This window comes from Mustela nivalis (assembly GCF_964662115.1).
Source record: "Mustela nivalis genome assembly, chromosome: 16".
NCBI lineage: Eukaryota > Metazoa > Chordata > Mammalia > Carnivora > Mustelidae > Mustela > Mustela nivalis.
Genome location: NC_139035.1, coordinates 32,637,994 through 32,865,017, shown reverse-complemented (window position 1 = coordinate 32,865,017; position 227,024 = coordinate 32,637,994). Strand labels below are relative to the sequence as shown.

At 53.4% G+C, this 227,024-nt stretch overlaps 2 long non-coding RNA genes and 2 pseudogenes across 4 annotated transcripts; 3 read left to right on the top strand and 1 right to left on the bottom strand.

Moving 5' to 3' along the window:
- Positions 1–24,564: 24,564 nt before the first annotated feature.
- On the top strand, positions 24,565–215,526 carry LOC309850292. The gene is made up of 2 exons (XR_014304172.1): positions 24,565–24,786; positions 214,943–215,526. It is a non-coding gene; the product is annotated as an uncharacterized lncRNA (long non-coding RNA).
- On the bottom strand, positions 118,337–120,330 carry LOC309850251 (coiled-coil domain-containing protein 185 pseudogene; annotated as a pseudogene). Its single transcript has one exon. The product of its transcript is annotated as a coiled-coil domain-containing protein 185 pseudogene (transcript).
- Positions 133,977–184,431, top strand: LOC309849539 (sushi domain-containing protein 4-like; annotated as a pseudogene). The gene is made up of 4 exons: positions 133,977–134,121; positions 175,028–175,224; positions 180,635–180,808; positions 184,140–184,431. The product of its transcript is annotated as a sushi domain-containing protein 4-like (transcript).
- LOC309850291 lies at positions 191,009–210,990 on the top strand. Its single transcript, XR_014304171.1, has 3 exons — positions 191,009–191,400; positions 201,400–201,488; positions 210,898–210,990. It is a non-coding gene; the product is annotated as an uncharacterized lncRNA (long non-coding RNA).
- Positions 215,527–227,024: the final 11,498 nt, after the last annotated feature.

Genomic DNA, 227,024 nt, shown 5'->3' with positions numbered 1-227,024 from the left:
AGATTGAGACACAACAGTTAAAAAGGTAGACAAAGGGCACCTTGGTGGCTCAGTCAGTTAAGTGTCTGCCTTCAGCTCAGGTCATGATTCTAGAGCCCTGGATTGAGCCCCAGATCCCACATAGTGTGAGGGGCAGAGGCAGAAGCAGACTCCCCACTGAACAGAGAGCCCTATTTTTTTTCTCTCTCTCTCAAATAAATAAATAAAATCTATTAAAAATTTTTTAAAAATTAAAGAGTAGGCAAGAATCACAGAAACGCCAATACTGTACTGTATTTTAACAACCAGAATTTAAATAAAATCTGAAAAATAAAATAGGCCACTGGGCAGGGGTGGGGGGGACAAATCACAGAATCGTGTTACAAAAGTCAAAGAAGAGATTTTCAGGAAAAGGGAGGGGTCAGTAACTTGAAATGCTACAGAAAGCTCGAGCAGAATACAATGAATGTGGCAGTTAGGTTGACATCTCTCAGCTGTTTCAGTGAAGTGAAAAGACAGAAGCCTGACTGGCGCAAAGTCAAAAGTGAAGTAGTAGGAAGGAGCAGAGTTTTTTCTAGACTGGTAGAGAGATAGTTACACTTTTACACAGAAGATGTGAGCATAATTTGGGCTGCAATGAAACGGCTGAAAACACGGCATTAGAGAGGGATAACTGATGGGAAAAGTCCTAGTCCTGACACGAAGGGACAGATAGGATCAAACAAGAGGAGGGACCTTTGTTACTATGACAGAGAAGCGTTCAGGCAGACTTTATTCAGTAAATGTTCCTGAGTATCATTTCTATTAATAGATCTGTAAGGGGCACCTGGGTGGTTCAGTAGGTTAAAGCCTCTGTCTTCGGCTCAGGTCATGATCCCAGGGTCCTGGGATAGAGCCCCACATTGGGCTCTCTGCTCAGGAGGGAGCCTGCTTCCCCCCGACCCCCGCCTGCCTCTCTGCCTACTTGTGATCTGTCTGTCAAATAAAATCTTTAAAACAGACCAGATGGCTTCTCTGTGCTCGGACACACGTGACATTGGCTGAGCCCCTTGCCGGTGGTCAAGACGGTCATGGCACTGATGGTGCCCCGCGTGTCCTTCTGTCCGACCACATCGTGATGTTCCTGAACCATCTCAACCAACCCACAAATCACGGTGGAGACGTCCCCTCTGGGGCCACAAATGCCCCTGACAGTGCGCGACCCAGACCGTCCCTTGAGAAGGCCAGCCCGACCCCAGCCTTGGCTCCACGGTGGGGTTCTGTGAAGTCCCTGTGCCCTCGCTCACCAAATTGGAACACTGAAAACCCCAGAAGTGCTCCACAGCGGGGGAGGGGTCGTGTAAACACCAGGATGTCCGAGCGAGGGAGTCCAAGATGGGGAAAGTGCTGCCTGTGCCAGGACGGAGCAGTCCCTGAGCCCAACCCACAGGGCGAGGAACAGGAGGTGCCCGTCCCCTCCCCAGGGGCCACTCGTCAGGAACCGCGGCACCGTCCGGACGGGACGGGTGCCTGCTCCCACGGCCACAACCCCCTCTGGCTCAGGCAGTATGTGGGGGCAGCGTGTCCCCCTCGGAGCTCCAGGAGGGTAAAGTGGGTCACCTGGCACGTGGGGCACCTCCAGGTTTGCAGATGGAGCGGCCAGGTCTGGTGCAGCCGAGCTCCTTGGACTGGCGATGGCAGTGGGCACTCCAGGGTTGCGGACCTCCGGCAGGTGTGCAGAAGCCCTGGGAGGGCCACGCATAGCAGGTGCACACGGCCTTCCACCCACAGCTCTGCTCCCACATGCGAAGCATGGGAACGGGGGCCTCAACTGGATGCTGTGAGCCCCCAAGGACACCCCACACACCCCGAAATGCTAGAGCCACAAAGACCCACTCCAAAGGCTGCTGCTGCTGCGGAAAGTGCAGGAAAGGCTCTGTCTCGGCCCTATTGGGCGCGACTCAAGAGACACCACGTAGGGCAGGCTCCCCGGCATCCCCAGAAGCCCACTTCCTTCAGCTCCGAGCTACCAGCAGGGTTAGAACCAGGGGGCCTACCTGGGTCCAAATACCAGCTCCCCCACGTAGGGGATGGGTGACCTTGGACAGCATTTGTAACCTTCTCCACCTCCGTTTCCTCAGCTACAATCACAGCATGTCCCAGCACCCACCAGACATGGCCGTTAGGAGGGCAGAGCGATTTCCTATGTGGCGAGGGGTGTGGCTGCCGCTGGATGAACAAGGACATATATGCCACCATCACCAGGACGCTCCCGTCCTACCCCCATCCTGTTGCCTGGCCTCCGGTCACAGTCCCCAGCACATGGGGGTCCCCAGATCTCAGCCTACTGCCATGCCCCGGGGCCCACATGTGGGCCACTGGACTGCACCCCAGACCTCAGCACTCTGGGGGTCCCATTGCCTACCAGCCCCACCTGGCCTTGACCACCATGTCCCACCTAGAGCTCCTGTACGAGGCCGGTACAGAGGCCTCTGCACCCCGCCCGCCCTCTGCAGAATCATCTCTAAGCCCTGGCTGAGACAAAGGCACATGTGTGACCACGGCCCTGACACCAGGTTCAGTGCCCAGCCCTGTCCATGGGCACAACCGATAAGCCATCCACTCTCCCCAAGCCTGAGCCAGCACATCCCACTAACAAACCCAGTCAGTTTGACACCTGCCATCGGGGAAGGCACGATCCTTCCAGCCTCGTGGCCCAGCGGACAGCATCCTGGCCAGCCTGGGGTGCCCATGCAAGACAGATGACATGGCCATCCCAAACCTGCATCCGGCCCAGGCTCCTGCCCCGTGCAGCGCATGGCACACACGCACGCATCACAGGTGCCCTTACCTTCTGGGAACAAAACCCTGAGCACACGTCCACCATCGCGTTGGCCTGCTCCAGGGAGGCTGGGAAGGTGTGGGTGCCGTTCTCCGGCAGCCCGAAGCACCCACAGTACGTGACAGTCCTCCATGTGGGGCAGAATGGGTCTCTGGTAAGACGTGGTGCCCCTGGCTGTTGGTGCCTGTTGGGGGGAAACGGTGGGTTCAAGGTCTAGAAAGTGGCAAATAGAGTCAGTGGGGTTTCAAGCCAGACAGCAGACTGCTCTGGACAGCGTGTGGTGGGCCAGACTCCTGAGACCCTGGGCACCCGAATCTCTCCACCACGGTCACCGACAAGGGACCACGTGGCTGCAGATGCTGACCTCAGGCCACTTCTCCTGCTAGCTCCGCAGGATGGTTTCTGCCCCCTCTCTGTCCCTCCTTCTTCTCCCACCAGCTCCACAGGATGGTGTCTGTCCCCCCTCCATTCCTCCTTCCTTCCGCTAGCTCCCTGGGAATGGTATCCCTCACCCCCCTTCCTTCTCCCACCAGCTCCTGGGGAATAGTGTCTGTCCCCCTTCTGTTCCTCCTTCCTTCTCCTCCCAGCTCTGGGGGATGGTGTCCGTCCTTGCCCCGTCCCTCCTTCCTCCCACAGATCTGCACTAGGCCACCCGAGCGGCTGATACTCTGGAAAATTTTATGTCCCTGCCGTGCAAGTATGAGGAGAAAAGTAGATCCAGAAATGTGACATGCCGCTGCCACCCCTCGCTGTGCTGTGGGTTAAGACCCAAACTCCCACCAGCCCCAGGAAGGCTCCCCAAGCCCACAAGCTGTCCTCCAGCCCAGGTGGAGTAGTACAGCCCAGAGTGGGGTCCTGGCTGCTGGGCCTTCTGGAATGTTCCAGCTCAACAGATTGTACTCTCGCCACACTCTTCAGGGCTGCTTAGGCGTGAGCCTTGTTGTGGTGCCCGCTTTGCCCACCCGCCTCAATAACACCGAGACCCCGTCACCAGCCAGTACCCTGGGTGACGTCTCCATGCACAACCGTATAACAGGACCAGGCCTGGATCTGGGAGCCTGTCAGGTGGGCCAGCACTCTGCAGTCCCGGCGCCAGTGGGCGGAGGGCAGCCCTGGGAGGCCACGCTGAGCACCTCCTGAGCAGGTGTGTGGCCCCTCACCCTCTCTCGGGCTTTATGGACTGCATAAAGCTATGTAGATATGTATCAATGTATGTCCTCATACACACATCTACAGAGTTGGATTTCCTTGTTCCTGTTTTTATTTTTGTTTTTCATTACCTTGAACAACTCTGTAAAAGTTATCTTTAGAGGAACCTGGGTGGTTCAGTTGGTTAAGCAGCTGCCTTGGGCTCAGGTCATGATGCCAGGGATCAAGCCCCACATCGGGCTCCTGGCTAAGCAGAGATCCTGCTTCTGCCTCTCCCTCTGCCTGTGGCTCTGCATACTTGCGCTCACTCTCTCTCTCTCTCTCTGTGTCAAATGTGTTCACTTTTTCTGTGTTAATTTTTGCTGCCTGCGCTCTTCCTGTCATATCAAGGAATTCATTTCCACGTCCTATATCATAAAGACTTTCCCCTGTTTTCTTCTAAAAGTTGTATAGTTGTAGCTCTTACATTAAGTTTTTGACTCATTTTGAGTGAAGTTTTGTATATGGTGTAAAGTACACTTCACTGTGTTGCTTGTGAATTTGCAATTTCCCTAAAAGCATTTGTTAAAAAGGCTCTCCTTTCCCCATTGAATGATCTTGGCACCTTTGCCAAAGATCATTTGACCATTTAGAGGGGAGCTTATTACTGGATTCCCTGTTCTCTCCACTGACCTATAGGTCTGTCTTTATTCGAGTACTACATTGCTTTTAGTACTGTTGTTTTATGATAAATTTCGAAATCAGGAACTGTAAGAACTCCTACTGCATTCTTGTTCAAGATTGTCTTGGCTATTCTTGTTCTCTTGAGATTCCGTATGAATTTTGCAATAGCTGTTTTTATTTCTGTAAAAAAAAATGCATTGGGATTTTCATAGAGATCACCTAAGTCTACTTTTTGATGGATAATTATTCTGTTCTTACTGCAATACAGATCTTAGTATTTAGAGTCATTTCTAATTTTATTAGTTTGAATATTATCCCTCCATGGGAGGTAATGTTAAAGACACTACCGGGCAGCAAAAAGCAGCATTTCTGAGACAGGATAGCATAAAGAGAAAAAATAAAAACCTTAATTTACAAGTAACAGAAGTTTTTTTAAAAAGTGGAGATATATATATGTATGTATGTAAAAATCCATTCAACCTACTTGACCTGTTTGGCACTGGAACACAAGGCCCAACAAATGCAGAAAACCCAAGGACGCCAGAAATACTCGTTGAGATCAACCACATTCAAGCCCATAAGACAATGCTGAGGGAGAAGCCGACTCCCCAAGGAGCTGGGAGCCCAATACCCGATGAGATCCTGCAAGTCCGGGGTCATGACCTGAGTCCAAGGCAGTGGCTCAACCAACGGGAGCGCCCCTCTCCAGAAATTGGTCAACAACAGTTGAGGGGCACCTAGGCGGCACCCTCAGTGAAGTGCCCAACTCTGGGTTCTGGCTCAGGTGGTGACCTCAGGCTGTTGAGATTGAGCCCTGAGGCAAGCTCTGGGCTCAGGGCAGAGTCCACTAGGTCTCTCTCTTGGTCCTGCCCTTCCCCCCTCCCCCACTCACGTGTGCTCTTTCCCTAAAACAAACAAGGAAAACCCTTCACAGCAATGAACAAGGGTTGAGAGGGGTGGGGAGAGAAGCCACAGGCCCTGGGGCGAGCTGGAGGAGCCCGAGATGCTGCCCGCCCTCCCAGGGCCGAGCTCACTCAGCCGCTGCTGCCACCACCGCGGGGAGCAGCTGATCGCCAGAGCCGTGGTCAGTGCCAGCTGGGCTGCTGGGGCCCAGAGCGCTGCACTAACATCCAGTAGCGCCTCCAGCGCCGGTGGAGCACGCTCAGTTGGCCGCCGCGGGGCTGCAGGCGGGTCCAGGGAGGCAGCGAGGGTGGTGCCCAGGCGCCCTCGGGGGGTGGGGGGTTGGGGTTGGGGGCGGGCAGGCAGGACTGACTGAGCTGCTGCAGGGATTCCCCCGGTGGAGGTGCAGAGGCACCAGCCTGCGGACCTGCTGGAGTTCTGCTGCCGCACTTCAAGCGCCTGCAGCAGGAGAACCAGGGCAAAGGCACCACAGACTTTGGCCATGAGGGCGCACCTGGGGGAATGCGGGCACCGGGGTCTGGGGCAGCACCCCCAGGGAGGGGGTCAACTTCTCTGAGGAGTCCAAGCACACTGACTCTGAAAATGGGGGGGGGGGTGGGATGCTGTGCATGCCAGGGTGTTGGAGGCACTAGTAATAAACCTATCCACAGGGGCGCCTGGGTGGCTCAGTGGGTTAAAGCCTCTGCCTTTGGCTTGGGTCCTGATCCCAGGGTCCTGGGATCAAGCCCCTCATCTGGCCCCCTGCACTGTGGGGAGTCTCTTTCTCCCACTCCCTCTGCCCCTACCCTCTTCTCTCGCACTCCAGATCTTTCTCAAATACTAAGTAAAATCTTTAAATAAAGAGACTTTGGGGATAGCTCTGACTCCCCCAACTCAGAGCTCTTGAGAAAAGTGTGAAGACACAGGCAGGGCAGGGCTCATGCAAACAGCTCCCCAGGACCCACCCTGCTTCCCTGTGGGTACGGGACGTGCTAGTATCAAGGAGGGGATACTAGAGGCTCCCTGCCTGAGGCAGGGGACATGGGGTCACATGATGGCACCGTTTCTCAACCTGAGTTGAGTGTGAAGGGACACCTGAGGCCGGTGTTCATGCTCTATTTCCCTGGAAATAGTTAAAGAAGCAGGATTCAAAGGACTTCTATTCCTTCTATGTGTTCTCCAATTCCACTGTTCAGTAATGTAATGGTAGCTGGTTTGGTCCCGTGTTACCAGCTCCTATTTCAGGGAGCCTGGGTGGCCAGGCCCACTAGCATCTGCCTTGACCTCCTGTCATGATCTCAGGGTCCTGGGATCAAGCCCAGTTTGGGCTCTCTGCTCACCAGGAAGTCTGCATCTCTCCCTCTTCCCCGCCCCTCCTCTCTTACACAGAGGCTCTCTCTCCAAATAGATAGATAGATAAATAAATAAACCATTCAAAAAAAAAATAAATAAAAGCTCATGTTTTGGCAAGCTTTCATGTTGGAATACACTAGAGAGAAATGACATGCTTTCTTTACCATAGCATACTCCCTTTTATTTTAAGCACCTTCAGGTTTGGCTCAGGTATTAGAAAGGAGAGGATTCCCATAAGGAAGGGGGAGCTCCATGAACTGTGCATTTTGGCTGTGTTGGTCTCATGATGAGTCTTCGTGTGTGGCGGGGGAGGGAGGCAGGGCCCTGTGTCATCAGGGCCACTGCTGCTCACGGGGCTCAGGGGTGGGACTGAGCCTGTTCATCCCGAAGCCTAGAGTCTCCCCTTTCCTGCACATCACATCACTGTCCAAGGGACCAGTCCCTTGAAGTCTGCCCTACCAAATGCCTAGGTGAAGTCTCTCCTGGGGGACATTTGTAGACACTCTCAGCTACAGAAAACACAGTGAGCTCAGACCAGCAAGGGCCCTGGTGCCCTGTGGCTCTGTGCCCTGGGGATGTCAGGGCCAAGCTCCCCTTCTAGAATCTGTGGGGCTTCCTGGGTCCCAGACACCCAAGTGAGGGGGCCTCTTCCATCCGTCTCTGTGCCTCCCCCATCACTGCAGCACCTGTGTGTGCTTCCCAGGTTCTGGGTGGACAGCTGGAAAGGGGGGCCCTGCAGTTTTTAAAATGGACGTGGGTCTTTAGAATCATTGAGACCTATTTTTCTTCGGTATTTAAACCCCATTTCCTCTCTGAATTATTTTGGTCACATCAGTTTTTCCATCTTAGAGTGACTACTTTCAAGAGCCTTCTGCTTTGTTTCAGTCATGACATGCCTTTGCTTTTTGATATTGATGTTTGAGTCATTTGACTTTCTTGCTGTTCGTTTTCACTTTATTGTTGGAATTCTCTATTTTCAGAGGGATCTGCTTTTAGCTCTGGGAATGTAGGTTTAGTTAGTCAGTGACCAATCTTTATTTCTGATTCTTTAGGTCCCTAGATACATGTCCAGAGGGCCATTTTTGCCTTGGCCTACAGTTCTATCAGCAAATGTTCCTATTTATAGTCCCAGACAGCAGGCTCACAGGGAGCCTGGGTGAGTGTCACAGACTCCCTAAGCTTGTCCTTAAATAATAAATAAAGAATAAAATAAAATAAATGCTAAATAATAATAATGATAATAATAAATAAAATGATAAAATAAATTAATTTTAAAATAAAATTAATAGTAGGCCACCTGGGTGGCTCAGTGAGTTAAAATAAAATTAATAAAGGAAAAATAATAAAATAAAAATTAATAATTAATAGTTAATGCAATTAATAATAAATAAATAAATTGATAATTCAAGGCAGAATTTTTGGGACCCCTGACTGTCTATGTGTGTTAAGCATCTGCCTTTCCTCAGATCATGATGCCGGGGTCCTGGAATGGAGGCCCGCATTGGTTTCCCTGCTCAAAGGGGAGTCTGCTTCCCCCCTGCTACAACCCCTCCCCCTGTGCTCTCCATCTCTCTCTGACAAATATGTAAATAAAATCTTTAAAAAATTTTAAGGCAGAATTTTAAAAATAACCTCTAAAAAGACGAGCTGCCTGGGTGGCTCATTCGGTGGAGTGTGTGATGCTTGGTCTCAGGGTTGTGAGTTTGAGTCCACCCCCCCCCCCCACGGTGTAGAGATGAATTCAGGTATGAGAAATAATCTCTAAAAACAAAGAATTTTGTCATTTTTTCTACGGATAGATAAAAATCTATATCCACATATAAAAATATGTGAGCCAGGTTATGTTGGGACTCCCGTTACTGAACAATTGGAAAGCATGTTCAACTCCATGGTCACAGACTATCCAAGAACACAGCTGGCTCCTGGCCTGGGGGGAACCGTTTTCAGCTGCTAACCGCCAGGAAAAGAAAGTCTCTTCCCAGGCCAAGTTTTCAGCCTCCTGAGCCCCCGGAAGCATGTCTGTGGCCTCAGGAGCTCTCATTGCTTGAAGTCTCTGTGTGCCCCTGGTGTGGGTTGGGCCATGAGCAGATGAAAGCTCTGGTACTAGGCCAGCCCTGGACACAGGGAACGGTAGATGCCACCCACTCGTGCAAGCAGGTACAGGGTCCCACCAAACTGCTATGCACATGAGGAAGAGACTGACTAGGACACAGTGGGTGTGACCTGCCCACTGGGGACCTGACGAGCAGCCAGGAGGAAGAGCAGGATCTAGATGGCCTCACTGTATCCCTGGGTCGCTGCTCCTCCCCTCTTTCCTATCTGCCCTGTTTCTCTGTGTGTGCGTGTGCATGTGCTTGTGTGTGTGTGTGTGTGTGTGTGTGTGTGTGTGTGTTGTCAGTCCCCTCTGTTCCTCTCCCCTCCCACCTCCTTCTGTAGTGCTGTCCCTTCTCTGCTTCTCTGTCTGCTTGCTGCCCCATCTTTCCCAACTACCTGCCACCATGTCCACGGCAGTCAGAGTCATCTCTCAGCCCCCAGGCCACCTTTCTTGCATGCGCAGGCCAGCACCCTTAAAGCCCAAGATGTACTTCCTGGGAGAGTGGCAAAGGGCCCTGTGGGGGACAGGGGTCCACCCCGCCTATGGGCCATGCTGCAAATGTAGCTGTCGGGGTCAGGGCCAGGCTACAGGGAACAGGCCCAACTCAAGCCCCAGTCCCAGTGTGGGGGCTGCTCAGCACCTTCTCACCCTTCCCACCTGTGTCCAACAAGCTCTAAGACCTATACGGATGAGGGAAGGTCAGGGCCTGAGCTCTAGCCAGGCCTGCAAGCCTCTAGGACCCAGCTCTCAGCATGGACTCAGGGTGGCATCAGCCTGCCAGCTGGGTGACCTGGGACAGGCGGTGAATCATCTGCGTGTCTCAGCGTCCCCAGCTATGGAACAGCAGGGAGAAGACTCTCTCCTTCTTAAAGTGCCTCTGAGGACTGGATAGGGATGGACAGACATGAAGAACTTGGCACGGCAGCTGCCGCAGTCAGTGGTGAGAATTCGGTTCCGAGTGGCAGCACCAGCGAGAGAGAAAAGCCCAGAGAGCACCAGGAATGCCCACTTGGACCTTCACCCTGTTGCTGGATTAATCAACATGGGTAAAGAACCCTAAAGGTCTTCAGAGCATCTCCTAGAGGCCAGAGTCGCACCACATGTGAGCCCACCGTCCAAGATGTCACCCAGAACCAAAGGGCCTGACACCCAGAGAAGGAGGCAATGCAGGCACTTGCCCAGGGAAGAGAAAGTGCATGTAGCCCTGCCATGCCCGGCTGATGGGTCTGCAGGGGCGCGGCTATGGGACCAACTCTTGTCCCTTAGTGCTTCAGGCCCAGCCAGGGGAGAATGCTGGCACCCACTGCACTCCCGTTCCCCTTCCTCAGTTCAGCCTTCAAGCCCAAGAGATCTGTGAATCCCCCAAGGGTTGGGAACGAGGGAGTTGACCCCCCCATGGCGCCTCTGCAGGCCTGATTCTTGCACTGGCTGGTGACCCAACAGAAGCTGTGCGCGTGCACAGGGGTTCCTGCACGCGCGCTCACTCCTCAGGTTCCAGGTTCTAAAGCTGTGTCCTGGCAACAGGCCCCACATTGTGCTCTAGGCCTTCAGCCGTGACTTGGCAGCTGAAGGAGAGCGCTGCGAGCCTAGTTCGCTATCCTCAGCGTCTGACCTTACCGGACTGCTCTATGGGCACCTCCTTGAGCAGGCCATGCCCCTCCCCCCATTCCCGGGCTCTGCGGGGTCCGCACCTGCCAGGAGGGCTGGTCCGCCCCCACCGGGCTCACTGTGGCCGCAGACAACTCTTGGAGGCCAGGGCTCGCCCGGCGGTCCACGACCCGGGGTCGACTCACAGGCGGTCTTCCAAGTATCCCGCAAGTTGGCATCTGCGCTCCGTCCTAGCAGCTTGGAGAAGGTACTCCGGGACCCTGGCGACCCCGCACTTTCTTCTGGGGCTTCTTACCTCCTCCTGTAGGTGGGGCTGCTGGCTGAAATCAGTGCTGTCAGATGCCAGATCACAGATGTCCTGCCGCTGCCGCTCCGAGTCCATCGAGGACACGGTCACCCCCTGTCTGCTGCAGAAGCGGGTCATCACTGGGCTGCGGCCCTCAACACCCAGAAATGACCATGGTGACTCCACAGCGGAGCAGGTGTGCAGAAATCCCAGACAGAGCGGCAAAGGGACAGCCCAGATAGAGACTCACAGAAAGGACCCTAAAGGCACTGAGGCCCCACAGGGGGCATTTAGGCGCCTGGGGGTCCACAGAGGCCTCTCTTCCTTTGTGCCCAGGCCTGGGCCTCTGCTGAGAGCCGTCCCCCAGAAAGACAGCTCAGAAGACCCATACAGTAAGAAGTCCCCTAGCTCCCACAGGAGCTCCTGCCCCACTCGAAATGCCATCACCAGTTCTTACAGTTCCACCAGGGGCTGCCACCCGGTCCAGAAAAAGAGGCGTCTGGCCACAAGTCAGGCCTTGCAGCCCCCGAGGTCCCCCAAAAAAGTCAGCCAAGAGAGCCTCTTGTGTCCTGCCAGAGTGCCTGCACTCTGCCAAAAGAACCAGCCGGAAAAGGCTGCCGATACCACCACAGGGCAGAAGGCAGCGCAGAGGAACTATTCATCCCCAGCTGACTGTTCCAGGCCCCGAAAACGCAAGTTTCCTCTGCTGCCACACAGGCGAGGGGAGCCTCTGAGGCTGCCATCACCCCCTGAGCCGGGGTTTCGAGTGACTGTTGAGGACCTGGACCGGGAAAAGAAAGCTGCTCTCCAGCGCATCCAAGATGCTCTTCGAGGGGACACAGAGGCCACCTGCAGCTGTGGCCCAGCTAGCCTATCCAGTGCCTTGGCCCTGCCTGCTGCAGTGGGTGCTCCGCTGCCAGCCTCTGACTCCCAGGTCACCTCCAGGGACTGCTCCAGTTCTTCCCAGCCTCTGCCCTTGGGGTCTCACCCTGGCTGCAGTGGGAGCAACGTTGCATCTACCCAGGCCCCCTCGATGCCGTTCGGGGACATCACAGCCTCAGTCACAGTCCCCCCAGGGCTGCCTGCACTGCCTGGAGGTAGGGGCAACCCGGGATCCACTGCCCAGGCCCCACTCGGGGCTGTTGGTGGGCAGTGGCCCGGAGCCAGCACCTTTCAAATCTCTCCCGCGCATGGACAGCCGGCAGCTCAGGCTCCAGACCCACTCCAGGCCCTTAGCACGGCAGTAGTCCAGCTGTCCTTGGGCAGTGGCACCCAGGTAGGTTATGTGGTTCCCTTACCCGCCTCTGCCTCCCGGGGGACCCGTGCCAGTGCCCACCCAGGCTTGGTTACCTCCTCTGCTGTCCTCGCCCCTGGCGCAGCTGCTGCCCCTGGCTTGACAGCAGCCCCCCAGTTGCCCAGCGCTGTGTCCCATGCTGGGCCCAACAGCCAACACCCCGGCCCCCCAACTGGCACCAAAATGCCGGCCACCATCAGCATGGGGCCTTCGGCAGCACCCACAGTTTTGGGGAGAGGAGATAATGTTGCAGGCCTGTGCTCCAGATTAGGGGCTCTCTGCATCACAGCAGCAACAAGCAGGGCCCCAAATGGCCCGCAGAGCTCCAGGGCAAGCCTGGGCCTAAACACAGGGGGCCGCCCACGCCAGAGCACCTTGTCGAGGACCGCTGGAGCCAGCACGACAAACCAGCCTGTGTCAGGAGCCCCGAGTTTCCCTCCCTTCAGTCACATCCCCAGAAACCTGAGCCAGAAGAGGTCCAGATCAGACGGCTACAGCACTTCCAGCAAGGCCGCCTGCAGGGACGGGAGCATCCTGGCCTTTCCTCCTAGTGGCCCCACGTCCCTGGTCAGCAAGGCCCAGAGCAGCCTTACCACCAAGACCCCCTCATCCCCTGCCCTGCGACTGATTAAGTGCAAAAGAGCTGCACAGTGTAATAAACCATCTTCGGCCACATCACAGACCACTGCCGCTGCCCCTGGCTTGGCAGTTGCCGCCCAGGTACTTGGTACCGTGTCCCATGCTGGGCCCAACAGCCAGCACCCCGGCCCCCCAGTTGGGACCACAATGCCGGCCCCCATCAGCATGGGGCTTACGGCAGCACCCCCAGTTTTGGGGAGAGGAGATGATGTTGCTGATCTATGCTCCAGATTTGGAGCACTCTGCATCTCAGCATCAACGAGCAGGGCCCCAAGTGGCCCGCAGGGCTCCAGGGCAAGCCTGGGCCCGAACACAGGGCGCCGTCCACACCAGAGCACCCTGTCGGGGACCACGGGACCAAGCACAACGAACCAGCCTGTGTCGGGAGCCCCGAGTGCTCCTCCCTCTAGTCACATCCCCAGGCACAAAACCAAGCGAAGGTTCAGATCGGACGGCGGCACTTCCAGCAAGGCTGCCCACGGGGACGGGGGCGTCCTGGCCTCTCCTCCTAGCACCACTGCCTTTGTGGTCAGCACGGCCCACACCAGCCTTGCCACCAAGACCCCCTCATCCCCTGCGCAGAGATTGAATAGGTGCAAAAGAGCTTCACCGGGCAACAAGCCATTTTCCTGCACATCCCAGCCCACTGCCGCTGCCCCTACCTTGACAGCGGCCCCCCAAATGCCCGGCGCTGTGTCCCATGCCGGGCCCAACAGCCAGCACCCCAGCCCCCCAACTGGCACCACAATGCCGGCCCCCATCAGCATGGGGCTTTCGGCAGCACCCCCAGTTTTGGGGAGAGGAGATGATGTTGCCGATCTCTGCTCCAGATTTGGGGCACTCTGCATCGCACCAGCAACGAGCAGGGCCCCAAGTGGCCCGCAGGGCTCCAGGGCAAGTGTGGGCCCGAACACAGGGGGCCGCCCACGCCAGAACACCCTGTCCGGGACCACGGGAGCCAGCACAAAGAACCAGCCTGTGTCGGGAGCCCCGAGTGCTCCTCCCTCTAGTCACATCCCCAGGCACCAGACCAAGGAGAGGTCCAGATCGGACGGCGGCACTTCCAGCAAGGCTGCCCGCGGGGACGGGGGCGTCCTGGCCTCTCCTCCTAGCACCACCGCCTCTGTGGTCAGCGCGGCCCACAGGAGCCTTGACACCAAAACCCCCTCATCCCCTGCCCAGAAATTGATTAGGTGCAAAAGAGCTTCACCGGGCAACAAGCCATCTTCCGCCACATCACAGCCCACTGCCGCTGCCCCTGGCTTGGCAGTTGCCGGCCAGGTACTTGGCACCATGTCCCATGCTGGGCCCAACAGCCAGCACCCCGGCCCCCCAACTGGCACCACAATGCCAGCCCCCATCAGCATGGGGCTTTCGGCAGCACCCACAGTTTTGGGGAGAGGAGATGATGTTGCCGATCTCTGCTCCAGATTTGGGGCACTCTGCATCGCACCAGCAACGAGCAGGGCCCCAAGTGGCCCGCAGGGCTCCAGGGCAAGCTTGGGCCCGAACACAGGGGGCCACCCACGCCAGAGCACCCTGTCCGGGACCACGGGAGCCCGCAAAAAGAACCAGCCTGAGTCGGGAGCCCTGAGTGCTCCTCCCTCTCGTCACATCCCCAGGCACCAGACCAAGGAGAGGTCTAGATGGGACGGCGGCACTTCCAGCAAGGCTGCCCACGGGGACGGGGGCGCCCTGGCCTCTCCTCCTAGCACCACCGCCTTTGTGGTCAGCACGGCCAACACCAGCCTTGCCACCAAGACCCCCTCATCCCCTGCCCAGAGATTGACTATGTGCAAAAGAGCTTCACCAGGGAATAAGCCATCTTCCTGCACATCCCAGCCCACTGCCGCTGGCCCTGCCTTGACAGCGGCCCCCCAAATGCCCGGCGCTGTGTCCCAAGCTGGGCCCAACAGCCAGCACCCCGGCCTCTCAACTGACACCACAATGCCGGCCCCTATCAGCATGGGCCTTTCGGCAGCACGCCCAGTTTTGGGGAGAGGAGATGATGTTGCCGATCTGTGCTCCAGATTTGGGGCACTCTGCATCTCAGCATCAACGAGCAGGGCCCCAGGTGGCCCGCAGGGCTCCAGGGCAAGCCTGGGCCCAAACACAGAGGGCCGCCCTCACCAGAGCACCCTGTCGGGGACCACGGGAGCCAGCACAACGAACCAGCCTGTGTCGGGAGCCCCGAGTGCTCCTCCCTCTCATCACATCCCCAGGCACCAGACCAAGGAGAGGTCTAGATGGGACGGCGGCACTTCCAGCAAGGCTGCCCACGGGGACGGGGGTGTCCTGGCCTCTCCTCCTAGCACCACCGCCTTTGTGGTCAGCACGGCCAACACCAGCCTTGCCACAAAGACCCCCTCATCCCCTGCCCAGAGATTGACTAGGCGCAAAAGAGCTTTGCCGGGCAACAAGACATCTTCCTCTACATCCCAGCCCACTGCCGCTGGCCCTGCCTTGACAGTGGCCCCCCAAATGCCCGGCGCTGTGTCCCATGCTGGGCCCAACAGCCAGCACCCTGGCCTCTCAAATGACACCACAATGCCGGCCCCCATCAGCATGGGGCTTTCGGCAGCACCCCCTGTTTTGGGGAGAGGAGATGATGTTGCTGATCTGTGCTCCAGATTTGGGGCACTCTGCATCTCAGCATCAACGAGCAGGGCCCCAGGTGGCCCGCAGGGCTCCAGGGCAAGCCTGGGCCCGAACACAGGGGGCCGCCCACGCCAGAGCACCCTGTCGGGGACCACGGGAGCCCGCAAAAAGAACCAGCCTGAGTCGGGAGCCCTGAGTGCTCCTCCCTCTCGTCACATCCCCAGGCACCAGACCAAGGAGAGGTCTAGATCGGACGGTGGCACTTCCAGCAAGGCTGCCCACAGGGACGGGGGCGCCCTGGCCTCTCCTCCTAGCACCACCGCCTTTGTGGTCAGCACGGCCAACACCAGCCTTGCCACCAAGAACCCGTCATCCCGTGCCCCGCACCTAAGAGGACGTAAAAGAGCTGCACCGTGCAAGAAACCATCTTCTCCCTCATCATAGCCCACCTCCTAAGGGCCCAAAGGGAGAGGCTCGGCTGAGCCAAAACTACCTGGAGACGTATTTAGTGGTGTACTTCCATGTGACACCGGTGCAAGACTAGTGTGGAACGGGAGACACAAATCAAGCCTGGTACTGGAGCAAGACCGGACTCTCAGCCTTCCATCCAACATTGGGAAAACTTCCCAATCCCTGACCTACCATTTTTAAGGAAGGTGGGGGCCTGAAGCCTCGCCTGTGATCCCAGGGGCCATGGGCCTTGGGGCAGTACACGGAGATCGGGTCTTTTTGGCCTCCAGTCCCACAGCTCCTGGGACTCCTGCCGCTACCCACAGATTTCCCCTCCCCTCTCCCCACGTTCCTCTCAGAACCTTTAGGTAGTGTTCAATTCATTAATTAAAGCCTGTTCTAGTTTCTCTGCATAGCTCTCTTGAGTCTCCTCTGTGGGTCATGTGGGCAAAAGTTGGGGGCCGAATGGAGGCTGGCATGGGAAGCCAGACGCCACCGTTTCCAGGTTCCCGTGGCCCAGTGGAGCGGGTAGGGCTGGAAGGACAGACCCTTGAAGAGTGAGAGTAGGTTTTCCATTTCGGGGATGGGCCTGGGAGAACACTGGCCTGGGGAGGGCAAACTGGGGAGACTCACCCTTGCCTATTGGAAGCGCTGCTCCTCTCCCACTGGGGACCCCACGGAATCTTCTTGCTTCACAGCCCTAGGGCGATGTAAAGACACTCCTGGCCTAGAGTATGGGTCTGGCATCCAAGACTGTGGCTCAGGGCAAAGGAGGACAGCTTTGCCTTGAGGGTATGATAGCTCCCTGAGCGCTGAGTGACATCCCACTTCATACAAGCACCAGGCCTCCCTCCGTGCATCTCTTCTCTCTGCCAGGCATTTGGGGGCCCCTTCCTGATGGCACTCAGGAGAAGAATGAGGAAGAAACAAGTCACCTGGGAGAGGGAGGGAGCAAGGACGACGCTGAAAAAACTGTCACCCCCAAAACTCCTCAGTCCCATATTGATTAGATACAAGATCACAGCCAACGAACGAGGAGGTTATACATTAGTCTTGGGTCTTGTAGGTCAACCAGAAGGAATGGGAGTCCTACATTGACCATAGTCTTGCCGGTAAACAGAGTAGGCTGTGCCTGGCCCAGCAGCATGGAATTTTTGGCGGAGAAAAACTCACTCATATGTTTTTAGCTAAGTTTTATCAAGGCCTGAGACAAAATTAAGGAGAAATTATGCCATAAACTAGAAATTCCCAATCTATCAGGGTAGCACACCCAGCAAGGACAACACAATTATTAGTAGATCAGAACATTCTGCGGGTACCGCCCATTATCTATGTTGAATAAATGGAAGATAACAAGAGTCAGGTGGAGCTCTCTACTACTTTGTTGAATCCTTAAAAGGGACACTTGAAAACAGGTGCCAGAAGCAGTAGGAAGCCTGATACCTTAGAAATTCACCAGCGGATAAGAAAGGCAAGCATCTTAACTGCACCCCTCCTCTGTTTCAGTGCATTGCTGCAAGAAAAACTTTAGAAATTTCCTTTGCTTTTTTTGGACAGGGTCAAGACTTAAGACTTATAGCCCAGATATCCATTACACACTCCTTGTAAAACCCCTCATCCAAGATCCACTCCACTAAGGAGCACACTCCCAAAGCAAGAGTTAGCTACACTCCCAGTCTAAAAATATTTACTTCCCTAATTGAAATATTTACTGAATCTGAACAACAGTGTAACCACTTTATAGTTGTCATATCCTTTTATGAGGTCAAGAAGAACACAGAATTGCCTAACTAGACGAGAGCCTAGAACAGTATCATCAAAACCAAGTATTCAAGGAAAACACCCACCAACTGTTCAAAAGTACAAGGTCACGAGTATAAAATAAAGGGCAGCTGTCCTAAGACCATATGCTAATGAAGCCATGTCCTGCATTTATTGTACATGGAGTTTGGGGCTTGTCAAAACAAATCCCTCCTGCCCACCAACCCAGGTTCTTCCTTGTGGCTGATGGCATCTTGTTAGAAACATCTTAAATTTTTAAAATGCCCATCACCTGCTGCCAAACAAGCCTGATAGTTTCAAGTGAACTGAGCTGCACCACATAGTTCTGAGCATGGAACAGGAAAAGGACGGTTTTAAGAAATAAAGTGGAATTCTCAAAAAATTCCACAGGGAGTGAGCAGTCAATCTAGATAACTTTCCATCTGCCCAGCTCAGACATAATCTTTAAAAAAAATTAGTTTTACATGGCTTTCTGGTTTGTTGACACAAGTAACTTAATAAAATTGTTTTGCTAAAACCCTGATTTTTTTCCCCTTTGAACTCACACAGTATCTACATATTCCATTAGTTGCTTTTAATACTTCACTTGTCCTTTAAAAAAATCTGACTTTTAAAAGGAAGAGAGGGGTGTAAAGATATGCAGGTAAATACAATAAGTGCTTTTCTCTAAATAAGCTGCCAGCATGTTCATTGCTGTATTGCTTTTATTAGTAAAATATTGGAAGCACCTTAAATAGTTTTCATGAGGGAACTAGCTAAATAGTTATTGATATATAAAGGACTGCAATACAACTATTTTTTTTAAGTAGCTCTATCTGTACTATCATGAAAGATTTCCATTACAGTATTCAGTGAAAAAATTAAGTGACAGAACAACATGTATAAATGTGAAACCATGAATGTAAAAAACAAAAATATATTTGTGTGCTTGAAAGTTTGGAAGGATTTTACCAATATCTGAGAAAGAGATGTATAGAAGGGAATTACTTTTTGCTGTATACCTGTCTATGATATTTGTTTTTACTACAAGTAAGAATCAGATTGTAAAATAAAGAAAAATGTAAACCTAGGAAAAGACTCTAAGTGCACAAAAGATATACATAGGAAAATGGATATTTATATTTTCCAGTATGCTTTTTAAAATCTACTCTCTAGAATTTTATATCATGGGACATATTATATATACCTTTTAAATAAAGTAAATTTTCTAAAAAAAAAAAAAAAAAGAGTGCATGCAGAGGGGGGAGAGGGAGAGAAGGAATCTCAAGCAGACTCCATGCTGAGCGTGGAGCCCAATGCAGAGCTCAATCCAACAACCCTGAGATCATGACCTGAGCCAAAATCAAGAGCTGGACACTGAACAGACTGAGACACCCAGCCACCCCCCAGAGGCAACTTTAGATCCTTATCAGTGACCCTGAGCCAGCATGTCTCACCCTCAAAGTCACCCCACCCTGGACTCTGCAAACTGCTTCCCTGTTCACTAGGTGGCTGGGAGCTGAACTCTGCTGAGAGGCCGCACCAACAGGAGATTAGAGGCCCAGAAGGAAGACGGGACCTCCCCCTCCCCTCTGTGTCTTGCCCACATTGCCTAATCGAGAAGCCTAGACTGGGTGCCTTCAGCCCCAGTTCCAGCCCTGGATTCCAGTCTGCAGTGTTCCTGGTGCACATAGACCTAGCCTTGTTCCTGCCCCTTCAGAGATGACAGCTCCAGGGGAACTGGGAGCCCATCTTCCAGCCCCCAGGGCCACCCTGGGGCTCAGGATGCCAGCACCCAGGCTCCGAGTTTCAACTCTGCAGGGTGCCTGGTCCAAACTTCAGCTTTTTTTTCATTAACAGTAAAATACACACCATATGGAGTTTACCACTGTAATCACTTTAAGCGTACAGTTCAAAATTGTTAAGAGCATTTGCGTGGTGGGTGCAACCAAATTCCAGAACTCTTCTCATCTTACAGAATGGAAGCTTTATTCCCATTGAACAGCAGCTCCCTATTTCTCTGTCCTCCCAGGCCTGGGCTGTCACCATTTGACTGTGTATCCATGATTTTGACCACTGTAGGTATTTACATAAGTGGCATTGTACAGTAATTGTCCTTTTGTTACTAACTTATTTCCTCTAGCATGATATCCTGAAGATTCATGCATGATGAAACAGGTGTCGGAGTTCCCTTTCCTTTTAAGGCTGAAAATTATCCCATTGTGTGTATGGGCCACATTTTGTTTATCTGCTCACCATCCATGAACCCCTGGGGTGCTTCTATCTTTCGGCTACTGTGTGTAGTGCTGTTGAGAACAGAGATATACAAGTATTTTTGAGATGCTGCTTTCAATTCTTGGTGTGTACCCAGAAGTTGAATTGCTGTATCATATAGTTATTCTAGTGTTAATGTTCTGAGGAATTCCTAAGTGTGAATATCTCCAAACTTTCCCCTCTGTGCTCCATGCCATAGGGGTGGTCGCTTGTTCCCCTTGTGGTGTTTTCATTATTTTTAGTTCCTCAAAATTTCTTTCTATTCAGTTGTGGATAATTTTGTTGCCTATTAATTTTTGGAAGATAAACTTTAGAACCTAATGTTTAGTTACAGGATATCCAGCTTGGGTTGGGATTGGACTTGAGTACTCCACAGCATCCTGACTGGGTTCTAACACCAATGCCCATTCCACCTGCTGAGTGAAAGACACCAATACATGACATACGCGTGACAGATGAAGGAGACTCAGTACATCATCCGTAGGTTTCTCACTCCCTGGGTTCCCCTTGCTTAGGTCTGGAACCATGTTCCAGCCTTATCTCCAGTCTGGATTCCTTTCTTCCCCCTCCTTTTTAAAAAAAGATTTTATTAATTTATTTGAGAGAGAGAGCAGGAGAGGAGCACAGAGGAGAGGGAGAAGCAGATTGCCCACTGAACAGGAAGACAGATGCGGGACTTGATCCCATGACCCTGAGATCATTACCTGAGCCCAAGGCAGATGCTTAACTGACTGAGCCACCCAAGAACGCCAAGTGCTTTTGTTTTTAACCAGACTTAAAACTGAGGGAAGGTACAGGGATATGTATTGGGTGCCCTTCAGCAGGAGGTCAGACAGAGGACTGACAGACAGATGGACAGATCTGGACAACAGTTCACATTGGGACATCAGAAGGTGAAGTTCTGGAAGGTGCTGAGATTGGACAGTCCCACCTCCTGGTCCTCCAAGGAGACCAGCAGGATCGAGAGGAGTTTTGAGTGTCCAGGCCCCAGGACATTGGCTGGCAGTAGCTGGTACATGGTACCTACTCAGGAGATGAATAGGAGGAAGAAGAGGAGTGAGGTCGGTGGTGGGGACGTTGGAGGGAAGGCAGGGCACCAAAGCAAGAGTAAAAAGTGATTCTTGCCGAAACTTAACCTCAAAACTCGGTTCTCTTCTCTCCCAGTCTAGCTCTGTTTCTGCTAGATTATTCACATTTTTAATATTACCAATGTTGCCAAAAATGCCATCTACTTTTCTGTTGCTGACAACCATTTAACTGTGGAAGCAGTTGCCTGGAGTCCCTGCAGCTGTTGCCCCATGTACCCGAGATGACGGTATTCCAGCTGTCACCATGGAGAGCCCAGCATGCAGGAAAACAAGATACTCTGCTGCCTTAATTCTGGTGGGGATTTAATTTAATTGGCATCTGATTTACACAATGTGCTTCTGACAGCTGTGCTTGTGGAGTATCCGTGGACATGAGAAATTACCCTTCACTGAAATCATCATCAAAGCTCATTTGTCTTCCTGCTGCACCTGACAGTCTTTGGCTGTGGGGACTTCATGTAGCTTCCAGTAAGTGACACTCCAGGGAGTGTCCTGGGGTCTGCCAAGTGTTTCGTGCAGATCCTTCATAGGAAAAATCTGGAAATGGGGCTTTGGAGGTTTGACCAAAGGATGGATATTTCTTAATAGTGGATTTTAAGACACATTAAGGTTCTCAGGAATTACCCCAGCAGAGATGAGAGAAGAACCTTGAGGCAGAGAAAACTGTGTGCAAAGGCTCCGGGGCTTGGAGAACAGGGGTATGGGCTGTAGGGCGTGTGTGTCTGAGTTTCTGCAGCTGGGGGCGGAGTGGGTGGGTGAGGACAGAGGTGGGGACACAGAGAGGGACCGTCCTCAGCCACCTGCTGCTCAGCCTGGAGGGACAGAGCTCCCTTCAGGGGTACCTCGGGTTCAGAATGAGGCCGCGCTACCAGGTCTCCAGTGTGTTGGGGTTTGGACCCCGGCCAGGTGGATGATGATGTGTGGGCCCCTCGACAGCTTCTCCAGGCTTGGAGTGATGGCGGCAGGGCCCCTTGGTCTGCCCTCCTGCAGGCTGAGCCAAACTGTGCCAGGGGAAGAAAACGGGGTGAGAGATTTGGGGAAACCAGCATTGGAACGTCCTGACCCTGCACTTCCCCTGGCCCCGGGGAAGCCCAGAGCCACTGTGGTGAAAGCAGGTGGGGTGGAGGGCCCGGCGGGCTGCCCTTCCTCGGAGGGAGGCCTCCACACCTGTCCCCGCCAAACTCACCGTGGTGCGGAGCCTGTCCTGGGCTGTCCCACAGCCGCTCTCTGCTTAACGCTGGCAACGCTTATTGCCACGGCCCTGGCTCCGAGAATCAGTCTGGAAAGGCCCCTGATGAAACTGTTTCTCTGGAGTCGTAGGAAGACGTGAGGCCTGCCAGGAGGCCGTACCTGCCGTGCACCCAAGGGTCCCCGCACCCCCCGAAGCAAGCCTAGAGTCTCGATGGGATGGACAGCCAGATCCTGACTGCCTCCTGTGCCTAGATCCCAACTCTGGCCCTCTCTCTTCCCGGCCCCCACCCGCCGTGTGACTTTAAGGAGAAGACCCAGACGCTGGGGAGGCTGGGAAGGGCACCGGAATGGCTGGACGGCCAGGCCCACTGACTCTTGGGCCTCCCACCCTCCTGCCCAACCTGGAATCAGGACAGCATCACCCGGACCCCCTGGTAGATGGTCCATTTCCTGCAGCAGGTCCGCAGAGACCTCCCTTCCTTCCCCGGGGAAGAGCCAGCTGCTGTGATAGCCTTGTGGCTTACAGGGGACCTCAACCAGACCTGCAGATGAGTAGAAAGATGGGTTCAGTGTACACCCAGGTCACGCTGAGTCAGTTCACATGGTTGGGTCCCCTACAGGGGGCTGGTGCTCCCGGGTGTCTGATGAGCAATGACATGCAAAGGCCCTGTGGCTGGTTCTTCTCGTGGAAGAGCCTGGAGGCACGGAAAGGGCTCTGGCTGTCCGTTGTGCAAGTGAGGCCTCCTGGAGCTCTCAGCTTCTCCATCAAGTGGCTGCTGCTCCCCTAAATGAAACAGAAGGATAGACAGGCTTCCAGACCCCGGGAACAAAGCTGCTTAATTATGTGAGCATCTTGTAACAAAGCCTCTTGCAGCTAAAATTAGATCCCGAGTGCATGAATGTGTGATAATGTTTGCACGCCAGAATTCACTTTCCCCTTAAAACATGAGAGGAGCTCCCTGGTTCCTGGGGGGCCCTCAGCGGGGAGATGGGAGTGCTGAGGGGGGTCTACATGGCTACAAGACTGCTTGGGGTAGAGGTGTGTCTCCTGCACCTGGAAGCTCACCAGGGCTGTTGCAGTGTGGTTTGTGGGGGTCTAGTGGGAAACTGATGGGTCTGGGCCCCTAGTGCTCACTGTTCCCACCAGGACCAGTAGGCCTGAATGAGGTCGAAATGGAATGGAAGGCAGAGCTTGAGCCAGGCAGGGCCATGCCCTGCTCCCCTCCGTTTCCCTCCCCAGCAGCCCTGGTGCCTGGGGTGGGTTATTTAAGGTCATTGTCATCTCTGGGGTGGGGCCCCAGCTGGGCGCAGTCCAGTGGCTCCTTCCATCTCTCTGGCTACAGTGGTTTTGGGGATGGTTGCATGAGCTATGGACACCTATACACCCAATCACATGCAGAGACGATCACACTCACAAGGCAGACACACATGATCACATACGTACACACACGACCCACATGCTCACTTGGAGATACACGTGTACATGTACACACATGTCCCCATGCACTAACACACAGACACAAACACACGAGTATGTGCATGTTCACGCTCACACACACATGATCAAAGTCACACTCACCGGCACCTACTCAGAGGTCTGTCCAGCTCCATAATACAGACAGGAGGGTGGGTCTTGTGGGCATCCTGAAGGCTGCGGAGGCCCCTCCCTCCAGAGCCCAGGCTTTGTTCCCCCATCTGTGCTGCCTTTAATGCTCTCAGGTTTAAACCCCCTTGGCTGGAGGACAGCTGGACAGTCAGTGCTCACTCTCAGGTGAGTCCTTCTGCCCCAGGTGACCCGTATGGCCGGGTCAATGCCCTCCAGGAACCCCACGCCTGCTGCCTTGGGAAGTTGATTATTTGGGCTTCACGATGGGAGGAAGCTGAACAATCATAAGAATGCGTTTCTGCAAATTTTGGATTTACCTAAAGACACAAGCATGTGCCTATTAGGCATGGGGGAAATTATCAGCGAATGTTTTAAAATGACCAATAAAAAGGAAAATATCATTGCTCGTTGTTTTTTATGGATCCTAATGTTTTTTGTTTTTTTTTTTTTTCTGATGGAAACATCAACAAACTCCCCTCCTAGATGCCGGCCACTAATGACACAGCCAGCACACGGTAATGCAGGCACACGGGTGCCCGCCTGTCATAATTCATCTTCATAACTGCAATTGGCCCAACAAAGAGCACAAAATCACTCTGCAAAGAGCAGATTCAATAAAAAACCAATTTCACTCTCTTTTCCAAAGCAACAAGCTGGGGACGGAGCTCTTAAGTACATATCAGGTCGCTTCTCCGATTGCCACTCCCACCCCAATTTGATGAATTCTCGCCTATTTATTGAGGACCTACTCCTCTGGAATCATTAGGTACTGGAGGAAAGCAAAGTTGAGGCAAATTTCCATGGCCAGGAAGCACAGTCAGGTGGGGAAGGAGATAAGTTACACTGTTATGAAAGCCCCAGAAGAGAGGCAGTGTGGGTGACTCCTGCCAGGGAATCAGGGAGGGCTTTATGGAGGAGGTGGCATTTACACGTGATGGAGAGGCAGGAAGAGGGTGGGCAGGAGCTCAGACTAGCACGGGGGCAGTTTTAGCGGAGTGCAGGGGTTAGTGCGGGAGCGTGCAGAAAGGCAGGTGGAAGGTCCCTGATTGTGGAAGAAGCAGGTGTTGAAATTTGTAGGTGAAACCTGAGCCCCCTTCCCCTCCTGCGGTGTGGTAGGAGAGCAACCCGCCCCCTGCCAGGCCCTGGGTGGTCCAGCTCCCTTGGCTGCAGGCCTGCCCCCAGGAGCCCAGAAAAACAGTGCAAAGGACTGCGCCAATGCTGCTCATGAGAGGAGGCGGGGGCGTGGAGGGGCGTGGCGGGGCTGTCACTGGGGTCACTGCTCACATGCAGCACAGGCCCCACAGTCAACCCCACAGCAGGAGGCTCCCAGCGCTTCCAAGGCAAAAGGTTTTGGAGCATTTACTGTTCAGTGCTTCTCTCCACCTCTGCTGCTGACATTCCCCTCCTTGAATGTTCGAATGCGCCAAGAAGAGACACTGAAGAGAAATGTTCAGGGGGATAGGAGGGAAATGCTAATGAGAGCCACAAAGCAGAATCCCAGGGAAGGGGAGGTCTCCTGAAGGAGTGGCAACCGGGTCGATCCCTAAGAGGGAAGTCGATTTGGTGACTGGGCAAGAGACTGTCAGAAAAGCGGGGCCCGGGGAACAGAGGCCGGGTGGCAGCCAAGGGTGGTGGGAAGGAGACCCACGCTGGTGCAGGTCTGCTCACCCGCCGGCCATCCAGACCTCCAAGGGGTATTTGCTAACAGACAGACTGACTGTGGGGAAACTAGGGGTCACAGCTTCTCTGCAGGGGAAGGCAGGTGCTGCTGGGACCTTTCCGTCTTGGAGGATCTTGGCAACATGTGGAATGTGTCCCTCAGGAACGCCCCACCTACACCTGTGGCTCTCACCTTTCTGGGGCAGAAACCCGGACTTGGGGGATCTGGGAGATATTTGCCCTTTCCTTCCCCATGCACATTCCACCTGTTGCCCACTCCGTGTGTCCCCTCTGCTTCTCCTGCGTTTCTCTGCTCCCCCTACCCCACCCAACGACCCCATGGTTTCCTCTGGGACAGACTGAATCTCCAGTTTGGAGGATTCACTGCCTCATTCTAGATCTTACTTCTCAGCCTTCCCCCAGCCCCATGCCCCTCCCAAGGCCCCATAGCCCCTCTCCCAGCCCACAGTTCCTCCCCCATCCCCAGAGCCCTTGCCCAGGCACCACAGCCCTACCCCTGGCCCCATGCCCTTCCCAGGCCCTCAGCCCCACCCCACAGCCCCTCCCCCCACCCCACAGCCCTTGCCCAGGCACCACAGCCCCACCCCACAGCCCCTCCCCCCAGCCCTGGTCCAGGCACCACAGCCCCTCCCCCATCCCCAGAGCCCCAAGGCCAGGCCCTGCTCCCTCCCTGCCCTTGGGAGGGAGGTGCACCATGGTGGTCCACATGGGTGGACCATGTGACCTGTCTGGGCTAATAAGCTATTCTTGATGCAATGCCTCCAGAGGCTTGCCAGGTCCTTGTGCCCTGGAGTTGGGAAAGCTTTCATTCCTGGGATCCCCCGAGAAGGTCATGCACCAGGCAGAGGCGTCACTTCAGATATGGCCTCTGCAGAAAGCTGAGGAAAAGACCCAAGTCTATTCAGGAGCCTAAAGAATGCCCCGCTCGCCCGCCCCAGAATGAGGGTAGCCCAGATCAGCTGTAGCGAGGTGAACCCGCAGAGCCCTGGTCATGAGAAGAAATAGCCTTTGTCTCAAGTCACGGAGGGTCGGATGCTTTGTTACATGGCGTGGCTGCTCTGTTTGCGGGCTGATGCAACCCTAGTCATCCAAGCTCCCCCCCTTCCTCCTTAAGCCCAACTGTCATAGGGATGGTCGCTGTAGCAGGAAAGACTTCCCCATGAGAGATATTCTGACTTTCTTCCAGTTCACATGCGAACATACGGAGATCCATGCTCAGCCTTAGCAGGGGCGACAAGAGGCAAGAGTGGGGTGGTTCTGCAGGAGGCTGAGACATACGCCCTTTCTTCGAGAGTGAGAGAGCAGGGCCAGAAGCCAGCAATCACATGGCAGGATACCGGCCACGTTTCTGACCCAAGAGCAGACCACGGGGAGACAAAGTCATCATTCTGCAGATGCCCGTGTTTCTTCTTAAGACAAATTATCTCTATTTTTTTAAAAATCCCCAGTTATTACGAGTATCCCTTCTTCTGCACACACCGCATGAGCCAGTGAGGAACTGGAATGCAACACAGCCTTCCCATATGTCAGTACCAGTTACGTGTTCTATGCATCCTTCTGGAAGGAGGTGAGTGAAATGTTCTTGTAAATGGACAAATGATTCACGAGATCATGACTACTTCTCACCAGCTGCATCAATTCTAGGCAGCAATGGGACTTGGTGAGATATTATTTACAACTTGTTAAAAACACTCCTTGAGACACTTTGGGCCTTGTTCGGTCCTGGTGAGCTCAGCTGCACGTGGCTGGGATGGCAGTCGGCCGAAACTGGTCCTCCCGGCACACCCACGCTGCCTGGGCCCAGAGGAACTGCATGCCGGCATGGGGAGGTTTCTGGAACTCTTTCCTCTGAGAGGGAGGACGGGGAAGCCTGAGACATGCACGGGACTTTACTGGGCCATCAACGAGGCATTCGATCAGGCATCGATCCAAGTGACATTCTGTCTGGTGATGGGGTCACAGCTACACAGGGCAAAGGACAAACACACAGTCCTGCTCTCAGGTTGCCTATGGTCTCACAGAGATACGGTTCCCCGTCTATTAGGTAGTCTTCAGGAAAGAAATGACCTGGCTTGCCTGTCCCTTAATCTCCTCCTCCGTCAAATAATGAAAATGAAAATGCTCATCACATCCCAGGACGGTGGGGACAGCCACATCAGCCAACACATGTCCACCATACCCCCTTGTTCCCTGAGAGGACCCTGAGCTTGTTGGGGCGGCCATACTTCCTGATGACGGCTCACCTTCCCAGGCTCCCTGTGGCCACGTGCCCCGGTTCCTGTCCATGAGCACAGATAGAAATTTTGGTGAGCGCATTCCTTTCTGAGTAAAAGGACAAAGTTTCGCAAGAGACGCTGCTCATTTGCCTTCTCTCCAGAAACACCTGAATGGAACCTCTGACCACGTGGGACCAAGGGGACAGTGGCAGGCTGGAGGGGCCTTGGGCTCCGGATGTGCTCCTGGGCACCTGTCAGCCGTGTTCTACTTAGTTCCAGACAGCTCTTGCTTCATCAGCTGTCTCACGGGCGAATGTGCTCTGGACAGTGTGAGCCCACAGACTGCCAGGTGTGCGGGAAGTACTCCGTAGGGCCACACTGTGTGGTTACTAATGCCATGAGCACCCAGCACGGTGGCGTGGTGAGCGGGTGCGATACCAGATGCTTCACGGGGCCTGCAGTCCCAGCCAGTGCCTCGGGCTCTGAGCCTCAGAGGTCTTTCCAGGTGGACCCCTCTGCTCCTCCCAGCTGTCCTGCCCTCCATGGGGCCTCTACATTGGCCGTTCCAGGAGGATCCAAGCCGGAGCCCTGGCTTCCGTCCTGCACGAACTGTCCGCCTCGCTTATTTCCAATGGGGGTCTGCTCCCAGCTCACTCCCAGATGAGAACCTCCCGGAGGGACCCCTCACCATCAGTAGCCCCTTGACGGTCCTGTCCTTCGGGCCCGAGTGCCGACACAGCCAAGGACATTTCAGCAAGGCCTGGGGAGACACAAAACATACCTCACTTTCAAAAATTCAATCCTAAAAAAAAAAAAAAGAATCATGCAATGTTTGCTTTTTTACTGTGATATATTCTTGTTAACTTCAATATAAAAATGTTTTAACTTCCCTGCTGATGGGAAGAATTAATTGTATTCGAGGAAGATGCTGGGTGTTCAGCCGCAGTTCTGAGCGCCCCCTCAGAGGGCATTCGGGAGCTCCCTGTCCTGTCATCCATGGGATGTGGGTGCCCTCCTGTGACCCCTTGTTCCACACACCGTCCCGTCCTCATGGAGCGTCGTACCTCCCTGGCCACTGGCAAACTCCCGGGTGTGCTCCCGTCTGAGAGTGCCCAGCAGGCCGGCTGTGCTAACCGCTTAGGCATCAGGTCCCACCACGCACCTGTCAAGCACAGGGAACATTCTGTTCATCGTGGAAGGCTTCCAGTTACTCGTGTGTGACCAACGATCCCCACACCTAGAGACCCCTCCTCCCCAGGGGGAAAGGTGCCCCAGGAGCAAGATGGCACCAGCTGCCTGGACGCACCTCGGTACCACAAGCGGGGAGGCGTGAGGACAAAGAGAGCGTCTGAGAACGGATGTGCCGGCCGGTGACGTCCCCACGCACCCTCGCAAGCCTTCTCTGCCCCGCACCCGAGTGTGGAGGTTGAGGCTGGGGCAGGAGGGCAGGGAGGGACCTGTTTGCTGCTGGGAGGGACCCGGCACGGAGGGACCCGTCTCCCGCTCCCCGTCCCTGGTATTTCTTATCCCCAACCCCACACGGGAAACTGAGTGCTTGGTGTTCATTCTGAGCGCAGGTCAGTGGTCTGTACAGAAAACCGGGATGGGCTCTGGTGTTGACCACATCCCCCCAGAGCCAATTCTGTGTCCCCCACTCTCAGGGGCCCAGCAGAACAAGGGGGGCTCTAGGTGTCTCCCCCGAACCCCTCCCCTTGGTGCTCTGGAGGGGCAGGCTGCCCTCCGGGAGCTGTCCGTGGCTGTGGGCTAAGCCTCCCCCTTGTCTGCCATTAAGAGCTCCGTTATGGGAGCCTTCATAGCAGGTGTCATTGAACAGACATTAAGACCCAACTGGCCATGGTTAAGGGGACCATTAGCACATGCCTGATGTTTGCCCTGACAAAGGGAGACCCAGCCAAGCACTCCTGTGATAATGGGCCAGGAAACACCCCCTGGGGGGAAGTAACAGGATGGGGGGCTGGGAGGGCATGCCATGCCTGGGGCCCTCAGAGCATCTGCAGACTCTAGGTCTGCCTAGCCCTAGCCTCCCTGGGTCTCTGGTGCTTAACCAAGGAGGTGGGGACTGCTACCTGCCCCGCCAGCCTGAGCATGTTCCGGGGAACCCTGCCTTGTGAAGGCAGGACAAAGGGTCACGCTGCCTCAGTTTCCCCTGAGCTGACAGGTCTTTTGGAGCTGAGACCAGTGTCAAAGCGAGCCGAGCTCATTTATGCTTCTGTGGGTCTGAAGGGGGCAGGCCCGTCAGGGCACCGACACCCCACCTCCAGCGGAACTGCGCAACCGCACAGGTGGCCGTCCCCGCCGACCCACTCTCCCACCTGCAACCTTCCATGACCAGGAGGCGGCGCAGTGTGGGGTGCAGATGGGCGCTTTGGGTTCAGGTCTCCCTGGGTTCGACGCCCAGCTCTGCCCCCTGCGAGTCAGGCTCCTCTTTTCTGTTCCCTTGGGGCGCTGCGCACACCATCCCTCTGGCCGCCCAGTTCCCTCTGCTCTGTGTTCATGCCTGCAGCTGCTGGAGAGTGGAGAGCCCAGGGTCTCCTGGACCCTGCCACTCCCCAAGGGAGCAGACACCCCCTAAATCACGTTCCATCCATGAAGGTCCCTTCCTTGGGCCACGCCCGATGGTGAGCACAGCCAGAGACTATCCGCAAACCCACCAACCTGCCCGCTGACAAGACCTCGTGCCCCCACCTGCGTTCCCAGCCCCCGCCATGCACTCAGCTCACTCCTGCCATGCTTTCTGCTCCCATCGCCCCAGGTACCACTTCCTCCTACCTGCTCCTCCTTCTCCCCTTTCTGAGCCCTTCCCTGCCCCCACCCTGCCTCCTCCCAGGCGGTCCCTCCCCCTGAACCTATGGCTCCCCATAGCCTCTATGTCCCTCAGCCTGTAGGCCCCTTCTGCGGGGCATGTGCCTTCAGGACCCTGCCTCGGGCAGCCGGGTCCTCCTCCTCCTCTCTCTCTGACATGTGCTGTGGGGACCAGCAGTGTATGTGAACGTGCTCTTGCCAGACTCACCCCAGCCCTAACTGAACGTCAGGTGTACTCTACCCGCCCGCTGAGCCAGTCCCAAGGCTGCGCCCTGCCGAAGGGGTGGGAAGGTCAGCACACCTCGTGCCGGGCCTGTAACCTTGCACACTTAGCCCCCAGCCACGGACAGCCTATAGCCCCCCGTGCCTGGAGTGCAAGGCACTCCCACGGGCCGCAGCCAGCCAAGCCCGCAGTGTTTCCCGTTGGTCATCCAGCCCCTCTCACGCGCACAAGTGCCTCCTCTAAGATTTCTCGTCCCCTGTGAGAGGTGGCGCTTTTACTCTTAGGACCGCGTTCCGGAGGGGGCTGAATAGTGGCCGCTAGAGAGGCACGTCTGCGTTCGCGACTCTGCAACCTGTGGCGGATACCTTTAACCGGTCTTGCCTAATGTAAATAAACGAAGGATCTCAACATGAGACGGTCCTGGATCATCCCCCAACCCAGACACAAGCGTCCTTTCCAGATACACACACACAGGACAGGACACACGGACACAGAGACAGATGGAGGGACGCAGCCATAACCACGGACACTGGGGCCACAGTGGCTGTGCAGGGCCAGACAGACCCTGCCTCAGAGCCTGGCCTGAGTGGCTGCTGTGGCCTCGCCTCGCGCATGGACGTCCGGCCCCCCCGGGACACTGATTCCGGATGCCCCAGGGACACTTAAGGGGCAGCGGGCAGCTTGTTAGAGTCTCGTGGGTGCTGAGGGACGGAGTCCCAGCCTCCCCATGAATTGGGGGGGGGTAGTTGATAAAAACAACCCTTTGCCCCCTGGGTTGCTGTGGACTTAAGGGTGTAGAAGAATGGACCCATGGACAGCAGGGAGGGCCCACGTGGGATACAGCATGTGCGTGGAAGGCACCTGCTGTAAAAGCCCGTCTGCGGGGTCCCCAGCTCAAGCGCTCTGGTCTCCAGGGTCTCCGGGCTCACACGCTCTGGTCTTAGAGATTCCCCTTCTCATGCACTGTGGTCTGCAGGGTCACCCGCTCTCGTGTTCTTGTCTGTGAGGTCTCCTGCTCATGCACTCTGGTGTGCAAAGTATCCTGGGCTCCCGGTCTCTGGGCTGTAGGGTCCCTGGGTCACCCGTACTGATGTGCAGAGTCCTCTGCTCATGCATGTGCCCTGGTCTAGGGGGGTCCACCACTCACGTGCTCTAGTCTGTGGGGTCTCCAGCTCGTAAGCTCTGGTCTGCGAGGTCTCCCCGACTCTGCACTCTGGTCTGCGGAGTTTCCCTGGCTCATGCGCTCTGGTCTGTGGGGTCTCCCCCTCATGCACCCTGGTCTGCGGCACCTCCCTGGCTTGGGCGCTCTGGACTGTGGGGTCCCCTGCTCACGAACCCTGGTCTGTGGGGGTCCTGCTAACGTGCTCTCATCTGTGAGGTCTCCCCAGCTCTCGTGCTCTAGTCTGGGGGCTCTCCCCAGCTCACTCACTCTGGTCTGCGGGTTCTGCCCCTCATGCACTCTGTGTCCACCCCGCCACACAGCACGTGTTTCCCAGCCACCACACTGCTGACACTCCTTGCTGAGAGGCTGTCCTGGGCTCTGTAAGATTTGAGTGGTGTCCTTCTACTGCATTCGCCCTGGCTTGGCTCCCTGTCATGTGGAACGACCCTGGCTCACTCTGGCCCAGGTTGGGAGACACCGCTGCCCTGGTGGAGAACAGCCTACTAGGTGGAGGGACCAGGACTTCAGAACCTGGGGCTCCTGACTGCAGTGGGCTTGGGATGCAGGCAGGGGTGCAGGGTGGAGCACTGGAGCCGGCAGATGGTTAGCAAAGGCCCAGGGGTGGGCAGGCCATGCAGGCAGTACACAGACATGGACCGGGATCGCCCTGGACAGTGGCATCAGCTGCACGGTGACTGCAGGTGCTTCGTGAAGCCGCGATGTGACGGGAGCCATCTTCCTGTCACGGGGTTGGCTGCCCCGTGGCTGTTCCTGCTGTTCCAGCCAGTGGAGTGAACCCTTAATGGGATGCGGGCCAAAACATCTCTTCACGGGGCTGCAAAGCCTCCCAATCAACTCTTCAAATAAGAGGCACACGCCCAAGATGGGGGTGGGAGTGTGCAGTGTGATTTGGAGGAGTGTCTCTGCCAGGGCTGAGATTTCTGTCGTGGTGATAGAGGTACCTAAAGACCCGGGCCCCCCGGCCTGTGATGACGATACTGGCTGTTGACAGACAAAGCTGAATCGGAAAAAGAGAGACCATGCTTGGGGACTGTCACTTCATTTTCCTTTCCTGTGACTGCGGTCCAATCTACGGCGGTGCCAGCCCCTCCCCGGGGAGCTCTAGGGTGGCCCTTTCCCCCTCACCTGTCCTCTGCCTAGAAAGTGAGGGGAAGAAGCATGAAGTCCCTCAGACTCTGGAGGTCTGAGCCCATGCGACTCTGCCCTTTGCTGCTGTGTGACTTCAGGCCAGGCGAGCCTGGACCAACTTTCTGAACAGGACAAGGATGGCCACGATGATACCACGCCTGCTTACTAGTGGCTTATTCCAGAGCCCACAGGAGTCACGATAGCACTCTGAGGGCGTGTTCTCACTACTCCCATCTTACAAAAGAGAGAGAGGCTTCGAGAGGTCAGACAGTTTGCCAAGGCCAAGCACCTCATCAGGGCCACCCTGTGTGGTTGTTCCGGTTGTGTACTGCACAAAGGAGCTCCACCTAGGGCGACAGTTACACTGCCCATGAATGCTGACGTCCAAGACAGCATGAAGTGGGCACAGGGCTCCCAGCGTGGCACTGGGCATGTCCGAGAACGATTTCCTTCATGACCCACCCACACGCCCATGCCCGGATCCCCATGCAGGAGCACAGGAGCTCACGCTCCCTCTTGGCCTGACACCTGCTGTGGAGCAGATCCTGAGTCGGCTCTGGCTGCCTGGCTGGAGGATGGAGCAGGTGCACGCTGGTGTCCATGAGACTGGGAGCCCAAGGGAACAGCAGGTGGACGTGGGGCACCAAGCAGGACCCTGCCCAAGGACCAGGACCACAAACGCTGCTCTCTAGCAGTCTGGAAGGTAGACAACTCAAGGCAACCTTGCTGGCTGGACCCAGGCGTCACAAGGCTAGCCTCACTGGCCTGATCGGTTTCCTGCCTTTTCCAACCTGCCCTTCTGCGCCCCAGGATCTCAGGATGGCCCGAAGACAGAAGGGAGCCTCACATGAGGCCTGTCCTTCAGGGTCCGGGTGGGTCCCACCTCCTTGCTCAGTGAGGAGCACGGGAGGGGCGTCAGCTCCCACCAGGCCCTGAGATTCCTGTAGGTAGATGTTTCCCTAAATGTTCCCTGACTCCTGCCCAACATGTTCCTCTGGTGCTTCAGCAACCCCTCGGTTCCGCTCTCCAGCAAGCATGTCGGGCTCCAACTGCAGCACAATGTGCAAGTTCTCCACACACCATGCTGCACCACACGGGACGGGGACTTCATGCCAGCGGCCTCTGTCAGTACTGTGTACGACCCACTCTTCCCTTTGCACGACTGCCACTGATGATGAAGTCCTTGAGACTGTGCTAGGGTCACCTCCACCAGGAACCCCTCCCTGATTACTCAGGAGTCGCCCTGAAGATTCTCACCCTCTCTATGTCAAATGACAGTCCTTGGCTCCATTGCCTGTGCCCACAGGGGCCTGCACTCCCCTCTGTCATGAAGTGTACCACTCTTGGTGCTCACCTTCTCCACCAGACTTTGATCCTCTCCACGCTGTGGACTCTGTCAGCAGGGACTTGACTAACTGAGAAAAGCTTTCCTGTTGGGTGGGGTGGTCTTGAGGGGATGACCACCAGGCCAGCAGGACTTGCTGGCTCTGAGCTCCTCCGGCAGCAGAAAGGACAGACAACCAGGAAGGCCGAGGAGGCGTGAGACCGGGGGCAGCTGTCCTTCTGACGGGGATGTCCTCTTCTTGGCCGGATCCTTCTGCAGCCCTCAAAGCAGGAGCTCATCAAGGAACAGACAGAGTGACGGGGCCATGGACACCTCCTGGATCCTGGGAGCATGCTCAGGTCCGGGCGAGATGGCGCAGAGGTCAGAGAGAACATGGTCTCACTGGTTCGAGCATGCGACCCTTCCTTCCAAGGAAGCCTCGGTCTCCACATCCAAACCATCTGAACAGCTTCCCAGGCTTGTGGTCGGGATGCAGCCCTCGAGCATGAAGGGAGGGACGAAGGAATCAGATGCTGCCAGGCCTCTCCCCCAGCACCATGCACGCCATCCCCAGGACCGACCGGGGAGCCCCAGGCCAGGGCAAGCTCCTTCCCTGGGCATGAGGACCTGGGCCCAGCCCTGGGGAAGCAGGACGGAGAGGAAGACTACGTTCTTGGTGCTGGTCCTGCCGGCCTGCTGGTCATCCCCTCAGGACCAAGGGGCAAGAAAGAGCAAAAGACCGAATTCTCGTCCCCAAGGATTCTCAGTCCACACAGCAAGAAAGGCCCAAAGGAGTGCCCCAGCTCATGGCCCCAAAGCCACTGGAATGTCCCAGTGTCCAGCCCCTCCCTGGTTCTCCTGCACGAGTGGGAGACACAGCACCTCTGAGAGACCCCCCGCATCCACGGCGACGCTCCCTTGCCTCTGATCCTCCACACCCGTCTGAGCCTGGCCTGCAGCCACAACCGTGCAAAGATCAGCTTTTTTCTCAAAACAAGGAGTTCCCTGAGGCCGGTGGCTTTGTCAAGCCCCAGGCATGGCCTGTAGCAGGTGCACCGTCCCAAGTCCTGAACTGCAGAAACACATGCCTTTAGGCCCCCGCAGGAGCTCACACGGTGGGTGCGCCTCCCGCCCTAGATCCTTCCATGCTGCTCTCTGAGATGCAGGACCTTAGCACCTGGATGAGCAGAGAAGATCACTGACAGTCTTTGCCCCAATGGAGGACCCTCCTTTCTCAGGGAAGTAGGTCCTTGGCAGCCAGTCACATCCCCTGTCAAACCATGGGCAACCCCTCCCTGAGCACAGCTGATGCACCCCCACCTCCACCAGGCACCCTGGAGTGCAGGACATGTACGGGCTGGGGCGAGCCTCCAGCGCTGGAGGCCAGTGGGTGACCAGCACAGAAGGGCTCTGAGGGGGTCCAGGAGTGGGCAGCCCCCAAGTACCATTCCCCCGGGCTCATGGAAACTGTCTACGCGGTGGAGAACCCCATGAGGCCAGCCCGTGATGGTCCGCCAGCGAAGGAAGGCAGGCATCAGTTTAAGTCTGTTGTCTGTTCTTCATTCCAAGAGACTGAAACTGGGACTGCACGGTGGAAAGGTATTTCTTTCTTTTTTTTTTTTTTTTTGATTTTAAGTTTACCAGATTGGAAAGGTATTTCTGAACACTCAGGGTGGATGGTGGCTTCCAGGCCACTGCCATCCCCGTCACCCTGAGGTTACGGTCAGCACTGAGACGCACTGCTCACAGCCCGTCTCCCTCTTGAACTAGAGGCAGGCTGTCATGCCTCTAATGGGTTTCCCGCGGTCACCGGGAAAAGTCACCACACGCTCTCTTGTAGCTCTGGAGTCACAAGGTCTAAATTCGGGGCCGTGCTCCCCAGGCAAGTGTGTTCTCTTGTCTCCGAGGAGTCCAGACACAACTGTGCCCTTGCCCCTTGGGCCCTCCTCCACCTCCAGCAGCGCCTGCGATCCTCCAGCTGCTTCCCTCGCTCCCGGTCTGTCTCTTCCACACACAAGCCCACACACAGCAACATATACACGTGTGCACACACATGCCTCTGCTTCCCTTGTCTCACCTCATTTGATGCAGACCCACCTGCCCCCACGTAGGAGGCTCCTCGCACGGAGCTGGTGTGTGGCCCAACAATCCAGGATCACCCCACTCCCAGTGAGAACCTTGAACCAGTCACATCGGCGAAGCCCCTCCTGAAAGGGGACGTCACACATTCCCAGCTTGGGGGCAGCAGGACGTGGCAGGTGGGACCCCATCTGGCCCAAGCCCCGGCCAGCTCCTCAGATGCAGCATCTAAAGCTCCTCGGGCCTTGGCCTGACCACCCCCCACCCCAGACAGAAGCCTATCTGTGTGGCTCTGAGCAGTGTGCCACCCCTGCCGCCCGGCCCTCAGTTTCCCGTGTGTGCAGGGCCATGGGCTTCCATTTCTGCCATCCAGCCGCAAGACCGCTTGGCACAAAGGCTGAGCAGGGAGGACCCGGCCGTTCGCTCGCAGCACGGCAGTGAGGACACCTGTGTCCAGAGAGAGAAGCCGCTCACCCAGGACCCAGTCATGGAACGTGAAGAAGTCCCTCAGCTTGCGTGTTCTAATTGAATCAGCACAGATTTAACTCGGGTGTGACGTTCAGAACATGACCCATAAAAACATCCACCAGTGCTGCTCTACGGGGCCTCCCGGAGGAAAGATGCCCTCAGGGGGTTCAGGAAAGGGCCACCTGGCTGGGGCTGTTAGCCGGAGGCTGGGAAGGGCTGGCGGGAAGCTTGTGAGGAAGGATCTACGACAGGCCAGAAGATGTCACCCTCCCACCTGGACGTTCCGAAGCAGAGGACGGGGTGTAGGGAGGGTGACCAAGCCGGCCACGGGTCCGAGGCTCAGTGTTCTTGGCTCCAAATGCCTGTGCCCCTCAGCATGGCTCTGAGACGGGTTGAAGGCAAACCCCTCTTGCTGCTCGGCCAGCAACAACCTCCAACGACAAGTGTCCACTAGACCTCCTGACCTCCATCTGACCAGCCTTCGCCCAACCCCAGAAACACTCTTACAGGTTCCCACTCTGCTAGTGAGGAAAAAGACCTCCTAATAAAAGTTCCTCACTAATAACAAGAATCCCCTGTTGTGGAAATTTGGCACACATTCTTCAACAAGAAAAAGGAAAACTGGATGTCCGCTTTGCAGCACTTACCAGCCCTGAGAAGGAGACGTGGTGGACTCTGATTCATTTTTCCAACCACGCTGGGGAACGGAGATGCTGTCAATGTGAGCGTGAAGGAGCTGTGGGGACAGAAGTTAGAGACGGAGTCCGTGAGAGTCTAACAGATGTTATTTTTGGAACTGGATTTGGGGCAGCAGATAGAACTGTCGCTGCTGGGGCTGTGCAGGTCACACCTGCGCTAGGACAGCACGGGCCCCAGTGTCAGAAGCAGCAGCGTCCAAGGGCCAGGACCTCCCCATCCCTCACATGGAGGATTTCCTCTGAGAACACCTCCATCCTCACATGAGGGTCCATGTCCACACAGGACGGATGAGAAAGGCTGACACAGAGAGGAGCATGTGGGAATGGGGACAGAGGTTCAAGCCGCCGGCCAAACGTGGCACGCAGCCACCAGGAAAGCCGGCGAGTGGTGCCAGGAAGGTGCCAACAGACGTCCTGGCAGAGAGGATTGGAGAGACCACCTCCCCTGTGGACGCAGGGTGTGGGCAGGAGGCCAGGGTCACCTGTTTACTGGACTTCCAACTCCTGAGGGCTGGCTACAATCTGTCTTGTCCATGCCTCTGTGCCCCATGCAGAGGAACGGGCCCAGCAGAGAGCAGGTCCTCACAATATGGTAGCTGGCTGAAGGAACCATGAATGAGTGAGTTCCTAAGCACACGGCGCTGAACCAGCTCAGAACTGGGCCCTCGGGACTCCAGCGCACTCTGCTGGGGGATCACCCAAGCCAGGCCGCCTCGAGGACCCCCCCCCCAACCAGCTGGCTCTACGCAGACTCCTCTGGCTTCTCTGGGACTCCTTTACTCAGCCCTGCCTGATGGCCGGCTCGCCACGAGGTGGGACACAACCCAATGCAGGGGCTCCCGGTGTTCCCCGGACGGCTCCCTCCCAGCCCCGCAGACTTTTGGCCACCAAGCCCTCCTCATTCCACCTTCCATCCTCCTTCTGCCTTACAGCTAGCTCCCTCCGTCTTGGCCGGCCCTGCATCCTGCTCTGCGTCCTGGCCCTCCGGCCCGGGGGCCCCACCCGCCTCTGCTGCACTAACAAGCCCCATTCCAGAGCCTGTGGTACCATCACTGTCACCGGAGGCAACCACAGCACGGCCACTCTCCCACCACAGGGCCCAGCATTGAGGGAGGGGAAGTCCCGTCTGGGACACAACGTTTTCACGGCAGAAACAGAAGCCAAGCCAGGGGTGGAAAAACTCAGTGCCTCTGGGATGGTTCCATAGCTGGTCCCCAAGTGTCTGATGCCCCTCCCTCCACAAGAGGGGGTTAACGGCCCCGCTGAAGGTGAGTGGGACTGCTGGCCCGCTGCAGCCAGCAAATGTCCGCCCGGGTTTCCTGGGATCCCTAGGCTGTGGCTGCAGGGTCCCCAGGCAGAGTGCTGGCCTCCACCTATGCCCACAGGGCTCTGTCTCCACCGTCTGGGTGACCTAGACTTCCACCACAGGAGAATGGGGTGCAGGGCATTGCCTGAACCCTACACCAGCAATGGGCGCAGAAATGTGTGCAGAGAGGCGGGACAGCAGGCCTGCGGCGAGGCTGGGAAATACCACTCACCCCCCATTAGACTGCAGCCTGGGAGTGGAAGACCGGGATCTAGGTGATGCCCGTGTCCCCAGCAGAGGGGGGCTCCCCAACGACCCCTTCAGTCTCCCCTCACAGCACCCCTTCCCCTGCCTCTCACCTCAGGACACACAGTCAACCTGCCAGGTCACGTACAGAGACCTATCACAAACCCATGTCAATGGCAGCACACCTTCCCTGTATAACCTGCTGTGGCTCCCAGTTCTAGTCGCCCAATGCTGCTCCAGCATCTGGGAACTAGGAACCATAGGCTCAGGTCATCTCACGTGAGTGTGGGTTGACGGTGCAGGGACACATGCACAGCGGCCCTCTGCTGGCCGGCGGGGGTCGGGAGCTCTCCTACACGCTGGGCAGACATCCAGCAGGCAGAGCCTGCTGTCTGTCCCCCCCCCCCCCAGGGCCTCTCTTTGCAGGTGGCACCTCCCCCCAGCAGCATGGGGGCAGGATTGCAGGGAAGTGGGAGCATGGGATGGACACTCAGGGGTCAGCCCTGAACAACACAGTGTCACTTCTGGCACAGTCTTCACATCCAAAAAGACCGCAGGGCAGTCAAGTGCTACAGGAGGGGATGAGATCTGTCCTCGGTCGGGCAGGAACAGCGTGTGCCTTTGTGGAGGGGGACTCTCTGGGATCCATGCTGGGATGCTGCATCTCATCACAAGCTGAGAACAGGGTGCTCGGTATCCACACACTACAGAGATGCCTTGGCTCATCTCAGGAGGGTCTACACAGGGTTGACCCCAAAGTCACACACTCCGGAGGTCTGCCCAGGGAGACTTGGGATGGTGAGACGAGGTCCCATGGGGCTGTCCGGAGCTCTGTGGTGCCTTCCCTCTCCTCCCCCCAGGGAAAGAGAGGAAACCTCCCTGGTCATAAGCCCAAGGCAGCCTTCCAGACTGACATGGACTGAGCGGGCCTTGACCACGTCGGCTGCAGCACGTGCGCCCCACTGACAGCACACAAGCCTCCCAGGACCACCAAAGGGTAAGCAGGAACGTCTGCTGGACAGAGGCCAGCTCTGGGATGGGTGGCGGTGGATCCCATCAGAGTCTGCAGAGTGCGCAGCAAGAACCCAGGGTTGAGGGGCACCTGGGAAGGAAGGACCACCCACCCATGCCAGGGTGCTGCCACCAGAGTCCCCAAGAATCCCCGAAGCGTCCCAGAGAGAGAGGACCAGCTTGGACGCAGCCCACCCCGAGCCCCAGCCCCCGGGGGCTGCCCTCCCTCAGCTCCCCCAGTGGTGGAGAGGGGGCGTCCTTGGCCCCTGTTGCCCACGCAGCTGTCGCACCCCACGGGATACCGGGCTGAATGGGGGCTGGAGATGCAGCTGGACACCAGTGAGAGCAGTGGAAGGTCCGGCGCACACACACCTTGGACGGCAGTTCCTCAGAATCAGGGAGCACCGCGCAGAGCCGTCAGCATACCGGGCGCACGCATTTCCCGTCTCTCGCGGCCTCGGGGGCGTGGGCTCTGCAGACTCTGGAGCAAGTCCGTCCCGCAGGCCGCAGGACCTAAGCCCAGCTCTGCCGCCTCAGCCACGCCAATGGATGCGAAGTGCGCAGCCGCCCGTGGCACCCACCAACGCGGGGCTCGAAAAAGAGTCATGGTCACGGGGTGATTCAACGGGCAGAGCTGTAAGGCGTGGGGTGTTCTTAGCCGAGCTCTCTCAGCGCCTTGGCAGCCGGCCTGGGGGAGCAGGCGCCTGGGCGCAGGCCGGCCGGGCGCCTCAGGGACATCCTATTCCGCAGCTTGCCACGCTCCCTGTGAAGGCCTGCGGACGTTGCCGGCGTATTTCCGGCACTTCCGGCGTCCTGCCCGCACTTCCGGCTGCGCCCATCCCATGCGGCTGGCTGGCCTGGGATACTTAAGGCACTTCCGGCCGGGGCCCTCTGATGCCCCCAGCGGGTGTGGACACCCCTGCACTTCCAGCAGCGTGGGGAGGAAGGGCTGCTGCTGTGGTCCCGCCTCTTTGTGTCCATAGAAATTTTGTGTTCCATAGAAACACGAAATGTCTGGGACGCCTGAGTGGCTCAGTGGGTTAAGCCTCTGCCTTCAGATCAGGTCATGATCTCAGGGTCCTGGGATCAAGTCCTGCATCAGGCTCTCTGCTCGGAAGCAGGGATCCTGCTTTCCCCTCTGTCTCTCTGCCTGCCTCTCTGCCTACTTGTCATCCCTCTCTCTCTGTCAAATAAATAAGTAAAAAAATCTTAAAAAAAGAAAAAAAAAAAAGAAACACAAAATGTCTTTGTGTTCCATAGAAGTTTTAGGACTGTTTCGAGCAGCTCTGTGAAAACTGCTGATGTAATTTCGTTAGGGATTGCATTAAATTTTTTAAGAAGATTTTATTTATTTATTTGACAGAGAAAAATCACAAGTAGGCATAGAGACAGGCAAAGGGCGGGGGGAATCAGGCTCCCCACTGAGCAGAGAGCCTGATGCAGGCCTTAAGAACCCTAAGATCCCAACCTGAGTCAAAGGTAGAGGCTTAACCCACTGAGCCACTCAGGCGCCCTAGACATTTTAATAATATTTGTTCTTCCAACCCTTGAGCATGGAATGGTTTTCCATCTTTTTGTGTATTCCTCAATATCTTTCATAAATCTTCTATGGTTCTCAGTGTACATCCCTTGAACTACTTGGGTAGATTTATGCCTCAGTAACTTGTGCTTTTTGGAGCAATTATAAATGGGATCGATTACTTGATATCTCCTCTTGCTGCTTCATTGTTAGTGTATAGAACTGTAACTGACTTCTGTACATTGATTTTATATCCTGTGACTTTGTTGGATTTCTGTATCAGGTCTAACTATTTTTGGTGGAGTCTTTTGGGTTTTCTACATGCAGTATCATGTCATCTATGAAGAGGGAAAGTTTAATTTCTTCTTTGGCATTTTGGATGTCTTTTATTACTTTTTATTGTCTACTGAGGCAAGGACTTCCAGTACAATGTCAAATAACAGTGATGAGAGTTGACATCCTTGTCATATTCCTTACCTTATGGGACAAGCTTTAATTTATTTTCCCTTTGAGGATGATATTCACTCCTGGTCTTTCATATGTGACTTTTAGGATATTGAGATATGCTCCTTCTATCCTTACATGGTGGAGGGATCTTTTCAAGAAAAAGATGCTGTATTTTGTCATATGTATTTTCCGCACCTATTGAGAGGACTATATGGTGCTTGTCCTTTCCTATATTAATATGGTATATTACGTTGATGGATTTGGAGATGTTGAGCCATTCCTGAAGTGCAGTAATTAATCCCACTTGGTTAATTAAGAGGTGAATAATCCTTTTTTTTTTTTAAAGATTTTATTTATTTATTTGACAGAGAGTGATCACAAGTAGGCAGAGAGGCAGGCAGAGAGAGAGGATGAAGCAGGCTCCCTGCTGAGCAGAGAGCCCGATGCGGGGCTTGATCCCAGGACCCTGAGATCATGACCCAAGATGAAGGCAGCGGCTTAACCCACTGAGCCACCCAGGCGCCCCGGTGAATAATCCTCTTAATGTACTCTTGGATCCTATTGGCTAGTATCTTTGAGAAAATTTTTTGCAACCACATTCATCAAGATATTGGCCTATAATTCTTCCTTTCGGTGGGGCATTTGTCTGGTTTGATAATCAAGGTAATGCTGGCCTCATAGAATGAGTTCAGAAGTTTTCCATTCATTTCTATTTTTTGGAACACTTTTGGAAGAATAAGCATTACTTTTCCTTTAAATATTTGGTAGAAGTTCCCTCTGGAAGCCATCTGGCCTTGATATATTGTTTGTTGAGAGATTTTTGATGACTGATTCAATTTCTCTGCTGTTTATGGATCTGTTCAGCTTTTCTATTTCTTCCTGATTCAGTTTTGGTAGTTTCTATGGTTCTAGGAATTTGTCCATTTCTTCCAGATGGCCCAGTTTGTTGGTATCTCATTACATATAATGTTCTCTTATGATTGTATTTCTGTGGTGTCCATTGTGTTCTTTACTGTTTCACTTACGATTTTGAGTTCTTTCATTCCTCCTCCTCCTCCTCCTCCTCCTCCTCCTCCTTCTTCTTGCTAAGTTTGATTAAAGTACCCTTCCATATGCTGTCTACAAGAGACATATTTGGAACCTTAAGATACATCCAGACTGAAAGGGAAGGGATGGAGAAGAATCTTTCATGCCAACAGACCTCAAAAGAGGGTTGTTGTAGCAATTCTCTTAACAGATAAATTAGATTTTAAACTAAAGACTGTAGTCAGAGATAAAGAAGGACACCATATAATTCTTAAAGGGTCTATACACCAAGAAGATCAAACAACTGTAAATGTTTATGCCCCCAATATGGGGGCAGCCAACTACATAGGCCAACTGTTAATCAAGATAAAGGGCCATATTGAATGAATACATTAATTCTAGGGGATCTTTACATGCCACTCTCAGTAATAGACAGATCATCCAAGCAGAAAATCAATGAAGAAACAAGAGCTTTGAATGACACACTGGAACAGATGGACCTCATAGATAAATACAGAATCTTCCACCCTAAAACAACAGAATACTCATTCTTCTCGAGTGCACATGGAACCTTCTCCAGAATATACCACATACTGGGTCACAAATCAGGGCTCAACCGATACCAAAAGATTGAGATTATTCCCTGCATATTCTCAGACCACAGTCCTTTGAAACTGGAGCTCAACCACAAGAAAACATTTGTAAGGAATTCAAACACTCAGAAGCTAAAGACCACCTTGCCTAAGAATGCTTGGATCAACCAGGAAATCAAAGAAGAACTTAAACAATTCATGGAAACCAATGAGAATGAAGACACTTCAGTCAAAACCTATGGGATATGGCAAAGGTGGTCCTAAGGGGGAAATACATAGCCATCCAAGCCTCCCTCAAAAAAATTGAAAAATCCAGAATACAATAGCTGTCTTTACACCTTAAAGAACTGGAGAATCAACAACAAATTAAGCCAACTCCACACACAAGAAGGGAAATAATCAAGCAGAGATCAATGGGATAGAAACTAGAGTTACAGTAGAATACATCAATGAAACTAGAAGCTGGTTTTTTTGAAAGAAACAATAAGATCGATAAACCATTGGCCAAACAAATCCAAAAGAAAAGAGAGAAGACCCAAAATAATAAAATTATGAATGAAAGGCTCCCCTTTCACAACTAACACCAAGGAAATAGAAACAATCATCAGAAATTATTATCAACATTTATATGCAAATAAATTAAGCAACCCAGAAGAAATGGATGTATTCCTGGAAACCTATAAACTAACAAGACTGGAAGAAATTGACAACCAGAATAGACCAATATCTAATAATGAGATTGAACAGTGATTAAAAACCTTCCCAAAACAAGAGCCCAGGACCTGACTTTTCCCTGGGGAATTCTACCAAACATTCCAAGAAGAAATAATACCTATTCTCCTGAAGCTGTTTCAAAAAATAGGAACAGAAGGGAAACTCCAAGACTCTTTTTATGAAGCCAGCATTACCCTGATCCCCAAACCAGGCAAACACCCCACCATAAGGGAAAATTTCAGACCAATATCCCTGATGAATATGGATGCTAAGATTCTCAACAAGATCCTAGCTAATAGGGCCCAGTAGTACATTAAAAAGGTTATCCACCATGACCAAGTGGGATTTATCCCGGGGTTGCAAGGCTGGTTCAACATCCGCAAATCAATTAATGTGACAGAACAAATCAATAAGAGAAGAGACAAGAACCACATGGTTCTCTCAAATGAAGCAGAAAAAACATTTGACAAGATACAGCATCCATTCCTGATTAAAATGCTTCAAAGTATATGGATAGAGGGAGCATTCCTCAACTTCATAAAATCTATCTGTGAAAAACCCAGGGCAAATATCATCCTCAATGAGGAAAACCTGATAGCCTTCCCTTTGAGATCAGAAGCATGACAAGGATGCCCACTCTTGCCACTGTTGTTCAACTTAGAACTAGAAGTCCTAGCAACAGTGATCAGACAACAAAAAGAAACAAAAGGTGTTCAAATTAGCAAAGAAGAAGTCAATCTCTCTCTCTTCGCAGATGACATGATACTCTATATGTTAAACCCAAAGACACCACCCCCAAACTACTAGTACTCATACAGCAATTCAGGATGTGGCAGAATACAAAAATCAATGTACAGAAATCAGTTGCTTTCTTATACACTAACAATGAAAATATAAAAAAGGAAATTAGAGAATCAATCCCATTTACTATAGTGCCAAGAACCATAAGATACCAGGGAATAAACCTAACCAAAGAGGTAAAAGATCTGTACTTGAGGAAGACACAGAAAGATGGAAAAGCATTCTATGCTCATGGATTGGAAAAATAAACATTGTTTAAAATATCTACACTGCCTAGAGCAATCTATACTTTCAATGCCATCCCAATCAAAATTCCACCAGCACTTTTCAAGGTGCTGTAAAAAACTATCCTAAAAATTTTATGGAACTAATAGAGACCCCTAATAGCTAAGGAAATGTTTAAAAAGAAAAACAAAACTGGGGGCATAGTGTTGCCTGATTTCAAGCTTTACTACAAAGCTGTGATCCCAAGACAGCATGTCACTGGCCCAAAAACAGACACATAGACCAGTGGAACAGAGTAGAGAGCCCGGATATGGACCCGCAACTCTATAGTCAACTAATCTTTTTTTTTTTAAGATTTTATTTATTTATTTGACAGACAGAGATGATAAGCAGGCAGAGAGGCCGTCAGAGAGAGAGAGGAAGGGAAGCAGGCTCCCTGCTGAGCAGAGAGCCTGACACAGGGCTCAATCCCAGGACCTGAGACCATGACCTGAGCCAAAGGCTTTAACCCACTGAGCCACCCAGGCACCCCAGGTCAACTAATCTTTGACAAAGCAGGAAAAAATATCCAGTGGAAACAAGACAGTCTCTTCAATAAATGGTGCTGGGAAAATTGGACAGCTATGTATAAAAGAATGAAGCTTGACCATTCTTCCCTTACACCACATACAAAGATAAACTCAAAATGAATAAAAGAACTCAATGTGAGGCAGGAGTCTATCAAAATCCTAGAGGAAAACATAGGCAGTAACCTCTTCAACATCGGCTACAGCAACTTCTTTCAAGATATGTCTCCAAAGACAAAGGAAACATAAGTGAAAATGAACTTTTGGGACTACATCAAGATCAAAAGCTTCTGCACAGCAAAGGGAACAGTCAATGAGCCAAAGAGACAACCCACAGAATGGGAGAAGATATTTGCAAATGACATTACAGGCAATGGGCTGATATCCAAGATCTATAAAGAACTCCTCAAACTCAACACATAGAAAACAGGTAATCATGTCAAAAAAAAAAAATGGGTAGAATACACAAATAGACAATTCTCTAAGTAAGACCTACAATGGCTAACGGACACAAGAAAAAAATGTTCATCATCATTAGCCATTAGGGAGATTCAAATCAAAACCACATTGAGATACCACCTTATACCAGTTAGAAAGGCCAAAATCAACAAGACACTAAACAACAAGTGTTGGAGAGAATGTGGAGAAAGGGAAACCCTCTTACACTGTTGATGGGAATGCAAATTGGTGCAGACACTTTGGAAAACAGTGTGGAGATTCTTTTAGAAATTAAAAATAGAACTTCCCTATGACCCTGCCATTGCACTACTGGGTATTTACCCCAAAGATACAGATGTAGTGAAAAGAAGGGCCATCTCTATCCCAATGTTCAGAGCAACAATGGCCACAGTCGCCAAACTGTGGAAAGAGGCAAGATGCCCTTCAATAGCCAAATGGATAAAGAAGATATGGTCCATATATACAATGGAATATTATGCCTCCATCAGAAAGAATGAATACCCAAATTTTGTATCAACATGGTCGCAAGTGCAGGAGATTATGCTGGGTGAAGCAAGTCAAGCAGAGAAAGTCAATTATCATATGGTTTCACTTACTTGTGGAGCATAAGGAATAACATAGAGTACATTGGGAAGAGAGGAGAGGGCGTTGGGGGAAAACTGAGGGGGAGATGAACCATGAGAGACTGTGGCCTCTGAGAAACAAACTGAGGGTTTTGGAGGGGAGGGGGTTGGGGGCTTGGAAGAGCCTGGTGGTGCGTATTAAGGAGGGCACATATTGCATGGAGAACTGGGTGTGTTTCATAAACAATGAATATTGGAACACTGAAAAAACAAAATAGAGCTTGAATTTTAAAAATGGGGAGAATATGTGAATAGATAATTTCCAATGATGGCACACAGGTGGTCAACAGACATAGAAAAAGTTATTCAACATCACTAATCTTCATCAGTGAAACATAAATTAAAAACCAAATCGGTGTCAAGTCTCAAGTCTGCGGTGGTGGTTCCCATCAGAAACGTCCCCTTTGCGTATGAGGGGAAGGTCACACAAAGGGCTTTCCGGGGTCCTTCATGCATCACTGTGGGTCCCGTGAGCTGTCACAGGCTTGTGAAAGCTGCTGTGAAAGCTGCTGGCCCAGCCCCAGAGTTCCTGGTGCTGTGGGACTGGGGTGGGCACTTCTAACACGTCCTCCAGGATGCTCAGGCCAGCCCTTGGCTCACACTGAGGGACACCTGCTTTTGACCCTGCCCAACCCCACACTGTTGCTGGGCCCTTGCCCTTGTGGTGTCTTTGGAAGGAAGGATGGAGGGATCCCTCTTGTCTCAGTGTCCTCCAGTTCCACGCGGGGGCCCCCAAATAGGGCTCTCTAATCTGCCTGCACCCCACCCCCACCCCAGCCATTGCTGTAACTGGGAGAGACCCTTTCCTGATGCACTCTGAGAGAGGGCACTTCCCTACTTCAGCTCCACCGAGTACCTGCCCCTAGGGACCCCTATTTCCCCCCCTTGCTGTGTCAGGGATGGCGAGAATGACACATAGCTCTTGGCTCCCATAGTTTCATTGCTCCATAACACCTAGCCCTTGGCCGGGCCCCTGCTGGCCACCCTTCTAGCATTCTCCCACCCAGAATATGGAAGTTTGCGAGGTGTGTGTGGGCAGGTGGAATCCCAAGCGTGGAGGCTGCCCTTGGACCCGGGTCAGCAGGACCTGACTGGAGAACCCCGGGGAGTCCTGACCCAAGGTGCTAGGGGCACGTGGCTCTGCTTTCCTCCCCTGCTTAGCAGACCTGTGATCTGAAGTGGGTCTGTTGACTGTGGCTGGACGCTGTCCCCTCTGGGGTGGGTGTTCCAGGTCACCGAGAAGTCACAGCCCTGCAGCTTCTTGGCACAGGCCCTCCAATACAGGTGGCTTGAGGGAGCCACGGGAGGGTTACTCACTGTAATGACAGCCCTGGAGCCCTGTGGTCACTAATTAGCCCATGTCACACACCAGCCCTTCCCCCTACCAAACACAAAGTTCACAGGGGGCATCCTTCCTCCTCTGAGAGCCCGGAGCTGGGGGCTGCCCCTGCCTGCCAGGGGGCAAAATGGTTCCCCAGAGGCAGAGGCGAGCAGGCCCTTCTGTGCTCTTGCCTGAGGAGCAGGACTTCAGCCCCAGGTCTGAGCTGGGGGCTCAGGGCTGCTCTGCAGAGAAGGGTCTGTGCGATTGATAGTGGAGGGCTGGTGAGGGCAGATTCCCAGTGGGGAGAGCTGTGAGCTCCCAAGACCTTGCTCCGCACTCCCTTTGCTTAACCTGGGAGGGGGCAAAGGGGCGGCCACTGCGGCATCAGGAGGTAGGTGCCTCACATGGGCCCTGACACCAGAAGTGCCCAAATACCCCTGCTGCCAGATACAGGCACGTTCTCAGCAGAACCCGGAGCCTCCTGAGGCTTCACCCAGCATTAAAAATCAGCCACCCCCATGATTCCATGGGGACACTGTCCATGATTCCGAGGGACACTGACCCTGCTCTGCTTTGCTCAGCTTCAGAACCGTACGACGCACCCCTGGGCCAGAACTTCTTCCTGGGCTGCCAGCCCTCTGCGTGCTACAGCACCCATGCCAGCCCGTGGGAGGTGTCTGGCCGGCTGCAGCTGCCCCCGGGGGAGTACAGGACGGAGACTTCTGCCTGAAGGTGTTCTCACAGAAGGCCACGGCCCTGTCCGTGTCCTGTCCCTCCGCGGTGCCGGCTGGGCTGAGGGTCCGAGCTGGGAGGCAACGCACGGCCTGGCAGGTTCACGGCCTGGGTCAGAGCTGCCGCGTCCCAGACAGGATCTGTAAACTCCCGGCTCCCACGGGTCTTCTGCTCAGTGTCCCCTTCCTGCCCCCCGCGGGTCTGTGGGATCCCAGGCTGTTTGCTTCCAACTGTTCAATGCTTGGCAGAGGGTCTCCTTCTAGTAGGGACGGCCCCTGGGCCTAGTGAGTGGGGTCCAGAGAGGGGCGCCACTTCTTCTGCACACATGATAAACCTGTGCACACACGAGTGCACATGCCACACCCATGTATACTCCCCCACCGCACACCTACATATACATGCGCATCATACCACACACCCTGTGCGTGTTTGCACGCACGACCTGGGAGCTTGCTGGCTCATTGTCCAGAGGCCGTGTCTATAGGGATTCCCAGAACTGGGTCCTCCAGTGGTGAGAGAGAATCCCTCAGAGTGGGGCCACCAAGGCAAACATTTCAGGTTCCATGAAGGGGGCAGCTCTTGACTGGTGACAAATCCCTGGTGGGGGGTGGGGCTGGGGGTTGGGAGGGAAGGGAGGGATAAAGGTCAGGATTCAGTCTGTGTGGTTTGGTGCTAGTAGTGGTTGAGGGTCTTGGGTGGGAAGCCAGTGCTTCGGAAAAGTGAAATGCTTCCTGGAAGAACTTGATCATTTGTACTGTTTATTTACCGTATTTGTTTTTCTCCTTTCTTTGTGCTCCAGGGAGATGGGGGATGTGGTGCCTGGAAAACCACATGAGGTACGAGATCTCTCAGAACAGACGTTCTGGCACTGTGGTATACCAGGCCTTTGGGACTTTGACCCCTATCAGCTGGCGTTTGCTTCTGGAAGAGACCCCACGGAGCAGACCCCTTATTTAACCACAGACTGAGGGAGGGTCCCCGGAGCCTGGGCAGCATCTGCTGTGTGGTTCCTCCAGTGTCCAACCTCCGTCTTCTGGCTCTGACTTCTGCTGCATCCGCTAGGCTGTGACCCAATTACTTTCAAATCCTGTGGCTATTTGAGAGTCTGAAGAACACTAAGAAAACATGCATCAGCACTACTCAGCATGTTCATGTGGTTTCTAGGGTTCACAGTCTAGGGTTCACAGGCTCACGGAGGGTCTCTGGGGTGTCTCTGAAGTGGCCCCCAGGCCAGGACAGTGATTCTCTGCTGTCAGTTCTGTCCTTCTCTGAAGCAATTCCAGGTTGAAGCTGGAAACTCAGGGCTGGTGGGATTGCCTCCCCACATCAGAGAGGGAAGGCCACCCCCCCTCCCCGCCCCAGGGAGCCAACGCCGGCAGGGGTGGGTGTGTGCGATACGAACAGGGAGTGGTGGACGAGAGATCCTCATTTTCCCAGTGATCCCCTGCTGACTCTGCTCTGTGCTTCCCGCCAGCTGCACCCCAGCAAGGTGCACCAGGAGGACGGCCAGCTTGGGAGCCTTCTGGGGAAGCTTGCGGGGAAGATGAGTGGGGCCACCACACCCTCCCCCACAGGCAGGAGGTGGCGAAGACCTCAGGCCGCTTCAACCTCTGTCCCCTGGCATCCCCTTGGGCATGAAGGGCGAGGGGCCTCCTCCTGTCTTAGCTCTGGTCTCTCTCTGCCCTGTGGGGACAGCGATGGTCCCAAGGTCGCGTCTCTTGCTGCATTGACGGACTGTCGGGAAAGCAGGAAATCCAGAAGCAGGGCGGCCAGACATCCCTAAATCAATATGCTTCTGAGGTGGGAGAAGGCAGCTCCCTTATGCCAGCTGCCACTCACCTGCCCTCAGCTGCAGGCTTCAGGGCAGGTCCGGTGCCAGCAGTGCTTGGGCACACGGTGTCCCTGCCCCTGTCAGCCCCATGCTGTGTGAGGACTTGGGTTTATCACAGTTCCAGGCCTGTGGGGGTCACACGTAAGTAGAGCATGTGCACTGCTCTCTGGAGGGTACTGGGTTGTACCCCAGGGCCTTGGCTTGTGTCTCAGCTCTGGCTGCTGCACCGAGCACTGTGGACGGACCTCTAAACAGCAGGCCTGGACATCCCAGCTCTGGTGCAAGTGGTCTGGTTCTGGGCTGAGCCCCTTCCTGGCAGCAGACAGCCTTCCCGTGTGCCCTCCTGATGCAGAGACGGGTAAGGGGGCTCTGAGGCCCCTTTGCAAGGGTACTGATCCCACCGTGGGAGTTCCACTCTCACTTGGGGCTTGGTCACCTCCCACTGACCCCCCTTCCTGAGACCATCACACTGGCCTTAGGCTCCCACACAGGGATTTGGGGGCACAATCGTTTGGTCCTTAACAGAAGAGGAAAAACAATACTGTCTACCCTGGTGAAGTTCGGGGTAGAAAATGGAATCGAAGAAAGCATGTCAGGATCCTTTTGCAGGAAATGAAACTGCACACCCAGTTCTTTCCTATTGAAGGAGCTCCTGCAAAAATGAGTCAGTTTCTGTCTTATTTGATGCTCAAACCAGTGTTTTTACTAACGAGCCTGTTGCCTTGGCTGCCGAGGGTCATGTTTTATTGAGAACATCAAGTACAATGAACAAAGAGCCTGTCTCTGCGTCCGCCGTCAGGCACCTGTCCCCCCTCCCCTGCCCTGCGGGGTCCTCACTGTGGTTTAGCAGACAGCCACACGCGGCCTCCAGAAGGTCAGGCCAAGGTCTGAACACAGGCTCTTTCCCACAGGCAAGGGGGGCAGCTTGCTTGGTCCGGACGCTGTGCAGAGGGTCCTGAGGTCTTCATGTGGGTGCCCGGGGGGCTCTGCAGAACCCTCCCCTTGTTGCTCCTGGTGGCTTGCCAGGGCTCAGGTGGTGAGGCCACTGGTACAAAGGATGAAAACACAAGTCACAGGGGAAGAGACACGGTGGACATCACACGGTCACTTGGAACCAAACACCAGCCCCCGTGCCCTTCTCTGTGCCTTGTGTGTCTTGCCCGAGGTCTGTCCCCATCTGAGGGTTAAATGGCAAACCTTCCTTCTGGCACACTTGAGAAATCTTCCCCAACACCTCCACACCCAGTTTGGGGGGCTCCCACGTGAAATGCCGAGGGGAGGAGCGGGTGTTTTGGGCAAGACCGCGTTAGCTTGGTGGCTGTGAACCCGCAGGAATCACATCACATGGGAAGACATGTTCCACTGTGCATGTGTATGGTGTTCACAAGTTTACAAAACTACAGGTCCTTGCTCCATGAAGGAGGGCCACGTGATTCTGAGGATGTGATGACCCTCGGCAGCAGGCATGTGGCTCCTGGTCCCGCCCATCACCACATTTTCACCGGGCCATGGGGAAGCCCAGGGAAGCTAAGAACTAGAGTTTCTAAAGATTCCCTAGGGCCCTTGCACATGCTGTCTGGTCCACATCAGCCTCACACCGTGGAAATTTGCCAGGACCTGGCATGACTTGCATTTGGGTTCCTCTTTCTAGGATTCTGAGATCGGTGCCCATGAGCTCAGGATGCCTCTGAATGAGGCCTTTTCCAAAGGTAAGTTCTTCCTTGGTGCTTTCCAGAAAGTTCGTGGGAGCCTGAGTCGTGCCAAGTAGGGGCAAGGGGGGTGAGGGAGTCAGGAGCTCAGTGGGTGCAGATGTGGAGGAGAAGGGGCCTGTGAACTCTGGCCCTGGAGGTGTCCAGCAGGGATGCGGAGTGTGGGGCTGACGCTGCTGGAAGGTGTTGGGGAGTCTTTGGAGGAAAAGCCGGGCAGAGGGTCACTCGACCAGTGGCATCGCCCCACGAAAGTACCAGGTTGATGCTGTGGGACAGTGCACATTGGAGCCATAGCTCTGACTTCCAGGGCCTGGCTTCTTGTCTGGCCCAGGATGGGGATGGGGATGGGGACGAGGGTGGGGACTAGGATGGGGATGGGGATGGGGACAGGGACTGGGGTAAGGGTGGGGACGGGGACATGGGTGAGCACGGGCTGCTGGAGGCTTCCCACTGGTGGAAGGAGGGCCGGGACTGGGTTGAGATGCAGGATGTGGAGAAGGAGGCAGCTCGAGCCCTGGAGAGTCGTCAGGCTGGGGCTGAGCACAGTGTGGGCCCTGGCCCTCTGGTCTCTGCTCTCTGCTCCAGCCCTGGCTTCTTCTGAGAAGGGGTGAGAGAAGAGGGGATGGCTGCAGGGTCTTTGGCTCCCAGGTGTGGGCCGGGTGAGATGGAGGCCAGCTCCAACTGGGGTGAGTGAGGAGTGTGTCAGCGCTGTCCTCGGACGGCCTGCCTTTAGACCCCGGCTCTGCCCCTGCTGCTCGCAAATTATTCAGCCTGTCTGGGCCTCTGTGTCCTCGTGTACAAAATGGGGATGCTGGTAGTCCTGACCACGTGAGAGCATTCTGAGGACGAGGTGTGGGGGCTCACCCCTACAGAATTAGCGGTCCTCTAGGAACGTACCCGGTACCAAGTGCTGTGCTCAGAAGTCACATTATCCCATCAGCTTGATGGATGTATCCTTTGCATGTTGCAGTCTTTTTCCTTTCCCTGATTTAAAGACTCCTGGACTTTTCCCGCAAGAGGGGAGGGAGAGGACGTGAGGGCCCCTTGCGCTAGTGGAGCTGGTGGCTGCAAGTGCTGCCCTCGCAGTAAGGAACTGGTTATCCCCATTTTACAGGTGAGGGGGCTCCCCCTCCCCTCCTCCAGCCCTGCCCTCCCCCTCCACCTCTGGTCTGTCCCCTGCAGCAACACAGTCCCCCCTACAGCCACCACCACCAGTTTAGACTTACCACAGGTGATAAACCCATTTGTCTTCTCCGGCCCAGTTCAACTCTGATTTACACTGAAGGATGTGTGAGAGTGTTTGGAAGGGCTGGGGGAGGCTAGAACATTCTAGGTGGAAGGAACAGCAAAAGCAAAGGGCCAGAGGGAGAATGTCTTTGTGTCTGTTTGGAGGTCACGTGCAGAGCCCATGTCAGCTCCCAGGAGGGCTGTCTGTGCTTCTGCCACCTCGGGCCGTGGGTGCACGTGAAGGCGTCCTGTTCAGGGAGGGAGTCTCCTCACTGGGGGTGGGGGTGGTCCTAGCGGGAAAAGGCAGGGCCGCTAGAGAGTAAGGGGAGGGAGTAGCTTGCCCACCAAGTGGTGACAGCAATCTGTCCACCGCTCCCGCCTCCCCCGGCCGCATGGAAAGAATGAAGTTCTGGAGCCTCGGAGGGTGGAGACGGTGAGCTTGTCCCCTGGGGCAGAGGGATGCCACATGGAACCTTCCAGAGTCTCTGCAGCCACGTGGGGGTTGTGGAGTCAGGGAAGGGGGCTTGCGGCGGGATGCTGGACAGAGGCAGCTCTCTGCAGTCCTGAAGTCTAATTTCCTTCCTTCTCTGGAGTTCTAGAACTATTCAGGCTGCTGGATGAGGACCAGAGCAGCGCGGTCTGGCTCTCCCTGGCTGAGATAGGTGGCTGGGGTTCTGGGGAACGACTTGCTGATGAGACTTGGATTCTGGATTGTCATAGGTGCCGAGTGTGGCTCGCTCAGTGACCTGTGTTATTTCCACGTGGCTCTAGCGTGCCTTCTCGGGTGGCAACTGTGGGGAGAAATGGGATTGTCCCATGGTCTTCCCAACACATACATCCCTTATTATCTTGAAGATAAAGCTACACTTTCATTTTAGATCACGCTGGGATTCCATTCCTCGCTGATCGGAATGGAAATATGGGTGGTGGGTGCAATTCAACGCCTGACTTCCAGGAACGGATGTCTTAGGTGAACGGAGAGAAGGTGATCCAAACCCAGCAGAAATGTCGGTGACCTATTTCCAATGATGTGGGGGAAATCTTCCTGAAGGTGTACCGGCAGGTACCCAGACCTCGGTGTCGACCCTGACATTGTGTGTATACACACACATGCTCGCACACTGATGCACACGCACATACCTGTTGGTGGGAAGCCCCTCTTGAGTCTGAGCCTTTCCTAAGCCACCTGTTGAGAGGGCTCATGGAGTTGGGACTGAGTTAAGGGCTCCAAGGTGCTCAGGGGAGCATGGAGTCATCACAGGTCACACCACCAGGCGGGAGAGTGTCTCTGGTACAGTCATGCCAGCTCCCAGAGGAGCACGGAGCTCACACTGGGGTCCTTTTGCAGGGGCTATGTTGTGTGTTGGTCTGACCCGGGTGTGTGGACATCGGCGACAGTCCACACCAGCCCTCCTGTCTTTTTCCCCTTCTGCACAATTCTGCAAGCAAGGAGCCCTGGATGTCAGTCATTGGTTGTTCCCATCCTCCCCGCCCGTCCGTGTCCCTGGGGGTCCTGGCCTGTCCCACCCGCAGTCACGTGTAAGCTGACCCTGGAGCCCAGTGGAGGAACTGAAGTCAAATAAAGTCTGGTCCCAATGGTTCTTGCTTTTCTCTGATGATGTGCAACATTGGGGAGGGCCCTGCTTCTCATGCTTTAGGAGAGAAGTTTTGGGAAAAGACGGGCTGGAGCTGCTGAGGTCGAAGGTGGGGGGGATCTCTTGGAGGAGGAGCTCCAAGAGAGCTCCTTGGGGGGGGACCTCTGGGGTCCTCCGGGACAGAGCAGCTCCAGCCCTCCAAGGAGGGACGTGGGTGGGCTGCTTTCTGCCCTTTTGAGGAAGGAAGACTGGGCCTCTCTTCAGCACTTGTGGCCCAAGAAGTCAGCGTCTGCTGAGTGGACGGCAGATCCTTGCTGTGGGGATTCTTGCCCCACAAATAGGGAAACTGCTGTTCAGGCTGGTTTCCTTCCCCATGGGACATGAGGATCCTTGTGGCTGGTGAGAAAGTAGACCCCAAGCCAGTGTCCTAATGGGCTGGTGGGGCAGACCTGGCTCTCCCAGGCGGCCTTGGGTTGGGGGGGATGAGGTGCTCTGCCTACTGAGGCAGATGCCACAGACGGGGGATTATTCCCACAGACCCGGATGCCAGGCGGCTGAGATCCCGGTGCAGGTGGCCAGGCTCTGGGGACGTCCATAAGTGCAGGAATAGCTGCCAGGTGGGGTCTGCTGTTGCCAGTGCTTTGTCCACAGAGCCCAGTGTGGACCCGGGGACACACTCATGAGGGGCTCACCCAGTAGGCTGGAGACTCCCTCAGTCAACGCTGACTTCCAAGCTACAGCAAAGTGTCAGGCACTTCCTCGCCTTGGAGGCCCAGAGGCCAACACCGCCATGGATATCAGTCTTCGTGGGCTTGCCGTCTGGTTGAGGGAAGCAGACAAGAAGCGGAAGCAAACGAGTGAGTGAGATGGTGCGTTGGCGAAGAGAAATAAAGCAAGGGGAGGGGAGAACCTGTGGGAGCCACCCGGGGCGGGGAGGGCTCTGTTCAGGTGGAAAGGCCCCTCTGCCCAGTCAGTGACTTCCCCAGGCCTCAGCTTCCTTGTTGGAGGGAGCAGGTGAGGGGGTGCTTTTTTTCCAGCTCTCTGACCCCAGCGGTCTGTGTTTGGGGAATGAAAGTGCCTGGAAGCAGCTCCCAGATTACGTGGGTGGTCACCCTGGGCCATGTGGGTGGGCCAGTCTCAGAGCATGCATGCTTGGGTCCCTTCCGGGGGCAGGGGGCGGTTTTCAAGTCCTCACCCCACTCGGCCTTCCCTCTCAGCCCACGAAGGCACAAAATTAACAGCAATAACAGCTCCTTGTGCTTTTTTCTAAATGCCAGGATTTCTGTGAAATGTGTCATGTGTCACTTCATCAATCCTTCCCGCTCTGCCACGCGTGCTTGTGACCTTGGGCCACCTGGTCATCACTTACCTTTCTGTCCCTAAATGTTCTCACTTGAAAATGGGGATAATTATCGGACTGACTTCATAGGGTTGTGATCGGCATGAAATGAGCTGACCCACGTGTTCAGACAGCGCGCAGCAAAGGCTCCGTCGCCGTCTGGCTGTTCACACTGCACGCGCTGCTGCTGAGGACAGTGAGGTTCAGAGGCGGGAGGGCAGTCTCAGCTCCGGCTGCTGCACTGAGCACCAGCCGGAGTGGATGAGCTTGTAAACACCAGACACTGATTTCTCCCAGATCTAGGGGCTGGAAGTCCGAGGTCCGGTGCAGAGGGGCTGGTCCTGGGCTAAGACCCTTCCTGGAGGCAGACAGCCTCCCCGTGTGCCCTCCTGGTGTAGAAAAAGGAGAGGGGGCTCTGGGGACCCTTTGCAAGGGCACTGATCCCACCACAGGAGGTGCACGTTCACGTGGGGCCTGGTCACTTCCCACTGAAGCCCCCTCCTGAGACCATCGCACTGGGCTCAGGCTTTCACGTAGGGATTTGGATACAGACGTTCAGGCCATCACAGTGGCCAAGGCAGAACGCGAACCCGTGTCTGTCTGCTCGTGTGCGTGGTCCATACCCCACACTCCTGGGATGGTTCTCGCTAGTCTGGTCCCCCATGCACGGTCCTGGCCCCAGAGGTCTGCTCCCCTGTCCCCTTCCCTGAGGGGGTTTCTGGAGGTTCTTTGAGACTCTTGAGTTGTGAGGAAAGCAGTTGACGTGTTAATGAATGGATTTCCCAGGGAGCCAAAGGGCAGAGGATGAAGCCCCCAGGGAGGAGGCCCTTCTCAGCCGCATCCTGTGAGACATCAAAGGGATGGAGGCTGAGCTGCCCAGTACCTGCCTTGGCCAGGGACACTGGCGTGTCTGCAACCAGTGTACCCACGATGCTTGATCTGCAGGACTGATGATGTCTGCCAGTGAGAGAATCAGTGGGAAAGGGAAAGTCAACCAGAGCCAGTTCTTTCCAGAGTACAGCGTCATTAATTTAAAATGATTTATTTAGTAAAATGGTAACATTGAGGCTAATGTTATCTCCCCGAAAGACAAACCTATTTGTTGTTTGCCACCTTGGGGTGAAGGAGTGAGGCAGGCCAGTCATGCAGGGGGACCCATGGACCATCTGCAGGGAGGCCTCCCTTGCGCCCGGCGCCCATAGCTTCCCTCCTGCGGACAAGCCCCCTGTGGCCATGATGAGGGAGCAGGAGGCTGGCTGAGGACAAAGCAAAAGCTGGCGCCTTGCACCCCCTCTTCACCCGCTCCCCTCCATATGTGTAGCATTCCTCAGGCACCCCTGACTGCCATAAAACAATAAATAGTTAACTTGCAGGGATCACAATCCTGCAGAACAGGAATCTCCCTTGCCCTACAAGATGTCCTAGAGACCTAAACAGGGAGGTTACCTTATCAATAGCACAAATTTCCAGAGGCAAATAACTCTTGGTTCCTGAAGCCCTAATGTCCCCCTCCCACCATAAACTGGAGGAGACTGGGGTAGAAAGGAATGTAAATGATAGCCAGATCATAATGCCCCACCAAGAATCCCCCATTATCTTGATGTTAGTGCTTGACCTAAAGACGACATTAATCAAGCCATAATGGCAAAGACTCCCCCCCGGCACCTTGTAGACCCTCCCTAGCATGTGAGAACTCTGTCGAAATCCCCCATTCCTTTACCACCTCCCCCCCAACCGTGGGGTATATAACATGCCCACCTTCACAACCCGGGGCAGCAGCTCTTCCTGCCCACGGGTCCTGTCCCCGTGCTTTAATAAACCACCATTTTGCACCAATGACGTCTTAAGAATTCTTTCTTTAGTCGTCGGCTCCGAACCTCCTCACCACACCGAACCTGACTTAAGGTTCTGGGACTTCATCATTTTTGGCGAGCCAGCCAGGAGATTTGTGAGTCTTTACATTTGGACTCTGAGCTTCGGTGCAAAATTGGTGAGTACTTTCTCTCCTTTTCCTGTACTCTCATTCCAGGGCTTTTTCAAGGAGTATGGTCTTATTGGAACACTTGCATGTCAATTGCTCAGGCTGTAATCCTCTAGCCTGTGGCTACTCCACAGGGAGGAGAGCGTCTGCCTTTTGGCTGTAAGCTAGTACCCTGGCCGGAATGGCAATAAGACCCAGAAACTTGATGGCCTCACTTTATTCCTGTTCTTATAGAAAGTTGTCTCTCTTGGGCACGGGACAGCCACCTAAGTCACCAGGACGGCTGCCAATCTTAAGACTCCCGTGTGAGGTTTCCTCCCGATTGATCTAATGTGATCCCCTCCACATGCCCGGTCTAGCCACTTCTGGCCGCGAGACCTCCATTGGGAGCCGGCCGAAACCAGTACCCGATTGAATTAAAACGCAACCGGGGACCGTTCCCTAGGGAAGTTGGCTGCAAAAACCACATGTGTTGGAATGTCGCATAGACCATGATGGATTTCAATCTTTACTGTTTCTCGTCAGTGTCTTCTGCAAACCGCCTAAAGCTATGAAATTGGGTAATTTCCCCTTGCCAAACTTTTCTAGTACTTCCATGGGTTAATATGGCAAAACAGTATGCAGTCTTCAGGATAGACAATGGCTTGGCATGGCACAATTTCCTCGTCCATTCACCAGGCACCCATTGGCAGCCTAGGATGCGATGGGGAAGTGGAGGGACGCCGGCACCCCTTCCAGGGCCTTTTAAGGCATGACGGTGATCAATAGCGATATCTTGAGGGATGCCTCTGGTCGCTTTTGACACACAGGAACCTCTGACATATCCTGCGTGGGACGCTACCCAGGAGTCAGGGGAGATTTGGTAATGGACCTTCATTACTTTTCTGGAAGCATGGCCTCAGTAGGCTTCCTCAGTTCCCAAGGACTCTACCTTGGGGTGCCTTTTAACCCACTGGAAATAATTTGGATTGCAAAACTTAGGAAAGGACTGAGCTCCTGTAACACTGCATGGCCTCAGTGGGATCTATCAGTTAGATCTCTGCAGGAAGCAGGGCAAATGGACCTAGGGTGCCTGCATTGCTCATACCTAGGCCTTCATTGCTCTACACCAGGACCCTAGACTAAGGGGCTTTTGCGGAATGTGTTTGCCCAAATGAGTCAGCTAGTAAACTTTCTCCTGACATATTGGATGGTAATTACGTAAATAAGCCTTCTTCTAGTAAACCCAGGTTGCTGGGCCATCCCTAGCAAAGGGGACTCTGGCTTTATTCCTCTGTTTCTCTTAATAGATGTGGGGGCTTCTCCCTCACTCACATCCCGTGTTAATGGCTATAACTGGAGCCAACTGGGGTTGGTCTAACTCGAGACAGAGACCATAAGGAATATTCCCAAGCAGCTGCCGAAACTCTCTTTGTTTCGGGGAAGTTTCCCTGTGTTCTCTGGCCTGACTTGGACTGCCTAACCCCTCCCCCCTTGCTGGTGGGAAAGCATGGCATCTGCTCCTCTGTTGGGGCTTATGAGCTCCGAAACCGGGAATCCTTTCTCTGCCTCCTGGCGGCGCTTTGTTTCTTCTGTTTCCCCCTTATGTGTTTCTGTACCAACGTGTGTGCAGCCTGCATGACTGGCCTCTAGATCATGCGCCACAGCTCCTTCTCTCTCCACTGTCAAGGAGCAAAAACAACACTCCCTGGACCTAACACCCCCAACTCCAGATCTTCCCACGCATGTCTCAAGTAAACATTCAAAGTGGAGTGGGCCCAGGTGGAACATAAATCACTATTGGAACTAAGTTAAGTTTGTTGGTTTAATTAAGACCTGTCTTTTAAGTTAACAGCAGTAAATGTGAAGCTTTATTCTATCAAAGTTTACTGAAGGTCAAATAAGCTTGTGTTACTTGTTAAAATTTGTTAGCAAAGAAATGACTAAACTGATGGTTAATTGTCTATCTCAAAGTTCTAATGGGTAATTGCTGAAGTAACTTTCAAAGTCTTTGGTAACCTGAAAGTTTTAAAGTTTTGCTTGGATGACAAATGGAATTAAATTGTGGACATCTAGGTCTTAACCAAATAGGATAAAATGCTAAGTCGTTAATTTCTGGATGTAGGTTTGTGCTTTTGACTTCTTACTGCAAAGAAACTAAGAGTATTTAAATCTGTTGGTAAACTTGTTTGCCACTTAACTGATTCATAAATTGCCACCTGAAGAATTCTGTTGTAGCAGTTCACAATTGGTTAATAACTAAAGGTGTTTCTAAGAATACAAAGTTCTGCTTAGTGTAACTAAGACTGATGGAAATAAAGGGAAACTCTGTATGTAGGAAAGTAGGAGATATGTAAGAAAGATTTAAGGAATGGGAATACATTTTGTTGAAGGTAAAAGAAGGTAATTTTGTCCTAAATGAGATGGTTGTTTGGAAGGAAATGGCTTGGGACAAAACCTGAATGCAAAGGAAAGTTGTAGAAGGTTTGTGAAGGGAAATCTTCAGAAAAGGAATTTTAGCTATGGTCAAGAATGGATTAAGATTGAAATGAATGGGTTTTAAGGATACATTGGTACAAGACTGAAATTGTCTCTGTTCAAAAGGACAATGTTTTCTTAGATCAATTGATCTGCTGTTAAGAAAATGTAAATGGTTTTCTCTTTGCTTGCCCAGAAAAACGAGTTTCTATGTTCAGTTTTATCAGGTGTTTAACATCCCTAATTATATTTAGGCATGTGCTTTAAAACTTTCTAAGATTTTAGCAAATGTTGACAAGATTTAAATCGTAAATCTCTTTAACTCAGGCTTTTCCTTGGTATGTGAAGTTGCTCATGAAGTACTACTGAACCAATGATAAACCTTGGGTTACATTTGGGAAAATGCTATAACTATTCTAGAGATTCTACGCACTTCCTAAAGTTTTAACGTTTTGAGAGATCATCGCTTGATACTGTAATTATGGAAATGTTATGTATCACAGAAATAATCTGATTTCCTTGCAGCTAAATTGTAAACTCCCGTGTCTCTTTAGCTCTAACCATATTCATTCTGAGTTTTTGTCATTTATAATTGTTTTAATTCTCTGGTAAAATGAGTTTTATCTTCAAGGAGATTCCTATGAAGGACTTTCAGGACAAATACAGATATTTGATATGCTTGAAAATCCTAAAACTGAAATGGGTAAGAATTTCCAGAACTGACTAAAGCCGCACTCACCAGAATTAGTAACATGGGACTAAATGAACTAAAAGATTATAGTGTTGTGTCTCTTAATGTTTTGTCTTACTTTAAACATTGCTCGTTCTCTCTACTGTTTGCTCTTACAGACTAGGGATACTCCCTCCTAGTTATCTGTAACTTATAGAGATGTAAAAGTGCTCATTTGTAAAAGTGCTCAAAGCATTCAAATTTTCTCTCTATCTGAACCCTCTGAAACCAAAAGGTCTCAGTAAGTATTCATTCTTCCATGGCAATCAGTCATTTGCATAAGTTCAATAAGAATCTGTTCTCCTTGTAACAGGACACCATTGGAAACTGGTTATTTTACCAAGGCTTTGACTGGGATGTCATATTTGAAAAGACTCAGATATGACCAGACAGTTTAAAGGAACTAAGGTTGACTTTATGAAACCAGGAGCCATAAAGCCCCTTGGGACTGTTGGCCTGATACCTTGCTTACAGAGTTCCCAGCAGCCCCACCAGGTGAGTAAAGAATGTCACTCCTTGGTAGGTGCAGTCTCGGGAAGAGGAATTCGCCCAAAGGTATTGCAGGCATGCCTCATGGCAAGTACAGGGCTTGGCTTCTGGCCCGGAGAGGCTACTAAAAGTTCAACCTAGAGATTCCTTATACAAAGTTCCAGCAAAGCAGATTCTAAAAGATCTATTGATCACACCCACTGTTCTTGCTGGGCTTATGTAAATAATAGGCCAAGTTTGTTAACACTGGACTTGTTTCACAAGTGAATTAGTCCTGATTTGGCTATCTCTGGAAATGAGGGTTATTTTAGAGAGAAAAATTATGTTTTAATAACACACCTTTATGGATGTTGAATTCTAGATTTGATTATCTTTAAATGTTTACCTAAGCTAAACAATTTGAGGTAAACTTCAGAGAAGTTGCACAATAGCTTCTTTAGTCGATCTTATTATTTTGTGGGGATATTAGCAGACCCCACTGCACATGATTAAACAACTGTAATAATGAAATTGCCTAAAAGCCAACCTATCGCACTCCATAGGATTAACTATGGACTTGTGGAGATAATGGATGACCCCACTTTCTTTATGAGTGGATTGAATGATCCCTGGGGGACTCCCCTTATCTCTTGACAAGTTTTCTCCCACTTGGCAATGATCCTCTGTAATCAGGATATTGTTAAGGTTGGACCACTCAAAGGTCTTCTTATTGGTTTCACCCCTTTGTCATATTTATCCTAGAGGCCACCTCTGTTGAGGTGCAATTGCAAATAGATGCTTTAGCTAAGCATAGAACAGCCCTCATAAAAGGAGCCTCAAAGCTCACTATGGGACAGTCCTTGACTGTAATGATGTCACATCAGGTCCAGATTTGTCTTAGAAGCCAAAGGCCACCAATGGATGTGGAAGCCAACTTATTAAATACTGGGCTACATTAACAGATATGCCAGAAATAAAACTTGTCAAACTTTAAACCTAGTTACCTGTATGCCTGAACCTGACCACTGTACTTCTTTCTCTATAGAGCAAAAAGGTTATTGATCTTGCTTACTCTATCTGGCCAGATTTAAGATGCCCCTGTTAAAAATATAAATGACAGTTGGTTTTCTGATGACAGTAGTTTTCATAGAAAAAAAATAAGAAAAGCTAGGTGTGCCATAGTGCTTACTAGCACTTTGCAATTGCCAAAGTCTAAGAATTAACATTTATACTGACTCCAAATATGCTTTCCTGGTACTACATGCCCATGGAGCTATTTGGAAGGAAAGGGGATTGCTATCAAGCCATAACTCCCCAATCAAATATGAGCCTAAGTTATAAAACCCTCCTTATCGCTATACTGAAGATGGCATATATCAGATCCGGGATACATATTTGTGGTTCACACCCACGATTGGACAGCTCAGTTAAAAGGCAGTTTTATGCTGGGAACAAAAGAATCATACGTAGGATACTTGGACAAATAACACACAGTATCGAGGATGGCTATCATTAGAAATGTGTTCCCAAATAATAGTACTCCAGGCTACTGAATGTTTTGCTACTGATTGGGTAAGGTGACCTGGCATTAGATGGCCAGCTCCAAACGGAACCCACTGGATATGTGGAACCAACCTGTGGGCCTGGCTTCCTCCAGGGTGGATAGGTCGCTGTACTTTAGGATTTGCCTGGATCCATGGGCGCATTACTAAAACCATTACAACTCCAGCTAATCTCCCCAACTTGAAACAAAGATGGACACAATCTGTTTTTAAATGGTATGATCACTTAGCATCCATTTTTGTTCCATCTGCGGGACTAGAGGATGTCATGTGGCATGTAGAAGCCCTTAATAAATATACTACAAAGGCACTCAATGATCCACTAAATAGCATCTCCCAGCTTAATACCAAAGTGTCACAGATATGCAAGGCAGTCCTACAAAATAGGATGGCCTTGGATGTCCTGACAGCAGCCCAGGGTGGCACATGTGCAATTATCAAGACAGAATGTTGCGTATACATCCCAGACTATCACAAAAATGTCACAGGAATAATAAAGGATATTAATACACAGATTAAGGCCCTACAAGATCCCTCTCTCTCTCTCAGTAAATGGTTAAGTTCCTAATTTGAAGGAGGACTATGGCCAAATCTCCTTTTCGAGCTTCTTATTCTTATCGCCTTATTAATCTTAATATGTTGCTTTGTTCCATGTTTCTCTACTTGGTGCCGAGACTCCATTGCTACAATGACTACACCACAGCAGACGATCCTTGTCGCGCGCGAGGATGCCTCTTCACTGTCAGCGCTGGATTCAGCTGCCTCCACCTTTGTAACTCCCTTATACGTTCCTACCCTGATCAATATTGGCCCGAGCAGGTAGGGACAGCTCTACGCCCCTATTCAGCACGAAGAAGTTACAGAAGATGAGACCTTCCACCTTCAATCACCTTAAAGATTTAAGGGTCAAAATTGTTCAGGGGGGAATGATGAGGGAGCAGGAGGCTGGCTGAGGACAAAGCAAAAGCTGGCGCCTTGCACCCCCTCTTCACCCGCTCCCCTCCATATGTGTAGCATTCCTCAGGCACCCCTGACTGCCATAAAACAATAAATAGTTAACTTGCAGGGATCACAATCCTGCAGAACAGGAATCTCCCTTGCCCTACAAGATGTCCTAGAGACCTAAACAGGGAGGTTACCTTATCAATAGCACAAATTTCCAGAGGCAAATAACTCTTGGTTCCTGAAGCCCTAATGTCCCCCTCCCACCATAAACTGGAGGAGACTGGGGTAGAAAGGATAGCCAGATCATAATGCCCCACCAAGAATCCCCCATTATCTTGATGTTAGTGCTTGACCTAAAGACGACATTAATCAAGCCATAATGGCAAAGACTCCCCCCCGGCACCTTGTAGACCCTCCCTAGCATGTGAGAACTCTGTCGAAATCCCCCATTCCTTTACCACCTCCCCCCCAACCGTGGGGTATATAACATGCCCACCTTCACAACCCGGGGCAGCAGCTCTTCCTGCCCACGGGTCCTGTCCCCGTGCTTTAATAAACCACCATTTTGCACCAATGACGTCTTAAGAATTCTTTCTTTAGTCGTCGGCTCCGAACCTCCTCACCACACCGAACCTGACTTAAGGTTCTGGGACTTCATCAGCCAGGCGTCCTGTTCTCCACATGGCAGTGATGTCCCTGAGGCTGGATGGGGACCATGGGCATTGGACAGAAGAAGAAAAACTCCCCCCATTTCTGGTCTCTTCTGATTTGCTTAGTGTATGTTTTTCTGGGGGTCCTCGCTGATGAAGTCCCAGAACCTAAGTCAGGTTCGGTGGGGTGAGGAGGTTCGGAGCCGACGACTAAAGAAAGAATTCTTAAGACGTCGTCGTTGGTGCAAAAGGTGATTTATTAGAGCACGGGGACAGGGCCCGTGGGCAGGCAGAGATGCGGCTGCCCCGGGTTGTGAGGGTAGGCATGTTATATGCCCTGCTGTTGGGGGAAGGTGAGGGGAAGGGAGGTTTCAGTGGAGTTTTCATATGTTAAAGAGGGCCTACAAGGTGCCAGGATGTTCCAGGCCTGCCTGAGGCCTTGCCCTTGCTGCTGGATCAATGTTGTCTTTAGACCAGTCATTAACATTAAGATCGTTGGGAGACTTTTTGGTGGGGTGTCACAATCCTGCTATCAATCGTCTTTGTTAGTGAGATTTAGAACATTTGTAAGCCAAGGGAGACTCCTGTCTAGCAGGATTGTGAGCTCTGCAAGTTAACTATTTGCTTATTGTTCATGGCAGTCAGGGCTGCCTGAGGGATGCTACACATATGGAGGGGAGCAGATGAAGGGGGGGGTGCAAGGCGCCAGCTTTTGCTTTGTCCTCAGCCAGCCTCCTGCTTCCTCATCACTCGCTACCCTTTTAGTATTTTGTTCTGTCATTCATCTATTCTTATCTGGATAAAACAACAAGATCAACAACAACAAAACCTCCCCTTTTAAAAAAAAGCACAAGAGGTAGTACCAACACACACACACACACACACACACACACTGGTGACTAGAATAGAGTCACACACTTGGTTTTGATTTTGGGTGTATCTTGGTCTGTTAGAAGGAACTGATTCCCCAAATTTTTTAAAGAAAAAAATTTATATATTTATAAGGGTAAACACAATGAAGGGATGGAATATGAGTATAAAGATGAAAAATTTAAAAAAGATTCTAAAAAAGGAATTGATAAAATAAGAAGTTGGTTGAAAAAGAAAAAAAAAGAGGAAAGAGCATGATCAGGCTGGAGACTAGAACAAAGCTATGCATTAGATTTAGAGTATATTTTGATCTGTTAGAAGACATTGTATTCCAAAATCTTAAAGAAAGGATAACCTGTATGTATACAAAAAATATGGTTAAATGCAATGAAGGGATAGAATATGACTATAACAATGAAAATTTAAAAAGATTTTTTAAAAAGTACTGATAAAATAGTTTTAAAAGGTTAAAATAGGAAAGAGGAAAAATAAAAAAAATTGAATAAGAAAAAAATAAAGTTTAAAACATTTAACTTTGAAAGACTAAAGAATCATGAGAAAAAAAGCCATGAATTCTATGTGTTGCTTTCCCCTAGCTCTGGAGTTTGCAGTTCATTGATCAGTGAACTCTGTTTTGGCTGGATGTTCTTGCTGATTTTCTGTGGGAGGGGTCTGCTGTAGAGATTCTCAAATGTCTTTGCCCCAAAAGGAATTGCACTGCCCTAGCCAGGCGCTGGGCTAAGTAATCTACTCGGGTTTGCTCTTGGGGGCTTTTGTTCCCTGAACGCTTTCCATGCAGCTTTGAAGGACGGGAATGAAAATGGCAGCCTCCCAATCTCCGGTCCTGGAGGAGCTGAGAGCTGGGGGTCCCCTCCTCAGTGTGCCCTCAGAGAAAAGCAGTTAGTCCCTCCTGTCTCCCTGGTCTCCCGCTGCACTCCAAGCTCACCTGGCCTGTGACCAAGCATTTCTATCTCTGGCACACAGCCCTGTTTGGAGTCTCCAAACCCAGCAGATTTCTGCTGTGCGCTCCCGTGCCACTCCTTCTGGAGGAGGAAGGAGGGGGATCTCCCTGAATATGCCACTTGTGGGGTTCCTGCTTGAAGAGCATTGCCCTGACTGTGCCTCAAATTATGGCTTAAGGTAACCCTGAGCTGAGAGCCCCTCCTCAGCTCCATCTCTGCCACCGGCTTTCCTACTCTGATACCTGGCAGTTCTGCCACACTCAGGAACCCCAGGTCTTCCTGTCACCTGGAGGGTCCTGAGACCACACTGTGCCTAGGAGGGCTCCACCCCTGCTTAGCCTCTGGAGCCACGTCCCTCAGTGGAGCAGACTTCTAAAAGTTCCGATTTTGTGCTCTGCTGCTCTACCACTTGCTGAGAGCTGGCCCCTTCCCCCACGGTGTCTCTTCCTATTTATCACCTCGGATTTACTTCTCTGCATGTCCTACCTCCTGGAGAGTAGTCGCTTTTCTGTTCCTAGAATTGCAGCTCTTCTTTTCTTCTCTTTCCTCTTGAGTTTGTCGCTGTTCCAAACGGTTTAATAACTATCTAGCTCAACTATCTAGCTGGACCCAACAATATTTAGGTCTCCTACTCCTTTGCTATCTTGCTCAAAAGTCGAGTGAAGGAAACAGTGCGTTGTAACCAGATAAGCACTCAGCCTTTAACTCTTCTCCCTTAATTTCAGATTTTGGAAATGGGGTTCCTAATGAGGCACCCACCTCTGGCCCCACCTGTGTGTCAGGCTATATGGTCATGTCTCTTACTCCCAATGAGCAGACTAGGTGACCCATGAGCCTTTGTCCCTGAACATATTGGTTGTGTCCAGGCTGTTACGGGTATGATGGGATGCCAGGGTGGTGTCTGTGGCTGAATGGACTGAGGCTCATGGACCGAGGCTTGTGGACAGTGCACACAACCTTCCCAGGAGGAGGGAGATGCAGGGCTCTCCAAACGCAGTCTTGAGAGTCTCAAACCCCTCCTCCCCAGGGAAGGCATCACAGATTAGTGATGGGCAATTAGGAAGTGTGTTTCCAGAGAGATCTCCAGGGCAGGGTGCTCTGGGAGCCACTGTTCACCCCACTTTGTCTCTCTCCTCATCAGGAGGTCCAGAAGCTGGTTTGTAAACCCATCTGTTTGCAGAGTGCTGGGTGTGGTTTAATTCTACATCCTTCTCCAGTGTGGGGGCAGGTGTACTCGCTCTGGCCTGCATGAGTTCTTCTAGTGTGTTCTGTCTGCAGGCCACTCACCTGACCCCGGGGACTGCTGGGCAGCCGGGAATGCCAGATGTTGTTTCTGGAGTTTTCAGACTCCAGGCAGTGTGACAAAACCCTGATTTTCATGGGGAGAGACCTGAGATCTGGTGAGTTAGTGTGGGCCTCCTGACCCTCTGTCCTCCAGCCCTTCTGAGCATTTGACCAAGGCCTGATTCCTATGGAAGGTAAACAACTGGGAATTTAGAGGAGACAGCTCACAGAGACCCCACTTCCAACACTGGTTCCAAGCTCGGAGGTTCCCAACATGGCCTCTGGGTTTGATGATTCACCGGAAGGACTCACCGAACTCACTCAAGCTCTCATATTCACAATTATGGTTAATTACCAGAACAGGATTCAGGTGAAAACCAGCCATGGGAGGACGTGCGGGTGCAGAGCCCAGAAGGCACCAAGAGGGGAGTCTCCATTCTCCTCCCAGTGGAGTCAGGGGGTACAGGACCCAGAGTGGATCCTCTGCCCTGGGGCTTAGACCCCCACCCAGGCCTGGACCTGCGTACATCCTCCTGGCTGCTCTCTGTGGCCCTGTGGGCCCTGAGGCTGAGCCAGCCCCCTGGATGGCAGAAGGACACCCCAACCTTGGGCTGGGGCCTCCTCTCCAGGCTCCTCTGTCCCAGAGGAAATGTTCCCGGCCACACGGGAGGGTCTGCCTCTCGGGCTGGGCGGTGTGGGCAGTGCACTCCCTCTGCTTCTGCCTCTTCTCTCCTTTGCGTCCAAACTGTGGCTTAGTCAATTAAACGAAGAAGTCTATGCAGTTGGGTTGAGACGGGAAGTCAGACTATGCGAGTGTTCGGTTTGTACAAAATATTAATTCGGGGCTACAGCAGTGCACAGACTGGGCAGTGGCTCTGGCTGCTCAGAGGCCCGTGTGGGCACTGAGTTCAGAGTGTGATTTCATTGTTTCCTGTCCGAGGCATTCATAATACAATCAATGAGCCTTCTTGCCCTGGTCACTCTGGTAAATGAGAAGTTACTCCCAAATGATCTTATCCGGTCCAATAAATAGATGAAGTTATTGAATTTATTAACATCTAAATTAAAAGGTCTGAGAAAAGCAGTTCCCATTAATCACCTTGTCAGCAGCCACCCCCATGGATAAGTGACTGGAGGCGGATTATCATTATTATCATTACTACTACTGATTTCTGGAGACACGCTGTTTTTGAACAATAACAGTGTTTTACAGAAGCTGCTCAGACAGTGTTGTTACTCATTTACAGATTTTCTGAGCCGGAAGCAAACAGGCAGTGCTGTCTGGGGCTTTCTGGTGAGGATCTGGTGCGGGGGGAAGGTGAGACCTCTGCTCTTGAAGCAGGTGCCAGAAGCGGGATGCGAAGCTATGTGTATTTTACTGACCTCATGTCTCCCGGGGCACGAGGCTCTCCAGTTCTGGCTCTAGCCTACAAGATAGGGCCCCCTCTCCCGCTCTCCTGACCCTCTCCCATCCACCTGCCGTGCTGTTTGCTAGCCTCCCGCGGTCGGGTGCCCCGGGCGCCCCTGCAAGCTGTCGTGCACTTGTGTGCTGGGGCCCTCCCATGGCCCTCAGGCTGGCTCCACGTCCCACCCCGACGGCGGGACACTCAAGCCCTCATGGCCTCTGGCTCGAGTGGTGGTCTGTCGTCTGCTGCAGTCCCACGTCTGGTCTTTTGGCGGCTCGCCTGGGACCTGACCCTTCCTGAAGGGCATGGGGAAGTCCCTCCACTCTCCTGAGCTCTGTGAAGAGCCAGAGGGGGCTTGCCCGCCACCAGGGGAGACTGAGGGTGAGGTGTGTGAGGCCTTGCTGTCCCCTGTTTTGGAGCTATCAAGATCCACCAGGGGTTCAACGGGGGAGTCAGAGGCTTATTCCGGGCCAGCTGACGGAGGTGCTGTAATCTGACCTGCTCCCTGCCCCCGCCCCTGCCCCCCGAAGTCCCCAGGATTCCCTGCAGGCTGTAAGGGGCTGGACTGTGAACCACAAGACCACTTTCCATAGATCAGAACCCAGCACAGGCCCCTCCAAGGTGTGAGGAGGATGGGGCTCTGGAGTCCATGCCCGGGCTGCTCCCAGCCTTAACCCCATAGAGTACATGGGTCATGGCCTCTGATGTGGCCCAATGTGGCACTCTCTGGGCCCCGGTGAGGGCTGACCTGCTGTTCTGTCTCTCTCCTCTCTCTTAGGCTAAACGCCTTTCCTAGCAGTTTCCTGAGACGCCCCTTCAGGACTGTTTCTTGGGCGGTCCTGCCTTCATGCACCGTTTTCACCCCTGCAGGGGTGGATATGAGGGTAGGGTAAGGGCAGGGGTGCAGCCCATGGAAAGCCCTGAGGTCCCGCAGGGGCTTGGACTATCCCCTGAGGGCATGGGGATCCCTGGGGGGGGGGTGAGTCAGGAAGAACGGCAGTGGGATCCGTGCTCTGAGCCTGTTGGAGAAGGGGAGGAGGGCGTGGCATCCTCTGCACGGGCAGTGGGCTCTGGGCTCCAGCAGCGGGGCCAGAGCGGAAGGGCTGGGCCGCAGAGGGATTTCAGGTAGCATGGCAAGAGGAGTCGGGGTGTCAGGGTGCCTAGGGTTGGAGGCTGGAGACTGAAACTGGTCACCAAGAGAGGCCGAGGCTGTCGGTCCCAGTGCTCCCCCAGGCAGAGGTGTGTGGTGTGGTGGAAAACCACCTAGGCTCTGGCTTCTCATTCTGGGACAGGCGTTAGCTGGCTGGGCCACCAGCAGCCAGGGGCTTGAACAACAGACACTTAGCTCTGGCGGCTGAGTTCTGTTTCCGGGGCGGGTTCGCCCCCCCGGGTGGGGCGGTAAACAGCGGTCATGTTGCTATGTGGTCTCGTGGCCTCCTTTGCACTAGTTCGAGCCTGGGTATGAAAGAGCACAAGGTCTCCAGCATTTTTTCTTGTTCGGGTGCTAATGCTGTCATGTGTGCCCCCCGTCATGACCTCAACCCGCCTCCAAACACCTCCCATGAACTGGGAGGAAGGAAGACCTTCTCTCTGTTGGCCTCTGTGGCCTTCCTGGTCCCCAGACACTCCATGATTAGGAGGTTATCAAGGCAGATGTAGCAATGGGCCACTGTGGCTGCCTGGAGAACCTTCTAGAGCTCAGCCAGGAGCTCCGGGACCACAGAGCCTGCGGACACAACAAGTCCTTAGGTGTATTCTTCCCTTGCCTCTGGGAAGCAGCTGTTTGCAGAGGCCTGTAGAGCTTTCTCCTTTGCTTTGCAAAAAAATGTTAAGCAAACATTTAAGGAATAAGGGCTTTATAATGATGAGAGCAAACAGGAGGGATACTGGTTATTATAGAACATAAGTGTTTAAGGAAAAGAGGAAAGGAAAAGTATCTGGAAAGCTCCAGCTTGTCCTGAGCAGGTCTTCTCGGACTCGCCTTTCTCACTCTTCAAACTGTGGGTTAAAGCCTCCAGATCCTGGCCTATAGGTGGCTCCCAAGAGCCTTGGTACCCAGGTGCATTCAGGTAAACTGAGGTCCTCCTTCTTGGATCCATAGAAAGGCAGACATGATGGCACGCCAGCACCAGAGAGGACCAGCTCTGCTGGGCCCCGAACTGGGTGGCAGGCCAGGCTACGCCTAAGGGAAAGTTGGGGAGCAGAGGAGAAGGAGGCCAGGGACCCCAGGAATAGCCTCAAGGACTTGCCCACCTGGCAGGTCTAGCTGGAGTGCAGGGCTGCTTGCCAGGGAAGGTGCAGTCCGTGTTCCCCGGCTCGTTCACACACCGCTGGCCCTGGGCACACTAAGCCTAAAGTTGGACAGTTTGTCCTAACATGTGCTTTTGCTTGGCCTCAGCCACCCTCTCTGGGCCTCAAACCCCTCGTCTGTGACTTGGTGAGTGAAGTGTGCCTCTCCCTGGGCTGCTGTGAGGTTGCAAGAAGTGGGGCTCCCTGAGCGCCTGGCCTGAAGGCAGTGCCTGCCTGGCCACCTCTGGGGGTCCCTCCCAGTCCCAGGCAGGGGTCTGTGGGGGCCGTGAGGCCAAGGTTCTCAGCCCACAGTGATCCCCCTGGGCTCTGGCCTCCTCTCAAACTGCTTACCTAGCATCTCATCAGATGCAGAAGGTGAATGGCTTCCTGGGGGGCAGAAGGGTTCTCTAGCTCCCACTGGAAGCTGCTTTGTACAGTGACTCTAGAAAGGACACATTTCATCTCATTCCGGAGCTGGAAGGGACCTTCAGAAGCCATTTGCTGTGGCACAGGCCCAACCAGCTGTGACATCTCTTGGTGGCAAGGGTAGCTGCCTGGGCACAGGAGCACAGGGACGGTAGGTCATGGAGCCTCGGAAAGAGGGATGTATGGAGCCTAATGACATCCATGGCCCAGGACAGCTGGGGGAATGTTGGCTGGTGTGGACTCTGGACCCCTACAGGTGTTGGAGATCTCTGGGCCCTTGGTTCTTAGTGGGTGCTTGGAGGAGTAGAGCCTGGGGGCTTCCCTGGGGAGGTGGGGGTTCATGGTTGAACTATTTTGGGGGATTTTCCATTTCATTTCACATCCCTCCCAGCCCCACATCCCCAGGGTGTCTGAGGATCTTGATGGGGGTGATCGTCACAAGGCCTGCCTCTGGCTCAGAACCACAGTGAGAAGTCCCAGTGAGGGCCCAAAGCTGGGTTAGGGTAGCCGTGGGACAGCCAGATCTGGGTGTTGGGGACAGTAGGGTGTACACATTCCAGATGTGGCTGAGGCCCAACTAGACAGAGGCTGTCTCCCGACCCAGGTGCTGATGGCCTGCAGGCAGGTGCTGCTCAGGAGAAGCAGACGATGCCATCTGCAGGTGGGCGAGGGGCCGGTGGACAGAGTGGCCTGGGCCCTGGGCGTGAGGCGGTGTTGCTGGAACCTCCCGGCAGCTGAGTGAGAGCCTCGGGGGACAGGAGACAGCAGTGGCAGCTTGACTGTGAGACCTGCTCCCCTGGCCCCTTACCTGGGGCTCCCCAGGAAACAGATTCTCCCGGAAAACACTGGAAGAACACAAACATGACACTCATGGACACCCAGGTGTCACATGGCGTCGACACTACAGACGTGATAGGTCCTACCTGGCACATGTTGGTGTCACGTTCATTGTGAGCAGGAGCGGCTGCACACTCGGGCTTTGTCCGTGGAAGGGACCTCGCCCGGCGGTGTGGGCCCACGGAACCCAGAGCAGGTGCAGATGCAGTGGGGGAGGTGGCCCCATCTGGGAAGTGCCTGGCTGCAGGTCACTGTCTTGAGTGTGGGGTGCGCCCTTCAAAGGCCTCGCTCCTCTCCAGACTTGCTTTCTCCTCGCCCACCTGGCTCTTGGCTGAGTCCTCCCTGGGGATCGCCCTCCCACTTCCCTCGCTTGCCTGGCAAAGATGTCGGTCCCAGTAAACCTACTGCCTGATGAACTCTGCCTCCGCCTGCTTCTGGGAGCCCATGTGACGACAGCTGCAGCCCTGCAGTCTTTCCGTCCCTGTACTGCCTCCTGAGTGGGAGGAAGGATGGTGACAGAGGCTAGGGACCTGCCTGCTGCCTTGGGACCCTTAAGTGAGAGCTCTGCCCTGAGCAGTTTTCCAAAGCCTTGTAGATGCACTCAGAAGTGCAAGGAGACCCAAGAGAGGCTGCTGCACTCGCCAGGCGCCTGTGTCCTGTGCCCTCGGCTCCATGGCCAGTCTTGGAGAAACAGAGGGAGGAGAGACTTGCAGACGTCTGGGACTCCTCGTTGACCCAGACCCACGAGCATCACAGGAACAGGCCACTCTAGACCTTGCTTCTAGCCAGAGAGCAAAGATCTGTATATGGGCCAGGCCCCTTGGAGTCGGGTTCTCTAGAGAAACCGTGCACACACTTGTGTGTATGTGTGTGTGTGTGTGTGGGGGGGGTTAGAGGTATTTATTGTAAGACACTGACTGACCATGGCAGAGTCTGCTGGCTCTAACACGCACAGGCACCAGCAAGTTGGGGACCCGGGGACATGATGGTCTTATCCCCTGTTATCCCCTCTTCCTCAGGATGTCAGTCTTTTATTTCTTGGGGCCTTTGAATGATGTACTAGATACACCCAGTGCATGGAGGGCAAGTTTACTGGTTTCCATGTTAATCTCATGTAAAGTACACCATCCCAGAGTCACTCTGATGTGCTTGACTGGGGGGTCTTGGCACCGTGGCGCAGCCAAGCAGATGTAAATCCGGCCATCACCCCCCGATCACCCCACCATGGGACATCACCTCTGTTCATTTCAGGCAAGGGGACATGGCTTCCACCATCTTCCTGGAAGATGTCCAAGGACCATGCCCATGGACCACACCCATGGACCACAGGAGAGCAGGCAGGTGGCATCAGGTGAGAGAGAAACCAGGCACCTGCTAAGGTATAGCTGTCCCCACCTGGAGACGATGTCAGCCCCAAAGGGTCTTCCTCCTTCTCATGTGACTGTGGGTATTTCATGATCTACAGCACTCGGCTGGGCCTGGCATGCTGACTCTCCTAGGGCCACAAAGTAAACCCTTTAGGTGATGGGGCCATGTTCATCTGCTGCATATTCTTTGTGTTACAACTATTTAAAGACCACTGTTGGCTTGTTGGTCATATGGAGACAGTCCGAGGGCTGGACTGGCCTTCGCCAATCTTTACTCAAACTGCTAATATTCTCAGTACTCCTGGATGCTTGACATTCCCGACCCCTTCCTGTCCCTGAGGGTGCTCCCTGTCCCCTGCCTCTTTCAAACCCAGCCGCTCAATAGGGCCCTTGGGACAGAAAGTTGCAAGGTCAGCAGGACAGAAGGAGTGCCCATCAACAGCCTCCACCCACCCAGAGGCCTCCCAGCCGAACCTGCCGTCCTGTTTGAAGCTGTGGGCCCCCCACACCTGGGCCAGAAGGGGAGGGGCTTCAGCTCACTGACCCACGCATGGCCTGGAGCCCACCCCCGGGGCCGAAGCCACATTCAGGCAGGTACTCCGAGGGGCCCTGTGGTGTCATGGAGAAGGGAGTCCCTGCCCGCAGTCCTGTGAAAGCCCTCCAGAGCCCCGGCTTGGGTTGGAGGGATTGCACCTGTCAGTTCCTTCCCAGGCCCTTGAGGGTGGGCGCTCTCTCCACTAGCTGATGGAAACGGAAGGTTCTCCCCAACCCAGAGTGAAGACAGTTACCCAAGGGACCGGCAGCACGCCGGACTTGCCCGGAGGATGGGGTTCTCTAGGGCACCCAGTGAGGCTGGCAGGGAAAGCCTACAGGGGGATGCAGGGCCCCTTGTGTGCTGGAGGTAATACTGCAGCAGAACCATCGTGAGCTGCACGCTGGGTGGCATTGCACATGTTCTCCCTGCTTGCAGGGAAGCCACCAACATCTCCAGAACCTTCTCAGCGTCCCTGGTGGTAACGCTGCCACGCTAGCTCCCAGTCTGTGACCGCTTTCCCTAGCGCCTGGTGTGTACCTCCCCACTTTCTGTCTCTGTGAGACAGAGTACCCCGGGTACCCCGGGGTACCTTGTCTGCAGGCAATCACATGGTGTCTGTCCTTCTGGCCCTTCTGTGTCAGACTCTGCTGGGCCCACAGGGCTCTCACAGATGCCAGTGGGTCTGGTGTGCGGCCGAGGTGGAGGCCCCCATGGGAGCAAACTGCCTAGTGCATGGGTCCAGGAGCCACGGGGACAAACTGCCCAGTGCACAGCCTTCCAGATGTTCAAGGGCAAAATGCCCAGCGCATGGGCTTCCGGAGCCCGACTGCCAGGCCCTCCAGGGCAGAATCAAGTTATTGATGTCTTTAAAGAGGTTATGAGAGGGAAAATGAGCTGGCCAAGTGTCCCCCGCAGATGTGGGCTGGGAAAGGAGGTGGTGCTTGGGGACGGAGCCTGGCCATTCCTGTCCCCTTCCCCTTGAGCCACCGCCATCTCGAGTCAGCCTGGCTTCTTCCCCCCAGAGCTTGTGGGGTGGCCGTGTCCCCCTTGCTGTCATAAACGGTGGGTAACAACATAGCCCTGGGCAGGGAGTTGGACCCGCGGTGCAGGCTCGTCTGCTTCTCCTTTCTCTGCGGCCCTGAGAGGAAGCTGTCATGTCCTAGGAGGCCATTTCCTAGCCTGTAAAGGGAAAGGGCCGTTTCAGTGGTCCTTATACTTCCCTTTAGCAGCGGGACCCTTTCCTGGGGTAAAATCTTGCATGCAGTCCATGGTAGACACAGAGAGCAGAGCTGCTGAGTGGTATGGCAAGATAGAGCCCTGCTCATGGCCTCCCCTCCCTGAGGCCACGGAGGACACCCCACCCCACCTGCAGGACCCCCCACCCTCTCCCCCCGCTCCCTGGGTCCCTAGCAGCACCTGATTCTGGGACTCGCCATCCGTTCCTACTGAATGAGGTTCCTGCTCCCACGAAGGCCACGCTGCTGGGGATGGAGCCAAGGACACGCCTGGGAGTAGCAGTCCCTGCATAGAGGGGGTTAATCACATGTGCCTTCAGAAGGCAGCTCCAGCCTGCCACGGGTACAGCCCTGTGACAGGGGTCCCTCAGTACCCCCCCCCACCTCCACAGTCCTTCTGTGGGTCCTTGGCCTCCAAAGTCCGCCTGGATGCCCCCTCCCTCAGGCTTCCCCCTCTGATGAGATGTCCCTCCACATGGGCATCGCAGCCCAACACCCACACCTCGTCCTGCTCTCACTCTCTGCTCACTCCCTCTCGGCACTCCCCTGTTTTCTGGACCATCCCCGCTGGAGGCAGTCCCTGGGTTCCCTTTGCACCATAGGTGTGACCCCATGCCCTCATCAGTGGGATGGACAGGATGCCCGCTGCACAAGGGTGCCAGGGCATGGCTTGGGATGACACAGGTGAGACTCCTGTCTCCTCAATCTCAGAAGCCCCAGCTCCATGCAGATTGACATGGGGGAGACATAGGGGAGCAACTGCGGGACATGGGTCGGACCAGGTGAGGAAACACCCTTGGGGCCGTAGCAGGACTCAGACTCCGTCGTGCAGAGAGCTGGTTACGACCTGAGTGAGTGCCCATGATGTTCATGGCACCCCAGCAGGTCCGAATGCCACCTTGCTTGGAAGTAGGGCTGCTGCAGACAGAACCTGTTATGCCGGAAAAGGATGGCGGCGGAGCTGGGCAGGTGCGGGGCTGGGCTGGTGTCCCTGCGAGGAGGACTCTGGACGCTGATGCTCCGTAGGGAACGGTGTGCGCAGCTGCAGCCAGTAGTCAGGGCACGGTGTCTGTGCCCCAGGGAGTACCAGGGACACCGTAAACCGCTGGAAGCCGGGAGAGCATGACACAGGGTGCCCCTGGCCTGAGAGGGAGCCCTCTGCAGCCACTGTGCTTGGTGTCCCGTCTCTGGCCAGAGACCGCGTCTCTGCTGAGTCTGTACGTGGTTAGGGCAGCCTGCCCACTACCACAGCTGGGATCCTCTGCAGGACGGGGACCCGGGGGCTGCGAGTGACCACACAGGGCGAGCTAAGCCCGACAGCAGACCCGACGGGGCCTCACAGCCCTGGACTGACCATGTGCCTCTGAGAAGGACAGAGGGCCTCCGTGCCATGTCAGCCGTCGGCGCTGTGGCTCCTGGAGCCCAGGTGGTGTGTGTCCTGCTCTTCCTGAGGACATGGGCCCTCCGAGGACTCTGCCTAGGATGTGGCCTTGCCTCGGCGCCCGTGGGGCTGAGAGAAGCTTCTGTGCACTTTGTGGTCAGCGAAGGGAGATGGGTCTGGGGAGGCCGTGCTGGCGAGTGGCCCGAGGGAAAGGCAGCAAAAGGAGCATCCATGTCTTCCACAATCCTCGCCGTCTACAGACACTTGCATAGAGCCTGGGCCCTCGCTGCCACCCTGTGGGGCTGGCGGCCCCCGGGCCGGAGGGTGGGACCCTCCCAATCCACAAACCCTGGAGGCCCAATGCCGTCCTCTCGGGCCAGGAGAAGTGCCCTTGGACAAGCCCTTCATCTGTTGAATCATGTTTTTACATCACTCCTCAGCTCGTTTCCTCGCTCGTGTATTCATGGCACGTACGTTGGGAGACGTTCTTCTGTGTCAGGTTCCAAATCCAAATCCAAGTCTGGAGTTAAAGATAAAGCAGGAGAGCTCCTGCCCTCCCGGGGCTTGCTCTTCGAAGGCGGGAAAAGAGCTAGCTTGCCCCGGGGACTCTGGGAGGAGGAGGCTCAAAGACCAGGAAAGCAGGGGGGCTGTGGGAAACGCAGCAGTCAGGGAGGCCCTGGGCTCGGGGCAGGGGGCATGAGCCACGTGGAAGTCTGGGGTGAGTTGCCTGGGCACATGTCCTACTAGGGAGGTGGGTGGGTCCTCTTGGGCCAGCCGGGACTTGGCATTTTGTTCTGAGGTGCTGGGCAGCAGGGACCCATGGCTCCAACACATATCTTTCGAGAAGACATGTCAGGCTCCTGAGGTCCCCGAGGGCATCTCCAAGGCCCATTAAGGCGAAGATCACCAAGACGCTCTGTTCCAGAGCTCTGCGGGCCAGAATAACCTGCAAACCCACAAGACTAAGTCCTACAAGCTGGCTTCTCCATTGATTCCCTTTTCCTGTAGCATCTGACTGACAGCCTGCCCATAGTTACAGACAACTGTGTGTCACAGAGCTGGTGTGGCCTCCCTGTGGGACCACCGCACGTGTCCCTGGCCTCTCCCTACACTGCACACACACACGACACATGCACATGTGTGCACATGCCATATACATGCCATGCACACGGCTGTTCTGTGTGAGGCCCAGGGAGTCGGGAGTGAAACCTGAGTTCCCAGAGCCCCCCATGGGCTTGGAGACAGAGAAGGAGGAGCTTCCGGGGCAGGTGGCTGGGGCCCTTCTCCCAGCGGGACCCTGCCTCCATTCCCCATCATACTTTCCTGGTTGGGGGAAGGCTGGTGTGCTTGGCCAGGGTGGGGGCTCTAGATGAGTGCTGGGGGGCTGCAGCCCCTGTCCTGGTCTCTGGCTGGCCAACAGGACAGGATCACAGGAGCCCAGGTCACTGCCCCTCGTTCCTACAGCTGCAGGGTGGCCTGTCCTCACAGGAGCATGGACGGGATCTGGCTGGAAGCAGGTGGGTAGCTCCCTGTTTGCTCCTGTATCTTTGGACCGCCCCGTCCTGGAAGGTCTGCCTCGTGGCCTGAGGACAAGTTCAGCAGCAGGTGGATTTCAGGAGCCATACAGGCTGAGGCAGACTCCTGCCACAGGATGGAGCTCATGTAGAACCATGCCTTCCCAGCCCAGAGATGCCAGGCAGCCGTGGATCCGGGCTGCAAAGACCTCTGCGGGAGCTTGTGGGTGTAGGGCCCGTCCTGAGAGCTGGTCCTCCCTCCCCGGCTTCTCCCGCATGCAGAATGATTCCCCCATTTCTTTCCACATTCACCATTTTATCTCCATAAATTTTCCAAGCTGGAGCATCACAGTGCGTTAGAGCTGTGCCTTCCATACATCAGTGCCCTAATTCATCACGCTGCTCTAGATGATGGCAGCCGAGCCCAGTAAGCCCTGCACATCCCAGCTCATAGCTTGTGAATATGGTGCTTGGAAGAGACCGAGCGGGTTCCCTGTTTCTCTTCCCTCGGGGTTCTCTTCCTCAGGAAGTCTCACTTCCACCAAACTTGGGAGGAGGGTTGGGGCGGGGGGAAAGGGATGGGGGGGGCAAAATCTTGGATTTCCTCCATCTGTCCTTCCTTTGCTGTTAACAATTAATTGCAGAGCACAAGCTGCACGGCGCCTGCAGCTCACCTTGGAATTCAGGCTTCAGACACGGGGCTTGTACATGTTTGTATGTGTCCGCCACCTGCGTCATTAGTCAACGCTCTGTCAGCAGAGTGTGTCAGCCCCCATTAGCCGGGAAGACCAGCCGATCCCATGAACCTTGACACACAGTGGAGGCTGGTGCCAGGGTTGGGGGGGGCATGGGTGACCCTGGGGAGGCTTAGCCCTGGAGAGTCGACGCAGGCGGGGCTCTGATCAGGAAGGAATGCAGGCTTTTGGTTTCCAGGAGACCAGAAAGGGGCTCTGAAAATACACATCGCACCCTTTCCAGGATGGCTAAGAGCCACCTGGCCAAGGACCATACACGCCCATGCAAGTGCACAGAAACGCTCGGCCTCTGAGGGCCCCAGTTCTCTGAGTGGGAAAGTCCTCCGATATGCTGCCTAAGGATTTCTCGTGGAGGATAAAGACTGTACACAAAGACTGGGCTACTGGGAGGCTACACAGCAATGCTTCTAAATAGCAAAATATTGAAAATATTTTGTCCAATAATCTGTGTCCAACCATGTGTCTGTGTGTGTCTGTGGTCTGTCCAGGGAGGGAGTCATGGACACAGGATAGACTCAGCTTTGGGGGATATAAACTGGATGTACAGTGTCGTCCATCTGGTTTGCCGATGCAAGTGCAGCCACGTGGGTGTCCAGAAGGAGAAGGTGCCCGCGGGTGTGACACAGCGTCTGGGAGGGTGGAGGGCGAATGATTGAGAGGCCAACTCTCGGGGTGGAGGTCAAGGATTCTGCGGATTTGTGTTTCGTTTATCTGTGTTTTCTGATTTTTCTACAATGGCACAGGTTACTTGTGTAACAAAGCATTAAGATTAAGAGACTGTATAATGCAAACCAACGTTCACAGCAGCACTGTTCACAGTAGCAAAACTGGAAACAACTCGAAGGTCCATCCGCAGATGGATGGAAAGCAGTGTGGTTGGTGTCGGAAAAGCCCGGAATGCGGTTCAGCCTGAAGACGGAAGGTCTAGGCCTTGCCGCCACGTGGATGGAGCTCAAAGACGCGTGGTCAGCCACAGGAACCAGACGCATAGGACAGTTCTGCCTGCAGGGACCTGCAGTGAGCGAACTCATGGGGACGGACGGCTGGATGAGTTGTTTGGTGGGAACGGGGTTGTTGTTGGGCAGGTGCCGTCCTTGAGGGGAATGGTGGGGACGGCTGCTCAGCAGCCGACTGAATTGTACACTTGCCGAAGGTGAAAATGGCAGAGTCCACGTTTACGTGTATTTTACCACGAAGCAACAAAGTGAGAGGATAAAATGAGGGGGCCTTCCTGGCAGGCCATCTCTGCAGCCCGGTTCAGCTCGGACGGGTGAGTCTGGGGAATCTTGCATGACACCACTACACCAGCGGCACCGGGTGAGTCTGGGGAAGATGAGAGGAGCGGCCGACTCGTGTCCGTCCATCCGTGCGGCTGCGGGCACAGACACAGGCGCTTTGGCGGGAGACCTGGAAGCTGCCAGCGTCCTCCCCTGCAAGGAACACTGTTTTCACGAGGCTAATTAACTGCATGTGCCATCCCTGTGTGTGTCTGTGTGCTCATGTCAGTGTTTGCCATGGTGAGGATGTTCACACTGATTAGAGTGGTGGCTTCGACCTATCCCTGAACAGCCAATAAGTGATCTCTTCTGGAAGCCTGTCGGCCGGCCATGCTGTGCTTCACCTGGCATCACACGTCTGTCTCTGGGTCCTGCAGACCATGAGCCCCCACCGTTAGGTTTGCGGAGGCGACGGGAGGGAGACACAGCCCCTCCTGCCTCAGAGAGACCCTGTATCGCCCGCTGCCTTCACCCAAAGCCCTTTCCCTCAGTCAGACCAGATTCCCTTCCACCCTCATCCACCCGGACCCCTCCTCTGCCAGAGCTCGTCGTGGGACAGTCCACCGGCAAAAGTGCCCCCAGGACATCCAAGGAAGGGCCGGCCCTCCCTGGCCACAGCCGACTAGCCGACCAGACCCAGAAAAACCCCTTTGGGAGGCAAGGGCACACCAGGTTCTCTTCTCTGGACTCTGGAGTGGAAGCATGCAGACGAGGGCTCTGGCAGCCTTAGGTTTCTCTTGGTGCATGGGGTAGACGAACCCCAGCTCATGTAAGCCAAGAGTTAGCAGCCACGGTGATTCTGGCCGGCACGGGAATGAGGAGATGCAGTGGGAGGCCAGACTGCACTGCCCCAGTGAGACTCTGCTCCAACCACCCCGTTCCTCTCTTTTCTAAAGTTCAAATTTGCAGGAAAAACTGGCCAGCATGACTTGGGTCAGCATCTACTAAGGGGACTATCAGCTCTGGCCAGGGGTAAGATCCCAGGGGCAGGACTAGTGATGGGGGGTCTCCCTAGCGAAGAGGGCACCTCATGCCTGGACAGTCCCTTGGGAGGAGGTTATGGAGGGAGCCACGGTGAGCACAGAGCACAGGAAGGCGGTCTCTGAGAGGGAGGAATGACCCCAGGGCCGGGCGGGAAGCAGGAGCAGGGGGTGAGGCAGAGGGTGTGGGAAGATCTCCTTCACAAGCGAAGTTTGGGGCACAGCTGCTCTCCTCTATGGCCACCGCCTTGGCGACTCTCCTGCAGGTGAAGCCATTCTGCACGTCATTTGTCACACCCCGTGTGGGAGGACCTAGCTGCCCGTGAGGGTGGGCAGAAGGGGGATTGCTCCCCAACCATTTGCTGGGCTGTGCAGGCGGGGGCTGTTTGTGAAAATTCAGTTCCAGAGACGGCCGTGCGGAGCCTGCCTCCCAGCACCCCCGGGTCAGGGGCTCCCGGGGCTGGAGGTGAAGGACTGCACTGTGGAGGCGAGTGTAGCTGGAGACCTTCCTCCCACGTCCCTGGGGGCCAGGCCAGTGCTGCTCTGGGAGTGAGGTCCATGAGCTGAGAACCCCGAGCGGCCACCTCTGGTGTGAATGAACCGTGTAGGCCCTTGTCACCATCTGACTAGGTTCTGGCTCAGAGCGCGTGCCCCTCGAATTCTGTCCCAAGGAGGGGGCGACACAGGGTGTCCTCTCAAAGGCCTATGGATGAAGAGGACACAGCGGTGATGTGATGATGGGAAGGACTGGACGATCCACTGAGTGGCACTGCTGGGGTTTGGGGAGAAAGCTGCGGTGGACACGGGGGTAACACAGGGCAGGAAGGGGCACCGGGGCAGGGCAGGAGCTCCCCAGGCCCCTGGGGCAATGTGGGGCCAGAGAGGACAGACAAACCAGGGCAAGCTCAGGTGTCCGGAGTCTGGTCCCTGGGGTCAACAGTGGGCCAGGCAGGTCGGTCACAGAGTTCAAATGTCAGCTGGGTCAGTGGGTCGAGGGCCTGTGTCGAAAGTACAGATCATGCGGCCAGAGATGGGGAGCTGGGGGAAGTGGGCTTGCTGTGGCTGCCAGCGGCCAGGAGCAGGTACCCTGGCAACACAGGGTGGGGGCTCCCAGCTTTTGGTGAGGAGTAGTGGCGGGCTGGGGAGGGACCGTGCACAGGGTCAGCCAGGAGGAGGAGCTCAGCTCATTCAGGGGAAACAAAGTCCCACAGAGCAGAAACCGCACATCAATGACTAGCAAACTGCTTCTCCAGCCTCTCAATGCACGGAGCAAATCTCTGTCAGAGAAAGTGAGTGGCTTGGAGCTGGGATCTTTGGAGCAACAGGTGACAAACACCTGAGTTGCGAGTGGCAGCTGGAGGAGGGATTTTGGGAGCTGCCCCTGTATGTTCAATATCATCCCCCCCATCCCCCTCACCCCCCTTTCCCCCCACCCTGAGTGACCCCCGGCTGCACACAGAAGCGTAGCTCATAATCTGCCAAATTGTGGAGCCGGATCCCTTGGACCTGGCCACAGTAAGGGCTTTGCCGGCTCTCCCCCAGTCCTCGGCCAGACGCCTTGTCTCCAGATCCTAGAGTCTGTGTGTCATCTAGCAACCTGACCTGAATTTCTGTCCAGGGATCCCAGCGGGGCCCCTTTCTCCACTAAGAGTAGTTACTCCTCCCATCAACTTCTCAAGTGACTGGAAAATAAGACAAACATAAAGCAGAATGAGGCCAAAATACGGCGATGAGTACTGGGTGGTTGAAAGGTGTAGTTTGGAGGAAGGGCAAACTGGCCTGTGAACTGAACCTTCAAAATTAGGTAAAGTGACCCCATCCCAGGGGTGCTGTATGCCCCCAGGACCCCCTGTCCCACTCCCCATGGGGCAGGGCTGATGCCGTGATCAGTAGCCCCCCCAGCTCTCAAGGAGACAAAGACACAGTGAATCAAGCCCACTGAGCTGCATCCCAAAGCTCTAACCAGATACAGTCTCCTCTCCTGCTGGCAAGGAGCAGGCCTCACACCTCCACCTGTCTGAAGTGGGTGGAATTGTCCTCCATGTTCCAGAAACAGTGACATTGAAAACAGTCAGCACCCGTCAGCCCACACATGCCAGGTGGCAGCTGAGGCTCCTCTGTGCCTGTCATGTGATCTAGTCTCATGGGGTGGATGCTCTTGTGGTCCCCATTTTCCTGATGAGGAATGGAGGTGCAGAAAGGTCACGTGGCCTATAGGGCAAGGAGCCATCTCACTGTAGGTTGCTCTTAGCCTCGTGCACCCGGGTTTCTGCTTCCTACACAGCTCTGGGGAGAGTGAGTTTTGGGCATAATTGTTAGACAAAACTGTGCGATGCCATAAGGCAGGCTTCCTCTCTCCACTTGGAACTTTCAGGGACTAATCAACACGGGAGTCTTTCCCCCCAAATGCTTGTGGGCATTATCACTCTTCTGAAGCCCTCTCCTAATTGTTAGGAGTCCAGTCCTGGGTTCTAACCCCCTTGGGCCTTGTCATCCTCCTTGACACTCTGTGTCAGTGACACCAGGAGACCGGACGTTCTGACTGTCACCTTTGTTGACCTTGAGAGGCATACCTGCCCCCAGGCTTCTCATGTTAAATCTGGGACCCACTGGACATGTGTTGTTGGGTCCCCAATGTTGGGTCCCCCAGTAATGGGTCCGTGATTAAAGAAGCGAGACTGATACAAAGCGAAAGTCAAGCAAAGCTTTATTTCGCGCCAAGCATCAAGAATCAAACCGAACGTTAGGGGCCGCACCTCTTACAGAAAGGGCGACCCCTCTCTGTTTCACAGACTGGCTTTTAAGGGCAAAGTCCATGTGGTTGGGCTGGCCACGCACAGGTGGCCAATGAAATTGTAACACACAGAGAAAGCTGCATAGTCATGTTAGGTCACACATAAGTGACCAATTGAATTACAGTTTACCCTAATAGACATTTGAACCAGCCTATCGCTTTGGTCAGAATGGGCATCCAAAAGGTGCCCAAAGGGCAGGGACCATCCTTTTTGGTAACTAGGGAGATAGTATGCCCCCCCCAACACTGATCAGATGTCTCCACCTGGCCTGACCCACCCTTGTTTTTGGGCTTCGTTACCTGGGACTGGTTTCTGGGACTTGTTTTTAAGTAAGTTCCCCAGGGGGGTGGGTGCAGGGTCAATTTAAGTTTTACTGCATAAACAAAAAAATGGCAGTTCAACCGGGGTGGGGCCGCTCTGGCTGAATAGGCCCTTACAGCGTGTGTGAGGGGGAGGATGTCCACAGCAGCTCCCGTCCATAAGAGACAGAGGGCTGGTGGGGGCAGCTAACAGCAAACCTCAGACCTCAGGTCCTTGGTCACATTCCCTGAGGAGACAGCATGTACTGCCCCCTGCAACCGGTGGGACACAGATGTGGACCCATGGACAACACGGTTCCCCTGCCTGTGGGGAGGCCTTCAAGAGGAGATGGCAGGCGTGTTGTGCCTTTGGGCGGGGTGGCGGGGCTGTGCACAGCAGAATCCGGTGGGTCAAAAGTGTCGTGCGGACCCAAAGGTGAATGCCGGAGGATGGCAGAGACGGTGTCAGGATAGCTGGGTCTGGAGCCATATCAGGGAAGACCTAGAAGAATAGACCCTTTTATTTTTAGCAGACGGGGAGCCCCTGATGGCTTTTTATCCTGAGCTCAGAATGGAGAGTGGCACCTATTAGAAGTTCAAAAACAGGGTTGAGAAAGGCTGAGACGAGGGGGGTGGCCATCCATGAGGGCACACACGAGTACAAAAAACCCCAGCTCACGACTTGCTTCCTTCACTCTTTCACAGAAACAAGGGACAGTCCCTCTGGGGTTCCCCGTCATAGGGTCTGCGCTCCGTGTTCGAGGTGGTTCCGTTCAGAGGTACAGGGTTCGTGCACCGCACACAGAGGAGCTGTTTTTCAAACTAAGACCCGGATTCAGCCATGGCCATCCCAGTGTGCATGGGGAAGCTGTCCCTCTCTAAGGCACGGACGTCTGACCTCTCTGGCGATGAGCACAGGCGTGAAACTCGCTTCGGGATCTAAGTGAAACCACCTGTTATCCAGATTTTAGTATCAGATTTAGTATCCAACCTTCAGTATCAGCACCAAGTAGGAGCTACCGGTTTAGAGCCTTGCCCTGTGGCACAAGAAAGGATTGTGCACAGCAGCGTTCCCTGGGGGATGGCGAGGTCCTGGGAGGGGGGAACAGACTGGAGGCTTCCCTGCCCCCCAGGGCCCTGAGGCCGTCGGGGCAGCTAAAACACCATGACCTTTTTGGTGGGAGTAATGGACAGGTACATTTCTCACTGTAATTGTGATAACTCCCTCTTTCTCTCTTGGTCATGAGCCCAAGAAGCCGGAAGTAAGAGAGGACTTTCGACAGGCTCAAAGCTTGGCTAGCATCCTCCATGGTGACTTTTCAGGTGGGGAAGAGGCAGTAGGAAACAATGAATGCTAATTAGTTTACATTCATCAAAACTGTTACCAGGCTTCTTTTTTTTCTTCTTCTTCCCAGAGCTTTTAACTGTGCCAGAGCAGGTTATCCAAATTTCACCCCTGTTTTTCAAAAATTAATAAGAGCCATACATTAGTGTAACATTCTGCCTGCTTCACAGCATATATTAGTACAGGTTTTAACTGCTGAAATTATACAGTCATAAAAAGATGATTTAGTGAAAGCAATCATATCATTTGCATTCTGGGCCTGTCTGCCCGCAGCAGTGGCCAGGAGCCATGACCACAAGGCGGCGGTGGGGGGAGGATGGGGGGGTGTTGCAGCCGAGTAATTACACCACCGTGATTCTGCCCGAGGCCCTGGGGCTGACTGCCTCCTGGGAAATGCTGTTGGAGGGATGAGAAAGCCAGGCTCATTGGAGGAGGCGGATTAGGGACGACAATGGAGTCCTGAAATCTGCCCCCCCCCAAACCCGGGGCTTGTGTTTCCCCGAGGAATCCATTCTGGCCTCAGATAAGGGAAAATTAATTGGCACGCTCTTTTGCTGAAGTGGTTTTGTGGCGGCTGGAGTGATTACCGCTCCGCCGGGGAGGGATGGCATCTGCATCACGGGAGATGAATTCTTTTATTTTCCTCTTCCCCACGTGGCACAGGACGGCAGCTGGGTACGCATACCTCGGGGCCCAGGGAAGGGCTCGCACCTGTTGGGGCAAGTGGGACTAGACCGCAGACTGGGAGTCCTGGCAGGTCCCTGATGGTCTGGACCTCGGGCTCCGCAGGGAGGAGGCGCCTGGCTTTCTTCCCAGGGGAACACACTGTGGACAAGTTTTTGAAGTCCACGGGTCGGAGCCCTGAGGGGCGGCCCCTGGGGTGGGACCCGCTCAACTGAGTGAGGACTTTGTGGAGGGAAACCCTGCGGGAGGAGAGTCTGTGAGCCTGGCTTGGAGTGCCCCATGCTGTTGGAAGCAGGTAACCTGTATTAATGTTACAAACTTTCCCACCAACCCTCCGAGGGACAAAGTTTCAAATCTCCATGGATCAGACCAGAAAACCGAGACCCTGAGAGCTTCAGGAATTGGAGCAGGAGCCATGGTGAGTGGCAGAGGGAGGCGTCAGCCCCGGGCCACGTGCTGCTAATGACCAGGCAGCACCGTGTGGCATCATCTCCCGGCCAGCTCCCCGAACGCACAATCCCGGGTGCAAAGACGGTGCCAGGAGAGCTGCAGGTATGCACTGAAGCTTGTTTCATTGAGCGTTTCGTGGACTCGGGAGGGGGGAGGCTGCTCTAGTATCTGAGACACCGAAGGAGGGCGGGAGGACACCCCGGGTTCATGCAGCGGGGGCAGCGCACCGCGGCTGCACTGGCCTGCTGCATCGGGCTCTGGGATGCGGCAAGGGCCGCCGCGGTGACTGGTGAATACAGCGTCCTCCCAGGAAAGGGCTGGGACCATCTCCCAAACACAGGTCAGACAGCATAGGGCTCCTGGAGATACCAAGGAGGGAGACGGGGCCTGGGACTCTGGCCCCACTGGGGATGACTCTGGGGGGGCCACTTGCCTCCAGACTCCTGGTGGGCCTTTGCTGTAGCTGCCGTCCCCCTCCATGAGCACAACTGAGCCCTTCAGGGAGCTTCTCTGTCCCCAAGGCCACTCTTAACACCCAGCATGTGACAGGGGCCGAGACTGGAATATTGGGCTCTCTTTCAATCCTTATGGGGAGTCTAAGAAGGGAGTTAAGGATGAGGGTGGGAGGCTTGAGTCTAGAAGGTTCCGGTCCTGCTCCCACTCCCGCATATGTCAGGTCGTGGGGCTCCTGGGATGACCATCTGCATTTCCAGTTTCTCCATGACTAGGGGAGTATGAGCTTTGAAAAACACTCTCTGATGAGTCACATTCGCCAATTGCTTGAAAAAATGAGGAAATATTGTTGGGTTCCCAATGTTGGGTCCCCCAATAAAGGGTCCGTGATTAAAGGAGCAAGACTGAGACAAAGCGAAGGTCAAGCAAAGCTTGATTTCAGGCCAAGCATCGAGAAACAAACCGACCGTCCGGGGCCACGCCTCTTACAGAGAGCGCGACCCCTCCCTGCCTCACAGACTGACTTTTGTAGCGCAAAGGCCAAGCGGTTGGGCCTGGCCACACACAGGTGGCGAATGAGATTGCAACACGCAGAGAAAGCTGCCCAGTCATGCTAGGTCACACACGGGTGGCCAATTGAACTACAATTCACCCCATAGTAGCTATTTGAATTAGCCTATCACCTTAGTCAGAATGGGTGCCCAAAGGCACCCCAAGGACAGGTCCCATACTCCTTGGTAGGTAGGAGACAGTATGCGCCCCCACTGTTTGAATGTCTCCACTGGGCCTGACCCACCCTTGTATTTGAGGTTTGTTACCTGGGACTGGTTTCCTGGGCTTGCTTTTAATTAGGTACCCCTGGGGGTGGGTGCAAGGTCAACTTAAGTTTTACTGCAAAACAACAAAATGGCAGTTCAACCGGGGTGGGGCCACTCTGGCTGGATAGGCCCTTACAATATGCAGTTCTAGGAATTAATGATAGAAATTAAGGTTCGCCATTCTGAACGTGTGGCAGGAAACCGCAGATTAAATGCAGCCCAGGTCCCATGGAGCTGACACGGATGGATAGGAGACCAACAGCAAGACAGAACAGCATGAAGCTGGGGGTGTGGGAGTGGGAGGGTCATCAAGTCCTGCTCAGCTTCCATTCAAAAGGGCAGGAGTTTGGGAAACGGAGACCTGCTTGCTCCTGACAGGGGGCCATTCCCTCCCCGGGCACAGAAGCAAGAGGTTTGGGTGGGTCCCTGAGACACCAGTGCCCCCAGGACTCTGGTCACCCCATGCCATTCTGGGGTGGAGGTTTTGGAACCACAGCATGCTGCGGTCCCCTCGTGGGTCCACATGCTGTGCATGTGATGCACTGACCTGCCTCCTGCCACGTTTGACCTCGCTGCACATGTGGGGAAGATGACACTATTTCCACGGCTCACTGGGACAGCAGCAGGGGGGTGACGTTTGATAGGTTGTATTCTTGCAGTGGGAAGATGAAACATAAGTTCTTCCTTTTCAAAAGCAATCTCTAAGGAGAAGCTTGAGCCTATGTTTGCAGGCTTACTTCCCAACATCAGCTTTCTAATTACAATGGCTGGGCAGAAATCTTATTTGAGATTTTCATGGTTAGCCTGGGATCACTTGCGTGGCTGCGAACGGTATGACCGTGTCTCTTACTCCTCGTCTGGCTGAAACGCCCTCAATACCAGCCAAGATTCACAGAATTTGATCTCTTTAAATCATGCTTTCATGGTAAAAAAATTCAAATCCAGCAGCTTTTCCTTTTCTCCATCAACAGATAGGGTATTATGATAATATAACTGGATTTGGAATGCCGTCCAACTTGATCACGTTGGGTCTAAACAAAAGTGAACAGACTGCACAGGTATTTCTCTACTGGTCTTCAGTTGTTTTTAGGATTCGACTGTAGGTCCTGATTAATATCACTGGCACATCACACAAACCCCAATTATCTAAAGTTAAATTGTTGCTCTGAGTTCATAAAGTTGGGTCATACACATTTGTATGTCTTCACACAATTCTTGTACTTTTTAACTAATTTCTATTGGAGTCTCAAAAACTGTGAAACGATTTAAAAAGCCATTAACTATTTTTTGCTATATACTGCATCATGTAAATGATTCACAAATTGGTTTTTAAAAGGATTTAAAAAGTTTTAAAAAGAGGGAGAAGCAGGCTCTGCAGGGCTTGATCCCAGGACCCCAAGATTATGACCTGAGCCGGAATCAAGAGTTGGATGCTTAACCGACTGAGCCACTTGGGCACTCCTCATAAATTAATTTTTAGTTCTTCCCTTTTTCATAAATTCCTATACAATCTGATGGACTTCACTGTGAGCCCCAGAAATAGGTATCATGACACCATTTGTTTTGATAAACGGATGGGACCAGGCAGCTTAGATTTTGTTTTTGATTTTTATGGTCTCACTCCACAAATAATTCTGATCTATAGGTAAACTTGCCCAAATGAGGGCTTCCTTGGGAAGGAAACAGGTGTTCCTTGCGCCTCCTGGTAAGGGGGCCTTACCTGGTAAGGCATCTCCTGCGCCTCAGGGTAAGCGCGTGAGTCACAATCTCCTCCTTCCTGTCTCAGCAGCGCACACACTGACTCTTGTAGTCTTTCCTCGCCTGGGGTTGTTCCGGTCCCTGTTTGCACAGCAGAGAACGTTCTTCCGAGCCCCATCTTCGGGGATTCTAACGGGATTGGTGACTGAACTCGACCGTGTTATTAAAAAATGTTCCCTGTTCCAAACATGGGGCGTGTGCGTCCCAGCCGCCGGGTCAAATGAGCCATTCTGCAAACATGAGAAGCGTCTGGGCTTTTAGGTACTAATGGCCTGACTTCACGCTTGCTCCTCTGGTTTGATCTGATAATGATATAGCTGATCTTTGATTTGATTCTTGGAGATACGGAGAGCATTAGTTTGTTTTTCTCTGGTTCAGGTGGATGTTTTGCTATAACATGCTTTCATAGTTTGCTGGGGTTTATTCCTTCCTTTTTTTCCCTTCTTCCCCCTCCCCGCCCCCCCCTTTCTTCCTTCTCTCTCTTCCTCTCTCCCTCCCTTCCTTTCTTCCTTTCTCATGTTTAACTGTGACAAAACACACATAACATAAATCTCACCATCTTAACCATACCTTCCTTCCTTCCTTCTTTCCTTCCGCCAAGAGCTATTTACTGGCAAGATTAAGGACACAAGGAAATACAGGTGCATTTCATATTCTTTAGTATATGGAAGTCACAGTTCAAGTTCTGAAGAAAAACACAAGTAATGAAAGCAAGCTAAGTTTTACTAAATAACATCTGTGAAGCTCCTATCTCTGTAATTCCTTCAGTTAAAAGCACAAATTTTCCAAATTCCTGAATGAGGGTCTTCAGGTTTGTATCTTTAACAATAACTGATCACCCCCTTTCTTTTTACCTGTTTATTATTTACTATTGCGGTACAATGAACAAAAACAATCATATAAACTTGTAGTAACCATGTGTTAACATATATACATCCACTGTGAAATGAGAACACAGTATGATAATTTACAACTGTTACCTTACACAATTGTGTTTTACGTTTTTAATTATTTATTTGACAGAGAGAGACACAGCAAGAGAGAGAGAGAACATAAGGAGGGGAAATAGGTGAGGGAGAAGGAAAAGCAGATTCCCTGCTGATCTGGGAGCCTGATGCGGGGCTCAATCCCAGGACCCGGGGATTATGACCTAAACCGAAGGCAGATGCTTAATGGCTGGGCCACCCAGGTGGCCCAAGTTTATACCCTTTAAATGACATCTCCCCGTATCTCTGAGTGCCCCTGCTCCTGGCGACCTCCATTCTACTCTGTCTTTCTAGGACTTTGACTTTTTTTTTTTAGGGTTCTGCATTTAAGTGATACCGAACACTATTTGACGTTCTCTGGCTGATTTATTTCACATAATACAATGCCCTCCTGTTCCATCTATGTTGTCAAAAATGACAGGATTTCTCTCTTGTTAAATGGCTGACTAATATTCCATTATGTACACTCGTTCTCTCTATCCGCTCACCTGTGGGCCCAGAGGTTGTGTCCATATCTCGGCCAGTGTAGGTAATGCCGCAGTGAACATGAGAGTACAGATATTTCTTTAAGTTACTGATTTCACTTCCTTCAGATATTTTCCCAGAAGTAGGATTGCAGGATCATAGGGGAACTCTATTTTTAATTTTTCTGGGGCCCTCCATCCTGTTTCCCACAGCGGCTGCTCCCAGTTTGCATTCCCACCAACAGTGCATGAGGACTCCCCTTTCTCTGCATCCTCGCCAACACCCATTGCTCCTTGTGCTACTGATTTTAGCCATTCTGACGGGTGGGAGGTGAGATCTCCTTGTGGTTTTGATTTGTTTTCCCTGGTAATCAGTGATGTTGAGCATCTTCTCATGTGTCTGTTGGCCATTTGTGTGTCTTCTTTGGAAAAAACGTCTGTTCGGTTCTTTGCCCATTTTTAAATTGGATTGCTCGGGTTTTGTTTTGCTTGGCTATGGTGTTGCATGAGTTCCCTACATGCTTTAGATGTTAGCCCCATATCACACATGTGGTTTGCAAAGACACCCCATTCTGCAAGATGTCTTTCCTTTTTCTGATTGTTTTCTTGGCTGGGTACAAGGTTTTTAGTTTGTGTTTTGGTATCATACCCAAAAAATCATTACCAAAGCCAATGTCAGAGAGCTCTTCCCCTTTGTTTTCTCCTAGGATTTATGGCTTCTGGTTTTATTTTATTTTTTAAAGATTTATTTATTTATGTTGGGGGAGGCAGGGGAGGTGGAGGGAAGGTGGGAGAAGCAGATGCCCGCTGAGCGTGAGCCCCAACGCGGGGCTCTATCTCATGATTCTGAGATTGTGACCTGAGCTGAGGTCAACAGTCGGAGGCTTAGCTGGCCAAGCCGGCCAGGCACCCCTAAGGTTTTACATTTAAGTAATTAGTCCATCTTAAGTTAATTTTTGGAAGTGGCTTAAGACAGGGGTCCAATTTCATTCTTTTACATGAGGATACCCAGTTTTTGCAACACCCTTTATTGAAGGGATGGTTCTTTCCCTGGTGTGTGTTCTTGGAGCCCCTACCAAGGATGCATGGCTTTATTCTGGGCTCTCCATTCTGTTCCATTGGTCTATGTGTTTTGAAGACAGCACCAAACTGTTTTCATGACTATGGCTGGTAATATACTTTGAGATCAAGAAACATGATGCCTTCAGCTTTGTCTTCTTTGAAAGGTACAGGGGACCAAGGTCAGCTGGGTCATGGAGGCCTTGGACTGCAGGTTACAGAGTTCGGTTCTCATGTCCAGAGACGACAGTGTGGGTTACTCAGAAGCTGCTTCCAATCTTTCCAGAGGATACGGAGCATAGAATGGGGGGTTTTGGAGAGAGGCATACCTGGGCCCAATCTCAGCTCTTAGCTGAGCCAGGTTTCCCAAATAAAAATTATGCATCTCGCAGACTGTGGTGAGGAATGCAGATAGTGAGCACACATAAAGTTCCTGGGTCCAAGGCCACTGTGCCATGGGCGCCTCCAGCCCGTGGTCTCCTGTGTGCCCCCCGGCCTGCCAGTCCCTTTCCTTGTGCTGAGCTGTCTGCTCCTCTCATGGGGAGGCTTCTTGACCAGCGGTCACCATGTCTGGAAAACCATGTGGAGAGGAAGGGGAGCACGCCCACCGCCAGCTTGGCTGCTGCCTGGGGAGGACGTCCCACAGGCCTTCACGGGAGGCCCGAGTGTTCTCCATGGGGCAGCAGGTTGTTCGCAGCACTGCTAGTATTCCTCGCATGCCTCGTATCACTGTAGGAAGCCCTGTGGAGCCCCAGCAGTATGCGGGACAGAGTTCTAGCCAGAATCAGACTGGCTCAGCATTTGTACGTAGACCAGATGTCTGGAGCACGCCAAGCCGGCAGCATCCACGTGAGAGTTCCCTCTGCCTGGCAGCCATGAGATGTGCTGCAGACCTTGTGCTAGATGGGTCCAGTGTCTCCAGGCCACGCTTTCCCGAGGAACATCTAGACCCAGCAGGCCGAACGCAGCCACTGCACCCCAGCCACCACGTCAAATGGGCAGATGTGTCTCCTGGTCCTGCAAATTACACCTGGTCACAGGTGAGTTACAGGCTTGCAGGGAGCGACCCTTTAAAGAGGCCATGTGCACTCTGTGGTGTTTAAGTTGAGACTTGAATGTCAGCGGGAGAGCATGCATGGTACTTGGTTGTAAATAATGTGGCAGATTCTTCTTCATCCCACACAGATCACCAGAAAGGGAGGGAAATGATGGGGGTCCCTGGCCAGGCCGTGCTGCCGCAATTCTGATGAAGGGTCCGGGTCAGGGGTGCCACGCGGGCGGAAAGCCCCCTTCCCCGTGGCTCCCGCCAACTGTGCCCCTGTGTCCCGGGGGCCACACGGGCTTGGCACAGCTCTTGCCCTCACTGTCCCCAGCACGGCCTCCTCGTCCCCTGAGGTCTTGGCCATGGGCACTGTATTTCAGCAAGGCTCCTTCTCAGAGTGGGCTGGCCACCTGCCTGCTGGCTCCAGGGGTGCTGCTCCCCACGCCCTCCCACCTGCTCTGCAGCACTTCATGGTCTTGTCATTGCCCCCAGATTACAGATGGGACAACCGAGGACACAGAGATTATATCTGACCTCAGTCAACACAGCCAACACAGCCTGGAACACATTTTACCTTGTGCCCATCCTGCCTCCGCTTTTTCCTCCAAACCACGAGGATTCCTCTCCTATAGGATGTTCTTCTCGCCCCTACACTTACTTACCCCCTACTACCTTCCCTAGGACCTTGTTTCCAAGAGGCCTTAAAGAGGGGAGCTAAGTTTCCTCCCTTCCTTGTCACCGGGTCTGGCATGTTTTCCATCCAATGTCTGTTCTTCTGTGGGCTGGGAAGAAAAGCCTGCCTTTGAGGTAGACAGACGCCTTCTCAGGGAGAAAACAGTGTTGTGTTAGGAATTCAACGCAGAGGGCACCTCTGGCTGGGCAGCCAGCCTCTGGGTAAGGATGGGAAGCCTGGAAGGGGGGACCCTGGGAGGCGAGGTCAGCCAGGAGCCAGTTCCCCTGTTCTAGTTTGAAGAAAACTTCAGTGTTCACTGAGCACATGACATCCCAGAAGACAGTCTGCAAATCCCAGCCCTTTTGTGCCTGGCTGTGAGCATCCCCCACATCCGACCACCATTGGGAAATTCCTCCCCAGGGAGGAGTGGGCTCTCAACCCATCTTTCCAGCTGTCCGCTTTGGAGACTGTTGGAACGGAGGCCACACGTGCAGAGCCCTGGGGTCACAGGAGACTCACAACCTCCGCTTTGTTCTGTGAGACAAAAATTTAAACTTCTGTCTTGACTGCATGATGCCTGCTGTCACTTTGGGGGTGTCTCACTCCCACCAGTGAGAGTGTGCATTGGGACAGGTCATGGCAAGTATCACGACAGGTGTCAAGACACAGGTGTGGGGGAGCAGCTTCTTCCTAAGAACAGCATGTCCTCACGCTCTGGCCAGCCAGAGCCCCGCATCACCATCCTGACCCAGCAGGACTTTAGTGAGGCTCCCTTCACAGCGCATCTTTGTGTGTGGTCTGGGAGGAAAGTCCAGGACAGCATGTGTCCCCTCCTAGGTCAGCAGGAGGTGGGAGGGGGCCAACTCCGGCGGTGCCAGTGACACAGTGTTCAGAGAGTAGACTGAGATGTGGCCGCGTTCTCCTGAGCCTGTGGAGCATAGACACATGCAGGATGGCATGGGACACACGGCTCAGTTACTCAGTGAAACTGAGTCTCAGGCGCGACCCCACAGCTGGGTGGCATCCCTCCCTCCTGTGGCATGCAGCGTGACAGCCACAGGAAGCCATCATGCAGCCGACCCCCTGCACGTGCCCCTTGCTGGCTCCACTCCACCATCTTCGTTCCTCTGCTGCTCTGCACGTGCTTAGCTCCCACCCCTGGGCCTTTGCGCCTGAGAGCCTGTCTGCCTGGAGTGCCCTGCTGTCGGGGCCTCAGGTGGCTCAGCCCACCAGCCAGGGTGTTGCCCAGGGTGCCTCCCCTCTGCGCCATGTTTGCCTTCCGCGCTTTTGTTCTGACCAGCTCTGGCTTCATTGCTGCTGTGCCCTCCACAGCGAGGATCCTGAAATTCTGGATGCTTTCAGTGCACTTCCTGGCAGGGTGCTTCTGTCCACTGGAGTGTGAGCCTCATTCTGTTCTGTTTGTCCCCAGCTCTGTCCCCAGGCTCTTCTGTGGGACCCAGAGCACCAAGGTGTCGCTCTGCACCCAGGCATCATCAGCTTTGGGGCGATGTTGTGAGTCTGGATGAGATCACCTGGGAGAGGTTTTAGAAGGCAGATGAGGCTAGATGTGCGATTTGGGGGTGCTGTTCTGCTTTCCCGAGCTTGATGCACACTTGTCTGTGAAGTGTGGTTTGTAATCTCTATCAGGCAGAGGCGTTCCAGGAATTAAGTTCAATAACATATGTGAAAGCAGCTGGCATGAGGCTTGGTAGATTCTCAGAAAGTGTTATTTTCTTTCCTCGGAGTGTCCTTGTCCAATTTTATTAGGAAATGGAGGTATTTATGTAAACCATTAAAACCAAATCTAGGCAAACTGACGCTGATTGATAAACCTGCAAAAAGTTATTCTTGGGTGCTGGAAGGTGGATAAGGGAGGCACTATACGAGTTTTTCTGCTAAGAGGGCTCAGATTTCCTTGGAGAGGTGTGGGGGAGGTGGTGTGGGGGAGGTGGTGTGGGGTGGTGTGGGGGAGGGGGTGTGGGGGAGAGGGCCTGGGGGAGGATATGTGGAGGAGGGCATGGAGAGGACAGAAAATGAGGAGAAGGGTACCTCGGGCAGCATGTGAGAGCAGAGGTGGGAACACCCAGGATTCAAACCTTCATCCGCGGGAGAATGTTGGCTCCGGGCAGGAATAGAGCCGTCCGAGGTGCAGCTGACTTGGGATGAGGTTGGGAGCGATGGTGATGATGGTGGTGGTGGTGAGCCTGGTTTTGGCCGGGCTGAGTGTCAGCTGGTGGGGGGTGGGGGTGACAACATCAGGCAGAAGCCAGAGCTCGGGGATTTTGTGCCGCTCAGGAGAGAGGCTGGGCCTAGAGCAGAGGTTCAGGGGGCCTGCGTGGAGGCACCGAGGCCTGGAGGACGTCGAGGTCAGGCACAGAGTCTGGTGACAACGTTTGCTGGAGCCCTCTCCTCATAGCTGCTTCCTCTTCCATGTGGCTGTCTGGCTTCCCCGTTTGATTCCAGATGTCACTGCTCGTCCCCTTCCTCCATAAGGATATGTACCTCTCAGGCTGCTGAGTGCCCAGCACAGTGCTGACCCCCCAGCAGGTGTCACTAACTGTCCAGTATGGTCTGCATCCTAAACCAAGAAGTGATGTTTCCTACCTGCCAGATGTGTAAGCACGCATCAGATGTGTGTGTGTGTGTGTGTGTGTGTACGGTGTGTGCACGACAGGTGTGTGGGTGTGTGCGATGGGGGTGTGTGCACGTGTGCCTGTTTGTGCATGTGTGTGCGTGGGACAGGGTGTGTGTACACGCAACAGGGGTGTGTGTGTGTGCGACGGGGGTGTTCATGTGCATATGTGTGGATGTGATGGGGGTATGTGCGTGCATGTGTGTGCAATGGGTGTGTGTGTGTGATGGGGGTATACACGTGTGAGTCTTCTTATCCCTCCCACACGTTTAACCTGAGGCCCTGTCCTGACTAGTCTTGGGAGAAGAGCCCCTTCCTTGGAGTTTATCTGTCACTCTGACATCGGAGGGGATGGTGGATTGTCACAGACTCAGCTGAATATAGGGTTTTCTGGTTGCTGCAGCCCACATACTGCTCGAAGCCCCCCAGTGCAGTCAACCAGCTCTCCGTCTCCAGCGGAGCTGCCCCACCAGCGGGCCTGGCGCACAAGGGGAGAGGCCGGCCCTCGTCTTTACTGGAAACCTGCCTCCGCATTCCATGGTCTCCCCACCTTCCTCGTTCCTCGGCTGGGATCTAAGGCCATCCCGCCCCTTGGGAGGGGCCCACACTGACCCCACCGCTGCTGCTTGCCCTCTACACTCCTGTGCTCCCACGCGGGGAACGTGAAGAAGACTTGAATTAGGTAGGTCTGAGGCTCCATTGGCCTGCAAAGGTGTCCTCAGGCTGTCTGTGTGTGAGCATCTGCATGGCTGGGAGTATTTTTAGGACCATGAGACACTAGCTCCTGAGCCGGAGTCACTGAGCAGGATCCCACGGAGCACACAGGACCCGCACCCCTCCTGTCCTGCTCCCCCCCCCCCCGTCCTCCATGTGCACCGGGTTTCCTAAGCTATTTCCACAGCCGTGGAACAGTTTGGAACCTGTTCCAGGGAAGAGTCTCTGCTCACAGAGGTGTCACCTCCCCAATCCACCACTGTCCCCACCACCCTGGCTTGGCACCCTGGAAACGTCTTCACCCACCTCAAAGGATGGCTTGGGTTTATTTGTTTGTTTGTTTGTTTAATTTAATTTTGATGTCGTTTCCCATTCCCACAGGGAAGTTACAAGACCAAGAATTTCACTCAAATTCAAGTAACGAGGGTGCCTGGGTGGCTCAGTCAGTGGAGCGTCCGACTCCTGATCTCGGCTGAGGACTCGATCTCAGGGTCATGAGATTGAGCCCCGTGTTGGGCTTCATGCTCAACGGCGAGTCTGCTGGAGATTCTCTCTCTCCCTCTCCCTCTCCCTGAATCCCCCTAAAATAAATAGATATTTAAAAATTTTCAAACAAATGTTGGTCTTTTATCGTGTTTGGCCTCCTCTGTCTGCTCAGGGGCCCAGAACAATAAGACGGACGCAGCTGCTCATCCACACACCTTCTCCCGAGAATGTCCTCTGCAGCAGAAGAAACCCGACTCTGGATCCCATGGTCTCATTCCCCTTCTGGAATCTCAGGTACCGAGCATCTCTCTGTGTTCCCAATAAGATGTGTCTGATTCCGTGGAGCACCTCCTGACCCGTGTCCTGCACTCCCCTTGCTTCCCCGTGTGCTACGGGCTGGGCTGGCTGTCTGTGCACCTGTCGGGAAATGCTCCGTCTCCGGGCTAGAGGGTGCAGCCGGGATTTCTCCCCTTCTGTAAAGTTACTTCGTAATTAGCAAGTGTCTTCTGCAGAGATGCTGTGAGATTATAAATAAATCGCAAACTTCACGTTCCCTTTACATTTATGGGTTGGCTTTCTTCCAAGAGGAGGAACTTTCTAGTCTGTCTCTGTGGGTGTCGATTCTGTTTTTACAAACAAACTGTCAGCATCGCGTAAGTCCCGCTGACTGAGGCCCCGAGGGATTCCCATGGGCGTCTGTCCTTGAGCCCCGCCGACAGCGAGACCGTCCATCTGTAGGAGCTGAACTGCACGAGGACGGTGAGGGCTGGGGTTCGTGGGGCTTCTGAGCAGGACAGGGCAGCAGACAAGGCTGAAGGAACTGTCTCCTATGAAAGGCTACGGGTCTGAGATGACCAGCAGCCAGGGTGTGTCCCTGTGATGAGTCAGGACGCACCCTCCACATGCACCCTGAGCTGTGGCATCTCAGAGCCCCTGGTGCTCCAGAGGGGGCCGGGATACAGGGTTCCCCCTCCTTTGGGTAGTGCCTTCAGGGGTACGGGAGCAGGACAGAGGTAGAGTGCGGCCACAAGTGCTGTAGGGGGTCCCTTGGTGTGTCTGGGAGCCACCGTGCAGGTGTCTAAGATCTTACATGAGGAGGTCCAGACAAAAGCCATTGAAGTGGAGGGTACCTCGTGCTGGAGCTGGAAGCCCACGGGACACACAGTCCCTTCCACACAGCAGCCCCCGGAAAATCCCGCTAGCTGGGCCTTCTTGGGCTGGGACAGGTGCCCCGCAGGGAGCTGGTCCTTCTGCACCCCCCATGCTGTCAGCCCGGCTGGGGGTCCTCCTTCAGATCGGCAGAGTGAGCCAGGAAGTAAGACCAGGATGCCGTTGTCTCTGGCATGTGAGGACGGCATTCTCAGGAAAATCGAGGGTGGTATTAATTTATCGGTGAGTCAAGAATAATATGAGCTCCTGAATGGCCGCTTGAGTGTGTCGGGGCCACCCTGTCACATCGAAGCCTGCAGGGTTGTCTGTGGAAGGAAGCAGCTGTCAGGAAGCCTTGCTCTGAAATGCTGGGGCATTCCCACTGTGTGTGCTTCAGTTTTCATGTGTACAGTGTTTTCTACAAGACGGTGCATGTCAGGCTTCTGAAAACATGCCGAGACTCACAAGCAGGGCGGCCACGCTCTCTCCAATGTTTCAAGTGATTTTCTGGAAGCTTTGAGACAAACCAAACCCCGCTCCTGCACTGGGGCTGGACTATGCCCCCGGGGCTCAGACACCTGCTGAGACACCTGGAGGGAGCCTGACCTGAGCCCCTCTCCACAGTCCCACAGACGCCGTGGGCTGGTGTGCTGCCCTGAAATGCTGTGTGCACGATGGCCCCCCACCCCCCATATCCTGGCCCCCAGTGGTACAGATGTCATCTGCCTGGGTCAGGGCTTCACGTGCTGCTCACTGAACAACTGTCCGGGTCTTGACCTGGCCAACAGGGACCTTCCCGCAGAGCTGTTACAATTCAATTTCAGTAAATATTTCTTGGCAGTCAATACTAGAACAGATGGGGAGGAGAGCTCAGGAAAGGCAGGCAGTCCCGCCTTCGAAACACGGACAGCTTAGTTAGAACCCAACCAGTGTCGACTGAAGAGAAAGGAGCTCATGAACAGAGTCTGGGGCTGGACTCACCGGGATTGCATTTGGCCCCCAATCCTGTCGCTTGGGGGCTCGGGGGCCTGGGGGTACTGCTTGACCTCTCAGAGCCTTCCAGCAGCTTCCGTGTCTTCATTGCAAATGGAGAGTAGCAGCGCCCCCCATGGTCCCCGTGAAGATGAGTGGGGGACTGGACACAGAGCACCCAGCATGCCTCTGCGTCTAATCAGCACCCCAAGAACAGCCGCTGTGTCTGGGGCTACAGGCACACTGGGCGCTCTCACTCACCCAGCCCCCTCATGCTGCAAACCATGAACTGGGCAGGTGGTTCCTGCCTTCATCACTCTTTTAAAAGCCCCAGACCCATCTTGGGGTTCAGCAGAAGGCCCATGGGTAATGATGCTTGGGCTGACCGCTGGTTCTCCTGTCCTCCTGTCCTCCTGCTGTGTCCCCAGGTGCCCTGTCTAGCACAGGAGGCTCAGGGACACTCATGAGGAAATCTTGCGGTGGTCTGACAGTTCTGTCCCCAGCTCCCTCCTGGAGCGCCGCACTCCCTGGTAGCCCCGACCACCTCCTTTGGCATGGCTTAGGGTGGGTGGAGGTCCCATTAACAGCTTCTATTAAACATTCATGCTATATCCCTTCTCTTTGACCAAGGTTATTTTTCAAACACTAAACACAAATAATTATTCAAACATGTATGAAGACTGTACGTTTCAAAGCCCTTCCGGAAGGTTGTACAAAGAGCAGTTGCTGTGAGGGTGGAGGAAGTAGGGGCTGTGTTCCGCCTTCATCAGTGCCTGTGTGCTGTGGGGTAGGCACAGGTGGCCGCTGCTGGGCCCACCCTGGGAGAATGCAGGGACAGGCTTTCCAGCCCTGGGCCTCCAAACCACCATGCCCTTGGACTGGAGCAGCTCTAACCCCAGAGGTAGGAAGGAGGACTGCTTCCCAGGTTCTGAGACCTGGTGGACACGTTGGGAGTCAGGGGTTAAGTCAGTGAGTCGTGCCTCCCCTCAGCGAACCTAGCATCCAACAATGGTGCCCGTGACCTTGGCAGGGGCCTCCATGAGAAGACAACCCCGGTCTACGCCCCACAGGCCATATCTAGGGGGTGAGGGTCCGAGGAAAAGATCTGTTTCTGGTCTTTTGCCCCAAGGCCTGCAAGGCTTCTGGCAATGCAGGCTGCGAAGCCCTATGACAAGCAAGCCACCTCTTGCAGGACCTCCTGAGCCACAGGCTTGCCACCCCTTGTCCCTCTGGCCTCAAGGCCACCCAGCAAGACAAGCACTGTCATCATGCCCATTTTCCAGTGGAGGAAACTGAGCTCACGGTCACCGGGACCCAGGATTGTCCGTGAGCCTGTGGGGGGCGAAGCCCGAGTTTACACCCAGTGCGGCTGACTCTGCACTCAGCTGTTTCCAGTTCTTGCCTATTACAGATAGCGTTACTCAGAATACTTAAAATTTATAGTTGGAGATACAGTGGTCTATGTGCACAACCACATCCTCTGTGAATGATGAGAGCTGAGAACCCCCCTTTCCAAACCTTCTACGTTTTCTTCTCTTCCCTCCCCAACCCCTCCCAGTTTAAAAAGCCTTCTGCATTAAAAATCATGTTTGCGGTAGGTTTTGGTAAACTCCCCTTATCAGATTAAGGAAATCCCTTTCTATTTAATTATTTGTAAATTTTTTACAAAATCATAAATAGGTATTTTGAATTTCATCAAATGTGTTTTCTCTGTCTATTGAAATAACCATATTGTTCTGTTCTCTAATATGCTAATGTAGTGAATGATAATTACAGATTTCCTGAAGTTAAGCCTTCTATTCCTGGAATAAACCCAGACTGGTCATGATGTGCTGTCTTTTTTCACGAGGCACAGAATTCATTTTGCCATTTATGAAGGATAATTGCCTTTATGTTCGTGAATGAGGCTATGATTTTTCTTCACTATATTTTTTGGATTTTAGTATTAAAGGCATAGTGGACTCAGAATGAATTGTTGAGTGTTATTTTTCTTTTTTATCCAAATGATTTGCATAAGATTAGACTGACAAGTTCCATGAATGTTTGGTAAAACTTAACCTAAAATCATCTGTGCCTGGTGATTCTTTGTAGGAAAATCAAACAATTGATTCACACATTTTAAGGGTTTTGAGCTATTTGGACTTTCTATTTCTTCTTGAGTTTGTTATTTTATTTTTCCTTTATTTTTTTTTTTTTTTAGATTTTATTTATGTATTTGTCAGAGATAGAGCAAAAGAGCACAAGCAGGGGGAGCAGCAGGCAGAGGGAGAAGCAGGATTCCCAAAGGGCAGGGAGCCCGATGCAGGGCTGGATCCCAGGACCCCAGGATCATGACCTAAGCTGAAGGCAGATGCTTAACCAACTGAGCCACCCAGGCAAACCTTGAGTTGGTGATTTTAAAGGAGCGTGTTCATTTCTTCTAAGTTTGCGCCTTTTTTTTTTTTTAAAGATTTTATTTATTTATTTGTCAGAGAGAGAGGGAGAGAGCGAGCACAGGCGGACAGAATGGCAGGCAGAGGCAGAGGGAGAAGCAGGCTCCCCGCCGAGCAAGGAGCCCGATGCGGGACTGGATCCCAGGACGCTGGGATCATGACCTGAGCCGAAGGCAGCTGCTTAACCAACTGAGCCACCCAGGCGTCCCTAAGTTTGCGCCTTTTTATGCATTCTTTGGGTATAGTTTCTCTACAGTACACTTTTTTCTTTTTCATCCCTGTTAGAGCCTCATTATACCCTTTTTATTTTTCCGATTATTTGTGCTTCTCTTTCTTTCTTGAACAATTCTGCTAGAAGCTTGTATAACTTTACATTTTCCAAGTCCTCAGAACTGATTTGGGAGGCAGCAGGACCCTCCTTGTGAATTACAGACCCAATCCTGGGAGACCCACCTTGCAGGTGATCTCGCTTTACTACCTGGAACCCAGGAAGTAAGGTCTCCTCCTGCATCAGCAGCAACCCACCAATGAGAGACAGTGACTGCTCAGCCAACGAGAAGCTACTACACTTCCAGCTCCCAGTTTCCTCCATTGGACTTTTAGTTTACAACAGCCCCTTCTTTCCTCAATGCGAGAGAGTTTGTTCTTAACTTGTTCTGCTCTCTTGCCTGTGGTTCTGCATAGTTTACGTAGTGGAGTTTGCGATTTTTGGCTATTCCCAAAAAGAAATGCATTTTTTGCTGGTAACATAACTGGGGTTTTTATTTTTAAAGTTAATGATGTCATAAGCCATAAGCCTTGGACTATGGTATTTTCATGATTGTTTAGTTCCAACATTTAAAAATTTCTGGGAGTGTGGGCTGTTGGGTGGCTTAGTCCCTTAAGCGTCTGACTCTTGGTTTCAGCTCAGGTCATGATCTCTTGGTTGTGAGATGGGAATTCTGTTGTCACCTGTGCCCCCCTTGTTTGGCTTGGTGCTCAGCAGGGAGTCTACTTCCCTTCTCCCTCTGCCCCTCCCCCACATGAGCACTCTCTCCCTCTCTCTTTCAAGTAAAGAAATCTTAAAATGTTTCTCTCTCTCTTTTTTTTTAATCTACAAAGTTTATAAAAGTGAGATCTAAAAATTCTAAGCAAACAGTTTTGAGTTCTAATTTAATTGCACTGTGGTTTGAGAACTTAGTCTATATGATAATGGACCCTTTATTCGGTATTCTTTGGTCAACTTCTGTAAATATCTTTTTGTTATATTGAGTCTGCATATTTCCGATAAACTGAATTGCTAATCCCATTTTAAAAATTTCACTAGTTTTTTGTCCTGTCAAATAAAAGAGGTACCTTGAACATTTCCCACTCTGATGATGAGTTTAGTTTCCCTATGTGGTCTATCAATTTTGCTTTACACATATATTTAAGATTTTAGTTCTATTCTTCCTTGGTGACATTTGAAATTTTGCCATGCAAAACTGCTGAACTCTACCATTAGTGCCTCAACCCTCCCATAAACCACACAACCACTTCCTTTCTCAGCCTTTGCATGATTGGCCAGCAGGATTTTAATTTTCTCCTTTTAAGCCTTTTTATTTCCATAAGTTAGTCATGGGATTTAGATGTTAATATTATCTGTCACAGACAATGTTAATGTTTGCCCACTTATTTACTATTTTTTTGCATTTTAGACCTTTCTTCCAGGATGATTTTCTTCCTGGAGTGCGTCTTTTAAAAGTTCCATTGGCTTAGGTAGAAAACTCTGTTTTGTTTTCTCTGAAAATGTTTTATCTCACTCTCATGAGCAAAGATATTTTTGCTGGGTAGACAATTGTAGGGCATTTGTAGGTGTGATTTTTCTCTTGGCATTCAGGAGATATTAATTATGCTGTCTCATGGCTTTTGTTTTGGCTGTTGAGAAAATTGCCATAAGTCTTACTCTTTTGAAGGTGATGTGTGTGTGTGTGTGTTTTAAAGATTTTATTTATTTATTTGACAGAGAGAGATCACAAGTAGGCAGAGAGGCAGGCAGAGAGAGAGAGAGGGAACCAGGCTCCCTGCTAAGCAGAGAGCCTGTTGCGGGACTTGATCCCAGGACCCTGAGATCATGACCTGAGCGGAAGGCAGTGGCTTAACCCACTGAGCCACCCAGGTGCCCCTGATGCGTTATTTTTTAATGCTTTTAAAATCTATGGCTTGTCTTTGGCATGTGACTTTCAATGTGTGGAGGTTTGGATTTAATTTTTCTTCATCTTGTTTGGTAACTGTTGTTTTTACATTCATGTCCTTCATGAATTCTAGAAAAAATACCTTTAAATCTGGCCATTCCCCCATTGTCTCTCTCCTCTCTGGACTGTGATTATATTTCAACTTTTTACTCTTACTTCCTTGTCTTTTAACCTCCTTTTTGCCCTTTACATCTTTTTCTGGGTGTTGCTTTCTGGGAAATTTCTGCAGATCTATCTTTCATTTCACTGACACTCTTTTCATTTGTGTCTAATATGCTACTTATCTCACCCTCCGAGTTATGTTTTTAATAGCAAAAACTATATTTTTCAGTTCTAAAACTTCTGTGTCTTTTTCAGATCTTCCTAGTCATATTTGCTAGTGCTACCTGCTTATTCATTTCAGGTTTCCAGTGCTTTCTTTTAAACATTTCATGTGTGGTTATTCTCTATTCTGGCCCTGAGAATTCCAGTATTTCACATATGTATGGGTCCTAATCTGTCTTATTTCTGCTAATTATCACTCACGAGGATTTGTATCCATGTGTGATGGTCTCTGTGAACTTGTGCTGTGCTGGCCTTGATCTGCGGAAACCTCGGGAGTTTGAAGTGCGAGCACTCTGGCATGGGTTGTGTTTGCTTTTGCCAGGAGCTAAGGATACTGCTGAGCTGGACCAAGGTCATTGCTTTCCAGTTCCTGGTCTAAACTGGGAATCTCAAGAGTCGGCTTCTCTTTTTGTCATGCTTCTCTTTCTGACATGCTTTGGAATGTTTTTAGAGTAACTCTGCTCAGGTCTCTGACTATGTATGTGCTTGTGAGTGTGTCTGAGTCTCCACGAAGGTTTTCCCTACTTCTGTAACCCCAGCAGTGCAAAGACATTATATTTTATGAAGGATATAGCTATTCTGAAGCTGTGGGAAGTGGAAGTTGGAGCCCGTTTTTTTAATAGAAGAGAGAGGGGGTGTGGGAATTCAGGGAAAGGTGGGAATATTTCATCGTCATTAAAGTGAGCCTAACTAATTGCTGGTTGTTGCTCACAGCATGTACTGCCCACATCTCATCTTGTTGTTGGTCTCTGGCTACCTCATGGGTTGAATTTTGTTTTCTGAGCACCAAGAGCTCAGTGTCCTTCTTCTACTGAGCAGCTCAAGAACACGCTTACCCACTCCAGTAACCCCCATCCCATAACCGCCCGAAGAGGCCCAGTGTACAGTTGGACCAAGTATAATGCTTTATGCTATAATGCTGTCATGGACACAGAGATAAGTCCTTATGTTTGAACGTGGTGCTTCCCATGTTGGAGGCAGAGACGTCTCTCCTCTCAGATTGCAGATAGGAAACACACAAGCCTGAGGCTTTCGATGGCCATCTCCCATGGCATGTGGAGAAGGAGTCAATCTATAGCCTTGGTCAACACATGGTTCTTAGCTGAGCCTAAGGAAGATACTTACAAACTGATCCTAAAGCAATGGGTAGTTTCTGCCAGTGTATAAATTCAGCCTGTTGTGGGAGGACACCCCAGCTGTGGCATAACTGCAACATTGACCTTCTGCCCCTTGCCATCTTGAAGCCCATGCAAGGGTCATGGCTTTGAGCCATCATCCTTGTCCACCCAGCACAACAGATAGCTAGGTTAGTGGAGAAAGTAAGATTCAGAACCTTCTGGAGGGGTCCTTCCTTTGTTTTCAAGGATTAGCTCACCTCTGCTTAACCTCAAAAATGTAAGCTTGCTAGTAAATCTGACCACCTAGTTCCTTTGAGTTAAAACATCTGCAACATCAAAGAGAAACAATGGCCCCTTTTGAAGCACAGATAACTCAATTGGAAATAGAACTATTCTGGTTTCAAGTGCTATGAGAAAGGGAACTGGGTCTCACTGTAACTAGATGTGGAACTGGAAAATACTCAGAGCTTTCTGGGTTTTGAAGAAGGCAAAGCAATGACAAATGTTTGGTGTCTCAAAAAATAATCTTTAAAAAAACCCATCATTGACTCTTGAGTATCCAGCATATAGAAAGAAGAAGACTGTTCCAGATCATCTCAGTGACTGTCCAAGCACAGGAGGGGTTAATGACGAGAACACTCACCTGAGTCAGCATTTTCTGCCGCTTCCCCACACATAGATTCGCTACATGATCAGGATGGAGGGAGGGCATTAATAAAAGCTGGTCCGATGTGGAATTAATTCAATTACACAGTCAGTGGAGGAACACTTAGGTTCCCTAGAGCCAAAGGCAATTTCTTCAAAATTCCTGATATCTTTCAGTTCAAATGCAACTAATATCATTGTCAGTCTTTAAGTTCTGCGATAAAAGACAACAGGTGTGCTAAGATTGACAGGAGTTAGATTACATTGGCATTCATTCCTCCAAAATTCTGAGCATACTTGTAAATCAGGTTTTCCTTTTAATGAAAATCTGTCCGGCATGAGACTTAAGAAAATATTATATAATAAAAGCGAACATAGCATTCGTATTGTATGTTAGCCACTGTTCTCGACTCCTTATACGTGTTAAACCATTTAATTTTCACAACTCTATGGATTATACACTCTACTTCCTTTATAGGGATCAAGACACAGACGCACGGAAGGGTGATGACCTTGTCCAAGGTCACACGTCAGATACGTGACATGGCATGGGTTTGCACATGGCAGTCTGGTTTCAGAGTCTGTGTCCTCCCCACTACCACTGAGAGGCCATGTGGTGCATTCATGGCAAGGGGGCCAACTGAGAACTGGGTTCAAATCCAGAACCAGCACTCAGATTGTGCTCAGCCTCACTGCACCTCGGTTTCTCATCTGTGAGATACCATAATACTTATATCACAGTGGTTATACAATTTAAGAATGTAATCAAATTTTAAAGTCGAGTGTACATCAGGTGCCTGGCTTGAAGTAGGCATTGGATCAAGGTTTGGCTGCTAGAAGATAGGATGTCTTGATCCCAGTTTTGATCTGATAGCTACAGATCTTCTTTGAGTTACAGTGGCGTTATGTCCCGACAAACCCATCACTCGTTGAGTATATCGTAAGTCAAAAATGCGTGTAACACAGCTAACCTACCATAGGTCCTTGGTTAGCCTCACCTACCTTAAACAGCCTGGAATGCTTAGCTTGGCCCACGGTTGGGCAAAATCATCTAATACAAAAGCCTGTTTGATAATAAATGTTGAATTTAATGTTCAAATGTGTCATGTAATTCACTGAATATAGTGTACTGAGAGTGAAGACAGAATGGTTGTCAGTGAGTGGACTGCTGAGACTCGTGATCACGTGGCTCATGTTGGCTGTGCCCACTGCGAAGGCAGGGAAAGATCAAAATTCAAGATTCGAAGTTTTTTCTATTGAATGCATTTCACCTTCACACTATTGTAGAACGGACAACTCCTGTTGAACTGCCATAAGTCAAGAGCCACCTGTTTGTAAAAGCTGTGGAAATCAGAATACCAAGGCTAGTATGCTTTCACTGAGAGAAATTTCCAACTGAAACTCCTTTAAGCCAATTCAATTCTGTGGTCAGTTTTCTAAATTGTACCGTCTTTGTTTCCACATTTTTGTATTTTTTTTCAATTTTAAGACATTCTTTGCATTCAGACTATTTGCATTTATCTTTTGGTATGTTTTTGACAGTATCAAATGTGACCAATGTCAGCCTCTCTGCTCCTGTGGGCTTCCCCTTATGGGAATTATTTCTGCCAGGTTCAATTTCTGCAGGCCAAATCCTACAGATCTAAGCATTGTAAAGAAAATCTGGTTCTATCATTTAATTTTTGTCTTGATAGCAACTGTTTCTATTTGCAGTTTGAGGCACTGTTGAGCTCACTTCGTGTTAATTTCTACTAAATCTTGTTATCCTGAGGTCAATTTTTGAAGTTCCATTGTTACTAACAAAAATGCTACTTTTTCCAGCGATAAACAATGTGAGTTTTACTTTGCTTTGAGAAACCTTTTGAGATCATTGTAGATTCATGTTCAGTTTCAAGAATGCATGCAGAGAGATCCTGGGTCTCTTTGCTCAGAGTCTCCTGATGACGACATCTCACAAACTATGGTATATTGTCCCGTGTCCCCCATCTCTGCCCCAGGACACTACACCAAGTTGGTCAAAAGACAGTATGTTTTCATCACAGAAGGCCCTTTCGGGCTGCCTTTCATGGGCACGTGTACTCTGCTCCGTCTGGACCCTACTCTGCCCACCCTGTCTGCAATTCCATCCTTTCCATCACGTTCTAGATGGAATCACACACCATGTATGTAACCATCCCTCAGAGCACTTCTCTGGATGTTCGTCCAAGTTCTGTGTGTCCATAGTTGGTTCCTTTTCATTGCTGAGGGGTGACTGGTGGGGGAGGTTTGTTTATCCGCTGAGCTATCAAAGGACATCTGGGTTAGCCCAGCTCAGGGCCAGTGGGAACACAGCTGTTGGGAACATCCAGGAATAGGTTTCTCTATGAACTAAGCCTTCATTTCTCTGGAAGAGATGCCAGGAGTGCCAACACCAGGCCACGTGGTGGTGACATGTCTAGTATCTGAAGAAACTGCCAAACTGGTTTCCGGAGAAGCTGTTCCCCTTACAATCCCACGCAGCCTCTGAGAGATCTGGTTTCTCCACCTTTCATGGGGTCGCTATGTCTGACGTCAGCCCTTCTGATAGCTGAACAGTGATAGCCTGTTGTGGTTTCAAATTGCATTTTCTCATTCCATAACTCGTCATTTCATTCTTAACAGATTCTTTCTGGCCAAGCTTTGAATTTTGATGAGGCCCAACTTATGTTTTTCTTTTACAGAAGGTGTTTCTGGTGCCAAGGCTAATAACTCTGCTTAACCTTCAAGTCTGAAGATTTTCTCCAAGTTCTTCCCTAAAACATTTTACAGTATTACAATTTACATTTAAGTCTATGATTCATTTTGAGGTAATTTTGTGTAAGATGTGACCCTTGGGCTGAAGGTCTTCTCTCTGTCTCTGTATCTGTCTGTGTGTCTCTCCCTCTCTCTGTCTGCCTGTGGATATCCACTTGTTCCAGAAATGTTATGTTGAATTGGCTGTCTTCCTTCACTGAATCATGTTCGCATCTCTGTCAAAAAACACCATTAGATGTATTTGTGCCAGCCTGTTTCTGGTGTCTCTACTCTGTTCCGCTAAGGAGTGAAACCTATCCCCTCAGCAATATCGCAGGGTCCTGATTCTGTGTCCCAAGCTATAAGGTTGGGTAGACCGATCTTCTCACTGCATTTCCTGTTGGGAAATTGAGGTGTTATGTGCACATTTGAGACTAGCCTTGTCCAGATCTACAAACAAACCTACCTGGGATTGTGGTGGGAACCGCAAGCAATCTGTGAGTTTGGGGAGAATTAACATCTTTATTCTGTTGAGGCTTCTGGTCGACGGACAGTATGGTCTCCTGCTTATGTCAGTCTTAAATTTCTTTCATCCACATTTTGTGGTTTTCAGCAGACAAGTCTTACATAGGTCTTGTTTGATTTATGTCTAAGTAAACCTAGATGTGAATGGTGTCGTAGTTTAGGCAGCTGTGAATGGTATCCAATTTTTTTTTTTTTTAATTTCAAGAACCATGTGTTCGCTGATAGTATATAGAAAGACAGTGGTTTGGGGCGTCTGGGTGGCTCAGTGGATTAAAGCCTCTGCCTTCAGCTCGGGTCATGATCCCAGGGTCCTGGGATCGAGCCCCGCCTCAGGCTCTCTGCTCATGGGGGTGCCTGCTTCCCCCTCTCTCTCTGCCTACTTGTCATCTGTCTGTCAAATAAATAAAATTTAAAAAAAAAAAAAAGAAAAAGAAAGACTGTGGCTTTTGTATGTTGATCTTTTATTCTGTGACCTTGCTGAACCCACTTATTAGAAGATTTGTGCGCATTCCTTGGGGTTGTCACCCAGACCACCCTGTCATCCGCAGCTTGGTATTATCTCTTCTGTTCTAATCTTATCTCTGATTTCCTTCCCCCACCCAGCCCTAGAACAGGCATCCTTCCTTGCTTCGGATCTGGGACACAGCATTCTTCTCTCACTGGTGGCTGTAACGTTTGCAGAATAATTTTTGGAGATGCTCTTTACTGAGCGGAGGAGTTTCCCTCTATTTTTCTGAAAGGATTACTCATGAACGGGTGTTGAGTTTTGTTAAGTGCTTTTTCCGTATCTGTTGATATGTTCTTGTGATTTTCCTTCTTCAGCCTGTTAAATATGTGAGTTATTGATATGGTGACTGTTTTAAAGAATGGATGAGACTTGAATTCTTGGAATAAATCCCACGTCCTTGTGGCATGTGATTTGCTGATGTTTTCTTAGGGACTTTTATGTCTACATTCACGAGACACATCCTTGTGCGGTTTTTGGTTTGCTTCGTTCTATCCTTGTCTGGTTGGGTATCATAGTACCACTATCTTCTAGATATGAACCAGGAAGGGGTCCTTCCTCTTTTATTGTCTGTGAGAGGCTGTGCAGAGTTGGTGTCAGCTCTCTTAAGTGTTTGTGAAATTCTTTTTTTTTTTTTTTTTGAAGATTTTAATTTATTTCAGAGAGAGGGTGAGAAAGAGAGAGAGAGTGCGTGCATGGCGGGGGGCAGGGGCAGAGGGAGAGGGACAAACTCTGAGCTGAGCACAGAGCTGGCCCCAGGCTCAACACCACAACCCGGAGACCACGGCCTGAGCCCAAACCAAGGCAGATGCTCAGCCCACTGAGCCACCTGGGCGCCCCTAAGTATTGGTGAAATCCTTGGCCTGGAAATTTGGGGGGAGGATTTTTTAAATTATGAATTTAATTTTATTTGCTGTTATGGACAGTTTAAGTGATCTATTTTGTCTTGGGTGAGTTGTGGTAGTTTGTGTCTGAGGAGGACTTGGTCCATTTATCTAAGTTCTCAAATTTACATGTATACAGTTGTCCCCGTTATTACCCTTCTGACGTCTTTAGGGTCTGTAGTGATATTGCGGTTTCATTTATGATGTGGAATCTGTGTCTTCTCTTTTTTCTTTATCAGTCAGTAGAGGTTTGTCCATTTCATCTAACTTTTCAAAAATCTGTTTTTGTTTTTGTTTTTAGTTTAATTGATTTCTGCTTTTTGTTATTTTATTCTTGCTTTGAGTGTACTTTGCCTTTTTGTAGATGCTTGAGGTGGGAGCTTAGATAACTAATTTGAGAGTTTCTCTTGTATTAAAACATAGCCACTATTTTGAAAATATTTTCTTCTAGTCTGTGGCTTGTTTTCTCATTCTTTTGATCAATAATTTTTTTCTTTTTAGGGTGCCTGGGTGACCCAGTAGGTTAAGCATCTGACTTTGGCTCAAGTCCTGATTTCCAGGGTCCTGAGATTGAGCCCTGCAGCAGGCTCCCGGCTCAGCAGGGAGTCTGCTTCTCCCTTCCCCCACTCCTGCTCTTATGCTCTTTCTCTCTCAAATAAATAAAATCTTTTATTTTTTTAAATTTTTAATTATTTTTTAAAAGATTTTATTTATTTATTTGACAGACAGAGATCACAAGTAGGCAGAGAGGCAGGCAGAGAGAGGAAGAAGCAGGCTCCCCAGTGAGCAGAGAGCCCAATGCGGAGCTCAATCCCAGGACCCTGAGATCATGACCTGAGTGAAGGCAGAGGCTTTGACCCACTGAGCCACCCAGGTGCCCCAATAAATAAAATATTTTAAAAGAAGAATTTTTCTTTTTTTCAATTTTAGAAATTTGACTAATGAAAGGGCCTATTTAGCCAGAGCAGCTCCATCCTGACCCTGCCTCTCCCCCTTTAGGGAACTTACTTAAAAACAAGTCCCAGAAACCAGTCCCAGGTAACAAAGCACAAAAACAAGGGTGGGTCAGGCCAGATGGAGTTATCCAATCGGTGGTGTCTGTCTCTCTAGCTACCAAAGAGTATGGGCCCTGCCCTTTGGGTGCCAATTCTGACCAAGATGATAGGCGAGTTCAAATATATACTATAGGGTAAATTGTAATTCAATTGGTCACTTATGTGTGACCTAGCAGGACTGTGTAGCTTCCTCTGTGTTACAATCTCATTGGTCACTGTGCGTGGCCAGGCCCAACCACATGGCCTTTGCCCTTAAAAGCTAGTCTGTAAAGAAGAGAGAAGTCACCTCTTTGCAAGGGATGGCCCTGGCCGGTCAGTTTGATTCTTGATGCTTGGCGCGAAATAAAGCTTTGCCTGACCTTCACTTTATATCAGTCTCACTCCTTTGACCATGGACCCAACAGACGAAGATGAGTCTCTATGCATTTCTGGGGGTTTACCCTTTTTTGGGGTTCACACAACATCTGGAATATGTAAGGTTAGTTCGTTTACCAAGTTTGTAAATTTTTCAAGCCATTATTTCCTTGAGCCCTGCCTGCTTTCTCCTCCCTTCCTGCCGTGACACTAGATCTTTTGTTATAGGCCCATAAGTCCACAAGACCTTCCCCCCTCCCTTCCCCCTGCCTTGGCAAATTTTTTTGTTTCTCAGATTGGGTGGTTTTGTTTTCCTTTCTGCTGTGGAGCCTATCCACTTAGCTTTTTATTTTTGTTGCTGTGTTTTCCAGCTATAAACTTTCCATTTGGTGATTCTTTATACCTTTCATTTCTTTGCTGAGACTTTCTCTTTGCCAAGACTTAGTTTTTTTTTTTTTTTTTTTTTTAGGTGTTTCAAGTGTGTTCATAATTGTTTACAGAAGAACTTTTATTGTATCTTCTGTAGAATCTTTAGCGATTTCTCCCACTTGTCGTCCCCATGTTGTCTTTTTCATTCAATTTGAAATATTCTTGGTTCTTGGTATGACAAGTGATTTTCAGTTGAAATCTGGTCATTCTGAGTTTCATAAGACTAGATCTTATTTAAACCTTCTGTCTTATCTGTTTTCCTCTCTCACTGCTCCAGGAGGAGGGAGGTTGAGGCCTCATTAATGCCAGGAGGAGGGAGAAGTCGAGTTTCCCAGCCAGGCTCCACTGCCACCTGCGGTGTGTGTGGGGGTTCCTCATCACTGCTGGGGGAGGGTGGGAGTGCTCACTCCCCTTGAGGCCTCATGGATACTCCCTGATGGATGGATGGTGACAAAACTTCTCACTGTTCACTAGCCTTTTCTGACAGCACCTGGCAGGAGGAGGGAGGGCCACCCTGTTACTGCATGGGGGTGGTGATGGTGGTGGTGGTGGGTAGTCATGGTGATCACGGGCATGGGGGTGGGTGGTTGTGGTGACTGTGGTGGAGGTGGCAGTGAGTGAGGGTGGGTGGGTGGGTGTGGAGGTTGGAAGCCTCAGCTCCCTGTTTGGTCTGCACTGGCACTGGGGAACTGTGATGGCAGAGGTCTTTTTTGGCATGGATAGGGGTGGGGGCCACTGGGTTTGCTGTGGTATTTGGCTGGAGTAGAGCTACTGTCTGAAAGTTTTCTGTCTTATTAGGCTGCCCTTTTCCTCGTTTGGCTAGGGACAGGAGACTTGTCGGTGCTTCTGGGTTGCCTGCTTCTTCCGCTCCAGGTCTGGGATACATGCGGTAGAACGGAACCCAGGGCATTCATGCTATACGGTTCCTCAGGTCCTGAGTCCATGGCCTGTCGGTCTTCTTTCCACGTTCAGACTCTGCTGGTGTTTGTTTCACAGATGATTTTCAGGGTATATATGTATCTGGGTAATAAATAAATACATTTATTTATTCTGAGGTTGTAATAGGGAAAAGTAAGTATATTCCATCTTCTGTCAGTCTGATTTTATACTGATTATTGTTTCCAATCACATTCACCAACAACTGACTAAAAGAATGACAGTATGCATTTCTTTCTTGGAGGAGAGCGCAGAGAATATTAGTGGCATAAAATCATAGGATAGGGATATGGGGTTAAAACAACCTGCTTGGGGCACCTGGGTGGCTCAGTGGTTTAAGCCTCTGCCTTCAGCTCAGGTCATGATTTCAAGGTCCTGGGATCGAGGCCCGCATCGGGCTCTCTGCTCAGTGGAGAGCCTGCCTCTCTGCCTACTTGTGATCTTTGTCAAATAAATAAATAAACTCTTAAAAACAAAACAAAACAGCCTGCTTGACTGTCTCCCTGACTGTATATTGACCACCGTGGTGAGCATGGGTATGATATCTTGGACAGTGACCCTGGACTTGTAGCAGAGAGTGGAGCTTGGAAGCCATGAACTGGATCGCAGAATGGATGAGCCCCACCCAGGCCAATATTTGCGTGCTCCATGCAGACCGTCTGTCTGGGAAGGGTGACATCAGGGCCAGCAGCCCAGGTGCCCCACATCTCACAGAGGAGGAAGAATGGAAACGAGGCTCAGAGACACCAATCAGGGTCTGATGAATGGGGGTTGAGACAGGGAAAGAGGAACTCACATATATTACCAAGAATAAAATGCAACATTTGACTGACACTGTCTGGATTGGGCTCTGGGCACTGCGCTGAGCGGCTTATGCTCATTATCTACTCGTCTCTCCCAAGTACGAATTATAACTTTGTTTTACAGATGAGCAAGCTGAGGCTCAGGAAAGGTAACTTCCTCCACAGATCAGCCGCATCAAGAGGAGGAGTTAGATTTGCAGGAAGTCTGAAGCATCCAGCACTGTCCCACAATGCCGGGAATGCAGGCAGCATGTGGCTGCCACAGTGGATTAACTTGAGGGAAGAGGAGAGAGTAGGTGGAAATTGAAGCAAGATATAGGAGCATTTTTTAAGCAAAGGAGGAAGGGCCTGATGAGGCCTCACTGGGGGTTCCCAGGGCAGGGGAAAGGACACGAAAAAGGGAGAAGGTCCCGCCCCCACTACGTGAGAATATGGGTGCTTGGGTGACCCCATCTGTGGAGGGACCAACTCTTGATTTTGACTCACATCATGATCTCAGGGTTGTGGGGTTGAGCCCCGCCTTGTGCACCAAACTCAGCGAGGGTCTGCTTGTCCATTCCCCACTCCCACGCTCTCTCAAATAAATAATACATTTTTTAAAAAGTGAGAATGTGAGTCTCATCATGATCTCTGATCAAAATCCTGACCAGATTATCTTTCATGTCATTTCAAAAAATCCTAGTAAGACAATCAGGCTTATTCATTCTCTCTTTTCAAAAGATAAATTTACATTTGAAGAAAAACCTGGCTAATTTTTCGACAGAAGCTTTGCAACGTGATGGGTTAAGTCCTACTCAGCTTGTGGCTCCTTAATTTGAAAATGCCATGCTCCTGAATCATGCTGAGTCATTCATTCAGGGCTGGTGAGGTCAATTAGACACCATGTGGGTAGAACAGATGACATCATCCACCTCCTTCAGGAGGGACAGAGGAGAAATAGATTCCAACTGAATTTTGTTCCAAAAGACTGGATAGGACTGAGCAAAGAGGAGCAGTGTGCAAAGAATCAGAGCAGAAGATTCCAGCGAGCTCTTGGATGAAGGAGCAGTATCATCCAAAACATGTCACAGAACACCAGTTTCATGGAGTGATCCGAGGAAAAAAGGGGTTCGCGGTTTGTGTAAAACTCTAGGTTCAACAATTAAATTTCTTTACTGCAGGCCTTCTCAGAGCCTTTAAAACTTTCAGGTGCATTATAAACACCTGAGGGGATGTAGTATGCACTTGTTTACCGAAATCTACCCCCCACTCACCCATTCACACAATCTCTTTTCTATCTTGGAGATTGCTCTGTCCTAGTACCTCACATCTCGCCTTACATTGATTATTTTATTTGTCATCTCTCAAAGCATCCCTTGGAAATACCAATTAGAATTTGTAAGTTCTGGGCCAGGAAGAGACTTATGAGCCAGAACTGAATTCCCTCCTGCAGACTTTATTTAGTTCCTCAAAAATGGGCCTGGAGGTGCCTGAGTGGCTTAGTCCTTAAGTGTCTGTCTTGGGCTCAGCTCATGATCCCAGGGTCCTGAGATCAAGCCCAGATATCGTGCTCCTTCCTCAGCCAGGAGCTGGCTTCTCCCTCTCCCACACCCCTGCTTGTGTTCCTTCTCTCGTCTTCTCTTTGTCAAATAAATAAAATCTTAAAAAGAAAAATGGGCCTGATGTGTGCTCCCAAGGTTACTGAAGAGCTAATATTTTCTATTTAAATCGAAACTTTGATCACAAGTCATTTTCTTAAAACCCCCAAATTTCTATCCCCAACCCTCTCAGCTCCCCGCATGAATCAATGAACTAGTTCATGAGAGGAACGTGCAGCTATTTTATATACTTTTTCAAATCAGTGTTCAGTTATAATCAGATTATAGAGGGCATCCGTTGCCCCCGTCTCCCTCACCCCCGTGCGGTTCACTGGCGACTGGCTCTCAGCAGCTCGGTGTCCCGGCCCCGCGCTGGGTCTCGCGCGCCCTCCGGTCCAGGAAGCTGCTGGCCAGCGCGCGGGCGTGGTCTCTTCTGGAGGCTCTGGAGATCTTCTGGAACTCCTCGAAGGTGGCATCTTTTTCCCGGGAGATCTGCTCCATCCTCTGCTCCTTTTTCCGGATGGCCTCCTTGATGCCAGCGATGTGGCACTTCTCCTCCTTCTCGGCTTTCAGCTTCAGGATGTGATGGTTCTTCTCTCGCAGGACGCTGAGCTCGTGGATGTGCTGCACCTTGTCCCTGATGTCCTTCTGGACGTTGCTCCTGGCCTGCTGCCCCTTCTGCTCCGCCAGCTCCGCCAGCAGCCGCTTGTGCATGCGCGTCTGCTCCTCCGCGGCCTGTGCGCGCCGCCGCACCTGCTGCAGCCGCTCCTCCGGCTTCTGCGACCTGTCCCTCAGCTCCCTCCGGCGCTCGTGCAGCAGGCCCTGCGGGATCTCCTGGGGCCGCTGGGAGCTCTGGACAGCTTCCTCAGGAGCTCCTCAGCCTTGGCCTGGCAGTCCAGCAGGACCTTCCGGGCCTGGTAGTTGACGAGGGAACTGAGGTTGGTCTCCTGGACCTTTTTCTGGGGCTCCGAGGTGGGCAGGTTCTTCCGGTGAGAGCCCTGCTCCAGCTTCTCCTGCAGCTTCGGGCAGTCCTGCTCTCGCAGGCCCTGCACCATCCTCTCCGGCTCCTGCAAGAGCAGCTCTCGGGTCCTCCTCCGGGGCGTAGGCTCTGGCTCTGCCACCTCCCGGGCTCGCTCCGGTTTCTCCCGCAGCGCCCTGCCCGCATGCTCTGCAGACCGGGGAGCACTCCTGGTTTTGCTGTCCCGCCGTCGGACACGCTGCTCCTTTTGCCGCCACTGCTCCTGGCTCTCCTGCAGAAGCAGCTTGCACGCCCTCTCCAAGGTTATCTGCACCTTCTGGTCTGAGCGCTTCAGCTCCTCCCAGGCCACCGCCGCCTGCTGCTGCAGCTCCCGCATCCTCTGGGCCTTCTGGAGCCGGGTCAGCACTAGGGCCACGATCTTCTGGTTCCTGGAGGGCATGACCGCCTCCTCCAGCTTGCTCTTGAGCATCTGGGCGTGCGGGCTCTGAATCTCTTTGCTGGACACTGAAGGCTGGGAGAGTTGGCTGGCTAACGACTCTAGCAGATCACTGCTGTCCTTCTTATGCGCGCACACGTACGCCGACTGCGCCCTGAATTCTTGAGATGGCACGGAAGACTTCTCTGAAGGAGCCGAGGACAGGGACCAGTGACCTGGACCCCTGCACAGCGGCACCGCCCACTGGTCTCCACTCTGTGCCTTCTCCACTCCAAAGATCCCGCTCAGGGGGTTGTATGCTCCCTGGGGTAAGGCGAGGGCTAGTCTCCCTGGGCCGGAGGGCTGTGCTGGTGGGGCTGCCGACGCCAGGCTGGGCTGTGCGCGCCGCCTCCAGAGTGAGGCTTGGGCCCCGGCTCGCCCCAGACGTCCTCTAGGTGCCGGCCTCGGGGCTTGGGCCTCCTGGTGCGGTCTGGGGGCCTCGTGGCCACGTCGGTCAGGCTGCGGCTTTCCCTTGATGAGTGGGAGCACCGGCGCTGGCGAGGCCCCGCGATGGGTGCGCAGCGCGGGTAGGGCCAGGGCGCTGCAACCTCGTTCACCTCGCCGGGGGTCGTGGCCCCCGAGCCCAAGCACCGCTCAGTACCCGCTCTGGGCCCACGCAGCCGCGCAGCCGACATGCGCTTCCCGCGGGTGGCCAGGACGCAGCGCCGGGAGAAGCGGCCCAAGACCTCCATGCTCGTGCCTGGCATGTGAGCTAGGGCCCCGGGCTCGCGGGGCTGGGACCTCCCCCAACCCCACCTACCGCCCTCCGACCCCCCCGGCCCCCGGGGTCCACGCCTGTGACTGCTCTGCTCACTTCACAATGCTGCTCTACGACTGGCTTTCAGGCACCTGTGGCACCTGCTTGGCCAGGGGGAGGGGACTGCAGGAATCAGGGGCCCCAAAAGCTGAGGGGCACTAGGACCTCCCAGTATTTCAGGCAGGGATTGACCTCGCATTTGTATACCTTCAAGTAGCAGGATTTTAAAAGAATCTAGTGAAGGGGTCATTCCAGAACGGAACTGGGGGGGGGGGCGGGGGATGGTCGTGGTGCCCTGTATGCAAAGTGAGCGGAGGCTGGAGCACATTCACACATTTCCCCACCTTTTTGCCGGTTTAAGTGAGCAAGCCCCAGTATGTTTTATTCACCTTTTTTTTTTTTTATAAACTTTAGAACAGGAAAAAGACTAGTCTATTTTTTCCCTAGTGTAGCAATTACTGCCTTTGTCAAAATATGAATGTATGCACACTTCTGAAATAGCACCAGCAAATTACCGCTGAACCCACATCCATTGCTTTTAGTCCCTTTTCTCCAGTTTTGCGAGATTATTTTTCCTTGTTGTTTTAAAAAAAATTCATTTTACTTTTTCAGTGTCCCAAGATTCATTGTTTATGCACCATACACAGTGCTCCATGCAATACGTCCCCTCCATTACACCCACCACCAGGCTCACCCAACCTCCACCCTCCAAAACCCTCAGATTGTTTTTCAGAGTCCACAGTCTCTCATGGTTCATCTCCCGCTCAGATTTACCCCAACTCCCTTCTCCTCTCCATCTCCCTATGTTCTCCGTGTTATTCCTTATGCTCCACAAGTTAGTGAAACCATATAACTAATTTACTCAGCATAATCTCCTCCATTCCTGTCCATGTTGATACAAAAGTTGGGTATTCATCCTTTCTGATGGAGGCATAATACTCCATAGTATATATGGACCATATCTTCTTTATCCATTCATCTGTTGAAGGGCATCTTGGATCTTTCCACAGTTTGGCGATTGTGGCCATTGCTACTATGAACATTGGGGTACAGATGGCCCTTCTTTTTGCTACATCTGTATCTTTGGGGTAAATACCCAGTAGTGCTATTGCAGGTCATAGGGAAGCTTCATTTTTAATTTTTTGAGGAATCTCCACACTATTTTCCAAAGTGGCTGTACCAGCTTGCATTCCCACCAACAGTGTAAGAGTTCCCCTTTCTACACATCCTCTCCAACACTTGGTTGTTTCCTGTCCTATTAATTTTTTCCCTTCAAACTGGTATAAGGTGGTACCTCAATGTGGTTTTGATTTGAATCTCCCTGATAGCTACTGATGAACATTTTTTCTTCTGTCTGTTAGCCATTTGTATGTCTTCTTTGGAGAAGTGTCTGTTCATGTCTTCTGCCCATTTTTTGACATGATTATCTGGTTTTTGGGTGCTGAGTTTGAGGAGTTCATTATAAATCTTGGATATCAGCCCTTTGTCTGTAGTGTCATTTGCAAATATCTTCTCCCATTCCATGGGTTGCCTCTTTGTTTTGTTGACTGTTTCCTTTGCTGTGAAGAAGTTTGATCTTGATGAAGTCCCCAAAGCTCATTTTCACTTTTGTTTCCTTTGCCTTTGGAGACGTGTCTCAAAAGAAGGCGCTGTGGCTGATGTTGAGGTTACTGCCCATGTTCTCCTCTGGATTTTTATGGATTCCTGCCTCACATTGAGGTCTTTTATCCATTTCGAGGTTATCTTTTTGTATGGTGTAAGAGAATGGTTGAGTTTCATTCAAAGCTGTCCAATTTCTCCAGCACCATTTATTGAAGAGACTGTCTTTTTCCGACTCTATATTTTTTCCTGCTCTGTCGAGTTGTGGGTCTATATCTGGACTCTACTCTGTTCCACTGGTCTGTGCGTCTGTTTTTGTGCCAGTACCATAGTGTCTCGGGTATCACAGCTTTGTAATATAGCTTGAAATCATGCAACGTGATGCCCCCACTTTTGTTTTTCTTTTTCAACATTTCCTTAGTGATTTGGGTCTTTTCTGGTTCCATACAAATTTTAGGATTGTTTGTTCCAGCACTTCGAAAAATGCCAGTGGAATTTTGATTGGGGTGCATTTAAAGTTTAGATTGCTCTGGGCAGTATAGACATTTTAACAATGTTCATTCTTTGATTCATGAGCATGGAATGGTCTTCCATCTTTTTGTGTCTTCTTCAGTTTCTTTCATGAATGTTCTGTAGTTCCTCGTGTATAGATCCTTTACCTCATTGGTTAGGTTTATTCCCAGGTATCTTATGGTTCTTGGTGCTAAAGTAAATGGAATGGATTCTCTAATTTCCCTTTCTGTATTTTCATTGTTGGTGTATAAGAAAGCAAATGATTTCTGTGCATTGATTTTTATCCTGCCACATTACTGAATTGCTGTATGAGTTCTAGTACTTTGGGGGTGGAGTCTTTTGGGTTTTCCATGTAAAGTAACATGTCATCTGGGAAGAGAGAGAGCTTATTTTTCCTTGGTGAGTTTCCCTAAGGTCCAGGGAAAAGCACTGGATCTGATCCTGGAAAGGTGAGTCTGAGTGTCTTCAGCCACTCTCCACCTATGTGGTCTCTGGTGTTCTGGAAAAGGGGAATGGAGGAGAGGAGCTGTCCTGAGGGTGAGAGAAAGTTATCCCTAAGGGCTTTGCACTTCAGTGCATTAGTAAATGTTATGTTGATGTCCTCAGTTAAGAATTGTGAGACTTAAATGAATATATGGGTTTACAGAAGTTTCTGCAGATTTCCCAGCTTAAGAAAAGACTAGAATTAGCGTAATTCCTTATTCATCCTATGCTGTGGGTTTGGCTATGCTCCTTTGTCTGGGGTACGGTAGGGAAAAGTTCTGGGCAATATTCTCCAAATATGGTCACTCCTTACAGGAGAGGACCAAGCAGGACCCTGTGAGTTACCAACTTTGCACCAATCCTCCCAGGCAGGCCCGGTAGGAATTGATAACATGTCCTTAAGACAAATCTGAGACCTGGCCATGTACCCACAGTGCAGCCTCAGAGGGACTCATCAGCACATTTGGATGGGAACAGAAGCCCGAGATTTCTGTTGGTGCTACTTATATCATCGCCAGAAAAATGCCTCTGTGGTGTGAATTTTTACTAAGAGGTGACTTAAAAAAAAAATCAAATTCCATCTGAAATGCAATAATTTAAATTAAGAGCTTTTTGGGTATGAACTGAGTCATGCTGACACTCGAGTGTCCTAGCTCTAGTTAAAGCTTTGGAAAACACCTAGGAAACTTTTCTGCCTGGAAATCGGGCTGCAGCCAGTACCAGCAACTTCCTGTCACTGCAGAACAGGGTTATGGGGGACGGAACACAGGCATCCAAGGGCCAGGAGCCCTGCCAGCAACCCGTAGAGTCCCCTTGACTGGATGCTTCACTGCTCAAGTTCTGGCTTCTTCATCCCTGCTGGAGATCATCTGTGGATTTCAGCTCCAAATGTTACTGGAAAAGGGGAGTTCTGTCCAGTAAACACTGCTTTGTTCTGTAAAGCAAAAATGAGTTAATCCATGAAAAATGCTTACAGCAGTGCCTGGCATGTGGTTGCTGCCTGATAAATATTAGAATTATCTTTATGATTATGCCAAGAGGAGTAGGACTGTAGCAGTGTAGGGATGAATGGAAAAACCCAAGTTTGGTGCAAAGCCAGGCCAAGAACCCAAGGAGTCAAATTCCCATTTGTGGGCTCTTGGCCTCTTGCTTCCCCCAGGGGTTCTCAGAATTCCTCCTGGAGCTGGAGATGGCTCCTCCCCACCCCCTCTGTTGCTGATTGAATAAAGGGCACAGTCTTAACTTGATCGTGGCACAAGGTTGGAAGGTCATCTGGAGCCCTTGCCCACCTCGTTGCCAGGAGAAACACATCTGGGGCACAGATGTGACAAGTGGTTAGTGACTTTAACAGAATCCCTAGAAGAGAGAGGCCCAGTTCAGAAGATGAGTTCATCTGGGTTGTCAGTCAGGAGGGTTCCACGCAAGGCACTGTTGGCACGAAAGTTAGGGGCAGCCGGGACCCCACGTGAAGACACCAGGACTGTGGCCACGCCTGGCTTCCATGAGGACCTCCATGTCTGGCTGGGAGCAGAGCTTCCCACTCCAGGATTGCGGCAGCTGCCGTGAGCCCCAGGCCCGGTGGGTGGGCAGCTTTGCAGCCCAGAGGCCTCTGTCCCAGCCCCTCCTCTGCCTCTCTGCCCCCCGGAGCAGCTCACGCTTTACCTGCTCTACAGCCTGGGGCTCTTGGTAACACCTCATTGAGGAGAGCTGGAGTTCTACTTATAGAGAGAGCTGAAAATCTACTGTGTAGACAACAGGGAGGGGCCCAGAAGTGTCTGGAAGCTGAAAGAAGTGACCTGAGTGGGTCTATGTTTTGCAACTCAGCCTGGCAGCAGTGTGGGGGGCAAACTGGGGAGAAGTGAGGATTGGAGAGGGACCAGCAAGGAGATCGGTTCGGTGATCCAGGTGAGCAAAAAGGAAGGTGAATCTGGACAGAGGCTGGGGGCCAGGAGGGGCCAGGTCAGAGGTCGAGGGACCAGGACCTGAGGGTGGATTCCTCCTGGAGAAGCCTGGGCAGGAGTGAATGGTAGTGACCAGCTCCATGGAGCAGCAGTCTTGGAGATGAGGAACAACAGATAAAATACCTGGAAGGGACTGGACTGAGGTGGGGGAGGAGACACATTTCCTCTGAGGGCTGCCAAGGAAGCTAGAGAGCTTGGAGCATAGCAGAAGGGGGCAGGCATTGGATGGAGCCCTGGGGAGTTGATGACCACCCCGCCCCCCAGGGCAGATGAAAGAGATATTTTCTTAATGCTGAGCTGCCAAGCATTCCTCCATACTGCAAACAATCAACTTTCTTTTTATTTGGCAGGAAAATCCCTAATGCATTTCCCTGGATGCCCCAGAATTTGGGCCTTCTGCCAAATAAAGATCTGGGACCCCTGTTTTTCATTTGTTGGAGTTTTGGAAAATATGGCAAACGTGCTCAGACCACACAATTCAGATTACTCTCAGAAATGGGAGTATGCTCTACGTGCTTCCTGGGAAGCTGGCTCTGGCCACTTCAAGTTCTCTCTCAGCACCGCTCCTGGCTCTTAGAGCTACTTTGTGGCTGGTTCCAACTGTCAAGTGTTCTAGAATGCATGCTGGAGTTCAAAAACTGACTGTGAGAGAGTAGACCAAATATGTCAACACTTTTGTATACTGGTTACTTGAGATGCTTTTTTTTTTTTTTTAAGATTTTATTTATCTATTTGACAGAGATCATGAGTAGGCAGAGAGGCAGGCAGAGAGAGAAAGAGGGAAAGCAGGCTCCCCGCTGAGCAGAGAGCCCTATTCGGGGCTCGATTCTAGGACCCTGGGATCATGACCTGAGCCGAAGGCAGAGGCTTTAACCCACTGAGTCACCCAGGCACCCCGAGATGCTATTTTTTTTAAATATTTTATTTATTTATTTGAGAGAAAGAGTGAGAGAGAGCATGAGCAGGCAGAGGGAGAGGGGGAAGCAGACTCCCCGCTGAGCCGGGAGCCCAATGCCAGGCTCCCACCCAGGATCCTGGGATCAACCTGAGCTGAAGGCAGACGCTTCACAAATGGAGCCCCTCAAGCGCCCCGAGATGCTATTTCAAACACAAAAAGGAACTAAAGAAGATACATTATTGGGGTGCCTGGGTGGCTCAGATGGTTAAGCCTCTGCCTTCGGCTCAAGTCATGATCCCAGGGTCCTGGGATCGAGCCCCAGATCCGTCTCCCTGCTCAGTGGGGAATCTGGTTCTTTCCCTGCCTGCTACTTCCCCTGCCTGTTCTCTCTTTCTCTCTCTCTTAAATTAAAGAAAATACATTGTCAAAGTTAATTTCACATATTGCTTGTTTTAATGTGGCTACTAGTAAATTTAAAATTGCCCCATACATAATATATATCATGTTATATTTCTATTGCATTCCTTTGAGATCACCTTTTTTAAGAAGATGATTTCTGGGTCCAAGGTGTTTTTCTCACTGGCTGGATATGAGAGTAAATTATGAATTTTCCAAATGCAGCTTTGGAATAGTTTCACAGAAATTCAGTATTTCATGCCCGCCCCATGTTTTCTTCACCTCGCCCAAGAACACAGATGCCCCAGAGTAACAGTATCTACAAATAGGGCACAGAGCCACTCTCCAAGCGCACGCAAGACACGGACGCATTAACAATCCAAGAGCCACCAAACAGTGAAGGAAAAACAATCTCATGTGAACACCCAGGGCGGTCAGCGGAAACCTTAGGCTCATGCCCTACGAAGAATGAAAGCTGTAGTCTGTAAACTTCTTTAAAAAAAGAAAATAGTGGGATAGGAGCCTGGCACCATGAAAGTCGGGTTTCCATGGAGACCAGCATTTACGCAGGGTTCCAACCATCCACGTGGGAGCTTCCGCACGTAAGCAGGTGGAGTGGATGCGGAAGCATCCCCGTGAGCGTGGTCCCTGCCAACCCCATGCGGCTGCCGCGCAGGTGGGGCTGGCCTCCGGCGGGCACACACGGGATGTACTACACAGGGGGCACAGATGGGGTGCCCCGTGGTGGCGGAGTGAGGACCCAAACCAGAGCTGTGGAATCCAGTGTGGTCAAGGGGGGCAGGAGAAGATTTTAGGCATTGGCGGTGGAGCGGCACTTCAGGATTTTGATGGTTTTCCCATTTGTCACCTTTGTGCAATTAAAAGCAGATGGTAATTAGCCAATTCTTGTGAAGAAAAGAAAGAGTTAAAATAGCACTTTCTGAGCTAATGGTGACCCAGACACGCAAAACGGCACAGTTACTTACTTTTGGAATCTTATTGGAAAGAGTTTGCAATGCTAAACATCCGGAGAGGTTTTTCTGGTAGAAACGTGGGGGGAAGAGTTGCATGTCATCATGTACCCGGTAAGGGGTCACTTTTTTATCCTCAAGAGAACAGGCATTTTGTTGAAGTTTTTCTGAAGTTTAAGTTTGTTAAAACTTTTAAAAAAAGCATGGAGTTTTTAAAGTCTGTCTTTCCCTCCCCTGGTTGGTTACAGTTGAGCCTGGGGTTTTTAACTTCAAAGGAAAAGTGTTTTTCAGGAAGCTCTGAACAAGGGGGACCGCTGTGCCATGGGGGTCTGGCTGGGGTGGTCCACTGGGTCTGCGTGTAGCATAATGCCCGTGTACGTCTTTGCTGGAGTTAGCAGCTGGGTGCGCACCCTCGGCCCTCCCCTAGCCCTCAGTTCCAGCCCGGGCACCCACATGGAGAGCTGGGGCAGGGTCTCGGCCAGGCTACTATCAGTAGGAAGTGGCTAGAGGCACCTTGGTCTATCCATCTGGGTCTCTACATGGCCACTGTTCTGGGCAACATCAGTAACTGTCCCCCCACCCCCAAACGGAACGGGCTTCTTCTTGAAGTCTTGGTCCCAAGACTTCTTCTTGAAGTCTTCTCTTACCTCCCTGACCAGAAGGACATCCCCACTGAGAACTCTCATTCCCACTGAGGACAGCCCCATGACCGCACCCACCCCTGTCCTTGGTGGTCCCAGGTCCACCGCAGGGTTACACATGGGGGCTTTGTGAATAATTACAAAGTCCTCTGCCAGGAAGTCCCCTGAGAAAATGTCCCCATCACTCACTGAAGCACGTCCAGTGCCTGCTTTGGCCACACTGGTTGTGTTTCTGTGGAAAGACACGCCCTTCCTTCATTCAGCGGATAATCGTTGCCCTTGGCGTCATGATGGATGTGAAGATTAAGACCTTATTCCTGCTCTCTGTCAATTTAGAGATACCCGGTAGATGGCAACCATTTCCAGAAGAAAAGTCCTGAAACATCAGGAACGTCCCAGGTGAAGGACATCCTTTCCGGGCTGGAAGCATGGGGAGTGGGGATGAGTCACGGCAGTGTCCCTCTGTGGAATGTGCGCTCCAGGAAGACCAGCATCACTGGTTTGTTCCGTCCTAGATTTCCATGGCCCGGAGAGCATCTTCCGCACTGGGACGGAAAACATATTTGCTGAACGAATAAGCAGAGGCCACGTGTAAGTGCTACAGTGCTAGGTTTGTAAGGAAGCTGAATGAATGCTGGGTGAACGTTGAGTAACTGGTTTGTGCTGCGCTGAGGGTGGCTTTAAAGGGAAAAATCTTAAAACAGGAGAAAAGGCAAGGTGATGAGATGAAAAAAAAAAGTCAGGAAGATAACACTTTTAATGTAATTAACCCCTGAAGGTCTTTCTGAAAGCACTACCAGAGGCTCCTAAAAGCACGAACTTCAGACAGCTAAGTGGCTTTGTGCCTATGTCCCTGAATGACCACCATGGAGGAGGTGGACCTTACCTCTGAGGTTCCCTTGCTGCGCATCACTGCCCCAGGCTGGCGGGGAGAGAGGAAACCACTCCTGTGTCCTTGGCCCCGTCGTGTCTCAGCTCGTCCATTAGGGAGATATGCTTAGATGGGGGCTGCAGGGCTCCCCCGAGTGCCTTCCCCTGCACCAGGCTGCTCCAAATTTCCCACCATCATTGAATACCTGCCATGAATGTGACCAGTTAATAAGAATGGGACCCATCCCAGCTGCTTCCCAGGTGTGAGCCTCATTGTTTAGCTACCAGAGCTGCTTCTGGGAGCTGAGGCTTGGCCTGCCGCCCTCCAAGGGGCATGCATGCTTTAAGGGAGCCCAGGCTTTGTGGCTGTGCACTGTGGTTGAATGCACAGATGGAGGAAATGACCATCAGGCAGAAGCAGCTTGTCCCACTCATGGTTTTCTAGAAACAGGAGTCATGGAAGTCTCAAGAGACACACAGGGCAGCCCCAGGTGGCTGGGAGGCGGGGAGGCCAGGAGTGGCCAGAGTGTGAGAGCATGTAGAGGAGGTGGTGGGGTGTGTGGGCTCTGGTTTACTAATCTTGGGGAGGGGCTGTCTCTCCATGGTCAGCAAGGCCCCGTGTCAACATGCCGGAACACGGAAAACAAAGACATGGTTAATACACAGCAACGTACGCTGCTACAGCAGAACATGGGAATTCCCTTTTTGCTGTGTTGTCCCCAAACACCCAGTGTCATCACACTTATATTTAAAGCCTGTGTGATGATATGGGTGAAGCCATCTCTGTTGTCATCGTTGGCGTACTGTGATAGATTCATGATGCTGGGTGCTTTCCATGTACCTGCGGGCCAGTGGGGAACAGTCTCTTCCTGACTCCCCTCCAAGTTATTCACACAGGTCCTATGTGCCCTCCAGTCTTACATCTGTCCCATGACACTAACTGCGTATTTATTTGTCAGCATCTCCATGGACTATAGACTTTTGAAGACAAAGACTGTATCTTCTCCCCACCTGTAGCCTCCATTCCTAGCGCACTGGTGGAATGCATCAGTACCCAACAGGACACTTGGCATGGCAGCCAAGTGAGTGCACTCCTCCTGTTCCCCACCCCAGGCTGTAGCTCCTCTCAGAGGGCGCATCAGGTTCTTTGAAAATTCTAGATCTCCATTCAAGCATGGCTTCCATGCAGAGCTAGGTTAATGTTCTGGCATGTTCTGAGCTTTTTCATGGGTTGTGGTTGGATGTACGTTTCCCTGGAGGTGCAGGATTCAGGAAACTCAGAGAGAAGGCAGGTCAATGGGTTCCAGGCTCTGGTTTTCAATGTCAGGGAGAGCTTGGTGGGCATAGTCCTTTTTCCTTCTAATAGTAATTAAATAATTCGGGAAGACAAGTTCTGATTTCTCTACTGGGGTCACAGCTGTGTACTCAGCCACAGGTGGACCAAACAGGTGAGCACAGTTCTTCTTTTTTTTTTTTTTTTTTCCAATGGAAAAAGACAGTCTCTTTATTTACTTTTTTTAATTTTTAATTTTTTATAATTTTTATAAACATATAATATATTGTTATCCCCAGGGTTACAGGTCTGTGAATCGCCAGGTTTACACACTTTACAGCACTCACCAAAGCACATACCCTCCCCGATGTGCATAATCCTAACCCCCTTCTCCCAAACCCTCTCCCCCCAGCAACCCTCAGTTAGTTTTGTGAGAAGGTGAGCACAGTTCTTGCACTGAGAACTCATGATCTAGTCAGAGGCATGGGCAGGCAAGCCCCTGTCACAGTTTGTGCCACGTGCAGTCATGAAGGGTTGGAAGGTGGGTGTTGGAAAACTGGTGGTCCATCTCTTGGAGGTGGTGTCTTGTGGTGAGGGTTGAGCCTTGGGGCTCTGAGATGATGCAGGAGGGAGGCAGAAGGGACCACAGGGCGTGGAGTGGTGGGGTGCGTCGGTCAGCCTGATGCTGGACATTAGGTCTTATGGCCCCTTCTTGTTCAAGACTCCTGCTCACAGATCTCCCGTGGCTTCTCTTGCCACTCTGAGTGAAAGATGGACCACAGCCAAGGCCTTAGAGGCCTCCTTGGTCAGGTGACTTCTCTGACCTTCGTCTTTGGTCTCCCTGCCACCCCCCCCCCCATGTCCCTCCTGTTTCCTGCATGTGTCTCTTTCCTGTCAGAAAACTGTATGGCTCCCTCCTTTACCCCCAGCTACCCTGTTTATTTAAAAAAAATCCCACCTCTTTCCTCACAAAGAACATGGGCTGGACTGGAAGCTCCCCCTGACCACACCAGGCCCCTCTCTTCTTTCTGGTCACCTGGTTGCCTGATGAAGACGACCTTCTCCACTTCCCTTGCAAGCAGGTACAGCCTCGTGAGCAGGTTCCCGTGAGTGACTAGTGTAACTCACTCCCCTGGAAGGAAATGTTGGCCTTAGGCTTCCCTTCTTGACCACTGGAAGCTGGACATGCCAGGGATCCGGCTACAGCTATATGCACGAAGACGTTATCTTAGGGGGAGGGCAGAGCAACGATGCAGAAGGTATAGGGGCACCTGAGTGACTGTGGAGCAGAGTTGCCGAGAGAGAAAAGTAACCAGTCCAAGTGACTGTGTACTGGATCGCTTCATTACACTGACTTAGCCTGGACTTCACCTCCATCCCTCCTCTACCCATTCCCCAATTTATGATTTATATTTATTATATATCTATCATATTACATATTTATTATTCGGCCCAGCACTTAACAGCTCCAGACAGACCCAGTGCTTTCCTTTGTTGGCTTAGTGTGTCTTCCTTCACCGGAACGTAAGTTCTCAAAGGGCACAGAAGTTTTGTGTTCTGTGATCACTTTCTCATCCTGTTCACAGCTGGTGCTCAACTAACACATCCTGAAGCAAATACTGTTGGCCACTGAAAGTGAAATCATAATTTTTCCCCCCAAAAGAGACTCACTACGTTTTGAAAAATGTCTCATAGTGGGCAGGGAGAGGCTGGGGGATGGAAGGGAAAAGTGAGGGAAAATAGCACAGGGACCGCAGAGTTGAAGTCGGGCCACTGCACTGTGGTCAGTCAGTGACATGGGCACAAAGCCACTCCCCTCATGCTGGGGTGACAGGCCTCAGGAGAAACCAAACGTGCTGACACCTTGATCTTGAGTGGCTGGCCTCCAAAACTGAGAAGATAGACCTGTCTTGGTCATGACCCAGCAAAGGCTACGTGGTTAGGGCTGTTTTAGCAGACCAACACAAAAGGTCCTGTAGAAAACTCACAGCTGGGGTGTTGCGGTGGCCACCCTAATGTTTGTTTTTCTTATGTTGCATGAACAGAATCAAATTATTCAGAAGAACTTCTCAGTTGCATCATGTGTGGGTCAGAAACTATATTTGCTGGAGAGGCTTTTCTAAGAGAGGTGTTGGCGAATGTACCAGGTTCCCTCAGAAAGTATTCCATGAGGCGGAATGACCGCTTATTAGAAATGTCAGGGGACTCCAGCCTAGATCCCGTGTTTGGACAGAAAAACGTGTGTGTTCCTTTTGATCCTGATGGTGTCTGTACAAATGGGTTGTGCATTGGTTGAAGAACAGAGTTCAGTAGTATATACATACATGTAGACCTCTTACTACGGTAAAAACGTGCATGGTCCACTATTTCTCAGCTTTGCTGATTTGATGGCTTACTGAGGGGAAAAAAATGGAGTAAATATTCAAACGGCAGAGGTCAGTTATAGGACCTCCGAAATGTGGAATGGTGCCCAACTCAGATTCCAGAACCCCCAAAGTGAGACCGTATTAGCAGGAATTAACTTATGCCAAAGTGTCAAACCTACGGTGTGCAAAGCGGCCATCTCAATTTGATAAAGCCTAAACAAAGAAATAAATACAAACCCGATAGAATCGGGATGATTTGCTGTTGGTATCAGGAAAATGGTTTTCAGGGCGCAAACTGCAGCGGCACAACGGGGAGCCCCGGAAGTGAATTGCCGCCTGCCTGCACCACCTCCTTAGTTCACCCTTCAACTAGAGGGAGACCAGCCTCGGGCGGAACGGTGGGCGGAGGAGAAAGGGGTCGGGGGAGTGGGCCACCCCTATGCGGGTGCCGGGTTGTGCTCCAGAACCACGTGGACTCTCAGGCTACCCCCTGAGGACTGGGAGCCAACAACCAAACCCCTTGGGTTGAGGCCCCACCCCTCCAGAGGCCTCCCTTTCCCGGGTACCCAGGCTTCTTCAGCTGGAAGGATCGCACCCCCACCCCGCACAGGCCCCCCGCGGGACACCCGCGCAAGCAGTGCAGACGCTGGGAGAGGCCAGGGCAGTTCCAAGGCACAGGCCTCAGATTGGAGTACCCGCGGATACTGAAGGGCAAACGCTGGGATGCCCTGGGATGGGGAGGGTCTCAGCCGCTTTGGTCGCCACTCGGGCCCCAAAGGGACGCGCGGAACCTTCGCGGGGACCGAGGGCTGACGTGTCGCGGGCCCGCCGCTTGGGTTGGATGCCGGCCGGCCGCGGGGCAGGCAGGTGCAGGCGCGCGGGATTCTGACGGGTCGCGGTGCCGCGGCGGCCCCGCCCCTCGCGCCCTGGTTTGGTGGCAGGCAGCGTGCCCGTACGCGCCCCCGCCTGCCGCGCGCCCCCGCCGCTGTCCGCGCAGCCGCGTCCTCGAGCTCAGGTGGCGGGTGCGCGGCCGGGCCGCCGTCCCCACTCCCCGCGCCCGAGCGCCCTGGGAGCCGGAATGGGGTCGCGGACGGGAGGCGGGCGCCGCCGAGGCTTCCGTCTGGCTCGCGCGGCGGCGGCGGCAGAGGTCGCGCACAGATGCGGTTCGGAGAAGCGCCGGGAGGCGGCGGAGGCGGGAAGGAAGCTGCCAGAGAAGCCCCGCAGGTAAGCGCGGGAGCCGGCGGGCCAGGGAGGGGCCGCCACGCCGGGACACCCCGCGACCTCGGGGCAGGACCGAGAGCCGGGGGATGGGGTAGGTCGCGCGGGGACCCGCTGCCGCGCCGCGAGGTGCCCGAGAGTGACAACGCATAGGCCCGGGCAAAAGTGCGGGTCCAGCAGGAGACGCGGGGATGCTTCGGACTTAGTGGCCAAGGTTCCGGCGCAATCCCGGCCAGGCCGCCCCTACCCCGCCGTCCACCGGAGCGGCGCCAGGCGCGCTGCTGCGGGTTGCTAGCGCTGGGTAGGGGACTGGGAGGTGATGCCAGTGGGGGCCAGGAGGGGGGTTCCCGCAAGGAGGGGGATGGAAGAGGGGAGGCCCCGCGGCCCCGCGGCCCCGCGGCTCAGGCACCGCCGCGTCCGCTCCTGATTGCAGGCGCCTGTGAGCCCGGTGCGGTGCCTGGACGAAAGATGCATCATGGAATGAACCGGAGCCCGGGAGACGGATTTCTGGAGAAGCAGCAGCAGCAGCAGCCGCTGCCCCCTCGCAGGCTGCTGGCCGTGGTCCTGTAGATCCAGCTGGCTCTGTGCTTCGGCCCCGCACAGCTTACGGGCGGTGAGTGACCTCAGGGTCCGCGGCGCGGGGGTGGGCGCCAGCAGGAGACCACCCTCCTCCGGGACCCCCGGAGTTTCTCCGATTTGTGCGCGCAGCGCGCCCAGGGCGCATGCACAGCTGCATGGTGCCTGGAGCTCCCCAGCAGCCTGCAGCCAGGCTCCTCCGAATGGGGCAAAATGAGCGGGCCCATTTTCCTCACTTGGGCCTCGGGCGAGCAGAGAGGGGGAGAGGGCACTTCTGTGCTGAGCGCGTGTTTGTGGGCCTGTGCCTGGTGTCGGAACCCTCAGTGGACAGGGACCAGGTGTCAGCTGTCAAATAGAAGCCGAGGCAAGTTGCCACCCCCCCCCCCACACCCATCCTCCTTGTGAGTGTGAAAGGTCTGAGGAACAGGCTAGTCTGGCAGAGGGACGGGTCTGTCGGGAAGTTCACTTTCTCTTACCTCTGGAGGTGCTGAGTTCCTGCACTGCTGTGCGGGTGTATGGGGGGCGGGGAGGGGTGCACAGAGGGTCCCGTCAGGGGTGCTTCTGGGGCATTGCTTTGTATCTCCATGTCTGATTTACAGGGGAATGCAGTCGAGTGCATCCGTGGGAAGTGGGAGCTGGCTGAAAGAAAATGGAGAGCCTTGGTCCCCATCCGTGGCTGACCCTCTGTGTTTTGGGATCTGGGGGAGGGAGCTCTGTCTGCCTTGGTGGAGGAGAGGGAGGGAGGGAGTCCTGGCTGCATTTGGGAGCTGATTGCTGTCCCTTCCGGATTTCTGAGAGAGCTTGCTCATGTGCCCCTGTGAAAGGGCAGACTCCTATGTTTCCCAGCTGAACTACTGTTCATATATAAATAAGTGATAATTGGTGGAAAAGCAGGTATTGATTGCTATGGATAAACCATTTCCCATTTAAAATATTGCTGTTTCAGAGAGTGAAGGGGAACAAGGAGAGACATGAGTGGAAAACTAGTAAAGGGGGGTGGGGAGGGACCGCAGAGGAATCCAGGTCTCAGGCATTGTGCGGAAAGATCTGGACGTCTGGAGCATGGGGGAGCTTTTGGGGCGTGCACGTCTCAGGATTAGTGAGCGGATACTTGCTTCATCCTAGGGACCCATTTTGGCTTTCTTTGGTTTTCTAACAGGGGGTGACTTTTGGGTGCTCTTAGTTCTATAGAAATGTGTCTGAGGTAGGTGTCCTTTTCACAGAGGACATGGTCTAATGGGAGGTCAGGGCAGCCACTGTGCCGTCTGAGGGGCTCTGGTTGGCCCCTCTGTGCTGCTCCAGAGTTAGCTCTGCTTCTGGGGTGTGTGGGAGCATGGACAGGAGGGCACAAATGGGGCTGGGCCTCCTCCTTCCTTGATCGCTTCCTCCCGGTTCTAGCTTCGACCCCTCCAACCAGGTCCATGCCATCCTTCCATCTCCTCCATCCATTTCTTCCGCATAGGTGACGGATCGTTGGGGTTCTCTTGCCCACTGTTACTGGATGTGTGAGCTTCTCAGACTGGGCTGTGCTCCTGGTTCTGCTGTTCGTGTCCACAGAGATTCTCCTGAAGGATCTCAGAGCTCAGGGCACGGCCCAGCCCCCTGGGCTCACATTATTCCTTTATCCCCTCTTGGGAGGGAGAAGACCTCAAGCCCCATCCTCCAGGCCTTGAAGGAGAAGCAGGGAGGAAGGGTTAGCTGTTCCTTCTCAGCACTCACACGCTGCAGAAAGGATAGCCACCACCTCTGTTCCACGTTGCACTCCTTGAGGCTGCGAGAATGATTTCTGGGGGAGTATTTATCGTTTCACAATTCCTCTATGGATAAACAGCTCCGGTGGACAGGGTGGGGGGTGTTCTGTGGAGTACAGCATTCAGAGACTTCTTTTCCAGGGCAGAAACTCAGGTGGAGGCTCCAGGATGGTAATGAAAACAAATCCCTTAATTCTAGACCTGTGCCTCCAAGGCTTTGCTGTGTGTTCCGTCACCTGGAATCCTACTGAAAGGCAGGCTCTCGTTCAGTTGTTCTGGGGTGGGGGAGATTCCACATTTCCGGCAAGCTCTCAGGTGATGCGTGGCTAATAGTTCAAAGATCCCGCTGAGGAGCGGTGCTTTAGACTGAGGCGTCTTTGAACGTGTTGTTTCTTACCCCGGAATCACTCCCAGTTACCAAATGCAAGGGCCTAGTGGGGAGCAGAGAACTCCTAATCTTCCCATGGTGTCCAGAGCAGGAAACCAGCCCTCCCAGTGTGCTTTCCTTTGTTTGTTTGTTTGTTTGTTAATCAAAAAGGTGCATGTTTAATAGATAGTGTTCTAAAATGTGGACTTTCATTTTTGATGACTTTCACTGGGTGAAAAAAAAAAAAAAACAGCACAATAGTAAGGTATGATAGTCTGAGCTGGGAGGAAGAAATATGTGTCCAGTGCACATAATACAGAAAAAGCCCAAACTAGATAGAGAGAAATTGAGGAGATAATCAGAGGAAGGGGGAAAGAACTCTGTCACAAAAAAGCCGCTTTGTTCTGGAGAGGGAGACTCACTTCAGTTCTCTGATTCCTAGGAGAGTATCCATGAGCCTGTGTTGGCTAGAGGTGACTTTTGGGTGGCTCTTTCCCGGTTGTCTTTTGTAAGTTAGGGAAAAGGACCTGCAATTGGGGCCACGAAGACCAAATATGCTTAGAGGACTACCAGCTAGTTTGCAGGGAGACACAGGACTTGCTGTCCCCAGAGTCTGCGCGGAGTGTGGTTTCAACTGCTTCTGTCCCTGCAGAGACCTGCTGGGTGTTTACCTGCAGGGAAGAGGGCTCAGAGTTTGCTCTGTAAGTCCATTCCTGAAGGCAGATTCATTAGTCCATCCCTGTGCTGTCAGGAATGCAGGCAGAGCCCTGCGACTCCATAGCTTTGGGGCCTAGACCTTGAAAGCCCAGCATCCTCATCTGTAAACCAGGCATGGTGCTGCCTTGCTTCTGGGTTTGGTGTGTGGCTGGAAACCATGTAGCACGTAGTAAGTGAAAGTGGATATGCCAGAATCTTCCAGGCCCTTGTTTTATTCATTCAAAAAATCCCAAGTTCCTATCCATACCCTGTGCCAAGCACTGATGTGTACAATGTTCTTTTACCTAGAGCAACCCTCTCCTACTCTATATTCTTTTGTCCAATGAACAAGTTTCACTTGTTCAAAACAACTTTAAGTGCCATAGTCTCGTTCATATTTCCGTGGTCACTGGGCTGCCCCTCACCTGGGCTCTCACTGTGCCAAGTGTAACCCTCTCTCATCAAGCAGTCTCATCCGCTGAACCGGATGCCCACTGAAGGCAGGAACCTGGACTTTAGTCATGTCTGTGTCTCAGGCGCTCAGCACAGCACATGACACCCAGAACAGGCTCAGCTGATGCTGGCTGACAGCAGAAAGGAGCCCCACATTCTTGCCACATTGTTTAGAAAATAGTGACTCCCGGTGATCACTAAAGTGCCAGATTCATGACTATCAAGGCCACTTCTACTTGGAGGTGGCCTAAAAGGTTGGAGGTGAAATCAAGAAAGGTTCTAGAGCAGAGGTGGGCCTTGGGCTGAGGTCTGAGGGAGAGATGGTTGGAGTGCTGCAAAGGGAGAGACACCTTGTGCAAAAGTGTGGGGGGCAGTCACTTGCTTGCCTGTTCAGGGAGAGTAAGGTTGACCTAGAACAGCAGATCCACGGGACGCTAGAACAGCAGACCTGCAGGGAGCCAGGAGAGCAGGGCTGATCTAGAACAACACACCCATGGGGATTCAGGAGGGTGAGGCTGATTTAGAATGGCAGACCTGCAGGGAGCCAGGAGAGCAGGGCTGATTTAGAACAGTATACCTGTGGGGAGCCAGGAGGGTCAGGTTGATCTAGAACAGCAGACCTGCGGGGAGTCAGGAAGTTTGGGCTGACCCAGAACAGCAGATCTGTGGGGAGCCAGGAGAACAGGGGTGATCTAGAAAGGCACACCTGTGGGGAGCCAGGAGAGCAGGACTGATCGAGAATAGCACACCTGTGGGAAGCCAGGATGGTAAGGAGGGCAAGTGGGTTGGAACCCTGTTGTACGGATCTTCGGAAACCGGTGAGGATTCTGAACGTCTCGCTGCAGGCTGTGAGCACTTGCTGAGGGGTTTAGGGCAGGTGTGTGATACTGTTGAGCTGTGCTTAGTTTCCTGTTTCTGCTTGCAAATCCCTGACCTGGGGCTCTCCCCCCACCCCCAGCTGCCCTCTCCATGTGTCAGAGTTATGGCCCCAGTGCGGGGAATGGGGCTTCTTGAGTTCTTGCTGTGGCTGTGGCATTGGGCTGCGTGCTTGCAGTGGGGGACGCACGTTTTCTCGGCTACTGATTCCGAGATGCCACTCTCTCCTTGGAGTCTCATTGAGAAGGTTTTCTCACCTGGCAGAGTGGGAGCTTTTCATGCAACGTGGTGTCTAAAAGTCATGGTTTCAAAGTGTGCTGGATCTGTAAGCCTGAGTCCCAACTTCTCAAGCTACAAAGTATGTGTGTTCAGCCAAAGGCCACCTTAATACATGGGAACAGCATGGAAACTCTTTCGATTTATCCACAAGGTGGAATCTGAGAGGTTTTGGAGACATGAGAAGGATTTCCTGCAGCAGGCGGCAAATCTCTCCGCTCAGAGGCCTGAGTGGTGAGGTGGAGAGGGAGTCCGCGATTCTCTAATTCCTGTGGGGTAGTGAAGAGCACAGGTGAAGATCTGTCTCCTGTAAATATTGATTGGATATGCAAAGAAAAGCACCCACGGTCTCTGCCCCTGGCGTTGGAGGCAAATTTCAAAAGCTTCCAAAAGGCCGGGAGACTTGCCCTTTGGCCGGGAAGATCTGCTGCGGCACGAGGGGCCGTCGGGGTCTTCACAGTCGCCGTCAAGTCCAGCCTCTGCCGCTATAGCCACGTGGCTTTGGGCAGGTGCGCACCTTCTCCCTGGCTCAGTCCTTGCCACGTTGCTGACTCTGTTTGAGTCTGTGATTGCAGGAATGTGATGGGTTTTGACCTTGCCATAAAGCTGGTTCTCTGTCTCACCTCTGTGCCCTGGTCTTTCGTGAGTGCCTGCTGTATGCCCTGGGGATGCACAGCGAGGGGCCGCAGTCCTGCTCCCCGGGGAACCTGGCAAGTGAGGACTGGTTTCTTCTCAGAAGCTCAGATGCAAAATGCTTGTGTCAAATGATTTTTTTTCCCCACATATATCTTAAGTTCACTATAAAACTTAGTTTTATTTATTGTTAGTAAAGAGAAAGGTGATTTTTCTCAGGCTACTTTTCTCTGTCCTTGTCTTATCTTGCAAGTCCATTTGGTGTTTGACAACCGGAATAACTATACGTAGCAACGGTACATCTAAATGGACCATTGGGATCCTTCTCTGCCTTCAGGGAAAGAAGAGGAAGAAAAAGCGTCTTTCTAATTTGTTTCCATTCGCATTTCACCAAAACCGACCACAGCATTTAGGGCAGATACACCAAATACATAAACTCCTGGCTCAGATATGCCGTTTTATCAATTTCCTGTTGCATTCTCACAAGGATGAGCTATTCACCTGTTGCCACGCAGGGACGACTGGAAACAGACGGGGCAGAGTTTGGGGCTGGCCACTACCTGAGGGTTGGGTAGGTGAGTGAATCATCAGTCAGTGTGCGACACGCTGGGACCCTGAGGGTCGTTTCGATCTCAGACTCCTCCTTGGACCTCCCGAACACGGGCTGCGTTCAGTGATCGCGTGTCATAGCCTACTGGATCCCCGTGGCCCCTGACTGAGGCTGGCAGCCGCTGACCTTTATTTTACAGACAAGGAAACTGAGGCACGGAAGATCAACAGTCACTCGGTGTTGCCCAGCTGGTGAGTGAGGCACAGCGACCCAAATTATTGGTTTGACTGCAAGCTTTTCCTGTAGGCGTGGAAATCCCTATCGCTAGACGCATTTTTTTAAAAAATTGTATTTCAAGGTGAGCATCCCTTTGTAAGCCACAGTTACCGAACATTTCGGGACTTTGGTCCTTCCCGCCCTGATATTAAAGGAGTTCTTGTAACTGGAGAGGGCAAAACATCCAAGCAGATCTACCACACGGAACCCCACAATCAAGACAAAGTGAAGGCTGGAGTGCCTGAGCCTGGAGCTCTGAAGGGAGGAAGGGAAGCAGCCAGAAGCCATGAACACCCAACGCCCGCCCCCTTCCCCCCGCCCCGGGCAGCTCTGCAGCCAAAGAGCGAGGAGGCAGGCAAGGGGCACAGCACTGGTCTGGCTCAGCCTTGCCGAGGGGCACAGGGTGGGCCCAGGGAGTCTGGGACTCTGCAGGCGGCTGTTTTCATCCCACCTTCTGCTTATTGTCTGTCCTGGTCCTCCTCGGTGAGGCCCTTCTCCCTGTGACAAGGCCAAGCACCAGTAAAAGCTTCTGGCAATGGGTGATTACTGTGTTGTGTGCGCGTGTTTTCACACGAACCTTACCCCGCCTCTGATTTTCTTGACAACCGGGTTAAAATGAGATTTTGATTCCCCACCTCCTCTTTTTTTTTTTTTTCTTCAATTTGAAGAAACATTTTCAGCAAGGTGGATCTCCTAAGGTGTACAGAATAGACAATGCAGGTTAGGAGCCAGGCCTATGGGTCAAGACTTTCCTCTGAGTCCTGTGGGCCCAGCTGGGCCACCTGTGTACCCCATTGTGTGATGCAGATGAAAATGGAGTTAGAAGGTTTGAAGGTTTGACGTGGTTGTCTGATGTTTCTGTTTGAAATCGGTGACTTTTATCTCCTGAAATGACCAGCGTGGGAGCAGAGCTGAGTGGGGAGGGTCACTCAGGTACCATATTCTTTTTCCTCACAGTAACAAAACACAGATCTTCTTTTCTTTGGTCTGAACTGCATTTCTGAGAGATGTGTGTGATGACACCAGTGAGTCAGGAACGGGGAAGTTCTCTTCAGAAAGAAAGAAAATCCATTCTCGCGGTGGGTCCTTTCACATCTGTGCATGTCCGACATTGGGACAGATCTGGCTGGTTTCCCAATTTAGAGCCTCATGTGTGGAGGTTCCCGCGGACTTCCCTGATCCCTCCAACTTAGATCGCTGATTCTGTCCGGGTGAGAAACAAACTTCTCTTGCAGGAATGTGATCGACAGGGGGTTAACCCCGAGAGGGGCTCCCAGTCCTTTGATGAGCCCCCAGCTGTCACCTGATGCAGAGTCCTAGTGTCAGACCTGAGGTCACGATGCATTTTAGCATTTTCGTTCAGGAGACGCATGTGTACATTCAGTGCTGCTATGATAGCACGTGCGCGATGGCTCTGTGTTTAGGTCATGCTTGCGGTTTGCTGTGGAGCTTCTGAATTGCTGTGTGGACATCAAAGCCTTGCCCAGGCTTTCCCCTTTGGATGGTGATGGGGACTTGGATTGTTCCTGTCGCCCTTGCATTGACACCACTGCTCTGTGGATGAGAGGGGCTCATTTGCTTGTCACGCGGGTACGTGGTAATGTCTTGAGGCTGAGAGCTGGAGAAAGAACAGGAAGCCCGTGTTCCTGTCATGGCCACCAGCTGGCTAGGGGAGGGCCCCCTATTACGAGCTGTGAAACAGGAACAGTGGTGCTTCTGCCTCCAAGGATGCTGTGGGGATCCACTGTGTTCTTAGAAGTGTCAGTGTTGGCGGGATCCAAGCCATGGCCCACAGACGGTCACAGAAGCTTGCTCTGCTGGCTGCACAGGCTTACAGAGCCTCCTGTGTCCCAACAGATACAGAAAACAGTGGTGCTGGCCTGAGGACCCAGGTGGCCAGTTCAGGGACACAGACACCGTGGAGGGTGGGTCCTCGGTGAAGCTTCATGGCAGAGACCCTGGGGGCGGGGGGAGGAGCGGAGAAGGCTCCCACAGACAACCGTCCAGCTGTGTGTTGAGCAGTGAGGATGTTTTCCAGGGAGTGAAGGTGTTGAGCCCTGAGCCCTGGAAGAGGAGTCATCTGTGTTGAAAATGTACTGCAATAAAACCTGCCCAGGGCAGGTAGATGGGGAAGAGACACGGGAAGGAAGTGGGACAGACAGGTGGGACCTGCAGGCGGCACTTCTGCAGAGGCACTTCGAGCCCACAATGCCTGTGTTTGGGGTGGGATGCGATTGGATCTTTGCTTTAGGAAGGGATTTTTTTATCGAGGTGAGGGATGGAGGGGAGGTGGGAGATCTCCACTCATTGTCTTTATTGTGTTCCGGGGTAGGGGTGACTCGGGGGGAGGACACAGTGGGGAAAGGACAGCTCTCACACTCTCCAGCACGGAGGAAGAGGAAGAGGTGGAGGAGGAGTGTGGGAGGAGGTGAGGTTGGGCTCCGGACTGGCTCTCTCGAGCTCTGGAAGCACAGAGGGACGGAGTCTGTTCTGGCCTCGTGGCTGGTCGGCGGGTCAATAGGCTCCTTAGTGGTTTGGCAGCCAAGATCTGAGACCATGGGATTAAGAGATATTGCTGAATCAAGAATTTTTTACTTCTGACTCTTCCTTCCCTTTGGCTTTGGATGCCTGTGTCACTGGCAAGAAGGACACTGGTTTGGTCTTCAACCCTGTCCTGCCCTCGGCCAATGCAGCCCTGAAGGGCCCGAGATTTTCCTCACTGTAGCCCGCCGGATTCAAGCATGGCTTTGAGCTGCTGTGGGCGAGGAACTGAGGTGGTCTTGCCAGCCTCTGCCTGCCTCCCGTTGCATGGTTCCTCCTAACCAAAGGAACTTAGTAAGTGCTTACTGTGTGTAAGTCCTGCTTTAGGAGCTCAGACGAGACATGGGGGAGAGGACCTGGCGTCAGGTGTGGGCAGTCCACAGACCTGTGGCTTAAACGACAGCACTTCATGTTCTTGCAGTTCTGGAGGCTGGACATCAGAGGTCAGGGGCCAGTGAGGTCCATGCAGATGGCCGCCTTCTTGCTGGGGCCCCAAGTGGCCATTCCTGCCGTGTGTGGTGGGTAGAGGGAGTGGGGAGAGGGAGCTCCCCGGAGTCCCTTCTCACGAGGACACCAGCCATAGTGGCTCAGGGCTCCACCCTCATGACCTCTGTTAAGCTCAGTCACCTCCTCCAGTCGCTCAGGGGGATTTGGGCTTCAACATATGAGTCTGGGGGTAAGGGGGGACAGAAGTCAGCCCTTGGCAGGTACCTGAGGCAGACCAGTGTGAATTTTGATGAAGGGGTACTGTGAGGCCTCAGAGCTCAGGGGAGAGCAGAGAAGGCTTCCAGGAGGAGGTGATCCCAGAGCGGAGCTCTGAAGGAAGAGTGGCATGTGTGCAAATGTGCGTGTGTGTGTGTGTGAGAGAGAAGGGGGGTGTTAACAATCTGCTGTTTTCCAATTCGTGTGTTTTCTTTTTTTTTTTTTAATATTTTTATTTATTTCACAGAGAGAGAGATCACAAGCAGGCAGAGAGGCAGGCAGAGAGAGAGAGGAGGAAGCAGGCTCCCTGCTGAGCAGAGAGCCCGATGCGGGACTCGATCCCAGGACCCTGGGATCATGACCTGAGCCGAAGGCAGCGGCTTAACCCACTGAGCCACCCAGGCGCCCCTCGTGTGTTTTCTTAAGTCATTCCCTGAACGTTCCCCGCGGTTTGCTCTACACAGAACTTGGAGACACTGATGTGGGACCCGGGGATGATCCGGAAGCTCACATGTGCAGTTTCCCAAATTACAGGCCGTAATGTTTGCTCTATCCTCATCAGCCAACTGCTAGACACTCCCAGTATTTGATTACAGCTGCTAGCCCCTAAAAAAATCAATTGCAAGTGGGTCCCCAGGCCACCAAGTGGGCCATGTCTGGCTTAGGTCAGGTAAACATTGAATTACTGCTGGAGTGGGCCTGCGGAGAAGTGATGGGTTAATACCTACAGTAATAGGAGGTTAGCTCTGATTGCATTTTAAGTCGCTTTGAATTTATCTTTCCCGGGGCGGTTTCTCCTCTCTCAGTCGGACGTTTCCTTTGTTGCTCCCCGTCCTCCTTCCAACATTCCGAGTTGAAGCGCACAGGACTTCTGACTGACCTGTGGGTCCGTGTGTGGTGGCTGGGCCTGAGCTCTTCAGGCACCTCCTCCAGGCCGATGGGGTGGGCGGTGGCCAGGCCAGCTGATGTCGGGCTCCCCACAGTCACCCCGTCTACTCACTGCCTCCTGGGAGCCCTCTGTCTCCACCCGCATTCTAGCTTCCAGACGTGGGTGACCCCACTCCGGCGCACGGGTGTGTGCAGACTGGTGTGAGGAGCCTCACATGCATTCGTTACCCGAAAAGAGTCCAGAACATCCCAGGCTCAGGGCCAACTTCTCAGGGCCCTTGCTCAGGCAAGGGAGGACACGGTGGCCAGGGGCTTGGGAAATTGTTTCTCATACTTAGGGTTTCCTTGTTTTTGAAGTTTTGGACTTAAACGCCTGGGCTGGGGACAAGAATGTGCTGGGGACCTTTGGGTGGAGAGGTCGGGCTCACCGGGATGGGCAGGAGCCTTTGGAGTCGCCCTGCGGTTAAACCCCTCGCTCCCCTGGCTGTGGCTCGCGCCGCAATTTAGAAAGACTGCTGTCCAGCCGTTTCACTCTAAATAGTAAAACAATAAGTAAGCCTCGAAGAGGCAGCGATCATTTGCTGAGCAAGAATATTCTGAGTCGTTCTGATGTGCGAGGCTCTGGGCCAGCCAGGGTGGGAGTCAGAGATGAACAACAGGCAGGACACAAGGCCTGCGTTGTCTGGAAAGTCACATGTGGGAAAGAGTCATCTTTATTTCTCCCCCCGTCAAAATGGGGGTAGAGTGAGAAATACTCCAATAAATGACAAAAATGATGCTTCTGTCTTAGTTATCTCTGTAATTCAGCACGTCATTACGACACATTGAAGTATTATGGGCTTTGTAAGTGTAATTATCTGCTATTATAAATGGATAGCTTCGTGGCATAGGAGAAACTGTGTTTTTGTTTTTGTTTCCCATGATAAACGTCTTGGTCGTTCAGACCCGTGGCCTACCCAGCGTGGGCCCTGGACACGCACCCATGCTGCAGGGACCTCGGAGGGCAGATTAATCACCGCTGAGCAGGTGGACTGTGCGTCTCCCAGCAGGCTGGCAGTGGAGCCAGGATGGGGACCCTGATTTCCTCTCCCTGAGGGCTTCCCTGTGATGTCACTTGCCTTCCTGCAGATAGGTGGGGGCTGTAACGGTGGCCACCTCCCAGGGGTTCTCTGGCTTAGACGAGGTCACATGTGGAAAAGCACTCACAGCGGTGTCTGGGCCAGCATGCGAGCTCCGCGGCTGCGAGCCATCCGTACCTCCTGTGCATCTCATTCTCCACAAATCCTCTTCAGCCTGCCTTGGGCAGGTGCTTTCCCTCACATCTTGGGTTTTAGACTTTGTGCATTCACGAGCAACTCTGTCCTCTCTTAAATTTCCCTTGGACACATTCATGGTTGGGGGGTACTCGGATAAGCTGGTACTTTCTTGCATACTTTACTATGCAGCTGTTCTTGACCCCGTGGAGGATCCGTCTGCCCCATGTGTCCTCATCTGTCCCTGTGCCAGGTCTGTCCCCTGGGGCCTGAGTGTCCAGCCCCCGGAGGCTGGGTTATGGGGCACTGGCAGTCAGCTGCCCACAGCTGGCATGGCAGGTCCCTTTCTGAGGGTGTGGGGAATGTCTGTGTTGAGTGCAGGCAGCACCGTGGGGTCCAGGAGTATAAACACAGGTGGAGGGCAGGGGACCAAGGCAGCGCTGTCCCTGAACAAAGTGTGAGGCTTGGTGCTGCTTGGGGGGGCCTCACTCTGGCCTGAACTGCGAGTGTGTTTTGGAGACATGTAGGTAAGAGACACGAAGCATTGCCAGGATGGTGAGCATGACGATGGTGACATGGTGGCCATAGGCCAGCGTGTAGTGGTTGGCTGCTTTATGCATGGTTTACGTGCTGTCCACATATTAATTCGTTTAACCCTGTGACTCAGGTACTGTGTTCATCTCCACTTTCAAGCCCTCAAACTGCAGTACTGGGAGACAGGCGGGCTAGGGTGGTGAGGCTGGGGTCCCATCCTGGCCCGTGGCCCCGCGGCCTCCCTGCTGGGGCACTCAGCCCCAGAGCCTTTGAGGGACTTGCCAGCCTGAGGGCGGTTAAGCCCAAAACCCCAGAGGAAGGAAATGACGAACCAGAAGCATAATACCCTGAACACTGTTTCCTTCCCAAGAACTCTCGGGAAGCATCGGCGAGCCGTTACGGGGCCCTGAAAGGAGCAGCATGTTTGAGCCATGCTTTACAGCATATCTGTCCTCAGGTGTTGGACGCTGTCTGAGACACAGCGGTTGCTGTGACTGGGATTGGTGTCCAGAGGGCAGACACTAGGGGTACCGCTGACCCCGGCCCATGCACTGGGCGGAACCACGCGGAGGCGCGCAGCCCAGCTCAGCCCTGGGCCCGAGGCTGGGAAGAGCTGCTCTGGAAAATGGTCTGGCTGTGTTGGACACCGGTGGCTGGGGCGGAGGGGACAGGAAGCCAAAAAGATGCCATGAAGCAAGGGAGGAACGGCAGTCGGAGTTCTCGTGACGAGCGTCCGTATGTGGAATGGAAAGTCGGGGAGAAGAGTTCATTTTAGGAAGATGGTGAATTTGGTCCCAAGACATCTGGGTTCTGACAGGTAGAACAGCCCAGCAGGTATATGAGAATGAGGATGGAGGGACAGGTGGGGGGACACGTTGGCGCTGTGTAGGCAGATTTCTAGTCCTCTTCTGGGAAGCAGTAATTGTGATCAGTGTTTGTGGCCCAGAGAGAAGACTAAAGACCGGGAATTCACTAATGGCTCCCTGGGCCGAGGTGGGACTCAGGGAGAGAGCCTGGAACCCATCTCCAAATCCCAGCTGCACAGCTCATGTCCTGTGAACTCATTGCTCAGGAGACTCTGGCATTCTTGGGGAGCTTGACGGGAACCCCGCTCACTGCCAGGGTTCCCTGGATTTTTGGGGGGATTGATGGGAACCCCGCTCACTGCTCTGGGGGGCTGGGGAGGTTGGTCTTGGCTGGGGGCTAACAGCCCCCCACTGGTGGATACAGCCACAGCTCTGCTATTTTTAAGCGTCTGCTCCACTCCGGTGGAGGCTGTTGGCACCTGATGCTGAATCACGATCCAGCTTGCTAATTGCGGCGGAGGCCATGGCCTGTCAAGTACCCGACAGGCATCTGGCTCTGCGTGGCGGGTTCCGGAGGTAGCCGGGGATGGGGAGGGCGACACGACCCTGTGACGGGGGCCAGGCAGGCCCAGTGCGGCTGTGGTTCTTGTAGGTACCCCTGGGTGTATAGACTGACAGCAGCATCTCTGCGAGTTACCGGATTGTGGCTGGCTGTGAGATGAGGACTGTGTGCATCAAACCCGGGTATCTTTGCCATCAGTGCTGCTTTCATTCCTTCTCCTAGAGCAGAAGGCACCGACGCGCAGCCATCAGAAGGCTGCCTTGCGCACGGGAGTCAGATGGAGGAGGTTGCGCGTCTTTGTCTGGGGTCCTTCTGCATTTCTGAGACAGGAAATTTAAGCAAGTCTCCTGCAGGGGAGTCTCTCCCAAGGTAGGCCTGCCTCACTTGTGCTCTCCCTCCCCGAGCACCTGTAGGTCACAGCCGGCCTTGTGTACCTCCTGTGGGGAGGTCTTCCTGCTAGAGCCCCTGGAGGGCCCACCTCCTGGGAGAGCAGAGCCATCGTTAGGCCTGTGGGTGAGTGAGGGTTTGAAGGAGTAAGCTTCCCAGTCCCTCGCTCACCTCCAGAAGGCCTTCTCTGCACCCGTGTGCCTTCATGCCTCTTCCCCAATGCAAGGGTGATGCAGATCATGGAGCCAGCCAGCACCCTGGCTGGCTCCACACCATGAGGTTTGGCTTTCCCCCGTCGGCTGAAGTGGCCCCTTGGAGGCTCCCAGAAGTTTCTAGAGCCTGAGCTGTCCATTGCAGAGGCAGGGTGGAGTTCCTAGAGCTGGGCTGTCACGGGAAGGGGAGCGATGGACAGCACAGGCTGCCTGGCTTCTTGTACCTTCTTCCTTGTGGGATGCATGATATTGTGGTGCAGACAAGCATGTCACAGCCCCGGTTGAGACCATGGAGTCCTCCTTAGGGAGCATGATTAGTGCAGGAGGCTTGTGGGCCATCGCCCGGGGCAGGTGTGCCCTGGGCGAGGGTCATGGCGGCGGGCCTTAGGGGCTGTGAGGTTTGGCCCACACATTTCTTGGCCCACGGATGTGCCGCTCTCAGGCTTCTGAAGCTCCTGGTGTCCCAGAACGGCAAGAGTCACGGGGTGTGAGGACAGGTTCCTCCACAGCGGTCCTCCTCGGCCAGCCCGGGACAGAACCGAGTCTCTTTCCTCACTTCCAGCTCCCTCTTTGACCCGCCGCAGTGTGCTTCCAGCCCCCACGGCTCCGAAATTCTCCTGGGAGGTGTTGCCGTGGGAGGATGTGGGAGTGCCAACCCACGGACACTGTGGAGTCATCTGTTCTCAGTGCCCTTGAGCTCTTTGTGGCCCTTGATGGCTCTTCCTAGAGACTCCCCTCCTGTGGGCACCAGGCATCACTCACCAGTTGTTCCTCCTTCTGATCCGTCTGTCTGCCCGCACCAGCCAGTGCAGCCAGGTGTCAGCTTCCACCCAGACCTGGGGGGTCCTCCGTCCCCATGGAGTTCTCCCTGCACCTGCCCATGGTCTGTGCCGCCGCCTCCCCAACCTACCTGAACTGAAGTATATTCTTCTTTCAAAGTGCTTCTGTCCCCAAGCTCCCCATGTCCGTCGGTGGCATCATCGTCTGCCCAGCTCTCCAGGTCTGGGGCCTGGGTACCCTGCATCCAGCATGCCCTTCCCACCCACCCTCCCCACCGCCAATGGACTGCTCATTCCAAATGTTCGGTGTTTCTGAGTTGTCTGCTGGCTCCCACATTTCCTGATGCATAAACCTTACCTATGGGGTTTTTGGTGTTCCTTTTTTTTAACACGGATGGCAGGATGGTTTCCCTGGTTCTTGTTCTTCCTTCTCTCGGGAAGCTGCCTCTTGTGTTTTGTTCAAACCGTAGTCACTTCGCAGACTTTGTAAGTGTGGTTCACTACCGAGTCCATGTATGTGGGTGACATTTCCTTTCCTTTCCTTTCCAACAATTTGTGTTTTTCCCAGGAGTTAACCATCACCTTGTTTTGTTTTGTTTTAATTTTCTCTTTGGCAATATTTTCTGTGTTTCTATAATAATTCTTCCCTGAGTCTCTAGAAGAGCCCTCATTCTGTCTTGATGCCCCACTCTCTGTGGCTGAATGTAGTCAGTTGGGTGAGCGATCACTCCCAGTTTTCCTGGGGACGTTACCCCTGGAGCCCACCAACCATTGCCCAGGCCTGGAGGGGCTGTTCTCCAGGTTTGCTGCGATCTCTCTGCCCCGCTGTGTTGGGCTCCCCATTTTCTGAGTCTGTCTTCCCATTTCTCAGATGAGCCCTGAGTTTGGTGGGGACAGATGTTTTAGGAGCTCCCAGAATCAGGGGGTTTGAGGGGTAACTATTTTGGGATTTGACTGTTGAATGTCTTCCCTCCTCACCTCAAATGTGACTGATAGAGTTTTGGAGGAATCGCCCCGGAGGTTCTGCCTCCTGGAACTGTTGCTGAGGAATCCGGGGTCATTCTGGTTCTCAGTCTTCCTGTGTACCTGCCCTCCTGCCACCAGAAGCCTCATGTTTTCCCTTTATATCTGGTTTCCTGAGATTTCCCAGTACCGTGCGTGGTCTGGGGGTCTGTTTGGTTACCTGTCTCTTGCTCAGCAGGCGTGGGGGCTGTGCCCCTCACTTCTGCCCCTCCCTTTCTGTGCTGCGGTTGTGACAACTCCCCTCTTCGTCCCCTCTTCTTCCTGAATTTCACGTCAGCAGGGCACTGAAACTCCCAGACTGACCCTGTAATGTTCTTATCTTTTCTCCCCAACGTTCCATCTCTTGGACTTTTTGTTCCCTTTTCTGAGAGATTGCCATAACTTTTTTCCATTTTTTTTTTTTGTCGAGTTTTTTTCTATCTGCCGTAATTTAATTATTAGGAACGCTTCTTTTTTATATAATCAGTTTTATTCTAGAATAGTGCTCTGCTCTTGTTGCATGGATATGTTCTCTTGTTGTGTGGATTTGCTATCTCCTCCTCTCTCTGGGGCTATGACTGGTTATAGTTCTCTTCCTGTGGTGTGTCCTAGTTCTTCACATGCTGCTTCTCAGCTTGGAGACTGCCTGACCATCTGTGATTATCGCTGAGACCCACAAGGGCTGTGTGTACGCAGGTGCAGCGGTCTGGGCCACGGCAGGACTCAGGAACCATCGTGCAGGCACGAGCACGACACCCAAGCACCACCAGCCCCTGACACGCTTCCTTCTGCCCTTCGTGTGGACAAGAGTGTTTTCTCGTTAACACTTTTTCTAGGAGTTTGATTTTGTCCTTAAAACCTGTATGTGGCATTCCACAGGAGTCAAGTCCAGCTCCTTTCTCTGCCCCCGCCTTGTGGGGGTCCCGTGGCACAGAGGAGAGTGGGGCCACTGGTCCCTTTCTTAGAGGCGGGAGGGGGACAGGGTGTGGCCTCCAGACCAATGAGCACCCTCACTCTGCCTCACCTCTCCCCAGACTCGAGTCAGCAGCTGCCCTCCCCACCAAAGAGCAGGGACCCTCCAGCTGCCTACCAGCCACGGGCACCCACTCAGGCCCCAGCCTGAGACTGCCTCCTGCATCTTGGGGGCAGAGCACGCACGGCCGAGAGAAGCCAAACACCAGAGCGTACAACCTGTCTTCAACCCTGAGATCAGCCCATTTTTGCTGTGTGCGTTGGGGCCAGTCAGTGAGCCCCTCAGGGCTGCAGTGTCCTACTCTGTCAGAGGAATGATAAGGTGCTTGCTTTCCAGGGCTGATAGGAGGGTTCAGAGATATGATACATGAGGTACTCAGAACCCTGCCTGGGTCTATGGCTATACGCACTGACTTCGTCCGGTCCCAGCTCCCTTGTGTCTTCTGGGAAGACCTCCGACTTCCCTGTGCAGGGCAGAGACTTGCACTCGGTGCCTCCGAACGCCACGCTCACGTCCCCTGCCATGCCTGCTGAGCTGCTGTAATTATTTAGTGTGTGTCTGTCGATCCAACCAGACCAGGCATTCTAAATCCTTCTGTGCTGTGGGTCCTTCCCTGTGGCGTTCTGCTGAAGGTGGTGGACCCATTGATAGAAATTTTCTTTTTTTTAAGATTTCTTTTATTTATTTGAGAGAGAGAGAGAGAACATGAGAAAGGGGAGGGTCAAAGGGAGAAGCAGACTCCCTGCTGAACAGGGAGCCTGACGCAGGACTCAATTCTGGGACTGCAGGATCATGACCCGAGCTGAAGGCAGTCACCCAATGAGCTAGCCAGGTGCCCCCAGAACATTCTTACGTATAACATAAAACGCAGAGACATAGGGTTATTAAAATATTTGTAAGAACTGATCTGTGACATGACGTGTGTGCGTCTTTATTAACACATCAAGAAATGAGATTTACCACTGGGTCTAATGAGTGCCCTAATTTCACAGGAAAGATGTGCATAGATGATATTTTGAGAACAACAAATGGTATGAATATACCCATGACTTCTGCTGCCGACAAAGTCGCAGGGACTTCTAGCATCACTTCTGCCTTCCCGAGGAGAGGGAACGCTGCTCTTCACCAGGAGACGAGCGGAAATAAAAGATAATTCTTTCTAATCTAAGACCTCTTGGATTCTGCATTGAACATTATCTGGACTGGGAGCTTCTAAGAATTCACTGTTCCATTTATCTTTATAACTTCGGTCTCAGGTACAGAGCTTGGGACACAGGAAGGACTTAGCATGTTTCTTTTAAATTAATAAACCTAGGACATGCCACAGAACAGGTGAGGCTCCTTCCTTATTAGAAGCTAAAATCTGTAGGCAAATAACTGATGCAAGATAGAAGCTGGGAGATGCTGTAAGGCAGGCAGTTAGGAAGGTAGATGGCCAGGGATGCGTGCGTGTATGTGTGGGTGCATGTGGTCAGGAGTGCCAGGACTGGGTGTGTGTGCATGTGCGGTCTGGAGTGCAGGACCTGGGTGTGTGTGCATGTGTGTGCGTGAGGTCAGGAGTGCGGGGCCTGAGTGTATGTGTGTGTCTGTGTGTGTGTGTGTTCTGGAGTGCAGGGTCTAGGTGTGTGTGTGTGTGTCCGTGTGCTGTCCGGAGTGTAGGGCCTATGCGTGCATGTGTTTGTGGTCAGGATTGCGGGACCTGTTGTGTGTGTGTGCGTGTGTGTGTGTGTGCGTGCCTCCGTGTGTGCGGTTACGAGTATGGGGCCTTGGTGTGTGTGCATGGGTGTGTGCAGTCAAGAGTGCATGGCCTGGGTGTGTGTGTGCATGTGTGTGCAGTCAGGAGTACAGGGCCTGGGTGTGTGTGTGTGCATGTTGTGTGCATGCATGGTCAGGAGTGTGGGGCTTGGGTGTGTGTGTGTGCATATGTGTGGTCATGAGTCCAGGGCGTCTGTGTGTGTTTGTGTATGTGCAGTCGAGAGTGCAGGCCCTGGGTATGTATGTGCGTGTGTGCGCACATGGTCGGGAGTGTGGGGCTTGGGTGTGTCTGTGCACGTGTGGTTTGTGTGTGCACGTGTGTGGTCAGGAGTGTGAGGCCTGGATGTACATGTGCGTGTGTATGTGCACACGTGTGGGAGGAATGCAGGGCCATGATGGAGCTGTGTGTGTCTCACATGTTGTGACTCTCTGGCTGTGAATCTCTCTCCTTGACTGGAGCAGGATTTCCATGGACACAGACCATGTTTCATTTATATTTGTGCAATGGGACTGATAATTTGAAAATATTAAGAGGATGTATTTTCATTCCCTAATAATCATGCTCCCTGCAGTCTGGCCTGTCCCCAGGGCCAAGGAACGCAGCCCCAGGAAGGCCAAGAGAGGGAAGGAGGTCTGGAGATGAAGGCACCACCTGCCACGACAGCCAGGGGAGTGGACAGGTCTCCTTGCTGGGGAAGGGCCCTGAGGAGACACGGCTGAGGGCACTACCACCTTGCATCTGTCGGAGACCCTGGTCCCTTGGCATTGCCAGCTCACGTCGGCCACGGAAGGGAAATGCTGCAGTGATGGTGGGGCTCTCGGCTGCCATGCGGCGTAAAGGGAGCCAACGCGGCCACGTAAGGCAGCTGAGGGCGGTGGGCCAGGGAGTCCAGGGTGTGCAGGGAGAGGAGACAGGCTGGGGATGGGCAGGAGCACAAGGCTGAGACTCCGGGTAGGGCAGTAGCAGGCAGCTTTGACGGGGGACCTCACACACACTCCCAAGCGTTCACCAGTGACAGACTCACGCCCTGGATGCCGGCAGGACGCCTGGTGGCCACGGGGCAGAGCCTCTGGGAAGAGGAGCTCCAACCCAGCTTACTGTGCCTGCCACCCTGAGGACATCTGGGTTTCCCTCCCCAGACGACTCACCAGCACTTGGAGTGCAGGGTTGGAACACCACCTCCACGTGACGAAGCGAAGAGGCAGCGATGGGCCGCAGCAGAGCCCTGTGGCACAGTGGGACTGCACTCGCTGTTCTCATCACGGCGCACCTGCCCCCAGGTCAGCACAGTCCCCGGCATCAGTCCTCCCTCTACCCAGTTGAGATGGGCCTGTGAAGTCCTCTGCCTTCATTCTATCGCGGGGGAAGGAGCCTGAGTGCCTGCTTCCGTTGGTTGTCCCCGACCAGGACGGGGCTGAAAGCTGCTGTTCTAAGTTCCCTCTCTCCTATCTTCCCCACCCTCCCGCATGCCAGATTTTAGTAAAAAAAAAAAAAAAAAAAATCAATAAACAAATTCCCAAAATAAGAGGATTCCTAAATAATACTATCAATGGATCAAATGGAGCCATGAAAGAAAATTCAGAGAAGACCTGACTCTAATAGAAACATGTTCACAGTGACGATGAGATGAATTTTGCAGGTTACAAAGGTTCTACAGATTTCTAGAGAAAACAACTCAAAATGTACATGAAGCTTTGTCAACGTGTGCATTTTCCTGTGAACTACAGGTTGAGCTTGTCCCAATTTCACCAAGGAAAGAAGAGCAAGCATCCTTCCTGACTGTGTGACCCGGCCGCACTCTGCCCACGCTGTGGGGGGCACAGGGTCCTTGATGGCAGGGGGCAGCCCCCACGCATGCGGGAAGAGGCAGATGGGGGTTCCAGGCCAGCGTCAGGACACGAGGAGTGTGCCTTCTCCTGGCCTGGTACCCAGGCTGGGACCCCTGTGTGACTGTCCCAGGGAGCTGGCTATACACATAAAGACTCCGTGAGATCCTATGTTAACACGCCTGCTACTCACTTGGAAGCTCCTGTTTGCCGGAACTGTGTCTTCTTGAGGGGTGAGTTGTGGTCTGGCTCTGAGGAAGCACCAGACAGAGGCTGGTTCGCAGCCGCTGCCACCCTTCTCTTTGGCCACAGAGGCAACCTTTCCCCCCAAGATGGATTGGAGTCGGGGTGGGATTGGGATGGGACAGGGTTGGGAAGGGTCGGGATGGGGTCAAAAATGGGTCAGGATGGGGTCAGGAAAGGTTCGGGATGGGGTCAGGATGGGGTTGGGACGGGGTCAGGATGGGATGGGGTCACAATGGGGTCGGGACACAGCAGGTGTAGTGTCATCTGTCATCAGTAATGAGAGTTCTTCTAAAAATTTTAAGGAGCTCTGCCATTTTCTTCTGCTCCTGGATGTGACAACGGCAGCCCAATGACTCTTACAAGACCTCCCCACCGCCGCGCCCCGGTTGTTGGACTTTGGATTTATGAGGGCTCTTGGGCCCAGCATTGCACTTGGTCCTTCCTTCGTGCCCGCATGTCCTGTGCTGTAGGGATGAGGCACGGTGATCTTGATGTCCCATGACTTGTGTGTGGTCACAGGGATGTGGCAGAGTCAGGACCACAACCACCACCAGCCCTCCTGAGCTAGCCTCTCAGTGCTCAGGGCGCAGCTGGGAGTCCTTCTGAGAGAATTCACCCACTCTGTTCCTAAATAGTCCGTCAACCGCGGGGGGACACGCCAGGGACTCCTCTGCTTGGCGTGGACCTGTGTGTTTTCGCTTTGGCTACCCACCGCCGTCAGAGGCAGGGCGCGAGTCAGAGAAGGGCTCAGTGCTGCTGCTGCCCACCACTCGGCACCCGTGGGCCAAGTCCCCACCCTTTCCTCGTGCCCTGGTTCCTGGTGCGAACCCGACTTATTCTGTGCCACTGAGCTTGCGCCAGCAGCTAACCCTCTGGTGCCCGCCCCATTGCCCTGGCTGGTCGACCCGCTGACTCCTGCAACTGCACCACCATTCCGCCATTCGGTCAGAACGCGGCATGTCCTGGCCATAGAGGGGTCTGCTGTTCCAGTCCTCTGTGGATTTTGGCTTTGGTCTCATGAGCATGAGTACACGCTCCAAGCTCGGGGTCTCCAAATCCCTGTGTACCTGGGTTGTGCCAGGAAAGCAGGAGCTGGGTGCTGAGTTCAGCTGTGACCTCTGGCTCGTGCCCTGGCTCTCGGGTCTCCCTCTGTGGATGCCTCCTATGTACGTTCAGCACACCACCCTGTCTGGGGCGAATTTCACTTCCATTTGGAGCCTTATCCATGGGTATGGGGGCGGAAGGGGGTTAGGCCCAACTTTCTGTTTTGATCGGGGGCAGGCTGGAACACATGGAAACAGAATTTGGGGTTATCAGCAAACTCCACCCCCAGCTCTCTTAGTCTCATAGGAAAAACCATGGGTTATCTGTTCTGACTTGGTGATTTATAGTCTCATTCCAAGAAACCAGAAACACCTTTGCGAGAAATCACCCTTTCCTGGGGCAGCATCTCTCCCCTTTTTGCTTTCTGTGCCCTGCAGCCTTATGTTCCATGCATGCCCCTGCCCCACGCCCCTCAGGCTCCCCTGGGTTCACTCCTCAGGCCTTTTATGCCAGAAAGGGCCCAGCAGAAGCAGACTTAGTGATGGATGGATGGATGTCGTGGATGGACAGATGGGTGGACAGACTGGTATGGATGGATGGATGGATGCACAGCTGATGGGACAGATGGATGGTCAGTGCATGGATTATGGACGGATGGTCAGTGGGTGAATGGATGGTGGATGGATGGTCGGGCATAGATGGATGATGGTCAGTGGATGGATTATGGATGGATGGTGGATGGACAGATGCATGGATGATCGGTGGACGGGCAGAAAGATGGATGGCATAGACAGAGGGATGGTCAGTGAAGAGATGATGGACGGATGGTTGAAGGATGGTCGGTAGGCAGATGGACGGGTGGATAGATGGATGGTCGATGGAATGATGGAAAGAAGGGCATAGATGGAAAGATGGGCATAGACAAATGGACAGACAGATGGATGGTCGGTGGTGGACTATGGATGGGTTGTCGATGGAAAAATGGAAAGATGGGCATAGATGGATAGACAGATGGACAAAAGGCAGAGAAGAGGGACTCCTCCTCTCTGCAGCCACTACAACTCTCTTTCCGTCTTTCTTTGGAAAAGCTACCCACACCTGCCTTGTTATTGTGCCTGCTCGACTCAAGCACACTCCCAGCTGGGAGGTTGTGTGGTTTCTCTAGGACCACCAGAGTAAAAGTGTACCCGCAGTGGGAAAGCCACGGGCATTCCAAAACTTGAGTGGCTAGATCTCTGCCTGAAGCACCAGCCACAGATCACTGTTCTCCCTTCATGTTTAGGAGCTGAAAGTTTTCCGACGGGAAACTCTGCAGGCCTGCCCTCTCACACCTGCTTAACGTGCCTTCCAAGTGCTCCCAAGTGTCTTCATTCTTTCCATAGGTGCTGCCAGTTCTCATCAAATTTTAATTTTAAACAAAGACATTTAAAAAGCACAGCCAGGGAGAAAATGCGGTAGGTTCTCTGACAGCAAAGGGAGCATCACGGATGACGCCATGTGTTGGAGTGTCTGCCTTTCACTCCCTCCCAGACTAGGCACCATGAGAAACAAAGGCGCATGCATCCCATGCAGCAGGTCCCCTGAGACAGCCCCTCCCTCAGGCCACCTGTTCCAATACCAACACCGTGGTCATGCTTGTCTTGGATCCCAGCCACTCAGAGGAGCCTGTACTACCCACCCCTGACGGGAAACAGTAGCAAGCACTCAGCTCTAGCTCTGGACCCTACAGGGGGCTTCCCAGTGCCACGAGGAGACCTGCTCCTGCCTGTGTAATCGTCCCCTGGGCCCCAAACACAAGTTTTCAGTTTTTTCTTTATTCTTTGCAATCTTGTGTACCAGCCACGCTCTGTCCTTTGCTGTAAAACCACAGGTGAACCTGCGTACTCCATGGCTGGGGCCGAGCAAGAGCAACGTGGCCTGGGGATGGCAGTCATCCACACTGGCTGCCCCGAAGCCCTTGCTGACTTCCGAGGCCCTGTTGGTTGGCGCGAGGCAGAGATGAGGTTCTCGGGGCTGAGCTAACACAGCTTGCCTGGCTGGCTCAAGCTGCACGGGGCCACCACTCACAGGACTGTGTGCGCCTCCCCCAGCCGTGCTGGGAAGATGCCATCTGCTTCCGCAACAGGCTCCGGCAAGGATCCTGAGATGCCCTGTCCCAGCTGGGAGCGCGTGTGCCCTCCCCATCTTCCCAGAGAGATCACCGCCCACACACACTGAAGGACACCGTCCAGGGTGTACTGAAGACAGTGGTAAAGTCTCGGATGAGGCAGCCAGAGCACACTTCATGAGCCCCCAAGGGGCTGTCCACCTCCTGTACCCTACTGGCTGTTGCCCGCTTGCATCTTGCTTCATGAAATCCCAGCCTGGTCGCTGCAGAGAAATGAGTCTTGGTGATGGAGGGACAGGTTCCCCTGTCTCTGAGCATGGCTCCTCCTGGTCAGGTGCCGGGTACGATGGGAGGCAGCTGTGGGGGGGGGGGCGGGGGCTTGTTGGGGACGCTACAAGCAGCCATAAGATACATCGGATGTGGCTCGTGAAATCCTGGGCTCCCTCAGCACAGCCTGTTGTATTCCTGATGACAGACCCATGTTCCTGCAGGAAATGGTACAGTATGTATGTAAAAGACACATCTATATTCACACATACTACCTGGATTCCAGCAAGCGCCACCGGGATTAAATGACCTTGGTGAGGTCTTGCAAAAATCACATGTCACCTGCTGCTGGCCCCTATAACAACTTCCAGGCATCTGCGTTCTTGAACATCAGCCTTCCTGGCCCATTGAACCCACATGGTTTCTTAGTATCTGTCCATCAGCCAGAGGTCCGGAGTTGTTTTTAAGGCTGTAGTTTGGATCCGAGAGTTCAGCATTCGCTTCTTGGGCACTGGTCTGAGTTATTCTGCAATGCTCCGTGACGCGAAGTTGCTGTGGGAGGACCCAGACCTGCCGCTCGTCACCAGTTGTGGCAGTTTGTGTCTGCAGAACTGTTGGCCACAGTACCAGCACCTCCTGCCAGGTTGAGTGTGAGGATTCAGCGGGATTGCACACATAAACCACTCAGAACATGTCTTGTACTATCATCCATGCAAGAAAAAAATAACTCTGCAAGAAGATAAAATGAAATTAGGGCTTTTTGCTAAACCCGACAGATTTAACACGTGGAGAGTTTTTTTTTTTTTTTCCTTTCCCAAAACTCTACTAAAATGAGAATTAAGGAATAAGAAAACACACAAATCCCCAACAACACTTGAAAACAAGAGAAGTGACCATGCAGAAACAGTCTCTAAGTTTTTTAAAAGCAGAGGGTGGACTGAGGAGTTGGCTGAGCCACGAAGAGCAGCGTGAGGGCTTGCAGAAGCTGCGGCAGGCGAGGGGCAGGAACACCTGCAGGAGCAATCAGACCAAGGTGCTAGAGGCCTGGGCCTTGGGGTGAGCCATCCCCCATGGCATGTGCTTTGCTCACACCTTCTTCACTCTTCAGCCCAACCTAAATTCGAGGGTACCAGGTGCTGCAGAGAACAGGAAAGAGGAAGCAGGCCCAAAGTTGGGGTTTTGGGGAAAGCATAAATCCAGACCAACACCCCTCCCACAGCTTTCCCACCTCTGCAAAAACAGCCCCCTCCAGGCCACTGTCTTCATCCCTCCCCCCAGGGAGACAATGGAGGCCCTCCTCCTCCTCCAGAAAGATGAACAGCTTCAGGGTGAAGAGGGAACCACCTGTCCTGACAAAGTGGCTGAATTGCCCTCTGAGCCCAGCCCTGTGCCAGGGTTCAAGGCCTGGGGGGGGTTGTGTGGGGAGGGGCCCCAGGCTGCACAGCCCTGCATTCAGACCCAGAACTGACTTCTGGTGAGCAGCCTATCCCTCTCCAGGCTTGGACCTCCCACCCGAACTCTTGGGTCCATAGGAGCTGGGGAGCTGGCACACACATCTGTTTTCTAAGACACACCTACATACAGCATCAGACACTTTTTCCAAATGAGTCTTACCTGTCACCCCCAACACAGAAGACATGAGATGAGTGGTGGTCCCATAGCCCCCTGCCTGGGCCTTGCTGTCCGTCTGAGGGGGATCTTGATAAGCCCCTGGGGAAAGACTTGCTGTAAGGTTCTGTAGCACCTCCCCACATGTAGATGTCTGCCCGGCAGTTTCTACCCAGCGTGGAGCGGCTGTCTGTTGAATACCCACCCAGGTTCCAGGGGGACACTCTGCTCCTCCCTCGTGGCTCCGTGTGGTCCTCCATGTGGAGACTGAGCTTTGGGCAGAGGAAGGTTAGTGACCTCATTGTCACAGGGTGGAGCGATGGAGCAACAGCTCGGCCCCAGGGTTTGCCGTCCAGTTCGCCTATCCGTCCTCCTACCCCAAACCTGGGCCACCCGCGATGGGGGGCCGCCGGGTCCGTGCCCTGACAGGCTGGCTGTGGGTTTGGGAGTCCCCCACTCCTCAGGTTCCGTAACGACCGCGGCTCCCGGGGGAGCTGATGGGATTACAGCTGATGGTAAGTACAGGTCAGTTAGATAGCACACAGGCAGGGTGATGGCAGGGAGAGTCCCAAATGCGGAGCGCATGTCCTCGGGAGCCTCATCTTCCGGGTGTCCGCGTGCATCCCGGCAGGGAAGCGCCCTCGAGTGTGCGCATGGGCCTCTGAGGTGGCAGGGAGCTTCTCCTCCGAACGGTTGATTGCTTCACGGACCACATGGGTGAGCTGCAGCTGTAACACCCCCTCCTCCACCGAGGGCCGGCTTGGTTCACTGAAGCACCAACCCCTGGTCACGTGACTGGTGTTTCTGCCGTGGCCCATCTCCAACCTGAGTCATCCGGCTTGTGGGCGCTGTTTGAGGGCCACCATGGGTAAGAAAGAGACGTGCTACTCAGGGGATCTGGAGGAATAGCGGTGGGGGTGGGGTGGGGGGGCGGGACAGGCAGATTCTTTCTTGCCCCCACCCACTGCCACTGTCGCCTGGGCTTTCCTCCTTCCAGACCTCAGCCTGCCCCCATCTCAGCTAGATCCTCCCGTCCCCCGCCGGCCGGCCCCGCGGTCCTCGACCTCGTCAGCAGGCTACCACCGCCTGCCTCTGGGTAACATACCGTGCTTCTGAGTTGCAGTGATCCTGGAAACACTGTCATCCCGCCTCTCTCCAGCCGCCTGGGGACACGGGGACCGGGGACATGGGGAGCAGACCAGGGTGATTGGGGGCCCAGGCATCTAGCCGTACTGCTCTGGGACCTCAGTTTACCAGTCCAGGTCCTTCTCAAATTACATTCGGATAGCCTTTCAGAGTTTTCAGAGAAGTTAGGGGTCTTTGCTCCCCTTGCCACCCCCCAGAGGTTCAAGACAGGCAAGGTAATTCCAGATCTCTCTTTTTTACAGATAGTAACAAGGCTCTGGAAGCTGATGCAATTTGCTGAAGGAGACGTGTCCCTGAGGTGCTAGAACAGGTAGCTGCCACTGGGTACACCAACCCTAAGCCCCATGAGTGATTGCATGTGGATTGGTTTTCCGCATGCAGACTTGAGGCCAGAGCTTCTTTCCTGCCCAGCCTGTCCTATTTGCCAGCTAATGAGACCAATTGTAGGCTCCATAAACAAATTAAACAGCAGCTGCTTCATTTTCTTCCTCTCCAACTTTGAGATCATGATGACCTCATTTGCAGGCAGCTCCAGCTAGGGCTTTTGGGGCCTGTAGCGCCCAAGAACCCTGAAATGTAAGCATAGTCCTGCTGTGTTTTCGGGTTGGCCAGAGTGAAATATTCTGAGCACTGGCATTCCCAACCCGAACCAGTCACCATGTTCATGAAGCACGGGATGCCTGCTCAGCCTGGTAGCTCTAATTAATAATGCCGTTCAGGTAGGGGAAGCACCTGCAGCTTGTCTTTGGAATACTAGCAAGGAGGTGGAAGGAGCAGGTGATGTGAGCCGGGGGAAGATTAGCCAGATGCGGAATCCCAGACCCCAGATGCTGCTGTTTTAGCAACGGTCACTGAGGAACAGTGCAAGCCTTAGGTTCACCCCCATCCTCAGTGCAGTTCCTCCCACTTTGTTCTGGGGTCTGGCCTATGACAACAGTATGGACTGCATCTTGGCACTAGGAAGGAAAGCCTAGTTCGCTTCTGTATCGTAGAGGTTTGGGGAGCTTATAAAATTTTGCAAGAAAAATAATAACAAACCCCGAGCTCTTTCTGAGTCAACAAACACCTGCTGCATTTTTTCCCCCTTTGCGTTCATCTGAAATTACTGTGTTCCCACCCGGACTGTTCACAAACCCCCACCATCCCTGCGTTAATACAGTAAGGCAACATTTCACGCTGTGGGTGAGGGTGGAAATCTGTGATGAACGGGGTGTCTTTCGATGCCCTTTAGTGAGTGTGATTTTTTTGAAAGCAAAGCTGCTCATTAGCAACCCCAGGCTGAGCAGAACAGCCTGCATCATGTGTAGCATTTCCCTTCATCCTCCAAGGTAGTGTGTTGCTGAGATCAGAGAGATTGATGTTTGTTTTGGGAAGGGGTGGTGTTCCATTAGCCCGGTTTCTTCTCCGTCTCCTTTCTTCCCCAGCTAAGCCCACTGACAGCATATTTATAACACAGTTTCAGAAATTTAGTAATTCGGATAGGATGTAACGGTTTATTCTCGATGTCGGCCAGACAGCACTTTTATCCCCGGCATCCATCTGTTTTGCTCTCGTGGTCTCCCAGTGCCTGCCCCGCCTGCGGCCATCGGTTTTCAGCGTGCAGGACCCCATCCCGGAATGAGACCTGTCAATCACGCCCATGGCATCTCAGTGCCCGTGGCCGGGGGACGCTCCCTATAAACCTGCGGGGGCCCGGGGAGCTGAGTCAGCACCACTCCCCCAGTGGGGAGATGATTTAGGGATACCACTCGAGGGAGGTATGTGGTCTGCAGGCACCTGGGTAGATTTACTACCCGCCAATACAGAGCCTGTCCTCGTATGTGCTGCCTCGGGAGAGCCCATTTCACTCTGTCCATCTCTGAGACAGTGACTTTGCCAAGATCCCCTTGGGCCGGCTCTTACCCGCCCCAGTCCGATACTCCCTTCCCACCAGGGTTCATTAAAACATAACGTGGGCTTCTTGATTATAAGCGTTCATCATAGAGAATTTGGAAAACACAGAAATGCATAAAGAAGACTATAAAAGTTGCTCATCAGTCCTGAATCCCAAATAACACAGGTCCTATTGGGGCATCTGTCTTTCTCCACACACACGTGTGCTTTTTGTATGTTAAAAACAAGGATCATGATGTGTATGCTATTTTGTGGTTTTTTAAATTAACTATGCAGGGAATTGTCTCATAATCACCCACATTTAATGATCAGAAGATCTTGAGAGCCTTGCGTGGTGTGAACGGATCACTAGCGACGCTGGAGGTTTGGGGGCCTGCTGTGTGGGGGCTCCTGGGGAAGTGCTGTGGGGCAGGCAGGCATGTGAGGGTTCCCGGGAGGAGGGTGATAGGGAGCACACTGGCTTGCTGTAGCGAGGCCGGAGCATCACAGCTGGCCAGCCGTGCTGAAGGAACAGTTGCGGGGTGCCGCTGAGGTCGGATCTGAATTGCTGCCCTCCCCATTTGCGGAACGGCACCAACCCAGGGCCTGCCCGCCCCCAGAGATGGGGGAGCCTTGCAGGACCCCAGGACTCCCTGAAGTGGGACACAGCCTTTTCCTGCATGCACCCGGGACGTTCCCCTCCGTCTCTCCACCACCAGGCCCCGAGGGAGGCCCTCCCCTCCCTTTCAGGCACTCCTGGTGCTGGAGCTCTTGTGTGGATGGGTTTAGAACTCGGCGGCCAGACGTTGGGGGTGTGATGAGAAAGATCACACGGGGAACCCCGATTTCCTGTGTTTCATGAAGGACAAATAAGATCAGAAAAGCCTGCCTGTCAAAGGTCTGTTGGGCTCAGACGCAAACACCAGTTACTGGTTGGGTACCTCTTGTGCTCGGGGATGCCTTTCACCTGAGTCTGGTGTATCTTGGAGTAGCCGCCGTGGGGGTCGGCTCCTTCTCTCTTGCCCCAGACGTCTGTACCGGGGATGAGGCTCTGCGGGGAGACAGAGGGCTCAGATGTGGCAGATTCCTGCATTTTTCTAGATTAAATGTGACATCCTCAGAGCCACTCACTGCCTGGCTGGGGTGCTCCTTCCACAGTCGTTCCATGGTCCTTGGGCCAGGCAGCCACCTGGGCTTCCCGTGGTGCTGGCAGGGAGAACCCTGGGTTGTCCATCCTTGGCGGCTGCCACGTTGCCTTCTGGGGTTGCCCAGGCCCGTGTCATAGGCCTGGCTCCTCCTGGAGGGCTCAGGCTGCATCCCCCAAAGCTGATCATGATGCCAGTCCTGCTTCCCTGGCCCCTACATGCCCCTGTTCCCACGGCTGTCCCTGGGACAGAGGCAGCTGGGGAAGGGTAGACAGCATAGGGCAAGGTGCAAAAGGAAGGAGTGGTCCACACGCGGGTGTGGGGACCTGTGGGACAGTGAGGGCGTGTGTACCCTGCCACCTCCTTGTTTTCGTTTTACCCTGCAGCCCTGTTGACCTGTGGCAGGAAGCTGTTTAAGGCCGGCCTTGCCCTTCATGCTTGGAGGTGGCTGATGGAGGGACAGAGCATCAGAAGGGTCATGTGCCTGCATCTTACGGTCAGAAAAGAATGACAGAGTGGCAGACTATGCGAGTTTGTTGGAACGAATTCATGTTGTCATCCTAACCCAGAGGAGAGCCTTCTATTCAACGCCTTGACCCCTATGTGTGTGTTGGAGGTCAGTTTTGGCAGTGGCCGGAGGTACAGATTCATTGGTCAGGGTGCCCATTGTTGGGGGTGCTGCACCGTGGCCTCCCCGATCAGATGCAGACCTGGGCCCCCTCATTCAGAGCTGCGTGAGTCTGCACACTCCGTTAAACTTTTTGGTCTCAGATTTCTCAGCTATAAAATGAGGGAAATTATTTTGGGTGAATTTTAAGATTCCTTCCAGCAAGAACATTCTGTAAATTGTGTGTAGTTAAAAAGCTTCAGCTGATACATACATACATATTATTTTGTAGTTTTCAAAATATTTTTAAAGATTTTATTTATCAGAGAGAGAGCACGCACACGCACGAGCACAGGGAGGGGCAGGCAGAGGGAGAGCCAGGCTCCCCGTCGAGCAGGGAGCCTGACGTGGGACTCAATCCCAGGACACCAGGATCATGACCTGAGCCCAAGGCAGACATTTAACCAACGGCCACCCAGGCGCCCCCCCCCTGCCATTTTCAACTTACTAATCAGCTTTGTAATTTATCCACGTGTTTGTGGGATGCCGTCAGCTAATAACCCCGAGGTTTATGTCAGTGATGAGGTGTGAGTGCCCCATCTCTGGTTGATAGACGAGGCCCTCGGGTTATTCTGATGGGTGGTTTTCTATAGGAAGGCCTGTTCTTTTCCTCCATGTTGGGATGCAGTCTGGAGTAATTCTGTCGTGTTGGTCGCACATTTATGGAGCAGTATTGAAACTGGAGTGGAAAGCATGTTAGGCATTAGCACTGTTATCGGTTTTGTAGGAGCTGAAACCGAGTGAGAGGGTTTTGGAATAATTGGGTAATCCAAGCGAATTAATCAAGAGGGGGAAAATATCAGTTTTGGCATCAGATGGAGAGAGCGTCGACTTCCACATCTGTGGTCTTTATGCATTTTAATCAAGTCTAAATTATGCTATTAAGATTTACTTTTGCTGCATTTACTTAGATGCTGTGACACAGCTGACTTTGTATTCATCTCTGGATACTTCTTGAAACGGGGAAGCATTCTCACGGTTTCCAGGGGAAGAGTTGCTTCCCTGCGGAGTGCCGGGTGTGGGCTGGGGCCTGGCAGGAGCCATGTCCCCAGGCCACAGGGGCTTCGGGCGGTGGGTGTGCACACCATGTGGCGGGTGTGACTCTTCTGTGATCAGCAGGGCACCATGCTGGGACACAGAAGCAGCTCCATGGTCACGCGCCTGGTCTTGCTTTTTGGCCTTGTGGCTGTGTTCCCCAGGGGATCCTGCTTTTTCAGTGAAGTCTCTTTAGCTTAATAAATAGTAGCAGTGATCAGTGTTCCTTTATTCCAGATGTTTGTTAAATATGTAAAGGGAGGCCTTGTTGAACTGTGGCACGATGATATGCCATATTCACAGACAAAATTAACTTAGACGGCTTTGATTGCCTTTGTTGCATTTTTTATCTGGTATCAGAAAATCTGTCCCAAACCCATTCTTGAATCAAGTGCTTTCTGCATGTGTTCTGTTTGGTTTCCATCTGACTCGCTGGTCCCCAGGAGCATGCCCATCGTTGTGCCCACGCCGGGGAGCCTGACTGCCATCTCGTGCTGCCCACCGCCCTCTGCTCCAAGTCTGGCTCATGAGATACAAAAGGCCAACTCCAGGGCTTTGTGTGACTCTCTTGACTTTCCTGAGGACGGCATTCTGGGAGTATTTGTTGTCCTTCTGACGCTCGACAGCCAAAATTGGCAGACATCTCTAGGGCAAGTTCAGAAAAGAGCCCGAATATTTTTGGAAATGAAGGTGGTTCTAGGAAATCTGGCGATTGCCCTTTGTGAAGTGAGATGTTTTTGTTCTTGAGGGAACTGGTTGAATATTAATGACGTTAACATATTAGTGATGTTATCTATGCTTGTTGTGAACTTTCCATGTGCTGGTTGTCATGCTACTTCTATCTGTCAGTAGCTCTAGAAGCAGAGCTGTGACGCAGAGAGGTGAAGTAACTTACCCGAGAGCACACAGCTAGAAGAATGGCTGGGTCAGGCTACAGAGCGCACAGCCTCCCTCCACAACCTGGAGTGTCTATGTTATTTAAGGAAATTTATGTGTGCATATAGAATGACAGGGTAGGGTATGTTTAAAGCAGGGTCTTTCAAACCTTTTTTGCCTGTGAACTGTGGAAACAAATCTAGTTTCCACTGCAGATTAACAACTAATAAAACGAAAGAGTTCTCCCCCTTACTGTGTGGAATGTACTCTGATTTTTTTCTCTTTACTTTGTTTCCCAAAAGTGCCTGTTGTGACCCTTAAAATCTATTTTGTGTCTTGCTGTGAGTCTGTGACCTGCAGATCAGAAACTCTAGTCAGTCCTCGATGTAAGCTCACTTTCCAGGGTCGGTGGGGGGTGGCGGGCTCCCATGGTTTGTTGAGTGAATGCCTGTCGGCAGCTTTCCCCCAGTGCCTGGCACTGGATGTTGACCCAATGAGTGTGTATATAGGTTATAATAACCCCTCCTCTTCTCCTTCCCTTTTCCTTTTAAAAACAAAGAGCTGAAATTTCGGCCAAACATGGGTATCATCTGGACTGGAAGACAGAAGGTCAAGAACCACTTAATAATAATTTTGTTGCGGAAATATGGGTTATAAGTGAATTTTTATAAAGCAAATTCCATTTTCACATTGATTTTAATTATAATTTTAACAGTGTTAAATTTTAATTTGCTGTTTTTCCTGCATTCCAACTCCTGTGAGGGTCTTCTGTGTCCCACCTGACTTCTGGCAAGGTGGTAGGCCCAGGGTGGGCTCAGCTCCCACAGTAGCCCGGGGCCACCTTGCTCGGTCCTTCCAACACTCCGTGGAAGATGTCTGTCATCAGCGGCGGGGGAGGGTCCCTCCAAGTGTCCGAGGATGACCCTGCCGAGGATGGGCCTCCCAAATGTGTAGATGGTGTTTGGTTGGCTCTGTACAGCTTGTGTGCACAACAAGTAGGTGACTGGAAACTTCTGGCAAGTGCGTGGTTCCGGGTTCCCTGACCACCATCTGTGTAGGGCATTGCGCTTGAGAAATTTGGTGTTGAAGGTTGATGGATTTGCTGGTTAGGTTTTGCCTGACGTCATTGCCTCAGCATTGTCTCTGTGGCTCTTGTCATTGGTAATGCCTTGTTTTAGACACACCCCCTGCTCTGGTGGCTTCTGGAATAAGGCAGGCTCTCCATACCCACCTGCATTGGAATAATCAGTAAAGGCCACATGGAGATGGGATTTCTGCGGCAGAGGTAAGCCCAAGTGGGCGTCTGTGGTGGTACGGAGGTGGTTGGAGGCATCCCTTGCCCGTAGGCCCTGAGGACCTGCCTAGTGGCTTCATGTTGGCTCCACAAGCCAGGTGCCTAAGTTTCCAGGGTCTTTAAACTTAGAAAAGGCGTTCTGAGAGTCTTCCCCTGACATGACAGGAGGAAGGGCTCCTCCCTGGCTGAGACACAGCCCCGTCGCACTCATTAGCATCTCAGAGACTATGTCCCCCTCACTGGTGAGGAGAAGAAGCAGAAACTGTGCAGGAGGCGCCAGGTGTGTTCGGATCCGCCAGACGGAAGCCGTCGTGTTGCTTGAAGGGACTGTCTGGTTTACGCATGGTCATTGGGCTGCCCTGCCTTTACTCCGGGCCACCAAGGGCGGGAGTCTGGCGCCTTGCCTGGCTGCTTCTGGGTCAGGAGCTTCTCCCTGGGCCCCAAGCTACGACCTCTCCTGAGGCTCTCACCGCCCAGGTCGTCCATACTGTACTGTTGTCAGTGGGGTCTCCATGGCCGGCTCCCCAAGTTGGCATGTGTCAGGTCACGCAAAAGGTTCCCCAGCCCCATCTCCCTGAGACGGTGCACCAGGAGGTGTCAGGGTGGGGGAACCACGAGGATACTTTTCTGTGTGGTGATGAACCCTTCCCCACAGCTGTTTGCTCAGTCCTTTCTGAACAGGTATGGAGACACCAAAGCGTTGACAAATTGTCCTTTCCCTTGAAGCGCTTGCAAAGCCGTGACGATGTGTGACCCCGCTGCATGAAAGGCCTGCTGGGGCAGCAGTGGGGGTGGCTGTGAGCCCCAGGCCAGATGGCCCCAGTGACCGTACTGGACCCCCCACCTCCAGCGTCCTCTCCAGGGTGCGGCAGGGCTTAGACCCCGGCCTGTCGGTGGTCCCATGCCCACCCGTGGGGCAGACTGTGAGTGTGGGGGGCTCCAGAATCTGGCTCAGATGTGCAGACATGTGAGCTTCACCTTGGCAGGAATGCCCTTTTCTTACCTGCCCCAACACCCTCTCCCCAAGTCAGTGCATACACAGTCAATTTCTCTGTCTCTACTCTGTTCCTTCCTCCAAAGACTCACCCAGCAGTGTACAGAGAAATGGAAACCACCCCGACTTCTATATTGATTTGGCTGCATTTGATACAGTCTTCCTTCCTCGAATAGGACTTTTCAGTTATCATAAGCCCAAAGATTGCTTTTCACACCGCTTTTATTTTTATGATTCTTTCCAGCGACTCTTATGTTGCTCACAGTAAAACGGTCTGGTGGGTTTCAACAGACTCCGAAGTCCCCAGACCTGAGGGCTCAAAACCTCCTAATGAGCCTCAGGTTGGGACGCCATTCTCTGGGGTGAAGAACCCACATTCCTGTCACTGCCCCTGCTTTTAGTCGGAAGGAAAGGGAAAGAGGAGATCTCACCTTCTGCCCGAAGCCAAACCCAAGTTACAGTCCTAGCTCTGACCTCTCGGGCGGTCACAGATGCCAGGGTCTAGGAGGGTGTCCCAGGCTGGGATTCTGGGATGGGCTTGCAGACCCAGGCACCCAGCGCTGCCCCACCCTGCAGGCTGCTTCCCAGAACTTGGGTCCAGAGAGAAATAGTGTCTCCTGGGGTGTGGGGACGGCTGGCATTCATATCTTTGCCTGTGTATCTTTAGGAAGACTGCATGTGTCTGGGCTCGCCAGAGAACACAGGGCCAAGGAGGAGCACTAGCTCCTTCTCTTGCACACATGCACACACGCACACGCACACACCCAGGGACCGGCTGACACAGGGATGCAGGATGGGAAGTCCAAGTTCCGCTTGGTGAGCCGGAGGCCCAGGAGGGCTGCTGATGTGCGCTCCAGCCTGTGTCTGAGTCTGAAGGCAGGAGGACTGATGTGTCAGCCCGAGTATGCAGACAGAGAGAAAGAAGTCTTTCTTACTCAATCTTTACTTCTATTCAGGTCACAAGATTGGATGAGGCCCACTCGTGTCAGGGAGGGCAGTCTGCTTTACTCAGTCTACTGACTCCAGTGGTGATCTCATCCGGAAGCACCCCGCAGACACACCGAGAATACTGTGGGACCAAATGTCTGGGTACCCCAGGCCCAGTAAAGTTGACATATATGAAATGTCTCTTGTACATACGTGTTGTGTTCTGGATTGAATTTAGGAGGAACTGTTAGGGGATACTCTCTCCGGGACTTACTAAAATGGGATCTTCCCTTTTCCTTCCACGTCCCCCAAAAGAAACATTAGAAATCATCCTGTGAACTCTGTTTCCTTCCTAAGATGTGGCTGCTGGATTGTAAAGCAGAATTTGGAGCCCAGGTGGGCAGGTTCCCAGAGCCAGACCCTCTGAGCAGGCCAACTACCCCCGCATGGGTGTGCGTCTGGTGGATGGATCCCCATGTTACAGGAAATGCCAGAGCAGCCTGTGGAGATGTGGCTGAGGCTGGGGACTGTCACTGACCCTCCAGGGTACTTTGAAGAGTGGCATATGGAGCTCTGGCAAGACATGGAAGATGGTGGCCTTGCTTGATGGGATGAGGTGTCCAGAGTGAACCGAGGGCTCTTCTTACACCATCCCCCTTTCTTTCTTTCTTCCTTCCTTTCTTTCTTTCTTTCTTTCGTTCATTCTTTCTTTTAAATTTATTTGACAAGACAGAGATCACAAGTAGGCAGAGAGGCAGGCAGAGAGAGATGGGGAAGCAGGCTCTCTGCAGAGCAGAGAGCCCGATGCAGGGCTCAGTCCCAGGACTCTGGGATCATGACCCGAGCTGAAGGCAGAGGCTTTAATCCACTGAGCCACCCAGGTGCCGCACCACCCTACTTTCTGACAGCTGGCTCTTCACTCCTGTCTGTTTGGGCCTGGCCAGTGGCATCTTGAGTCTCGGACTGTCTGGATGCAGGGATACACAAGCTAACTGTGGTCCCTCGTAGGCAGGGGAGGGGGGCAGGGAAGGAATAAGTAAGGAGAGCACAGAGCTGGGTCCCTGAGGAAATTCCTCTGTCCTCACAGCATAGTTGTCCTATTTATTGTGAGAACAGGAGTCATTCTGATGGATCCAGGGCTGGCACCCACAGAGGCTCAGCACTCACCTGAGAGGGTTATCTCTCCTCTCTTGGAGAATAGCTCTCTGCCTGGGGCAGGGGGTGTGATAAGCTGAGGGTTTGTGCCTGTGATTGATGATCACTGTGGCTCATTTGTTAGCGGGTGTGACTGCCCAAAGAGTGTGTGTTTGAGAGAGAAACACATGACTCAGTCCAGTCCCAACCCAGACCCACCTCTGGCCCTATGTTGCAGAGGGCGGAGGAGGGGGCGTTCTGTGCAGGTATGGATGGGAAGAAGGTTGTAAAAAAATTAAGGAATTCAGTCCACTCAGGGTGGAAGAAGGGAGGGGGTAAGAAGGTGTAGGAGAAAGCCTGTCTGTGCTAGGGGAGAGCACTTAGTGCCTCCCTCATCTGTGAAATCCATCCGTCCACCATCCATCCATCCATCCATCCTCCCACCATCCATCTATCCCCCATCCATCCATCTACCCACCTACCCATCCATTCACCCTCCATCATCCCCCATCCACCCATCCGTCATTGATCTGTCCATCCATCCATTCACCCACCCACCACCCCACCTGTCCATCATCCCCCCATCCACCATCTATCTGTCTTCTCACCGACCCTACTCATCCATCTACCATCCTCCATCCATCCATCCATCCCCTCATCCCCCCCACCCATCCATCCACCTACCCGTCCATCCATCCTCCACCGTCCCCTCATCCAACATCCTCCATCCATTCATCCACCCATCCATCTATCCATGCATCCACCCTCCTCCCACCCGCCCACCCACCCATCCATCCTCCATCCATGCTCCAACCATCCATCCTCCCATTCATCCTCCCTCCCTCCCTCTATCCTTCCCTCTTTCCCTCTCACCCTCCCTCTCTCTGTCCTGCATTAGCAGCGCCTGTGGCATGCTGGAAGTGAAGGATAAGACATGGTTCTCCAACCCCAGGAGTTCACAGCCCAGTGGCAGAGGCTGTGAGGCAGAGCACAACACTGCCAGGGTGAAGGGTGCTCTAGGAGAGCTGGGCACAGGTGCCTTGATGGGAAGAGAGGCTCCTGGTCATACTTTGCAGAGGGAGGGATGGCTCCCGGGGAGGTACCCATGAGCTAGTGGATACACCATGGGGACCACCCTTTCCGCAGTGGGGGTTCTGAAAAACCCTTTCTTGTCTTGGTGGAAGTCAAGGCCCTCCTGTAGGGCTGGATCCTCTCTCCACCACACACCTGCTTCCCCATCTGCTACTCATTTGCAGTCTTTCTTTCTCCCTGCTGTGTGGACATGGGTTCAGATCTCTTTCACTCTCAATTTTTAATATGGTAACAGGAAAGTCCCTCCCTTGGCCCGAATGCAGGTATGGCTTGTGCCCTGTGATCTTCTGTCCCCATGCAGCACTATGAATGGGCAGTGCACATTTGCTGCAGCCTCCCCCTGACACATGGGGAGGCAGGCTCCCCCAGGCCAGTCCAGCCCTGTAGCTGTCCCGGATCCTTCCTCTGCAGCCAGCGGCTGCATATTGCGCCTTTGCCCAGCCGCCTGCCCTGGTGGCTGAGACGCCTCCCCTTGCCTCTGCAGCCTTGCTCAGGCCATCTTGTGTTCTCATGCCCCTAGTGCCCGCTTCTGTCTGAGGCATGTGTCATCCTCTCTCTGTGTTTGTTCCCAGGAGGCTGTCCAGCTGCGCCTTCAGCTGCCACCTTTGTGCATTCATGCAGCTCAGGACATCATGGCTTCAACTTGGCTCTCCAGCTGGTCTCCCCCACCTGGCCTCGGTGTCCTGAGGTCTTAGACTCATCGTATCTACCTGCTACACTGGGACTGGTCCCCAGGCCGGTCTTCACCACGTCCCCTCTCTCTGTGTGCAGGCTCAGCGCTAAAACCTGGCAGCTGTCCTCGACGCCTCTCTTAACCCCTTCCCCTCCCCTCAGCCGCAGTCCCTTTGATATCTGAATTCATGCATCTGAATTCATGCAGTAACTTCTCCTGCAGCCTTGAGACTCCACATACCTCAACTACTGGCCCTCTCAGGAGCCAGACTGGCTGCTCAGAGCTGTTTGGAGAGCTTTCCAGGAGGACAGCCCTTCCCCCACCCACCCAGAGAGTGCCTAGTCTGTGGGTCTGCCTTTCACAAACCATCTTGCAGATCCTGGTGCAGCTGGGGTCCGGGAGGCATTTCTGATGGTCTTTCTGCCTCCTGAGGGCTCAGTGGAAGTGCGTCCACTGCCTGGGTGTGAAGGGGCTGAGATACCGATCTGCTCTCAGTCATGCCTTTGTTCAAGTCTCAGTCTCTGGGGTTAATATCCAAAGTATATGAAGAACTCATACAACACCCAAAGAATAAATAATACAGTCAAGATATGGGCAGAAAACATGAACAGACATTTCTCCAAAGAAGACGTCCAAATGGTCAACACACACATGAAAAAATTTTCAACATCGCTCAGCATCAGGGAAGTACAAATCAATACCACAGAGAGAGAGTACCTCCCACCAGACAGAATGCCTAAAATTAACAAGTCAGGAAACGACAGATGTTGGCAAGGATGCAGAGAAAGGGGATCCCTCCTACATTGTTGGTGGGAATGCAAGCTGGTGTAGGCATTCTGGAAAACAGTATGGAGGTTCCTTAAGGTGTTAAAAATAGAGCTATCTGATGATCCAGCAATTGTGCTACTAGTTATTTACCTAAAGCAAATGACAACACTAATTCAAAAAGATAACTTGCACCCCGATGTTCATGGCAGCGTTATCTACAGTAGCCAGGGTAGGGAAGCAAGGCAAGTGTCCACTGATGGATGAATGGATAATGAAGGTGTGGTATATACAGAGCAGAATATTACTCAGCCATCAATTCTGGAATGAAATCTTGTCATTTGCAAGGACATGGATGGAGCTAAGGAGGTATTATGTTAAGTGACATAGTCAATCCGAGAAGAAATACTTTAAGATTTTGTGGTATCTCAAACGCAAAACAAGAGGAGAAACAGAGCCCTGAGTACAGAGAACAGACTGGTGGTTGTGGAGGGGAGGGAAGAGAGGGATGGACAATGGGGAGAGGGAAGTCCGGTTTCCAGGAATGGGATGAATAAGTCCCAGGAGGGAACGGCACAGCACGGGAACACAGTCAGTGCTGTTGTCACAGTGAAGTGAAGTGGTGATAAGATGGCAGCCATGCTCACGTGACCGCAGTGTAACATGCACACTTCTTGCACCACTGTGTTATGTCCCTGACACTAACGTTACAGCTTGTATCCCCTGCACCTAAAACAACCAAAACAGCACAATAGTCTCCACTCCTTCACATCTCTGCTGCCTGCATCAAGTCCCAGCCCTGGGCCCACATGCGGCGGTCAGGGTCCGTCTCCAGCTCCCCTTCGTTGTCCCTGGGGGTCCTGCTAGAAGGGTTCTGCCCGGCCTGGCAGAGCCGTCCCTTATCCTGGGATTGAGCTCCACCATCCGCACTCCACTGGTCCCCGCAGGACCGTCCTCCCTCTGGCTGGCTCCCTGGGGGCCTCAGCCCTCCCCTGCTCCCTGCATGTATCCCAGCCCCCTGGGGCTACCCTAAGGGTGTCAGACTCTGGGGGCTGATGTCGACCAGCCCCCACGGAGGGGGCACCTCCACTCTGCTGCAGACTGAAGACATGAAGCCAGCCATGTCCCTGCTCTCCGCCCCCAGCAGTGCTGATCCCGGCCCCTCCTTGGGTCATCTGTGGACCTCAGGACGCCTAGCCTGCTCTGTGGATCCACGTTGCTTCCACATAGCCCAGCTGTCGAGGGTCACCCCTTCCCAAGTGGGGTGACTGTGGAGTCTGTGGGAGTCTGTGGGCCTTTGCTCCTCCCTGGGACATGCGTGGGGGTGACGTGGGGCAGCGGCGGATTCTGAGGGTCACAAAGATGAACAGGTGACTCGTCCTTGGAGGGCTCCCAGCTCAGCACCCGTGGCGGTTGAGCTCTAGTTGGAGCACAGAATGGGTGGCTGGGAGGTTTGGAAGGTACCCAGATCCTCGGGAAGTCCGGAGGAGGCCTGGCGGGAGGGGCCAGGCTGAGGGCCGGGGAGGAGACGAGTGTTGGTGGCTCAGGCCTGTCCTGTGAGAATGCCAGCCCTGCCAGTCCTACATCCTTGGTTCTGTCCCTGAAATGTCGTCTGGCCTGCTGGGTGGCTCAGAGTCCATGCCTCCTCCCTGACCCTCCCGCCTCACCCCCCTGCAGCGTCTTGCACGGCGTCGTTCCCTGTGTGGCTTCCTTCTCCCCTGCTCCTCCCCGAGCCTCCATGAAGGGCTGTGGTCGGCCGGGGGATGGAGGACGCTCCGGGCGCTGTTCTAAGCAAGAAGCCAGTGTGGCACACGGCAGAATGCGGACATTCTGGGCTGATTGGAGTGGCTAGGTGTTGGCGGTGTGCGACAGTGTCCGTCACGGATGCAGGAAGGCTCCCAGCCTCGGAAGCACATATTTAGAGGCTCCTTTTCTTCTCTCTGTCAATGTAGGGTTCGATGACCTTCCGGTGTCCCTGAGAATGGCTTCAGGACACCCGGTGGAGGGCTTTTCCTTGAAAGGTCTGTCACCCAGTTTCACTGCCAAGACGGGTTCACGCTCCAGGGCCCTACAAAGAGGCTGTGTGTGAGACATCTCAATGGAACCCTCGGCTGGATCCCCAGTGATAAGCCCTTCTGTGCACAAGAAGGTAAAGTGCCCCCCTCGTCCGTGGAGGCTGCTCGTGGGGCTGTGGGGACCAGCCGCGTCAGCCCAGGGGCCCACCCCACATGCTGGCGGGAGAGCATTGTGGCCAGGCCGGGCGCAAAGGAGGCTCGGTGTCACAAGTCACCGTGTCCCTCCTCAACCTCAATGACGACCCAGGTCCTGGTTTCTGTCGAGGCAGGAGAGCAGCTCAGGTCACACCAGGGGTGCTCACTGCTGCGTCCCTAGCCAGCCGCGCACTCCCAGCCCCGGCGCCTGAGAAAGCAGAGTACGTGCTGCTCAGACTTGCCCGTGGAGGCAGGAACGTGTGGTACTCGGGAGATCCACTCAGTCACTGTCGCGTCTGTTCCAGGCGGGTTTTGATAGGGAGACAGGGCGGCACAGTGGGCATTTGTTTCCAGCAGTTACCCTATGGTCTCTCGTCATGGCGCGGTATCTGCCTACCTCTGGCAAGCGTGGCGGTGTCTGCTCTGTGTGCTTCATGCTGCGTGGGTGTGTGTGAGTTTAGAACACTGCTCAGAGGTTACCTGGCGGCGGGCAGGGGGCTGATTGTCTCCGCGGCAGGTTGGGCTGACGCAAGGGAGGCAGTGCCGGTGCGGGCAAGGGCTCCGTCTCTCCCCACCACCCCTGACCGTGGGTGTGGATGGAGCTTTCCTGACCTTGACAGCTCACTGTTTTTCGGAATTAGCATAGACCATGTTTATTGAAGTCTTCGAAGCACCGAACTCGACTGTCACTGAGCATAGGCAAAGGCTTCCCCAAGCTGAGAGCATGCATGGTCTCTGCTTTTATTTTTGAGGTCTTTTTCTAAAAGAGTCAAAATTAAAACAAAGAAGTAAAGTGAACTAAATCACACAGAGAAGGACAGGTGTGTGTGTGACAGGTGGAATCTCAACAACAAAACAAATGAACAAGTAAGAGAAGCGTTGGAACGAACATGGGAGTGGTGGCTGAGCAGGGCTGAGAGAGCTCCAGCTGTGAGGTGGGTCGCAGGAAGGAACATGCGCCCGGGAGTACTGTCTGTGGTACTGTGACCACGGTGTGTGGGGACAGACGGGGACACCCCTGGCGGCACTGTCGGAAGTTCTGAAATATGGAATCACCGTGGTTATGCCTAATAGCAAGAGGGCATGGTTGGTCAAGTATCCTTCAATTAACAATGGTCAGCGTCACCATTCAGAACGGGTGCTATGGGCCTCGGGTGGATGCTGTGTAGGGAAGGTGGCTCCCTGTGTTGCAGGTAGGAGTCTGTGTCCCTTGATACAGATGCTTCTCTATATTTATTGAGACAGGCATGTGGTTTTTCCTCTTTAACTTTGCAGCCTTGCAGGTTACACAAGCTTTCTCTTGAAAAATCAAAACAAATTTTGAAAAGGATTTTAGAAATAAATGAATATTTTCTGCTATGCGCAGCCCATGCAGGCTGTGGTTTCCATAAGGTTTCAGTAATGAAAAGTTTATTTGGTTTTGTAGATCAACTTCCCTGATAAATCCTTTGGCCCAAGATACTCAGCATTTAAAACCCAGACAGGCTCAGGAACATATCAGCAATAGTAGAACACGCAGGCTCCGCGAATATTGCCTGGAGACAAAGGCCTTCTATTGTTTTATCATCCTGGGAAACAGAGAGCTTATCTAAAAGACAACCTCTTGCCAGTCCTGTCCTAACTACCTAATGAAGTATGCCCCAAGTTAGAAGGCCTTCATCTCCCCTTGCTCACTGTGTCTCAGACACATGGACCCTCCTGTGTGTGTCTGTGTGTTTAAAAGATTTTATTTATTATTTATATGTCAGAGAGAGAGCGTGCAGGAGCAGAGGGAGAATTAGACACTGTACTGAGCCAGGAGCCCGATGCGGGACTTGATCCCAGGACCCTGGGACTGAGCCAGCCAGGTGTCCCCCTCCTGTGTGTGTGTTTTTTTTTTTTAAAGATTTTTTATTTATTTATTTGACAGAGAGAAATCACAAGTAGATGGAGAGGCAGGCAGGCAGAGAGAGAGAGAAGGAAGCAGGCTTTCCGCTGAGCAGAGCCCGATGCGGGAATCCATCCTAGGACCCTGAGATCATGACCTGAGCCGAAGGCAGCGGCTTAACCCACTGAGCCACCCAGGCGTCCCCTCCTCCTGTGTGATTTTAAGGACACTCGTGTTCTCCTGGCTTTTGCACTTACTCTCCCTCTGCCTAAAGCTGTCTTCTCCCAGATCTGCTCGATAAGGCCACCTTGCCATGTGGCCCTGCATCATAAACATTATCTCCTCAGGGTGCCTGTCCCATGCACCCGGATTCCAGGGGCCCCTGGTAGGTCCCTGTGACCTCAGCACCTGTTCCTCCTCATGCGAGCAGCAATCACTGCATGTTAGTCTCTACCTCGCAGATTTACTAACTTGTTAGTGGCCTTCTCCATGCAGCGAGGGTAGGATTCCTAACTCTCCGTGCCCAGCGCTTGCAGCTGGGTGCTCAGCGAGTCACCAGTGGACAGATGGATGGTTGGATGGATGAATACCGGGTGTTATAAATGCAGGGGTAAACAAAACCCAACACCATCCTTTACAGCGAGGCTTCCAGCACCTTTCCTGTGTGGATATGAATGCTGTGTCTCCAGGGTCGATTACGTAGTTATGTTCCTGGAAACACTTTTTAGGGAGAATGGGTGTCAGAGTTGGCACTTGAAGGAATCAGGTTCATGTTCACATATAACTGGCATTTAAAAAGGCCAGTAAATATTGGTCGTGGTATGTATTCTTAGAACTTTGCCTTTTCTGCTCCTTAGGACTCTGCTCTATGCTAACTAATGTCATTGAATAATTTGTTCTTAGGTATAACTGTGTAATATCACCTTAATATCCCCTCTTTGACTTGTTTCTATTAAATCCCCTATTACACGAGCAGGACTCAGATGCAGCGATGCAGTGGTCTGGGGAGAAAGGATGTCTCAAAGTGGAAGCTTTGCACCCTCTCAGCTGTATCCCCAAAGTGCCCGTTTGTGTCTGTCTGTGTCGGGTTTGATCACATCCCCACTCCTGCCAGAGTCAGATACCGATGGAGCTTTATCTGTCATCCTTGGTAATGGCATTTTTGGAGCGGCTTTTAAACATTCTTCTGGCTGACGGGATGCACTCATACTGTAGGAAATTTCTCTTATTTCTGTTTGAAACTTCAGAACTGATGAAGATTATATGTATTTGTTTTGGGGCACTAAAGATCCTGGCTTCTCTGTTTCCATAGACATGAAGTGCATAGTCACGTCCGGCTAAGGATGGCCTGGCTGGGCCAGGCTCGTCTTCCTATCTCCCCTCCTCTGGTGGGGGGCTCAGGCGCCAGACGCCAAGGGTAGGATCATAGCTCAGCTTTGGGGGGCCGACTTCTGTGAAGCTACTGCTGGTCTGTTTTGTTCTGTCCTTTATCTGGGCCACAGCCCTCCTGGCCTCCTGGCCATAGCTCCGGTGCCTGCTCCCAGCTCCCTGGTCAGTGCGAGTCTCTGTTCCATAGCAGCCAGTCCCCATGGTGACTCCATCATGAGCAGAACTTGGGAGGCCGTAGTGCCCTGGGATCCTTGGTCCATGTGCCCCGTGGTGGCCCCCAGCTCCTGGCTGTGGACAGAGGCATCTGGTCAGGAGTTCAGGGCACTCTGTGTGAGTGACTGCTGCTTCTGCACAGCCAGTGACCACACACTCACGGGCCGCAGTGTCCCTTCTGTCCACTGGCTTTACTCACTGACGCTGGCTGCCTGCTAAGGACCTGGGTCAGCTCCCGGAGAAGTCGGAAGCCAGTCAGGGGAACGGTGGCTTTGTCGCGTAAATCAGCAACATGGGGTTAGTTGGCAGCTGGGGTTTTACAGAGGGGCGCCTGGATAAAGGTGTTTTTATTTGCTCTGAGTAATGCCTGCGTTAGCACTACTGAGAAACGTGATTTCCCGTTTCCATTAAGAAGGCAGCAGTGGTGCCAAGTTGTCACTTGCCTTGTGACTCCAGTCAGGATCATTCTGGCATTGACTTTGGGGGAATTTGTCTATTCTGGTAGAAAAATTTTTGGTTAAACGTGAGAGGTTGGAAACCCCTTTCCACAGTTTGAAACTCAAAAATAAGAGGTCGAACTAGAACCACAACAGTTTTCCATCAAGGACGCTTCCTGCTGAAATTTGCAGACAGAGGGTTGATGGGGTTGTCCCGGGGCTCCATGGCCGCACTTCCTCGACATTTCTTTGCCAGCCACGTGTGGAGTCCCGGAGTTCCAAGGGCATGTGGGAGAATGCAGGGGTGCAGTCCCTGCTCTCCAGCTAATGTGGAGATGAAGGCAGATGCCACGCCCAAGCTTTGACTTTGACCCCGCGAAGAGGTCATCCTGTTTTCTAGAGTCTGTTGTCAGATTCTTCATTGGTCCCTGTAAACCCAGCCCCAACCCTACATCAAAACTCCTGGGATGTGCTTTTTAAACCCACCTGTGTTCCCGGCCATGGGCTGCTTGGGTCCCTTCCCTCCGCAGCCTCAGGACTCCTGGGCTCAGGCCTCAGAGCCAGCAGTTCATGGTCAAGTCTCCCACCATTCCAACCATATGGCTGATTCAGAAGGCTTTCGGGAGTGGCTGAGAAACCCAGTCTTACAGCATTGAGATACTCTTGGAGAAAGTTTCTGTGATTGTCGAAATGCTGTGCTTGGATTTTGCTTCATTTTTAAAACTTGCGAAGCTTGGAGCGCAACCCCTCTGTACGCCTCCGGGGATGGCTGCACAAGGTTATGTGGGGACACACGCGGAATTGGGAGGAGACCATGTTCGAAGTGGAGGGTTATAATTTATCCACTGTATTTTATCTCTCAATCACGTTCTGTGTGGACTTCCTGTTCCTGCGCCCCTGATGCTGGGCTACAGACCCTTTCCGAGTCTGTATTCTGCTCCCACCTGCTTCCAAGAAGCAGGTCACCTACCTGTGGGGGGCTGTGTGGTGTTGGTGGTTGCATGTGCTTCCATGTTATTACCCGCGTGGAGCAGATCCGGTAGGAGGGAGGTGCCGGCCGGTGTGGCCCCAGCTTGTCCCCACTGTTCTGCAAGGCCTTTTTTTTTCTTCTGCCCCAAGGCAGAGGCGGTAGGCTGGGTGGGACCACTTAGCAGGTCATTGTGAGCCCCTAGCTCTGTCCTTCCTCTCTTAGTTCCAAAATCGCCTGAGGCTCCACTGTGAGGTGTGAAGGGTTCCAGGCTGGAGGTGAAGCTCCTTTCATGGCTGGATTGGGACATCTTGTCCTCAGTCCCCTCCAGACCAGGGGCTAGCAGTCCGTGTGCGAGGGCGTTTTATCACAGGGAAGCCTGAGGCCAGGTCCGAAAAGAAGAGCTTTGTGCCAAGCTGGGAAGCACAACAGGCTGAAATTTAAAAAAATAACGTGTCCATTTTACACCTTTGCAGATTGCCGTATCCCTCAAATCGACGATGCTGAGATTCATAACAGGACATACAGACACGGAGACAAGCTGATCGTCACCTGTCACGAGGGATTCAAGATCCGCTACCCTGATCTGTACAACATGGTTTCTCTGTGCCGTGATGACGGGACATGGGACAACCTGCCGCTCTGTCAAGGTAGGGGCGCGGGCTGGGAACACGTGTGTGTCTCTCCACTGGGACGTGGAGGGAAGCAGGGCCCACCGGCTCTGGCCTTGGCATCCGCACACCCTCCCTGCGGTCCCCAACAGCCCCTCGTGCCCACCGTGAGAGCCCAGACCAGAAGAGCCCTTGTTCTTGAGCATGTTGACTTCTCCTTCACACCGAGAACCAAAAGTCTTTTAAGAAATAGGCATTTTGTAACCAGGCTGTGAGCACGATGATGAACTATGGCATTTTTAATGAAAACAGCAGAACGTTTATACTTATTTCAGTGGTGGTGAGGGTAGATTAAAGACGCATCTTTACAGAGGCTATTTTTTCTTAACGTTATCCATTTTTATAATGCATGAGGAGCAGAAAAATAATCAAATTCAGATTTTATCCAAACTACCCAGTAAATAAGAATCCTCTTGCCTTTTTAACATTTGCCTGGGCCAACACGGAGGACCCTGTTTGTGAAAATAAGTCCTTCCGTGCACATTAATTCTGATTTTATTTTCTTGACATGTGACTTGAAAGCCAGTGCATAATTCATTCTTCGGGGAGGAGGCTTGTTTGCGCCGGAGCCTTGGCGTGTTCCGGTTGAGACGAATGCTAGCGCTGGGCTCTAGGTCATGGCTGGCAGGCTCTGATATTACTCTGCGTGCCCCGGGGTCGGAAATGAATTATTTCCTTCTGTGAGGGCTTAAGAGTCCTACATGGCCCTTGGCAGAAACAGAGGCTCTGGATCGGGAGGACCAAGGGCGGCCAGGCCACCCCTTTGTGAGCTTCTCTGCTCAAACTCCCTGTGCCACGTAGCCTGCACAGATGACATTTCCAGGGATACATGTGCTCTGGGGGCACTTCTCGGGAGGCTGTGGAGAGTTGTCACCGTGATCTGAGGTTGGGCTGAATATTCACGTGAACATTACCAACGACTGGTCCCTTTCCTTCCCGGGGCCAAGAACGCTCCCTCGGATGCCAGCCCCCTCTGCCTTCATGAATCCTGCATCCCCCACTGTCCCCTGTTCTCCTGCCCTTTCTAGAGATTTCTCCCTCTTAGGTCTTGCAAATTCCGTGCACCTATTTACGAGTTCTTTTGGTCCCTATTATTTCTTAAGAAATGCCCGAGGGTGGCATCCTCATCAGGGGCTCAGGTGTGGCCTCCTGCTCTGCTCTGTCCACCACCCTGCGCTTGCATCTCAGAGCGTCGCCCAGAGCCGGCTGGCTGCTCTCGGAAGGTGCCCTTCCCCGGATAGCACCGTCACCCACACCACCCTCCCTCAGGGCATGTCCCCTGCTCTGTGCCCTGAACTCATCTCCATGCAGAGGCAGGTAGGGGCCTGGCTGCCCAAGCAGTGACTGCCCAACATGGCATGGGCGTGAGGGGTCTGGCGGCATTAGATGGCCTGACACCTCGGAGCGCCACGGGGAGCATGACTGGCCCTTAGCATGACGTCTCGTCCTGTGGCTTTTCTTTGCACTTCCAGATCCGGGGGAGAGAGCCTGACAAGCCGGCTCGCCATTGCCTGGAAGTGTAAATAGAGGTTGCACCAAGCTATTGTGTCAAAGCCTGGTGTCTGCTGCCATGCTTGGGATGGGCTGTCCCCAGCCAAGGAGCATGTCTCTCTTTCCCTGGTTTACTACTGCAGTTACAACCCCTTCTGGCTTCTTTTGGGGCAGGCAAGCAGGCGGGCATGTTCCAAGGCCATGTTTTCCTTGGGAACTTTGTGTTTTGGAGAGCAGTGTCCAGACGCACCTGCTGTTCACTGTGGGTCTGTCCGTTTTATATTCAGGGGACTCCAGCTTCTCTGTGGGAGTGGCCAGGAATGACACTCCTTCTTGGGAGGAGCCGCAGGCACTGTCCCTTGTGCCAGCTCATTTGAACAGCACTTAGGGACTCTGATACGGTCAGTTGTTCATGTTGACGTGCTTGTCTTACTTTTCTCAGTCACGGATTCTGTTTATTCCTGAGTCCCAATCTCCCCCTCCTCCCCGACACTTCACTTTTCCTGTGAACACAGTTCATGTTCAGCTCAACGGGTAAATCCTTCCAGGCCGTGGAGAAAGGATGTGGCCACGTGTCTCAGATGTGGCCTGTGTGGTAGTAGGCCCGTGGATCTCTGTGGCACGGGACACTGTCAGCCCCAAAGGGAGCATTTCCCTAAGTTCTGCATGCCAGGGCTGCCCTGGCCTCTCTGGTCTCACGCCGAAACATCGATCCCACGTACCAGCTCACTGACCAGGGCAGTCGGCGGAGCATGAAGCCGTTCGAGGCTCAGAATGTCAAAGCAAGCCAGGTCGGGAGCAGAGCTCAGACACCTGCTGCCATGGGCATGCTGTGATCCGTGCTCGGCGACTGGAAGGGAGAGTCGGGATTTCCATTATACGTTATTTACTTCACACACAATTAGTTCTCCGCGGGAAGAGCCCCAGCTCTGCAGAGTCATTATTTCCTCTAGTGAGACCACTGACCCCGACAGGAAATGCCAGGATCGCAGCGGGGGCCACACAGAATGGGATTCTGTGCCCCTGGGAATGTTCCCCAGGCACAGGTTTCAACACGGAAAAGCAGCTTCCGTTTGGCAGAAGCAGAAGTGTGGGAACACAGACAGCATGGAGAATTCTGGGTGTGCGTGGGGGCTTACGACACCCAGCTCCATGCCTGCCGTGCATGTCCTTGGGCTCTGCGCAGACCCTGACCAGGAGCTCCTTGGGAGGGGGCCCAGTGGGGTGTATTCTGAGACACCCTTTTTCTGGGTAGTTCTCAAGGCTGAGAACCATGTCAAGTGCACCTAAAATGCAAATTGATCTTCACGTAGCATCACACGGGGTCCGCAGGCCCCTGCCTCACAGTCCAAGCAGGGGAAGGGTGTTTTTGCTGCCACCTCCTCAGACCCCCCAGGTGTCCCCATTGTTGAAACAGTTGGGGTGTATGTTTGCTGCACAGCACCTCAGTGCTTCTCACCCCCAGGAGCATGTTAGCATCACCTGGGGAGATTTAAAAAATTCGGGGTGCCCTGGCTGTGCATAGACCTAGGGCTCGCAGCCAGGATTGTGTTGCTTAAAGGTTCCCGGATGATTCTGAGGTGTGTCTGGGGCTCCCTGATCCCAGCTGTACCCCCCTCACTTCCTCCCTCTTCCCCTGGGCCTCTCTGTGTGGTTTGCAAGCATGACGCCAAATTCTGCGACATGAATCGAACAGGAAAGTGGTTACGGGCATCTGGCTGAAGAGCCCTTGGTGGCGGGCAGGGGGCCAGGGTTTTGTGGGTCTCGTTGGTGCAGAGGGGACCAAGTGCGACCGTCCCTCCTCTTTTCCTCGCCACAGGCTGCCTGAGACCTCTTGCCTCTTCCAATGGCTACGCGAACATCTCCGAGTTGCAGACCTCCTTCCCCGTGGGGATGTCATCTCCTACCACTGCTGCCCTGGGTACAAGTTGGAGGGGGCCGAGCACCTCGAGTGCCTACACAGCCTCATCTGGTCGACCAGCCCACGCCGGTTCCTTGCTCTGGAAAGTAATGTGTCCACTCTTCAGGAGGGTGACTCACAGTTACAGCGGGTGCTCCTGCGGGAGGTGATGAGCTGGGAATCCTGGTCAGCGCAACTCCCCTTCCTTTGAGTGCACACGGCCCTGAGCTGGGCCATGAGGCTGGTCATCCCCCAAGAGGCAGGACCTACAGCTAGTCGTAAAACGGGCTTCCCCCATCTGAGGCTGAAGGGCATGAAAGAGAGGCGCTTCAGGCATCAGAGGTTAAACCGTAAAATATTGCCAAGTTAAGTGAAATGTCCTAAAAAATTAATTTTCTCTGCACGAAATGAAAACAGACTGTATTATGGCGTCATTCATTTTCTCCTTGCTTTATTGTGTTGTCCGTGCTTCTCCCTGTTCCTGTGCATTTTATGGCTGGGCTTGAGCCATGGCTGGCACACGCTGGGAAGCCTGGAGCTGAGGGCTCCTTTCTTCCTGTTCTCCTCGAATGTGTGTCATTTCCCTGAGCAGTGGTTCGCAGTAGTGAGGGGACAGGGCATCCAGGGACAGCAGCAGGTCGGGGTCTGAGGGGTTTCCTGCTAGCGAAGGTGGGCATACTGGTTCAGCTCTCAGTTTCATGTGGGTCTTGAAATTATGACTGACGCACACACACTGATTTGCGTGTGGGCCTCTGAGCACAGCGTGCAGGACGGGTCTACGAGGGGGAAGAGGAAAACAAAAGCAGGCTCCAGTTAGGAGGCCCCTGGAGCTTTTCCTGGAAACAAGACACGACCACATGACGTTCTTTCAAGGGTGTGCATGCAGCAGGGAAGACGCCGCTGGACCATGGGTTGTGTGGAGTGCTGACAGCCAAAAGAGGCCAGGGGGGCGTCCTAAAGCAGTGCTGGGGGAAGGGCAAGTGGGGGCCCCTGGGACAGCAGCAGGCATGCTCTCGTGAGTCCGGCCCCCACCCGTCCCAGGTCCCTGGGGTTGGGCCTCCAGTGCATGTGTCAGGTAAGACACGGTATGCCTGGTAAAAGCTGAATTTCAGATAAATGACAAATCATTTCTTAATTTGAGCGTACTCTCAATATTGCATGGGACTTAACTCATTTGTTAAATTCTCAATTCAAATATAACTGAGCACCCAGTACTTTCACCTGTTAACTCTGGGGACCCTCACCTGCAGGGATGCGGTGTCCCCCATGTCCAGAAGTGCAGCAGGTAGAGGTGAGCCTGGGCCATAAGGAAAGGGGCTCCTCTGGGCCTGGGGGTGTCTCGTTGCTCAGAAAGCCAGAACTAGATTGGGTGGACGGTGTCATGATTACGATTCTATCAGTCCAAGATGCCTGTTTCAAGATTTTGACAAGTTTTGTTTAAATGTTTTTCAATCGGTTACCTTCCGATAAGCTTCATTTTGAAGCTTTGAGAGCTGTTTCTGTGGAGTCTGGAGGATCTGCAGGGAGCAAATGAAACAGACCCTAGTGTTAGTAGCTGGTAGCTAAGGTTGGAACATAGAACTGGAGTGTAGCCTCGTCCTCCGCCAGCAAGGGCTATGGCCAGAGTGACCGCTGCCACAAAGGCCACAGTGGCCTTTCCTCTGAGGTTTTGGTGTGCGAGTGTGCGCATGCATGGCTGCGTGCATGTGTGTGTGTGTACACATGCACATGTACACATGTATGTACACCATGTGTATGTGTTTAATAATCCTCGCATGTCTGCTCTCCCTGTAAAGTATCTGGTGGAAGCACTCGTGGGATCTTGAACTGCTAACTGGGCAAAGATGCCAAAACTGTGATTCAGAACCAAGAGGCACAGCGCCGACTGAAGGATTTTTGTGTTTCGAGACTTGATAGAAACGGGGCCAGGTTGAACGATGGTTCGGGGTACCAGGCAAGGATTCATGGAAGATTATCCAGATGCATCAGATGTTGCTGTTTCCTCAGCCTTACTGGAATCATATGCGGTCTTTGAAAGGAGGAGTCATGCTGTCACGGGGCACCTGTTGTCATCCCCAGGGACTCTGCCCCTTGCCCTCTGTCATCTGGTTCCCCCTTCAGTTTCCCATCTTTCTTAGCACACAGTCTGATTTTTCTTGATGTCCCAGGGAAATCCACTGCATGGTGCTGGGAAGCATGGAGCCTTCAGGGGCTTTTAAATGTAGGGGTGATCTGCCCCCTGAGCGCCTGGGTCTGGTTGGCTGTGCCAGGAAAGTGGTTCCCTCCCGTTTTGGGGCTCCCCGGGACCCACCAGTGCGTCGGCTGTGGTCCCCACCCCAAGCCTTCTCCACACCCACCAACAGCCAGGAGATGGGGTCCCCAAGTGGGTCGGGAGGCAGCGTGCAATGTTGAGCAAGAGCGTGGACTGACGTCTGACTGGTTGGGCTCACATCGTAGGTTCCCACACGATGGCTTTGCCGTGGGGTGCATCACTTAGCTCTGTCAGCCCTGTTCCCTCACCTGTCACATGGGGCAGATGGTCATCGCTCCTCCTGACACCGTGAGAATCCAGCATGGACATCACACATTTAGGGAGGCTTGTGGCACATGCTGGGTGTTCCCTCCAGGGCCACTGTTATCATTCTTCTTGGAATTCTGTGCAGAGGCACATTAAGTAAATAAGTGAGAACCTGGGCGTGGCCATGTGAGCCCAGTACCCACACTTCTGTGCACACTCGGGATCGTCCAGGGTGTTCTGGTGCTCGCGTGGAAGGTGAATCCCACGTGTCAGGAGGAGGTGCTCAGCAGCACCAGTGATGCCATTGGTTCTGAGAGCTTAGCATGTGGCCAGAGGGTTGATGTGGCAAGCCACTTAGCGCCTTGTGAGGCAGGCGCTGGTTTTGACGCACTTCACAGATGGGCCAGCCTGGGCTTGTAAAGTTCCAGAAACTCAGCAAGTGACATAGCTGGGAAACGGGTACACTGGGACCTCGACATGGGTCCCTGTCCTGTCAGAGCTCGCGCGTGTTATCATCAGGGTACGTCACCTAACTAGCTTGTTCTGATCACTTTGCAGCCTCGTGGGCAAGCAGTGTGATGTTTTTATAACCTTTTCTTGCAGAGTCAAACAATTTGGAAGCACTAACACGTAGGAAGGGGTTCATCTTTCTAGACTGGCTGCTGACCCCGTGGAGCTCTCCACCTCAGGGGATGTGTGGCGGACAAGAGCCGCTCACTGCCCCCCTGGCACCCCATGTCCCCATCATGGTGCAGAGCCTGGCCAGGCTTGTGTCTCCTCTCACAGGCCCGGATGGACACCTCAAGGGTGACATGACGTGTCCGGACGCTCCATCTCTTTGGCTATGGCGGCTCTTTCTGCCATGTGGGGCCTCCTGTCCTCCATGGGCCGCGGGGCATCTTCTGAGATCAGGCCTCTCTGGCACTGGCATCAGGCAGCCCCACACACATGTCAGCAAGCCCAGAACGGATGCCTCGCTTTGTGACGGAGTTTATGCTTTGAAAGGAAAAGCTCTGGCGGCTTCTTCAAAGGTACGGGTTGTGTTTTCTGATGTCTGTGCGCTTGTACTGAGAGTAGACGCCTCTGGAGCCTGTGTTCCCTGCAGCTGAGCTGGGGGCAGTGGATAAAGCAACAGAAATCATGAGGTCTTGAACCAGGTTGTTGGTCTATCCTTCAAAAATAGATGTGTGCGTATAAATGTACTTGGCCAGAGCCCCACGCGTCCCCGTGTGCCAGCCTGGCTCACTGCGGCCTCGGGAGTTGTCATCCCTGTGCAACGTCCATTCTGCCTTCATCCCTTTCTGTCTCTTTCACACACACACACACACACACACACACACACACACACACACACACACACTATGGAGTATTATGCCTCCATCAGAAAGAATGAATACCCAACTTTTTATCAACATGGATGGGACTGGAGGAGATTATGCTGAATAAATTAGTCAAGCAGAGAGAGTCAGTTATCATGGTTTCACTTACTTGTGGAGCATAAGAATAACAGAGAGTACATTGGGAGAAGGGGAGGAGAATGGAATGGATTTGGGGGAAATTGGAGAGGGAGGCAAACCATGAGAGACTGTGGACTCTGAGAAACAAACTAAAGGTTTTGGAGGGGAGGAGGTTGGGGGTTGAGTGAGCCTGGTGGTGGGTATTAAGGAGGGCATATATTGCATGGAGCACTGGGTGTGGTGCATAAACAATGAATCTTGGAACACTGAAAGAATTAAATTAAATTAAAAAAAAAAAGAGTGTGTGTTTCTGTGTCAAGGTCATGCTGCCCTGATTATGATGGCTTTGCAATTTATCTTGAACTCTGGGACTGTGATGCCTTCAGCTTTGTTCTTCTTTGTCAATATTGCTTTAGCTATTTGGGGTATTTTGTGGTTCCATACAAAGTTCAGGATACTTCAATCTAGTTCTGTCAAAAGTACTATTGGTATTTTGATAGGGATTGCACTGAATCTCTAGATGGCTTTGGGTAGTATCCACATTTTAATATTAATTCTTCCAATCTGTGAGTATGGTTTATCATTCCATTTATGTGTAAGTAGTGGTAACTTCTTAAAAAAACATGCTGGATAGCAACTGTATCAGGATTCTCCAAATGAAAAGAGTCAAGGGATTGGCTTATGGGATGTGGGGTTGGCACATGAAAATCCATAGGATAGGCCATCATTCTGGAGACTCAGGTGGGGTTTGATGCTGTGGTCATGACCCACAGAATTCTTTCCTCTTTGAGAAACCTCAGTTTTTGCTCTTAAGTCCCTTTGGCTGATTGGATGAAGCCCATCTCCATTATTGAGAACAATCTCTTTCATTTCAAGTCAACTTATTGTTGTTATTAACCACATCTACCAAACAACTTCACAGCACCACCTGGATTGTGCCTGAATAAATAGGTGGGTCCTAGACCCCAACTAAGCTGACACATAAAACTAACCATCATATAGCCAGTGAGGAAAAATGATATTTCAAGTTACTGACTAAAATCAGCATTAATTAATAAATTAGCATGAATAAAATCAATGAAGTTTGAAGAGCTACCTTTCTCACAATTTGAAGTTCTGAAGAAGCACTCCACCATCAACATATTCTTGGGCCCTCTCAGCGAAACTAAATTTTCCCCAAGACAACCAAAGACCATCATGAAATAGTTATCTTGGGACATGTTTTCTGCCAAAATTCAGTCAATTCCAAATAAGATTTTTGTGTCAACCTCTTCTCCCTGGTTTATGCAGCTGCTTGAGCAAGTAAAGAGGACAGAGTACATGTCTCAGGAAAGTAACATCCGCCTCCTTTTGGGTGATTTGTTGCAGGGTCCTTTGCATTCTTTTTCTCGGGATCAATATCACCCAATTAAACTCGTGTTGACAGAAGCATGTTTCTCTGTCCTTGTCTCTGGTGTCAATGAGGCTATACAAGGAAATGTTTTTCCCTGAAAGACATTCACCTTTTCCCCCTCTTTTGCCTCAAAAGCTGACTCCTATGTTTGCTAGCACTTGGCATTGCTGTAAAAATGCCCTGAGAATAAAATTGATATGGTTGGCTTCATTTAGCTGTAGGGATAAGAAATAACTACATGGTGTGGTTGGAGGTGCTGAAGTTTGGCAAAGGTTAGAAACCTTCACAGGGATAATTGAAGGGCATCCTCATCAAGATCCCTATGAAGATGAAAAAGACCCAAACAACTTCTGGCTGGCTGCTCATCCAGGCAAAGACGGAAAGGTGGGAGACTGTGGCTGCCAAAGACCTTCCCTGATCATGGCAGATTTCCTGAATTTTCACTCTATGGATGAAAGGTTAGGTGACTCCATTATTAGACAGAAAAAATAGAAAAACTGACTTTAACTTAACTGCTTTACACACCACAAAGTGTCAGAATGTCAAGAATCAGAAAACCATTTGAATTTACTTTATTGATTCAAAAGATGTTTTGTTATATAATTAATTAAATTAGGCACGTTGGACTAAGCGAGAACCTAGCACCTGCTCGATATGGAAGTCAGTTAGATCCATTGAATGTCTAGGGTGCCTGAGTGGCTCAGTGTTAAGCCTCTGCCTTTAACTCAGGTCGGGATCTTAGGGTTCTCGAGGCCTGCATCAGGCTCTCTCTCAGTGGGGAGCCTGATTCCCCCCTCCCCCGCCCTTTGCCTGTCTCTATGCCTACTTGTGATTTTTCTCTGTTAAATAAATAAATAAAATCTTCTTAAAAAATTTAATGCAATCCCTAACAGAATTCCATCAGCAGTTTTCACAGAGCTGCTCGAAACAGTCCTAAAACTTCTATGGAACACAAAGACATTTTGTGTTTCTTTTTTTTCTTTTTTTTATTAACATTTTTTAACTTATTTATTTGACAGAGAGAGAGAGGGATGACAAGTAGGCAGAGAGACAGAGGGGAAAGCAGGCTCCCTGCTTCCGAGCAGAGAGCCTGATGCAGGACTTGATTCCAGGACCCTGAGATCATGACCTGATCTGAAGGCAGAGGCTTAACCCTCTGAGCCACTCAGGCGTCCCAGACATTTTGTGTTTCTATGGAACACAAAATTTCTATGGACACAAAGAGGCGGGACCACAGCAGCAGCCCTTCCTCCCCACGCTGCTGGAAGTGCAGGGGTGTCCACACCCGCTAGGGGCATCAGAGGGCCGGCCCGGAAGTGCCTTAAGTATCCAGGCCAGCCGGCCACATGGGATGGGCGCAGCCGGAAGTGCGGGCAGGACGCCGGAAGTGCCGGAAATACGCCAGCAACGTCCGCAGGCGCTCACAGGGAGCGTGGCAAGCTGCGGAGCAGGATGTCCCTGAGGCGCCCGGCCGGCCTGCGCCCAGCCGCCTGCTCCCCCAGGCCGGCTGCCAAGGCGCTGAGAGAGCTCGGCTAAGGACACCCCACGCCTTCCAGCTCAGCCCGTTGAATCACCCCGTGACTCTTTTTCGAGCCCCGCGTTGGTGGGTGTCACGGGCGGCTGCGCACTTCGCCTCCATTGGCGTGGCTGAGGCGGCAGAGCTGGGCTTAGGTCCTGCGGCCTGCGGGATGGACTTGCTCCAGAGTCTGCAGAGCCCACGCCCCCGAGGCCGCGAGAGACGGGAAATGCGTGCGCCCGGTATGCTGACGGCTCTGCGCGGTGCTCCCTGATTCTGAGGAACTGCCGTCCAAGGTGGGTGTGCGCCGGACCTTCCACTGCTCTCACTGGTGTCCAGCTGCATCTCCAGCCCCCATTCAGCCCGGTATCCCGTGGGGTGCGACAGCTGCGTGGGCAACAGGGGCCAAGGACGCCCCCTCTCCACCACTGGGGGAGCTGAGGGAGGGCAGCCCCCGGGGGCTGGGGCTCGGGGTGGGCTGCGTCCAAGCTGGTCCTCTCTCTTTGGGACGCTTCGGGGATTCTCGGGGACTCTGCTGGCAGCACCCTGGCATGGGTGGGTGGTCCTTCCTTCCCAGGTGCCCCTCAGCCCTGGGTTCTTGCTGCGTACTCTGCAGACTCTGATGGGATCCACCGCCACCCATCCCAGAGCTGGCCTCTGTCCAGCAGACGTTCCTGCTTACCCTTTGGTGGTCCCGGGAGGCTTGTGTGCTGTCAGTGGGGTGCACGTGCTGCAGCCGACGTGGTCAAGGCTCGCTCAGTCCATGTCAGTCTGGAAGGCTGCCTTGGGCTTATGACCAGGGAGGTTTCCTCTCTTTCCCTGGGGGAAGGAGAGGGAAGGCACCACAGAACTCCGGACAGCCCCAATGAGTCTGCAGCAGGGGAGGGGTTCCTCCACATGCCCCCTCTGTCTCCCTTTATCCCAGGCACCACCTCAGCTGCTGGAGGCACTGGGCCAGTGGGACACGGGGGGCAGGGGGTTGTGTTTGGATCCAGGAGTCACCAAGGGCTTTGTCCGTGTCCAGTGCCAGTCTGTGGTTGCTGCGCCTAGCATCTTCACTTACCATGCCAGGATCCCACTGACTCTTGACCCAACTGCACTCTGTGTGTTCTAGAAACATTGTAACGGTTTCTCCTGAGCAGTGTTGTGCACTGGGACCAAGGGCAGCCCTGGCATTGGGCCTCTGCAGGGAATGTTAGGTTCCTTTTCCAGGGTGGTCTCCAGGCGGGCTGGCTCTCCTGAGCTCTGGAAGCACAGAGGGACGGAGTCTGTTCTGGCCTCGTGGCTGGTCGGCGGGTCAATAGGCTCCTTAGTGGTTTGGCAGCCAAGATCTGAGACCATGGGATTAAGAGATACTGTTGAATCGAGAATTTTTACTTCTGACTCTTCCTTCCCTTTGGCTTTGGATGCCTGTGTCACTGGCAAGAAGGACACTGGTTTAGTCTTCAACCCTGTCCTGCCCTCGGCCAATGCAGCCCTGAAGGGCCCGAGATTTTCCTCACTGTAGCCCGCCGGATTCAAGCAGGGCTTTGAGCTGCTGTGGGCGAGGAACTGAGGTGGTCTTGCCAGCCTCTGCCTGCCTCCCGTTGCATGGTTCCTCCTAACCAAAGGAACTTAGTAAGTGCTTACTGTGTGTAAGTCCTGCTTTAGGAGCTCAGACGAGACATGGGGGAGAGGACCTGGCGTCAGGTGTGGGCAGTCCACAGACCTGTGGCTTAAACGACAGCACTTCATGTTCTTGCAGTTCTGGAGGCTGGACATCAGAGGTCAGGGGCCAGCGAGGTCCATGCAGATGGCCGCCTTCTTGCTGGGGCCCCAAGTGGCCATTCCTGCCGTGTGTGGTGGGTAGAGGGAGTGGGGAGAGGGAGCTCCCCGGAGTCCCTTCTCACGAGGACACCAGCCATAGTGGCTCAGGGCTCCACCCTCATGACCTCTGTTAATCTGAGTCCCCTCCTCCAGTCGCTCAGGGGGATTTGGGTTTCAACATATGAGTCTGGGGGTAAGGGGGGACAGAAGTCAGCCCTTGGCAGGTACCTGAGACAGACCAGTGTGAATTTTGATGAAGGGGTACTGTGAGGCCTCAGAGCTCAGGGGAGAGCAGAGAAGGCTTCCAGGAGGAGGTGATCCAGAGCGGAGCTCTGAAGGAAGAGTGGCATGTGTGCAAATGTGCGTGTGTGTGTGTGTGAGAGAGAAGGGGGGTGTTAACAATCTGCTGTTTTCCAATTCGTGTGTTTTCTTAAGTCATTCCCTGAACGTTCCCCGTGGTTTGCTCTACACAGAACTTGGAGACACTGATGTGGGGCCCGGGGATGATCCGGAAGCTCACATGTGCAGTTTCCCAAATTACAGGCTGTAATGTTTGCTCTAACCTCATCAGCCAACTGCTAGACACTCCCAGTATTTGATTACAGCTGCTGGCCCCTAAAACAATCAATTGCAAGTGGGTCCCCGGGCCACCAAGTAGGCCACGTCTGGCTTAGGTCAGGTAAACATTGAATTACTGCTGGAGTGGGCCTGCGGAGTAGTGATGGGTTAATACCTACAGTAGTATGAAGTTGGCTCGGATTGCATTTTAAGTCGCTTTGCATCTATCTCTCCCGGGGCGGTTTCTCCTCTCCCAGTCGGACCTTTACTTTGTTCCTCCCCTCCTCCTTCCAACATTCCCAGTTGAAGCGCACAGGGCTTCTGACCTACCTGTGGGTCCGGGTGTGGTGGCTGGGCCTGAGCTCTTCAGGGGCCTCCTCCAGGCCGATGGGGTGGGCGGTGGCCAGGCCAGCTGAGGTCGGGCTCCCCACAGTCACCCGTCTACTCACTGCCTCCTGGGAGCCCTCTGTCTCCACCCACATTCTAGCTTCCAGATGTGGGTGGCCCCACTCCGGCGCAGGGGTGTGTGCAGACTGGTGTGAGGAGCCTCACATGCATTCGTTACCCGAAAAGAGTCCAGAACATCCCAGGCTCAGGGCCAACTGCTCAGGGCCCTTGCTCAGGCAAGGGAGGACACGGTGGCCAGGGGCTTGGGAAACTGTTTCTCATACTTAGGGTTTCCTTGTTTTTGAAGTTTTGGACTTAAATGCCTGGGCTTGGGACCAGAATGTGCTGGGGACCTTTGGGTGGAGGGGCCGGGCTCACCGGGATGGGCAGGTGCCTTTGGAGTCGCCCCGCGGTTAAACCTCTCGCTCCCCTGGCTGTGGCACAAGCCGCAATTTAGAAAGACTGCTGTCCAGCCGTTTCACTCTAAATAGTAAAACAATAAGTAAGCCTCGAAGAGGCAGCGATCATTTGCTGAGCAAGAATATTCTGAGTCGTTCTGATGTGCGAGGCTCTGGGCCAGCCAGGGTGGGAGTCAGAGATGAACAACAGGCAGGACCCAAGGCCTGCGTTGTCTGGAAAGTCACATGTGGGAAATAGTCATCTTTATTTCTCCCCCCGTGAAAATGGGCGTAGAGTGAGAAATACTCCAATAAATGGCAAACATGATGCTTCTGTCTTAGTTATCTCTGTAATTCAGCACGTCGTTAGGACACATTGAAGTATTATGGGCTTTCTAAGTGTGATTATCTGCTATTGTTATAAACGGATAGCTTCGTGGCATAGGAGAAACCGTGTTTTTGTTTTTGTTTCCCATGATGGCTATTAGCAACATAGTAAATGTCTTGGTCGTTCAAACCCGTGGCCTACCCAGCGTGGGCCCTGGACACGCACCCATGCTGCAGGGACCTCGGAGGGCGGATTAATCATCGCTCAGCAGGTGGACTGGGGGTCTCCCAGCAGGCTGGCAGTGGAGCCAGGATGGTGACCCTGATTTCCTCTCCCTGAGGTCTTCCCTGTGATGTCACTTGCCTTCCTGCAGATAGGTGGGGGCTGTAACGGTGGCCACCTCCCAGGGGTTCTCTGGCTTAGACGAGGTCACATGTGGAAAAGCACTTACAGCGGTGTCTGGGCCAGCATGCGAGCTCCGCGGCTGCGAGCCATCCGTACCTCCTGTGCATCTCATTCTCCACAAATCCTCTTCAGCCTGCCTTGGGCAGGTGCTTTCCCTCACATCTTGGGTTTTAGACTTTGTGCATTCACGAGCAACTCTGTCTTCTCTTAAATTTCCCTTGGACACATTCATGGTTGGGGGGTACTCGGATAAGCTGGTACTTTCTTGCATACTTTACTATGCAGCTGTTCTTGACCCCGTGGAGGATCTGTCTGCCCCATGTGTCCTCATCTGTCCCTGTGCTAGGTCTGTCCCCTGGGGCCTGAGGTTCCAGCCCCCGGAGGAAGGGTTGTGGGGCATTGGCAGTCAGCTGTCCACAGCTGGCATGGCAGGTCCCTTTCTGAGGGTGTGGGGAATGTGGTTGGTGGCGCTACCAGGGTTTCCCAACACACGGGGTGATGGGTCCCGAGGCCTGAGTGAAGAAATGACAGCTCCCAGTGAACACGGTTCCCGAGCCAGACCTGTTCACGCTGAGACCAGGGAGCAGGTGTCGTGGGGAACCCGTCATGTTGGGAAAGTCAAGGTCCCGAGCACAGTCCATGGGGTTTCACTCTCCTGACCATGGATAAGTCATTAAAGCCAATACCAAGGCTGAACTGTGATGAAGCAATTGCTGATTTCTGGGAGAAAATGAATGAACTCTGCACACACTACACCAGCAGAGCCGTGGTCTTGCCATGCCTCTGACCTTGCACATAAGAACCGAGAGTTTGAAACCTGTCCTCACCCTGTACTTTTAGGAGAATACCTTAGCACAAGTGTCCAGCTCTGCCTTGGGATACCCCTCTGCGAAGAGTTATCACAGTATTGGGAAGAGCATTCCCATGAGAATCACCAAGGACTCACTGTGCACCAGGCACCGTCACCGGCTTTCCCTGGGACCTCGAGCTGGGATTCCATCCCCCGGGGGTTGGGACGCAGTTTGACGGGAGGTCATTCTGTCTCCTGCCGCAGTGATGGGGAAGTTCTGTATTGAGTGCAGGCAGCACCGTGGGGTCCAGGAGTAGAAACACGGGTGGAGGGCAGGGGACAAAGGCAGCGCTGTCCCTGGGCAAAGTGTGAGGCTTGGTGCTGCTTGGGGGGGCCTCACTCTGGCCTGAACTGCGAGTGTGTTTTGGAGACATGTAGGTAAGAGACACGAAGCATTGCCAGGATGGTGAGCATGACGATGGTGACATGGTGGCCATAGGCCAGCGTGTAGTGGTTGGCTGCTTTATGCATGGTTTACGTGCTTTCCACATATTAATTCGTACTCAGGTACTGTGTTCATCTCCATTTTCAGACCTCAAACTGCAGTATTGGGATACAGGCGGGCTAGGGTGGTGGGGCTGGGGTCCCATCCTGGCCCGTGGCCCCACGGCCTCCCTGCTGGGGCACTCAGCCCCAGAGCCTTTGAGGGACTTGCCAGCCTGAGGGAGGTTAAGCCCAAAACCCCAGAGGAAGGAAATGACGAACCAGAAGCATAATACCCTGAACACCGTTTCCTTCCCAAGAACTCCTCGGGAAGCCCTCGGCGAGCCCTTGCGGGACCCTGGAAGGAGCAGCATGTTTGAGCCATGCTTTGTAGCATATCTGTCCTCAGGTGTTGGACGCTGTCTGAGACACAGCGGTTGCCGTGACTGGGATTGGCGTCCAGAGGGCAGACACTAGGGGTGCCGCTGACCCCGGCCCATGCACCGGGTGGAACCACGCGGAGGCGCACAGCCCAGCTCAGCCCTGGGCCCGAGGCTGGGAAGAGCTGCTCTGGAAAATGGTCTGGCTGTGTTGGACACCGGTGGCTGGGGCGGAGGGGACAGGAAGCCAAAAAGATGCCATGAAGCAAGGGAGGAGCGGTAGTCGGAGTTCTCGTGACGAGCGTCCGTATGTGGAATGGAAAGTCGGGGAGAAGAGTTCCTATTAGGAAGATGGTGAATTTGGTCCCAAGACATCTGTGTTCGACAGGTAGAACAGCCCAGCAGGTGTATGAGAATGAGGACAAAGGGACAGGTGGGGAGACACATTGGTGCTGTGAAGGCAGATTTCTAGTCCTCTTCTGGGAAGCAGTAATTGTGATCAGTGTTTGTGGCCCAGAGAGAAGACTAAAGACCGGGAATTCACCAATGGCTCCCTGGGCCGAGGTGGGACTCAGGGAGAGCCTGGAGCCCATCTCCAAATCCCAGCTGCACAGCTCATGACCTGTGAGCTCATTGCTCAGGGGACCCTGGCATTCTTGGGGGGCTTGACGGGAACCCCGCTCCCTGCCCAGGGTTCCCTGGATTTTTGGGGGGATTGATGGGAACCCCGCTCACTGCTCTGGGGGGCTGGGGAGGTTGGTCTTGGCTGGGGGCTAGCAGCCCCCCACTGGTGGATGCAGCCACAGCTCTGCTATTTTTAAGCGTCTGCCTCGCTCCGGTGGAGGCTGCCGGCGCCTGATGCTGAATCACGATCCAGCTTGCTAAGTGCGGCGGAGCCCATGGCCTGCCAAGTACCGGACAGGCATCTGGCTCTGCGTGGCGGGTTCCGGAGGTAGCCGGGGTTGGGGAGGGCGACACGACCCTGTGACGGGGGCCAGGCAGGCCCAGTGCGGCTGTGGTTCTTGTACGCACCCCTGGGTGTATAGACTGACAGCAGCATCTCTGCGAGTTACCGGATTGTGGCTGGCTGTGAGATGAGGACTGTGTGCATCAAACCCGGGTATCTTTGCCATCAGTGCTGCTTTCATTCCTTCTCCTAGAGCAGAAGGCACCGACGCGCGGCCATCAGAAGGCTGCCTTGCGCACGGGAGTCAGATGGAGGAGGTTGCGCGTCTTTGTCTGGGGTCCTTCTGCATTTCTGAGACAGGAAATTTAAGCAAGTCTCCTGCAGGGGAGTCTCTCCCAAGGTAGGCCTGCCTCACTTGTGCTCTCCCTCCCCGAGCACCTGTAGGTCACAGCCGGCCTTGTGTACCTCCTGTGGGGAGGTCTTCCTGCTAGAGCCCCTGGAGGGCTCACCTCCTGGGAGAGCAGGGCCATCGTTAGGCCTGCGCGTGAGTGAGGGTTTGAAGGAGTAAGCTTCCCAGTCCCGTGCTCACCTCCAGAAGGCCTTCTCTGCACCCGTGTGCCTTCTTGCCTCTTCCCCAATGCAAGGGTGATGCAGATCATGGAGCCAGCCAGCACCCTGGCTGGCTCCATACCATGAGGGGTGGCTTTCCCCCGTCGGCTGAAGTGGCCCCTTGGAGGCTCCCAGAAGTTTCTAGAGCCTGAGCTGTCCATTGCAGAGGCAGGGTGGAGTTCCTAGTACTGGGCTGTCATGGCAAGGGGAGCGATGGACAGCATAGGCTGCCTGGCTTCTTGTACCTTCTTCCTGTGGGATGCATGATATTGTGGTGCAGACAAGCATGTCACAGCCCCGGTTGAGACCATGGAGTCCTCCTTAGGGAGCATGATTAGTGCAGGAGGCTTGTGGGCCATCGCCCGGGGCAGGTGTGCCCTGGGCGAGGGTCATGGCGGCGGGCCTTAGGGGCTGTGAGGTTTGGCCCACACATTTCTTGGCCCATGGATGTGCCGCTCTCAGGCTTATGAAGCTCCTGGCGTTTCAGAACGGCAAGAGTCACGGGGTGTGAGGACAGGTTCCTCCACAGCGGTCCTCCTCGGCCAGCCCGGGACAGAACCGAGTCTCTTTCCTCACTCCCAGCTCCCTCTTTGACCCGCCGCAGTGTGCTTCCAGCCCCCATGGCTCCGAAATTCTCCTGGGAGGTGTTGCCGTGGGAGGATGTGGGAGTGCCAACCCACGGACACTGTGGAGTCATCTGTTCTCAGTGCCCTTGAGCTCTTTGTGGCCCTTGATGGCTCTTTCTAGAGACTCCCCTCCTGTGGGCACCAGGCATCACTCACCAGTTGTTCCTCCTTCTGGTCCGTCTGTCTGCCCGCACCAGCCAGTGCAGCCAGGTGTCAGTTTCCACCCAGACCTGGGGGTCCTCCTTCCCCATGGAGTTCTCCCTGCACCTGCTCATGGTCTGTGCCTATGGGACCTCGTCTCACCATCCCAAGTCTCCCTGGGCAGACCTCCGGAGTGTGTGACTTTGGGGTCAACAACCCTATGTAGACCCTCCTGAGATGACCCAAGGCATCTCTGTAGTGTGTGGATACCGAGCACCCTGTTCTCAGCTTGTGATGAGATGCAGCATCCCAGCATGGATCCCAGGGAGTCCCCCCTCCACAAAGGCACACGCTGTTCCTCCTGCCCGACCGAGGACAGATCTCATCCCCTCCTGTAGCACTTGACTGCCCTGCGGTCTTTTTGGATGTGAAGAATGTGCCAGAAGTGACACTGTGTTGTTCAGGGCTGACCCCTGAGGGTCCATCCCATGCTCCCACTTCCCTGCAATCCTGCCCCCATGCTGCTGGGGGGAGGGGCCACCTGCAAAGAGAGGCCCTCGGGGAGGACAGACAGCAGGCTCTGCCTGCTGGATGTCTGCCCAGCGTGTAGGAGAGCTCCCGACCCCTGCCGGCCAGCAGACGGCCGCTGTGCATGTGTCCCTGCACCGTCAATCCACACTCACGGGAGATGACCTGAGCCTTTGGTTCCTAGCCCCCAGATGCTGGAGCCGCATTGGGCGACTGGAACGGGGAGCCACAGCAGGTTTTACAGGGAAGGTGTGCTGCCTTTGACATGGGTTTGTGATAAGTCTATGTACCTGATCTGGCAGGTTGACTGTGTGTCCTGAGGTGAGAGGCAGGGGAAGGGGTGCTGTGAGGGGAGACTGAAGGGGTCGTTGGGGAGCCCCCCTCTGCTGGGGACACAGGCATCACCTAGATCCCGGTCTTCCACTCCCAGGCGGCAGTCTACTGGGGGGTGAGCCGTATTTCCCAACCTTGCCGCAGGCCTGCTGTCCCGCCTCTCTGCACACATTTCTGCGCCCGTTGCTGGTGTAGGGTTCAGGCAATGCCCTGCACCCCATCCTCCCGTGGTGGATGTCCAGGTCACCCAGACGGTGGAGATAGAGCCCTGTGGGCACAGGTGGAGGCCAGCACGCTGCCTGGGGACCCTGCAGCCACACCCTAGGGATCCCAGGAAACCCGGGCAGACATTTGCTGGCTGCAGCGGGCCCGCAGTCCCACTCACCTAGAGTGGGGCCCTTAACTCCGTCTTATGGAGGGAGGGGCATCAGACACTTGGGGACCAGCTATGGCACCATCCCGGAGGCACTGAGTTTTTCCACTCCTGGCTTGGCTTCTCTTTCTACCGTGAAAACGCAGTATCTCAGACGGGACTTCCCCTCCCTGAATGCTGGGCCCTGTGGTGGGAGAGTGGCCGTACTGTGGTTGCCTCGGGTGACAGTGATGGTACCACAGGCTCTGGAATGGGGCTTGCTTGTTAGTGCAGCAGAGGCGGGTCGGGCCCCCTGGCCAGAGGGCCAGGACGCAGGGCAGGATGCAGGCCCGGCCGAGACGGAGGGAGCTAGCTGTAAGGCAGAAGGAGGATGGAAGGTGGAATGAGGAGGGCTTGGTGGCCAAAAGTCTGCGGGGCTGGGAGGGAGCCGTCCGGGGAACCCCGGGAGCCCCTGCATTGGGTTGTGTCCCACCTCGTGGCCAGCCGGCCATCAGGCAGGGCTGAGTAAAGGAGTCCCAGAGAAGCCAGAGGAGTCTGCGTAGAGGGCAGCTGGTTGGGGGGGTCCTCGAGGCGGCCTGGCTTGGGTGATCCCCCAGCAGAGTGCGCTGGAGTCCCGAGGGCCCAGCTCTGAGCTGGTTCAGCGCCGTGTGCTTAGGAACTCACTCATTCATGGTTCCTTCAGCCAGCTACCATGTTGTGAGGACCTGCTCTCTGCTGGGCCCGTTTCTCTGCATGGGGCACAGAGGCATGGACAAGACAGATTGTAGCCAGCCCTCAGGAGTTGGAAGTCCAGTACACAGGTGACCCTGGCCTCCTGCCCACACCCTGCGTCCGCAGGGGAGGTGGTCTCTCCAATCCTCTCTGCCAGGACGTCTGATGGCACCTTCCTGGCACCACACGCCGCTTTACCTGGTGGCTACGTGCCACGTTTGGCCGGTGGCTTGAACCTCTGTCCCCATTCCCACAAGCTCCTCTCTGTGTCAGCCTTTCTCATCCGTCCTGTGTGGACATGGACCCTCATGTGAGGATGGAGGTGTTCTTAGAGGAAATCCTCCATGTGAGGGATGGGGAGGTCCTGGCCCTTGGAAGCTCTGCTTCTGACACTGGGGCCCCTGGTGTCCTAGCACAGGTGTGACCTTCACAGCCCCAGCAGGGACGGTTCTATCTGCTGCCCCACATCCAGTTCCAAAAATAACATCTGTTAGACTCTCACGGACTTCATCTCTAACTTCTGTCCCCACAGCTCCTTCACGCTCACATTGACAGCATCTCCGTTCCCCAGCGTGGTTGGAAAAATGAGTCAGAGTCTACCACGTCTCCTTCTCAGGGCTGGTAAGTGCTGCAAAGCATACATCCTGTTTTCCTTTTTGTTGTTGAAGAATGTGTGCCAAATTTCCACAAGAGAGGATTCTTGTTATTAGTGAGGAGCTTTTATTAGGAGGGCTTTTTCCTCACTAGCAGAGTGGGAACCAGTAAGAGTGTTTCTGGGGTTGGGCGAAGGCTGGTCAGACGGAGGTCAGGAGGTCTAGTGGACACTTGTCGTTGGAGGTTGTTGCTGGCCGATCAGCACGAGGGGTTTGCCTTCAACCCATCTCAGAGCCATGCTGAGGGGCACAGGCATCTTGGAGCCAAGAACACTGAGCCTCGGACCCGTGGCCAGCTTGGTCACCCTCGCTACACCCCGTCCTCTGCTTCGGGACGTCCAGGTGGGAGGGTGACATCTTCTGGCCTGTCGTAGATCCTTCCTCACACGCTTCCCGCCAGCCCTTCCCAGCCTCCGGCTAACAGCCCCAGCCAGGTGGCCCTTTCCTGAACCCCCCGAGGGCATCTTTCCTCCGGGAGGCCCCTTAGAGCAGCACTGGTGGATGTTTTTATGGGTCATGTTCTGAACGTCACACCCGAGTTAAATCTGTGCTGATTCAATTAGAACACGCAAGCTGAGGGACTTCTTCACGTTCCATGACTGGGTCCTAGGTGAGTGGCTTCTCTCTCTGGACACAGGTGTCCTCACTGCCGTGCTGCTAGCGAACGGCCGGGCCCTCCCTGCTCAGCCTATGTGCCAAGCGGTCTTGCGGCTGGATGGCAGAACTGGAAGCCCATGGCCCTGCACACACGGGAAACTGAGGGCCGGGCGGCGGGGGTGGCACACTGCTCAGAGCCACACAGATAGGCTTCTGTCTGGGGTGGGGGGTGGTCAGGCCAAGGCCCGAGGGGCTTTAGAAGCTGCACCTGAGGAGCTGGCCGGGGCTTGGGCCAGGTGGGGTCCCGGCCTCCAGAAGATGCCACGTCCTGCTGCCCCCAAGCTGGGAATGTGTGACATCCCCTTGCAGGAGGGGCTTCGCCGATGTGACTGGTTCAAGGTTCTCACTGGGGGTGGGGTGATCCTGGATTGTTGGGCCACACACCAGCTCCGTGTGAGGAGCTTCCTACGTGGGGGCAGGTGGGTCTGCCTCAGATGAGGTGAGACAAGGGAAGCAGAGGCATGTGTGTGCACACGTGTATATGTTGCTGTGTGTGGGCTTGTGTGTGGAAGAGACAGACCGGGAGCGAGGGAAGCAGGTAGAGGATTGCAGGCGCTGCTGGAGGTGGAGGAGGGCCCAAGGCGCAAGGGCACAGTTGTGTCTGGACTCCTTGGAGACAAGAGAACACACTTGTCTGGGGAGCACGGCCCCGAATTTAGACCTCGTGACTCCAGAGCTACAAGAGAGCGTGTGGTGACTTTTCCCGGTGGCCGCGGGAAACCCGTTAGAGGCATGAGAGCCTGCCTCTAGTTCAAGAGGGAGACGGGCTGTGAGCAGTGCGTCTCGGTGCTCACCGTGACCTCAGGGTGACGTGGATGGCAGTGGACTGGAAGCCACCATCCACTCTGAGTGTTCAGAAATAGCTTTCCACCGTGCGGTCCCAGTTTCCGTCTCCTGGAATGAAGAGCAGACATCAGACTTAAACTAATTCCTTCGCTGGCGGACCATCACGGGCTGGCCTCACGAGGTTCTCCGCCACGTGGACAGTTTCCATGAGACCGGGGGAATGGTTCTTGTGGGCTGCCCACTCCTGGACGCCCCCAGAGCCTTTGTGTGCTGGTCACCCACTGGCCTCCAGCGCTGGAGGCTCGCCCCAGCCCGTACATGTCCTACACTCCAGGGTGCCTGGTGGGGGTGGGGGTGCATCAGCTGTGCTCAGGGAGCGGTTGCCCCATGGTTTGACCAGGGGATGTGACTGGCCACCAAGGACCTACTTCCCTGAGAAAGGAGGGTCCTCCATTGGGCAAAGACTGTCAGTGATCTTTGCTCATCCAGGTGCTAAGGTCCTGCATCTCAGAGAGCAGCTTGGAAGGATCTAGGGCAGGTGGCGCACCCACCGCATGAGCTTCTACGGTGGCCTAATGGCACGTGTTTCTGCAGTTCAGGACTAGGGACTGTGCACCTGCTGCAGGCCATGCCTGGGGCTTGACAAAGCCACCGGCCTCAGGGAACTCCTTGTTTTGAGAAAAAGCTGATCTTTGCATGGTTTGGGCTGCAGGCCCAGCTCAGACGGGTGTGGAGGATCACAGGCAAGGGAGCGTCGCCATGGATGCGGGAAGGGAGCATCGCCATGGACGCGGGGGGTCTCTCAGAGGAGCTGTGTCTCCCACTCGTGCAGGAGAACCAAGGAGGGGCTAGACACTGTGACATTCCAGTGGCTTTGGGGCCATGAGCTGGGGTGCTCCTTTGGGTCTTTCTTGCTGTGTGGACTGAGAATCCCTGGGGATGAGAACTCTGTCTTTTGCTCTTTCTTGCCCCTTGGTCCTGAGGGGATGACCAGCAGGCCGGCAGGACCAGCACCAAGAACGTAGTCTTCCTCTCTGTCCTGCTTCCCCAGGGCTGGGCCCAGGTCCTCATGTCCAGGGCAGGATCTTGCCCTGGCCTGGGGCTCCCCGGTCGGTCCTGGGGATGGCGTGCATGGTGCTGGGGGAGAGGCCTGGCAGCATCTGATTCCTTCGTCCCTCCCTCCGTGCTCGAGGGCTGCATCCCGACCACAAGCCTGGGAAGCTGTTCAGATGGTTTGGATGTGGAGACCGAGGCTTCCTTGGAAGGAAGGGCCGCATCCTCGACCCAGTGAGGCCATGTTCTCTCTGACCTCTGCGCCATCTCGCCCGGACCTGAGCATGCTCCCAGGATCCAGGAGGTGTCCATGGCCCGGTCACTCTGTCTGTTCCTTGATGAGCTCCTGCTTTGAGGGCTGCAGAAGGTTCTGGCCAAGAAGAGGACATCCCCATCAGAAGGACAGCTGCCCCCGGTCTCCCACCTCCTGGGCCTTCCTGGTTGTCTGTCCTTTCTGCTGCCGGAGGAGCTCAGAGCCAGCAAGGCATCAGCTGCTGGGGCGCTGGCTCAGGTCCCAAGAAGGTGGTGTCTCTATGAAGTACGGGACTGTCCTGGCACCTGTCGCATGCAGGGCAAATTCTAGGTCCCTTGTCCAGGCGGTGAAGATGCCTTTCTTCCAGGGCTGGGCTCTTCTGGATATCCCTCTTCCCTGCATCCTGCGTGACGCATGGAGGGCTGGTCAGGCGCTCTGGTGCTGTGCAGTTTGGGACCAAACTCGCGTGCGCTGTTCTCGGCCAGAGCCAACCCCTTCTCCTCCATGTAGGGCCAGCCCGTCTCAGGACCGCGTTGCACAGCGCTTTGCTCGACCCAATGCAAACACGTCTTGTTCCAGTGGTTTGCCTTGCGGCCCATTCCTCACTGGTCAGAACCTTCTCTGAGGATGGCGAGCGTGTCACATCAGATTCTCGCATGCTCCGTCCTGGCACAGGAACGCTCACGGTATCCCTGGGAAGAATGGGTAGCACTCGGCGCCTGCTGGAGGGTTTGAGAGCACGTCTGTGAGGAGCTGCCCTGTCCCAGATAAGCTCAGGACCAGAAGGGGGGCCAGAGGTGCGGGGGATGGGGAGCCTCGGACATTGCTGGCGGTGGCCTGGTGAGGAGCTCCCGACTTAGCAGAGTCACAAGGACTTGTGAGTCCCTGCCTCTGGTCCACACCAGACCTTGAGAAAGCTTTTCTCAGTTGGTCAAGTCCCTGCTGATAGAGTCCACAGCGTGGAAAAGATCAAAGTCTGGTGGAGAAGGTGAGCACCAAGAGTGGTACACGTCATGACAGAGGGGAGTGCAGGCCCCTGGGCACAGGCCACGGAGCTGAGGACTGTCATTTGACATAGAGAGGGTGAGAATCTTCAGGGCGACTCCTGAGTAATCAGAGAGGGCTTCCTGGTGGAGGTGACCCTAGCACAGTCTCAAGGACTTCATCATCAGTGGCAGTCGTACAAAGGGAAGAGTGTGTCGTGCACAGTACTGACAGAGGCCGCTGGCATGAAGTCCCCGTCCCGTGTGGTGCAGCATGGTGTGTGGAGAACTCGCACATCGTGCTGCAGTTGGAGCCCGACATGCTTGCTGGAGGGCGGTTCGGAGGGGTTGCTGAAGCACCAGAGGAACATGTTGGGCAGGAGTCAGGGAACATTTAGGGACACATCCACCTACAGAAATCTCGAGGCCTGGTGAGAGCTGACGCCCCTCCCATGCTCCTCACTGAGCAAGCAGGTGGGACCCACCCGGGCCCTGGAGGACAGGCCTCATGTGAGGCTCCCTTCTGTCTTTGGGCCATCCTGAGATCCTGGGGCGCAGAAGGGCAGGTTGGAAAAGGCATGAAACAGGTCAGGCCAGGGAGGCTAGCCCTGTGATTCCTGGGTCCAGCCAGCAAGGTTGCCTTGGGATGTCTACCCTCCCGACTGCTAGAGAGCAGTGTTTGTGGTCCTGGTCCTTGGGCAGGGTCCTGCTTGGTGCCCCACGTCCACCTGCTGTTCCCTTGGGCTCCCAGTCTCATGGACACCAGCATGCACCTGCTCCATCCTCCAGCCAGGCAGCCAGAGCCGACTCAGGGTCTGCTCCACAGCAGGTGTCAGGCCAAGAGGGAGCGTGAGCTCCTGTGCTCCTGCATGGGGATCCGGGCATGGGCGTGTGGGTGGGTCATGAAGGAAATCGTTCTCGGACATGCCCAGTGCCACGCTGGGAGCCCTGTGCCCTCTTCATGCTGTCTTGGACGTCAGCATTCATCGGCAGTGTAACTGTCGCCCTAGGTGGAGCTCCTTTTTGCAGTACACAACCGGAACAACCACACAGGGTGTCCCTGATGAGGTGCTTGGCCTTGGCAAACTGTCTGACCTCTCGAAGCCTCTCTCTCTTTTGTAAGATGGGAGTAGTAAGAACACGCCCTCAGAGTGCTATCGTGACTCCTGTGGGCTCTGGAATAAGCCACTAGTAAGCAGGCGTGGTATCATCGTGGCCACCCTTGTCCTGTTCAGAAAGGTGGGCCAGGCTCGCATGGCCTGAAGTCACACAGCAGCAAAGGGCAGAGTCGCATGGGCTCAGACCTCCAGAGTCTGAGGGACTTCGTGCTTCTTCCCCTCAGTTTCTAGGCAGAGGACAGGTGAGGGGGAAAGGGCCACCCTGGAGCTCCGCGGGGAGGGGCTGGCACCGCCGTGGATTGGACCGCAGTCACAGGAAAGGAAAATGAAGTGACATTCCCCAAGCGTGGTCTCTCTTTTTCCAATTCAGCTTTGTCTGTAAACAGCCAGTATCGTCATCCCAGGCCGGGGGGACCCGGGTCTTTAGGAACCTCTATCACCACGACAGAAATCTCAGCCCTGGCAGAGACACTGCTCCAAATCACACTGCACACTCCCACCCCCATCCTGGGCGTGTGACTCTTATTTGAAGAGTTGATTGGGAGGCTTTGCAGCCCCGTGAAGAGATGTTTTGTCCCGCATCCCATTAAGGGTTTACTCAGCTGGCTGGAACAGCAGGAACAGCCACGGGGCAGCCAACCCCGTGACGGGCAGATGGCTCCCGTCACATCGCAGCTTCACGAAGCACCTGCAGTCACCGTGCAGCTGGTGCCACTGTCCAGGGCGATCCGGGTCCCTGTCTGTGTACCGCCTGCATGGCCTGCCCACCCCAGGGCCTTTGCTAACCATCTGCCGGCTCCAGTGCTCCACCCGGCACCCCTGCCTGCATCTCAAGCCCACTGCACTCAGGAGCACCAGTTTCTGAAGTCCTGGCCCCTCCACCTAGTAGGCTATTCTCCACCAGGGCAGCGGTGTCTCCCAACCTGGGCCAGAGTGAGCCAGGGTCGTTCCGCATGACAGGGAGCCAAGCCGGGGCGAATGCAGTGGAAGGACACCACTCAAATCTTACAGAGCCCAGGACAGCCTCTCAGCAGGGAGTGTCAGCAGTGTGGTGGCTGGGAAACACATGCTGTGTGGCGGGGTGGACACAGAGTGCATGAGGGGCAGACCCCGCAGACCAGAGTGAGTGAGCTGGGGAGACCCTGCCGACTAGAGCTTATGAGCTGGGGAGACCCCATAGACCAGAGTGTAGAGCTGGGGAGACCCCCCAGACAAGAGCACGAGAGCTGGGGAGACCCCACAGATGAGAGTGCGTTAGCAGGAGACCCCCACAGACCAGGGTTCGTGAGCAGGGGACCCCACAGTCCAGAGCGCCCAAGGCAGGGAGGTGCTGCAGACCAGGGTGCGTGAGGGGGAGACCCCACAGACCAGAGCGCATGAGCCACGGAAATTCCGCAGACCAGAGTGCAGAGTCGGGGAGACCTCGCGGACCAGAGCTTACGAGCCGGAGACCTTACAGACTCGATCATGTGAGCAGTGGACCCACTAGACCAGGGCTCATGAGCAGAGGACTCTGCAGATCAGTACGGGTAGCCAGGGTCCCTACAGACCAGAGACCGGGAGCCCAGGATACCCCGCACACCAGAGTGCATGAGCGGGAGACCTCACAGACAAGAGCACGAGACTGGGTGAACCTGCAGACCACAGTGCATGAGAAGGGGAATCCCTCAGACCAGAGCGTGTGAGCCCGGAGACCCCGGAGACCAGAGTGCTTGAGCTGGGGACCCCGCAGACGGACTGTTACAGCAGGTGCCTTCCACGCACATGCTGTGTCCCACGTGGGCCCTCCCTGCTGTCCATGGGTCCATTCTACACCCTTAAGTCCAGAGCAACCCAAGGGGCAAACGGTTGTTTTTACCAACTACCCCCCCCCCATTTCACGGGGAGGCTGGGACTCAGCCCCTCAGTACCCACGAGACTCTAACAAGCTGCCTGCTGCCCCTTAAGTGTCCGTGGGGCATCCGGAATCAGTGTCCGGGGGGGCCGTATGTCCATGCGCGAGGCGAGGCCACAGCAGCCACTCAGGCCAGGCTCTGAGGCAGGGTCTGTCTGGCCCTGCACAGCCGCTGTGGCCCCAGTGTCCGTGGTTATGGCTGCATCCCTCCATCTGTCTCTGTGTCCGTGTGTCCTGTCCTGTGTGTGTGTATCTGGAAAGGACGCTTGTGTCTGGGTTGGGGGATGATCCAGGACCGTCTCATGTTGAGATCCTTCGTTTATTTACATTAGGCAAGACCCGTTAAAGGTATCCGCCACAGGTTGCAGAGTCGCGAACGCAGACGTGCCTCTCTAGCAGCCACTGTTCAGCCCCTTCCGGACCGCGATGTCTGACGCAGTGAGCGCGGTCCTAAGAGTAAAAGCGCCACCACTCACGGGGAACGAGAAATCTTAGAGGAGGCACTTGTGCACGTGAAAGGGGCTGGATGACCCACGGGAAACACTGCGGGCTTGGCTGGCCGCGGCCCGTGGGAGTACCCTGCACTCCAGGCACGGGGGAGTATAGGCTGTCCGTGGCTGGGGGCTAAGTGTGCAAGGTTACAGGCCCGGCACGAGGTGTGCTGACCTTCCCACCCCTTCGGCAGGGCGCAGCCCTGGGACTGGCTCAGCGGGCGGGTAGAGTGCACCTGACGTTCAGTTAGGGCTGGGATGAGTCTGGCAAGAGCACGTTCACATACACTGCTGGTCACCACAGCACATGGCAGAGAGAGAGGAGGAGGAGGACCCGGCTGCCTGAGGCAGGTTCCTGAAGGCACATGCCCCGCAGAAGGGGCCTACAGGCTGAGGGACATAGAGGCTATGGGGAGCCATAGGTTCAGGGGGAGGGACCGCCTGGGAGGAGGCAGGGTGGGGGCAGGGAAGGGCTCAGAAAGGGGAGGAGGAGGAGCAGGTAGGAGGAAGTGGTACCTGGGGCGCTGGGAGCAGAAAGCATGGCAGGAGTGAGCGGAGCGCATGGCCGGGGCTGGGTACGCAGGTGGGGGCGCAAGGTCTGGTCAGCGGGCAGGTTGGTGGCTTTGCGGATAGTCTCCGGCTGTGCTCGCCATCGGGCGTGGCCCAGGGGAAGGACCTTCATGGATGGAACGTGATTTAGGGGGTGTCTGCTCCCTTGGGGAGTGGCAGGGTCCAGGAGACCCTGGGCTCTCCACTCTCCAGCAGGTGCAGGCATGAACACAGAGCAGAGGGAACTGGGCGGCCAGAGGGATGGTATGCGCAGCGCCCCAAGGGAACAGAAAAGAGGAGCCTGACTCGCAGGGGGCAGAGCTGGGCGTCGAACCCAGGGAGACCTGAACCCAAAGCGCCCATCTGCACCCCACACTGCGCCGCCTCCTGGTCATGGAAGGCTGCAGGTGGGAGAGTGGGTTGGTGGGGCCGGCCACCTATGCGGATGCACAGTTCTGCTGGAGGTGGGGTGTCGGTGCCCTGACGGGCCTGCCCCCTTCAGACCCACAGAAGCATAAATGAGCTCAGCTCGCTTTGACGCTGGTCTCGGCTCCCAAAGACCCGTCAGCTCAGGGGAAACTGAGGCAGCGTGACCCTTTGTCCTGCCGTCACAAGGCAGGCTTCCCCGGAGCATGCTCTGGCTGGTGGGGCAGGCAGCGGTCCCCACCTCCTTGGTCGAGCGCCAGAGACCCAGGGAGGCCAGGGCGAGGCTGACTTAGAGTCCTCAGATGCTCTGAGGGCCCCAGGCAGGGCGTGCCCTTCCCGTCACCCCCATCCTGTTTCTTCGCCCCAGGGAGTGTTTCCCAGCCCATTATCACATGAGTGCTTGGCTGGGTCACCCTTTGTCAGGGCAAACATCAGGCATGGGCTAATGGTCCCCTTAACCATGGCCAGTTGGGTCTTAATGTCTGTTCAATGACACCTGCTATGAAGGCTCCCATAACGGAGCTCTTAATGGCAGACGAGGGGCTGTTAGACCTCGGACACTTAGCCCACAGCCATGGACAGATCCCGGAGGGCAGCCTGCCCCTCCAGAGGGCCGAGGGGAGGGGCTTGGGGGAGACACCTAGAGCCCCCCTTGTTCTGCTGGGCCCCTGAGAGTGGGAGACACAGAAGTGGCTCTGGGGGGATGTGGCCAACACCAGAGCCCATCCCGGTTTCCTGTACAGACCACTGACCTGCGCTCAGAATGAACACCAAGCACTCTGTTTCCCGTGTGGGGTTGGGGATAAGAAATACCAGGGACGGGGAGCGGGAGACGGGTCCCTCCGTGCCGGGTCCCTCCCAGCAGCAAGCAGGTCCCTCCCTGCCCTCCTGCCCCAGCCTCAACCTCCACACTCGGGTGCGGGGCAGAGACGGCTTGCGAGGGTGCGTGGGGACGTCACCGGCCGGCACATCCGTTCTCAGACGCTCTCTTTGTCCTCACGCCTCCCCGCTTGTGGTACCGAGGCGCGTCCAGGCAGCTGGTGCCCGCTTGCTCCTGGGGCACCTGTCCCCCTCGGGAGGAGGGGTCTCTAGGTGTGGGGATCGTTGGTCACACACGAGTAACTGGAAGCCTTCCACGACGAACAGAATGTTCCCTGTGCTTGACAGGTGTGTGGTGGGACCAGAGGCCGAAGCGGTTAGCACAGCCGGCCTGCTGGGCTCTCTCAGACGGGAGCACACCCGGGAGTTTGCCAGTGGCCAGGGAGGTACGACGCTCCATGAGGACGGGACGGTGTGTGGAACAAGGGGTCACAGGAGGGCACCCACGTCCCATGGACGACAGGACAGGGAGCTCCCGAACGCCCTCTGAGGGGGCGCGCAAAACTGCGGCTGAACACCCAGCATCTTCCTCGAATACAATTAATTCTTTCCATCAGCAGGGAAGTTAAAACATTTTTATATTGAAGTTAACAAGAATATATCACAGTAAAAAAGCAAACATTGCATGGTTCTTTTTTTTTTCTTAGGATTGAATTTTTGAAAGTGAGGTATGTTTTGTGTCTCCCCAGGCCTTGCTGAAATGTCCGTGGCAGTGTCGGCACTCGGGCCCGAAGGACGGGAATGTCAAGGGGCTACTGATGGTGAGGGGTCCCTCCGGGAGGTTCTCATCTGGGAGTGAGCTGGGAGCAGACCCCCATTGGAAATAAGCGAGGCGGACGATTCGTGCAGGACGGAAGCCAGGGCTCCGGCTTGGATCCTCCTGGAACGGCCAATGTAGAAGCCCCGTGGAGGGCAGGACAGCTGGGAGGAGCAGAGGGGTCCGCCTGGAAAGACCTCTGAGGCTCAGAGCCCGTGGCACTGGCTGGGACTGCAGACCCCGTGAAGCATCTGGCGTCCGCACCCGCTCACCACGCCACCGTCCTGGGTGCTCACGGCATCAGTAACCACACAGTGCGGCCCCAAGGAGTACTTCCTGCACACCTTGCAGTCTGTGGGCTCACACTGTCCAGAGCACGTTCACCCGTGAGACAGCTGCTGAAGCAAGAGCTGTCTGGAACTAAGTAGAACACGGCTGACAGGTGCCCAGGAGCACGTCCGGAGCCCAAGGCCCCTCCAGCCCGTCACTGTCCCCTTGGTCCCACGTGGTCAGAGGTTCCATTCAGGTGTTTCTGGAGAGAAGGCAAATGAGCAGCGTCTCTCGCGAAACTTTGTCCTTTTACTCAGAAAGGAATGCGCTCACCAAAATTTCTATCTGTGCTCATGGACAGGAACCGGGGCGCGTGGCCCACGTGGCCGCAGGGAGCCTGAGAAGGTGAGCCGTCATCAGGAAGCATGGCCGCCCCAACAAGCTCAGGGTCCTCTCAGGGAACAAGGGGGTATGGTGGACATGTGTTGGCTGACATGGCTGTCCCCACCGTCCTGGGATGTGATGACCATTTTCATTTTCATAATTTGACGGAGGAGGAGATTAAGGGACAGGCAAGCCAGGTCATTTCTTTCCTGAAGACTACCTAATAGACGGGGAACCGTATCTCTGTGAGACCATAGGCAACCTGAGAGCAGGACTGTGTGTTTGTCCTTTGCCCTGTGTAGCTGTGACCCCATCACCAGACAGAATGTCACTTGGATCGATGCCTGATCGAATGCCTCGTTGATGGCTCAGTAAAGTCCCGTGCATGTCTCAGGCTTCCCCGTCCTCCCTCTCAGAGGAAAGAGTTCCAGAAGCCTCCCCACGCCGGCATGCAGTTCCTCTGGGCCCAGGCAGCGTGGGTGTGCCGGGAGGACCAGTTTCGGCCGACTGCCATCCCAGCCACGTGCAGCTGAGCTCACCAGAACCAAACAAGGCCCGAAGTGTCTCAAGGAGTGTTTTTAACAAGTTGTAAATAATATCTCACCAAGTCCCATCGCTGCCTAGAATTGATGCAGCTGGTGAGAAGTAGTCATGATCCCGTGAATCGTTTGTCCATTTACAAGAACATTTCATTCACCTCCTTCCAGAAGGATGCACAGAACACGCTTTAAAAGAAGGCGTAACTGGTACTGACATATGGGAAGGCTGTGTTGCATTCCAGTTCCTCACTGGCTCATGCGGTGTGTGCAGAAGAAGGGATACTCGTAATTACTGGGGATTTTTTAAAAAATAGAGATAATTTGTCTTTAAGAAGAAACACGGGCATCTGCAGAATGATGACTTTGTCTCCCCGTGGTCTGCTCTTGGGTCAGAAACTTGGCCGGTACCCTGCCATGTGATTGCTGGCTTCTGGCCCTGCTCTCTCACTCTCGAAGAAAGGGCGTATGTCTCAGCCTCCTGCAGAACCACCCCGCTCTTGCCTCTTGTCGCCCCTGCTAAGGCTGAGCATGGATCTCCGTATGTTGGCACGTGAACTAAGGAATAAGCCTCTGGAAGAAAGTCAGAATCTCTCTCATGGGGAAGTCTTTCCTGCTACAGCGAGCATCCCTATGACAGTTGGGCTTAAGGAGGAAGGGGGGGAGCTTGGATGACCAGGGTTGCACCAGCCCGCAAACAGAGCAGCCACGCCATGTAACAAAGCATCCGACCCTCCGTGACTTGAGACAAAGGCTATTTCTTCTCATGACCAGGGCTCTGCGGGTTCACCTCGCTACAGCTGATCTGGGCTACCCTCATTCTGGGGCGGGCGAGCGGGGCATTCTTTAGGCTCCTGAATAGACTTGGGTCTTTTCCTCAGCTTTCTGCAGAGGCCATATCTGAAGTGACGCCTCTGCCTGGTGCATAACCTTCTTGGGGGATCCCAGGAATGAAAGCTTGCCCAACTCCAGGGCACAAGGACGTGGCAAGCCTCCGGAGGTATTGCATCAAGAATAGCTCATTAGCCCAGACAGGTCACATGGTCCACCCATGTGGACCACCATGGTGCACCTCCCTCCCAAGGGCAGGGAGGGAGCAGGGCCTGGCCTTGGGGCTCTGGGGATGGGGGAGGGGCTGTGGTGCCTGGGAAAGGGCTTTAGGGTGGGGTGGAGGGGCTGTGGTGCCTGGGCAAGGGCTGGGGGGAAGGGCTGTGGGGTGGGGGGAGGGGCTGAGGGCCTGGGAAGGGCATGGGGCCAGGGGTGGGGCTTTGGTGCCTGGGAAGGGCTCTGGGGATGGGGGAGGGGCTGTGGTGCCTGGGAAAAGGGCTGTGGGGTGGGGGGGAGGGGCTGTGGTGCCTGGGCAAGGGCTGGGGGGAGGGGCTGTGGGGTGGGGGGATGGGGCTGGGGGTCTTGGGAGGGGCATGGGGCTGGGGGAAGGCTGAGAAGTAAGATCTAGAATGAGGCAGTGAATCCTCCAAACTGGAGATTCAGTCTGTCCCAGAGGAAACCATGGGGTCGTTGGGTGGGGTAGGGGGAGCAGAGAAACGCAGGAGAAGCAGAGGGGACACACGGAGTGGGCAACAGGTGGAATGTGCATGGGGAGGGAAAGGGCAAATATCTCCCAGATCCCCCAAGTCCGGGTTTCTGCCCCAGAAAGGTGAGAGCCACAGGTGTAGGTGGGGCGTTCCTGAGGGACACATTCCACATGTTGCCAAGATCCTCCGAGACGGAAAGGTCCCAGCAGCACCTGCCTTCCCCTGCAGAGAAGCTGTGACCCCTAGTTTCCCCACAGTCAGTCGGTCTGTTAGCAAATACCCCTGGGAGGTCTGGATGGCCGGCGGGCGAGCAGACCTGCACCAGCGTGGGTCTCCTTCCCACCACCCTTGGCTGCCACCCGGCCTCTGTTCCCCGGGCCCCGCTTTTCTGACAGTCTCTTGCCCAGTCACCAAATTGACTTCCCTGTTAGGGAGCAACCAGGTTGCCACTCCTTCAGGAGACTTCCCCTTCCCTGGGATTCTGCTTTGTGGCTCTCATTAGCATTTCCCTCCTGTGCCCCTGAACATTTCTCTTCAGTGTCTCTTCCTGGCACATTCGAACATTCAAGGAGGGGAATGTCAGCAGCAGAGGTGGAGAGAATCACTGAACAGTAAATGCTCCAAAACCTTTTGCCTTGGAAGCGCCGGGAGCCATCTGCTGTGGGGTTGACTGTGGGGCCTGTGCCCCATGTGAGCAGTGACCCCAGTGACAGCCCCCCCAGGCCCCCCCCCCCGCCCCCGCCTCCTCTGATTAGCAGCATTGGCTGAGTCCTTTGCATTGCCCTTCTGGGCTCCTGGGGGCAGGCCTGCAGCCAAGGGAGCTGGACCACCCAGGGCCTGGCAGGGGGCAGGTTGCTGTCCTACCATACCGTAGGAGGGGAAGGGGGCTCAGGTTTCACCTACAAATTTCAACACCTGCTTCTTCCACAATCAGGGACCTTCCACCTGCCTTTCTGCACGCTCCCGCACTACCCCCTGCACTCCGCTAAAACTGCCCCCGTGCTAGTCTGAGCTCCTGCCCACCCTCTTCCTGCCTCTCCATCACGTGTAAATGCCACCTCCTCCATAAAGCCCTCCCTGATTCCCTGGCAGGAGTCACCCACACTGCCTCTCTTCTGGGGCTTTCATAACAGTGTAACTTATCTCCTTCCCCACCTGACTGTGCTTCCTGGCCATGGGGAATTTGCCTCAAACTTTGCTTTCCTCCAGTACCTAACTAATGATTCCAGTGGAGTAGGTCCTCAGTAAATAGCTGAGAATTCATCAAATTGGGGTGGGAGTGGCAATCGGAGAAGCGACCTGATATGTACTTAAGAGCTCCCGTCCCCGGCTTGTTGCTTTGGAAAAGAGAGTGAAATCGGTTTTTTATTGAATCTGCTCTTTGCAGTGATTTTGTGCTCTTTGTTGGGCCAATTACAGTTTTGAAGATGAATTATGACAGGCGGGTACCCGCGTGCCTGCATTACTGTGTGCTGTGTCAGTTAGTGGCCGGCATCTAGGAGGGGAGTTTGTTGATGTTTCCATTAGAAAACAAAAAAGAAAGAAACATTAGGATCCATAAAAAACAACGAGCAATGATATTTTCCTTTTTATTGGTTCTTTTAAAACATTCGCTGATAATTTCCCCCATGCCTAATAGGCACATGCTTGTGTCTTTAGGTAAATCCAAAATTTGCAGAAACGCATTCTTATGATTGTTCAGCTTCCTCCCATCGTGAAGCCCAAATGAACAACTTCCCAAGGCAGCAGGCGTGGGTCTCCTGGAGGGCATTGACCCGGCCAAACGGGTCACCCGGGACAGAAGGACTCACCTGAGAGTGAGCACTGACTGTCCAGCTGTCCTCCAGCCAAGGGGGTTTAAACCTGAGAGCATTAAAGGCAGCACAGATGGGGGAACAAAGCCTGGGCTCTGGAGGGAGGGGCCTCCGCAGCCTTCAGGATGCCCACAAGACCCACCCTCCTGTCTGTATTGTGGAGCTGGACAGACCTCTGAGTAGGTGCCGGTGTGTGTGACTTTGATCATGTGTGTGTGAGCGTGAACATGCACATACCCGTGTGTTTGTGTCTGTGTGTTAGTGCATGGGGACATGTGTGTACATGTACACGTGTATCTCCAAGTGAGCATGTGGGTCGTGTGTGTACGTATGTGATCATGTGTGTCTGCCTGTGATTGTGATCGTCTCTGCATGTGAATGAGTGTATACGTGTCCATAGCTCATGCAACAGAGTTCAGCTCCCATCCACCTAGTGAACAGAGAAGCAGTTTGCAGAGTCCAGGGTGGGGTGACTTTGAGGGTGAGACATGCTGGCTCAGGGTCACTGATAAGGATCTAAAGTTGCCTCTGGGGGGTGCCTGGGTGTCTCAGTCTGTTCAGTGTCCAGCTCTTGATTTTGGCTCAGGTCATGATCTCGGGGTCGTTGGATTGAGCTCTGCATTGGGCTCCACGCTCAATGGAGTCTGCTTGAGATTCCTTCTCTCCCTCTGCCCCCTCTGCATGCACTCTTTTTTTTTTTTTTTTTTTAGAAAATTTACTTTATTGAAATTACATATATATAATATGTCCCATGATATAAAATTCTAGATAGTAGATTTTAAAAAGCATACTGGAAAATATAAATATCCATTTTCCTATGTATATCTTTTGTGCACTTAGAGATTTTTTCTAGGTTTACATTTTTCTTTATTTTACAATCTGATTCTTACTTGTAGTAAAAACAAATATCATAGACAGGTATACAGCAAAAAGTAATTCCCTTCTATCCATCTCTTTCTCAGATATTGGTAAAATCCTTTCAAACTTTCAAGCACACAAATATATTTTTGTTTTTTACATTCATGGTTTCACATTTATACATGTTGTTCTGTCACTTAATTTTTTCACTGAATGCTGTAATGGAAATCTTTCATGATAGTACAGATAGAGCTACTTAAAAAAAAATAGTTGTATTGCAGTCCTTTATATATCAATAACTATTTAGCTAGTTCCCTCATGAAAACTATTTAAGGTGCTTCCAATATTTTACTAATAAAAGCAATACAGCAATGAACATGCTGGCAGCTTATTTAGAGAAAAGCACTTATTGTATTTACCTGCATATCTTTACACCCCTCTCTTCCTTTTAAAAGATTTTTTTAAAGGACAAGTGAAGTATTAAAAGCAACTAATGGAATATGTAGATACTGTGTGAGTTCAAAGGGGAAAAAAATCAGGGTTTTAGCAAAACAATTTTACTTGTGTCAACAAACCAGAAAGCCATGTAAAACTAATTTTTTTTAAAGATTATGTCTGAGCTGGGCAGATGGAAAGTTATCTAGATTGACTGCTCACTCCCTGTGGAATTTTTTGAGGATTCCACTTTATTTCTTAAAACCGTCCATGCTCAGAACTATGTGGTGTAGCTCAGTTCACTTGAAACTATCAGGCTTGTTTGGCAGCAGGTGATGGGCATTTTAAAAATTTAAGATGTTTTCTAACAAGATGCCATCAGCCACAAGGAAGAACCTGGGTTGGTGGGCAGGAGGGCTTTGTTTTGACAAGCCCCAAACTCCATGTACAATAAATACAGGACATGGCTTCATTAGCATATGGTCTTAGGACAGCTGCCCTTTATTTTATACTCGTGACCTTGTACTTTTGAACAGTTGGTGGGTGTTTTCCTTGAATACTTGGTTTTGATGATACTGTTCTAGGCTCTCGTCTAGTTAGGCAATTCTGTGTTCTTCTTGACCTCATAAAAGGATATGACAACTATAAAGTGGTTACACTGTTGTTCAGATTCAGTAAATATTTCAATTAGGGGAGTAAATAATTTTAGACTGGGAGTGTAGCTAACTCTTGCTTTGGGAGTGTGCTCCTTAGTGGAGTGGATCTTGGATGAGGGGTTTTACAAGGAGTGTGTAATGCATATCTGGGCTATCCAAAAAAAGCAAAGGAAATTTCTAAAGTTTTTCTTGCAGCAATGCACTGAAACAGAGGAGGGGTGCAGTTAGGATGCTTGCCTTTCTTATCCGCTGGTGAATTTCGAAGGTATCAGGCTTCCTACTGCTTCTGGCACCTGTTTTCAAGTGTCCCTTTTAAGGATTCAACAAAGTAGTAGAGAGCTCCACCTGACTCTTGTTATCTTCCATTTATTCAACACAGATAATGGGCGGTACCCGCAGAATGTTCTGATCTACTAATAATTGTGTTGTCCTTGATGGGTGTGCTACCCTGATAGATTGGGAATCTCTAGTTTATGGCATAATTTCTCCTTAATTTTGTCTCAGGCCTTGATAAAACTTAGCTAAAAACATATGAGTGAGTTTTTCTCCGCCAAAAATTCCATGCTGCTGGGCCAGGCACAGCCTACTCTGTTTACCGGCAAGACTATGGTCGATGTAGGACTCCCATTCCTTCTGGTTGACCTACAAGACCCAAGACTAATGTATAACCTCCTCGTTCGTTGGCTGTGATCTTGTATCTAATCAATATGGGACTGAGGAGTTTTGGGGGTGACAGTCCTTTCAGCGTCGTCCTTGCTCCCTCCCTCTCCCAGGTGACTTGTTTCTTCCTCATTCTTCTCCTGAGTGCCATCCGGAAGGGGCCCCCAAATGCCTGGCAGAGGGAAGAGATGCACGGAGGGAGGCCTGGTGCTTGTATGAAGTGGGATGTCACTCACCGCTCAGGGAGCTGTCAGACCCTCAAGGCAAAGCTGTCCTCCTTTGCCCTGAGCCACAGTCGTGGATGCCAGACCCATACTCTAGGCCAGGAGTGTCTTTACATCGCCCTAGGGCTGTGAAGCAAGAAGATTCCGTGGGGTCCCCAGTGAGAGAGGAGCAGCGCTTCCAATAGGCAAGGGTGAGTCTCCCCAGTTTGCCCTCCCCAGGCCAGTGTTCTCCCAGGCCCATCCCCGAAACGGAAAACCTACTCTCACTCTTCGAGGGTCTGTCCTTCCAGCCCTACCCGCTCCGCTGGGCCACGGGAACCTGGAAACGGTGGCGTCTGGCTTCCCATGCCAGCCTCCATTCGGCCCCCAACTTTTGCCCACATGACCCACAGAGGAGACTCAAGAGAGCTATGCAGAGAAACTAGAACAGGCTTTTATTAATGAAATGAACACTACCTAAAGGTTCTGAGAGGAACGTGGGGAGAGGGGAGGGGAAATCTGTGGGCAGCGGCAGGAGTCCCAGGAGCTGTGGGACTGGAGGCCCAAGGGACCCGATTACCGTGTACTGTCCGAAGGCCCATGGCCCCTGGGATCACAGACGAGGCTTCAGGCCCCCACCTTCCTTAAAAATGGTAGGTCAGGGATTGGGAAGTTTTCCCAATGTTGGAAGGTGGAAGTACACCACTAGATATGTCTCCAGGTAGTTATTGGCTCAGCCAAGCCTCTCCCTTTGGGCCCTTAAGAGGTGGGCTATGATGGGGGAGAAGATGGTTTCTTGCACGGTGCAGCTCTTTTACGTCCTCTTAGGTGCTGGGCACGGGTTGACGGGTTCTTGGTGGCAAGGCTGGTGTGGGCCGTGCTGACCACAAAAATGGTGGTGCTAGGAGGAGAGGCCAGGACGCCCCCGTCCTCGTGGGCAGCCTTGCTGGAAAAGCCGCCGGCCGATCTGGACCTCTCCTTGGTCTGGTGCCTGGGGATGTGACTAGAGGGTGGAGCACTCAGGGCTCCCGACAGAGGCTGGTTCGTTGTGCTGGCTCCCGTGGACCCCGACAGGGTGCTCTGGTGTGGTCGGCCCCCTGTGTTCGGGCCCAGGCTTGCCCTGGAGCCCTACAGGCCACTTGGGGCCCTGCTCGTTGCTTCTGCGATGCAGAGTGCCCCAAATCTGGAGCACAGATCGGCAACATCATCCCCTCTCCCCAAAACTGGGGGTGCTGCCGAAAGCCCCATGCTGATGGTGGCCGGCATTGTGGTGTCAGTTTGGGGGCCGGTGTGCTGGCTGTTGGGCCCAGCATGGGACACAGTGCTGGGCATTTGGGGGGCCGCTGTGAAGGCAGGGGCAGCGGCAGTCGGCTGGGATGTGCAGGAAGATATCTTGTTGCCCGCTGAAGCTCTTCTGCACCTAGTCAATCTCTGGGCAGGGGATGAGGGGGTCTTGGTGGCAAGGCTGGTGTGGGCCGTGCTGACCACAAAGGCGGTGGTGCTAGGAGGAGTGGCCAGGACGCCCCCGTCCCCGTGGGCAGCCTTGCTGGAAGTGCCGCCCTCCGATCTGGACCTCCCCTTGGTCTTGTGCCTGGGGATGTGACTAGGAGGAGGAGCACTCGGGGCTCCTGACACAGGCTGGTTCATTGTGCTGGCTCCCGTGGTCCCCGACAGGGTGCTCTGGCGTGGTCGGCCCCCTGTGTTCGGGCCCAGGCTTGCCCTGGAGCTCTGCGGGCCACCTGGGGCCCTGCTCGTTGATGCTGAGATGCAGAGTGCCCCAAATCTGGAACACAGATCGGCAACATCATCCCCTCTCCCCAAAACTGGGGGTGCTGCCGAAAGCCTCATGCTGATGGTGGCCGGCATTTTGGTGTCAGTTTGGAGGCCGGGGTGCTGGCTGTTGGGCCCAGCATGGGACACAGTGCTGGGCATTTGGGGGGCCGCTGTGAAGGCAGGGGCAGCGGCAGTCGGCTGGGATGTGCAGGAAGATATCTTGTTGCCCGCTGAAGCTCTTCTGCACCTAGTCAATCTCTGGGCAGGGGATGAGGGGGTCTTGGTGGCAAGGCTGGTGTGGGCCGTGCTGACCACAAAGGCGGTGGTGCTAGGAGGAGTGGCCAGGACGCCCCCGTCCCCGTGGGCAGCCTTGCTGGAAGTGCCGCCCTCCGATCTGGACCTCCCCTTGGTCTTGTGCCTGGGGATGTGACTAGGAGGAGGAGCACTCGGGGCTCCCGACACAGGCTGGTTCATTGTGCTGGCTCCCGTGGTCCCCGACAGGGTGCTCTGGCGTGGGCGGCCCCCTGTGTTCGGGCCCAGGCTTGCCCTGGAGCTCTGCGGGCCACCTGGGGCCCTGCTCGTTGATGCTGAGATGCAGAGTGCCCCAAATCTGGAGCACAGATCGGCAACATCATCCCCTCTCCCCAAAACTGGGGGTGCTGCCGAAAGCCTCATGCTGATGGTGGCCGGCATTGTGGTGTCAGTTTGGGGGCCGGGGTGCTGGCTGTTGGGCCCAGCATGGGACACAGTGCTGGGCATTTGGGGGGCCGCTGTGAAGGCAGGGGCAGCGGCAGTCGGCTGGGGTGTGCAGGAAGATATCTTGTTGCCCGCTGAAGCTCTTCTGCACCTAGTCAATCTCTGGGCAGGGGATGAGGGGGTCTTGGTGGCAAGGCTGGTGTGGGCCGTGCTGACCACAAAGGCGGTGGTGCTAGGAGGAGTGGCCAGGACGCCCCCGTCCCCGTGGGCAGCCTTGCTGGAAGTGCCGCCCTCCGATCTGGACCTCCCCTTGGTCTTGTGCCTGGGGATGTGACTAGGAGGAGGAGCACTCGGGGCTCCCGACACAGGCTCGTTCGTTGTGCTGGCTCCCTTGGTCCCCGACAGGGTGCTCTGGCGTGGGCGGCCCCCTGTGTTCGGGCCCAGGCTTGCCCTGGAGCCCTGCGGGCCACCTGGGGCCCTGCTCGTTGATGCTGAGATGCAGAGTGCTCCAAATCTGGAGCACAGATCGGCAACATCATCCCCTCTCCCCCAAACTGGGGGTGCTGCCGAAAGCCCCATGCTGATGGTGGCCTGCATTGCGGTCCCAATTGGGGGGCCGGGGTGCTGGCTTTTGGGCCCAGCATGGGACACGGTGCCAAGTACCTGGGCGGCAACCGCCAAGCCAGGGGCAGCTGCAGTGGACTGTGATGTGGCCGAAGATGGATTATTACATGTTGCAGCTCTTTTGCACGTAATCAGTCGCAGGGCAGGGGATGAGGGGGTCTTGGTGGCAAGGCTGCTCTGGGCCTTGCTGACCAGAGACGTGGAGCCACTAGGAGGAAAGGCCAGGATGCTCCCATCCCTGCAGGCGGCCTTGCTGGAAGTGCTGTAGCCGTCCGATCTGGACCTCTTCCGGCTCAGGTTCCTGGGGATGTGACTGAAGGGAGGGAAACTCGGGGCTCCCGACACAGGCTGGTTCGTCGTGCTGGCTCCAGCGGTCCCCGACAAGGTGCTCTGGCATGGGCGGCCCCCTGTGTTTGGGCCCAGGCTTGCCCTGGAGCCCTGTGGGCCATTTGGGGCCCTGCTTGTTGCTGCTGTGATGCAGAGAGCCCCTAATCTGGTGCACAGGCCTGCAACATAATCTCCTCTCCCCAAAACTGTGGGTGCTGCCGAAAGCCCCATGCTGATGGGGGCCGGCATTGTGGTGCCAGTTGGGGGGCCGGGGTGCTGGTTGTTGGGCCCAGCATGGGGCACAGCGCTGGGCAACTGGGGGGCCGCTGTCAAGCCAGGGGCAGCAGCTGCGCCAGGGGCGAGGACAGCAGAGGAGGTTACCGAGCCTGGCTGGGCACTGGCACGGGTCCCCCAGGAGGCAGATGTGGGTAAGGGAACCACATAACCTACCTGGGTGCCACTGCCCAAGGACAGCTGGACTACTGCCGTGCTCAGGGCCTGGAGTGGGTCTGGAGCCTGAGCTGCCGGCTGTCCATGCGCGGGAGAGATTTGAAGGGTGCTGGCTCCGGGCCACTGCCCACCAACAGCCCCGAGTGGGGCCTGGGCAGTGGATCCCGGGTTGCCCCTACCTCCAGGCAGTGCAGGCAGCCCTGGGGGGACTGTGACTGAGGCTGTGATGTCCCCGGACGGCATCGAGGGGGCCTGGGTAGATGCAACGTTGCTCCCACTGCAGCCAGGGTGAGACCCCAAAGGGAGAGGCTGGGAAGAACTGGAGCAGTCCCTGGAGGTGACCTGGGAGTCAGAGGCTGGCAGCGGAGCAGCCACTGCAGCAGGCAGGGCCAAGGCACTGGATGGGCTAGCTGGGCCACAGCTGCAGGTGGCCTCTGTGTCCCCTCGAAGAGCATCTTGGATGCGCTGGAGAGCAGCTTTTCTTTCCCGGTCCAGGTCCTCAACCGTCACTCGAAACCCCGGCTCAGGGGGTGATGGCAGCCTCAGAGGCTCCCCTCGCTTGTGTGGCAGCAGAGGAAACTTGCGTTTTCGGGGCCTGGAACAGTCAGCTGGGGATGAATAGTTCCTCTGAGCTGCCTTCTGCCCCGTGGTGGTATCGGCAGCCTTTTCCGGCTGGTTCTTTTGGCAGAGTGCAGGCACTCTGGCTGGACACAAGAGGCTCTCTTGGCTGACTTTTTTGGGGGACCTCGGGGGCTGCGAGGCCTGACTTGTGGCCAGACGCCTCTTTTTCTGGACCGGGTGGCAGCCCCTGGTGGAACTGTAAGAACTGGTGATGGCATTTCGAGTGGGGCAGGAGCTCCTGTGGGAGCTGGGGGACTTCTTACTGTATGGGTCTTCTGAGCTCTCTTTCCGGGGGACGGCTCTCGGCAGAGGCCCAGGCCTGGGCACAAAGGGAGAGAGGCCTCCGTGGACCCCCAGGCGCCTAAATGCCCCCTGTGGGGCCTCAGTGCCTTTAGGGTCCTTTCTGTGAGTCTCTATCTGGGCTGTCCCTTTGCCGCTCTGTCTGGGATTTCTGCACACCTGCTCCGCTGTGGAGTCACCATGGTCATTTCTGGGTGTTGAGGGCCGCAGCCCAGTGATGACCCGCTTCTGCAGCAGACAGGGGGTGACCGTGTCCTCGATGGACTCGGAGCGGCAGCGGCAGGACATCTGTGATCTGGCATCTGACAGCACTGATTTCAGCCGGCAGCCCCACCTACAGGAGGAGGTAAGAAGCCCCAGAAGAAAGCGCGGGGTCGCCAGGGTCCCTGAGTACCTTCTCCAAGCTGCTAGGACGGAGCGCGGATGCCAACTTGCCGGGTACTTGGAAGACCGCCTGTGAGTGGACCCCGGGGCGTGGACCGCCGGGTGAGCCCTGGCCTCCAAGAGTTGTCTGCGGCCACAGTGAGCCCGGTGGGGGCGGACCAGCCCTCCTGGCAGGTGTGGACCCCGCAGAGCCCGGGGATGGGGGGAGGGGCATGGCCTGCTCAAGGAGTTGCCCATAGAGCAGTCCAGTAAGGTCAGACGCTGAGGATAGCGAACTAGGCTCGCAGCGCTCTCCTTCAGCTGCCAAGTCACGGCTGAAGGCCTAGAGCACAATGCGGGGCCTGTTGCCAGGACACAGCTTTAGAACCTGGAACCTGAGGAGTGAGCGCGCGTGCAGGAACCCCTGTGCACGCGCACAGCTTCTGTTGGGTCACCGCCCAGTGCAAGAATCAGGCCTGCAGAGGCGCCATGGGGGGGTCAACTCCCTCGTTCCCAACCCTTGGGGGATTCACAGATCTCTTGGGCTTGGAGGCTGAACTGAGGAAGGGGAACGGGAGTGCAGTGGGTGCCAGCATTCTCCCCTGGCTGGGCCTGAAGCACTAAGGGACAAGAGTTGGTCCCATAGCCGCGCCCCTGCAGACCCATCAGCCGGGCATGGCAGGGCTACATGCATTTTCTCTTCCCTGGGCAAGTGCCTGCATTGCCTCCTTCTCTGGGTGTCAGGCCCTTTGGTTCTGGGTGACATCTTGGACGGTGGGCTCACATGTGGTGCGACTCTGGCCTCTAGGAGATGCTCTGAAGACCTTTAGGGTTCTTTACCCATTTTGATTAATCCAGCAACAGGGTGAAGGTCCAAGTGGGCATTCCTGGTGCTCACAGTCTTAACTTGATCGTGGCACAGGGTTAGAAGTTCATCTGGAGCCCTTGCCCACCTCGTTGCCAGGAGAAACACATCTGGGGCACAGACGTGACAAGTGGTTAGTGACTTTAACAGAATCCCTAGAAGAGAGAGGCCCAGTTCAGAAGATGAGTTCATCTGGGTTGTCAGTCAGGAGGGTTCCACGCAAGGTGCTGTTGGCATGAAAGTTAGGGGCAGCCGGGACCCCACGTGAAGACATCAGGACTGTGGCCACGCCTGGCTTCCATGAGGACCTCCATGTCTGGCTGGGAGCAGAGCTTCCCACTCCAGGATTGCGGCAGCTACCGTGGGCCCCAGGCCCGGAGGGCAGCTTTGCAGCCCAGAGGCCTCTGTCCCAGCCCCTCCTCTGCCTCTCTGCCCCCCGGAGCAGCTCACGCTTTACCTTCTCTACAGCCTGGGGCTCTTGGTAACACCTCATTGAGGAGAACTGGAGTTCTACTTATAGAGAGAGCTGAAAATCTACTGTGTAGACAACAGGGAGGGGCCCAGAAGTGTCTGGAAGCTGAAAGAAGTGACCTGAGTGGGTCTATGTTTTGCAACTCAGCCTGGCAGCAGTGTGGGGGGCAAACTGGGGAGAAGTGAGGATTGGAGAGGGACGAGCAAGGAGATCGGTTCGGTGATCCAGGTGAGCAAAAAGGAAGGTGAACCTGGACAGAGGCTGGGGGCCAGGAGGGGTCAGTTCAGAGGTCGAGGGACCAGGACCTGAGGGTGGATTCCTCCTGGAGAAGCCTGGGCAGGAGTGAATGGTAGTGACCAGCTCCATGGAGCAACAGTCTTGGAGATGAGGAACAACAGATAAAATACCTGGAAGGGACTGGACTGAGGTGGGGGAGGAGACACATTTCCTCTGAGGGCTGCCAAGGAGGCTAGAGAGCTTGGAGCATAGCAGAAGGGGGCAGGCATTGGATGGAGCCCTGGGGAGTTGATGCCCACCCCGCCCCCCAGGGCAGATGAAAGAGATATTTTCCTAATGCTAAGCTGCCAAGCATTCCTCCATACTGCAAACAATCAACTTTCTTTTTATTTGGCAGGAAAATCCCTAATGCATTTCCCTGATGCCCCAGAATTTGGGCCTTCTGCCAAATAAAGATCTGGGACCCCTGTTTTTCATTTGTTGGAGTTTTGGAAAATATGGCAAACGTGCTCAGACCACACAATTCAGATTACTCTCAGAAATGGGAGTATGCTCTACGTGCTTCCTGGGAAGCTGGCTCTGGCCACTTCAAGTTCTCTCTCAGCACCGCTCCTGGCTCTTAGAGCTACTTTATGGCTGGTTCCAACTGTCAAGTGTTCTAGAATGCATGCTGGAGTTCAAAAACTGACTGTGAGAGAGTAGACCAAATATGTCAACACTTTTGTATACTGGATACTTGAGATGCTTTTTTTTTTTAAATATTTTATTTATCTATTTGACAGAGATCATGAGTAGGCAGAGAGGCAGGCAGAGAGAGAGAGAGGGAAAGCAGGCTCCCCGCTGAGCAGAGAGCCCTATTCAGGGCTCGATTCTAGGACCCTGGGATCATGACCTGAGCCGAAGGCAGAGGCTTTAACCCACTGAGTCACCCAGGCACCCCGAGATGCTATTTTTTTTAATATTTTATTTATTTATTTGAGAGAAAGAGTGAGAGAGAGCATGAGCAGGCAGAGGGAGAGGGGGAAGCAGACTCCCCGCTGAGCCGGGAGCCCAATGCCAGGCTCCCACCCAGGATCCTGGGATCAACCTGAGCTGAAGGCAGACGCTTCACAAATGGAGCCCCTCAAGCGCCCCGAGATGCTATTTCAAACACAAAAAGGAACTAAAGAAGATACATTATTGGGGTGTCTGGGTGGCTCAGATGGTTAAGCCTCTGCCTTCGGCTCAAGTCATGATCCCAGGGTCCTGGGATCGAGCCCCAGATCCGTCTCCCTGCTCAGTGGGGAATCTGGTTCTTTCCCTGCCTGCTACTTCCCCTGCCTGTTCTCTCTTTCTCTCTCTCTTAAATTAAAGAAAATACATTGTCAAAGTTAATTTCACATATTGCTTGTTTTAATGTGGCTACTAGTAAATTTAAAATTGCCCCATATATAATATATATCATGGTATATTTCTATTGCATTCCTTTGAGATCGCCTTTTTTAAGAAGATAATTTCTGGGTCCAAGGTGTTTTTCTCACTGGCTGGATATGAGGGTAAATTATGAATTTTCCAAATGCAGCTTTGGAATAGTTTCACA